The 237,136-nt window shown below is 43.8% G+C and overlaps 3 protein-coding genes across 4 annotated transcripts; 2 read left to right on the top strand and 1 right to left on the bottom strand.

The window, feature by feature from the left end:
* Window positions 1–17,291: 17,291 nt before the first annotated feature.
* On the top strand, window positions 17,292–53,093 carry LOC309411587 (myosin heavy chain, skeletal muscle, adult-like; the record flags this gene model as incomplete). Its single annotated transcript, XM_082008259.1, has 39 exons — window positions 17,292–17,495; window positions 17,593–17,736; window positions 17,829–17,985; window positions 18,556–18,583; window positions 18,674–18,785; window positions 21,619–21,711; window positions 21,806–21,869; window positions 21,958–22,056; window positions 22,153–22,256; window positions 22,481–22,619; window positions 23,032–23,150; window positions 23,250–23,399; window positions 23,479–23,649; window positions 25,561–25,870; window positions 27,310–27,383; window positions 27,927–28,014; window positions 30,155–30,272; window positions 31,719–31,842; window positions 32,710–32,846; window positions 34,148–34,403; window positions 37,454–37,696; window positions 39,350–39,526; window positions 40,194–40,339; window positions 40,426–40,516; window positions 41,300–41,689; window positions 41,783–41,909; window positions 42,316–42,434; window positions 43,139–43,335; window positions 43,851–44,034; window positions 44,934–45,099; window positions 45,896–46,020; window positions 47,610–47,918; window positions 48,005–48,208; window positions 48,293–48,418; window positions 49,585–49,755; window positions 51,351–51,455; window positions 51,535–51,630; window positions 52,084–52,332; window positions 53,037–53,093. The coding sequence occupies 39 exons, from the start codon at window positions 17,292–17,294 to the stop codon at window positions 53,091–53,093; spliced, it is 5,973 nt and encodes a 1,990-aa protein (XP_081864385.1).
* Window positions 53,094–66,111: 13,018 nt separating this feature from the next.
* GAS7 (growth arrest specific 7) lies at window positions 66,112–168,096 on the top strand (the record flags this gene model as incomplete). Of its 2 annotated transcripts, none has more annotated exons than XM_082008352.1 (14): window positions 66,112–66,294; window positions 106,653–106,776; window positions 129,634–129,705; window positions 130,904–130,956; window positions 133,957–134,010; window positions 142,760–142,849; window positions 145,028–145,143; window positions 150,918–150,992; window positions 154,245–154,323; window positions 159,166–159,294; window positions 161,289–161,412; window positions 164,705–164,784; window positions 167,150–167,248; window positions 167,983–168,096. In XM_082008352.1, the coding sequence occupies 14 exons, from the start codon at window positions 66,112–66,114 to the stop codon at window positions 168,094–168,096; spliced, it is 1,392 nt and encodes a 463-aa protein (XP_081864478.1). The 2 variants fall into 2 exon arrangements, with proteins under 2 accessions (XP_081864478.1, XP_081864477.1); XM_082008351.1 differs by having other exon boundaries at window positions 130,904–130,989.
* A 24,808-nt stretch (window positions 168,097–192,904) lies between these two features.
* GLP2R (glucagon like peptide 2 receptor) lies at window positions 192,905–236,198 on the bottom strand (the record flags this gene model as incomplete). The annotated part of the gene is made up of 13 exons (XM_082008238.1): window positions 235,721–236,198; window positions 227,843–227,936; window positions 219,893–219,997; window positions 217,649–217,770; window positions 216,758–216,864; window positions 216,356–216,512; window positions 215,302–215,461; window positions 211,133–211,193; window positions 209,864–209,933; window positions 203,752–203,840; window positions 202,031–202,169; window positions 195,415–195,456; window positions 192,905–193,243 (listed from the first exon to the last, which is right to left on the bottom strand). The coding sequence occupies exons 1-13, from the start codon at window positions 235,823–235,825 to the stop codon at window positions 192,905–192,907; spliced, it is 1,590 nt and encodes a 529-aa protein (XP_081864364.1). The 5' UTR covers window positions 235,826–236,198.
* Between the last annotated feature and the right edge of the window lie 938 nt (window positions 236,199–237,136).

Here is a 237,136-nt window from a genome sequence, read left to right as displayed (position 1 = left end):
TACAAAGACATGGGTGAGCTATGCCAGCCAGAATGGTTGCAAATAGATCTAGTCTCTTCAGGTTCTTTACAGTATTGGGCCATTCAAGTGACACCACTGGCACCAGGAAAAATGTGAAGGCTGTCACCTAGCCTATCTGGCATCACAACATTCATATATGGCACAACAACATGCTGATGAGGCCTCAGACATTATGCTAACACCAGTAAAAACACAAAGTTTGACTCCTTTTGCTTCTCCTGCAAATGCATTGGTGATTCACCCTACCCCTGTCTGCCGTCTGCCCCAAATCCATGTGATCACACCATAGCCGTGTGTTACCAGCCCTGTTCTCATCTCTTCTTCCATGCTTGCTCTGTGTTCACAGAGCAGTGCTACCAAGCCTCTACACCCCATGAGCCTGGTTCTGCCTTCTGTGCATCAGAGGTAGTCTGATGGGGGAAAATAACAGCTCCTGAAGGGCCTATTGCAGTATCATACTGTGCCCATTACAAAGCAGTGCCTTGCTGCAGCTAAGTCTTAAAACACAACAGCAATAAGGAAAAACATCTCTGGTCTGGGCAAACATTTCCTACAACAAACCTAAAATAGCTAAAACCATTCATTCACAACCATCATGCCTCAGCTAAGTCTGAAGGAAAGCAAAAGCTTTAAGTTCCACTTTTCCAAAGGCTCAATCCTACACATGTTTTTCAGAAAGGAGAAAATAAGGCTTCAGTCTCGTTCAGCCATGACATTGTCTCTGCCTGGTTTCCTTCTGCTGAACCTTTTCAGACATGAGGCAGCAGCTAGGGTTCTTCCCTGCTGGTATGACAGACTGCAGAGACTGGGATTGACTGAGAAGCTAATCCCACCCCTGCCATAGCTAACACCAGCAATTTCTTGCAGCAGGACAGTCACAGGAGTGAATCCCAAAAGCCATGAAAGATCTGTGTGTGCCTCTTAAGGTCTCTCTTTGACCTCCAATTGCAGATGTCACATTGTTCCCACAGAGGAAGCCCAGCTAGCATGCAGGCAACATCTGAGTGGCCTGTGTTAGGTTATGTGATAAAAACTTGTCTGCACACCCACAAAGCATCACAGAAGGGGGAGCCCAAATAACACGCTGTCCCAGGTCCATCACGGGACCCATCAGCCCATCAAACACACTCCTCCTACAGTCCAGGGGAGCACAGGGTGCAGTGGGAACCCCTGAGGAACAGGCACCTTTGCTGGGCCCCTCCCAGGGGCTGTCCTGATGCAACACAAGGCCCAGGATCCAGGTGTGAAACCCATCACCATGAGCCACAGAGAGCAGCTCTCCTTTCAAACCGAGGAGGGTTGCTCCTGGGGTGTGTGCGGCGCATTGTAGGATACAGGAGAAGACCAGTCAGTATTGCACAGGGCTAGTGATGGGATGTTTAAGGTGTGGAAAAGGAGGGGGTTAGGTAATTTGGGCAGGAACAAATGTAGGAAAATAGAGGGGTAAAGGGATAAAAAGGGTCGATGGCGTGTATAATGGCTGGTCAGTATGCCTGTCTGGCCATGCCCTGTGCCTGATCATTGCAGTTTGTCCAGTCTTATTAAATCCCTTTCTAGCTCTGTCCTGGGTGAGGGCTCCCTACTCAGTGTGCATGGGGTGTGAGTGTAGCACCTGGAGTCAGACAACAGGCTGGAGGGCCCATGTGTCCATGATGAAACAACAAGTGCTGGTGTGCAAGTGAGTGTGTATTTGCTAGTGAAGATCAAGCCAGATGAGCTGGTGAGCAGGTGAGATGATAGCCTGGGAGCAAGGGGTGAGTGGGTGTCACTAATGAATAATTTAGGCTGCTTAAAGAATCACCACCAAAGATATCAGAAAGCTAACTGTTTTAATATAAATTTGTAAAAAGCACGACTTAACAGAATTCAATGGCAAGGTCCACTCTATTACTTATTCAACCTGGAAAAGGTATACAGAGAGAAACCAGATTACAATTAAATTGGAGTGATTTACTCATGGATCAAATTGGGTTAATGTGCATATTGAAGAGAGAAAGTATGTGAGACCCTCCCATTGAGTCATGAGGTTCAGAGTGGACCAAAATCCACCCTTAGTCCCAGACTTGGTCAATGATTTATGACTAAGGTTAGGTAAGGAAAGTAAAGGAATGCCCTTTCGTTGAGTCATGAGGTTCAGAATGGACCCCCATGCTTCTAAACTCCTCAGAGAGGAGTCTAGGTATGGCTGAATCCACTCCTAGTCCCAGACTTGGTCAACGGTTTATGATTAGTGGGATAGAGTATCGGGGATTCTGGTCTAATGATATATTTTGTGCATGGTGTAACTTTAGGATGGCAACAATCTAATACAAAATAACAGCAATTAAATTCACTAACAATATTGAGATAAATCACAGTATCAAATAATATAAAACTTAGCGGCATAATCAACCTAAAACTTACTAAGTTTCCTTAATCATACACACACGTATAGGTATAGAGACAGAGACACATAAAGAGATGTAGAGAAAAGAGATAGATATGTACAAAGGTACCTATCAAATATCCTCCTCAAATTCAATCAAATACTCACATCAAATACCTTGCATCGCTCAATGGGTGAACAGTCAAGCCTCTGAGTTGGTCATGAACTTGAGGGTTCACGGGCTCTGAGGCATCCCACTCAGAGGGAGGTGCTGGCTGCAGCCCGCTGCGGTCCAGGAGAGCTCAGAGGGTCTCACTTGGGAGCACTAATTATAGGACTGGGAGATGATTAACTTCTTCAGCTGGGAAGAAGGGGAAGGGAGCTAAAAAGAGTTGGTGCAGGGTCTTCCCTGTTAGATATGGAAGAAAATGACAATACAGAGTTTTGTTTGTCTGTTTTAAAAACCAGACAATTACAGCATGTTTCAAAAATGCCACTGTTTCCCATATCCAACCTCCTAGATATTTTCATAGCAAGGAAAGTAGCAGTACTTGAGGGACCTGGATTCAGCTTGGATCCACAAAGATGCCTTGGAGAGCAGCTTTGGACTGGATGACTGGCCAGGTAGTGCTGAGTGGCCACCAGAAAAGCAGAGCCCTGGTGTCAGCCCAGTGGCCTCTGCAGCTCCACAGCTCACTGCTGTCAAGACTACAGGGGAATGGTAAAGCTGGTATGGGCAACAGGAGTGCAACAGAGAAAAGCAATCTCGACTGTGTCAGAAGGTCACTTATCCACCCTATCTTTACTGCCTACTCTGAACAGGAAACAGCTCAAGCAAAGCACAGTGTTGATGTCCCAGATGTAGAAATATTTTACAAAAAGCAGTGGAGTCCTTGGCACTATGCAAGATCCTTCTGACACCCTGGCAATCATTACTCAGTAAGTCAAGGGTTTAAAATAACGATAGGTGTTTCATAACCAGCTATCAGGCTCTACAGAGAAGTATAGCAAGGGTATATGGGACATTACTTAGGAGGGTTGTGAGGTTACACAAGGAGTGTGAGGACATAAAGCCTGTTGAGGTGGTACTGGAAGGTTGAGTTGGGCTCTAATGCAATACATATATAAATAGAGCTGCTGGAGTGAGTAGAGCTGCTGGAGTGAGCTTTCCCCCAGGCTGCTCCTGGGATTTGCTTCAGATCAAGCCATTTAGGTCACTCAGAGACCATCCCCAGGGACACTCCTATGTCTGCAGCAATGATTATCTGCCTGTCCTTGTCCAGGATCACTTCTCAGAACTCTCTCACATAACAACACACACACACACACTTAGCCTCTTCAAGAAAGGCGATACACTTTCTCACATGACTTTTAGATATCATTAAGGCAATGCCAGCTGGTTCTCCCACCTTCCACCTATTTTTGATTCTCCACTAGGTTTTTGGAATATTACTTCCCTTTACAAACACTGTTTTTCTCAGTATGTTATATTTACCAGTGTGTCCTCAAATTCTACTTACATTATCTTCTACTCTGTACCTGGTACAGGCACCAGGTTTACTGGGTCACAGTTCCCTGAAACATTTCTTAAAAATTAGCATTCTAATAGACAACTTCCAGTTCTCGAAAAAGCAAGGCAGTTTTAGTAAGAGCTTACACACTACAGCCAATAGGTCAGCTGTTTCATTCCCATGCCTTTTTGGAAACTTTGTCTAAATCCCATCTGGTCTTGTCCATTTGTTACTATTCATTTTGTCTATTTGGTAACAGGCAGAATGTACAATCATCATCATTTTATTAGCTGAACAATTCTGGCCTGGAAGTCAAGCCATTTTTTCCCAAGATCTTTTTTTCTCAGCTGCTACAAGATAACATCCCAAATAAGCAATATAATTTGCTCTTGTACAAGGAGACAGTACAGGTGTGAGACCAGCTCTAAGTGGGAGCAATCAATCTGTATTTTGCTTCTGCCTCTAATTCTGCTTTTGCTGCCAGAACTGCCTGTGAAAAAAGTGGTTTGTTGCCTTCATAATGCCAAGGTGCAAATGATGGTCTGGTAATGAATTGCTTTCTATTTTGGTTGCCTCAGGAAGGGCAGAATGAAGTAGACCTGTCATTTAAGGTGAAATAGTTCCACAGTCCACAGGGTAATACAGAGTTCTTGTCAGTAATTTGCACAGAACATGGATTACTGCCAACTTCACACCTGCTGAAACAACCTGAAGATATGATCATATCACTGCTTTATGCTGGAAGAAAGGTAGAACAATAAATTTAGGAACATTTTGCCCAAAATACACAATATATATCATTGACCATTTTGCAGTGTTCAGTAGTTAGCTGAAAGACATCTTCAATGCCCATGTTCCAGTATTAAAACAGAAGCTCTTCTAGACTGGGGATAGTTGACAGCTGTGAAAAAGGCTTGTAAATATATTTTTAGAAAGGAATCTCTCAAAGATTATAATTAATTCTATTTGGCCTTGGTGCAGTGTCAAACTCATGCTCAGTGATGAAGAAAATCAGCATGCAGTAACATACAATTTTAACAAATTTAGATTAACTTTTTTTTCCCTTTACATAAAATATCTTTCAACTTTCATTAGAAAAGAGTGTCATTAAAAGTCAGGCTGAGAAGATGAACTTTTAGTACATATTTTCAAAGCTCAATAAATTTGTTTCTGTTAAATGCAGGAACCCTTGCTGAGTTCAAAAACATATTTGAAGATATATCTTTCCATGAAAATGCATTTATTCTGCCATCACTGATCATTTGAGCCTAAAAATCATTCTCTCTAATCTGAGAAGAGCTATGGAGGAATCCTCACTCTTTTGCCCATGGAATAAGAGACTATATGCCAAAAAGTTTTCAATAAACAGGACATTACCAAAAGAAACTGTGGGATTACCATGGCATTAAATTGCAGTAAGTCATGTCACAGTTCTGTGTCTTGTGGATGGTGTTTCTTTTCCTCCTCTTCTCCAGAACCAGTCCCACACATCTTTGCAAACACATAACTCAAAGCACAGGGAACAGGCTTTATCCCATAATGAACGTTAATAATGTATGATAGAATATCTTTGTGGCTTTCAGACATCTGCATGAACAGCTAAGGATACAGCCCAAACTTATAGAATTATTAGTGCAGATTAATGATCTTAAAGGCCAGGCAACTTTGCATCACTTAACACTTAAGATGTAATGGAAGAATCCTACATGAAGCCTAAAGCCACAAAAATTATGTTTTCAGAAGCTGTTTAAATTGATGGGGGACAACAAGAAGTTAGTTGCCTCTCTTCCCCTTTCAGTCTTCCTGGTGTGCTGCAATAACAGCAACACAGTAACCTGTTAAGATGGAGTGATAGAGTCTGAAAGGTGAATGGTATGAGGAACAAGTATGTACCTGCTTAAAGGCCTAGGAAAAGGGGGCTGGTGTGAAACATGAGCATAGCTACACTAGTTCAGACCAAAATGTCCATCTGTCTCAACAGTGTCAGACAGTTGCAGATATAGCAACTTATCACTCGGTGGTTTGGGGACTTAATCTAGCCAGGCTTACTTCACTGGCCACTTGTACTACAAAATTTGTCTGTTCATGAGCATCCAATGGAAAAGATACTGGCTAACTGTAATAGGATCAAAGCTATTTAGTGCTATGAACAGGTGTAACACCCCGCACTAAGTGCAAGGAACTGAGGAGTCCTGCCAGAAGCACAGGAACAGAGAAAACAAACACCCTTTTACCCACAAAGAACAAAGAATTTATAAGATGATCAAATGCACAAATTTTGCAGATTGTGTTTTGCTTGTTACCTAACCTTTCAGCTGCCAAGACAGGCTTACATTTACATTTTATATATTGTCTGACAAAGACACGATTATGAAAAGTCATGAAAATGTTGTTTGCATGATGATGCCTTGGTTGATCAACCTATGTAAACAACAGAATTCATAGAATTCCATGAATAGCAGAATTTACAGTAACCATGCAGATGAATCAGCTGGTACAACACATGTTTAGAAACTGACACAATAAATGTTTGGCACTTTTCTTGACAGATAAATTGCTGTAAAAGACTCCAGCCATACTTACGCTTTTGATAAATTCACATCTGCACATATCATGTGAAAATAAGTAATATGAACAACAACACATCAGTCAAGATAGCCAATAGACTCATCACATCAACATCATATATATCTCTGCATCGATATATACAGTACTTCTAGAACTGACCTGGTATGTTTACCTGAGTTGACTTAAAATGTGCTTTCAACAAACGTTCCTGGTGCATGATATTTTCCGAGCCTCTACATGCAACCCGACTGGTTGATTGTTTATTCAACTTAAATAAACTTTAAAGGATCAGTCCTTGATTGCTTACCAACAACTAAAGACATCAGCATGTTCTCAATCACCCCAAATCCGAAACACAACACCATACCAGCTACTAGGAAGAAAATTAACTCTATCCCAGCCAAGCGTGGACAGTCAGCATACTCAAGAACACACGTACAACCTTTCCTTGTCTTTGTTTACTCTTGTTCTTTCGATGTAATGGCCCTGCAGTCGCAGGAATGCAGGCCTATTGTATGGTTATCAACAGGGGACACTCTCCTTTGGGAATAACACTGATGTCCATATATATCCAGAAATGTGGGAGCCCTCTTAAAGGACAACTATATGCTCCAGAAAACAAGAAGAAACAGCAATTGTGGATCTGTCTTACCTAGAAGATAAAGTTCCTCCTCAGACTGCTCCTGAACTTTTTTATTGCTTTGTAATGTTCTGTGTAAGGTGGGCAACCGCAAAACATACATTCTCCTCCCACATCCTCTCAGCATCACCAGATTAAAGTTCCTGCAGGATCTGAACAACTCTAACCTTGGGTCACAAGAGATATTGAGAAATGCTGCAAAACCCTACTTATGCTCTGAAAACCAGTCCCATCACACAGTCCCTCACAAGAAGAGTCAAAAGGGCCATGGGGCTGCCAGCCATTTTCTGGGGCCTCAACAGAATGTACACCCTATGCTATTCCATTGCTGAACTTTGCAGTGCTACTCTCCAGCCACTGTGGCCTACAATGCCTCCAGCTCACAACTTACCCTCTTGTGGCTCTTTTGGACAAATGCCTCTGCACTCTGGCTTCTCCTCTCTCTCCTTGAGGGACTCCACTGGTTTCCCTGTTCCTTATGCAGGTTTTCAGAGAAGACTGCACCTGAGACAAAGGTAAAGAAGATACAATGTGCCCTGAAGATAGTATGGACCTGTCTCCACTATTCGAGTTTGGTGGAAGCAATGTTGTTTCATTTTCAGTATTCCAGAGGCATAATAAATGGTGTGCAGAGGCATAGGGCTGCTTTACAGATATTTGGAGTTTCCTGAGGGAGGCAGTGTCAGACATCATTACCTGTGAAGAAAAGGGAAGGAATTTTTGTCAAAATAAGAGAGATGTTCTGGTTACAAGTTCTTTGTATCTGCTGGCAGCAATGACAAATCTGGGACTGTCATCACCTATAAGGGTAGTTCCTTATGGCTGGATGAGGTATGGACAGTCTGGAGATGGTTTGCTAATATTCCTGAAAATCATCATCTGCACCACCTGTAGTCCCTTGTTTCTCATGAGCTCAGGTCCTTCCCTAATAACCTGTGAATTCCCAGTCATGCTGAAAGATTATGCTTATTGCTTCTCCTTCATTCTAGAGGTCCTCCTTTGGGGCAGTCATTCTCATTGACCCTTGGAGTCAGATGCCCTGCACAGGTGCCATTCATTATGCCTCCTGGCAATTAATTACATCTCCTTTCATTTGTTTTGAACCATCATCCTGCTATTTTAGTTTGCTATTGCATAGTTCTTACATAAAAGAGACATTGAATACATCTATGACACTCAGGATTTTTCAGATAATATGGATATATTGCCTTGTCCACTGAATCTCTTTCAAGCTGGAGAATCAAAGTCTACTTAGTCATTCCTCAGGTGGAGGTTTTTCCATACCAGTCATTTTCTTCTTTCCTTCTGCATGCCCCTTCTGAAGTAACTTGTACTGGCACTCTGGCAAGCAGACACTATATTTCAAAAGCATCATTAATACTGATTTTCGATAATTCTTGAAATATTGGGTGACCTCCAGAGGGCAGGTAGTAATTTAAAACTCTATAAATAGTATAAATATTTGTAACACTTATAACAGTGTTGTAAATAATAGACTAATCATATTGATATTGATTTGAAGCAAACACTGGAATACTTGATATGCCAAACTAAATACAGTAATTTGTACTGTCTTTCTAAGGTAGCTTAATCTGTGTTAATATTTATGAGTTTATATACTTTCTTGTTAAAAGTGATAATATTAACAGCACCTAGATCTGTGACTGGTTTACATTTGTATGTATTTTGGTAAGCTAGGACACTACAAAACCAGAGCAGTACACATTACAAAGATTAAAAATTGCTTAATTGACGGGTCTCAAAATGTTTCTGTATGTGTAGGGTCACCAGTGCATGGATGTGCCTTTGGAAAGGATTGGTTCTTCACCATATACTGTTTTAATAAAAAAAGACCAAGGAGAAAATGCAAAATCACTTTTATTACAAACGAATTAGATGTGTCAGACGTAAAAGACAAGATAGTCTCTGACAAAGAGTAATCATGGTTCCATTATCCCTATGGTTAAGCTAAAGATGCACGTAATTAAAATGCAACTGTAAGTGCATATGGCAAATAATGAAGAATGCAGCCTGTAATACAAATGGGACGGGTACAAAAAACATGTCTTGAGACTGCTAAAATGTAAAAAGCGCATGCAAGTTCGGTGCTGTAACCAGCCCAGCTAATTTGAATGTTTGATACACAGCAATAGGTCAAAGAAAAATGCAGTAACATACGAGTAGTTATTATTGCCATTTCATATGGTGTCTGTGCTCACACTTTAGGCCAGACTGTAGCAGACTAGCAACAACTCTGATTTTAAAAAAAAACACAATGTAATAAAAGCATTGAAAAACATACTAAAAAGACAAGAGAAAAGGCCTGAAGAAGACACGTTTCAACACTGCATGTTGCAATCCCAGATCTGAAGGAGTTCATTTTCTCTAACAGAATCCTATATACTCTCTTAGATGCCTTTACTTCCTATAGAGTGTACCTAAATAGGTATGAACATAATCCAAAGCAAACAGCCAATAAGAACTTTGTAAACGCACCAAGGCCACTCCCTAGATCAAGCCAACATGAAGCGTTGCATCTGAAAACAATGCATCCGAAAACCCATCTCTTTCTGGATAGTGACCTAGGTCAATTCTATAAAAAGGTGATAAGATCCCATAGCCTCTAAAGTTAAAATCACTTTCTGACAAATGTTTCTTCTGCCTTTAAAATAAAGATGAGGTGATGATGACAGATCTACTTTGCCACCTCATCTCCTGTACAAAATAATCTAATGGTAAGAGCATTTACTCAAGCTGTGAGAGACCTGAAATCAACTCTTACTGTCACTTCAGGAATTCCGATCCCAAGCTCACATTCCCATAGCTATATGGCTCTCAGCAAGCTCACAGCATGTGCATAGGTCCATATAGGAACAGATGAACGTTCTCAACATTCCTTCTGAAGTTCTGCTCTCCAAGAGAAAAAAAAAGAAATCTACAGGAGTACTCGGGACACAAGCAGGAAAGCAGGGATGCCTTTTCCTAACCTAGTGGTTAGGAAATCCATCTGTTCAGCTCTACATGATAAATCTTATTCAAAGGTGTCTTTGTATATTTTATAGCAAGCAACCACTGATTAAATAGCATAAATGGACACCTCCTTTGCTGGTGATTCTACAGAGCTGTGGTTACCTCTGGCTCTCTCATATTTTTTCTAACTCAGAACACTTTGAATTTTTTCTTCATATCAGAGCAGCTTCAGGAGAAAGGATGGAAAGTTTCATTCCTTGCTTTCCTCATTGTAACTATCTTGTAATTGAGTGACTGTCATGGTTTAACCCCAGATAGCAACTAAGCACCACACAACTGCTCGCTCACTCCTCACCAGTGGGATGGGGGAGACAATAAGAAGAGTAAAAGTGAGAAAACTCATGGGTTTAAGACAGTTTAACAGATAAAGCAAAAGATATGTACGCAAGCAGAGCAAAACAAGGGAATTCATTCACTGCTTCCCATCAGCAGGCAGGTGTTCAGCTGTCTCCAGGAAAGCAGGGCTCCAGCACGCGTAACAGTTACTTGGGAAGACAAATGCCATCACTCCCAACGTCCTCCCCTTCCTTCTTCTTCCCCCAGCTTTATATGCTGAGCATGACATCATATCGTATGGAAGATCCATTGGGTCAGTTGGGGTCAGCTGTCCCAGCTATGTCCCCTTCCCAATTTCTTGTGCACCCCCAGCCTGCTTGCTGGTGGGACGGTGTGAGAAGCAGAAAAGACTTTGACTCTGAGTAAGCACTGCTCAACAATAGTGAAAATATCTCTGTACTATCAACGCTGTTTTCAGCACAAATCCAAAACATAGACCCATACAGGTTGCTATGAAGAAAATTAACTCTATTCCAGCCAAAATCAGCACAGTGATAAAGCTGCAGACTATAATATTAATAAATGTGAAATTAGGCCCATGAGAAAAAATTAATCCCATTTTTACATGCAGAAATGGTTTCTAAGATGACCACGACTACTCAGAAGAGTCTACACAGGTACAATAGCTATTCCTCTGAAAACATTTGCTTCTATGCCTGGAAATCAATTGTTTTACATTATTAGGAAAGGAATAGAGCACAAAGAGATTCTATTACATGAGTGTATAAATACATGATGTATTCACAGCTTGAATACCACATGCAGTTCTATCTACATATACCCCAAAAGGAGATGAATGAACTGGTGAAGGCTTAAAGGACAAGAGTGAATAAAGCAATGTGATGGCTTCTGAATTAGGAATTATTACGGAGTTTAAAGGCATGGGTGGAAAATGAGAGTAGATAGGAAATAAAGTTTCACTGTAAGTACCACCAGTAATTATTCAGACAGATGGGTCAGAACAAATAAAAGTGGTTGCTCTTCATACATGCAATTAACTTACTGACACAGGATGTTCTAAAGCTAAATTCTTATAGGACTACAAAAATGCATGAATAATTTCATAGAAGAAATCCATTAAGAACTATTTAATCTAAAGGCATAACATCAGAATCTGTTTGAACCATTAGCTTTTGCAGGCTGGGAGAGCACTTTGAGTAAGCAACACTAAATGTGTACCCTAGTCTTATATTCTTTCCTAAACAGCTGTCCTGGCCATGGCTGGAGACAGAACAATGGGTTTGAGGGAAAAAATATGGCTATTCTTATTTTTTTTATTAAAGGTTTTATGGGCTGAAGTGGCCCATAGCAGAGAAAGGAATTAAATCTAGGTTTCTCACTGAAAGAGAGGAAGGTAGGAGAAAGAAAGCAGATGATCTTAGGAATTTTCAGTCCAACAAAAAATGTTTTTACAAATATATTAACAACAAAAAGAGATCCAAGGAGAATCTCCATCCTTGATTGGATGTGAGTGGGAATATTGTCACCAAGGATGAGGAAAAGGCTGAGGTACTTAATGCCACCTTTGCCTCTGTCTTTAATAGTCAGACCAGGTATCCTCAGGGTATTCAGCCCCCTGAGCTGGAAGACAGGGATGGAGAGCAGAGGAAGAAGTTAAGGACCTGCTACGCCTCTTGGACACCCATAAGTCTATGAGGCCTGATGGGATCCACCCAAGAGTACTGAGGGAGCTGGCAGAAGAGCTTGCCAAGCCACTCTCCATTGTTTCTCAGCAGTCCTGGTTAACAGGGGAGGTCCCAGATGACTGGAGCCTTGCCAGTGTGATGTCCATCTACAAGAAAGGCCGGAAGGAGGATCCCAGGAACTACAGGCCTGTCAGGCTGACCTCTGTACTGGGGAAGATCATGGAGCGGTTCATCTTGAGGGTGCTCACAGGGCATCTGCAAGACAACCAAGGGATCAGGCCCAGCCAGCATGGATTCATGAAAGGCAGGTCCTGCTTAACCAACCTGATTTCCTTCTATGACCAGGTGACCCACCTAGTGGATGAGGGAAAGAATGTGGATTTTGTCTACCTGGACTTTAGTAAAGCCTTTGACACACCCTCCCACAGCATTCTGATAGAGAAGCTGGCAGTTCACGGCTTAGACAGGTGTACTCTTCACTGGGTAAAGAACTGACTGGACGGCCAAGCCCAGAGAGTTATGAACCGAGTTAAATCCAGTTGGTGGCCGGTCACAAGTGGTGTTTCCGAGGGCTCAGTTCTGAGGCCGGTCTTCTTTAATACCTTTATCAATGATCTGGATGAGGGATTGAGTGCTCCCTCAGTAAGTTTGCAGATGACACCAAGTTGAGTGGGATTGTTGATCTGCTCGAGGGTAGGAAGGCTCTGCAGAGGGATCTGGACAGGCTAGATCGATGGGCCAGGGTCAACTGTATGAGGTTTAATAAGGCCAAGTGCCAGGTCCTGCACTTGGGTCACAACAACCCCATGCAACGCTACAGGCTTGGGGAGGAGTGGCTGGTGAGCTGCCCAGTGTAAAGGGACCTGGGGGTTCTGGTTGACAGCCTGCTGAACATGAGCCGGCAGTGTGCCCAGGTGGCCAAGAAGGCCAACAGCATCCTGGCCTATATCAGCACTAGTGTGGCCAGCACGAGTAGGGCAGGGATCGTGCCCCTGTACTCAGCACTGGTGAGGCCGCACCTTGAATACTGTGTCCAGTTTTGGGCCCCTCACTACAAGAAGGATGTTGAGGTGCTGAAGCGTGTCCAGAGAAGGGCAATGAAGCTGGTGAGGGGTCTGGAGAACAAGTCTTATGAGGAGCAGCTGAGGGAACTGGGGTTGTTCAGTCTGGAGAAGAGGAGGCTGAGGGGAGCCCTTATCGCTCTCTACAACTACCTGAAAGGGGGTTGTGGCGATGTGGGTGTTGGTCTCTTCTCCCAAGTAACTAGCGATAGGACGAGAGGAAATGGCCTCAAGTTGCGCCAGAGGAGGTTTAGATGGGATATTAGGAAAAATTTCTTCACTGAGAGAGTGGTCAGGCATTGGAACAGGCTGCCCAGGGAGGTGGTGGAGTCACCATCACTGGAGGTGTTCAAAAAACATGTAAACATGGCACTTCTAGTGGGCATGGTGGTGTTGGGTTGACGGTTGGACTTGATCGTAAAGGTCTTTTCCTACCTTAATTATTCTATGATTCTATGATTCTATAACGCAGTGGCACAGAAGCCAGGCCCTTTCCTTCCGGCTGAGACCCTGAGTATAACTGCAGGCCTCAGGTATTGTAAATGCACAGGCCAGGACTGCATGTCTGTCTTGTGGTCCATAAGCTGGCAGTTATCTTACTCTGTCCCAAGCCTGAGACTGGTTTCAGGCTTGTCAGCACCCCGTACAGTGGTATAAAGAAATTTAGTGAGAGACAAGTTCTGCCTCCCTAAGTCTTCCTCCTTCTCTATCAGCATGTGTAGATAGAGAGGATAGGATAGGATCCGTTAAAAACATAGTCCATAAAATAAATAATTGTGCACAATTAGAAAAAAAAATTTTGTTGGTTAAAGCAAGCTTTTCAAGTCAGGAGCCAAGTGTTGCCTTATTTGGCATTATCAGAGCGGTCTTTGGGTTCCTCCATCCTCCATCCTGGCACAGAGCAATGTGAAAAGAACAGGTTGCAGCTGACTCCATACAACCTTAAACCAATCTTGTCTCTAAGTAATTAGCAAGGAGATCAGAGCTTCAACACGTTTACAACTGAAGAGTTAATTATTATTGACCAAAAATAGAGCACTTGAATGCCGTGTGGGCAGGAGCTTACATATAAAGAGCCACAGCTGAAGGCAACCTTATTCTTTGTTACCTCAGCATCTCACGGTAAGTCCCATCTGTTTGCTTCATACTCTGACCATGACATCTCCACAGCTCTGCAAAGAGGTGGAATATGTAGGTGCATTTTTCTCTCATTCCCCACCTCTAATGTTCCAGGTGATACTTTACATGCAATGTCAAGGTTATACAAACCAAACCACTCCAATGTGGTGGTACAAGCAGAAGCAGAAGAGCCATGCCACGCTATTCCTTGGAGGGGCCTTCTACAAACTGCTTCCTCCAAGTTCTATGAAAGGCATAGGAAAACTAACTCGGAAGGCAGTTGAAATTGATTGAGAAAATGTATGTAATGTAGCTGATCTTTTCCTAGCCATTAGATTTGTTTTCAGCAGATCATAGTAATGTGGGGACTAACACAAGATTTTCTGTGGGATTTGTCTCTAGCTCAAGATTTGTAAGGCTCTCTGTACAGTTCAACTGTTGGGAGAGACTACACAAGCTCTATAAATGTTTGATATAGCATATGCTCAAGACAATGGATTGTTTTTGATTTAACTTTCTCTGTCCTTTCTTTAACTCTTCCACACAGACACTGAAAGCAGATTTCCTCCTGGGCTCTCTGAAGGTAAGGGTTTAACAAATAACATGAGATTTTACTAACTGATCCTAAGCAACAAGTGAAGCTCACCCAGAAAATGGCAAGGGCAGGTAGCAAAAGACCATGTTCTAGAACCAGGTTCACTGAAAAGGGTATATGCTATTTTAATCACAGTTCTTGGTAGGAAATACTCCATTTATTGGGAAAGAAAACTGACAGATACTCAAGCTTAGCCAAGAGGACATGAAAGACAGTAACAGTAATGTCTTATTGTGGTGTAACCTGGGATTCCGGATTTATAGATGATTAAAATTCACCTCCTGCCATCTGCACAACTGCTGGAAGCCTGAAACTGAGGTTGTGTTCAGAGAGGACGCTCAAAGTACAATTCAGGAAGCATCTAAGCTTATTGTACCATAAGTCAGTTTCCTCTGGGGTAAGGTCTAGAACATTATATGCTGACTTTGACTTAGCACACAGGTTCTGAAACCAGAACAAAGTTCAGGGCAATCTTGCCTCCTGTCTGATAGACAGATCTGTTTACGTTCAAAAAGAGCCGCCTTCACAAGAGTTCTTCAAGAGAACTTAATATGCACCATCCCCTTCTAGGTTTTCTGGGGAAGGTTAGTGACTGAGTGACTGGGGGAGTTCACAGGAGCAACAGAAGAAACCCTCCACACATGTGTCTTCCATCCTAATGCCAAAAAATGCTCACTGAAACTGGAGCTGAAGGGGATGGAAGTACACGTTATTCTCCCAGAGTACGCCTTCTCCTCTGTTTGTGAATGTGTCAAGATCTAAATTTGACTCTATTTCCTATCAAAGACATTCCAACTGTGCCCCTCAAGAAATTTTCTGACAACCTATTGGCATTTTCTGATGTTCTGCTTAACCTTTTAGTGGACACTGAAATAATTTCTCACTTTCTTTCATGTTGCTTCCCTTGAGCCACTCAGAGGCAGGATCACATAGGTAAAAACGCTGAGCTCTATGTACATAGAATAATACTTCCAAAGTAAGTTAAAGGTTCTAGATTCTGTGCTTTGAAATTCCTGGGTATTAAAGGCTCTTGAGAGATGTAGTCCCTCAAAGTCCTGCAAGGTGTATATCCCATAGCAGACAGGTTTTGCTGAGAGAGTTCAGCACTTATACAGCAATGTGTCCAAAAGCAGCATTACAAATGCCTTCAGACTCCTTTCACCAATTTCTTGCACATAAAGCCACTCCGTGTTGATCGTTTCAGTACTGGGATGCCTTGGAAGTATACATCTGAGTTGTTCAAGTCTGTCCTTTTATCTGTTTTAGTACCACAGTGCATCAGACAGCCAATGAAGTAGCAGGAGTTTAGAATTTTTTTTTGTTTTTGCTAGTCTGTATATTAGCTTGCCTGGGAAAGAACATTCTGTTTATGCCAGTTTCTGCCTACATTATTTCTGCCTGTGTTATTTCTAGATGTTCTTGAATTATCCACACCAGTCCTTCTGACTGTAGCAACCAATAGCATCTATTTGTGTTAAAGAATTTTTACTAGATATTGCTAAAAATGTAAAATAAAACTGAGCATAAAGCAGTTTTCTGAAATATTGCTCCTAGACAAATCCCTAACTGAATGTCTGATACATATTGGTACACATAAATTGTCTCTTAATTACTTGTAACCAATATTACTCTATATAATATGTTTAAAGCTAAAAGGTACTTTGTAATTTAAATTCTTTGAAATGAAAAGTACTTATTTACCTTGAAAATACTATGCTATTATTTATTACCTTCAATATTCATTATATTCCTTTATTAAATAATTTTGCCACAGATCTGAAAAGGTGTTTTATATTTGGTTCATATGATAAACAGTCTTGGCTTTAAGTATTTGATGATTGACCCTCACGATTTGTTCTAGTGCTTGGTGTACACAGAAACTAGTTGAACTTTCCCTGCTTGGTATTAAAACATAGAAAACAAAAGAGTGCCAAGAATACCTCCACTTAGAAATTATGTGTGAGAGCTAATCTGCTTAACTTATGGATCCTACTTGTGTCTAGATTTTTAGATGTCTAATGAAACAATCTAAGTGGCTATGTGTACGTGGCTTTGAGAAGTATGTGGCTGTGCAGTTGTGTGACTAGCAGGTGAAGATACAGCAGGAGAGGCTTTTGAACACTTCTAGCTCGATATTCTCTCTGCCCTCACTTGGGCACACAGGCATCTTGTTTAAGCGGAATGTCTTCAAAGACAATACCCCTCTGTCTACAGAAGGAACTTTCTTTATTATTACTTCCTCAGTGGATATTTAAAGTTGAGGCAGAAGTTAAGTGCCTGATGTGATTAGTCCTCTTCTTCCTTTTAGTCATTGAGCATGACCACTTTCTGGATAAATATAAATTACAAATGCACAGGCTCTCTGAAACTTTTTTAATTCCTCCAGAGCAACTCCAGACATGAGTTCAGATGCAGAGATGGCAATCTTTGGAGAAGCTGCTCCCTATTTACGGAAGCCTGAGAAGGAGAGAATTGAAGCCCAGAATCGCCCATTTGATGCTAAGGCAGCCTGTTTTGTAGTGGATGAAAAGCAAATGTATGTGAAAGGTACCATACAGAGTAGAGAAGGTGGCAAAGTCACAGTTAAAACACATGATGATACAGTAAGTGATACCAAATGTTACTTATACATGATCACCCAGTTCAAGAAGTTCCCTGGCTCAGATTTTTTCTCCTGTTGTTGCCTTCTGGTTTTGTCAGACCGTGACTGTGAAGGACGATGAAGTCTTTCCCATGAATCCTCCAAAATTTGATAAAATCGAGGACATGGCCATGATGACCCACCTCCACGAACCCGCTGTGCTGTACAACCTCAAAGAGCGTTATGCAGCCTGGATGATCTACGTAAGTACCAGCAGCATCTTCCTTTGGGCAGCTGGAAGGAACTGCTCTGCCAGGCTAAGTGGAAGCCAACGTGCTGTCTCCCTTCCTCGCAGACCTACTCGGGTCTCTTCTGTGTCACTGTCAACCCCTACAAGTGGCTGCCGGTGTACAACCCAGAGGTGGTGGCTGGCTACCGAGGCAAGAAGCGCCAGGAGGCCCCTCCACACATCTTCTCCATCTCTGACAACGCCTATCAGTTCATGTTGACTGGTGAGTCATTTGGCAAAAATGGGAAACCCTGATATTCGCAGGGCCAGCTGCTTGGTCAAGGAACACTTGACAGTTCAGACATCTTAGGTGCTGTTCTACTCAGTGGCAACAGCTCCCGTAGTCCTATGGCACAACTCGAGATTAGACTGCCTGTGGCATCTTAATGACCTCTGTGCTGTCAGTTAATAAAGGAAAGGCAGTAGGTAGATATATGGCTTTGTGCCCACTGTCCTAGTAAGGAATGTAAAGGAACAGTAAAGAAAGAATACAGCAGAGAATCTGATCCCAATTAAACTAGGTTTACGCCAAGGTCTACACATAAAAGAAAGCAAACAGTAAGTGGGAAGCCTTATAAAGAACCACAGCTTGGAATTAAATTTTGGGCTGCTCCATCCCTCTGTGCACAAAAAAATCCACATACGGACTAATACAGAGTTTACCTCACCTGGTTACAAAGTGATAAATACTATTACAATATAGTTCTTTCCCTTGAAGTCAGTTAGTTATGTCTGAGGAACAGAAGCCCTCCACATCTCATTTGAACAGTTCTTTCTGTGACTTCTTTTTCAGATCGTAACAATCAGTCAATCCTTATCACGTGAGTATATTTTGGTATGTGTGACAAAGCTGACAGAGAAGTAAAAATGTTTCCTGTTTCCCGTAGCAATTAATATTTTCTTTTCAACAGTGGAGAATCCGGTGCCGGGAAGACTGTGAATACAAAGCGTGTCATCCAGTACTTTGCAACAATTGCAGTTACTGGTGAGAAGAAGAAAGACCAACAGCCTGGCAAAATGCAGGTAGGTCATTGGCTTCCCCTTCTACTGTTTGCCCAAGACCGCACTTGCAGCGCAGAAGCTATCAATGGGTATTTTGGGGTTGCAGGACTATCAAAAGGCAGCAAGTGTAGCACAACTGAGGAGACAGTCAGGGCGCAGAGTCCAAGCACACCTAAGCTCTTTTACCCCTGCTACCTGGCCTCCATCCCTCTGAACACTAGTGGAACTCTACTTAAAAAAAAACATTTTCTTGCTGTAGCAAAGGCCCAAACCTCAGTTTTGCTCCAGTCTACATTTACACAAGGGACGTCTTCACCAGGGAGTGGAAGATAATGTAAGACAGCAGCTTTCATTGTGCTGGCTGCCTGTCTGCGTACCTGTCTGTGTAACTGTCTGTCCATTAGCATCCTATGAGATCAGCCACACCCAGAGCACCGGAGCGGCTGCATGTGTAGCAATAGCAGTTGGTTCTCACTTGGCACATGATTGTGTCATTCCTATTCCTTGGTGCATTCCCATTGACAGGGAAAGTACAGGAACTCTCGACTCCAGAGTGGCTGAGAGTCATTTCAGTTGCATCATTTAGTAGTTTCCACTGGCTTGTTCTCCTGCCTGTGGTCAACATAACAGTCCTGAGGGGCAGCATAAGAAAAGAGACAGATCTGGGACAGCTGGGACCACCTGTCTGACAGTTAGAAAGGAACCTCAAAGAAGATCTTTCCAGGGAAGAAAGCACATGCCCTGATGCCCTTTTCTGCTGAGCAGCCCAGCTGCTGCAATCTGAGCCTACTGGTGCATTTGCAAGGGGTGGGCTTCATTCCCTAGCAGAGAACAACCAACAAACATCCATGTGGCACAAGTGTGTGTCACCACAGTCTGTGAGATGGTATGTGCATCAAAGTGGGTGACACGTGTCAGCGTGTTATTTGGGTACCCAAGGGCACAGCAGGACCTAAGGAGATTCCAAGGCTGAATATTCTTTTTGCGCTCAGGGGCAGGTGTCTGTGATTGATGGATTGTTATGGTCAAGGCAAGTTCATCACAAACACTCGTTCCATCAGCACCATTTCAGAATCTCTTGGGCTTAGCTTCCACCAGCTGCTTACTATGCCAGGACTGATCTCAGAAAAACTTTAAGACAGCTGAGAGACATACTGACTATGTTTGATATAAGGAATATCACCTGGCTCTCAGATGGACAACAGCCTGTTTTGCCTTCTTCCAAGTTTATTCACAGAATACTCTATTTTTTTAGTATTCACAATCTCTGTAACAGTAGTACGTGCTACTTCATAAGAACATTAAATAAAACACTCAAGTTATAGTTCTGTCTAGCCCAGCATCCTATCTCAGATGCAGGCTGAAATCAGATGCCAGGTAAGAGTATGTGAATAAGGGAAACATGTAACAGCATTTCCCCAGAATACTTTCTCAGCCTCCAGCACTTTGTCATGCAGCCTGTAGACAAGGACTCCGGAACGAACTTGTGTAAAGAAATGCCATGTCTTCTTCCATGCTGCTCTCCAGGCATAATGCTCCCTTGTGAGTTCCCCAGTCACAGCTATGCACAAAAAAGAGGTTTGGTGATGGTATAGTCAGCTGCACTGACACACACATCTCTTCTCTTAAGGAACTTCATTTAGAAAGACAAAAGATATATGTGAGAGGGCATTAATCTAGGGATTTGGGATTTTTTTTTTTAATTACATAGAGCTTCATATGCTACTGTGTTGCCTTAATTTTATAGGGTCCATCTTCATGATGGACTAATAAAAACTAATTTAAAACCATTGTGCCATCTGCAGACAGTGTTGGGAATGGCGCTCCCTCTCTATTACAAGAGGCTGAATTGAATGTTACCTACAAAGATGCAGCAAGTGAAGCTGTGCCTCTCATCTATGAAAGACAGGGATGGAGAGCAGCCCTGCCAAGAAGGATTGGGGGTACAGGTGGAGGAAAAGCTGGACGTGAGCCGGCAACACGCTCGCAGCCCAGAAGGGCAACCATATCCTGGGCTGCACCCAAAGCAGTGTGGCCAGCAGTGCGAGGGAGGGGATTCTGTCCCTCTGCCCCGCTCTGGGGAGACCCCCCTGCAGTGCTGCGTCCAGCTCTGGAGCCCTCGGCACAGGAGAGACATGGACCTGTTGGAACGGAGCCAGAGGAGGCCACAAAAATGATCAGAGGGTTGGAACAGTTCTCCTATGAGGACAGGCTGAGAGAGTTGGGGTTGTTCAGCCTGAGGAAGATAAGAGAACAGGGAGACCTTATTGCAGCCTGCCAGTACTTAAAGGGGGCCTATAAGAAAGATGGGGACAGACTTTTTAGCCAGGCCTGTAGTGATAGGACAGGGGTGATGGTTTTAAACTAAAAGACGGTAGATTTAGACTGGATATAAGGAAGAAATTATTCACAATAAGGGTAGTAAGATACTGGAAGATGTTGCCAAGAGAAGTGGTAGATGCTCCATCCCTGGGAACATTCCAGGTCAGGTTGGACGGGGCTCTGAGCAACCTGCTCGAGTTGACGATGTCCCTGCTCATGGCAGGGGGGCTGGACTAGGTGACCTTTAATGGTCCCTTCCAACCCTAACTATTCTATGATTCTATGATACACTACATAAGATAGCAGGTGCAAGAAGGAAACAAAGTATAGATCTGCCTTTCAGCACTCTTCCTTTTGAAACTAATGGCAATATTCATGAGTGATGGCTGAAGAGTGCTTAAAAACTCTGCTAAATTTTAGATTAAAATAACATATGAGGGTGTAAAAATGATCTGTTTGTAATACCTCCTTTGCAATACTTGTTATTAAACAGTAGTGAGGTTTGTTAAAAAGCTTTTTCTCCTGTAACTAGGGAACTCTGGAGGATCAGATCATCCAGGCCAACCCGCTGCTGGAGGCCTTTGGCAATGCCAAGACTGTGAGGAATGACAACTCTTCACGCTTTGTGAGTTCATTTCAGATTTTTTGGAATGCAGACATCTAATATGTCTCATTTATTGATCGTTATAACCAATGGTTTGATCTGTACTGCTTGATAGGGAAAATTCATCCGGATTCACTTTGGAACAACTGGCAAGCTGGCCTCTGCGGATATCGAAACCTGTGAGTTGGAGCAAGTCAGTGCATGAGAATTCGTGCATTTATGATGTCAAGTTTACCAGGAGGCTAACAGCATCTCTCTTTCGGTTAGATCTTCTGGAGAAATCCAGAGTGACTTTCCAGCTGGCCAGTGAAAGGAGCTATCATATTTTTTACCAGATAATGTCCAACAAGAAGCCGGAGCTCATTGGTGAGTGCCAGTGGTGCTGGGACTGGCTCAGTGAGTGGTTTCTCCTTCCACTGTGACCTGCCCCAGTGCCACCAAAGGTGCCCTGTATACCTGCAGATCTCCTCCTTATCTCCACCAACCCCTACGACTTCCCCTACGTGAGCCAAGGAGAAGTCACTGTTGCCAGTATTGATGACGGCGAGGAGCTGCTGGCCACAGATGTGAGTACAGCAGAGCACCCGTGGGGCAGCCCTTGCAGTCAGACCAGCTGCAGCCACGGAAGCTTGGCTGGCCCAGGGCTGCCAAGCGCCAGACAGTGCGGCACACACTTGGTGCGGGCAGCAATGGGAATCCCCAGCTTCCCATCGCAGCACACGTGTCCATTAACAGCACCTTGTGCTTCAACCCTTGGGCTTCTCTGACCTTCCCTGACTTGCCTCTGCAGAACGCTGTGGACATCCTGGGTTTCAGCCCCGATGAGAAAGTGGGGATGTACAAGCTGACGGGAGCCGTCATGCATTACGGGAACATGAAGTTCAAACAGAAGCAGCGGGAGGAGCAGGCAGAGCCAGACAGCACAGAAGGTAGCATTGACTGCAGAGTTTGCTTGTGAACTGAACCAGGAGACAAGTTAGCAACCTCATCTCATAAAGTGCCCAACATTTTGACTATGATTTTCCCTTCCAGAAACTAAACTTTTTAAGGTTTTTGCAAGTTCCACAAAGTCAATGATTTAATTTATACTCTGCAAGGAAACAGAGATGTAAAGATGAAGCATTGCTGCAGCCCTCCATGTGTGGAACTGGAGCGCGCTGCAGCTGAGACACTGCTTGTGTTAGGGAGAAAACATTCTCCATGGGCCTGAAGAGGCGCTTCCCTTGATAAAAGGTGCATGTGAGTAGCACCAAAAGTAGGCTCCTTGCAACAGAAACATCCTAGAGGACCTGGACACCTTACTCTGTCTCTTTTGAACTCATTTGCTGTCTCTAATCCTAGTGGCTGACAAAGCTGGATACCTGATGGGTCTCAATTCTGCCGATCTGCTGAAGGCTTTATGCTATCCCAGGGTGAAAGTTGGGAATGAATATGTAACTAAAGGACAAAATGTCCAACAGGTACATAGACAGCTGATCAGCTTCTCATTTGTTCAGACAGTTCTTTCAACTTTAAAGCTAACTCAACTTTCATTACTGCCATGGCTGTGTTTCTTACAGGTGTACAATTCAGTGGGTGCATTGGCTAAATCAGTCTATGAGAAGATGTTCCTATGGATGGTTATTCGAATCAACCAACAGCTGGATACAAAGCAGCCCAGACAGCATTTCATTGGTGTCCTGGACATTGCTGGCTTTGAAATTTTTGATGTGAGTTACAGTAGGTATGCTTGCCCATTGATGACTTTTCCAAACTAACTGGCATTTTTTTTACATTTTGAATTTGCAGTTCAACAGCTTGGAGCAGCTGTGCATCAACTTCACCAATGAGAAGCTGCAACAGTTTTTCAACCACCACATGTTTGTGCTGGAACAGGAGGAATACAAGAAGGAAGGAATTGAATGGGAGTTCATTGATTTTGGGATGGACCTGGCTGCCTGCATTGAGCTTATTGAGAAGGTAGAAGAAATCTATTCTTTTGAGAGCACATTTCTTGTGTAGTCATTTATTTTAGTCCAGTCATTCTTAATAAATTGATACATTACTGTTGAATCACCCTGTCACATAAGAAGAGGCAGTTTCTAAAACCAAAGCTTTTGAAATGACAGGCTGCCTCTGCACAAACAATGATTTCCTGAACAACACGGCTGGGCTGGAAGGGAGAGGGGGTACATGATGTTAATTTGGTGCCTTTAACAAGACTGCCTTTAACAGTACGGCGAACCTCAAGTCCTAATCCTTGCAGTAACGGATAGAATTAAGTTCTTGATTCTAGCAACACAACACTTCTGGCCCATCTGTCACTGCCCACTGCTACTCTATTGGGGATCTTACCCTCACTACTACATTACAAACCAGCGTGCAATGGTTGTGCACAGCACTTACTTACACATTACATGCAAATCCAATATGCACATACCCAAACATCTTCCTTCTCAGGAGCATACAGGTATCTGCTCCCATCACTATCATTCATGCCTAGTGCCCAATGACTGATTCAGCCATCTCACATGCATGGTCGCTACTTAATATAAACCCATGGGTTATGCCTTTGCCCACAAGCCTCACATTTCTTGCTGACCACCCATGCTTCCCACCACATAGCAGCATCTACAGGCAGCGCTACCATTCACAGCTAGTGCCTGTTGCCTATTTCAATATTTAGTACCCAAAGTCCACATTTACTGTTCAGCGTCAACACGTTTTGTGTCCCATAACTATGCAATACAAAGTGTTAGAGCCAGAGGAATCAGAACACCTGTGCTGATCTAACACTGTAGTCTCTTTTGTAATGACAGGAAAGAAGTAGACACTTCTAGGATGCAAATCATCTCCTTATAAAGTATGTTCTGTTAGTGATTCTTTATAATGCTTCCATTACAAAAGAGCAATCTGGACAGCTAACTTAGATCTAGATTCTGTTTTATAGATACCTACAGTTAGGCAAGATGAATGCTAACCCAGAGCTCTCACACATCAACCACACCTAGAGAGCAAAATGTTCATTCAAAACACGGCATTCCTGCCCAACATCAACCTGCTGCTCTGGAGGATCCCTGATTGTAGCTCTGGCAGCTATCTAGCTAAAATCAGATGTAAGCATCTAATGGCATCTTATTACATTTTTTTTAAAAAAAGGTTCATACAAAGAAGGAAATCCTCGAATTCTCTCTAGGCAAATGAATTGCAGGTCATGTCAGTGTTTCCAGCAAAATCAGAAAACATCATCTGCACTATCAGAAGATACCTACTCTAGCTCAGATGAAAGATCTGATGTCACTGAGAATGTGCCTACATATCTGTATGGAAATACTTCCAATTTTACATTGAGACAAATTAAAAGTCTACGGGTATGCTGAAGTGCCAGATTATTGCCATTTACACTCCATATAAGGTGAAGAAAATCTGATCCATCATGCACATTCACTGGAGACAGAACAGGAGTTCTTATATATTAGTTATCTATCATGTTCCTGAGGAGCCATCAAATTAAGTTCAAGCTGACAATTGCAACTTGATGGTTTGTAACAAACATACACAACAGCATCAGTCCCACAAACAGGACACTGGAACCTACTTCCTAACAATGTAGGGTAAAGATGGTTGAAACAACTTATTATAATACATATATATAGACTTTCATTCAAAGATGCATGTAAAGAGTATTGTCAAGTTGCTATGTTCATGGGGAGTAGCTTGAGCAACACAGACTAATTATAGTTTGCCTGATTATTATAGTAACTAGTGACATATTAAGAACTTGTGCAATACAAATTATGGTCACTGAAACAAGCCGCAAATCACATGCAAGGTGACATTTTATTTACTTTTCCTCTCCCTACTTTCTTCACTCATTCATACTTCTCCCAGCCCATGGGCATTTTCTCCATCCTGGAAGAGGAGTGCATGTTCCCCAAGGCAACTGACACCTCTTTCAAGAACAAGCTTTATGACCAGCATCTGGGCAAGTCCAACAACTTCCAGAAGCCCAAGCCTGTCAAAGGCAAGGCTGAGGCCCACTTTTCACTGATGCACTATGCTGGCACGGTGGAGTACAACATCTCTGGCTGGCTTGACAAGAACAAGGATCCCTTGAACGAAACTGTTGTGGGGCTGTACCAGAAATCATCCTTGAAGCTTCTGTCCTTCCTTTTCTCTAACTATGCTGGTGCAGAAACAAGTAAGTGCTTTTTCAATTTTGATCAATAAGGCAAGAATTAACTAAAGTCTTTTCTCCTCTCTGTGGTATACTCTAGACTCTCTATCATCCCCTAATGTGACTTTGTTCTAGTGTACACCCAGATATGCCAAAACTAAGATACCAACATGCAGAACTGCTGAAAACACCACATTCATGTGGTGCAGAGAAGTAAATCTCTGCAAGTCCAAAACAAAGTGACAGGAGGTGTATGTTTCCTGACTGTGTTGCAAATCATGTGCATGCTTAGTCATCCTCTAGACAGGTGCAAATATACACGCAAAGTGCGAGCACTTTATAGTCTTTGGGGGCAGAGTTTTGTTTCTTGGGTTAACTGGAAGAACTAAAAGGAGACCATGGAACTATTTCATATCCAGCTGAGCAGTTCTAGTGTTGCAAGAGAAAATGAAGGTGACAGAATATAATTTAGAAGTCTTCTAAGGGCATCAGAGAGCAGTTCAATCTCTTGCCTTTTTAGTGACTGAAGACCATCAAGTTGGACAGTTAATAGGTCTGCCTTACCAAAAATGGCCACACAGATTTCTACAAAAAAGCCAATGTTCTGGCAGCCTGGATGCTGGGCAAAAAGAAGAGGTAGTATACAGTAGTAGTCAACTCAGACATCAGGCATATGGACAGCAGGGTTTGAGGCTCAAGAGAGTACTGCATAGGGACTTTCCTGCAGTTCAGTCTGGCTGACATAACAACGTGTCTGAGCAAGCTCCTAGGAAATACTGGGGATGAGCCAGCTCTGGTCCTTGCAGGTATCATCAATGTAAGGAAGGCGAGAAGAAAAGGTTGTGGGGATAAAATTTTGGATAAGGTGTGAAGTTCAGAGCACAAAGACTCCATTTAAGTCACAATTTAATTGGCATCAACAATGCAGCGAATCTGAAAAGGCCCTAAGCTGCTTGGACTTGTATTCCTGAGACTGTAATTCGTTTCCTGCCTTGGGGCTGCCGTAACTTGGAATAGATCCTTATTCTTCAGCTGGAACATTGGATTAGGATATTTTTCTAAAGAAGACTTCACTGCACTGATAAATGAATGTCCATGGATGAGCCACATTCTTGTGGCCTTTCACCTAATTAAATAAAAAATGGGGCTATGTCTATAGCAAAGTAAAAGCAACGTGACTAGTAGCACAGAGAACACTGTTATGAAACTTATGTCAGGCCACGGTGTTCCATACCACCAAAACCATATACATTATGATGCAATCTAAGTTATGCATCAAGACAAAATATACCATCCACTGATGAACCACCAGAGAGCAGCAGTTCACTAAAACTCTCATGCAGCAGTAATTTTTAAAATTAAAGATTAATTATTTTATTGGCCCATGACCAAAGAAAGGAAGGTGAGGCCTACAAAACATACTGCTTACTCTAACTGTTCAACTCCTATCTGCTTCTTCCAAGGTGATAGTGGTGGTGGCAAGAAAGGTGCAAAGAAGAAGGGAGGCTCTTTCCAGACAGTGTCTGCTGTGTTCAGGGTATGTGAATTTCCCTTTAAATGAGCCATGCTTCCACAAAAATGATCTGAGGGCTGGAACACCTCTCCTATGAAGAAAAGCTGAGAGAGTTGGGCTTGTTCGTCCTGGGGAAGAGAAGGCTCCAGCGACACCTTACTGCATCCTTTCAATATATAAAAAGGGTTTATCAGAAAGATGAAGAAAGTCTTTTTACCAGGGCCTGTAGTGACAGGAAAAGAGGCAATGGTTTTAAACTGAAAGAGGGTAGGTTTAGGTTGGAAATAAGGAAGAAATTTTTTTAGTATGAGGCTGGTGAGACACTGGAAAAAGTTGCCCAGAGAAGTTGTGAATGCCCAGTCATTGGAAGTGTTCATGGTCAGGTTGGATGGGACTTGGAGCAACCAGATCTAGTAAAAGAAATCCTTGCCCATAGCAGTGTTGGACTCAATCTTCAAAGGCCCCTTCCAATCCAAACCATTCTGTGATTCTATAACTCTTTGACATTTGAATAAGAAAGCAAAAGCTTTGTAGCTCAAACAAAACCCATGTTCTGTTCTATCACAGGAAAATCTAAACAAGTTGATGACTAATCTGAGAAGTACTCATCCTCACTTTGTGCGTTGCCTGATTCCTAATGAGACCAAGACACCTGGTAAGTCCATCATTATACTTTAAAGACAGGAGACTGATGGGACTTGGCCTGCTTATCTTCCATGCCAACTTCTTCCAGAACATCTCCCTTTGCATGTGAAGTTCTTGTGGGGGTTGGCCTGCCGGACTGTGCCCACATAAACTTTGTATTGCTTATCGTGACTGTAAAATTTTGAGCATTACACGGTCCACAGAATTTACCCATCTTTGCTTGATGTATGTACAGAGCTGAAGATTATAAAGATAGGATTGATTACAGCTGATGAAATTGTCTGTTGGGGGTAACAGCATTAGCAAATCCCTAACAAACCCCTGTGTCCTTAAAGTTCAGCCCAAGACCACTTACCAGTTTGTAAATATTCAGTGTTAGGATCTGATTCTCTGAGCTGAAGGACTGTCAAAGAAATCATATATAGTTTGTAGAATTCTGTGTACAAGCTGCTGTGTGCTGCTAGCAGTTGGAAAGCATTTTGATATAAAGTTATTTTTTTAAAATTTATTTAATTAAATATTAAACTCTCACAAGGAGTTTAGTCTCTGAGAATAGTCAAGTTTGGGGGTATTTTCATGTGGCCATTAAATTAAAGTACCTGGGGAGACACTTGCCTGTGTGGGTTTTAAGAGTCTGATTGTTATGAGGTCTGATACTGGTAAGAATGATAAGGCAAGTAGTGGTAGAATGTAGCAGATACAACAGAAGTACCAGGAGACAGGAGCTTAGCATCTGTATAATCTGCTCAGGAAACAAAAGACCAATTTCAGAACGTTTCTTACCTTTCTTGTTTATGTCTCTCTGTATAACCGTGAAGACCACAAGCAGGATTTAAGCAGCACACATTTGTATGTCATTCACATTTCAGCTATTCATCTAAACTCACTTTATATTCAGTGGAGAGAAGCTGACATTTTAAGGCGTGACTCATCTGGCCCCTTTTATACATCTATCTTAGGATGAGATGAATCACATCCTAAAAGTCAGCTCCACTGACTATAAATGAAGCCCAAATGGAAATGTCCACACTTCATATACTAAAGTGAAGAAAGAGGAATCCCACCAGGGTCTTGACAGTCGAGGAGTAAGGGGAGAGTCAAGGAAGCCTACTAAAATAGAAAACCATATTTGAATGAATGATTTTGCCAGATTCGGCTGTCATTTTAATGTTCAGTTCATTGTTTTGACAGAGGTGACTCAGAGGGAATCTTGACTTTTGCCATTTAAGAAAAAGTAGTACTGTGTGAGCTAAATTAAGGATGGTGAAGTGAAGGAAGAGAAAGTGGACATCTTCTGATTTTTAGCTGGTTTTAGGTGGCTTATACTTGACTTTTCTAATAATTCCTTTGGGTACACCTTTATCGATTACACTGAAAAGATAAAATTAAGGGTGTGGACCGTTATGTACTAATTAATGTCTCTAGCAGCTGATGGAAATTTCTGCATCACAGTGATTCCATGAGGGTTTTATTCTGCCAGTTGTACTTTGTTTATAATACTTGGGAATAGAAATACGGTTACAGTATTTCTATTACAGAATAGAAATACTTAGAAATACAGTTGATTATTATATCCAATAGATATTTTAGGAGGAGAAAGATAATTCTTCCAATTTTAATCAACTGCCCTCTACAGGAAGACTGAGAGCTTTAAGCAAGCTGCTTACCCACTCCTGTGTTGGAATCTATCTAGTTGTCAAATCTAATCAAATTTGAGTATAGTCAATTCTTGCATGGCAGATCCAAAGTAAAATCTAACATAACATGAAGAGCTGATTGTCTAGACGGTACTGCACTCTACATTATACCACCTCTACCTACATCCAATGAGGATGCTGATGCTGTTGAGGATTTTTCAGCTGGTCTCCTAAAGCACTCTTCTGCCATTTTTTAGTAATGTGGCCTTATGCGTTTTGGGCATTGGTGATTCACAAGCACTGCCAGCCCTAACATTCTTAGTAAAGCTCAGCTCACTGAAGCAGCTCTCTGCAACTTGTATGAATTGAAGGCATGTTCTGTCTTCACTTCCTGCATCTTTAATCAAGAACTCCTTGAATTTTATCAAAAAAAAGGTGGTCATTAGGAATGCTAATACATATGGAGATTCTTTGGAAGAAAAGGAGAGTCATGATGGATGTATTTTGTTTAAGGTGAAATGGATCATTACTTGGTGATGCATCAGCTGCGGTGCAATGGGGTTCTAGAAGGCATCCGGATTTGCAGGAAGGGGTTTCCAAGCAGAATCCTTTATGCGGACTTTAAGCAACGGTAGGTCTTCAGTTATTACTGTCTGTTAAAATAAAGCTTCAATAAACCTCAGGTGACAAGTCTGGTGACATCATGGAGAGACACCTTCTGAATCAGACTAGATTAGTGGCATTTGAGGGAACCCAGTCATTAATATCGCCTTAGGTCACTCCAGTCTTTCCCTCTTTGATCAGACCAGAGATTTCTTTATTCATCAGAACCAGTATCATTGCTAAACTGTAATCAATTCCCAATGATTCAAAGAGATGCAAAATGCTTGTAGTGTAATTAAGTGGCATATACTGCTCTTTGTAAGTGTCCCAGAGTACAGATACAAAAAGCAAAACAAGTCAGCGCAGCTTCCTTGCAGTAAACTGACTAAGCATTCAAAAATCCAAGGCTTTGCTAGTGCTCTAGTCTGTCACTAGTCTGCATCCTATGCCTTGTTTTCCTCATCCTTAAAATGGAGACAATTAAACTGTTCATGTGAGCTCGGTTGCTATAAAGTGCTGAATCAGAACTGGGTGCTGTTACAATTAAATGTAACAGTAGCATCTTCCATGCTGAACTGCTGTGAAAAGGACCCAAGACCTCTCTGAAAATGCCCTGCAACCTGATGGTCAGTAAGGCATTAGCTGGTCTCAGTTGTCAAATCATAACTTGATGTGACAAGTGAAGGAATCTATCCATAATGGCCATGGTCCAGACCCATAAAGTGCTTTATAGTTCAAAGGAAATGTGCTGAATTTCAGGAGGAACTACAATGGAAACCCAAAATAGAGAATAAATTCACTGCACCATTATCACTGTCTTGATTTTACATATTCTCTTCCAAGGTAGACTTGAGAACAAGAAGGGCTCCGGTGTACAGTCACACATCTTCATTGATGTATCTGAAGAAACCCCTTTAGAAAGATAAGGTGGTGCTGTCCATGACACAGGCTTACCTTAGTCATTGTTACCTTGTAAAATGCTAAGACTGCTGTAAGCATTTACAGAATAATATCATGCCATTTTCAGTCCAAACTCAAGGATTCAGTGGTATAACTTGTAGAGACTGTGAGCTGTGCAAGATCTGTATTCCCGTTGGAATATAGCTCATTTTTGTTAGTAGTTTTAATTCATGTTCAACTTTAATTTGAGTAGCATTCCTCTGATCAATGAAAGATGAGAAGAGGTTGACATGTTCTCCTGTTTTTCCTAATTCCTGGACTGCAGACACTCTTAAGAATGCACATTATTTTTGTATGAAACAACATACTGTGTTGTTACACAGCCAACAGCTTCCTCTGAAGAGTAGATGTGACCCCTTGACACCACATTCTGTTCAGCCAAGACTGACTAGATTTCAGTTGGCGTATTCAGCTGCTTTCAGATAGCTCAGCTTCCATATATTTTACAACAGACAATGGATCCTATTTTCTTCACCCTGTTTGCAACCAATCCTTGCAACCTGTCTTACCACAGGTACAAGATTCTTAATGCCTCAGCCATTCCAGAAGGCCAATTCATTGACAGCAAAAAGGCTTCAGAAAAGCTTCTTTCTTCCATTGATGTTGACCACAACCAATACAGATTTGGCCACACCAAGGTAAAGTCCTTGTGGAAGAGTGCATATAATTAATGGCAAACAATTTTGTATTTCTTCCATATGAAATCAGCCTTCAGAATGATTAGAAATGACATACACCACTAGCAAGAAGGAGTACAGAAAAGTTGTCTGGTTTAGGGAGTATATGTGAGGGGTAGCACTGTCAGCCCTGGGAACACCACACTACAAGAATGACCTAGCATGGCTCCAACTAGAACTAGTGACCCCCCCTTCCTGTGTCAGTTGAACTCATTTATATCAGTGCATTTAGACAGGCTCGGACAAGTTTGGAAAGTCAGCCTTTTCAGGGGATTTAAGCACACAGAAGTCTACCTTCCTTATTCAAAGTAGCATTAGGTGGGGCATTGATTCTCTGATCAGCACAACTAAGGCAGTACTATCTCTGGACAAAAAAACAATTGCCTACATTACTGAGCAGACAGCACCATGTATGTTTCTCAAGCTATCTTTAAGCCAGTTTACAGAGCAAATCTTGAGCCTGACATAGAAGGGTAGAGACCAGTGAAGAGTTATAATAGTATACACTACTAACATACTACTACTAAAGTACTAGGCTGAAAGTTAGCTCTTTGTTTTAATAACTACTGATGAACTAGATCTTCCAAAACTTAGGCTGGAGCAGGCATCAAATAACACTGCAATAATGGGATTAGATCATACATAGAGTGACTTGTCATGAATCACAAGAACACTGAGGATATGAATACTTACACAACATTTCTCTAGCTGTTAAACCTTTACTCTGTAGGCATTTTTCCAAAACTGCTTTATACTACCCTGTATCAGATGCCAATGGTTGTGTATCTGCCTAAGCCTCAAGCTATTTGACCCTCTTTTATGTTCTAGGTGTTCTTCAAGGCAGGACTCCTGGGACTCCTAGAAGAGATGAGAGATGAGAAGCTCGTGAGCCTCATCACTCATACACAAGCTATGTGCAGAGGGTACTTCATGAGAACTGAATTTAAAAAGATGAATGAAAGAAGGTAATATAGTAAAATACTAACAATGATATTGTGTCAGACCAAAAGTCAAGCAATGCAGTATACTGTCTCAGGCAAAAAACTGTCCTCAGGAAAGACCCTTAGAAAGAGTAGGGGAAACAGAGCAAGCACAAACTAATAGTTTCCTTGTTATAGCCTCCCAAATTCTGGCAATGGCTATTTAGCAATTGGACCATGCAGCTGGACTGTGACATTTAGTATTTAACAGTGAACCTTCTCTCCAAGAACGCACTTACCACTCTAAAACTTTAAAGGACCCTGTGATGGAAAAAGCCAACTGAACAAGTGCTAAGGTTTCTCTGTTTTGAACATGTTGTCTGATAATTTCATTGGATCACATTGGTTTTGTAAGGAATGGCATAACATCACTCTCTGATCTCCTTCTCTTTAATTTTCTTTCATGGCTCCATCATCTCAGATGAACAATTCTAGCTTGTACAGAGAAGATTCTTCATACTTTCAACCATCCCAGATACCCTTCCCATTTCAGGTCTCTCCCTTTGAGATGGGATGACTCATGCAAAATTTAGAGTCTAAGAGTGGCAGCACTGAGTGAGCCAAGCAAACTTTCTCAAATGTTGTTGACAAGTGAAAGCTTTGGGGAAGCAAGGATTGCATAAATGTATAGGATGCTCTGCCAACCAACTGCTTTTATTTGTAATACTCTGTGGTATATATTTAGCTCAGGGACTTCCTGAGCCAGGGACAGTTTCTAAGAATTCCATAACTCTTCCTGGATTTCTCTGCAAGGAATTATCTAATCTCCCCTTGAACAATGGGCATCAACAACATCCTTTTTATTCAATACCGTAAAATACTTAATTTTTGTTTTCAGTTTCTGTCTTAATAGTTTCTAATATAGTATTTGCTACTTTGAGTGACCAAAAAACATCAAGCTGCTGTTTCCACAATTGACAGTAACTCCCAGTTATGTAATCTCAGCAGCAGTACTTCAAGGATGTTTTCTCTCTGGTATTCACCTGAGCACCTGCACTTTTTTGAGACTGAGGAAAGTCTCAGAGATTACCAGGCAACATGCCAGAGAAGTTTTTCTGTTTTGGAGTATTTGTCCCTCTTATATCCAGACATAGTTATTGTTCATGCTACTGAACCAGCCATTCTGCAATCAAGGGCCTAGAAATGACTCTTTAATAAAAGCAAGGAAGGTGAGGAAGAAAAGTCCCACAAAAAAGTTCCTTGAGGAAAATGCTGATGCTATATGGCCAATAATCAGAGTCTGTTTCCAACCCAAATCTCACCAGCCTCATAAACTGTGTTTTCAGAGAATCCATTTATATCATCCAATACAATATTAGAGCATTCATGAATGTCAAGCACTGGCCCTGGATGAAGCTGTACTTCAAGATGAAGCCCTTGCTGAAGAGTGCAGAATCTGAGAAGGAGATAGCCAACATGAAGGAGGAGTTTGAGAAAACCAAGGAAGAACTTGCAAAGTCTGAGGGAAAAAGAAAAGAGCTGGAGGAGAAAATGGTGACCCTGTTGCAAGAGAAAAATGACCTGCAGCTTCAGGTTCAATCTGTGAGTAACCTCCATTTTCAGATTCACCCCACTTCCTCTTATTGTGCTGCTCTTTCCCTTCTCTTTTCCATTGTCCTTTATAAACAGACATGTAACAGGGCTAGATTCTCCACTGCTTTTTATCTGGTCTTGTCATTTACACCCAAGCAAAGTGAGTACAAAGCACATATAAAACATTGCCACCAGTAGGAATACAGGAAATTCTGACTGGGCTCCTATGTAAACCCACTTCACTATTAAGCAATCACCAGTGGAAGAATCAGATGTTCCACAGTGTATACAATGTGCTCCTAACAATGGTATCTGATTTTGGATGAAATACAGGCTGTTCCCGCATCTGCTGACCATTATAATATGGAGCCAGGGCAGGGATGCTTTTCTGTCAAAGACTGAAACTACGGAACAAAGACTAATGCTTTTCTCTAGAATACTGCTGAGCAGAGACTGAAATTGCACAAGACAGGAACACTGTCAGGTAGTAAGATACTACATGGCCAAGGCCAGCCTGGTGTAAGTCGACCTGTCACTTGTTTCCATGTGCTATCGAACCAGTTGTGTTTTGACAAGAGCCCTGTATTGTTTCAAGTCCCGAGGCTGTAATTGTGCATGTCAAAGATCAGATTCATTACCTGAATTCTTCTTCAGAACTTCAACTTAACCTCACCCAGTTTTTTCTTTGTACCCTTCTTGGTACTTGCTGTTCTGTTCTCCAGAACACACCTAGTTCACAAGAATCTGGGTCTTTGCTTTAAACCCTTCATGGATGGTAAGGAAAAAAAACCCAAGAATCATAGAATCTTTGGGTTGGAAGGGACCTTTTAAGGCCATCTAGTCCAACCCACCTGCGATGAGCAGGGACATCTTCCACTAGATCAGGTTTCTCAGAGCCCCGTCCAACCTGACCTGGAATGTCTCCAGGGATGGGACCTCTATCACCTCCCTGGGCAACCTGGGCCAGGGTTTCACCACCCTCATTGTCAAAAATTTCTTCCTTATATCTAGCCTAAATCTACCCCCTTTTAGTGTAAAACCATCAGCCCTTGTCCTATCACTACAGGCTCGGCTAAAAAGTCTGTCCCCATCTTTCTTATAGGCCCCCTTTAAGTACTGGAAGTCTGCAGTAAGTTCTGCCCAGAGCCTTCTCTTCTCCAGGCTGAACAACCCCAACTCTTTCATCCTGTCCTCACAGGAGAGATGTTCCAACCCTCTGATCATTTTTGTGGCCCCCTCTGGCCCCGCTCCAACAGGTCCATGTCTTTCCTGAGGGCTCCAGAGCTGGATGCAGTGTTCCAGGTGGGGTCTCACCAGAGCAGAGTATTGGGGGAGAATCACTTCCCTCGACCTGCTGGCCATGCTTCTTTGGATGTGGCCCAGGATATGGTTGGCCTTCTGGGCTGCGAGCATGTTGCCGGCTCACATCCAGCTTTTCCTCCACCAGTACCCCCAAGTCCTTCTCGGCAGGGCTGCTTTCAACCCCTGCATCCCTCAGCCTGTACTGATACTGGGGGTTGGCCTGATCCAGGGGCAGCACCCTGCACTTGGCCTTGTTGAACCTCATGAGATTCACATGGGCCCATTCCTTGAGATTGTCCAGGTCCCTCTGGATGGTATCCTGTCTCTTAGGCGTGTCAACAGCACCACTCAGCTTGGTGTCATCTGCAAACTTGCTGAAGGTGCACTCAATCCCACTGTCTATATCATTGATGAAGTTATTAAAGAGTACTGGTCCCAGTATTGACCCTGTACATTCAGTCGTTGACCACTACCCTTTGGGTGCAACCATCCAACCAATTCGTCATCCACCCAACAGTCCACGTATCAAATCTAATCTCTCCAATTTAGAGAGAAGGCTGTTGTGGGAGATGTTATGTCAAAGGCTAAGGCCAGAAGTCCAGATAGATGACATCCATAGCTCCTCCCTTGTCCACTGATGTGGTCACTCCACCATAGAAGGCCACTAGGTTGGTCAGGCAGGACTTGCCCTTGGTGAAGCCATGCTGGCTATCTTGAATCATCTCCCTGTGAGGTTTAACTAGGTTAACTAACTTTGAGGTTAGGATGCCTTTCAAAGCACTCAGATTTTAGATTTTGGAACATAAAAGAACTCCTAATGTACGGTCATTGCCGTTCAAGTGTGTTGTCTGACTCTTTCTTGACTCCCAGTTTCTCATTGTTTCAGTACTGGAAGAGTCCTTCCTGTATTCTTGCTAAGTCTCATTTTTCTGGGGGAATTTCTATCAACCCTGCTTGAAAGATTCCTCAAGCACCATCTTCTCCAAGTTTGTGCTCAGAAGATGCACACTCAGTAGCCATGGCTTTCAGTGCACTATGGGTTTCATTCAGAGTCTGAGAGAGAATTAAACATACCATCTTCTGTTACTGCAGTGATGGCTTTCAGCCATAACTATTCTGGGAGGTAACAGACACTTCTTCTGGTATTCTGTCTAGAATACCTCATATCATTAATTTAGACAAAATTTTATCTCTTAATCATGTGTCTCAAAATGTTCATTATAGTAAAAGTTGCAGGCTACCATTTAGGTCAAGCTTGACGCTGTCTTGGCTGAGAGACAGGTTAGAGAATGATGGGAGCAAAGTTAGCCTCATGTGAATAAAGTGGGAGAAAAAGTTTGGGGACAGACAGTCTGACCTATGTCATTAAAGTTGGAGGACCTTACTGAAGATAAAATAATCCACCATGCTTTCATGCTTCCATGAAATCCAGTTTCCTACCCACCTCTTTATCTCATTGATTCCTTGCAGGCTCCTTGTTATGACTGAACCCTTTGAGTCTGTTGCATGGTATTGTAGTCAAACCATCTGAACAGCTGAAAGGAGGTGTTTCTACCATGGGATTATGGTCCACTTTCCTAGCCATGATTGAGCAGGACAATTTCCTCATGATTGAATTGTATGTATTACTGTGATTTGCACAGGAAATTCTGCCCTCAGTTGTGTAATCAATTTCCTGGAGATGGTGCTTGAACAACGTATGGTGCCTTTTCTCATTTTTATAATAAATATAACATGCCTTCAACATGTTCTGACAGGAGAGTGAAAATCTAGCTGATGCTGAAGAGAGATGTGAAGGACTCATCAAAAGTAAAATTCAACTAGAAAGTAAAATTAAAGAACTAAGTGAAAGAATGGAGGATGAAGAGGAGATGAATGCTGAACTGACAGCAAAGAAGAGGAAACTTGAAGACGAGTGCTCTGAGCTGAAGAAAGATATTGATGATCTTGAACTGACTCTGGCCAAAGTGGAAAAGGAGAAGCATGCAACAGAGAATAAGGTAACAGAGGAATCAGACAGTTTTCCCAGACATTTTTCAGTTTTGTAGAAAGTTTGGTCATTCCTAAGTGCTCTGAATGGAAGTGATACTTGCCCAAGGCATAGGAGAGATGTATTGCACATAATCACCTGTGACAATTTTTTGTTATAACTTCATCTTAGGAAAAATATATTTTCTGTGACAGTTAAAAAGAGTTAAGAGCTTGTTATGGTACTTGACAGAGAGTTTCCATATTTAGCTATTTGGAACCGTAAGGAACCAGTATATTTGTGTCTCCTGTGGATAATGGAGGACTAGTATGCTTGAGTAGTGCAGCACAGAACAGTTATGCTGGTCTTTTCTCACATGCATTGAGGAAAACTGATTTTGAAGATGTCAAATGTTTTCTTATAATTCTTTTATATTTAAGAAGCCCAGGTCTCAGCTAGGATGGACATCCTTTCATTCCATTGACTTGATGATATGATGAGAGATATTCCTGACAGAATTGTAAGGTTCAGACTGTCATTGTAGCAAGGAGAGTCTATATCAGGTGGTCATTAACTCATTTATCTCCCAGTAAAAGCACAGGTCTCTTCACATATATCTTAGCAATCAATGTGAAGAGATAGAATTGAAATATATATATGTTAGAATTCAAAAGCCACGTCTGTGGTAACAGTGTTCAGTCCTGCTGTGGAAACAATACTAGCAGAGATGTAATTACAACCTTCAGGTTCCCTTCGCTGCCATCACTGAGAACAATACCGGATCCTAAGTTTGCAATTTCAGGTGTGTTGGACATTTCTATACTGAAGCTTAGCGGAAATCTAGCTGGTGCTGGGTATTAGGATGAGAGGATGAGGGATTATCTTATCAGACATCAGGGCTCTATAGCTAAAGCACTTAGCAGAGTGGACTTTCCTTTTCCCTATTGTCAGGCTTTCCCATCTGAATGAGACAAATGGGAAGCAACAGTCAGGCAGGCTAATGCACAATGCCTGATATGTTTGAGATAAGGCAGCTGATGTGCAACGCTCCATTGAAGTACAAGGAATAAGTTTCCAAGATGAAGCTAGTAGAGGTGGTATGACCAGCAGCCCAGCTAGAAGCTCCGAACCTAAATTCTGATCACCTGTTCCAAGGGCATAAGGTCCTTTGTCATGTTATCGTGTTCCTTTCACTTTTATGGAAAACTTAACATATCTTTGGCTATGCTTGGCACTTGATCTTTTGGCACTTGACCTTTGGCACTTGATCTTGGCACTTGATCTTTTTAAAGAACCTCACTTGCTGAGAATTTGCAGCTGTTTGCCTAGAAAATATATCACATGCAGGAGATACATTTTTTGAGCAAGAGAGGCCTTTTGTAAATCCCACTGGGAAAAGCTTGCAGAGGCAAGTGAAGATCTAGCACATGTTCCACTATAGAATTCAGCAGGATAGGGCTGGTAGTCAAAAACAACTAAAGCAAGAATTCCTACCATTGCAGGACTAGAGAGGTGTGACCGTCAGACATGACACTTCTTGCTACCCTCATCATGAACACTATAGACCTGTGGAGAGCATTTTGATTACATCCATGCAAGATTTTGCAAGGGTGCACTCACTGTGTTCTCAGTTTGTCATTTCTCAAGGCACCCCCTCATAGTATGGATGCTGGCTGTCTAACAGGTTAAGAACCTTACTGAAGAGATGGCAGCTCTGGATGAAAATATTTCTAAACTCACTAAGGAGAAAAAGGCCCTCCAGGAAGCCCACCAGCAGACACTGGATGACTTGCAAGTTGAGGAAGACAAAGTCAGCACACTCACCAAAACCAAGACCAAACTGGAGCAGCAAGTAGATGATGTAAGAAGAAGTTTTTGCGTTGTTCATGTGGATGCTCTGACAAGTTGGAAGAGACTAGAAATCTGTAGTTGGGAGTATAAGCATCACCTAAAGCAGCCAAGCCAGGTCTAATAATTTCAGCTAATAAATCATGGCCAGTTGACAGGGTACTGTGGAATCCAGTCCATCTTTCATCTCTCCCTGCCTATTTAAACTATGTTCATCACTGGGTATTTCAGCACTGTAGACTTCTGTGCCCTGTTTTAACCAATTAGCTGGAGCAGTATAACTGTGGCAGTTTGAGTTTGCTGCAGAGTTATTTGTGGTCTCTTACTGTGCAGTGTGGATATATTCCAGGAAGTTATGAACACTAGGAATTCATCCATATTTAGCAGTCTATATGCTAGGAACTGCAGCCACTGGAAAATTTTAATTTCTTTATTTTTCAAAAACTTACATTTCAACTGTGCACAGCCAAGCTATCGACAGCTTAATATTTGAAAGCAAATCATAATGGCAGCTCTGATCTTCCTGTAAGAGTGTAGCACAGGTGGAGATGAGAAGTATATACAGGATCAGATTGCTTTCTCTATTCATCAATTTCCAACTCTAGTTAGGTTTTTAAATCAAGAATAGTTACTTTCGAAGTATAATTTGTGTGTTTCAGAGTATGTTTTATGTGTTTTAGCTTGAAGGATCTCTGGAACAAGAGAAGAAATTGCGAATGGACCTTGAGAGAGCAAAGAGAAAACTGGAGGGAGATCTGAAAATGTCTCAGGATTTCATCATGGATCTGGAAAATGATAAACAACAGATGGATGACAGGCTAAAAAAGTATTGCACTGACTTTTTATGCTCTGAATTGTACAATAGAGATTTCATCTTAACCGTATTGAATTTGCATTCTTGCTCTTTAACAGAAAGGATTTTGAAATTATCCAGTTGCAAAGTAAAATTGAAGATGAGCAGGCTCAAAGTTCTCAGCTACAAAAGAAAATTAAGGAGCTTCAGGTAAAGTCTAAGAGTGACTGATATTTTTAGTAGTGGAGCACAAGTTTCTTAGAATTAATTGATATTTATTCTTAGACTCTTCTACAAAAATATATTCCTACACATGAATAAAGCAATTAACATGGACTCTGGGTGCTGCTCTCATCTCAGGGTACTTTTACAAAAGCTCTGGCCCCTATTCCTACGTAAATATGTAAAAAATTTCTTAAGCGAAACTTGTGGCAGGCTTTGAAAATGGAACAGATACTGAGTTATAACAATAGTGAAGCCACTATGAAATATTTTCCTAAGAAAACAATAAAATGTGACATAATCTGTCATGATCAGGACAGATCACCTGCTAAATGCAGAGCCAGGAAGGCAGTTCTCTTCAACGCTGTTATCCCATGGTTGCTCATCTCAAGGTTCCTTCCATCTTGTTTGCTGATGGAGAGAGGACAACTGCTTTGTTTTGGCCAGATCTTTGGGAAATTTCTAAGAAATTCCCATTTCTTGACATTTTCCAGTGATACATCCTCTGTTTCTTCAAGTGCAATACTAGATCCTTCATAACATAACAAATCCATTCCGAGCTATAGCAAAAAATGAAATACCAGATTTTACATTCACTGTTGTTCCAAAACTGAATCTTGCATGTCCTAGGACAAAATTCAGTGAAATTTCTAGTAGTGCTTCACTCTCTATGCTGATATAAATGGATGTGAATGTTTGCCCTTTATTCCTTAATGACAATTTCAAATCTATCTATTCAGAAGTCCTCATTTAACCAATTAACTTTCACAGGCTCGAATAGAGGAATTGGAGGAAGAAATTGAGGCTGAACGTGCAATCCGTGCAAAGACTGAAAAGCAGCGAGTTGACCTCTCGAGGGAGCTAGAGGAGATCAGCGAGCGCCTGGAGGAAGCCGGAGGGGCTACCGCGGCTCAGATTGAGATGAACAAGAAGCGTGAGGCAGAATTTCAGAAGATGCGTCGCGACCTCGAAGAGGCCACGCTGCAGCACGAAGCCACGGCTGCCGCCCTGCGGAAGAAGCATGCGGACAGCACAGCTGAGCTTGGGGAGCAGATCGACAACCTGCAGCGAGTGAAGCAGAAGCTGGAGAAGGAGAAGAGTGAGCTGAAGATGGAGATTGATGACTTGGCCGGTAACATGGAGTCTGTCTCCAAAGCCAAGGTTGCTGTACAGGAAGAAACATTTCTCATCAATACCATTGTTCTTCTAGAACGATTAGATGAGCTGAAGGATATGCTTTCTATCTCTTAACAGAGCAATCTAGAAAAGATGTGCCGAGCTCTGGAAGACCAGTTCAGTGAAGTCAGAACAAAAGATGATGAACATATGCGACTAATTAATGATCTGAACACGCAGAAAACACGTCTACAGGCTGAGAATGGTGTGTCCCTAGATGAAATGTAATAGTCCTGTGCCAAGTACTTAAATATGCTGTCTGAATGTCTGTGTATTTTGTGATATATTCACCACTGGTCTGAACAACACTCAGACTTGTAGAATTTCCTCCTGTTGGCAGGCATAGAAACTCCCCCAAGGAAACATAAAACCAAGCCAGAAGAAACACTGTCAATCAAAATGAATGTGTGAGTTTGTGGTCAGTTCATCTCCTTTCCTTTGATGCCAGCACATTTCTCTTTGATAGCTTTTTCCTACTGGTGGGAATGAAATTGCTACTCTCAATTTTACCACACTGTATCTTGTAATCACTTTCCATATGGCTAGCTCTTCTCATTCCTATGGTTTATGCCTCATACCCCTGTCTAAAATAATAAATGTTTTCTTGTTAGGTGAACTTACTCGGCAACTGGAGGAGAAGGAGTCCTTGATTTCTCAGTTGACTCGAGGCAAACATGCTTTCACTCAGCAGACTGAAGAGCTGAAAAGGCAACTAGAGGAAGAAAATAAGGTGACTTGTTTTAATTTGGACGAACAAATTGTAAAACAAATCAGTGAGCTAAAACAATGAATGAGATTTCTCCTCAGAGAAAGCTGGAGTCATGAGAACACTGAAACGTTTGAACTTTGCCTTGGAGTATAACACAGAGAAAAGACATTAGAAATGAAATAAGGAAGACAATTTAAGTCCTTCTCATCGTGCTTTCTGAAGTTCAAAAACATGAGAGAAGTGAATGAAAATAGCTCTGTGTGCATACCTTACTGCTACAGGAAATCCCTGAGGCAAAGAAAACAGCAGCAGCCAAAAAAAAGGAAATCGAGCAGGAGTGCAGGCGTACCCAGGGTTAGATATGACAAAACAGTTTAAAGTTTCTTCCACCTTCAGATAAACACCAAACTCTACCTGAAAAGCTTATGGGAAACTTCCTGAGAGATAATTCCCACCTTGTCTGTTGCTGGATTTCTTGTGTCTTTGGCTGAAGCACTTGGTGCAGATGTGTTTGAGAGGCAGTATCCCAGAGAAGATGGACAAGCGCCTGATCTTGTTTAACAAGTCTGAAACACAGAACCCCTCATGTTATTCACTTTGCTCCTTCTGTTACTCTAGCAAGTGTTGCACATGGGCAGTGATATGTGGAGTTTTTATCAAAATACAGTAAAAAAATCCAGTCACAAATCAATGTTTTGATGATTTATGTAATTTTAACTACCTAGGCCAAGAACGCCCTGGCCCACGCCTTGCAGTCTGCTCGCCATGACTGCGACTTGCTCCGGGAACAATACGAGGAGGAGCAGGAAGCCAAGGGGGAGCTGCAGCGTGCCCTGTCCAAGGCCAACAGCGAAGTGGCCCAATGGAGAACCAAATACGAGACGGACGCTATTCAGCGCACGGAGGAGCTGGAGGATGCCAAGTACGTAGAGCGATGGTCTGGAGCAAATAGAAGGATATTTAAGTATAAATGTGAGAAGGAAGTGGAGGAAACCAGAATATGCTTGTAGTGGGAATATGCAGAGCAGCATGTTTTGTAATGTGTTGGGATTGAAAAGGGGAGTGAGGAGAGGTTTAAACAAGGAGAAGGAGTAGAGGCTCGGGAGTGTCTACAGAAAGGAGAATTCCAGTACATTGACTATGGAGTTAATCAGAGTAGTTGAAAAATCACATTCTTTACACTGTCAGTATTGAAAGTGGGATTCTGTTTCCTCACCACATTGGTATAGTCAACCCCTTGGGTAAGTACTCTCCTAGCCTATGCACCACTCCAGCACGCTGTCATCCAGGGTTCCTATTGATGCTCTCTGGTCACACCATCACAGCTTTCTGTGTTGCTCTCTGTGCCCATTTCTCCCATGCCAAACTCCATTCCTGTCCTTTTTCTGAGAACACCAGAATATTCCTTCTCTCAGCACTGATTGTCTCATCCTACAGAAAGAAGCTTGCTCAGCGCCTGCAGGAGTCAGAGGAGCAGATTGAGGCTGTCAACTCAAAATGTGCTTCACTGGAGAAGACAAAGCAGAGGCTGCAGGGGGAAGTGGATGACCTCATGATTGATCTGGAGAGGTCAAACGCAGCCTGCGCAGCATTTGATAAAAAGCAGAGGAATTTTGACAAGGTTCATTCAAAGAGCCTGACAGATTTGAACATCGTTAGACGTTTGATAAGCCAGGCCAAACTCTGAAATTATGAGAGTTCTGCACTCACAGTAAGATAAATTACATTTTATCCAAAGCAAAGCTATGGTAAGGAGCACGTATCGGAACATACAGTAACAATAATGTCACAGTGTGAGTAACCCCAGATGACCACAGAAAACAATAAAGTAGCTTTTTGATAGTTTTAAAAAGCATGAAGTCTTCGCAAGGGAGATCTATGTCTAGTCTTTGATCAAGCAGACTGAGCAAGTATTCACACACAAGCTAACAAGCCCTGGCTTCCATCTGGTGCTAGCCTGCCAGCCTTGTATTTGGGTTAGGCAGAGCCTCAGACTCCTTCACACAGTTTCAGCCTTCACTGCTTTCAATAACATTTAAAAGAATTAACACTGACCAAGTGATGTTGCACAGCCCTGTGCCTTGGCCCAGCCTTGTGTGAGTGAATTAGGTGAATGTGCTAAAAAAGATGTCCCGCAGGGCTGTGGTATCAAAACTCAGGAGACAATCGGTAGAACATGACCTTTCTCAGTGGGCTGAGTGCAAGACCACTGGCTCCTGCAATAATAAAAAGGCTCACATAGCCTCATTCAGACTAACCACATTGTGTCCAGGCTGATGTCAAACCAAACTCCTGCCTGAGAGCTTGAGGTATGCACTAGTGCTGGCTGAAGAGGATCATTTAAGTAGCTTCCACTGAAACAGCCAGAGTATGTATCACAGTGAGTTGATTGTCACAGGCAGAGAATAGTCCAATGCAAAAGACTGTAAGACAGGCCATGCCTTTTGGGTTCTTGTTCTGTCAACATGCAGAGACAGGAGTGTTGCAGAATGGGTCATTCTGATGCTCCTGTCACTCCAGGTCCTGGTTGAATGGAAGCAGAAGTACCAGGAGAGTCAGGCTGAGCTGGAGGGTGCCCAGAAGGAGTCTCGCTCTCTTAGCACTGAGATCTTCCGGATGAAGAATGCCTATGAAGAAATGCTTGACCAGGCTGAGACTGTCAGACGGGAGAACAAGAACCTCCAGCGTAAGTTCAGATCTCTATCAGCTGAGATACACCATGAGTCCTAAGAGGCTTCCATGTTTCTGGGCTACCAGAGCTCTACCTCTTCCCAGGGTTTTGTTCTTTATTATTTTCCCACAAAGCTCAGGTTAGGTGACTTTCTTTCCTGTTCAGCTGATCATAAAGTCACCCGTAAGCACATGTCTACAGCTCATTACAGCATCCTACTTCCTCGTGGTATTCCCCCTCCTTCACACCGTCATAATTCCATTCAGGGACAGGGACCAAACTAACTGAATGGACAGAAATGACAATGAAACTAGATACTAATTCTTTTTCAGATTATTTCAGTCACTGCCATTAGAAAAAATCTGGAGGGCTGTTGTCTATCTCCTGATTATTGGAGGACCACGCAGGTGTAGCACAATGGATTATCATTTAATAAGCACACCAACTGAATAAAGGAAACACAACTCAGTTCCTTTTTGTGACTTGAGTGATCCCTGGGGAGTATATGAGGATAAAGAGAGCAATCAAACAGGACTGTCTCTGCAGATGTAATTTCACTATCCAGAGGAAGTTGACGTTAGTCTCTGAGCTCACTCCAGTTGGTCCCTCTCATTTGCAAATTGCACACTGAACTGGAAATAGCAGGTAATCAAAAATAACAATTGCACACAAGACAAGACCTATTTCTCCTCACTGCTACATCACAATTAAATCATTATCTCTTCTGTCACCCCCATTGACAAACAACAATTGCAGGTGCCATTGACAACATTATCTGAGATGAGTTGACTGTGCATTTTCTGTGTTGCAGAGGAAATTTCTGATCTGACTGAACAGATTGCTGAATCTGGAAAAGCTAATCATGGACTGGAGAAAGCAAAGAAGCAAATTGAGCAAGAAAAGTGCGACCTTCAAGCAGCATTAGAAGAAGCAGAGGCAAGTGTACTCAGTAAGGGGGTTTGTTTTTAGAGAGATGATGAATAGAGAAAATTCAGAGACATGTCAGTAAGACATTCAAAGAGGAGTCAGTTCATATAACATGAGTTCTGATGAACATGGAGAAGTTGCTGGGGATCAGCTGAATCTTGGAGGTGCCACTGGTACACTGACATGCTTTGCTGACACAGGTTGCATACCAGGTCCCACAATTCCATGATTTCTCAGTCTTCCTTACTGTCTTTGGCTATTCCTCAGCTCTTCATAACTTTAGATCTTACTTTTTTCCCAATCCATGATAGATTGCAGCTCCTTCAGTTCCCTCTTGTCTGGGTTCTACCTTTTGTTCTCTACCTATCCTGACTGTTTCTTGGAAAAGTTTTATTACTTCTGTATGACTGTATCTGATTCTCCACAAAATGTCTTTGGAAGCATTTCATGGAGCTGCTCATGGTAAACCTAGGGCAGAGCTCAAACACAGAGCTGGAGAATTAACTTTGGTTGGAAAGGATCTCTGGACATCTTTAGTCCAACCTCCTGCTCAAAGCAGGGCTAATTTCAAAGTTATGTTAGGCTGCTTAAAGCCTTGTTTAATCAGTCTTTATAATTTCCAAGGATGGAGATTTCACAGTATTGTTGGCCAACCTTTTCCAGTGTGGCATCATTCTCATGAGAAAACATTTTTATCCTTATATGCTTTTCTCAACTTTTGACTGTTGTCTTTTGTCTTTTTGCTGTCCGCCACCAAGAAGAAAAGCCTCACCTTAGTTTCTCTGTAATTCCGCTTAGGTAGAAAAAGAAGTAAAAAAACAACTGACACACCTCTAATCTTTAGATCTCACTAGATTGGTGGGCAGTATGAGCAAGAGTTATAGTGGCCATGCAAATCCATCTGCTCTAATTTATGCATCTAAATATCATCAGTCTAATTCTGAATTAGTCACCATAGGCTCATTCTAGAATCAAAAAGGAGAAACAGGCATCTCTGGAGGGTCTGTTCCTAAAAGGGATGCCACAGCTACATCAACTGTTTCATTCTCTGGATGCACTTATTTCTGTCCACCAGTTGTAAAGACTGAGACTCGAGCTTTTCACTCCTAGAAATCTGAAATATCTCTTTTCTGAGATTTCGGATTGGAGTATCAGAGGGAAAAGGCTGTATGAAAGGGAAACATGCCCACACAGTCACTGGGGTGGAACTAAGTGCAGGGCCCCTAAGCAGAATTCAGCATGGAGATGCAAGAGAAGGGAAATTTCTTCTGAGCATGAGGCTTGGCTGTCCTATTTTATGTTTTCACATGTTTTATTATCTCTGCAATGTCAACATAGCCCTCAGTGCCCAATACCTTGTGGTATTGGAAGCATTTTTCTAAGGAGTCTTGTTCCTAAATTATTAATATCCAGTTGAGGTATAATGACTCTTGTGTATGGGAATAGCAGTCAGCTTTTTCAGTGCTAGGCCTTTTCTAAAGGTCCACAGTTTAGGCAAGTTTATCTGTGTTACTGGCTGCAAACTGTCAAAATTCTGCATGGGTATTTCCCAGTAATGGACACTACAGAGACAAATCATATTATTTCAACCCTGCTAGGGCTCTTTAGAACATGAAGAGGGAAAAATCTTACGTGTTCAGCTGGAGCTGAACCAGGTGAAGTCAGATGTTGATAGGAGGAGTGCGGAGAAAGATGAGGAAATTCAACAGCTGAAGAGGAATCACCAGAGGATATTAGAGTCTATGCAGACCACGCTGGATGCTGAGATCAGAAGCAGAAATGATGCTTTGAGGCTGAAAAAGAAGATGGAGGGAGATCTGAATGACATGGAAATACAGCTGAGCCATGCCAACTGTCAGGTAGCAGAGACACAGAAGCACCTCAAATCTCTGCAAGGGCAACTCAAGGTAGGAACCATAAGGGCTACTGTCCTACAAGTCTTTGCTATTCACTCTGCTTGCCTCTGAGCCTCATGGCACTTTCACCTTCAAAGGATTCCCAGCTCCATTTAGATGACGCTTTGAGAGAGAATGATGACCTGAAGGAGCAGCTTGCTATGGTAGAGCGTAGGAACAACCTGATGACAACAGAAATGGAGGAGATGCGAGCTGCTATGGAGCAGACAGAGCGAGCACGGAAAGTTTCTGAGCAGGAGCTGACAGATGCCAGTGAGCGAGTGCAGCTTCTCCACTCACAGGTATTTGGTATCTCCTTTACAACAGCCATGTGGGAGTGGCATGAAACAAGGTGGGAATGACCTGTCTTTGGACTGTCCCAACAGAACACAAGCCTCCTCAACACCAAGAAGAGACTGGAAGTGGACATTACTCATTTACAGAATGAAGTTGAAGACAGCATTCAGGAAGCCAGAAATGCAGAGGAAAAAGCAAAGAAAGCAATCACAGATGTGAGTCCTCTTGCTTGCCTCTCTTCCATTTTATACTACTGCTGTCACTTTTACACTTTAGAAAGGCAGCAATCAGGTGGAGGAGAACCAATTCTTCAACACAGGAACAGAAAATATTGGTGACACACAATCCCTCCCACATGGGCCTCACACACCCTCTGCCCTACTGCTTGCCGTGGAAGACCCCTTCAGTCTAGGTCCTCTACTCATGTTCTGCCAGCAGTCTGTGTTGAAGAGGCATCCTGTCTCCCCCTCCCCATACCCACATTCACTTTTGTTTCCAGGATAAATGTAATAGACAGGATAGAACAGATGGTGGCAAAGCTGTAATAGGAAAAGTCGAGTCTGAATGAAGTCCTGTTTAGACACAGCACAGAAATTAAGACTAAAATACATGCTTCTGTACAAATGCTAGGTATGTAAGAAATAAAAAGAGAGAATAGAAATGTTTTGTTTAAACAAGGCTACAGTTCCACAGCATCAGAAAAAACAGATCTTGGGTCTGTCTAGGGAAGGTATACAAAAATGAAACAGAAAATGGTTAAACTATTGCATCAAGTCACGGTGCACCGGGCCTGCAGTGCTTTGTCCAGCTCTGGTTGCCTGCCGGCAGCTGTGCTGCCTGTTCCCCTCTGCCCGCCCTGCCCCGTCACGTTGGTGACAGCTATCTATCCCGGCTTCCCAAGATCTCAGCAGGCACAAGCTTTTCATTGTGGTTCGAGATACTCGGGGTCATTTCGTTGACAAAAACCACTTAGGAGTCTGACTTTTCAGCAAATTTAGGCACCAAATGGCCAGATATTCAAAAATCATTTGGGAGCCCAGAGATGCAGAGTAGCTATCTGGTGATACTTCAAGATGCCCCTAATTTCCACTGACTCTTAAAAAATGAAAGTTCGGTACTGAGTCATTTGCATGCCTTATTTTTTTTCATGCCCTGCCCATTCTCCAAGGCAGAGTAGTTTTAGAAATACAGACACTGATAAATGGTGATCCTCTTTATATGAGTATCATATATAGTATATCATATTAGCACAGCCATGGGCACTGACTGAGAATGTGGAGAGCCATACACCACCGTGAAGCTGGGCATTGCTCCCAGGGAGAGTACAGAACTACCAGGGACAGGCAGGCATATTCGTAACATAACTGTGCACTACTACCAGGCAGCCATGATGGCAGAAGAGCTGAAGAAGGAGCAGGACACCAGTGCCCACCTGGAGAGGATGAAGAGGAATCTGGAACAGACAGTGAAGGACCTGCAGCTCCGTCTGGATGAAGCTGAGCAGCTGGCACTGAAGGGTGGAAAGAAGCAACTCCAGAAACTACAGGCGAGGGTATGGTGAAGACTAGGGTAGGCTAAGGTCAAGTTCCTGAGTGGGCCCTTTGTTGCTGGAACCCCTTGGGAAGGTTACAGCAGGGACAACCCTTGGTATCTCCAGCATGTTTGATGAGCATTACACTGAGTAGTAAAATGCTGCACTGTGGGTAAGGAACTTGAGAATGACCTCATAAAAACTGGGTGGGCAAAAATGGTGGCAGATGAACACTGGAGTAGATATATATGGTTACTTAGCTAGCAAAAAGTAATTTAAAACATACTTGGAGATGAACTTGGAACTGGCAATTACAGCTCAGCCAGGAGATCTCAGTCTCATCCATGACAAGCCTCAGAAACTGTTCAATGTGCAGTAGAAGCAAAAACCCAAAAGAGAAAAAATTCTGGGCCTCATTAGGGCACTGAGAACAAGACAGAAAGTGGCATCGCTTGCCACTCTATTAAATGTACCATGTGCAGTTCTGGTCTCTGCAACTCAAGAAGGACCTGACAGTTAGATAAGTGTCCAGGGAATGGCAGCTGAGTGGCTGGAGCCTTATGAGGAGACACAAACAAGGCTAGGACTCTTCCATTCGGAGAGAAGATGGCTGAGGGGGATGTGATCAGAGTTTTCAGAATCATGACAACAGTGACCAAGAGGTATTCTGAATGGTTATTTATCAAAATGTACAATATGAGAAATAAAGGCACATGATGCAGATCAGGACATCTTCACCTGGAGATCAGTTTAAAAGAAATAATGAAGCACTTTACAGAGTGGGCAGTGAAATTCTGGAATCTACTGCCATGGGAGGCTGTAGAGGCAGCTGGTAGAAGGTTCAAAAAGGGATTAGAAATCAACAGGTTTATAGATATATTTAAGGGGCCAGGCACAGATATGCCACCTTACACCTCTAATCTACTGACTGTGGAAGCTGGACAAGTGTGAGGGAAGCAGGCGGCAGCCAGGTTTCCATGCTGTCCCTAAATAGTATATGCTGCTGCCACTCCCACAGGCAGAGCATTGGGCTAGACAAGACCATTTGGCTGACCCACTTATTGCACTCTTCAACTGTTCCTGTTCCAAAATACAGCACAACTGACTGGGAATTAGGTGCTCTTGGCTTTGAAAGGAAATATCCACGCAGAAATAAAAACACTGGTGTCCATGTTTGACTTACATGGAAGTAAGAAGAAGCATGGAGCTATGGGAGGTTGTTAAGGACTATTCATAAGGATGAGCTGGACTCGAAGATTACAAATGAAACAGATTTTCCCCATTCACCTGGTGAACATTGACAGAACCCTCCCTTCCCTGTTTCAATTTCCTCTTCCCAGCCAGATTTAAGCCTAATTTTGTTATAAATGCCCTAGGTATGCATAGCTAAGTTCCTTCTATACATAACTATGGATTCACAGACTATGTCGTTACTAATAGAGCATGGTGAGCAATTTTTAGCTAGTCTAGCCCCAAGAAGCAGCTGCAGGAAGCCGCCCTGTGCTGCCACTTTCTTTGCAGTCTTAGCCTGCAGAACCCTGGTTCTCAGGATCCTATGACAGGATCAGTGGCCATTCTTGGCAGCATGCTCTCTTCACCGTAATACTGTGTTTCAGATTAATGAGTTAGAAAATGAGCTTGATGCTGAGCAGAAACGAGGAATAGAGTCACTGAAAGGTGCTCGCAAGTATGAACGAAGGCTGAAGGAGCTCACTTACCAGGTATTTCAAATGGTCTGCCTTATTACGTGCATCACCTCGGTCCATCTTCCGAGTCTGACTTGATTTTCATTTCCCACAGTCTGAAGAGGATAAGAAAAATATTCTCCGGCTCCAGGACCTGGTGGACAAGCTGCAGTTAAAAGTGAAAGCGTACAAGAAACAGGCTGAGGAAGCTGTGAGTGCAGGACCCTTTTAAAAACTTTGTGGGCCCTGGGTGGAGATTTCCAAAAGGTCTGGGCTCCCAAGTCAATTAAAATAATTGAATATTCAGTTTGATAGGGTAGCCATAGCCACTGCCTTTGAATATTCCTCACCTCGTGAAGACTTATGGCTCACAACAGAGAAGGCACAGCTGTAATTACCCCAGAGTTGTTGCACATTTGGAGCCACACTAGACAATTTTCCCAGCTGGAACTAAGCAGGACTAATTATTCTGTCCCCAACTGAGCGCTCATGTTGTTGACAGTACTAGATAGAAATGCATGGAGTACTGGCACTGCAGGGATGTAGCTGTGAGGCTAACTAGGTAGGTGATGTTACTGTGGCGCAGCCATAGGGTGTTCAGTTAATGGTAATAAGGCAATGTCAGTTTGAGTCCACGTCAGCGATGGTACTTCATGCCTTTCAGGAAGAACAGGCAAACACTAATCTCTCACGATGCCGCAAGACTCAGCACGAGCTGGAAGAGGCTGAAGAACGAGCTGATATTGCCGAATGTCAGGTTAACAAGTTGCGAGCCAAAAGTCGTGATATTGGAGGACAGGTGAGTTGGAGGGCTGCAGAGAAGGTCAGTTCTGACACTGCAAGTAAGTGTCACAAAGATCTGTGTCCAAACACCTGGCAGACACAGCTATGTTCTTCTCACTCTTGCATTGGAGTATGCTTATAAATGAAAGCCAGAAATTGGCGCTTAGTCAAAACCAGGGTGTTTTGAAAGTCCTTTTGGTGCCTCCCAAGAGACAGACCAGATATGATTGACTCTAAGAATCCAGGTCTTTCAGCAGAATTGGGAGATACTCATTCTTTGCTAGGAATATGGCAGAACATTTGCAATAGCCACAGACCTAAAGCAACCGTGCAGATAATTCAATTGCTCCAATAACCTCTACATTATCCTCCCTTTTTTGTATTTAGAAATCAGAGGAATGAGGTTCCTGACCAGAGCTGTGGCAAGTTTCCTTACAATATAGACTTCTGTGCATCCAACAGAGGTATTCATTACTTGCTTCAAGTAAATAGATGTGCATGTAACTGATTTTTGACCTGGTGATATTTAGCTAACCCTAAGTAGAAGCTGTGAGAAATAAAAATAAATCTGGGTGACACTCTGTAAGGACTACCAGTTTGTTGAGATTGACAGTGTCGCAGGTACGGCAGCGGTTCCCAAAGTCCAGTATACGTCCTATGCAGGGAAAAGGGTTCCCAGAGCAATGGGAACACGCTCCTCAGTTGTTCTCCACTGTTGCAACTTTCATGCTTGAGAGAAGCTAACAGTTAAACAGGAAAAATACAGAAAAGACCTCTCCTTAAGGCTGTAACAGTACCTGTGGCTTGAACCGCTCCGTTCTTCTGCCTTTGCAGTCCCTGGCACAGCTTTGTGGGGACACGGAGAGCACCTTCTCCAGACAGTCAGTATGAGCGGGGGTCTGCCATGCGCGGAAGGAACGGGTGGGGATCAGCACCCTGCACTGCGTGTGCACGTGTGCGTGCGGTGGGGATCTGCTGTCTTTGCGAAACGTTGGGAAAAGGAGCGCATCGGCTCCGCGCAGGGCGGGGAAACTACCGCATGCAGCGGGGCAGGAGGGACAGGGCGGATCGGCTTCGCGCCGTGTGTGCGGGGCGTGGATCTGCCCATGCGCGGGGGGCTCTGTTCCATGCAGGGAGCGGGGGAGCCTGCTGAACCCCGCAGGCGGTGGCGCACGATCGCCCGCCCCCTCTGCCCATCGCCGCCGCGGGCAGACCCCGCCCAGCGGGGCCGCGGGGGGGCGGCGGGAGCGATGCTCGCTGGAGCCGTGCCCGGGCGCGGCGGCAGGGGGCGCTGCCGCGCCGCGGCGGAGACGGCGGTGGGCGGGGCCCGCCCTTCCCCAAGCGCCGCCGGGTCCGCGGCGCGGGGGGGCGGCCAGGCCCGAAGTGCCGGCCCGGCCCCCGCTGAACGCCGGGCTGGGCCTCGGTGCTGAGGGCCGCCCGACCCGGGCGGGCAGCGTCCTCCCCGCGCGGGGCCAGGGACGAGCCCTCCGCCTGTCCCGGGAGCCCGCCGGGGAGGCTCTGCCCTGGCGCGCGCTCTGCCAGCGGCGCGCTTCTCGCCTCTAAGGCGCCGGGCCCGGGCTCTCGCCGCCCAGTGCCGTCCCGGGCCCCCGTGTTTCGGAGCCCGCCCTGGTGAGCAGCGTCTGCGCGGGCGAAGGGCGGGGATGCTCTGTCTGCGTTGCCCAGCACCGGTGTTTGCTGGGCGGCTCGTCATTGCCTAAGTGGAAAAAGGGGCCGTTTCCGAAAAGTGAAAATTTGTGGAGCACATTAACAACTTCAGATTTGTAATTTTAAAGCGTGTACATGTTCACTCTCTGTAGGAGAGAGACTCTGCTGGGTGGTCGTGCTCAGACAGGCAGCCGTGTCCAAGTAACAGCCGATGGCTCTGGCCATTTTCCTCAGTCTCGGTTTTGTCTTCAGGCACAAGTGCCATGACCGCGCATCAGCTGGTCACCCCTGTCAAGGCTGCTGCCTCCTCACGTTTATGTTCGGTGCTCAGTGGCCTGCTGTTCATGTCCCCTCCATGCTCCTTCCTTCCATGACATTCCTTTCTCCTCTGTATATTCATCTGTGTCAATTATTCTTGTACATTGTGTTCCTTTTGGGTTTCCGTCATCCTTCTCCTGTGTTTTTTACCCTGTCATCCCTTCTGGCTGTAACCCATGTGCCTCCTGACTGGTCATCCTCCCATTCGTGTTCAGGGCCCTTTGTGCCAGTCATAGCTCTCTGACATTTTGTCTGCTGATGCCCCATCCGACGGTGATTTGCCATCACTGCCTGTCAAGCTGACAAAAATCATCCTACTGTTTCTTTTCCGCTGCTCCATGGCTACCTGCTGTCATTGGCTCTCGCTTGCATGTTCTCCAACATGGCATTTTCTTTCAAAAAGGAAGTTTTCTGTCATCAGAGATGGATATGAACAGCTCAGTCACAAACACAGCAGTCTGTGACTTGAACTGTCATCGTGTCCAACCTCCCCAAACAGGCAGGTCCTGCCCACACTCTCACATGACGTGATGCAGTTTTCATTGCAGAGCTGTGCGCATTAGGACCACGTCTGCCCCAGCCAACAATCAGTGCTGTGATAAGCACAATGCTAGCAGACAAATCAGTAGATTAGCAGGGTTTATCCTTTTGTTAAGTACAAACCTGTTCTCAATACTCTTATTTGTACACAAAGGAAGAAAAAAGGAAAGAATGAGACACAGCTCCTGCACGGGAGTTCTGCAGGAGTGGTTTTAGAGGCTTTTTTTTTAATGTGATGATGGCTGCAAACATATTTATAAAATTGAAATAAAGGCCTTTGTCTGAAATTTTCTTTGCAATCCCAGAAGCTTCTAGATGTGCTTTGTAGTTGTAATGAGATCTATAGAGCCCTCTGAGTGCTTTGCTTGTCCCAGTATGCCAGGAAGGGAGAGGTAATGGAATGACCACATACATATGCATTACCCATGAGCAAGCACTGCCTTTTTCTTGGCATGCTGGCCAGCAGTAGGAAGGATCATTTTGTGTGATCACTTGTCTCTCCACAGGACTATTTCAGTAAAGCAGCCTGTTAGGTGTTTAGGCCATACATTAGCACCACTGGCTTCATTTTGTGGCCACAGAACGTGTCACCTTGCTCACTCAAGACAGCTCTGGGAGAGAGGCAGAAGACACAGGGTAAAGGTTAAAGTCGCAGTCCAAATCTATGCTATTTGCCACCTCCATGCAGGGGCATGGTGTCCTGTCCAAGCTGATGGTTTGAACAATGCTCAGGCCAAAGGCTTGAATTGCTCTTAGGCAGATAAGAAAAAAACAGGCCAGACCTTTAACTTAGCTATAAATGTGAAAATGTCAGCAAACATCCATGTCATCTGCTCTTCAAAAATTGCTCACTGTTCAGCTAAGTATCTCCATGCAGAGAGAGACTGAGAAGACAGGAGAGAGGCATTGAGCCTCCAGAGACTGGCAAGAACTTGAATGTAGGTCTGTGCCAAGCAGTTCCAGTGGGCAACTCTAGACTATTCACAGCTCAGAGATTTTTGTATTTCTGTATTTCTCTGCTTAGTTCTTGCCACTAAATTTATAAGATATGCAGGTGCGTATCAGCATTCTGAAGAGTAGCAAATGGTTTCTGGAAAATAGGAGAGGGACTGAGGGGACGAAAGGAAAATTTCTGACACCCCCCCCCAAAAAAAAAAAGCGCCCAGAAAGCTGAAAGGAAATTGAAATAGGATAACTGCTATGTTTTCCAAATAAACTTTCTTTATTTCGTTAAGAACAATAAATGTACTATTTTTCATTTAGTTGAACCAGAGGTAGCATGAAATATACATAGGATTCGTATATTCCTACTTAGGAAATAAAAAAGGACAGGCTCTTTATTTCAGAATAGTAACAAATACACTTATTAAGAGAGTTGGAGCTGTGTCATACCTCAATGTATACTAAGAATAACTCTTACTAGTTTGCCTATCCATGAAGTCAGAAGAAGGATTAAAACGCTGATTTAAAAACACACCATACACACACAAAGCTCATCCCTTCTAGGCATGGTGCCGGCTCCTCCTTTGAGGTCCTGGGGGAACAGGTGGAAGAGGCATTCATTCCAGTGGCCTGCAAGATTCTCCTTCAAGCCTGCAGGGCATTTTGCTAGGAAAAGAGTAAATTGTGCTGAGAGCTACAGCCCCTTTGCTTATGTCTGACCAACATCAGACCTTGTACAACTCTAAAATCTTTTTACAGAAAACTGAGATTTCTTAGGTATGAAACTGGGCTCCTATGTACCACCATTGCTCCTTAAGTTGTATTAGCAGACAGACTAAGCACAACTGGACTCAGGGTTTGACCCTTTTTAATCATGTGATAAATTTGGTCTAATTCATCTTACACATTTGTTCTAATTCTATGAAATAATATATCCTCTTTATATTTGCAACCTGGGATAAAACAGCTCCATGCATCAGTGCAGACTGGGGATTGACTGCTAGTGTGCAGCCCTGCAGAAAAGGCCTTGGTATTCTGGCGGAAAACAAGCTGGACCTGTGTCAACAGTGCTCCCTTGCAGTAATAATGCCAATCGGTCATGGGATTGCATTAGTAAGTAGCCAGTAAGTAGCCAGCAGGTGGAGGGATGTGATTATTCCCCTCTGCCTGACACTGGTGAGGCTGCATCTGCAATACCGTGTTCAGTTCCCCCATTATATGGGAGATGTTGTCATACTGGAGAGGATCCGACACAAAAGCCCCTAATATCAATCAACCGGAGCACATGCCATATTGAGGAGATGCAAAGGGAATTAGGTTCAATTAGCCTGGAGAAGAGAAGGCTAGCGGGATATCTAATTGCAGACTAACACTGCTGAAAAGGGGGTTGTGAATTAAGATGCATCCAAGCTTTTCCTGCAAGTGCATGGTGAAAGGACAAGAGGCAATGATCTCACGTTGCAAACCAGGGAAATTCTTTTTCAACAAAAGGAACACGTTATTTACCATGAGAGCGGTGCAGCCCTGGGACAGGCTGCCTAGAGAGGTTGTGGAATCTCCATCCTCGGGGATTTCCAGGATACATGTGGACAAGGCCCTGAGCTTCCTCTAGCTTTGAAGTTAGCCCTGCTTTGAGTAGGGGATTTGACTAAAGATATCTGATATGCCTTGCAATTGACATTTTTCACTGATTCAGCTGAAGTCACTAATCCAGCAGGAAGAAAGTTGCATTCTGCTTGTTGAAGACTGATCAATTCACTGAAAAGGCTGAGGAAAACAGAACTGGTACCAGCCACGGGAAGGTCAGGACCATGCAGCTAGCAGGAAGGGTGGTGGTTGGGAAAGGATAGCATGGGAACGAGGCACCATTGAAGTGAGTCATCAAATCAGCCTGTGAGTCCCCAAAGTGGTGATTCCAGGGATAAAGTGCCAACATCTTTTTCCTGATATTTTTACAGCATAGATTTGTAATCTCTGTCCTTGGAGATATTTGAAAGCTGTCTGGACATGATCATGGGTAACCTGTTCTAGGTGGCCCTGCTTGTGCAAGGGGTTTGTACCAGATCACCTTCAGGGTTCACTTCCAACCTGAACCACTCTGTGATTCTGTGATTCTGGTTTTGTCTCTTGATTTTAATCTGTTTGTTTCTGTCCAACTCCAGCCACCCAGCTTCACTCACACTTAGAGGAGCATGTTTCCTTGCGTCTATGAGCACCTTTGAGCCTTGCTTATCACCTAATATCCCAGAGAAATTTTAAAATCTGAGAATAAAATTTCTAAATAATATCATAATCCAACTGAAAAATCGTATTTATTGTGTGCATGTTTTCTGGGTATGGTCAACGTATCTGAAATTGTCTTATGATTACATTATTAGGTTATGTCACCATTTGTTTTAAACTTTCTTGATCATCTTAATCTGCATCCCCAGAGACTGTTACCTCTGTGGGGCAGTGAAGAACATGAGAACCCTGTAACCTTTTCTTTCCACAAGGTTGGACAAGGTGCCACAAAGCAGAACCTTCCTCACTAGCCAGAGAAGCTCACTTGATTTTCACAAACTTCTTTCTGCACTCATTCTGGCCACAGGAAACTTTCTGATAAAATCTTCTGGATATTTCCTTTCTTTCAGCTATTTCCTAAGTACCCAAACCTTGCTAGATATATTAAGTGAAGAACATTGTGTTTGATACCAATATGGATCACTGCCCCAGATAGTACCTACAGCCAACTTCACAGTCTTTTGGGCATCTCCACGTCCGGGTGTAGTTTGCAGGTCACCGGGAACAGTGACCCCGCTTTTTCCCACTCACCCACCGCAGTTGGCAGAGATGCAGTGTAGCCTGGAAATATAAGGAAAAGGGCTGGAGAGAGTTATCTGTGGGGGATGAGAAGAATGTGGGAGGTGGAAGAGTCACTAGGTGGATCCTCATTGGAAAATGGATTGAGGAAAAGGTTGGCTGCAGTGAGCAGTGCTGTGCTGAGTCTTTGTCAGAAGCAAGTGGTGGACTTGCAGTGCCCGTTTGCAGAGACAGTTGTTTGTAAATGTGTATCAGCAACAGCAGATTTTAAAGATTAAAGCTGTCAAGGGAAAACTAATGCTGAGTTTCCAACAGTTTATGGGATTGAATCCTCATCTTCAATGCTACTCAGGATGAACATAGTTCTTGCCTAATTCTTAGAGACTTTCCTGTATGAGTCATTGTTCACAAGAGAATAGCAGCTTTATACACAGATGGTTGCAGAACAGAAACACCATTGAGAGGAAAACACTGAGACATCTATGTCCTGCAGATACAGGCACACACATATATACAGATCAACAACTTTATCCACAGAAAGCAGTCAGTGCTGCTCAGGCAGAATTTCTGCTCTTTCATGACATAAGAAATCCCTGATGGAATTCAAGTAATGAGTAATTCATGCTGAAGAGGGAAACTTAGTGTCAGTGAAATATCAATGTCCAAACTAGCACACCCAGAGGGAGTTTGGCTGGAGGACTGCCTAGCTGGATTGCTCTCCTTAGCTGGCCAGAAGCCCAGTTCTCCATGAGATCAAAAGAAAAGATCAGATGCTCTGGGCCCCAGCAAGCTGTTGTAGATGGTCTGGCAAGTCCAGATCATACCACTAAAACTGATACTAAGCCAGAGAGAAGGAGGTTTGAATGAAAATTTAGGTGCTTTCATCAAAGTCCTCTTGAGATGTTTTCCTGCTTTTCCACTGCCTCTCCATGTTATCTTGGACAAGCCCCTTAAGACCCTTAAAGTAGGTGGTTCATGTAGGTTCATGCCCACATCTCCACATGCAGGTAACTTTCAGTTCAGTGGTTGAGGTTTGGACTTCAGTGCAACTATAACAGTATAAAGGTCACTGTGGGTGGGTTGTGCCTATGATTGTGGGCCAGCACTGACTGCCTCAGATGAAGCAAGTAAGTGACAGGTTCCAAAATACAGTGTCTGCGCTGGAAACCCTTGCTACACAGTTTCATGAAGCCAAAAGTTTGCATGGGCTCCAAAAATAACTGCCCTAAATAACGGAAACAAGCTATTAAACACACGATACCACCTCTAACTGGAGAAGACCTGAGCTCTCATTTGTTGGAAATCAAGAGGATGTTCTACAGAAATATCTCTCTACACCTGTCCTTTTCCCTAGACTTCTGCTATTAGATATTGCTGGAAACAGGATAATAAACCAGTGGTCTGATCCAGAACTATTTGTCTTACATTGTTGTATAACAGAAATTGAGACCCAAAGGGCCACAGCTTGCTTGTTACTGACACTGAAACTATATGATTTATAGATAATGCCTTTCTTCCTTTCAATGGCTTTTCCATTTAGCATGAAATAGTTAAACATTCGATAAATAAAATTGTGTGACCTAGTGTTTATAGAGATGGAAGAAGAGAGGACAAGGCTACAGTAGCTGCTCTAATTAATATAAATGCTTAGGAATCATTGAGCTAGTCTAGAGTCAGGCCTGCCCTCCTCTTTGTGAGCATCCTGACCACTGAAGTGTCCGGGATATGCCCTGCATTTTTAGTTTGCACCAAGAGGAATAGCAGTGAGATGGACTGAGGGAAGCTCTCTCCTGAAATTCTGTAGCCAGCTGATTGGAGCACATTGTTGTGACTTAGGCTTTCCAGAGCCCAGGAAGAGCGACGAACACTGAACTGCTGGAGAAAAAGCATGGCATCATCATTTCAAACATGGGTTTTGTGACAACTGGCTGCTGTTGACACCTAACTCTAAGGCAAACAGCCAGAGTTATAAGTCACATTTATATGACCAAATATGTGCCTGTCATGTAACAGGGTGGGACCTGCCCTGCCTCTCAGTAGGAAATATGTTGACTGGAAGTAGGCTGATGTTATCAGAAGAGCTTGTTATTCTCAGCCTGCTTCCAAGAAAGGAGGTGAATGAAAGCAGTCAGCTCTCCAGGTGAATTATCTTGGCAGGCAAATCCAGTTTAGTCTCAAGTGAATCACCACAAGCTCTTTGTTCATGTAATATCACTGTCCATTTATAGACAGAGACTACATTTGTTTATGTCTGACTCTAAAATAGTAGGTGCATCTCTGGGCACTGTTACGACAAAGATGACTAAACCTGCTCTAGAACATCGTGAAGTTTTACAATGGCCACAGCCAGGCAGGACACTGCACATCTTATTCTCAGATTTGACCTTGTACAAGGGGAGTTCCAAGGTCAGCAGAGCCACAGTAAACACTGCTAAAGGCAGAAATCAAAGGTAAAGCCATTCTGTATCATAAAGTGCATTTTTTAAATTATGTTTGAATCGCATATTTGGTCATATGAACATGACTCATAACTCGGAGTCCTCTCCTTGGAACATTTGAGGTCCTGGATGCCTTATTTTCCAAGTGTGATACTCAAGAATATCTGGCTTAGGAAATCCCAAAACTGCAGTTTAGTGAACAAAGGGAGAGGGTTCAAGGGAAGCACTGCTATGTCTTGTCCTGCTCTTTTACTCCACCCTATGCATTCTCTTTGAGTTGCTGTCAGAAAGAAGACTGTAGGCTAGATGCAATTTTGTTCTGAGATCCTGTTTCTGTTCTTATGTTTTGGCTGTTCAAAGCATTGAGAATGGTCCTTTCCATGAAAAGCTATAGCTTTTAAGCATTTTAACAACTGGAAGTATCTTTTGTGTACAGACTCAGAACATTTCCTCTCCAACAACAGAACTAAATTTCTGCTAGTCATATAGGTCATTTAAAGACCCAGTGCTACATGTCGTTTCTTTTTAATCTCTTTCTTTACCAGTTCTTGGCCTCAGGATATCTCCTGGTGTTGCTGTGTCTTGCAAACAGGTATGGCCGACCAATTATACATGTGAATCTCCAGTCCATCATGACTAAAAAACTCTCCCATGCAACTTTGCCAACCCTTTCTCATATTGAGCTCTGCAGGATCTTTTCAGTGAAGACAGCAGGATTAATTTAGCTCTTTTCCATGGGCTAGACAGATTGTCAGATGTTCCTTTAAAGAAACAAAATGTTGACCACACTGCTTCTACAGCTGTCAGGTGTGAACTTTCTTCTGTTACTCCCAAGATGTTCTTAGGTCCCTCTTCAGGGAATCTGCCCATCTGTATAGGGCTTGTTTTAGTGGTGCCATTTTAAGCTCCAGGTACAATCTGTAAAATCATGGAATAAATTCTCTCTGACTGGATAACCATAACTGAGACTCTCTGCAGTGTTACATGAAGTTGGCTCTTCATCATTCACAGATAGCATTTCAATGACATTAAGGTTTGTTAAAAAGTTAGATGTCTAAGACCGAGGTCTTCACCCTAGACTTGGTGAGACAGGGAGAAAAAGGTCTTTTCAAGGTGAGATTCATCTCACCCCAATACAGAATGTGTTCATGTGACAATAATTTTGGAATTGGTTTCTCATTGCTAAATGGAATACCCTCCTAGAGCAGACAACAGAGTGAGTATGACAGTTGTGACAACTCAGGAAATAAATTCTGAGAGATCTTACAGACAGAGAGATTGTTTGTCAAGACTTGCTGAGTACTGGCCAGAGAACACCTGCATCTGGGCAAGATGCTTTAGCTAAGCTATAAACAGATGATAGAAAACAAGTCTGAGACTGAAAGCTGACCAATTCATTCCAATGCCTGGTACCCTTGAAGCTGCAAATCTGCATGTTTCTGGGATGGCTTCTATATCTCCCAACTAGTGACTCTGGCTCTGATATCTTATGCTTGATAAAAAAGCTTTCTATGCTCAGAAGTAGTTTTCTTTATAGACAGTAAACGTGTCACTTTAACATGCTTCATGATAAAGGCAATACATGATACGGAAGCAAACATAGGTCTAAGCCTTTGTTAAGAGGTGCTCTTTGTGCAAGAAGTAAAGCCATTTTGCAAGTTGAGGAGAAGGATCAGACACATCTCGAGAGAAACTAACCATGTAATTATCTGCATAATGAAATGAGGATTACTGATGGGACCTGTTCAAGAGATATGTACCTCCGGTGACTGAAAGGGATCCTCTGACATGAACGAAGCCCTTCTGTTTACAGGCTGGACATCCATACACAAGCCAAAGTGAAGTTGTAACGAGCTAGAAAGAAAATGCAAAATAAGAACGAAATTATAGTTTACATTTGGGCTTGCCTGTTGAAAAGCTGAAGTTTGTAATTGCTTCAGGAAGTGAACAACCCTAGGATTGAAACCCTGCTAGAGGCTTTCTCATCAAGAAAGTTCATGCAAAGAAGGACAGAAGCCAGAAAAAATGTCAGAAAAGGATATAAAGAGAAAGAAGAACAAGTTGGAAGTATAAAAATAGCAGAGGAAAAAATATCAGAGAATAAACTGAAGAAAAATATTTAAGTATCCTGGCAACATTAAACATAAGAAAAGTAAAATTTAGACTAAAATTCATTGTTGTACATGAAAGTTCTGAACTATTTGGATCTGTGTTCCAATGTAGGCAAAGCTGGTCTGTGTATGCTGAAGAAAAAGATAGGGTTTTTGGTTTGATTTCAGTTCTTGCCATCTATGAATGGTATTGTTAGACAATATTGCTGATAAATGTACCTGGATATGTGCCACGATATCAGGTCTGTTGCTTTTTGCCAAGCAAGGCACAGCTGGTGTGATAATAACACATCATAGTTCAACAGTTATCAGCTTAAACGCTTATCAAAAGGGGATGATTTTAAGCAATTTACCACAAAATCAGAGTCAAAAATAGAACCGTGGAAAGTAGTCCAAAAGTTGGTGAAAGAATCCTAAGAAAACACCCTGAAGAGCTCAGCTCACATTGCTGCTTAGTCTGTCTAAATGAAGGACAGCTACATTGAAAGTCATCTTCTGAAACGTTCAGGAGAAAGGCTACAGCCAGGCTACCTGGTTACTCACTTTAAGGAAAAAGGTATTGCAAATTTGTAAAACTCCAGGAAGGGAGACGGAAAAATCCTCTAATATGTTGTCACATAAATAAAAAGCCTGGGCAGCCCCAGGCCAAGGAGACATATACATGATGGTACATTGTGGGCACAAAAGGTGGTAGTTGCTCTGAACATGCTCCTCACTACCGATTGCGAAGTAAGAACAAATCAAAAGGAGAAATGGGAGGCTCTTCCTCCATGAAAAAAAAGAACGCCTGGCTTGCACATGGTAGGTCATGTGCACACTTAAGTTGAGGGAGTTACAAACAGGGAAGGAGCATCACATGCAGGTTGCAGTTACATGAACAGCTGTATGCCCAGAAGTGCAGCATACAGGCAGGCACTCATATAGCAGAATGGGACACACAACTGACACATGCTCATAAACTGACTGGTGCAAGAGGAATCATGAGCCCAGTGGAGTTAGTGACATACTGGGATATGGAGATAGATTTGTAAGGCACACAGGGGGAATCACACACACTGGCACAGATCTCATGCTCTCCAGAGTAAGCATGAATGAATAGACTGTGGCATATATAGGTGCATGCTATGTCTCAACTCTCCGTGAGTGGGGGATCTCACCAAACTGCTGAGACATGCAGTGTGTGCCTACTGCTGTTGAGACGTATACACCCACTGGGCTGAGTCAAACCACACATCTCATGTTTTGCACACATTATGAGTTTTTGCCACATTCACACACGCTTTGAAATGAATGATGTTTACACACATAGACAAGTGCAGTCTTACACGTGTGCATGTGTATTCTGGAGTCAGTCACATACCCCAATACTGCAGCAGGCCTCTCCTGTGGACCTCAAGGTTCTCAAACACACGCACACTGAGTTCAGTGTTCACACATTTGCACACACCCAAGGGTCTCACAAATACACTGTAAGTAAACATGTGGTTTCCTGCTCACCCACAGACACACAGTGCTGGGAGGCAATCAACAGTGAGCATCAGAGGAGACGTGGACATGTCCGCTGAGCACATCTGGCTCCCATCAGTCAGTGGGGAGAAGGACCCACTCATCTTACTGATGTCTGAATACAGGAGCAGGTTTGTGTCCTCCTTTCCCCTCTCCACTGACTGACTACAAAGGGATGCTGGGTGACAAGCCTGGATACGGCTGTGGGGCACTTGTCAGGCAAATCCAACTCCTTTTGCCTCATCCATTCCACGTGCTTGCTGGAGTGAATCTTGCACACACAGAAGTGAGACTCTTCCTCTCCTCCACATGCCACCTCCACATGCCACCCCTGCTACTGATGGGTACCACATGTGCAGATCACCACGTAGCAGGTGGCACAAACTCGGATGAGACCCTTGTGCATGCCTCTGGTGCAGTGAGTCACACCGGCCTCTGATTGCTACGGGCACTGGGGAGTGAGGCACACACGCAGCCAACATACATTTGTATTTGTATGAGACACACTCACACGCGTGCAGCTGAGTCTCACGTGGTTGTCCCATAAGCACACGTACAGGTCAGTCACCCATTTGGGAGGAGCCATATACATCAACGCATGGGCGTAACACAGCTCAGCCTCGAAGATATGCGCTCACATGCACCCCAGTCATTCACACCCGCAGGTGAGTCTCGCACATGCAGACAGGTATCTCTTGCACAAGCGAACATATGTACACCTTCACACAAGGTTGAGTTTCGTACCAGATTGAATTTTCACACGCAGTTGTGGGAGAGTCTCATAACCACACACATGTGTATCCCATACACAACTGACAAGGCATAGCAGAGAGTCACTCGGGTATGGGTGCCCTGCTGTTCAGGTGCACCCACGCACATGTGGAGGTCTCATGCGCTATGCGAGCGAGTCTCATACGTGCACATCCTCCCACCCACCCACATGCACACACTGAGTGTGCCAGGCAGCCCGCCCTGCAGCAAGTCACACATATGTGCGTGCCGGGGCTTCATACACACGCATCCACACCAGTGCTCGTGCACGTACAGGCAGGTATATATTACATATGTGCAGTGAGTCAGGTGTGCACAGCTGGAGAGAGACACATGCACGTTCGTACACACCCGCGTGCACAAAGACAGGTGTGTGTCACGCGCGCACACACACACGCACGGTGTCTCTCCCGAGCACAGACGCCCTGTCTCTCACACGCACGCGGTCCCGCCGACACGACTGTCACTCACGCGGAACGGGCCGTGCACCCGGGTGGCCTCTGCTCCTCCTCCTCTCCCGTCCCCTCCTCACTTCCTCCCCCTCCCCATCCCGCCTCTCCCCCACCCCGCCCCGAGCCGGCGGTGCCCCGGGACGCCCGGCGCCGGGGCTGCCCCATTCCCGCCGCTGCCGCCGCCCGCCGCGCCCAGGCAGCGGGGCGGAGAGGAGTGGGGCGGGGCGGGCGAGGGGCGCGGCCAGCGCGGGCCCTCCCGCAGCCCTGCGCGCCGCGGGGCGGGCAGCGGCGCCCCGGGCGGGCGCGGAGCGGCGGCCGAGGCCGGGGCGGCTGCGGGTGGGGCGCGGCCGCGTCCCCCGGCGGGATGTCGGGCTCGCGCTGCCAGACGCTGTACCCCTTCTCCGGGGAGCGGCACCGGCAGGGGCTGCGCTTCGCCGCGGGGGAGCTGATCACGGTGCTGCAGGTGCCGGACGGCGGCTGGTGGGAAGGGCAGAAGGAGGACGGGCTGCGCGGCTGGTTCCCGGCGAGCTACGTGCAGCTCCTGGAGGTAGGAGCGGGGCCGGGGACGCGCCGAGCGGGCGGCGGGAGCGGCGCGGGCGGGCCGGGCGGGGGGGAGGCGAGAGCCGCTCGGCGGGCCGGGCCGGGCCGGAGCGGCGGGAGGAGCCGTCCCGGAGCGCCGCGCGCTCGGCCCGCCGGGCACGGCCCGGGGCTGTCCCGCTGGCCGGCAGCCGGGGGTGCCCCAGCCGCCAGCTCTGCTGGCAGGGGGGTGCCCGCAGTGCCGGGGGGCAGCGCGCGGCTGCACCCCGGCAGTGCTGTCGAGGACGCACCTTGGCATCGCTCTGCCTTGTGCCCAGGGCAAGGCAGGTGCCGCAGCCACCCCAGGGCTGGCGTGTGCTGGGCGCCGGTAAGAGTACGCGGCACTCGGCAAAGGGGCCGCCAGCCCAGCCACGCTCCGGCGGCCTTTGGTACCCTCAGTCGTAGCCATGGAGCGGCCGGGCTCAGGCTGCGTGAGGAACTGTGGTCTCCTCTGCACACTCGTATTTTCACAATTGCTAAAAGGCAGCACAAGTCAGTGGCTGAGGTGATACAGCTCCTGTCAGTCGTGCAGGTGGGCCAGAGGCTGGGCAGGTTCCTCTCCCTCCTCTCTCTCCCCCTCTCCTCTCATTTCTTGCTCCTTGCTCCTCTTGCTCTTCCTCTCGTTTCCCTTCACTGAGCATCTCTTGGCTTTATGTTGTGGAAGAGGTAATTCAGATGCGTCCCTTCTGTTGCAAGAGTTTCCCAGCTGGCTGGAGATACCTTGCTGCCGTATGTGTGGCATTGCCCCAGAAAGCCCCAGCAGAGTAAGAGTCAGTGGCCCAGACTCAAAGGTCATGGACTTTCCATCAGGATGCTGAGAAAGCTCTGCTAGCTTCAGTTGTTTTTAGGGCCCTGACAGCTAGGGCAACAGTTATATTCCCACCTCAGGACTGCTTGTGTCTGAACTTATTACTGTTCCTCTTATGCAAACAAGACACAATACGAGTGTAAAATGTATGTCCACAAAGAGTGCATTCACAATCTCTGCATTTCTGAACATGAAATCTGAGACATCTTGTGCACCAAAGCAAGAACCTGCCATGAGCCCATCGACCCCTCCTTTGCTGACCATGCCCTGTTGTCATTTGGCACTTAAACTGGAATGTGGGTATGGAAATGGTCTCCTGAAGCAGTGCCGCTGCAGTGACTGGGCTGAAGTGGTTAGCAGCACAATGTTCCTGGGGTCAGCCTCTGTTTGTCCTCCAGCTTTCTAAGGGAATCAGCCAGCCTGCTTTGCTTATGTGCAAGGCAGACACTACCCACCTCAGGTTTTCCATGCACACCCTCTGGGGAATCCAGCGTGGCAGGAAGCACAGCCCTTAGCAGAACCAGGCACACCAGGTGGATTCAGAGCAATGTACTCTGAGCAAAACGTTCTGTGCAAAAGGACATTTTACCTATAGATCTGGCAGTGCCTTTTGGTTTCTCTAGTCTTAATGAGTTAAAAAAAATCTGTGGTGTTTCCATTGAGTTTCTGTTTCTCATTCTTACCTGGAAAGACAGGAATGTAGAACCAAAATTTCCCCACTCAGTACTACCAGAGTGAGGCTAAGGATTTCTCTGTGCCACTGAAGCACTTGGGATTTTTTTGTTAATTTAAGAATGTGGGACTCCTTTTGTTTGTCAGTTTTGCCACCTACAAGATCATTTACTGAGATACGTGAATGTTTGTGGTTTCACAAATTGCTAAATATTTACACAACTAACCAGGAATTTAGGGATTGTGAAGCAAAATGTGTCATCAGATGAGACAAACTCTGCTTAGCAAAGACAGCAGGAAGTCACTTCTGTGTACACAATAACTTTGATTTCACATCATCTTCCTCTTGGAAACTCCTTTCTTCCTACTTAAGTCTGAGCAAGTTGCACTGCGCTCAAATAGGTGCCTGCAGCACTCCAGGTGTGCCCTTCTGACCCTTGGCTCATGTACCACTGAAAACGTTGCTGCAGACCAATTGACCACGCAGTCCAGCCTCCTTTCTCTTGAGCAAACCTTTGGAACGAAGGTAGGAAAGATGGCAAGTGCCAAGTGATGTTCACTCTGGCATGTCTTCCTTTTCTTCAGAGGTGGTGCCTAATAAGGACTATGAGCTGGATTTAATAAATATGTCAAATGAGAGCTAATTAAACAAATTAACCAAATTTATGGGACCACAGGTACTTGGCACACATTACAGTAGAGTAGATGTATGAGAAGAAGAAAGATCTGTGTGTGTCTCTCTCTCATGGCTTTGTGCAGGTAGCCTTTCCCCTGTGTGCAGGTATGCATCTGGCTTGCTCAGAAACCTCATCTAACTGAAAGACCCCACAATAGAAATGCTCTCCTTCTCTGGTCTCTGATCCAAGTCCCCATCCAACCACACTGACACTGGAACTGATGTCAGGAAGGTGATGACAATGCATAGCCAGATGGGGCCATGAACATGATTCTCCTTTCAGTACCAACTGGCACTTTTGCTAGCTTTGGGTAGCCCTGGCCCTGCAGCTTTTGGTAAGGTTCAGCAGTATGTTCTGAGCTGAACTTAACCACACACTGTTGTTGAAAGAGGATGTTCTTTATTCCCGCCCTCTGTCCTGCTCTCACTTGGCCATGCCCAGTTCACTCCAGTAGGTACCTGTGCTCCTCTCTCTGGAGCCCTGTAAGTCATTGTCCTGAAGGACAACTGGCTGCATTTTCTGCCACAGCAGTGAATGAACACGGCTCACAGCATTGTCCAAGGCATGCCAGCGCTGGCAGGGTTCACCCTGCACAACACATACCCCTTCTCCTCACAACAAAGTCTGTCAGGTGACTGGGTGCTACCAAAAGGAGGTGGCCGCCTTCTGAAGCCTTTGTAACTTTAAGCCTGCCACTGTGTATAGACAGGCAGGCTGGATTTTCTCATTCATCCAACTTCATGTTTACCAACTGAAATCTCCTCTGACAGCATTGCTCTAAAGTCTGCATTAAGTTTTGGTCCTGAGCTGAAAGAAGGAAACGAGCAAGGTATGAAAGACAGCAGCTGAGAGAGGACTCTCTTCAACCCTTGAGCAGCTAGTTTAGCAGCCAGTCTGCAGCGTGCTGGTTCCTGCTGGATGAAAGAGGAGAAATGACTGTTCCTGATGCTGTCTCTGACTTGGGAGGAACCATGCTGCACCAACATCACCTGCGTCTCCTCACAGGCAGCCAGGCTGTGGAGCTGCCAGCAACGATCATCTGCTTGCTGCCACGTGGCTCTAGCTGGCTTATCCAGGAGCTGAGGATGGGGCAGGCTCTTCCCTGTCATGTGTGCTCACACTGAGTGGTAGCTCTTGGCTCTTGCAAAGACAAATAGGTATCCATGTCTGGTAGTTTTAATGGCAAATGTGGAGCTGGAGAAAACCATGAAGTTGGCTTGTGGGAAATGAACTCCAGTGCTGGAGATCAGCATTCCTGAGGGATTGCTGCCTTTGCCTCTGGAGTTATCTTGCTAGCAGCAATGCGTTTTCAACTCATTCATCACAGATCAAGGAAAGGACTAGAGCTGTAGTAAATGTGGAGCAAGAGAGACACAGGGAAGTAAAGAGGTAGAGATGTTTGGCACCCTTTGGTTTCTGCGCCTGTGGTTGCTGCAGTCCCACAGTGGTGGGTTAGAAGAAAACAATGATGACTGGAGGCTCCTGCTCATGGCAATGATGGAAATAATGAGAGCTGGAGGAGGACTGGAGTAGTGTGTGGTAGGGATAAGCCAGAAACAAGATGTTTCTGTGAGCTCTGGAAAGGATACTCTTGTCATAGAGCAAAAGAGGTAGCATAAACCAAAAGACTACCAAAAGCAGAGATCAAAGTGAGCAAAGGAGGATATTAGCTCTGTGGGGTTCCAGATAGGTTTCCGGAGGTCTGGCTGGTTAGTTAAGAAGGCTGCTGCAGTCTTGTTCACAGAATCGCTGAGTTGTAATGGACCTCTGGACATCAGCTAGTCCACATTCACTGATCATGTCTGGTCAGGTTTTGAGTATGTGCAATGATGGAGACTCTACAGCCTTTCTAGGCAATCTGTTCCAGTGTTTGACTACCCTCACAGTTTTTTGTTGTTTCAAAGGGATTTCCTGTGCTTTAATTGTGCCTATTGCATTTCATCCTTTCACTGGATATCACCGAGAACAGCCTGTCTCTGCTTTTTTTACTGTCCCCCCCCGCCCCAGGTTTTTATACACATTGATAACACCCCTCTCAAACCTTCTTGTCTTGATCCTAAACAGTCCCAGTTCTTTCAGCCTTTCCTTGTATGACAGATGCTCCAATCCCTTAATCATCATTGTGGCCCTTCGCTGGACTCTCTCCAGTATGTCCTTGTCTTCCTTGTGCTGGGAAACCAAGTGCTGTTTCTTATATTGTTGTGCTCTTGGAGATAGTAGATTAACGGAGAAACAGCCCCCAACCAATATTTCGTGAACATAAGAATCCATTGACACCAGAGGAATCCAACAGAGTCCTGCTAAATTCATATGATTTTGCTTTGACTGAGCTTCATCTGTGAGCAAGCAACATTCTTCTGCAATCTCAAGGTCTTGGGCAAGGAGGGATGTTGTACCTTGTGATCCATATCCCATTGAGTCGATACACCACCAGCTTCAACCTTCATCTCTCCTTTGGTAATTTATAGCTATGTCAGCCATGAGACCTTAAAGTCGGGGACTAGCAGCTGCATCTTCTGACCATTTCCTCCTCATGCATACTTTCATACTTTGGCCTGACCTTTTGGCCATTTGAGCAGAGCCATGCAGGCATCCGCTGCACCAGACTGTTGCGGTCCCAGGTTAAGCAATTGTCCTTCCCAGCCTGGTGCAAAGAGGAATCTGTGCAGATACAGGCGATGAGCAGTCCTTCAAGCCAGCACTGCCACAGTGAACACAGGTATAGAGCAGGTAGAGCAGGTGGAATGTGGTGTGTGATACAGTGAGGGGTTTCTTAACAAGTGAAGACAACAAAGTGTTTCCTACCCAGAGGCTGACTGCCTCCTCACCTGACCTCCATCAGAAATGCTTGGGATGATGGTGTTTGTAGAAAGATCTGTACAGCTCCACACCTGAGAAGAACCTAGGACAGGTCTCAGGTGTGTCCCAGTTTGCCACAAGCTTTATTGGTGCAGGGCAGCATAGATGTGAAGGGGGTGAGGTGGTGTTAGACCAGGAGGTGCTTTGCACTGGACCTTCTGGGGAAACACTGGCTGTTGCATCTGCCTTTTCTAGAGAAATGATTTTCAGAGGGGTGGGGAGATGTGTCATTCAGTAACATTTGCAAGCGGTTTATTTTAAAATCTATTTTGGGCATTGCTTTTTGTATTGGAGGTTAGCGAGAAATCACTTATATAAGTGGCAGCAGTAGCAACATATGCAAATTTGCTGAAAATTGTCAGCACTTTTTATAGCTTCAGTCATCCCACAGATGTAAGTCTCTGTATGAAGCACAGTGTGTGCTTCCAGCATGGATGGAGGTGGCTCTGGAATCTGACTGAATGAGCTGGGCTGAGTAGGACTGAGAGCTGCCACTGATCTTGTCTTCACTTTCACAGTTCGATTTATCAGAACCATGCAGCACTTTGGAAGGAAAGAATCACACGCGTCTCCCTTGATGCATGGTGTACATGCAGGCATCAGACAATATTATACATTACTTTCACTGCTGTGTAGTATTTGGGGGGGTAATTAATCTCACCTAACCCAACTTTGACATCTGCCACACAGATATTGAAACGTGCAAACAGTTGAGCCTGGAGGTTGTGGAACATTCAGCTGCAGGAGGTGTGGCGTGACACAAGCTGCTTTATTCTTTGTGTTCAGGTAGTCATAGAGAAAAAAGATGAAAGGAATTCATAGAAACGATAATGCCTCTAATTTATATTTTAGTAGCAGAGAATGTGTAGAGAATTTCTGTGCCAAGCTGTGTCTTGTCGTATGCTGATGTGATCCAAAGAGACAGTGTGCTTAAGGAGAAACTAGAACCTGCCAGCTGATTAGCAAGGAGAATTCCATTTCATGATGAAATTAAACTTCCGAATATTTATGTGAAACAGTGTCGTGATGAACCCCCTATTTTTAGAGAGAACAAACTTGTGGTTTAAATTTCTCTTTCTTCACATTAGTGATGGAGCTTATTTTGACCTAGAAAAACCCCAAAACATTTTGACAGAAAATATCCAGCCAGTCCTAGAAATGAGCATTTCTGTAGCCAGTGCTACGACGTGACAGCTGTGCTGTGTGCTGCCACAGTGAGAGCTGGCATGAGCAGCTGCTGGAGCTGCTCTTTGCTATCATGGGAGCTATATAATGTGTACGATACACTTGGAAGAGAGGAGATGTTGGTACCTATTGCAACAGAACTTTTCCTAAGGTTGTGTATGGAAAGTATCTGGCTGGCTGTGAGTCCCCGAGGCCTGGGCTCTGCGTATGTGGCATTGGTACCTCCTGCATGCAGCAATGGTGCTTTGCTTTCTTAGCAGGTTCTTCTACATCCTTGGAGTTTGTTACCTCACAGTCTCTTGTTCTTCCATCCCCCCACTCAAAAATCAGCTCAACATAAAATTTCACAGGGAGCAACAAGGACTGAGAGGATGTGTGATGATCTTGGGTACAAATGCAGCTGTCACCACTGCTATTTTCTAGGGATACTCTGTGGAACAAGGAATGCTCCCAATATGCAGTCGTGTGAGATGGGAGAGGAATTTGGTCTTTAATCCAGTGTGATAGGTTGTGGGTGCTGAACCTTTCTATGGTTTTTAAGCACAGGAGGGATGTGAGGGAGTTTTTAGGGAGTGAGCATGGTGTTGTGCTCAGGAAACCTGTATGGTGTTTATCTTATGATGTTACAAGCTTAGCAGTTAAGCTGCTTGGCTGAGCAACTACCGGGCTGGAACTGGTGCTCTGGTCTCCTGCCCGCCCTGCCCAGGGGCATCGTGGCACGGCCTGGAGCATTCTGGCTGTTCCGCTCTCGCTGAGAGGTAGAGCCAGGGAGGAGCAGCAACTGTGGCCAACGAGGGGACGGCATCTCCTCCAGGCGCAGAAGGATGATTTTGATCCTCCAGGTGCAGGGGTGACTCCCTGTGGGGATGACCAAGGAAAGCAAAGGGGGAGATTTGCAAGGCTGTAGATGGAGGCTTCTGTGGGTGTTGTCTCAGGGGCAAAGGCAGAGTTTTCAAAATTCAGGTCTCGCAGCTGCTGAGGCTGGTCTGCTTTGCATAATTCAACAGCAAACCTTTGTCCAAAGTGGGACATTTGTGAGACAGGAGTGATGATGAGAATTGTGTGGTATTGTTTCGCGGTTTAGTTTCAAAGTGTCATTTTTTGTATCTGTGACTTTCTGTGACTGTATCTTTTCAGACTTGAAATTTCTGGTCATCTGACCATTGACATCTCTGGAAAATAGGGATTAAATTAAATAATCTATTTTCTCTTATTAAAAGGGTGAGGAAATTATGTTTTTCTGCCAGAAGACCACTTTTCAATCAAGGTTCCTGAGGGATTTTAAAGCCCTGTGAGAATGTGGAGATGTGATATGACAGTTCACAATTCCTTGCTCATAAGAGTGCCGTCTATCATGCATCTGGTGATAATAGTCCTGGACTGTTGAAGTTATAGATAGAATTTAAAAATGGAATAGTACCATAAATACCCAAAATTTGTGAAAGGAAGGGTCTTACTGATGGGTGTGGCATTTTTTGTGAGCTCTTCTGTCCTCTGCACAAGTTGGGGTGTTGCAGAAGCTGGGCTCATGGATGCTGCACTTGTAGCAGGTGAGAACAGTCACAGGTGGCCTTGCAGAAATTGCACAGGACAGAATTTGTAAAGTTTTTCTTTATCCTTACCTAAAAGATGAAAACATGTCATGAGAGGATTAATCTGGAAGGATGTCTTTCTGCCCATGGATTACGATGAGAGTCTAAAACCAGTCTCACTGCAGATGACTGCCTTATAGATGTTAAAGATTAAATGAATTGCCATGCAACTGCATGTTAAGGGTGGATATACAGCGAAGGTGAAAAATGTGGATCATTTAAAGACCCACTTTGAAAGTCACTTAGTTCTCTAAAGAATTCCCCGTCATTCTGTGCTCTGAATGGGGCATGCATCCTGTAGACACACACAGGAGTGATTTCTGCAGTGATAGGCATGGGGTACTCCAAATAGCCTCACTTTCCAACTTGGGTGTAAAATGCACCTTCAATGTCTTGAGTGTTGCACTGCAAACAAGGCGTGCTGAATGTATTACGTGGTACTTTATACCAAATGCAGTTTAAAAAGACACAGAAGGAATAATGAGAAGATGCCAGATATTCGCTATTTTCTAAAAAACTGCTTTATTTTGGTGTGCAAAATGGAAAATTTAGCTCTGAAACCAAGACCAGAGGATTCTGGAAGATTTGGTGGGGTTTGGTTTTCTCTACTTATTTCACTTTTACCTGTGATAATAAATGACCAGATAGAATTAACTGGTCATTTAAATAACCAGATTAAACCTCTGTTTTGCTCTCCATGATTCCCTATCTTCATGATTGCTTATGCCCCATGGAGCACATTATTATCAATAATGCACCCTGGTTCTGCATTACCAGAGTCTTAAATGTCTGACTATGTACTCAGGACTTGTTTTCATTATTTCACTGGCTGCTGACACCAAGTGCAATTGCAAAGATAGGACATTCTTCTATTTTGGAGAAGTTCCACAAAAGTAGGAGCAAGTATGTGGTGCTGCAACATTGCAGATAGTATCTGTCTGGAAATATTTGGGACTGTTGCAGTTGTTTTCACTGTGGCCACACTACAGCTCAGGGCAACAAAGATGCTATTTCTTGTGTTTCATGTGTGCATCCTGTTCACACCATCGGCAGAACGTGGGGAGCCAGCCTGCTGAGCGTGACAGGCAGGCAGCACTGCTAACTTGTGTCTTGGTATATTTGACATAAGGCACCAATATTTCTGTCTTTGGTTTCTGACACTTCCAGGGAGCACTTGTTCTGTGCAGCTTTTTCAGAATCCAGCACTTACGGGATGTACCTCGCTTGCTATGCACACATGACAGATTTACTGGAAGCCTCCCAAAAGCTTGGGCTGTGTTGCAGTGGCTGCTCCCTGCCATGCACATTTCCAGTAACGGTGCACAGCTCTGCATTTGCAGACAGAGAAGGAGAACCTGGGGAAATCTGAAAGAAGCATAATGGACTTAATGGCCCCCACTCTGTGCTTTGCACACTGTCATCAGTTTCCATCAGTTTAAAATGTCATTGGCCGTATTTAATTACATGTCACATACCCTTTTATTGGTATGATCCACTTAGAGTACAGAACAGCATAAAATCAAGGCCAACAGTTTGTTCAGCTGCTGTTTTTCAAGAACAGGGTGCTTCAACAAGTGTTTGTCTTGAAAAATATAAGTATGCTTTAGTGTAGTGGAATTTTTTATGTCATGCCACTGTGTAAAACATTACCTATTAAGAGGAGCTCATGTGAAGGGTTGGTATTTGGCAGGAAACCTGGGCTATCAGCTCTACAGATTTGCAGGCAGACAGGCTGAGCCTACGCAGCATGGGGGTTAGGCACGGGAGAGGGCCCGGCCAGCAAGAGCCCCTTGCATACCTGCCATACCAGCAAAAGTGCACTTTAGGCTGGTAAAACTTGCTTTGGTAGAGGGGGAGGGCAGGCTGTACTCCATGGGCTATAGACTTGCTGGCAACACAGCCTGCCATGGTACCTTCTCTGTACACGCAGCGGTGGCCATCCTGGGAAGCACTCCTTTCACACGTGTATGTAATAGCAGAGAAAGTTTTTCCTCATACTAGTAATCCAGTTTTCCACATTATGCTATCAAAATAGCTTTTGTATTAGCCTAGTACATTTGTTGTTTGCTTTTTTGCTAGCAAATTCCAGAAGGGGGATGCCATGGGTTACTCAGGAGCTACCACTCTGCATTTTGTTGAAGAACAGATCTATCTAGTAGTGGAACAGGCCAGTGTCTTTCAACATACACCTTTTTCAGCATTTGTGAGCAGTCCCCCCAGTACTCCTCCCAACCAGTTGTTGGTATGGGCCACTTGGGATTGAATTTAGGCTGACTCACAAGTGACTTTGGTCACTGATCTTTGAACTCCTAGATGGATGCAGACTCAAAATTCAAAAATCTTTCTTTGACATTGTTTGAGATCTGTCTGACACTTCTTCCTGCATTTGTAGTTGATAAGAGTAGACTGTGCAGACTGTTCTTGAGCCACTAATATTCCCACTGTGATGCTGGCAGCAAAAGCACTGTGGTCTTCCAGTGTTGGTCTGAGCACCAAGTTTATTTACTGCACAGATCTTCCTGGGCTTTCCCAGCTCTGTAGGAAAAGCTCATTGCTGTTGAGTGCGTTCTGTCATTCTGCTTTTTTTTCCTCTAATAATCTATAAGCACTTTCAGAATGTTCTTTTAAATTGCCTGGCTGGATCTGCTTTGTCTTCCTGAGCCTTTCTAATTCACTTATTTAGCACTTTATTCATGTTTCCAAAACAAAACCCTACAGTTGCTGTGTGCCCGTATGCTCCTCCTTGAGCCATGTGCCACAAAACCACAAAGCTAGACCTACAATGACAAGCTGTTGCATGACAAGAGCAGTTTCAGTTGCTGCAGAAGTGAGGCTTGGTCATAGAAGCAGCAGCATCAAGAGCTGGCAAGTTTTTGGTAGTGAGGGAGAAGGAATAATTAGTATGGAGGAGTTTGGAGGATAAAAATAGAGATTTGGAGTGACAGAGATGGCAGAGAATGAAGAATTAAAGCAGTTTGAATTTCATACTGATAACGGCAAAGTGCCATGCAGAAATTGCATAGAAGAGGAATTATATTTCCAAGGGGTGGGCAAATGCTTAACTCAGAAAGGACTATCCAGAAACTGTATTGATCAATGTAGTGTATTTTGCAGTCATGGAGAAATGTGTGCACTGTCTGCAGAATTCAGTTTAAAAATCCTGCTGAGGACTGTGTGTGTAGCACATGGCTGAGCAGTTCCAGCCCTGTCCATGTAATGAGCTGCCTGAGCAGCAGATTTGCTTCTCCTGTGCCAGCTGCTGTATAATAGGACTAATTCATTACACAAGGCCAAGTAATCACTCTCAATAGCAAGATTTAGAGGAGGCCCTATGACTCGTCTCATTGCGGTATGAACTGCTAGTTATCACAGTGATAACTGGCACCAAATGAAGGCTGGAACTGAACCTCAGTCTGTTATTGGATGAAGAACAGAACTTCAGGTATTTCCAAAAAGAAATCATGTTTAAATTATCTATGGGTCCCTTTTGGAAAATAATTTTGAAATGCAGCTGAGTCATTGAGCACCTCTGCCCAGCTCCTATTTCGGCTGCGTTGCTCCAGGGTTTGCTGGACTCCCTCACTCCCTGCTCCTTCCTCTGCTCTTGGCCAGCACAATTTATGAAGTCTGAACACAGATCTTTGGACAAAGCTTTCCCTCAGTGCTGGCCAGAGACATCATCATGGGCTCTAATTCAGCTCAGGGATGGGGCCAGGGCAAATTCTTCCGATGTGCATCTTGCTGGCTGTGCTGGAAGTGGTGGGGAGGAGAGCTTGTGCGAATCGCTATTCCCAGCATACTGCGATCACTGCGGCCAGTGCTCTGCTCTGTCCAGTGTGTGGCAGGCAGGGTCCTGCCTGCCTCGTCACTGTAGGAGGTAGGAGAGAACAGGGCATCTTCCAGCATATCTCTGATTGATGGTCCCTTGCTCTGGCACCTTGTCAGTTTTGAGGTGGGACCTGCCACATCTCAGAGGTGGGACTCTCTGCTGGAGCAGGACAGGAGGTTTTCTGGCCATGTTGGAGCCCCATGGACAGGGAACACTAGATAAAGACAACTGGCCCCAGGCAGTACATGAAAGGGGAAAGAAACTGAGGGCTGCTGCCCTCACTGTGGATCAGAGAAACTGAATGCTACAACTCCAGGTGCATTTTTCAGTCAAGTTGGTTGGAGAGCTTGATCACAGAGCTCCACCCAGTGATGCCCAGTAAGTTCTTTATATCACAGCTTTATAGGCTTGCACCCATGCACTATTCCAAGTCCAAGGGAGGACCACTCCAGTGTGATCTGGGGAGTATGGGGACTGCCACCTGCCTCGTGACCGTGACCCAATGGCACAGTGTTCCCTAGACTCCCTTCTCCAGGCCAAGAGCTGTTCCACCCATATCTTCTGGGATGAGAGGCTGATAGTTTGCAATGAAACACAGATCATTTCAGATACACAGATCACCTTGTTATATCATTTGCATGGATGTCACATGGGAAGCTACACACATCTTGGCACTCCTGGGCTGGCAGGCGGCTGGTTTGTGTGCAGATGGGTTGCTTGGAGAGCCGGGCTGGCCCAGGCAGCATCCGGATGCTGCCACAGCCCCAATTGCACAGAGGCTCTTCTTGGAAAGGGCTCTTCTGCTTCACTGTTTTTCTCTCAGTGGACTTTGCATTAGGCTCAGAGTCTCTGCAGCCTATGGGTCTTATCCCTTCCTCTGACTTGACTATGAATAGGCTTGTTCTTATGTCTTTCAGCATTTCAGCAGGACGAGGGGGAGGTGCTGGTGCTGACGAGAGGGACTGATCAGGGGGCCAGCCGAGTGCCACACATTGGGTCTTGTGCAAAGCAGCAGCTCTTGGGCCCTGCACTTAACAGCTGAAAGACGCTGATTTTTGTAAGACAGGGAACGAAGCTGGCTGCACTGAACGGACTGGCTTTCTGCTGGACAAGAGATGGATCTCTGAAAATGCGTCTTTTGTGTCTCTAGGATCAGAAATCCGCAAGCAGGAATGCCTGTAGTCCCTGTGTTAGCATTGATTAGTGCTCTGTGTCTGTGTCTCTGATTTATGCAATGCTGTTAGAGCCACACGGCTGAGCCCTCTCCTTCCTTCCCGGTCCTGCTGCCTTCTGGGGGCAAGACTGCTCCCGACCTCAGATGCCACCAGTGGGGTCAGGGTATGTGTCCTGGCAGCCAGCGATCCAGTCTGTTTCCAGCCCCAGTGTCAGCCCCTGGAGCAAACGAATCTCAACGTTAATTTCCATGGTATGGAATTTGCTTTTGCTTTCAGTGCTGGAGGATCCAATGTTTGCCTGTGGTTAGAGGGAAGAGAGCTCGAAAGCCCCTTTTCCCCTCCCCATGGGAGGGAAGTATTTTGGGGAGGCTGATTTGAATTGCTGTGCTCAGGCCTTTCCCTCCCTGTGCAGGGATGGGATGTTTCCTCCTTGCCACCAAATGAGAACCTCATGCAGTCTTCTGCTGGTGTTTTCTCATCTCAGAGGATTCATGCTTTAACCACCGTGCGCATTCATCCTCTCTGACACACACCACCTATGGAAGAATCAAAATCAATCCGAGTCATCAGTCCTTTTTTTGAAAATAGTGATGATGCTGACTAATAACCTTTGCCTTGCTCTGTGTGATGGAGGCCTTGTGGGTTCTTGCATTGCTTATTTTAACAGTGCAGCTCCCAGCACCTCTTGGTGGTGCCTGCCCAGGGTGCACACGGGTGGAGAAATGCAGCATTAGCATCGTCAGGAGTATTTGGCTTGGATGGAACAACTGTCACGAGTGCTTCTGGCTGCCAGGGAGAGCATGTAGCAAAAGTTTTTAGGTCATGGTTTGTCATTGTCTCTTTGTTCAGGTGGCATGCAGCTTAAAGGGCAGACGTCCTTCAGCTTCTTACGGCTTGAAATGCAGTGCAGCTAAAACCCTTAAAAATACTTACTTTTATTTTAACAAATAAGGTTACAGGTTGGCCTCTGATAGAGTCTGTACACCTAAGATGTCTTATTCTGCTCCGCAGGGAGCAGCAATTGTCTCCCTCTGTCATGTAATGTGTAACTGCCTCAGTTGCCTTATCAGAGTATTTCCAAGGGGTGGAATTGAATTACTGATCATTACAACACAGGACACAGGTTTTTTCCTCTGTTGTAAGCTTTTTCCTTTATTTATGACATTGTCTTCCTTGTCAGCTTCCACATTTTATTCTCAAGGTGAGAAATTTCTTTAAATATATTTATTTAAATAAAAATAAGAAATTATTTTAAATACATTTATTTAAATTATTTAAAGACATCTTTTTAAATAAAATATATAAATTTGTAAATTCTTCCGTGTTGGCTCATTTTCTCCAGTCTGCTAGGCTTCAACTACAGCAGTAGAAGGCAATTTCTTCAGTTGAAGGAGTTAAATATATCACCCCAGAAAAGAGCAAGTCAGATCTGAAAGCTGTTCCTCTAACACTAATTTTGATCTCAGCCCTATTTCCTGTCTAAAGACTTTTTTCTTTCAGTGGAGATCATGTAATGTCACATTCATTATTTTTGCTTAGAGAAAATGAGAAAACGGCTTTCAGCTGCAGAGGTTCCCTCTCTCAGGAACTGAGATCTGAGGTCTGAGGATCAACAACCATGAGTGACACCAAAGTTGTAGTTCTCTATATTTTTAAGCAATATTATTCTGAAGAACAATAATATTAAGTGTGTTGCTATGGTGTAGTAGCGTATGATTAATTAGACACAGATTCAATACGTTTAAGTGTGCAAGATGACTACTAGAGTCAGGCCAAAACCAGGATAATCTTCCAGAATTCCCTCAAATAAAGCAGGTTTTGTTTTTCTTCACATGGTGAGATCCTGCAGCTGTGCAGGATTCACCAGGGAAATTCCTTCTGTAATCAGACCAGCTTTTCTCCCCTCATCCAGTCAATTACAGGAACTTGGGATGGACAACACAGAGCTGCTGTGGAGGAACACCACTGCACTGCTGGCGCCCTCTGAAGCACTGGTGAGGGTAGGGGAGACAGACCCTTGTCAACGGGGACTGCACAAGAAGGCGGCACGTATACAGTTGTCACAGGCACACAGATCCTGCTGGCCCCAGGTTGTCTGTAAACTTTCACTGTTCCGGTTCAGCAACGGGCACAGCAATATTTAGAGCAATGTGAAGGATGTTTAGGCTATGACGTGTGAAGACCTATGGTGAGGGTGGAGCGCTGACCTGGTCTGGCCTCCCCTTCAATCCTCCCCTGCCTCTCTAACCCCAGCTGCATCTGGCAGTGGTCCTGTGCTGGCCCTGTTGAACCTCCCTTTGCGAACTGGTCCAGCTCTCCGCAGCAGGCGACTCGCTGGTTTCCTGCAGTGGCTTCTCTGCTGGCTGAGCTTGCAGGGCCACTGAGCACCAGAGCCTGTTCAAAGTGACCATCAAGGGTGGGGATGGCAGCAGGGCCCTGCTGTGAGGCAGATCGATGCCTCCCCCAGTATTTTACCCTGTGTTTGTGGCAGCTGTGTCTGCAGGGATGCTGAACACCTTCCTTGCCTCTCTGGGACTGGGGGAGGGGTGAAGCAGACCACAAGGTGTTACAGGTGCCACCAGAGCCATACCTCCACCTGGTCACTAACATGGAGGTGTGCTGCTCAAGCAGGTTATCTCCGCTGTCTGAGGCAGGCGTCCAGCCCTTTTGTACAGACGATGCAAGGGACGCAGGTTTCTCCAAAGAGGACTGACTGTTGATTCAAGCTTAGCAGGAGCTGCCCAAAGCTCACCCGTGGAAAAGGCCGAGTCCTGGGGGTGGTGTGAGCGGGGGCTCCTGGCGGCTGCAGCGCCTGGCGTGGGCTGTGTGGGAGGGCTGTGTGCATTTGATACCCACTGGCTCGTTAAAAGCTGCACGGAGAGGAGCCCGTTAGCCACCAACCTTCTGCAGCAGGCGAGCAGCTGGAGCGCAGGACGTGGGAGAGGTGGCTTCAGTTTTGCACTGGGATTGTGTAGCAAGGTTTGGTAGCTGGGGGGCTACAGGGGTGGCTTCTGTGAGAAGCTGCCAAAACCTCCTCCTGTGTCCTATAGGGCCAAGACAGACCCGCCGCTGGCCAAGGCCAAGCCAGTCAGCGATGGTGGCAGCGCCTCTGGGAGAACAGAGTTAAGAAGGGGGAAAAAACTGCACAACTGGAGCCAGAAAATGGAGTGAGAATGTGTGAGAGAAACAGCTCTGCAGACCCCCAGCCCAGAGCAGGAGGGGCAGGAGGGCTCCAGGCGCCGGAGCAGAGGGTCCCTGGCAGCCCCTGGGGAAGCCCATGGGGAGGCCGGCTGTGTCCCTGCGGCCATGGAGCTCCACGGGGGAGCAGATCTCCACCTGCACCCGGGGAGGGCCCCACGCCGGAGCAGGGGGATGCCTGAAGGAGGCCGTGACCCCGTGGGCAGCCCACGCTGGGGCTGGCTCCTGGCAGGGCCTGTGGCCCCGTGGGGAGAGAGAGGAGCCCCGGCTGGAGCAGGTTTGCTGGCAGGATCTGGGACCCCGCAGGGGCCGGGCTGGAGCAGCCTGTTCCTGGAGGACGGAACCCATGGGGGACTCAGGCTGGAGCAGCCTGTTCCTGAAGGACGGCACCCGTGGGGGGCCCAGGACAGAGCAGTTCATGAAGAGCTGCAGCCCGTGGGAAGGACTCACGTTGGAAAAGTTCATGTAGAACTGTCTCCCATGGGAGGGACCCCACACTGGAGCAGAGAAAGAGAATGAGGAGGAAGGAGCGGCAGAGACAGCGCGTGATGAACTGACCACAACCTCCATTCCCCGTCCCCCTGCGCCGATCGGTGGGGAGGATGTAGAGAAAATCGAGAGTGAAGTTGAGCCCGGGAAGAAGGGAGGGGTGTGGGGAAGTTGTTTTAAAATTTGGTTTTATTTCTCAATACCTGAGATTTGATCAGTAATAGATTAAAATAGTTTCCCCTGGTCAAGTCTGTTTTGCCCATGACAGTAATTGGTGAATGATCTCTCACTGTCCTTATCTTGACCCACGAGCTTTTTGTGATATTTCTCTCCCCTGTCCAGCTGAGGAGGGGAGTGATAGAGTGGCTTTGGTGGGCGCCTGGTGTCTAGCCAAGGTCAACCCACCAGAAGTTTCCTCTTACTCTGTGTGGAGTCAAGCACACACTTCTCCGTTCCTTGGAGACCATGTTAGCTGCCAGGCTGTGCAGTGAACATCCTCCTGCCCCTGGGGAGGCTGCCCATGGGTAATCAGTGGGCAGGACAGCAAGCAGGGAGAGTCCAGGGGGATGGCAGGTTTCTCATAAGCTTCAAGGATTGTTTCTGCTGTGATGGCCCTATGTGGGCAGGTGAGGAGTCCTGGAACAGAAACATCTCAGCTTATCCTGCAGACAGTGAACAACAAGTTCATCTAGAGACATGAAACAGTCATTCGGATTCCTTTATAGCCAACTGAGGAAGTGATACTTCTGAGGTCAAACTCTCCCGATGCTTTTTCAGATGTCCAGGCTGAAGGAGCTGGGTCGTCTGTTTCTCCCTGGTGATCAGAGAGCACCAACCCAACTGGCTCTGCTGTGGGCACCTGCGTTTGCTCAGGCGAAGTCTGCAGCGCTGAATGGAGGCAGGAGCATTGACCAGCTCTGCATATTGATGTCCCTGCACTCAAAACAGTTCCACGAGGAGCTACACTGAAATGTAGTTTTCATGTCTTGCCAAACTGTTCCTCCTATTGCTAACTCGGAGAGCAGGAGCCTGGGGGTGTTGTTATCACTGTAGTTCAAATTCAGCATCTGTTCTGTGTCATCCTGCTTCTTTCCTAGGCATGAGGCCAAGGTTGGTGTTTGGTGTCCAGGAGGAGGTGGGACCTGCCTGCAAATGCAAGGCTGTGCTAGGGCTCCCGATTCCTTCTGCTGTAAACAAGGCTGTTGCAGCAGAACAGAAGATGCAAATACAGTTTTTACAAGCCAGAAAGTGGCTCTTGGGTTTGAATTAAAACAATTTTCCTAGAACTAAATGTGTTCTTTTCCTGCTTGTGTCTCTCTGAGCCCAACACAAATATTCAGGCAGGTGGGTGCAGCCACACAGATGCCACGGAAAGGTTGGCCTGTGGAGTTCGTGGGAAGTTTCAGGAGGGAAGTGGTACAGACGGTGAGGTACCCTGAGCAGGGCAAGCTCCTGACAGAGGGTACCTCTTAGGAGCTTGGTTTGGGGATCTTTTCAAGACAGTGTTTCCATGACTCCTAGATTAGCTGTACCAAAAGTTGTGCTGCAATATTCCGCTGTTTTTTCTGCTCTCCACAGGGTAGCAGCTTGTTACCAGGAAATTTCTGACCCTTTATTTTTACATCAAATCTAGATTAAAAATGGAATTCTACCTTTTTCAGCAAAACACATGAATTAAAAATCCCATGGCCTTAAAAATCCCATCTAAAGAGTGGCAGACTCATCACGACTTTCTTGCTTTGCCTAGATTCACTTTTTTGCAGTCTCAGGCTTCAAAATACCACTGCGGTTTGCATGCAAAACTTTGCAGCAGTTCACGTGGAGAGGGTTTATAGTCTAGGAATTATTTCTGTATTCCTCTTTGAGGTAATGATGTCCAGGTAATTTATACATGAGACCAGAGGAAGTGCTGTATGCTGAGAGAAGAGCAGGCTGATGTAGGAGCGCAGGGCTGCAGGATGGCTTCCTTGCTGGGGTGATGGGCTGGAGTGGAAAACAGGCAGCTCCGTATTTCACCCTCTTGCAGAAACCCTCAGATGTTGTAAGTATGTGTGTGCTCCAGTGCTTAAGGGCTTTGGCAGAAACCACTCTGCCCAACATACTTTGTACAAATCCAAGGTCATTGATCTGCAGAATCCTTTGAATAATACAGCACAGGCTTGGATCTGCGATCATATCAACCTCCATCTGAGTGTTTACCAGGTCTTTTTAAAAACCAATGACCTCGTGTCTCTGTCATTCAAGCACATTCATTTTTTACTGATACTTTTAAAGGCCTGCTGGATCAGTCCAGAAGCTTGTCTGGCTTTGTGATTCAGGCTGGGTTGGAAAAATCACTTGCATTTGGCTTATGGACAGAGAATTGTCTGAATGCAAGGCGAACATGACTGATCTGAGAAGTGATTGAAGAACAAAACTGAACCTAGGCCTTCCACACTCCTTTGAAAACATTTGGGTGTCTGCAGGGAGATATTACTGGTTTGGCTGGTGGTAGTTAAATGGCTCATATTTGTTCTTAAATATCAGGATCAAGGAGAGGTAAAACCCACATCATGGTGGTCTCCAGGGTCTTATTCCCAATTTCCGTCAGTCTAAATTGTTGCTTTTACAGCTGAGTCCATTACCCTTGTAATAAATTTCCCCCCAGAGGATGGAAATGAGGTAGAGTTGAGCAGTTTCTCAGTAATCACTTAACTCAAGCATCAGAGACCTGTGGAAGAAAATTATTTGTGATCGTGTTGTTAAAGATTGCATTGTGAATGCCATCAGAAAGATTACGTAGTCCCCACCCCAATTCTTCTTAGCTTTCAGCTCCAAGTGTTGATCTTCTGTAAGGAGCATTTTCTTATATTAGATTTTCTTTTCTTTTTAATATATGATGTCATACTTTTACTTCCGTTTTCATATCAAGTGCATCTATTCCAAGCCATCCCAGGGAACATGTGTGATCTTTGAAAACAACTGCACAGGGCATCATATTCATATCTCACACCGTAGTCATAGGCTCACTCCTCTGCTCCAACAAAGGCTTGATAATACCTACATCATTTCTTATAAAGTGTTATCTGGTCTTTTCTTAAGGAAATCCAAGCTATACCATGGCTTCAATACCACCTCCATCCTGAACCTTCCTTCCTGCAATTTAAATTCATTTTTACCCCACCTATGATGGATGGTAAAAGAAATCATCCTGTTGCTCTTTTCAGCAGCTTGGTGATGAATCTGAGGCACTCCCCTCTCACTCGTTCCTGTTGTTTAATAAACAACTTTTCCTCTTTCCTTTCAGGTTTTTTCTGGGTCTCTGGTTTTTACTCTCTTCTGGACTAGCCAGTTTGTTCATATCTTAAAGAGTGAAGCTCAAATCTTGACACATCGCTCCAGCCGAGGTCTCATCAGGTTCATGTCTCTCAGGCTGCTGTCTTGTTTTCCTTCCCAGTAAGATGTTTGTCTCTTTAGTAGGGTGTACCACTGCTGACACCTCTATGGCCCCACTTGTACCTTGGGGCTAGTGTTCAGTCACATGTGGGTGATCAGGTTGGTTTAACAGGTCTATCCATGACAAAATGTTGTAGAATCTGAAAAAATCGTTAAATAATGTATTCCATTCTTTTTCTAGGAATTGGTGTTACCCTGGTGGTTCCATGGCTCCTTCTCCTTCTTTTTCTATTTCTCCAAGCTAGGCACTATGTTTCACCTTTTCTGTGTTGCCAGAACTCTCCTTCCCTGATTTTCCATGAATTCTCAGAGATGATTAGCAATGGCTCTGAGATTTATGAGCCAGTTCTTTAAAAGTTTTAGGATTAATTAATCAGTCTCAGTGTTCTCCAATGTCTTCCTTCCCTATTGCAGGCTGAGATCTTAACCCTTTGTTCCTAGTATTAACTATGACAGTCACTTGATCACGGATGACTTTTTTACTAACAGATTACTTTGATGATGGTACTGAACAAGGTCATGCATGGGTAGCTCTCCTTCTCTGCTGAGCTGCAACTGGTTCCTTTACTTGGTCTTCCTCTTAATACTACTGCATTTATAGAACATTTCCTGTTACTGTTAATGCTTTTCTGCTGATTTTATCTACTTTTGTGCCTACACTTCTGTACTTGTCATAAGAGTAACTGGCAGCTTGTTTTTCATTTAAAAGTAATCTAAAAGGTTCCTTTCCTTACATGCATAGCACCAGGTACAAAGGGTTCCCAATCCCACTGACTTCTGATGTTTCCATATTAGAATTATTAAAATTCATTGCAGCAGTAAGAGTTAATTATATCCTGTGGACATAAGAGGAAGATGTATATTGGAATGTTGAATTTCATAAACAAGATTAACTTGCTGGATGTAGAACAACCAAACAGATAGATTTTCGGTGTCTGCCTTGGGAGACAGCGTGGCTTGGTGATGAATCTTGAGTAGGCAGCAGGTCACAGTATCTGGACCATGTTGGAAATGCATCCTCATTGCAGGATAGTCCCAGGGATTAGGGGGCCAGCTTTCCCCAAATGAGTATCTTCAGTTCTCAGCTCTGCAATGAGATTTATCTGTAACGGCAATTAAGTCATACAGGCTCAGTGCCTGTTTCTTTGTATAGTTGCAGTAACTCAAAGCAAAAATTACATTTAAACTTTGTTGTTGTGGTAATAGGCAATTTCTGTGCTTGTTCATTCCGCAAGTAGCATGCTCAGGCTGAAGCTTAGTTTCCTGGAACAGCTAAAGTTGTGAATTGCACAGAAATAATGATATTTGGGGGTGAGTTCAGGACTGAATTCTGTATTTATGTGTCTCATCTCATGTCAAAGGGTAATAGTGTAGTCATATATTTCATCTGAAATAGTCAGTCTGAAATAGTCAGTCACTGCTAGTCACATCACTGACTAGCAGTTCACCAACACAATAGCTGGGCTTGAGAAAGAAAGGGAACGTCTGGTCATGTGTCAACATTGCAGTTTATAACCTGGCCTGCTGTTCCCAGGGCCCATGGAAGTCCTGCCAGGAGCAGCCACCATCTCCTAGCAAAACTTCTAATTTCCTACACACATCACCCAAGTACTGGTTGACCATTGGCATAACCATGCTTTAACATTGGCCTTTTTCTTAAGGACTTCCTCCATCCTTTTTTGCTGCATAAACAAATTTGAGGTGAAGCAAAAATGCATCCTCATAGACATCCGATTGAAAGCTTGAAGTCTGCTAAAGTCCAGAAGAGAATGGAGGGTCTAGAAGGGAACCATGGCAGTTTTAAGATGGGCAGTTTATTCATTTCCTCTAAACCCATGTTAGTGGGACAGGGGAGTGACCCAGAAAAGAGTTGGGGAAGGTGAAGAGGGAAGGTGACCCAGTGACACTCACTGTGTTCTGGGGATGCTCAGTTACTGGGTGGGACAAATTATAATTCATCAATAACTGTTTCCAGGGATTTCCCTCCCACTGTCTGTTTTTGGGGCTGTTTTCTTTTACTTGCATTTTTTCCAAGATGAATATTGTCTTGGTATTTCCTGTCTGTGTTTCTGCCCACTCCACTTTGCTGCATGCATGGGTCCCAGCTGCAGCTGGTCACCTCTGACCGACACGTCTCCCTGTCCTGGACCTGCTCAGCTGCAGCTGTCTCCTGGCACTTTTCTTGAGGTCTGCCTTTGTCATGCCTTGTCTCTTCAGCCCTTCCCACCATCTGCAGTGTGCTGGCTTAAATGTTATTCTTGTATATGGGCCATCCCAGGACTAAATGAATTTCACTGCACAAATGTGGTGACCTGGATATGATTCTTCTCATATGAAATGCTTGTATGGTGGAGTTTCATTAAACAGAGAGAAACTGGGCAAATGAGATCTGAGCTCCCTTTAGTGTGCAGAGGGCCAGGAGCAGTAATTCCAAGGACAAGAAACTGAGGTTTTTCAAATGTTCAAAGGTATGCTGCTAATTAGAAAGTAAACATGAACAGACCCTTGCATGTCAGCGGTGGTATGTCAGAGATAAGAGACATCCACATTACCAAGGACTGCCCCATCTATTGAAATGACCGCTCACTGTCCTGCATAGGTGTCATGTGGGAGAGAGACACAGATGTCCTCTGTGGGTGTCCTCCTCCAAATCAGACAGGCCAGAAGAAGGAGCAGAGCCTCTGTGCAGGAGTGCCAGAGAGGGGACAGCAGCTGCAGAGAGCACTTTGTGCTTCCAGGATCAATGCAGACTAGCTCAGTCCTTCCCAGGAGCAGCAGAAGCTGCAGCGGGGAGAGGGCAGCACATGATGCTTACACAGCGGTGGAGATCCTCTGGTGCTCTGTCCACCAAGGGTCATCTTCTGAAGCAGCTAATGGTGCCGCATTACCTGTATGTCACATTCACACTTTTTTCCATTCCTGTAATGGGATGGAGCTTGTAAATGAATATGGCATACTCTGGTGCCAGAAGGCAACTCCACAACGGTTGTCCAGACCATCCGGTGGGAGGGGGCCAAGGCAGCCAGGCAGAGGGAGATGCTTGTGGTCATGTCAGCATGTCCTGCCTGAGCAACCTTCAGAGTCATCAAGCCTGGTGGAGAAGGAGGATTTTCTTTAGTGACATCTCAGTCCTCTGTCAGGCTACAAAGGCAGTTCCATGCTTTGCATTTTTAGAGAAGGGACCCCTGGAAAAATGCTGGAAATGCAGCAAGGGCTTGTGTCAGCAGGGCTCTCCCTGCAGGATGTGCCCGCGGAGCCCGGCAGGAGACCCGTGTCCCAGGTGCCGGGGGGGAGCAAGTACTTTGCACCATAGACACCCAAAGCCCCCAGTCCTGCTGTTGCCACCTTGTCCCCCCGCAGGGACGGGCACACGCCTCCCGTGTGCTGTCACACCAGCTGCGCTCGCACACCGGCGCCCACCCACGCGCCGGCTCCCTGCGGGGTCTCTGCCCGGGGCTCCAGCAGCCTCTCTCGGCCTTGGCGAGTTGTGGGAATGGCCTCTTCCCTTGCTTTTTTTTTGCGTTTGCTCATTTATTAAGAATTGTAGCAACAGCAAAAGTAAAACTAAGTATCGTGTGTCTGGCTGAGTGTGCTTTACTGCAGAGTTACAGGCAACAACAGTTACGTTCCCTGCGCCTGAGAGAGATTATGAGGGAGGGTGCAGGAATGTGCATCTGGCAGCACTTTGTATCTTGGCAATACAAAACACTGTTTTCTCTGCATCCGAGGTTCCTGAAGTTTTGGTTGTGGAGGGCCATTTAACCCAGGGAACATCAGGTCGGGGCTGTGTAACAGATTGTCTCTGTGGGGAAACACCATTCAAGAAAAATTGAGGACAGTTGTAAACAAAAAGTCCCCATCCAGGATACCTGCAAAAGTAGCCAGGAACTTTATTTGGGGATCCTTACCTACCACAGCAACAAGGAGAAGAAAATTTCATTTTAAAGTGCATGAAAATAGCTGCAGTATGCCAAAACTTTAATAGCTTTGCTTAAGGCCTGGGGCCAGGAACAGAATCTGAATTAACTCTTCCAATTTTATCTTAATTGCATAGATTTTGAGATAATATTTATGATAAAAATATCTTATTAGAAATGCAGATCATCAGGTTCTCAGGGACCTGGTCCCAACATTCTTCCTAAAAGAGAGACTATATTTAAAATCTTTTAAAAAGTAATTATAGACAAATACAGAAAACTAACCCACATTATTCTTTGGACAATCTCAGAATATCCCTTCATTAACTCCTCTTGAGAAGAATACACCAGCAATGGAGGTCTGACCGGAAACTCTTCTATGATGCTTTTACTTGCTTTTCTAACTTACAAATATGTTATTCACTTGCTCCAGAATGTTTTTGTAAATTGCCATTTTTGGCAGATGACTGCAGCAGAGGTGGATGTTGCCGTGTCTTAGTTTTGCTGTGCATGCTTGTGTGTGCACATGGGAGTCTATATAATTTAAGGGAGAATTCTTTCCTTCCTTCCTAAAAGAACAGACACTAATTATTAGTTGTTATGAAGTGATTTTATTGTGTCTGGAAAACTGCAGAACACAGCAGTGGAGTCATGCTTGTTAAAAAAACCATAGTGATGTATGAGAAATGAAGCAAGTAAAAGCACGCCTTGGCACAGCCCCCTTGTCAGTGGAGTATGTTTATGAAGGTGCGTTGCATAGGTATGTTGTACCCTTCAAAGAAATATGTTCTTTCATACTGCTTTGTATATTCGTTATTTTATTTTTACTTATAACTTCTTTCTGCACTTTGTGAGTTGCTGTAGTGGAAAAGTGTCCCAGTTCTGTGTAAACCATAAAAGCAAGTGACTGTCACTAATAGCTCCTGCAATGGCACCACGTTCACGTCGTCCCAGGGTGAAACACTGGATGCCTGTAATATGACTTGGAGTGGGAGTATTTTGCTGCTGGGGGAAGTTCTTTTATTGTGTTACTGCTCTGGCTGACATTGGGGTTTGTTTAGTTGGCTGCTGTGCTCTGGGTCAGGCGATGCTGCTGGAAGAGAGGATGCTTGTAATTCCCAGGGCCTGTGGAGCACACTCGAGGCAGCTGAGCTGCCAGCTGCGGGCGGTCAGTAAACAGCTGGGCAGCCCGCAGGAGCTCACGGGGGCCAAGAGTTCCCCGCCCACACCTCCAGGAGGGATTTTGTTCTAGGGACCAGGAAGGCGATGCAAAGTGTGGTGCAACACAGGAATTCCATGCACAAGATCAAGAGCCCAGACCTGAAAGAGCCGCACAACGAGCAAGGCACAGATTTCTTTACCACCTCTTCTTATTTCTGCTAGGTTTCTGTTCAAGTTTTTTCATGTTTAAGCAGTTACTACTTCACATTTGTCTTCAGAAAAACCTTTGGCATTGTTTGGGGACAGTCATGGCAGGAGGGGGCATGGCACATCCCCATGAAATCTAGAGTGGCTTGGGGCTCCCTTCCAGTTCTTCATGCATGCATTTTGCAGCTGGCTGCAATAACTTGTGAAATATCCAACCCTAACACTACATCTAATCCCACAAAGCCAACAGTGCTTCTTGTCCGTGGCCAGAGAGAGGGGACACATTTCTATGTGCAGCTGAGCATGGATAGGCTTGAAGCTTCATCCTAGGCTGGTAAGAGTGTGTTGTGTCAGCATGTAGGGAGAGAGCACTTAGCCAGGCTGAGCTTTCCTGCAGCATATGGACTGGAGGCCCATAAAATATAAAAATATTTGGCATTATTCCCAGATCTTTCATTTCTCCAAAACCAGCTGCACTCACAGGGCCCTAGGAGTACAGAAGACAGCCATGCTGCCCAGCTCCTTGCCTGCCCTCAAGCCCACTGTGGGTGACTTCTCTGCCCCCCTTTTCCCTGCAACAGCCCAGGGAGAGGGGTCAGACCGTGAATTTAGGTGTCTGTGGGAAGTTTCTTTTTCTAACTTCATCCAGTCACCTTACCAGTGCAGAGCACCTGGAGCAAGCAGCTCCAGCTCCCCAGCTGCCCCTTGGGCCTCTGACCATCTTGCTGGTGTGCCACGCTCTGCAGTCACTCAGAGGGAGATCTGTCCCCACAGTGTGTCATTTCAAACTGGAGACAAGCAGTAATGTTGCAGCTGGCCTGACATGGCCTTGTGACTTTCTGGGCATATGGGGTAACTCTTACAGTACAAGGTTTGCTCAACAATAGCCCTGTTGTCCCTGGCTGCTGAGGACAACAAAGCCGTTCAGAGCACTTGGCCCTGGTGCTCTGCCTTGTACCAGATGCTGATGTCAGAGACGGAGTGGCACATTGCTCCTGAGCACGGTGAGGGGAGGAGGGCTCCTGCCTCCTCGTGGGCTGCCCTGGCACAGGGCATATGTAGCCCAGAGCTCTCAGAGTGCTGGTGCTGCCTCATACCCAGGCTTTTACCTTCTCCAGCCCATTCCCACCCTTCCAAGCTATGGTTTTACAACTCCTGCCTGGGGAAGTCTTGGGATCCAGGAGAGCCAGCTCATGGCAGCCTGTGGCAGAGCTCTGGGCCTCAATTCCTATTGAGGGGATGGGTCTGTGACTCAAGTAGCTCATGTCAAAATTTCTCATATCCTAGTGAGCCGAGTGTATGCGGCAGCGTGCAGAGCTTGGGCATAGAAATATGAAACTGCACTACCATCAGCTCTGGAACTCTTGAGAAATCAGCTTTGTCTCTGCTGGCCACATCCGTTACTTTGAGACATCATGGTAGGAAGACACCATGGCTTCATTTCCTAATAACAGAAAGGTAGCAGGGCAGAGCCCTCAGTGCACTGCTTGCTGGTGACCCAAGCTGGCTGTACATTAGCAGGTGAACCATTCCCAGACCTCCACAGCCCACATTGGCTCTGCTGCTTAGCAAATTAGATGCCAAATGTTAACTCTGAACAGCAAGAAACAATGGTGCTGAAAGGAAAACATGAAGAATGTGAAAGTGCTAACTTCTTTATTTCTCTTTGGGAAGAAGAAAAAGGACTATACATATTTCAGAGAAACTCCTTGACTGCTATAGGAAAAGAGACAGCTGGGAGGGATTGCTCCATGTTTGAGGGAGGCAGTTGGACACAGTTGTGCTTGGGAACAGGTGAGAGGTACCAGCTTGGTCCTTCCTGGCATTCTTATACATATATGCATATGTATATATATACTTATACATACATACATACATATGCTGACTTCCCATGAAGATGTCCAAGGCCACATGTTGATGCTGAGGTCTGCCTCTTTCCTCTTCAGTACCCCGTGCCTTGGAGTTTAGGCAGACAGTGTGTGTGTTTTTTCTTAAACTGATGCTGCAGAGCTGAGCTTCTGCACAAAGGCATGAACACAGAGATACGCTGCAATGCTCCCCCGTTCCCCCAGGGCTATAACAAGGGACAGGCACGAGTAGGGTATCTCTCTTCATCATTGCTTAGCTTTGTTTTGGACTGGGATTATTCCACCTCAACTAACTCTCCTCCACATCAGCACCTGGAAAGACAAATACCAAGGGCTGTGTTAGGGACTGCTGAATCAGGTAGCCCACTAAAGGCAAGGCTGCCACAGCTCCATATCCCCAGGTCCAGACAGCAGTGAGGCTAAGCATGTATTCCCAGTAGACATACAACACAAACTCACAGGCATGGTTCTTCTGTATACACATGGCCAGCTGCACAGATCAACACAGACAGAAACACTCAGCACTCTCACAAACGGCACCAACAGCCTCATCCTGTTCTCCGTTCTGTCTCAAAAAGGATAAAGGTCTGTTAGTGGGGAATGCATACATGTATACAATATGGAGCCCTCCAGTAACTGGCCTGACACAATCTCTCCCAGAGCTGGCCCTGGATCCCAGTCTCCCCAGTTGCTGGCACCTGGTCATGCAGCCCCTGAGATTGCAGCTCCACTCCAGTTGCTGGTTTGCAGACCTTATTGCACACACCAGCACATGCACAGACACACACTGAAGATCATTCTGGTAACTGGATGTAGACACCCCATCTACCTAGCAGCTGGGCCATAGATAGTTTCACCTGACACACACAGACATGCATAAGCAACGGCTCTCAGCTAACAACCAGAACTTATGGTACCTACAGTAGTTGGCTTGGATCTTCTGGTCCCTCCAGTATCAGCTCAAAGACCCTCTGGCCTCTCCAGTATCTGGCCAAGACTTACGGCTGTTTCGCTATGTGTCTAGTCCAGCTTGATATGCATCCACATGATATACCAGAACTCCAGTGTCCCCGGTTGCTGGCACTGCAAACACACCAGCCCCTATGACTTGTGGTCCCCACCCCCATTGCTGACACTAATTAAATCTCCATGCATGCACATGCATGCTGAATGGAGAGGTCCTTACCCAGGAAAATAGTTATAAATGGATTTTAATAAGAAGATGGGATGGACTGCAGTGATCAGTCAGGGCATGGACAGAGAAATGTGATGACTGGCTGCCCAATTACACATGACTAGCTCCTTTCATCTCCTTACTCCTCTGTTTTCCCATACTGGTTTCCTCCTTTCCCTCACCGTTTTTTCTTCCCCTAACCACCCCTTGTCTTGTATAATCCCAAGATGCTCTTTGCCTGCATCCCATAATGAGTCCCATACCCCTAGGGGCAGTATCAGTCTGTAAGATGATCTAGAGAGCCTTTCCCTTGACTCATCATCATGAGTCACCAATGGGGCTGATTGCTCTTATGCACAGGGGAGGCTCCAGGCAGGGGGCTCTGTTTGTGGGATTAGGTTATCTCGGTTTCCCACCCATCATTGTCCCTTTGTGTTGCTGTTACTATTCCTCTGTGCTCCACTGTGTATGGAGCTGAGCCCTTCATCACAGCAATCTGCCTGGTTGACGACTCCTTAGCCAAGTGTACATTTGGCCTCCTCAAGCCACACTGGAGAAGCTCTACCTAGCAGTGTCAGCTCCTTGCTGCTGCCTGATGTGACCACCCATTGCTTCTTTTCCAGCCAGTCTCACTCTGGCCACCACCTCTCCACGCATAGCCTGGCTGGATAACACTAGCTGGGAGGAGCTGCTCAGAGGGAATGGGACAGATTTGTTCATTAAATGACTTTTTGTCCATTAGCACAGGAAGGAAAAACAACTGTGTATTCTCCTAGGGGGTGATTCTTGAGCTCCCTGTGGCTATATATGCATTATACTTGCAAAGTGTAGCCATGGTCACCATGTTCTAGACAGGCTTTCTTCGAGCAGGCACCTCTCCCATTTGGCTGTTCGGGGTCTTTGGTGGCACCTGCTGTGAGGGTGGTACTTTGTCTCCCCTTTCTTGGATGCTAATTCGGTGCCAGGACTTTATGCCTGTGTCAGATAGTGCTAAATGCTGTCACAGGCTACCACTCACACCGGCTGTGACCACACTGAAAAGGAAGGACAGGAAAATGATGAACTTGCTTGGGAGTGTGCCAAGAGCTCAGGCAGAGCAACAAGTGAGAAAGCCACCAGACGGGCTGTCCTCCTCTGCAAACTGTGCTCACCCTCCTGCCACACCTGCTGCTCCCCAAATTGCGAGCCATCACAGGCTTTTTGTTCTTTCTTGCTAATCACCCTCCCCAAATCAGGGCCCCATGCTCTTTCCCATGCTCTTTGCTCACATTGAATCTCCCTCCTGATCTTTCTTATCCTGCCTACTTCTTACACCTCCCCAGCTTTCCTCTCCTCAGCCAAAAAAGTCTGTAGCCATTGCCAAGCACCTCCCTGAACTGCTGCTTTGCCTGGAGTGAACATCATCTGTGGTAGGATCTGGACCAGAGTTGGTGCCACGGGTCCCATGAGACCCACCAAAGGGACAGGCTCAGCTGCAGCTCAGTGCTGTGGCTTCACCCAGCCTGGCCCCTTACATGGCTGCGTGCACCAGGTACACCTTGAGAAGGAAGGGGTAGGACTGAGCTGCACTGGAGTTACTCAGATTTTTCACCTTGACAGCCCCTGTTTTGAAGGGCTTTTTTTCCCACCCATTTTGGTCTCTCATACAGCAGTGACCCAGAAAACATCACCCAGTGTATCTCCCTGGGTTGTATGTCCTTCAGAAACAGTTTGTTGTTCCCTAGTTTCGGGTACTGGCAGAGAGAAGTATACCAGTCCCAGAAGGCTAATTCTCTGCAATCATGGTGCCTATTCATGGATATTACCTTAAAGCAAAGTCCTGGGCACATGCCTGCACCCCACCCAGGGACCTGGGTGGGAGAGGAGCGAGGATTTTGGCAGTTGTGCATCTGACTGGGAGAGCAGGCCCTCAGCAGGGAAGGTAAAGCTGGGTGGGAAGTACGCACACGGCATGCCGGAGCCAAATGGGAAACAGAGGGGTGTGGAGCTGCAGGAGAGTTGGCTCTAGAGCACAGACCCATGCAGAAGGGCCACCTGGTCCTCCTCCTGGTCACAGCTGCGGCGGGGTGGTAGGAAGGCAGCAGGGACTGTATCCAAGGGAATGGCAGCTGCACAGAGATGCTGAAGTTATTTAGGAGAAAGGGGTGAAGAAGACTTTGGTGTGACACAGAGGAGACTTATTAGGGCAAGGAGATTTTTAAGACTGGGAAAAATGAGAGCTGTCCTGCTAGGCTGGCATGTGGTATGTGCTGGGCGCAGCTCAGCCCACAGCTCCAGCCTGGCAGTGCAAGCAGCGCTCTGAGATGCCCTGACACTTGACACAGGCAAAGGGACTTTTTCTCTTTGAGCAGGAGGGTTGGTGTTACAGAAGGTGGCCAGAGACGAGACATGGTGCCCAAGAAGGAGGAATGCCACGGCCGGGCTGTGGGGGCCGGAAGGCAGTGGCCATGTCGGCATTGGCAGTGTCTTGCTGTGTTTCTGCTGCAGAGGCGGTGCCCGCAGGGCCACCCAGGGAGGGCGACTTGTCCCCAGCAGCCATGTGCCATCAGATTCAGCTGAAGCTGTGCTGGTTGCCGTGACAACCGGGACCTGCTCCACTTTCTAAATATAAATCTGTTTCACACAGTGTATGTGCCTCCATGGAAACCAAATGTTGAGCAAGAAAGATTGCATAAAAATGAACAAAATGCAGAATGACTCAAAGTACTAGAGAGAGAAAGGCTGCGGGTAATGCTGGAGGGGCTCGGAGCCGCCCCAGGCATTCGCCTTTGCCAGGGCACATGTTAGTGCGGGCATGCCCATGCCCAGTCTGGGAAGGGTCTGCGGGGCACCTCTCAATGCTGGGATCTTCGTGCCATACTTGGGATAGACGTGAGTGTTGGTGTAGGCATCTCTGCCACCAAAGGTCTTCTGTGGACTTCTCTCACTAGCAGATCCTGTCTGCAGCATCAGCTGTGTTCAAACCCAGACCCCACTTCTTTGACTGCACCATGTCTGCCTCGCTTCTGCTTCATACCTGTGGGTTGACACATGCCTTTGACAAGTTAGGTATTTATGACAGCTGCAATTAGACAGAAACATAAGCTGAATAATGTCAGTACAGAGCAAGGTTTTCCCCACAGGACGGTGGGCTGTTCTGGTGCAGGTTCACGCTGTGGCAATTTTCCCCTGCTGTGTTCTCGTGCTGCTTCTTGCGGGGACTTTCCCCTGAATGTTTTGTCCAGCTTTCTGTTCCTGGCCAAGACACTGCAGGGGAGCTGCTGAGCTGGACTCTGTAGCCTTTCTTTGTGCTGCTGGATCTCAGCAAAACTGTGTGACTCTGAGCAAGTGGCAACAGCAGGTAAGTGATGTATGGGGACATTGCATTTAATTCAAACCTTTGCCACAGCTAGAGGCACCCTCCTCATTTGCTCAAAGGCTGGGTGCTCCGTTGAAATATGTTTATAAAATCATAGAAGAATTTAAATTGGAAGGAGCTTTTGGAGGTCTCTGGTCCAACTCCCTGTTCAGAGTTAGATCAGGTTGCTCAGGGCCTGCATTTGTGTTTTTGGGGTTGTTTTGCTTTGCCTTGGGTTTTGTGTTCAGGCGAGCCCCTGGGCTGCACTCTGCTGGAGCACAATGCGAGCGAACACATCTTCAGGGAGCTCAGGCTTTTAAGTGCACAGATGTTTCCTCCCTAGGCTCCCTCTTTGAAAAGCAATGGGGATTTCCTGCAGTTTGAAAATGGGAAGTGATTTTCCTCTATTGAGCAAGGCTGAACTTGTCTCAGGGGGTCAGTCAGGGATGGACTGATGTGTGTGGGCCCTTCACTCCCTGTTGCCTCACTTTGCTGCATAAAACTCCTTTTGGCTTTGGTTCTTTTTAGCATTGGAAGGGGATCACATTGCCAGGTGGTCTGCAACAGGTTGAGTTGTGCTGCTGGTAACTTGATCAAGAAGAGTAAGAAATAAAAGAAGAACAAAATAGTCAGAAAGTCAGAAGAGGTGGAGTGGGAGAGGCACCCCCACTGCCTCCCTGCTGGATGTGCTGGCCTGTGCTGAGCTGGCTCAGCTAGACAGCAAGTGCCAGGGCTTCAATGCGCAGGCCATAGCTGGTGCTCTTTCTTGCATGGAGCATCCAGGATGTCTGACTCATTTTCATTCTCTTCAGACACACTTCTAGACAATTTGTGCTTAACAGCGCACAGATGAAACTCTGTTCCCTGGTCAAGAGTGTCACCTGTGGGTCGTGATGCTGTGGCTGTCCTGCCTGCACTGATTGTCCTCCTCTCCCTGACATCCCTAACGCAATGCCTGTGGATGCGGGGGGAATGGGCCACAGGTGATTGTCAGGTTCATGTACTCCGCCCTAAAAGGCATGTCCTTCTGCCTCTTGTCAGTGCTGGTGTCCTGGACTATGTGGGTTAATCCCATACATCTGCTTTTATTTCATATGCTTGCCTTTGCAAGCTCTCTGGCACATGGTTTGGTGCTGAAGAGCTCCACTGCCCTCTCTCCTTTGAAATGCCTTTTGCATTTGCTGCTCAATTCTGGTTCCTTTCTGCTGTGCATATATCAGGAGAATCTTGTCCCTGTGTTTCTGCAGACAGCAAATGAAAACTATCACTTGTCACGGAGAATGAGTTCTGTTGGGTATCTGGCTCTTGTCTACCCCGCGTGTACCCCTGCTATATGGACTTCTGATCCTAGGAAATCTCGTAGGAGGGAAGTGCTTGTGTTTTTGGTTTTGAATGTTTTCAGAGATACTTTGGTCCCTTTTCCAGGCAGCAAATACAGATGCTGGAGGATTTCACTGGGGTCACACGTTCTCTGTTCTGCTCACATTGTTCAGATTTCCTGTTTCCTCAACGGTGTGTTGCAGACATCCTTTCCACTTCCAGATCTGCCTCTCCACCACCATGTGGTGGCTCGTGACACTCCCAGAAGTGACTGTGAGGGGAGTGGCGTTAAGTGTCTCTCTCAGCTCAAAGGCACTGCAGGAGTTGCAAGATTTGGAAGGCAGAAGGGGTTGCTAGCCCACCCAACCCAAGCTTCTGCACTGCTCAGTCAGGGGCTCCATGGTCCCATCCTTTCCTCTGATTGGAATAGAGCAAATCTTCTAGAAAGAGCCACTTAATTTCGATGGAGGAACTACAAGAAGTGCACAGCCCCCTGGTAAGTTGTTCCAGTCAATACTTATCCTGATGATTGGCAGATTCTTTTCAATCTGAGCCTGTCTATTTTCAGCTTCCAGTCACTGTCTGCTGTTCTGGTTTTGCTGGTTCGTAACGCTCTCTGCTGATATCGAAGCCTCCTCTCCATGTAAACAGTCCTCCGTTGTGATTTACTGTTCTCATAAACGGTGCTGGCAATATTTCTCCTAAAAATAGGAACAAGAGATGAAAGTAATAGTGCAGTCTTGCTGAGCTGTCTAAGGAAGAGGTGTGAAAGTGCCTCACTTCTCTTGTGACATGTGGCTGGACCCAGGGTGTGTCCCTGTAAGAGCTGGGTTTGGGGAGGTGTTTGAAGCCTGCCTGGGGCAGCTGTGCCAGCTGTGGCACTGGGCTCTTGAACACCCTCTGCTGGTCGCTTCCCGTCTCCATGCCATCTCCTGGCCCCCATCTCTGTCTTATCTCGGCAACAGGATTGCCTGTCATTCCATGCCAGGTCAGCCCAAACTTCTACCATATGGTTGTGCAAACATGATTCCAGTTAAACTGTGCTGATGCCAGAAGGGACTGCAGAGGGTCTGGCTAGGACAGCGTTGTGTCTGCTGAGAAAAACAGAGTGAGAAAGTCTCTGCTGTTACTCGAGTCCCTTGCTTTGGCAGAGAAGGGATGATATGCTGCCACCATGGTCTCCGTGGCACTCTCATTTTTAAAAGGTTGCGCTGCCGTGTGTGACAAAACTATGAGGTACTGAATCTGTGATGCATTATAGAGTCCAGCCCCATATGCCACTGCCCCACACTGTCTATCCCAGAGCCTCCTGGTATCTTTGCTTCAATGAGTGGTGGTGGTGAGGAGTAGAGGATGAAGCCAAGTTTCATTTCTTCTTTGATTCCTCCCTTATGCCTTTTGCAGTTCCTCTTTCACAGAATCACAGAATCACAGAATCACTAGGTTGGAAAGGACCTTCAAGATCATCAAGTCCAACCATTAATCCAGCGCCACCATGTTCCCTAAACCATGTCCTGAAGCGCCACATCCACATGTTTTTTGAATGCTTCCAGAGATGGCGACTACACCACCTCCCTGGGCAGCCTGTTCCAATGCCTGACCACCCTCTCGGTGAAGAAGTTTTTCCTAATATCCAATCTAAACCTCCCCTGGTGCAACTTGAGGCCATTTCCTCTTGTCCTATCACTAGTTACTTGGGAGAAGAGACCAACACCCATGTCGCCACAACCCCCTTTCAGGGGGGGTTCTCCCAGTTCTCCCAGTTCTCTCAGCCGCTCCTCACAAGACTTGTGCTCCAGCCCCCTCACCAGTTTCCTTGCCCTTCTCTGGACACGCTCCAGCACCTCAATATCCTTCTTGTAGTGAGGGGCCCAAAACTGAACACAGGATTCAAGGTGCGGCCTCACCAGTGCCGAGTCCAGGGGCACGATCACTTCCCTACTCCTGCTGGCCACACTATTTCTGATACAGGCCAGGATGCTGTTGGCCTTCTTGGCCACCTGGGCACACTGCCGGCTCATGTTCAGCCAGCTGTCAACCAGCACCCCCAGGTCTCTTTCCGCCAGGCTGCTCTCTAGCCACTCCTCCCCAAGCCTGTAGCGTTGCATGGGGTTGTTGTGGCCGAAGTGCAGGACCATTGGCCTCATACGGTTGACCTCTGCCCATCGATCCAGCCTGTCCAGATCCCTCTGCAGAGCCTTCCTACCCTCCAGCAGATCAACACTCCCACCCAACTTGGTGTCATCTGCAAACTTACTGAGGGAGCATTCGATTCTCTCATCTAGATCATCTATAAAGATATTGAACAAGACTGGCCCCAGAACCGAGCCCTGGGGATCACCCCTTATGACCGGTCGCCAGCCGGATTTAACGCCATTCACCACAACTCTCTGGGCTCGGCCATCCAGCCAGTTCCTCACCCAGCGAAGAGTAAACCTGTCTAAGCCACGAGCTACCAGTTTCTCCAGGAGAACGCTGTGGGAGACGCTGTCAAAGGCTTTACCGAAGTCCAGGTAGACAACGTCCACAGCCTTCCCCTCTTCCACTAGATGGGTCACTTGGTCATAGAAGGAGATCAGGTTAGTCAAGCAGGACCTGCCTTTCATGAACCCATGCTGGCTGGGCCTGATCCCTTGGTTGTCCTGCAGATGCCCTGTGAGCACCCTCAAGACCAACCACTCCATAATCTTCCCCAGTACAGAGGTCAGGCTGACAGGCCTGTAGTTCCCAGGATCCTCCTTCCGGCCTTTCTTGTAGACCTGGACTGGCTATTAAAGACTGAGGCAAAGAAGGCATTAAGTACCTCAGCCTTGTCCTCGTCCTTGGAGACAATGTTCCCCACCATATCCAGTAGGGGATGGAGATTCTCCTTGCCTCTCTTCTTGTTGTTAATATATTTGTAAAAACATTTTTTATTATTCTTTACGACTGTAGCCAGATTGAGCTCTAGCTGGGCTTTTGCCTTTCTAATTTTGTCCCTGCTTGACCTAATGAGATCCTTGTACTCTTTGTGAGTTGCCTGCCCCTTCTTCCAGAGGTGATAAACTCTCCTCTTTTCCCTGAGTCCCAGCAAAATCTCCCTCATAATTCCCCCATAGAGTATCAGTTTGGAGTAGAGCTGCTATAGTAGTGGGAGTTCAAGTGTGTGTGGGAGTGGATTGTACTGGGACCAGTTAGGGGCTGTAACACAAATGTGGTCCCAGCATCCAGGGGATTGTCCTCTGCAGTCCCCATGGAGGGATAAAGTCCTGCCCAATAGTGAGCTGCTGTTTAGGATCACATTCCTCTCGATAGGAACAGATCCACATATCCATACTCCACACACACCCAAGCAAACCTTTGCCCCACTGTTTACAAGAACTTCAGCATTTGTCAGCACTGGGGTTTTCCTTATATTCAGGCCTCTTGACTACCATTCATATGGGCTATTGTGCTTGCAACACTTATTTATTGGCAAAATCAGAAGCAAAGGTACAAATATTAGTAACTCAAAAATAGAATTAGTAACTGCAAAACTTAATGCTTGTGTGCTTTTTTGAAATTATACACATTTTGACAGGGACTATAACTAAAACATTGGCTTAACTTTGGTCTTTGTACTATTTCCATGCAGCTTTTGCTGGTGTCCACTCCATCCTGTCTACATCTGTCTCTTAGCATAGCCTTTGTTTAAGAGTACAGTCATGGCACCTATCTGTAAAAGACCTCTGCTTTTCCTGCAATCCATCAGGGAGACCTGAAGCAACACTGAAAATGTGACTCAAAGGGTGTTGGGGCAATTACAGAGCTTCCCTTAAGCAAACCAGCAGTATCTGTACTTGCAGGGTACTGGTGCTGCCTGTGTGAAATGAAGTCATACCATGGGCCCCTAAAGTGAGCTGAACCTAGTTTTGACCTACTTGGTACATGGGATCACTGTAGGACCATATTAAGAAAGAGGGTAGTGGGAATGGATAGGACTTCAGTTCTAGAAGGAAAAGAAGGTGTTAAGGACAGAAATGGTGAGTGTGCAGTAAAAATGTGTGAAATTCTGTACCTTCTAGATTCTGGAACAGGACTCAGGGTTGGATTATCCCAAATTCCTCTTTATGGGGTGATCGTGCACAGCAGAGAGAGTCTGGTGTAAGTTTGTTATCTTCAAGGCCAGAGATCTGTGCAGTGAGTCTAAGGGACCCAACCTGCTGCCAAATTCTTCATGAGCTGGTATACTCCTACACTGTGGAATTTCGTTTTTCTTCAGTGTGCTTCTGCAAACAATAATGGGGGGCCGTTAACCCTGTGATGGAGAGAGTTCAGGAGCTGCCCCAAGATTTGTCCTAGCACTCCGTGCTATCCCTTGGAATATGCTGAGAGAAAGACTGGTTTTGTGGTTCAAAAAATAGCTTGGGGCTATGACGGTTTCCCTTCTGATCTGACCTTCTCCGCATATGTTACTTGATCCTAAACCTTTTAGCCCTAACTTTCTCACCAGACCTACCTGTGTATGCGACAAGGACTGTGTATGGGTGAGGTGCAAGTACAGCCCTTCAGGAGGTAGTCCTGGAGACAGAAATCAACCAGTCGCCTTCTTAGCTATTATTGCAATTACTGGGGTGACTGCACTGGTCAGACATACTCTTTCCAAGAGTTCTTTGTTCTTCTCAGCGTTTGATTACATTAGAGGAAACTGTAGAGAGGGGTGTCTGAGAGAGAGATGTGAGATGGAAAAGCTCCCCTGCATGGCAGGTCACAGGAATTGAACAGCACCAAAAGGAAGCTTGCACAAAACAGCTTTTGTTTGTAAGGCCCGTCTGAGAAAAGCACGTGTCAGTGCAGTGTGATGCTTCCAGGGCCGTCATGCCTGGAAAGCCTGCAGTGAGTTACTTTCAGTCTTGACTGAGAGTAAAACCAAACAAAAGGATGATGATGGATATTAGGGCCATATTGCAGATGTCAGGGCTGTGAGAGCAAGTTTCTGGTAGTGCCAGTACATGTCTGTAAAGAACTGGAGATAAGTGCATGGTTGTTGGAGCCATGTTAGAAATGGCATTGCATAGTGAAACAAGGCATTTACGTAAACATCCATCTCACATTGGAGAAGAACTCAGATAACTCAGAGGTAAAACTGGGATAGCTTGATTCTTCTGTCATATTTATGAGATTTAATGTTTTCATTACTAGGATTCCGAGTTTTCACAGAAAGCTATATGAAACAGAGAAGTGTTTCCGTGGTATGCATAGAGGGGTCCTGCCCCTGTAATCACAGAACAAGCATGGTTGTGCTAGTTTCATTAAGACAAGATTTTCATTGAATGCATTTCTAGGCAATAGTATAACACTAACAATAATGAGAGCATGTGCCTTTGAGCAGGCTAGTGTGTAAGAGAAGTTTTCACTTGCATCCTAAGCTGAGATCAGAAAAAAAAAAATCAAATAGCCAAAATAGCAGCATAAACTGTGAAAGCTTCTGCTTTCTCACATGTACAGCAGGGTGAGTGGAACTACAAATTGATTCGATTAAACCTTAGAGAGCAGAAACACAGGGGATAGGAATAGATGGTGGAGATCCTACTGATTAATTCTGCATACCACCCTGCTAGCCATAGGCATGCAGAGCATGAGATTTGAGTCATACATCCGGTAGAGTCCCTTCCTATCTCCCGAGCTAACTTGTTCCATTTATGTTGGGCCAGCTGAGTCTCCCAGGCTGTACCTCTGCTCAAGGAGAGGAGCTAAATTCTGAACCAGCATAGGCTCCATCTGTGCTGCAGTGGTGAGGGTATTCATCTCACACTGGCCTTGGGTCCGTATGGCTGCCTTGCAGCCTGTGACCCGTCTGTCCAACTACGCTTGATGAGGCACGAAGAACATTCCTGAGTTCAGTGCCTCTTGAGAGCCACTGTAATCAGAGTTCTCTGAAACTGAAAAGAAATATAGACTTTTGGCTCCAAAATCATTAAACATACCTTTTGTTCTGGGTTGGAACAGAGTTGGAATTTCACTCAGAGACTGGATGTGTAGGAGAAGGACACATCACAGGTTTCTTTCTGACGGTACAGTTCATATGTCTATCAATGTTTGAACATTATATGCAGCCAAATGGTGAAACTCTGCTTGTCCCTAGATGTGGCTGCTTGTGAATTGAGTGCAGTCACTTCAGACCTGTTGTTCCCCACCATGTCGGAACGCACTTCCTGGATAGAGGTTAGCTTCCATGGGATAATTACATTTCACACATTATTCCTTGTTCTTTTATATTTCTTCCTTTGAAGGCAATGCAAATAAACAAATAAACAAACAAAAAATTAGTATATTGCATGCCTGGTTTGCCTTAAGGAATGTGGAAAGGCGAAGTGGAGATTTCTGGATGTGAATCAGGAGGATACTGTTGGGTTCACAGCTGCAGCCATGTGGGGCTGCAACTGGCAATCTTTGGCCATGCATCTTATCTCTTTCTACCCTTGCCTTATTCAGTGTTCCCGGTTGAAGGGACCAGATGGGGTTCATGCCTTTCTTTGGGATGAAGCCCTCTTTGCCAGTCTCACGTCAAGCAGCTGCTGTAAATACCAAGCTGCCAAGGAACCGCCAGAGCTACTTGGAAGAGGGAAATAGTCCAGGTGATGCAATGTAGTGCGGACAATTACTTGCACTTCAGCTTCACCCCTTTCTTTTCCTTGCACCCTGAAACTGCACTGAGGCTTGCAAGTGAAGTGGTGAAGAGATGTACAGCTGAGGTGGCACTTGGACCCTGATAGCAGATCTGTGTGTGCCTAGAGAGCAGGTGATAACATGACACTCATCTCCTGCTGTTCCTGATGGTCTGGATCACTCCTTGTAATTTGGATCCTAATGATCCTGTATCTGGATGATATGGATCCGGATTACATCTAGATCAGTAATGTATGCATTGCTAATTACATGCATTATTAATATATAATGATAAATTTACTTCAGCACACTACTCCTGTAGGCAACATGGCTCTGCAGTATTTCTTGCTGAAAATGTCTGAAGGTGATGGTGCCCCTGTAAATTAAATTGGGGCAGTGCTTCCATGACCAGTGCTTTTACCCACTAGTATATCCTCATGAAAGTAAATGAGTGCCAGATGCACGCCTTTCTTTCTCAGACACTTGATTATTCTATGCTTTGCCTTTTACTGCTTAACAAAAGTCATTGAGCAGGTCCAGGTGCTCATGTGACATCAAATACAGAGGGGTTTCATTTCTCTTCCGAAGGATGTTCTGTGTACTCAGGGCTCCAAGGGAAGGTTGCTTCATGTTCTAGATGAAGCTAGGACAGATGAGGGGAGAAATGGACTGAAAGTCTGTGGGTGTATTGCAATCTCTAGATGCCAAACCACATGGTCCCTTTCTAGATGTGTGTCTGGTTAGATTTTACATTATCAAGGTATTGAGTTAATAGGTTGGATTTTTTTAATTTTCTCAGCAGAAACCCAGAAAGGCAACTCCTCAGACAGGAGAAGATACCTTGAATGGCCATCTTCCCCCTGGCTGGCAGAGCTATATGTCTCCCCAAGGCCGAAGATACTATGTGAACACCTTCACGAATGGTAAGTGGGGGTGGGGGCTCCAGTAAATGTGTTTGTTACCCTAGCAGTGTAGATCTCTTGCAGAAAATTGTCTCTCAAGTTGATTTTGATAAGGAATTAATATAACCCTCCCACCATATGAAAGAAAATCATTATAAGAAGACTTAGTTTTCTGATCCTCTGTCATCTTAATTCTGGCCATTACAAGACATCTGAAGCTTTTACCAAAGACAGAGAATATAAAGTAGAAACACCCCTGCCATAGATGTTTTAGAATATAAAACACTGTTAAGGATATAATTTTTACCACTTTCCTTATTTCCTTTCCCTTTAGAGGGAGATATTTATGCCTATATATGTAGATATATGTAGTTTGATAGAATGTCAAGTATCACTAAAGCACCATTAGGGGAAAACAGAAATAGTTGCTCGAAAAGTTGCTCAAGTCAGAGTCAGCTTGCCCATGGAGACACGGGAAGAAAAACATATGTAATGGGACATCAAAGACAGAATTTTCAGTCTATATTTTTGTGTTTTATTCACTGTTGTGCTAGTAGAGAAGCAGACTTTAAGTCATGATCTTATCAGCTGCTCAAGACCTGTCAAACTTGTACTGTCTCTGGCTTACCTAAGACTCTGTGTGTACAAGCTTTTCTCATCATGAGCTCACAACAGCATTGCAAAACAGAGACTTGTGACTAGCAAAACCAGATTTCTTTAGCAGAAAGAATGACAGAATGACAAGGGAGGAGAGGACAGTAGGAGTTCACCTTGTTCACAACAGAAACAAAGCCATCAGGAATGACCTGGCATTCCTCTCTGACTCACTGTGAGTGCAAGGAGAGGCATGGGCTGTCACAGTGTGCCTCACGGTCCATTCAGGGACTGATGTGAGTTATTTCAGAAGCCTTTGGCCTAGAACTTGGTCAAGTCATTATTTACCTGAGTATTATGCACTGACATCTCGTAAGACCCTCCAGAAGGCACATTACCATTAAACACTGCCTTCATTTTCAAGCACAGCCTGCCCTGGCTCGTGGGCAGCATTGCCTGCATGGCTGGGGAGATCAGTAGAAGCTAGATACCCTGTCCTCACTGTGATTCAGAGGTGGCTGAGGAGGTGAATAAACTTAGTCCTGAGCCATCATGGTGATGGACTCTTACTCACATGCACTGGGTTGAGGTCAGGTAAAACCAGAGCCTGGTTTTTATGTGATAAAAGCTCTCGTCACAGGAACCACAGAAAAATAGATGGCCTGGACTCAGTTTTTGCATAATGTCAGGCAGCTTTTTACTTTCTCACAAAAGTTACAGACAATATAACACGGGCCGATAGCCACATCCTGCTTGGTAGGTCCAGGTCAGAAATCAGGAAAGCAATTTTCTCTAGGAAGGCAGGAGACTCCTGGCAGAGGCTGGCCAGGGAGGTGGTAGAATCTCCATCCTTGGGAGATCTCAGAACCTGGCTAGACAAAGCTGTGTCTGACCTGATCTGTTGTTAGCAGTGATCCTGCTTGGAGTGAGTAGCTGGGCTGGAGACTTCCAGAGGTCACTTCCAACAAGTCCTTCTCAAGAGAATGCCCAAACCACCTCTGCTTGTGTTCTCAGCTACTGAAATGGGACTGCTATGCAGCAAGAAATATGGTTCTCAGAATAACAGAGAATAAAAGAGAGGATAGAAGTGGGATTACATAAGTCTGGTCCTCGCTTTAGGGAGCACTTTTTCAAGTTCTGTTTAGATGAGAAAGCTCCTCACCAGAGTGGTCCTAAGCCCAGCTGACTTTGAAGTTAGGCTTGCTCTTGTTTCTTGTGCTGGACTCAAGAATCACACATTTCTGAGCCTCCCACATATTCCATGAGGGCTGTAGCCTTTTGTGAGACAACAGGATTCTCCTGCAGCATATACAGGGGCATTCTGGCCCCTTCACTCCTCTGACTTAGCTGGTGTTCCTGGCAAATTCAGTTAATCTCAGCCTGTTCAGTTAAAATATGCTGTTGCCTGAAAGACTTCTAGCTGTGTAGGTACTGCTTTTTGCTAGTTTATCAGTTTGATGATATTGCTTGGGAGTATTTTTACTCTAATTGGCCTTTATTGCACTATCAGATTCACATCCCAAATGCCAATGCTTTCCCAAAGTGGATTATGTGCCAAAGTGTCACCAGTGGCCTCAGACAAAGCAGAAGCTGAATGCAACCTCCAGGCCTTTCTGTTGAAGTGTGTGATGAAGCCTCATCCAGCCCTGGCATGAGCAGTGTCTGGACACTGTTTTGATTTAATCTGACTAATTGGCTGTGACCTTTGTCCCTGCAAAACTGGTAGTACAGGACTATCCATAGGCAGATTGTCCAGTCTCATGCTGGATATGCACTTTCTTCCCTGACTGTGCTGCAAAGTTGGACCTGCTGAGCCATAAAGTCACATTTGGCATGCAAGGCTTGCTATCTAACAGTGGGATCACACCTTGACACTCAGGAAGTGTTCTTTGGCCTTGAAACATATAGTAAGACAAAGACAACATGCTATAAAACTGCAGTCCCCGTCTTTCCTCTGATAGAGCTGCACTGGTGTAGGTAATGTTTATCACAAGTCTCATAGACTGGACAGCTCACTAACTGCCCCTGCTAACTTGTCATAACTGCTTATTTGTCCTGTCACTGCTGCAGCTGCTGCTGGGAGTATTAAGATAAACCCTTAGAGCATTTGTCATGGGGATATGTGACATCTCTGTCACAGGGTTTCATAGGCCTCCTTCCTGCTTTGCCTCCACAGCACCATTGTTTCAGCAGCAGGAACTAGGTTTCTTTTCTGTCAAGGCCTTGTTTGTGTAGATGTACCCCTAGGTTGCTCTGTCTTCATTGTAGCTATCACCAGTTGATGAAAGTACGCTGGAGCATTTGAAAGAGATATCACTGTTTAGTGCACAAACATGGTAACTCAGACGTTAGTGGAAGCTAGCTGGTTGGCCTTCAATCTGATCCATGTAGTTAAAGGTTTTCTGCTCACCATTACCCACCAACAGTAGTTCATGAAAAACTCTTGGTTTGTAAGGTCATGACCATTTCTCAGATCTCCCAGAGACCAGTCATCTCTTACTGAGATGGATGATCAGAAAGTGTTTCAAGACCTCCTCCGGAATCTTCAAAAATTTTCTTTTTTTTTTTTTCCTACCATGGGGAAGCCTGGGTGTTCAGCAGTTTTCACACAGCAAATCACAAAATGGCTGGCTGACTGCATGTTGACTTGCTGTAAAACCACAGTGGGGATGACAGCCATTGCTAGAACATACATTTGGTCTCAGCTGAAAGAGAAAGGACATTGGTAACCCATCAGGAAATAATGTACACCCTGTGCACATTGCTTTCCCATGGTCTTTCCCCTCTGATTCAACAGCTGAGATGGTCTGAAATGATGCTTTTTCTCATCTGCCACACATGCAGCAGAAGACTGTGAGGGGTCAGGGAATACTGCTTTGGATGCTGATGGCAATAGTGCCTCCAAGGAAGGGCATGAGCACTTCTCTTGCTAGGACACTGCACATCCTGACAAACCGTATTGATAACTTCTCCTTTCTGGACAGAGGTTCACCTTCAGCAGGGCTGATGAAATGTAGGCTCTTTTAGAATATAGCATAGCACGGGCAGTAACAACTCAGGTGTCTGTCCATGCAGTCCAGCAGAACCTGGATGTTTAATCTGCCTACAAGAGAAAGATGTTAGAGATAACCCATCCAACTACTGTTGTGTCTGGTCTCAGCCAAATGTGAGCAATTTTCTACATGTATTAATCCCATATAGATGGGTGCAACAAGTATACTTGATAATGCACTGACTATTACAAAATACAAGGTTCTGTGTAAGATAACATTTCATAGTTAAACATGCGAGTCACTACAGGAAAGAAAAGGGAACTTCTTGAGCCAACAAAGCATTAACCAGACAGCCAAACAGAGTAGGTCCAGCCCATCTGAGAAAGAAATATTTGCATCTCCAAGGGAGTGAAGCAGTCCTTATTTTAATGAAGACAAATGTCCAAACTATCTCCTGGACAAGGAATAAGTACTGTGAGATTCACAGTGAAAGATTAAATCTGTCTGAACCTCCTTCAAAGGGCTTGGGAAGGAAGGAGCCTTCCCCAGCAAAGGAGCCTTCCCCAGCAAAGAGCTTACCAGAGCTGTCTAACAAGCATACATTGTGATGCAGACTTTCTCATGGACGGCTCTCCTTAACAGATGCAACAAGGCATAAGGTATGCTTGCAGAAGGAAGCTCTGTGTAGCACCCTGCCAGGAGAGGACAACACTTCAGAGCCATAAGGGAATGAGAAAGAACTGTCTTGTTATTTTTAGTCCACGTGGTTTGATTGTGGTTTTCTCTTTTTTTTCACTTCTGTCTTTCACAAGCACCTGTAACTACTTTGCTGAAACTTGATATTTCAATAACATATTTTATTAGAATTGTACATTAACATAGCTGCACTGGAAGGTGAGTTTAAGGCAACCTGGATAACAGCAAGGCACTGTCCACCAAAAGTTATGGTAGATGTTCCAGTTGGGGGACCTCAGCCAGTACACTGTCTACTCAGCACTCCCAGGGCCTTCTGCTGCGTGGAGTAGGTGGAGAGCTGGCACCAGAAGGGTGGGACCCTCTGACATGCAGCAAAACACTGGGACACATATTTGGAATGTACAGGTTTTCAGGGACCTTGTTGCACTGGCCTACACTGACAAATGAGTTTTCCTTCTCCATTTGGAACCTTCAGTTTTCAGTTCCAAAGTGGAAGGAGGCTTTGACTTCAGAGCATTTTAGGCATGTCCCTCTGTATGTCTCATGTCTCCTGTTATCAGGATCTACAAAGCTTCCTATTCAACAGGAAGAAACATGAAATTGTCCTGTGGTTGCTATCTGTCATCGACCAAAGGTAGGTTCCCTTCCAGGCTCCTCTGAAATGCTCTGTGGAGTTTTCCATTTTCAAGTGCAGAATCTGGACCTGGATCAGAATCACCATGCCAATGCAAGGATGTCTTCTCCAGGTGCTGAAGCATGAAATTGTCTAAAGGGACTGTACAGCTTCAGCTTTGTTATAGCGGCTTGTACTTTAGCCTTTTTTTTTCTTCCTTGAAATTTTTTAATCCAAGAAGGGATTTCTATATCTCAGCCATGGTCTGAGCTCTGCTGGGTGAGAGACCAAACGGTTTCAGAGAGAATAAATATGACTGGCTATTCTAGCTTACTGCAGGTCTCTCTGTCTGCAGTAGAGATGGTTTTTAATGTGGTGTTTTTTTCTTATTATAAATAACTTAGAATATCCCCCCTATTGAAGCTTTTCTGTATTATTTGTTCTGTGCTTCTCCTACCTACTGAGGCTGAGCCAGGCAGTGGAGCTAAAGTAGAGGCGAGAGGCTATCTGTTTCTACTCAAGCATGCAGAAATTTGAGAGGAGAAACTAATAATAACTAGAAGCATAGAACTGTTCAGTGGACAGAGTGGGAGATTCTAGTGCTATTTTGCAGTTAGTGATCTGGGGGAAAAAGCAGCCAGAAAGTGAGTGGAAGGAAGGAAGGGCTCCTCTCCGTGACAGAGCATCCAGGAGCATCCTCAGCTGGTGCCCTGCTAGCAGTTCCTTTGAGCTCTGCCTTGCACCCTGGGGACCCCGTCCAGCTGCTTCCATCCAAGAATGCAGCTGCTGAGCCTCCACCAACAGCACACTGCTGCAGGAGCTGTCTCTGATCCCACCTTTTCCAGAGTCCAGAGGCACTCAGGTTTGGCCTGCCACTAAACTCAGCTAATTGCTAGAGTGCTACGTTGTGTTTTTTACTTCAGAGTTGATGGTTAGGTATCAAATGTAGCACTGCATTTTCAGTTGAACAGTGCTCTGCTAGGTCTTCCGTAGCCTGAAGTCCACAAATTAATGCTCGTGCTTTCATTTTATACATCTAACACATCCCTTAGGCATTGCTATCATGCATCCTCCCTTTCGTTGTTCCTTCTATTTTCTCTCTCATACGTAAGGTAGAAGACAGTCACTTATCTCTGCTCTGTGCTAAACATATGTGGGTGCTCCAGGCATTGGGTTCACTGTCTGTTCTTTTAAATGTCGTATTTGGACACCTTCTGCACGGCATGTCCTCTTCTTGCAGCACTCCAGCTGTCCTGCATGCCCAACCAGTCACCTTGTCAGTCAGTGGGAGGCATCTTCCAGAGTGGGGTGTATTCACCAAGCTCAGGGCTGTGGCTGAGCCCTGGCTTGGGTCAGAGCACAACACAGGATCCCTCCGCCCTGCTCTAGGGCTGCAGGGGGAAGCACTGCCTTTCTGAAGGTGTGTGCTAGCAAGAGCAGGCTTTCTTGGCAAGTTCATGGCCGTTTTAGAACTTCCACCATTGACAAGCAGTGGTTGCTGCACTCTCATGTGGCAGGGTTGTGTCTAAACATCTATGCAGCCTCTGGGCAGGGCAGGTCTGTGAGCAGACCCCGCATGCAGCTCATTTACAGGAAGACAGGTCTTAAAAGCAGCAAAGGCAGTTTGAAAGCTGGCTAGAGGGAAAGCAAACTAAAGGGAAAGAGGACTATGGTTAAATTACAATAAGATGGTGCAAAACTGTTTGGCAGATTATACTCAAAACATGGTAATCAATGGTCCCTTGTCAAAGGGAAGTTTGCACCAAAGGAAATCCTGCAGGGATCTGCCTGAGCCTTCATTCTAGTCAGTATTTCCAGTAATGAATGGCATGTTGACATTGACAGTACTTATTCAAACTAACTTTAACAGAAGCTGGGAGAGAACATGGTGTGCTGCACAGAACAGGCTCAGAATTCACAATCATCCTGCAGCTGAGGGCACATGCTGGAAGAGTAGGATGCTGATCAGTAAAGATGCACTTAAGATTAGAGATTTCATCAGAAATAATTAAGTGACAAAGACGAGCAATGGAGCAGTTTACAGACAAAGACATAGGGGCTCTGGAGGATCTAAAACCAAGTGTGAGCCAGTAGTGTTGTGCTAGTATAAAACCAGCCAGCACTTTCCATTGTATAAATAGGAATGTTGTCTGTGAGGCATGAAGTAAGCCTCCAACTTTACAAGGAAATTATAAAGCCTCAGCAGGAATATTTTATCTTGCTTGAGCTCTACACTTCAGGAAAGATGTAAGCCAGTTGGATAAAGCCCAGAAGAGAGTTGCAAGAATGATGGAAGACGTGGAAAACATGTCCTGTAGGCAAATGTTAAGAGGTTGGGGTTGTCTGCCCTAAGAAAGCAAAGACGTGGATGGGAACATGAAAGTAGGCTTCAAGTGCATAAAATGTTGCAGAAAAGACTGCAATGCCTATCATGAGTAGATGCAGTGACACACTTCAGTTGCAACAAGGACAACTCTAACTTTTCCTAGCTCTCTAATATAGTAAAGTGTGGGAGTGGGGAGTTGCCTGGGAATCTGTATCACTAGAGGTCTCTAAGAGCAAGTTATGCAAAACAGTGAAAAATCATGTTGGCCTTGCTTTGAGACACAGCAGGGACAAAATGACTTCATGAAGTCCCTGTCAAGCCTATTTTTTCAGTCTGTAAAGCTTAACCTCTATGAAAAATATTTACCAATGTAGAGGATGACAAATGCCTGGGACTCACATGGGAGTTGTTCTTTATTTGGTATCTTTGTGTTTCCTCAATTTTTACATAAGTCACATCTAACTAGGCTGTTGTCACTCAGCTGCTAGTTTGCTTTTTCTGGTTGTCTAAGTCAAAGAATCTTAATATGAGTTTAGAGGAACATTTACTGTGCTTCATTTCATGTGTACCCACATGCACTTGTGCTGAATATTCCCACTGTGCTTTGGGACAGATCTTGCTCTTCCCTGGACAGTCCTGCCCTTCTCCTCCCCAGGGAAAGGTGGGATTATCCAGCAGTGCACAGGGCAGCAGCAGCAGCTGGTGGGCTCCACACTGTGCAGTCAGTCTTCTGGCATGGATGCACTCCTGGGAGCAGGGAGGGAACAGAGGATTTGAAGAAGGTCGGTAAGCAAAAGCTGTACAAGTTTTGGTGTGGTGGGGCACTGTGCTGCCCCATATGAACCCTTTGTGTAGTTCTGCTCCCTTCTCCTGAAAACAGGAGGTGTTGGGTGACCGATCCACCCAACAAATTGCCTTTCTGGACATGACTGGCACTGCACCATCTCTGCTTCACCATTTGCTTCCTTCCTCACATGGTGCAGAAACCTTTTTTTGGATTAAATATATTTTTTGCTCTTGGTGCTTGAGCTGTTCACAAATGGGAACTCAAGTATGCAGGTAGTGTTTCATCAATCACAGGTAGTGTTTTCATCAATCACTTCAGTGACAGAGAAGAACGCTGAAAGGAACAGGAAAGCACACCTGAAAGCACACACGTGGCTCAGGGGCTGGTGCCGTTGTCAGAATTTTGGGTTTTTTGACCACGGGGCGGTTTACATGGCACCGGGCCTCCTTGCAACTGATGGAGTGCAACTGACTCCAAGGGGCAAAAGGATTCTTGCTCAGGAGCTGGCAGGCCTCATTGAAAGGACTTTAAACTAGATTTGGAGCGGGGAGGGGATAAAACTAGGCTCACTAGAGTTGAACCTAGGGGTAGCATGCCAGAGTTGAAATCGATAGCCCAGCTCAGGTGCATCTACCCCAATGCACGCAGCATGGGCACCAAACAGGAGGAGCTGGAAGCCATTGTGCAGTGGGACAGCTATGACGTAGTTGCCATCACAGAAACATGGTGGGATGCTTCTCATGACGGGAGTGCTGCAATGGATGGCTATAAGCTCTTCCGAAGGGATAGGCAGGGAAGGAGGGGTGGTGGAGTGGCTCTGTGTGTTAGGGAGTGTTTTGATTGCATAGAAATCAATGATTGTGAAGACCAAGTAGAGTGCTTGTGGGTAAGGATGAGGGGGAAGGCCAATGAGGCAGATATCTTGCTGGGAGTCTGTTACAGACCACCCAACCAGGACGAAGAGACAGATGAGACATTCTATAAGCGACTGGCAGAAGTCTCGCATTCGCTGGCCCTTTCTCTTGTGGGGGACTTCAATCTACCGGACATCTGCTGGAAATATAACACGGCAGAGAGGAAACAATCCGGGAGGTTCCTGGAGTGTGTGGAGGATAACTTCCTGACACAGCTGGTAAGTGAGCCCACCAGGGGAGGTGCCTTGCTGGACCTGCTGTTTACAAACAGAGAAGGACTGGTGGGAGATGTGGTGGTCAGAGGCCGTCTTGGGCTTAGCGACCACAACATGATAGAATTCTCAGCTGTGAGTGAAGTAAGGAGAGGGGTCAGCAAAACTGCTATCATGGACTTCCGGAGGGCAGACTTTGGCCTGTTCAGGTCACTGGTTGAGAGAGTCCCTTGGGAGACAATCCTGAAGGACAAAGGGGTCCAGGAAGGCTGGACAGCCTTCAAGAAAAAAATCTTCTTGATTTCCTTCTTGAGCGCAGGAGCCGGCGGTCCCCATGTGCCGTAAGAAGAGCTGGTGGGGAAGGCGACTGGCCTGGCTGGACAGGGAGATTCTGCTGGGACTCAGGGAAAAGAGGAGAGTTTATCACCTCTGGAAGAAGGGGCAGGCAACTCACAAAGAGTACAAGGATCTCATTAGGTCAAGCAGGGACAAAATTAGAAAGGCAAAAGCCCAGCTAGAGCTCAGTCTGGCTACAGTCGTAAAGGATAATAAAAAATGTTTTTACAAATATATTAACAACAAGAAGAGAGGCAAGGAGAATCTCCATCCCCTACTGGATATGGTGGGGAACATTGTCTCCAAGGATGAGGACAAGTCTGAGGTACTTAATGCCTTTTTTGCCTCAGTCTTTAATAGCCAGGCCAGGTATTCAGCCCCCTGAGCTGGAAGATGGGGATGGAGAGCACAATATACTCCTCATAATCCAGGAGGAAACAGTTAAGGACATGCTAAACCACCTGGACACCCACAAGTCTATGAGGCCTGATGGGATCCACCCGAGAGTACTGAGAGAGCTGGCGAAGGAGCTTGCCAAGCCACTCTCCATCATTTACCAGCAGTCCTGGTTAACAGGGGAGGTCCCAGAAGACTGGAGGCTTGCCAATGTGACACCCGTCTACAAGAAAGGCTGGAAGGAGGATCCTGGGAACTACAGGCCTGTCAGCCTGACCTCTGTACCAGGGAAGATTATGGAGCGGTTGGTCTTGAGAGTGCTCACAGGGCATGTGCAGGACAACCAGGGGATCAGGCCCAGCCAGCATGGGTTCATGAAAGGCAGGTCCTGCTTGACTAACCTGATCTCCTATGACCAGGTGACCCGCCTAGTGGATGAGGGAAAGGCTGTGGACGTTGTCTACCTGGACTTCAGTAAAGCCTTTGATAGCGTCTCCCACAGCATTCTCCTGGAGAAACTGGCAGCTCGTGACTTAGACAGGTGTACTGTTCGCTGGGTGAGGAACTGGCTGGATGGCCAAGCCCAGAGAGTTGTGGTGAATGGCGTTAAATCCGGCTGGCGACCGGTCACAAGCGGTGTTCCCCAGGGCTTGGTTCTGGGGCCAGTCTTGTTCAATATCTTTATAGATGATCTAGATGAGGGAATCGAGTGCTCCCTCAGTAAGTTTGCAGATGACACCAAGTTGGGTGGGAGTGTTGATCTGCTGGAGGGTAGGAGGGCTCTGCAGAGGGATCTGGACAGGCTGGATCGATGGGCAGAGGTCAACTGTATGAAGTTTAACAAGGCCAAGTGCTGGGTCCTGCACTTGAGTCACAACAACCCCATGCAACGCTACAGGCTTGGGGAGGAGTGGCTGGTGAGCTGCCCAGCGGAAAGGGACCTGGGGGTGCTGGTTGACAGCCGGCTGAACATGAGCCGGCAGTGTGCCCAGGTGGCCAAGAAGGCCAACAGCATCCTGGCCTGTATCAGCACTAGTGTGGCCAGCAGGAGTAGGGAAGTGATCAAGCCCCTGTACTCGGCACTGGTGAGGCCGCACCTTGAATCCTGTGTTCAGTTTTGGGCCCTTCACTACAAGAAGGATGCTGAGGTGCTGGAGCGTGTCCAGAGAAGGGCCACAAAGCTGGTGAGGGGTCTGGAGCACAAGTCTTGTGAGGAGCGGCTGAGGGAACTGGGGTTGTTCAGTCTGGAGAAGAGGAGGCTGAGGGGAGACCTTATCGCTCTCTACAACTACCTGAAAGGGGGTTGTGGCGACATGAGTGTTGGTCTCTTCTCCCAAGTAACTAGTGATAGGACAAGAGGAAATGGCCTCAAGTTGCACCAGGGCAGGTTTAGATTGGATATTAGGAAAAATTTCTTTACTGAGAGAGTGATCAGGCATTGGAACAGGCTGCCCAGGGAGGTGGTGGAGTTGCCATCTCTGGAAGTGTTTAAAAAACATGTGGATGTGGCGCTTCAGGACATGGTTTAGGGGACATGGTGGTGCTGGATTAATGGTTGGACTTGATGATCTTGAAAGTCCTTTCCAACCTAGTGATTCTGTGATTCCCATTCCTGGGGAGGGAAGATGGGGCAAATAACATCTTGATTCTTCTGAGCCTTCCAAATAAAACAGAATGCTTCCCCCTTGTGAGGTATTAATATTATTGTCAGCTGTTTCCAGTGGTTAGTGTCCTTCCACACTATAACTATCTGCCTATGCTATCCATACATCTTATCTGACCATAATAGTATTTCCACCATGCATGTTGTTGTGTGATCTAATTTTCATTGTCTTTATGTGAAAAACACAAGGAAATTGTCAGTCTCTGTTCATTGACTCTAACGAGAGCTTCGATGACAATACCGACTCCACAGACAGGTAAAGCCGACTGTAGTGGATCTCATCAGGGACCTGAGCTTACAGCCTAGAACTGAAGGGGAACTTAAAAAATGTCCTCATTTTTCTTGCATGGGATTACTACCCTTACTATTCCCATAGCAGAATGCAGCCATGGTGGCGTTAGCAGGCACAGAGAGGGCTGCATAGTGAAACAGTCTCTTTCTGTCAGGTCATATGGTGAGCACACCTCCCTTCCCACCCAGAATATCCACCCTGGCTTTCTTCCCTAACAGTGCGTAGGATGCATAGGACATCTGTAAAATCCTGCACCCCATTTTTACACTTAGTTTTTACAGCTGTTGCAAATACCTAGGCGTGTTCACACATGCACACAAACACACATCTGCACATGTACTCACACCTCAGAAGAACAGCACTTTGGGGGAGATTCAGTATCTGAGAAGCTGCAGTATTCCTGGGGGTCACTTGATTAACAGGAGCTGGAAAGCCAGTCCAACAACTCTGCAAATCAGACCAAGGCAAAAATATTTATTCAGGGGCAGGAAGCATTGAGAGGTTTAGGAAATATCAGAAATACGAGAAATAAGACCTGTTGGCATAGCAATGGTTGAGGGAAGTAACATATCTTTAGATACCTTCATCGCACAAGTACCAAGAAGAACCTAGGAGGGCACATGGGGGCTGGCAGAAAGGCAGTGGAACGGAAAGGCAGGCTCTGCAAGTACAGCTTCAGATGTCTCAGACGTCCCTTCTCTATTGCACACTTCGCCTCATTCAAGGTAGCCACAGCATATGGCTCAGTGTTACAGAGCTCTAAGCTCCACAGAAAGTTTTTCTACATGCTAGAAACTACTAGGTCTGAGCTGAAACAAACGTCATTTATGTATGCACTACTCATAGGTTTGAATCAGCAGATAGAGAGGAAATACTTTTCTGCTGTAGGAGCAATGAACAGGAGACCAGTGGTTATTCTGCGAAGTAACACTCTGAGAGTGACAAAGTCCTTCCCAGACCTGCGGTGATAGGCTGTTCCTCAGCACTCTGTCCCTGTGCCCTTGAAAAATATTACTCTGCCTTGGATTTTTTACCCATTGAGTTTTAGATGTTAAAATCTCCTTCTAGCCAATGTTTGGCTATCTCCATGCCCATGCTTCCACAGTTTCTCCAGCCTTAGCATTACTACCCACAGGCACACAGCCCCTTGCACTACCACAAGCCCTCTAGGACGTGTGCTCAGTCTACGTTATCCCATGCCCACTGTATGTGCCAAGGGAAGAGGAATTGGCCCTTTAGTGTGTAAGCAGCCCGAACCCCTTGTCCCCATCTCCTGAAGGTCCTGCTGCCCTGCAGAGGAAGTCTGGGCTGTAGCAATGGTGCTTGTGACTCTGGATGGGGAGAGCATGGTGTGCAACCCACCCCTCTCTGGCCTGATCCTGCCCAGTGGCCAAGAGGCATTTGTAGGGATGGTTGCTTCTTCTTCCTGGGGATGCGAGAGGGTACTGGCAGGTGTGGATGATGGCAGCTGGTGGACTGAAGGAGAAGGAGGACTGTACATCCCAAGATGGATGGGTCTAGGGGTCCTGTTTGCAGGCAAGGGGAGAAAAAAGTGTAGGAGAGAGTGTAAAACACCCTTGTGCCCAGCTTCTATGCTTCTTCTGAACGAACCTGGCTGCCCATCGAATTCCCTTATTTGCTTCAGAAAAAATATGAACACAGACTTTGTTATTTCTTCCTCACCAGAACTGTGCTGCCCTTTTTGTTGTTTACCTCAGCAAACACTGGTGGGCTCCATTCCTCAAGGCCAGCTGTCCACCTGCACTCTCCTTCGGCTCACAGGCCAGCGCTGGTGTTGACCTGTTTGCAGAAACATGAAATAAGGCCTCAAGAAACCACCAGTTATCTTGTGGCCTTCATATTTCAGGTGAGCTGGCTCAAGTCCAGCTTAATAAATACCCCAGTGCTTTATGCACACTCCTCCATCTCTGTCTGTGACTCAGGTGAGGGGGTGGTTGTGTGTGCTCCTACTGAAGAGAAGCCGGTACGTGTTTATGCGAAGTGCTGTAGGCCTCTGTTGGCCCCTCAGGGCCTGAGTCCATTTCACCATTCCGCCGAGCTTGCCTGTACCTGGCTGCGTGTGGGGGTGTCCCTGTCTGTTCCTTTCCCAGGACAGGCACCATTGCAACAAGTCAGCAAGAGGCTCTGTTGTTCTGCTGGAATTTCAAGAAATGAATGTCCCCAGGCTGGTCTGGGTTGCAAAATCACTGTGTGTGAAGCTTTTAAAACCTTTCATGTATATGAGCTGATGTGAAGCCTGTGAATAGGAAGAAGCCCCGTGCAGGAGAGAGGGCAAACAGGCAGAGTGCTGACATTTACATCCAACCTTGAGCACATCTGGACAACCTGTGGGTCTTTTGGAGGCAGGTGCAGGTAAGGTGGAAATTTCTGCCATGGATATCTCCTATCTGACAAGTCCCTGTGAAATAACTCCGTTTACTTACTTGCTGTTGGTTTGGGGGGTTGGCAGTAAGCTTCTAGCTGTCATTTTCAGAGCCCAAAGCAAGGAAAAGAGCCCGGCTCTCCCCTGCCTGTATTTCTTTATAATGTGTCATATTCGGTTCAGGCAGCGTCAGGACCGCTGGCAACTTCATGCAGCTTCCTAGGGCTGAGCCTCTCCCCTTCGCAGGACTACACTGGCATTATCTGAAACAAATGTATATTTCTGAAGTAACTCCTGAAGTAAGACATCTTACCAATAATAATAACCGTAGTTTTCTGTTTTGATTGCAAATGAGAGGAGACATGAGTCTGGGCACAAGCGATGGGGAAGGATGTAGAGACATAGGATAGGATGGGGAAATGAAGGGACAGAGAAGGTGAGAAAGAGTCAGAGTGCGAGGGTGGAGATGCTCTTACACTCTCTGAAAGGTGTAAAGCATTGAGTGCTTTTAAAACCATCTTCTGTGCATGGACAATACTTATTCGTCTTTAAGAAAACTGGGGTGAGCAATCTCCTCTGCTTTGACACTCTGTTAGTCCTCTTTTCATGTGTGAGGCTGTTGTAAGCCATTGCCTGAATGGTGCTGGCAGAGCAGATGATACTGCACATAACCTGGGCTGTAAGAGAACATGGAAAAGTTTCCAGGTTACTTGGCAGGAGTGACCTTGGTGTGTTTTCGGAAAGGGGAGCCCTAGGATAATGCTGCCATGCCAAATTCGAAAGTACCATGCGCCTGGAATACACAGCTACTATGTGGTTAACCATATGGCTGCTCAGTGTCTTTGGGTGTGGTTTACAACTGTGGGTGGGTGGTAGATTCAGCAGGAAAATATTTGATTATGCTGAAGAAATTCTCTGATGTGCTGCAGCTGTAATACCTCCTGCATTAGTCAAACAATAGCACTCCAGCTACCTTGTCCATCACGTTAAAGATAATTTATATACTTATGACACAAGCGTGCGTGTGGCTTGCTGCCATCTTGCCTTCCCAGCTGAGGTCAGCCTTACATGGTGTGTCCTTATTTCCAGGCTTTTCTTGTCTGTGGTGTTATGTCCTTCCCATTTATTAAACAGCTTTCTGTCTCCTGGAAAGCAGAAATTCTGCTTTCATGTTACCTTGATCCTAATTAAGGTCCATATAATTCTCATCATCACAAACATCCTTAGTAAAAAGCCACCTGCAACAACAACTTCTGGGCCATGGGCTTTAAGGCAGTCCTGAAATGTGTAGCTGCAAGGAGTTGTTTCCTTGAAAGGAATCTCAAGTCCAGCACTTCAGAGGTTTACGAAAATTTTCTTTATCTGCCTGAAAAAACATGTTTACTTAGCATCTTCCTGGTGCCACCAGCCAGCTTTTCTGTTTCTGTCCTCCTGGGTACCCTTTCCTGCTTATCTTGATTTACCCGTCACCTTTCTTCCACTGAAGTTCCTAACTCCAAGCAAGTCTCTGATCCGGCTGTGCAACTACTGCAGCCTGCAGCCTGCCTACTGACCCCAGGAAAAGCAGAAACAACAGATTGTGTGTTTCTAGACAGCAACCAAACAATAGCTGAAGACTCAGTGCCATAAACACATTGCATTTCCTTGGCAAACCTCACGCTGAGGGACCATAAACATCCTATGGCTAGTGAGCAGCTGGGTTCTCTCCACTCAGCATGGTGCTGTCTTTGTCTTGCAAGTAAATTTCCCAGGGCTAAAACATTTCCCTGTATCTGCTAAAACATCCCAGTCTGAGTGGTTAAGCACTGACATGTCTAAGTCCCATGGGAATACACATCTGGAAACTCCACCAATCTTTGTCCTTCTTGTGCCTTGTCTGTAGGCTGTTGTCATGAGCAGTGCCTGGTACAACATGGGCAGATAAGAGACGGTAACAATGGTTGTGGTCATTCTGTATGCGACACCTTTGTCATCGGGACCTTCACTGAGTCAGAGAATACCCACAGAAACTCAAAGGGACTTCTGCAAGTTTTGAGGTTCTCCATCCTAAAATACAACATTCACTATATTTATGTCTCATAGCTTCCAGGCAATGCCAGAGCTGAGAGCACTGTAACATTAGTATGTCGCAAGCTCAACTATTCTTTCCTAAGACACATAATTTTTAAGCACTGTAAGCACATAAAAAGAATTAAATTTAAGGAGCATCAAGTGCAAAGGAAACTTCCCTACTGCACCATCATAAGTTACACCTTAATCAAGAATACAAAAGCGATTTTAATAATGCATTTCACTGGGTAATTGGAGGATGACAACAGACTATGTAGGAGAATTTTCTACCCTGCGATCAGACAGTGATATTTGCATTGTCACTGATGCTGCTGTGTGTGGGGAAAAGAACTGGGTGAATACAGAGAGTGCAGTTCTCCAGAGGAAATGCAGACGAGATCTATCCTGGCAGTCCAAGCACAGCCCGGAATGAATCTGGCTTAAGGGTGGCACTAAGGCTATTAATAACTGTTGGTCATTTTGTAACTTTACCTCCAAGCTTTACCAAATCTTGAACTCTTTATTTTCAGAGAATAAGCAAGACTTATTTTATCTTTGCTTGGTTAGAAAGCAACCTCAAAGTGAGCTGAAAGCATGCCATTTCTTTGAGAGAGATGACCCAGTAGTTTGATTAGACTGGCATGTTCCTGGAGCTCCTGCACAGCACATCTTGTCATGTCCCTGAGAGCCAGGGTGCATGTGTCAGCCTGGGGCTCAGCAAAGCCAGATGCGTTAGAGGGGCTCTCTCCTTGAAGACAACTAGTACTGTGATGCTGGAAAGCAGCGAGGAAGTTCACCACTTGCAGACAATTCTTGCCTCTTCTGAAGTACTTGCTAGACCCAAAGTGAGAGATCAGTGGAAGGAATATAAACATGACCTACTCTAGCACTTCCTCTGCCTAATATTTTTCCATCTCTCTGAGTCAGTTAAGGAGCTTGGAAGGATTTAGTCTGTGGGTTGAGGTTTTTCTTTCATATCTCACTAGCTACAGTCAACACCTACTTCAACTGCAGCTTAAATAGTAAGTCATCTGTGGAGACACCTAAGAGATGTCAAGCATTTTTTCTCATACAGATGAAACCTTTTAGTGACAGTTTTCCTCTGATACAGGATGACCTAACCAAAGGGTGGTATAGAAACCTGCCCTGGTAAAGTGGCCTAAAACCTAGAAAAACAAAGTGTATCTCAGAAAGTGCCGGAAATAACATTATTATCACTACTAAGCTTGCAATAAAGGGCTTGCTGTTGTCGCATGGTGTTTGCAAAAGGAGGGGCATGGTACAGGTCCCAGTGCTCATTTTGAAAGATCAAGTAAGGATTATTGTCAGCAGCTTTTCACATGCTGTTGAAGTACTGACAAGAACCTCTACCCTCAACACATGGGGAGAAGATTTCAAGAAATCTTGGATGGTGCCTGTCTCCATGGTGCTGTTTTGGGACTGAGGATAAAAGCTGTATGGCAGCCTTAGTCTCTTTTTTATTGAACTGCCTGTGGGATGCAGCTGGATTTAATTTCTGACAGTGCAACTCCTGCTGAACTAGTTCATGCACTACACGGTGCTCTGCTTTCAGCACTTGCGAGATTGAATCTCATGTTTCATGCAGGGGCAGAGAAGTTTGCATCTGTCACTTCTGCCAGCTTTTCATGTCTCTTTTCATTAGGTATGAGGGTGGAAGTAAAGGTCAGGGCCCTGGGAGGCCCATGGAGGAGTGTGACCTTTCAAGTAATGTGAAGACACCATGTAGAAGACCATGTTGCAGTTCAGAGGCTTGTGCATGGGCTGGCTGGTTGGGCCTTTTGAGCTGATATTGCTATGGGTCATCCATTGGGACTGGACCAAAACATTGGAGCACAAAGATGAAAGAGCTGCTGTGCTGAATCAGGACAGTCCTCAAACTCTGGTCTGCAGGAGGTCAAGAGGGGAGAGCCAGGACAGTTCTTCCTGGCCTTGAGTCAGTTCTGTGAACAGACGCAGAGGTGAGACCTCCTCATTCCAGCGAAACAAAATGTCTTTGTGCTACACGACCTCTATGAAACAGGAGTAAAGCATTTTAATTGTACTCTCATTCACCCACTCCTTCTGCTTCTAAAGTTTTGAATGGTTTACTCCACTCCGAGGGCATTACAAGTGGTTTCCACTTCTTACATGCACAAACCCACACACTCCCCTGGCCTTTCCTTTGGGCTGTTTTCTCCCACACACAATATCAAGAAATGAAGTGCCATGAAACCCTTTCCGATTCATCAGAAATGTGGGGAAGATCTTAGTAAGAAATGGGAGGTAAGGTGCGAGACCACTGACAGCACTTCATTTCCAGCTGGTGGGGTGAGGTTTGCTCCCAGCAAAGCCAGCTGGAGAGTGGTGGCTTCAAGCAGCCTGGAGATCTGGACTGGGAAGTGCAATATTGCGCTGTTAAAGGAAACCTGTTTCCAAAGCAGGGCTGTTTGGACTCCCTTCGACTCACAGGTCCAATGAATTTTTGCACCTTGGGGAGCCACATACAGGCAGCAAACCTTGTTGAAAGCCTATGGAGATGCAGTGGGAAGGCTAGGAGGATTGCAAATTGTCTGCACATATGGGTGATTCCCATAGTGAGCAAAGTGAATCCAAAAAAGACGAGGTAAGACTGTGGGGCCTGTTCTACTCTACTGTGAATATCACTTCTAATTCTGCATGTTTTCAGGAACAGTTTGGGAGAAGCTTGCAGGGTTTCTTCTTGTGGCATTGAGGAGGGACTTGTTCTGTTGCTGTTCTTCACCCATGTCAGTGACCTGTGCAGCTTGCACAGCTTCATGTTATTCAGGGCAGAAACTGTGTTTGGAGCTGCTCAGCATTACAGATTTATTGCTGTTAAAACCAGAACAAACTCCAAACCTATTTATAAAGACATGAGATAGCACCAGCAGCTGGGTGACATGTTGTAGTTGCTGCAAATCCTTAAGACCAGGGAAAGTTTCTGCACAGTAAGCAGCCCTGGAGGTCCTCTGGCTTGCTCTGCTCTGTTCTCGTAGTTTGGCCAATGAAACTACGGAGCATTTAGCTACTAAAATAGCAGTACATATGACACCGTGCAGAGGTACTAAATCCATTCCTGAAAGCAATATAAGCACACTCAGGAGGGATTATGCTAGACCTTAAAGCCCTAATGTTTGGCTGATGATGTATGTTCAGACTGGAAAGAGCTGCTTTGACCTCAGAGTGCTGCTGGCTTCATGGAGAAGGGACACAAAATTCCTTCTTCACCTGCTTCACTTTGATCACATAAATCGTTCGTATTGGGACATCATCAGAAGCTGTGTTTCTTGACTAACGTAAGGTCCCAGAGTGTGTGGCTCCCTGAAGGCCTGACACATCATGTCATTTTTCATTCTGCCAAACAGATGCAAAGTGAACTTTCTTCCCACAAACAGCACAGGTTTCCACTTTCCTTTGGAAGGAAATGTTTGACCACATCTGTGAAAATCCGCTTCGGTTCTGTTGGCATGTATTGCTTGGGTCTTGGAACTGTTTTTCCTCTCACTACGTAATTGCAGTTTGAACAAGTGGCTTTCAACTGCCTTGCTGTTTAGTAACTAATTTCCAGTTATCTCCCAGGGCTGCAGGACTTCCTTCTGTTCACAGACCTCCTTTGCAGTCCAGAGAGTGACAAGGAAACTACTGATTATTCCTTCCCCTCATTGGCTAAATACAATAACAACATGTGGCTGATAACGGAGAACAGAACTTGCCCGTGTGGGTCTGCCAGAGCTAAATTATACTATCACAGAGTGAGAGGTTTTAGCTTGTCTCCAACATCCTCTCTGGAAAATTGGGTGGGATATAAAATCTTGTCCAATATTGAATCTATTCCTAATAGCAGTGATCATTGTTTTACTAGTTACAAATAGTCTTCAGATTTTCCAAGCACCAGGCTCAAAGGCTGCTTTTGGTACTCCAAGATGAGGCTCTCTCTTGGCAGGCTGTTATCTCTCACCAAGCCCTTTCTAGTTTTTTCTAGTCGTGGAAAGAATCACATCCACCCTCATTCACTTCTAATCATGACTAAGCTGTAAAGCAATCTGTAATGTTACAGTATTATCTTGGTAAATTTAGTTGCTTCCAGTAGATGGCATTACAGCAGAGCAGTCCTGATCGAGGGTAGTTCCTACCCCTGTGGAATATTTTTTCTCCTAGCACTTAAAATAAATGGTGTTAAAAATGTTCTTGTTCTTTTCCTGTCCAATGAAATATGTTATTTCTATTTTACGCATTTTAAGAGCATTTTTTATTTTATTTTTCAATGTTTATAACTTCACAATCACTTTATTTTGGAAAATTTGTCAAGACACTGAGTGTTTTGGATTGTATTCACAAATATGCTAACCACTGGGCACTGCTCTTTCATGTATAAAATTTCTGCCCTCAAGTTATGCATGTGGGTTTTCTGTATGGCAGAGGGGAAGAATTAGAGACTTCACACCAGCTCCACAGCAGCTAGCAGGCAAAGCAGAGACCAGTTACAAGAAGCAGCTGGTAATTTTAACCAATTGATTAAATTTCAAATATATTTGTTAGGTTTTTAGGTACATTCCTCTGTAGGGTCTCAAAAATGCAAAAATATTGTAGACAGATATGCTTGCATAAAAAAACCCAAGCCAAATATGAAAGCAATTGTTTTTACTGATAATGTCGAAGTCAGTTCTGATAAAAACATGTTACCCCACTGATTGCGCTTGGACATAGCAGGAGCAGATATCACAACCCCTCCACATAGATCTTCAAAAGCCATTCTTTAAAACACTTGTCTTCAAGTCAACTCACCTACATTATTCATAATCGACTAGTTACATTAGAAAAAAAAATTACCAGAAACATGGGTAGCATATTCTATTGTTTAACTTTACCTTACAATAAATGTGAATTAGAATGTCTTTATTTAACCATGCACTTGTGTATTTTAAGCCAAGAAAAGCTGACTTATAAGCATCTGATTTGCCTCCTGTTTACTTAAAACACATTCCAATTCTTCCTCATTAACTTAACAGAATTTATTAACTTACTACCGAATTCACAAAAAGCTGAGTAAAATTTAAATATTTCCCCATGATTCATCAAAGCTTCTAGTCCACCAAGTTTTGCACTTACAAGAAAAAAAACTCAAAGTATTTTTCTTTGCAAGCAAAAGTGTGCTGGGGCTTGGGGAAAAAGGGAGAGAGGAGGAAGCAGGGCGTGTGTTTCAAGGATTTGGGCATCTCAGGTGTGTGGGATGGCACCTTCCCCCATTTGGGGCCTGTAATCCTGAGTCCTTTCCTGAAATGAAGAACCTAATGCAACCCTTGAGGACATCTGTATGTGTTATATATGTGCATGCATGTGTACATAAAGACAGATAAAACAATACTCCCTTCTTTACCCAGTAGGCCTTTCATGGTTCTTGAAGCATGTTAGCATCCTGTTCGGTGCTCAGATCAGCACTCACCCAGGATAGGGGAGGCCTTATGTGCCCTGATGGACATGCTGACTGTCTGCCCAAGGGCACTCTCAGCCTCTCCTGCTCCGTTACCGCTTGACCATGTTCATACAGAATATTGAGAGAGATGCAGGATTTCAGGCTTTGACAAGGTTAGATGGGTTGGGATTTTGTGAAGGACAGTTTCAAGTGAAGTGGCCAAAGTAGTCCTTTGACTTCATTAAGCTAATTTGCTTATTTTCTTATTTGATATTGGCAGTCAGTCAGTATAATTTATTTGATTTGGTACCAACATGTTATTCAAAAGGAATGCTGGCTTGGGCTTTCTAGCTAGACTTCTGCAGAAGTTGCTGTTCTAACTCCGCTATCTGCTGTTTGCAACTTTTACAAAGTTTTGCAATTAAATCTTCTGTGTTTAGCAAGTGTTCAAAAATAATTTTCCATTTGCTGAGAAAATGAGCACAATGGTTAAACTACAGAGGAAACTGGGGGGGGGGGAAAGCAGCAGCAGTCCTTTAAGTATCAAAACTGGTGTGACATACATGTGCATATCTCAGCTGCTAAAGGACCTGAGTGGAAAAAAGGGAAATAGTTTTTTTGAGGGAAAACTATGCTGTGGTCTGTGTATATGTCACTAAAACCACATCTTTGAGTCATTCACAGCTGCCTTTCATGCGAAGAGCAGGGGCAAAGGCACTGCCACCGCTTGGTCCTTGTTCCCAGGGTAAGGGCCATGACTGGCTGTGCTGCAACTCCATGTCTGCAGTGGGCTGCAGGTAGGACCCCGCACTGGGCTTGATTTAACTACACCTGGAAACACTGTCTGTGCAGATCAAGGCAGCAGCTTAATCTGTGCGTACAGCTGTATCCCAACTTTCTTGCCAAGCACTGCCCTGGGGCAGACCTGCACTGGAAGAACCAGTGATACAGGTCCCAATCTGCTCTGTTTCCACCCATCCCAGCTGGCTGCCAAGGGAGCAGGGCTGGGAAGCCACAGCAGAAAGAGATGGGAAGAGATGGGGAGTGCAGGGAGGTGCCGGCACCTTCCTCACAGGGTGAGAACCTAGTTCAGAGAGCACTGAGGGTCAGACCCATTTGTACGTGCATAATAGGTGTACCTGATGTGTGTCAAGGCCCTCCATCACCCTTACATTGATGTTTCCTTTCCACAGAAACAACCTGGGATCGGCCAAGCAGTGTGCCTGGGACTCCAAAGAGCCCTGTATCACAGAAGAGCTCTGCAGGTACTGTTTGATGCTGTGCCTGACCACTGGATTGGGTCAATCTGCTTCTCTACCACTCAGCAGAGCAAAGGAAAATGCTGTGATTATATGGGATGTATATTTAATGTATCCAGTCATGTGAATATAGCAGAATAAACATGGTGGGGCTTTCCTTTCTGATACCTCTTCTCGCCTACTGTTTCCCCACTGATGCATCTTCTGGCTGGTTTTCTAAGGTGTCTGCTCAGAGCTGAGATGGCTGCCTCTTTGGAGCACGGAGGCAGATGGTGGCCCAGCAAGCCAGCAGGGCTGTCAGCTCTGGAAGGGAAGGACAGGCTGTCTTTCCCAGTCCCGCTTTCTGCTGGGGCAGGGGAAGCAAAAACTTGCAGAGGAACTTGGGCTGGCTGTAGCTTTTCCACGCAGAGCACATGTGCACAATGAAGCATTTTAGCAAGCGGTAGCATACAGGGTTGACCACTTCACCGCTGTCCTGACTTGAAGTTGCAGGGAATCAAGCAGCAGAATCAGATGCATGACTGTACTGAAAAGCTTTGGGTACTACAGAAAGACAAAGCAAACCAAAAATTGTTCTAGAATAAAAAATGTTAAATGTAAAGGCCATTGCTGCCAGCTGATCATAAATAAAGCAGGATGCTTTTCGTAGAATTTCTTTGAACTGATGCCCCCCTTTATTGGCAGAGCTGGGTAGGAAGTATGCTTGAAGGTGGTGCATTTTCATGTGACCAAAGGGTTTGTGATGTAGTTGTGTATCTTGTTTTAACCCTACTTTGAGCATTATTCTTTGCTCAGTATATTCCAAAAATACAGCACCCTACAGCTGTATACATGAACCATACACATCTTACAAGGCTTGCTTTCATGACATGAAAAGCCCATCTTCATTAAACCAGTGCTTTTTGCATACCCTATTTCTTCAAACACATCATTTTACCAAACAGTGCTATGGGAACTGTTTTGAGTTTGCGGGTCTCTCTTTCTTGGCTGTTTCCAGCTCAGTAACTCCTGTCGTAATTGCCAGCCTGTTGGGATGGGGAAAAGCATCAGTAATTTCTTAGGCTGGTGGCAGTAAACACTGGTGACTCAAAAAAGGCACCGTGATTTACATCTGCATATTCAACTATGTGATTAGTTTTTAAAATGTGCAATTATTCATTCGCTACCAGCAGCAATCCTGCTAACTCTCCATCTGTTCTTACAGTCAATGGCTACCACATCTCTGGGACCCCAGTACACCAGCTCGACTCAGGTCATATGAGCATCCGAAAAGCCAGTGGGGACCCTCAGGTAAGTTCTGGGGAAAAAGGCAAACAGTAGCTTTTTATTATCCAAGACTGAACCCAAGTTTATTTGTTATGCAAGAATAAATGGGTCTCCACTTAAGCAGTTTAGGAATCTGCCCAGAGTAGGAGATCAAGAGGCATTTTCTTTTAGAAACTGTCAGATCAGACAGATTTGTTGCATCTAGAATAGTTAGTCTTTGTGTCCAACTGGTAAAACAGTACAGAATGCTTTGGATTTTTTTGTCCTATCACTCCTTTCTGAAAAATCCACCAGGTCACTTCAGTCGCTATTAACAACCCTACAAATTTGCCTGATGCTCCAGCCTGAAGCCTGGGCCTGTCTCCAGCACAGTCCTCTCTCTGGACTTGCACATCTGCCCATGTCTGTATGTCATTGTATTTTCTTGCAGCTCCAGCCTTCCCTCCCAAAGACAGTATTCACAAAGAATTTGTCCAAAGCTTCTTTCTCTATTACTTCATCCATTCCTGTATGTCCTTTTACAGGACCTCCTCTGTGCCTTACATAGCCCGTGCCTCACCCATCTCATCACCCTGGGCTAGTGTTTGAAGCTGACTCATGGACAGCCGTTCTCCCCTGCCTATTTGTCCAAATTTTCAATAAATATCCCTGCACTTTTTCTTGCACGACTATATCTATCCCTGGGAGACTCTTCCTCACAGGTCTGCAGATGCAGCACAGGGCCCGCTTCCAGCTCTTCCCATGAAACTCTTCACTCCCTGCCAAAACAGCAACAGTTGAACAGCTGGTGGGTTGCGCTCGTGTTGGGTTGTGCTTCCCTGCCTGCTGGCATTTTTCCTGTGGTGGTACCTGACCTGAGTTTTCTGTTTTATTTGTATATTAACTGGCAGGTTCTTCTGCAGTGCAACTACTTAAATATTCCCAGTGAAATGCATGTTTGATTTGTGTGTTGCTACCATGCTGACCTGGGTTGCCTGTTGCTCTCAGCATCCCTCTGATGTTCCTTATTTCTTGGTCTAAATTTTGTATTGTCTGCCAACTCTTTGCCTCAACACACTTTCTCACCCACTGCCTCCTAGGTAGTGTCCTTCAGCCTTGCCCTCATGTATGCTGTTTCAGCCAAGTCAGCATTTCTAGTTTTGCTCACCCACCAGTGGATTCAGAGCATCCCCCAGGATACAGTCCAGCACTTTGGACTCCCTGTTCTTTCCACATCCACATCAAACATCTTGCACATAACTGTCCCATGCTGCTGCTTCTCTGAGCTGTTACACAGGCTGGAGGCAGAGCATGTGGGCACCTAAACTAGGTCAAAAGCATTTTAGAAACTGATGTAGTGCATTACCAGACACCCCTGTCCACATGTCTGCTGTGAGTCTCCCAGAGAACCCAAATAAACTTGCAGGCTGTGACTTCCTTTAAAAAAAGCTGTTAATCCTTGTGCAACAAGTCTCATTTCTCAAGTTATCTGATTCAGAATGTTTTTGCAGTTGGCTTGGTACAAAAGTCAGATTGACTGACCCCCCCCCCCCCCGAACTTCCTTTATAACAACATTTGCCACTTTCCATTTTTATGGTGCTGAGTCTGACTCATTTATAGCCACCTTTTCGGTCAAATTCACATCTGAGATACGTGGGGAGTCCATTGCCATGCACTGGTTTGCTCAGCTGACTCAACCATCAGACTGAGAAAAATCCCTTTCATGATTTTTCTCATTCACTTCAGCAGCCTCCATGATACTTTCTTTCCATTGCTCCTTTATTACAGGTCTTTCCAAATTGAAGTCCTGGCTTCATTCCTGCTTTGAACCTGTAACTAGTTTGAATCTGTAACTAGCTGCTGGTGCCATTAATTCTAAGAGTAGCTTGTGTCCACGCCCGCTTGGGAGCCTGCTTTTCCTGGGAGCTGTGGCTGCTTTTGCAGAAGAGTCCTTAGTAAGGAAAACATCTGACCATAAACTGTTGGGTGCAAGAAGCTGTTCTCTACACTCTCAAACTCCCATACACTTGGGCCAGTCCCTCTCCTACTTGCCTGTCTTGGGCCATCCCAAGCTGCTTTGCCTTGACTGCTTCTCTGCTGCACAGCAGCTTCCAGGCATTCTCCAGGATGTTCTTAGACCGGGGTAGCAGCCATCATGCAAACAAATGCTGGCAAGATCACTCAGGCAAGCTCAGCCACATTTCTTGGAAACAGGTCAGGGGGGAAAAAGCCATAACTGAGAACAACACGGAGCTGTACTGTGCTGGGCGCAGGGCCAGGCCTTGTTCATGGCTTCCTAGAGAGCAGCTAAATGCTGCCCGTTCAGGTTGTCACAACTGCCGCTAAGGGAGCAGCAGCACAGCCTGGCCGGCCACGACCCGCAGGCCAGCAGCGGGCCTGTGTGAAACCGCATGCGCTCAGCCGCGGGCACGATGCTGCTGATGTGACTGCAGCTGGACGCCGAATTTCAGGTTGTAGCCCAAGGGGAGCGTGCTGTTCCGGGCGCCGCACCAACACTGCCCGGCCGGGCTACGCGCCCCCCACGCGGCTCGTGGCCCTGCTCGCCTTGGGCGGCGGCTGCTGTAGACGCCGTGCCAGGGCAGGGGGACGCGGGGCTGGAGCCCACGGCGCAGCCCAGCGACTGCTCCCAGGAGCGGAGTCACCCGCTGTGGATCAGCTCCGCGGCAGCGCGGCTCAGCCCCGGTACCCGCTCCAGCCCGGCGCGGCGGAGGCGAGAGGCGGGGCGCCGGGCCGGTGCCGCCCCGAGGGCTCGGCCAGCAGGCGGTGGGCCCGGCATTGGCCACGCGGGCTAGCGGCGGCGAGGGGGGGTGTCTCAGTCGGACGGCGGCGCCGCCTTCAGCTCTCCGCCGCGCCACGCCGAGCCGAGCGGAGCGGTGCCGAGCCGCGCCGCCGGGCCATGGGGTCCGCCTAGCGCCCGCCCCGCGCGGCCCGCGCCCGCCATGCTGGGCTCCGAGAGCGGCCGTGACGATGCGCCCCGCTTGTCTCCACAGACCCCGGGGTCCCCGGCGGCGCCGCGGCGGCAGAGCAAGGAGAGCAGCCTGACGGTGAGTCCGGCGGGGCGGGGCTGCCCGCCGGGGCGGCGGGGGCTCCGCGCTGAGCAGCGGCGGGCCGGGCGCCAGTGGGTCTGGGGGAGGAGGGCGGGCAGAGCCTGCACCAAGAGTCGTTTTCGTGTTTAATAAGACAGGGGCCCAGGGAGACTTCGGGATCTCCGTCCTGGGCAGAATTCCGGTATTATTTTCTCTTTGATTCTGGTGGTTCTGGAATGAGCAGGAGGTAAGGACAGACCGAGGAAGGGGAACGCGCGTTGCTACAGGGATGCTGGCTGTGAACCAGGTGTCCTGAAAAAACTTCCTCATCTGATAACCTTTGCCCCGCAACAGGCTTTGTATTTGGAGAAGCACTGAAAGGTTAGAGAAATACAAACTGAGGAGATGGGTCATTGCCCTACAAGGGCAGAATCTTTATTTTTTTTTCCTCAAAGAGGTGTCAGAGGGTATATTTCTGTGCCAGAGTGTGCAAGTGAAGATTTCTGGTGGGAAGTATAGGCAAAGATTTTAGGTTTCACTATGAAGTTAATCTTACGTTTGCTTTTAATATTAGTAATTAAATATAGCTGACTCAATTAAGATGTTCTCACTATCATGTTTACAGACATTAATATCTTTTGTATGCCTGGTGACCTCATCTGGAACACAGTTTGCACTTCTGCACTCCTCAGTGCAGGACAGATGTTTAAAAATGGGAAGGAAATCAAAATAGATTAATGAAAGTGGCTGGGAATAGAAAGGTTTATTTAAAAGAAAATAATAAAGAAGACAAATGAGCAGATAAATGAATTTCAGTGATAAAGGAGAGATAAGAAACATGCTTAGAAGCTGCATGCATTGGCAGGGTATAAAATCCATGAGAACAAAAGGAATAATTTGATGTTATACATCATTGTTAACTGTTACTCTGAGGAGGAGGTTGTCTACATTGTCACACACAGGCTGATTTATGCATCAGTGGGCATCAGTCCTTGGGTTTCTGGTGACAGGGGTGAGACTTCAAAAGGAGCACGTACAGGTGTCTGACTGCAGTGCAGGTCAGTCATTGCCACACAGGTACAGTGTTCTTGGGAAAAAAAATATCTTCAACAATTTACTTGGTTATCAAAATCAGTTATTACAAATGACAAATGTGTTGTTACTGTTAATTAGTGTATTGAGAGAGTGGTATGTCGTGAAGTAAGTATAAATTTGTTGGTTTGGGCAGATTTGCAAATGTCCTGGGGAATCAGCTGCAGGGCCTCCAGGGCTGTGGTGGCTGGGGCTGGAAATCTGTCTGAGCCACCTAATGCAGCCCCCTACCCACCTGGGTCGGAGGGGCAGGAGCAAACCATGGGCTGAACATCGTGTCCAGAGGGACTAGACATGGTCCCGGGGTGGGTTGCACTGGGTTGCAGGGCGCAGCACAAGAGTGACAGCGTTTGTGTTTCTGAAATACTTGCTGCTTACAGGGGTGAGGACTCAGGCTGTTCACTCAGGGTGGTTTTCACTGTCATATTTGCTGGTCCGTGTGCCATCTGGTAGCATCTGCAAAGCAAGGAAGTGTTGTGTGTTATGTCAGGGTCACTGGGTGTGCATTTCTCCAGCAGAAGCTTTCAAGTACGATGCATCAAAGAGACAAAACCAAGCTAATTTTAACAGCTGTTTGCTCCAAGCCATTGCCTGCATCAAGGAGACATTGTGAACAACATTTTCATACAGAGTGTAAACTGTAAAGCAATGTAAATTTTCCCCCTGTATTTGTTCAGCGCCATTCAAGCTGACATTGGGATGTTCTAGTTAACAGAGCTGCCGGGCATGTCCTTAGCTTGCTCTCAGATGGTTTTTCTTGGTTTGTAGCAGTGCTCAGGCAGAACCTTTTCTTGCAGAGGGGAATTTTGTGATTAACATTGGGGCTCTCAGTCCAGAAAACCTCCCCCCAAACTGGAATCCTGTGATACACAGACTGTGGACGTCGAGTGATGTCCAACCTGACCAGCAGCTGCAGCCCAGCTGTCTCTGTTTCCAGCAGAGTTCATTCCCATCTTCCTGGGAATGAGTCTGCCTCCTCTACATCCAAATGTAGGAGCACGGTTTCTGGAAATCTTGAAGGCAGGTGGGAGCTGGAGTATTTCTCATCTGTATGCACCCAATAAGTAGAAGAGCATGGTGTTTTCTCTTTGGTAAACAAATGTTACCAACACTGTGTTGTCTGTTTTCCTTGGAAGGGAAATCCCTGCTGGGTTATATCAGAGGCTGCTATGAAACTGCTACTTGCACAAATTATTGATGCTCACTTAGGAAGCAGCAGTGCAGGTCTGTGGTCTGCTTTGGTTTTGCAGTGAATTTCAAGGTGCACTCATTCGTTTTAGGCTGGATAGTTTGCTGACTGATTCCTGAAGAGCTGTCTCTCTGGCTATGAGTTCCTGTGGAAGCTGAAGCTTCTTTATCATAGGTGAGGGAGAGTTACATGGAGAAGGTACAGGGGGTTATCAACTCAGGGACAGAGCTATGTCTCACTTGAAGAGCAAGAAACCTATCTGATGATACCGTGTTTCTGAGTGTGGGTTTCCTTCTAAAGAATGCCCTAGTGCCTTGTCAAGATACTGCATGACTTGGAAAATGCTGGCATTTGTATTGCATATGTTGGGAACATAAATGAACACATGCTGCAGATGGGAAGAGAGGCAGCCTACATGCAGTAACTTGGTATTTTCTGCTGCTGTGCTCTGCCACAATGCGATGAACACAGTATGAGGCTGCACATTCAGCACCGTTCTCCTGAAATCTCCTGCTTTGGCAGGCACTGACCGAACCATCTCTGGACCTTTCTATAGATAGACTAAATAAAGAGGGCTCCTAAACACTTTCGGCAGGATCCTTCCTTTGAAATAGGAAGTGTGTCTATTGACTTTGTTAACGTCCAGGACTTCAGTTGTCTGTTCTCCCCTTCTGTCGTACTGTAGCAGCAGCATCACCCTGCCAGCGCTAAAACCACGTGCAAACTCATGATGTTGAAGCTAACCAGACACAGTCTAGGCATTCCCTTGCTGGGTGCAGTTAAAACTCCCCACGCCTTTGTCTGTGCCTAAGCTCTTCTGCGATCTCCTCCAACCTTTGCATTCGGCTGTTTTGCCCAAACAGTCCCATTTAGCAGATGAACTCACTACATCCAGTGGAGTTTGCTGTTGTACTTTCTGAGTCTTAGCTGAAATTGTAAAGCAGATACTGAAGTTAGGCAATCTGGCACAGCTGTGCAGTGTTTAAGGTGCTGTGAATGTGCAGAAATTGGGAAAAATAATCTGTACTTTTAAGTTGAAGAAATGAGCAAGAATGTTGCCCTGCTTTAGTCACTTCAGCATAGCACAGTAAGCTCACCCACTGTCTGCTCATTTATTTATATAGTGTCTTATGTAATAAACATGTAGTTGATTATCTAAGCCTTGATCAAATTATTCTTGTTTTATTCATGTTGCTTGGCAATGTCTCATTTATTGGTGAGTGCTGGTACCAACTTCAAAGCCTCCAGAGGACTTTGAAATCCATGAAATGCATGTGCATGTCCAACCCAACAAAGCTTCTTGCTCCGGTGCACACTGCTACTGTGCAAATCCTGTGCACACACCTGCTTCCCTGTGCCTTTTCGTCTGTCACCCTTCTGCATCTCGGTCAAGAGTCACCTACAATGTAAACAGCTCATTTTGCCATCACTGCCAAAGTACTCATGTGAGATATGAGCTGGAATATTTAGCTGCTAAGAGTATAACTGCTTTTGTTCATGATCAGTATACAGGCAAAAGTATTTTAATCCGTTTATTGAGTTCGGTAGACAACAGGCTTGTCAGGAGAAATGCATCAGTATTTGTTGCTTGTCTGGTTTTCTTCTCCCTGCATCGAGCTTTGCTGCCAGCCTGTTTTTCACAGCGTGCCGTCTCTGACTTCTTCTAGCCTCGGTGATCCAGTAGCTCTCTCACACAGGTTTTATGGTGCCGCTCATGACAGGCTGCTGTCCTCTGGCATGTTTGCTTGGCTTATGCTTGGAGTACGCCTTGCTGGTGTCTTGTCATTAATGCAGCTTTGTTGCAAGCTGACAACAGCCATTATTTTTATTAGTGAAGAGGCTGGTTGAGGACTTAGTATCATGGTGAGGCTGATTATCACATCCTCTGTCCCAGTGGAGCCTGTGTGAATGTAATGCAGGTCTTTCTCTTAAAGTTCTGTGACTCCATCATTAGCAGAGATATGTGTTTAAATTTGTTTTGTTTCTTACTGGCAATTACAGCTGTAATAGTCAGCTTCACACTTTTGTTCAGGCCTGGCTAGTTAACGTTGTTGAAAAAGATTAGCACTGCGATGGTTGATCCTGTTATTTGAATTTGGACCTTACAGGTAGCCTGACCGTCTGTCAGCGATGCGATCAGTGAGAGCAGTGGTCCCTGGTGCGGGGAAGGGGCATCGCTGTCTGTGGGACTGATATTAATATTTAATGCTGTTAAACATCAGAATGTCATTGCGAGATGCTTTAGCTCTCTTCAGCATCAGTCAAAAAGCTCATCAGTGGGACTAAGCTCATGAGCCAGAGTGCTTTTTTTTCAGCTATCTTTGATTTTAGAAACAAGAGAAGGAGCATTTCAGAGGGAGGATTTTTGGGGGAGTGAGAGGTGGTCACTCCACTGCCAGCCTGGTGTTCTCCTCCATGCAGGGAAACCTTGAGAGGTTTTAGAAATGTTCAGAAATATAGATCCAAAACCTGGTTTTTAAGTATAAGAAATCTGTGGTGATGAATGGAGAGAAAGAGTCACCGGATTTCCTGTGCAGTTGTATATAATTTTTAGTAATATTTCTAGTTTTGAAAATTTTCATGCTCCCTCTGGGATTTTGTGGAGAAGACTGTAAGTTCTGTTAAGTTCTGTTTAAAACACAAATAATCTTTTTTTTTAAGATTTCAAAAGCTTCTGCATTTTATTTTTTAAATTCTGACGTGAATTTCCTTTTAAATGTGATACTAGACCCAAATGGCCTCATGATTTTTTCCAGACAATTAAGTGTCGTTTCTAGACAATGAAGTATAAGCTTCTGAGAAGTGAAGAATGTTTGATTTATGCATAAAACTTTGAGGCTGATGATATTCTTCGGGAAACACGTGAGTTAACCCAACTCTCATCACTTATTGATGTATACTCACTGTTCACCTTCCTGCTGCATGCACAGATGTGGTGTGGTGCATTTGGTCCATAGCAGTGGGACACCCTCACCAGTCTGAGCGTGGGTATTTCCAGTGACTGTGTTCATTTCTTCAGGACATTAGTGATGTAACAGAGAGTCTTAAAGTTAATAAGCAGCTTCCAACCAACACAGATTTAGTTTTTGTGAAACAGATGCTGTTTTTAGCAGGGAGTATGAATTTCCCTTGCAGATTCCCTGCTGCATGTCACCTCTGTGTCCTGGCGTGCAGTGCGATGATGCCCAGGCTTCTGGTAAAGGCTGCAAAGTACACTTAGGAGGTGCCTATTTCCCACCCTTCTCATTATCCATTGTGACAATGTTAGGCCCTAGAAATCTGCCTTGAAAACACTGCTGTCTTCATGGGAAGCATTTGGTCTTTTCTCAGTTGAAATAAGTTGTCTTGGGCAACACAAAACTCCACTCAGCAGTTGTTTTTCCACAGAGGACCTCCTAGCCATTCTCTTCAAGACCACCAGTAAGAGGATTGGTGGAAACCAGAATAGCATCTCCTTTTACTACAGCAGTATTGGTGCTCCTGATGTGGAGATGTGAATCGTTTCCAGTGTCCCTAAAACTTCCATGCAACCTCTTTACCTCTTTTGCCTTCTGCTGCTATTTTTCACTTAAGCTAAATCCCAAGTTCCTGTAGCTTCGCAATCTGCTCTCAAGAGGCAGCACTTTGTCCTGGGTGCCCATGGGGTGTGTTGTGTAAGCACATATGGTAGCTGTGTGGAGGGAGGGCAATGTTTCATACAGGCTGCCGTACTGTATGAGATTGGAGGTGCTGTAGAGGCTGGAGGGTCTGGAGAGGCTGGAAGGGCTGGCATCCAAGTCACCTGTGGCTATCACAAATTTTTATTCAGTGGAAACTGAGTGTGATTATTGAGTGTGAAATGCAGCATCAAAGCCAGAAATCCTCAAAGCCAGAAACTGTTTAAACCTGTCTTGACACCACAATTGCTGACAATACTTGGTTTCCCGTATCTCCCCTGCTCTGGGAGGATGAGCTGCAGCGCTGCTTGCCCATGGGAAACCATTGGCACGCTATGATATGTGGCAGAGCAATTGTGCGCATGTTCTGAGCCCATCTAATTTTTTTAAGGCTACAATATATTGTGTTATTTGAGAAATAGCGTGTGGCTGTGACAGCGTGGAGGCATGCCCAGGTACCTGCGCAGCCTGTGATCAGCAGTGGCACGGGATTTGGTGACCTGTGAAGCGAAGCAGAGCCTTTTTCTCCGTCTGCCCTTGTGCGCCGGTCCAGCACTGGTCCAGGCTGGTGCTTGTTGGATACTCTCTGAAAGCAGCAATTTGTCTTACAGTGTCTAGCCAGTATTTTTAAGACATTTGGCCTGATCAGCTGTGAAGCTTCCTGGCGGGAGTGAGAGGAGTCTCCTAACAGGGTGCTGGGCCAGTGCAGGGCACACAGGCAGCCCCTCACGCTGGAGCTTTGCAGTGCCTGCGAGCAGCTCTGCACACCCTTGCTTGCGCTGGCTATGCCCGAAGGAGAGGTGCCAACTCCTCTCCTGTGGCTGGGCTGCTTCCAGCGGATGATGGGATCTGCTCGCAGGCTTTTAGATCTGGTCATCCCTGAATGGAAAAGAAGGTAACCCAACCTACCTAACCAAAAAAACCAGCACAAGATGGGCTTGCGGTGCTGTCCTGAGATAACTGAGCTGACAGGGAAGAGGCAAGGGAGGAAAACTTTAGCAGACACAAGGTTTCCTCAGTGAAATGTCCCTCATGGAGGATCTTCTTGCTGGAGGCAGCTGGTGACAGGTTATCAGCCTGGGATAATACAGGGGCCCATCGCTGCAGCATGGGCAAGCCCAGCTGAGTGTGGCTACCCTGGCATGTCCCCTGGCATGTCTCCTGATGCCCCAGGGGTGCCAGGTGCCCGAGCAAGGGTGAGCACCCACACCTCTGTCACACAGCCATCCTGCTCTGAACTGAGCTGATGTTTTATAGCTCCTGATGCGTGGCACTTCTGATGGGGAGCATGAAGGAATGAGGAGGTGTTTTCAGCAGCTCCCATTGTCTTGGATGGGAGTTGGGACTGTGTGGCTGGTGGCAGCTGGCTCTGGAGGTGCAGGCTCACCAGTGCCCCGCTGCTGCCTGCAAAGTGGTGAAGTGAGAGCCCTGCTCCCTGACCCCCTGCAGATCAGATTGAAGCCCGACAGGAGCTGGAAGGGAAAACACGTGGTCTAGGATCTAGCTGAGGTGAAAGCCAAAGACACCATAGGTACAGGATCCGCAGCCTGCTTTGAAATGGACTTGGCAAGCTCTGGACAGAATGACTTTTGTGGAGAAGGGGGGTGGAGAAAGCTCTTGCATTATGTACAGGGCAGCCACTGAAACTTCAGCATGGGCAGGCGGCAGCAGAGCCAACGTGCGTTTGTAGGAACAGCGTTGTATCAGCCAGAAGCTTTGTCTGTAGTGCTCTAGCATGGGGGGTTTACATTGTGTCAGCACTTTGCAGCACGTTGCCGTGTCCTTTTTGATCCTCTCTGAATAGCCCAAAGGCAGACTCACTGCGTGTAAGCACTGTCTTTAGGTCTGCCTGTGCAGCTGTGCTAACCCTGCCCACAACTTTGTGTTTTGATTTCCTGTGAATGTTAACTGATCCCAAAAAAACCCCAAACCCATACAGTTACATTTGTGAGTCTTCCGTCCCCAATTTCTGTTGGTTCTTTGATTAATACACAAGTACTCTTAGTGTCCAGTGAACCTGCAGGTGTGATAAGAGGGACTGCTTTTAGTGTGCCTGCCCAGCAGAAATTTTAGGTGATCTTTATGCATTGGCAATGAGCTCTGACTCTTGCTGATGCTTCCCCTGAAGAGCTTAACTGCATCCAGAGTTATTCTGCAGCATGTTCTGCAGTAGCTGTCATGCTCTTCTCTATGCTTTTATCAGGATACATTTTCTACTGTGATAACTTAATAAGCACTTGTACTTTTTTATGCCTTTGTTTAATGACTGTGTAATGAGTCCTGTCTCACAAATTGCTGTGGTTTTTGTGCACTGAAGGCTAGCTGACTTTGGAAAGCCCCTGTTCGTTTTTGCAGGGAGCATCACTTTCATCTGAAAAGGTCTCCGAGATAGATGGAAGAGCCGTGCACTGAAAAAAATAACACCTTTTTTGTAATCCTGTAAGAGACTAACATAGCCAAGATTTTCTGATGAGATATGCTGATAGTGCCTTCAACGCCCTCTGCTCCTTATGGTATTTCTTGTGTTCAGGGCATGCTCAGGGTGTTTCCATCAGGATTTTTACCACACTTTGTTAGGTATGTAGGAAAACTCCCTGTATGGTTTTTCCTTATGGGAAATGCGTATTTTCCTCTGAGCTGACACTCCTACTTGCTCAGAGGAGCTTTCTGGGAATACTTAGCTGCTGTTTCCATGCAACAACCAATTTTTCTTCACTGACATGCATTCGCTGTGAATTTTCTGATTGGAAGCCTATTTCATTTGCATATTTCTCATCAACAGCTGAATTTCATTACCTTCTAACTCTCTTTTGCTTTTTTTTTTTTACAGATAAACTGCGTGACTTTCCCCCACCCTGACGTAATGCCAGAGCAGCAGTTGCTGAAACCTTCGGAGTGGAGCTACTGTGATTATTTCTGGGTAAGTAGGCAGCCAGCCACATGCCATATTGCAGTGCTTCCTGAGCTTCTGAAAAAGTGGAGCAAACAGCTTGATTTGTGGTACAAGGTAATGTAGCTGAAAATTTGGGCTGAAATGCAGTGCATTAGGGCAACACCAGGGAGACTGAGTATGCCAGTGAAGATCAGGTGGAAACAGTCTAACTGGTCTCAGATGTGGGCAATTATCAGAAGAGTGTCCAGAAAGGCAAGGTCAGCTATCAGGAGATGGTTTTAGTCAGGAAATGGGTAGGGTGTAGGACAAACTACACGTCTCAAAATACCTCAGCCAAAAGGGCTGTGCAGCAGGAGGTGGGATAGTGAGATGGCTAATAGAATATTATTTCAGTGTTTCCCAGAGCATGAGAGCTGGGGATGCACAAGGAAGCTGGGGGTATCGCATTTAAAACAAGCAGATTTAATTTAACACAAACTTTGTGTTAAATTGTGATACTCTGATATTCTGGAGGACAGATGATAAATGACTTTTTTAACGGATGAGGTTTGTGAAAGACAGGCCTTACTCTTAAATGGAGTAGTTCTAATGTAGCCTTCAGCACAGGAAGTCTCCAGTGGCTGTGTTTCTGTGTGTGCCCTCTTGTGCTTCGCTTTGCTTTCAAGATTAAATTAATCAGATTAAAATGATACAGTAGTCTTTCAAGTGTGGAGCTGATAGAAAAAATATTCCACTGGAAAACTGTTTTTTCGGGGGTGGGGGGACTATTACCTCAACAATGAAGATTTTATGAATTTCACATGTGTTACCAGTTATCAAAGCATTTCCATTTATAAAAAAAGAGTTTCATTTACAAAAAAATGCAGTTGTTGGAGGCACAGCAGCACTTCCCCATGTGCATGCTCAGCGTTGGTGTGAGGACTTATGTCAGTAACTTGCTAAAATACACTGACATACTTGCAAATGGTCATGTTACCAAACCACTGAGGTTTCTTCAGTTTCTTCCAGTCTTCTGATCCCAACAAGCAATACACTGGAAATGGTGTATAGGCTTATTTTTTGCATGTGTTTTACAGAAGTCATTGCCCTGCTTGGTTCTTTCCATTCAGGCTCAGCCGCTGCTTGGCTCCTTGGGCTTGGTCACGTCTCGCTCTCAGTGAAACTCCACTTAAATCTGCCTTTCTTCTGCAAACTTTTATCCTCCCATAACTCTGCTCCCAGGACTTTCCTCTTGTTCAGCCTTGTAATCCATGGTCTGCCCATGACTCGCCTCCCTCTTCGATCAACTCCATTCCTCCCGTTGTCTCAGGCTGGTAGTGCCCATCTGCCCGGTGCCTGGCATGGCATCCTACAAGTCTCTTGCTTTGATTAATGTGGCATTTTTCTCTCTGCAACTGTGCAGCACCCAGAGTATTGGAGCAAAACCTGTAGTCCTTAGGGAAGTGTTGTCCAGGCCTGTTTGTTGGAAGAGGATGGGAAATGAAATTCCAAAATAAGGGAAAGTAGAGAGAGGGGGGAGAGAGAGAGAAAAGAGACACCAGAGAAGACCATGTCGGTCCTTGTAGCAACCCTGAAGTCAGTGTGGCAAAGGGTGAGAAGGGCTGTGTAGGAAATAAACAGTGATGTATGGTGGTAATCTATTGAACACCCTGCAGATTTGTGCAGACTGGCTGTATTTTTCTGAGTGCAAATCAAACTTGAACTTTACAGTCTATTAAAGGTCATTTAGGGCTGCACTAGCTCTGGAAAGAGCAGCAGTGTCCTCCCTTCTCCCCCCAGCAGCTGCCTTGTGCTGGCTCCAGGATCCCTTCTTCTCCTTGCAGGGCTGAGCCGTCATGTCTCACGCTTGCCAGAGCCAGCCCAGGGGCCTTATCAGGTACGAAAGGTCATGGGCAGAAGGGAAGGCAAGACTGCTGCTTTAGCCTCAACATAGGCTTATGCTAGCTAAAGATAACTGTAAAATTTTTTTTTTTTTTTTTTTTTTGTAATAAGAAAAATGAATAAGAGGAGAGGGAAAGAGAAAGTGTTTGACTATTCCTCTGAGAGGGGCTGAGGTGCTGTGACCATCGGCGGTTATCAGAGGAGGGCTCTTCGGACATGACCACTGCCCGTTGCTTGGATTGCTTGGGCAAGCTGCTGCTGGGAACTGTGTGTCTGTGGTTTTGATCCCCATATCTTTTTATTAAACTTCCTGTTTCGTTCCAGGCTGATAAGAAGGATTCACAAGGGAACAATACAGTGTCAGGATTTGAAATTCTTCTTCAAAAGCAACTTAAAGGGAAACAAATGCAGAAAGAAATGGCAGAGTTCGTTCGAGAAAGGTAATTAGCACTTTGCTATCAAATTAACTATTTATGGCAGGTTTTTTTCCTGTTTTAGATATTGCTTTAGTGCATTAATGACATAGCATAAACTGTATAAAAGATATGCTGCCAATTCTTAAAGAGCATTTAATATTTCTTTAATGTCCATCCACACTCTCCAGTTTTCCCCAGCTCTCACTCATCTCTCCTGCTGTGCCTGTTTTAGTCATATTGCACACAGGCTGTCTATTTAGATAGAGGGAACCAAGAAGACTTTAAGCTGCAGATTAAAGGAAAAACACGGACATGGGAAAAACAGTAGAGATCATATTTAGAAAGGAAATATTTTGTCTGAAAAATTAGAGAAGCAATTTGTTGACATGGAGCATAGGCAGAGTTTCCCAGGGGAAGATGTAAAAAGACATCTCTTCGGACTTAAGCTGGTTATGGAGCTAAATTACACATACAGATATTTAGAGTGAACCCCAAGTCATAAAGGCAGATGTTGCTACCAGAAAATGCCAGGGTGCTATTAATTGTCTGTTGCTCTGCTGATATGGGAAGTGCACTGAGCCCCAAAACAAGCAATTGGTAAATGCTCAGTTCAACCATGTACAGGACATGATGTGACATCATTACTCATAAGTAGTATCACTGTTACTTAAAATCACTTGTCATGTGTCCAAGCCAGTGTAAATCATCTTGAGGATGACTCTCAAAACTTGAAAACAGCCCATAGGGAACAACCAGTGCTTACTTCCAAGAGGAAGGCAGAGAACGCTGATGGATGTTCTCTCCTGGAGGCTACTGCACCAGCTGAAGGAGCTGCTGTCCTCTGTTATTAGCTCTATGTTGGTGCTTGCTGCTTAGTTGGTATTGCCTTCCTGCTCCACTGTTGCAGACACAGCATGTCTGTGCCGATGTAAATGAATAGTGGTGGAAGCAATGAATGGGGCAACAAATGTTGGCATTTGGGGGGCATTTGATTGGGCAGAACTTGCAGATACTTCCTTTAATTTGTGATTTCTTTCTCCATCTCATCTTTTTTTTTAGCATGAGGGATATGGCAGCAGTGGAGAAATGCAAAGTATAGCACAGGCAATAAAGATGGTCTGATACAGGAGATGCGGAGTTCCCAGCACCTGTGTGTGGTTCCTAATGCTTTTGATGTAAGACAGTCTGAGAGACAGTTACCTCTCTGATCCTTGAAAAAGTGTGACCAAAGGATGCAGGTAGAAGAAAGGACCAGCTAGCAAAGAAAGAATACAATTGAGAAATAGCCTTGCTCAGCTAGAAGATGAGGAGAAGGCAGAATTGTGATAGCCGTAGGCAGGGAAAAGAGGAGGAAAGCTGCTCCAAAGAAAGTAATGTATAATGAAATTTGGCAGAAACAAAGGAAAGCTGCATTCAAGAGGGAGGGAAAGTTGGTGTGAAATGAGAGAGCGCAAGGACGGAAGAGCTCTGACACTGGGAAGAGGCATGTTCATATCCTCAGTAGAAGTAGGTATGTTATAGAAGAAAAGACAGAAAAGATTCACCATGTGCTGGAAACAAAGAATGTTTGGAATTGAGTGTGCAGAGAATCTAGATGGAAGTTATAAAAAGACGAATATATTTTTCTTCTGTTTGGAGCAAATGATTCAGGATTGCTCTGTGTGGAAAAGGAGGAGAACAGTGTTGAGCTGGAGAGGTTACTCATGGAAATGAGAGCTCAGGCCATCAGGGGAACCTTTACGTTCCCAGGTAAGAGGGAAGAAGTACTGATAAGACTTTCTTGATAACCATCAGGTGGCTCAGGGAATACAAGACCATGTTTAACTAGGGGTTTTCATGTCCAGAAAAATTCTCTCCATCTGTACAACCAGCCTTCCGTAGATGAGGTACAGGCAGTTAACAAAAATAGCTTTAAATAGGAAGCTGGGATGAGACACGATAACCAGATTTCTTCATCAAATAACTAACAACTAACTGAAATTTAGTTTATCAAGTGGATGCTTTTAGAGGAGCTACTTGTAAAGAGCAATCTTAGACCGAGCAATTATATGTTCATTCAGTTCTTGTTGACAAAGGTAGGGTTATAATACATGCTTTGAATTTTAATAAGACAGATCTCAAGAAAGAGAGGAAACTAATTAGTAAATTGACTGAACTGAACGATCAAGGATGTGGGTGTGAAAGAAGGAAAGAATTACTTTAAGTCAAAAGTGCAAATATGGTCCATCATTTGCATTCAAGTAAGCACTCCAAAACAGCCAAGAAAATCTGCACACTGCCCTGCATAGCATCAGTCTCTCCAAGTATAAGAAGTAGTGTTTTTATTAGCAAAAGAACAGTGTCTTAGCCATTCATTTTTTAATTGAGTTGGGCTATGCCTAGAAAATTTGAAATAAATACCAGATTATTTAGCTACATGAAAAGAAACACAAGTAGGAGAATGTCTATAGTAAGTCTGATGAAGGTCTTGTCTAGCCTACTGACTTTAACCTGACCATGGCAATACTGAGTGCGTAAGAGGAAAAAAGCTGTCCTCCCAGCTTCTAATGACCAGAAGTTTGGGGATTTCCAGAGCCAGAGTTTGCCTTAGGTCTGACATACTCATCAGAAACTTGTAAACATCTTCCACTGTTTGTTTAATCCTTTCGAGTCTTTTTACTTTTGACCACTGCAGCAATTTATAGCAGACACTGCAATTTATGCAGTACAGGCAGAGTAATTATGCTTCTCTTGTCTGATAATTTCAGTTACCTCCTAATCTGGAGAAATAGTGTAAAAAGACTCATAGTCACTGTCTTCATGCAGTTGTGTAGAAGTCTGTCAGATATCCTCTATCACCTTTTGTCTGTGTTCCCCATGTTGTCTTAATCTATTTAGTTTCTTCTTGCATGGTAGTCACATCAGATCATCTTTGCCTCCCTTTGTAGCTCTTTAGTTTTTGGTATGACTGAAACTATTTGAGTACAGGCACATGAATTATTTTATTTAAAAAAAAAAAAGCATAAGAAAACAAGGAATAAACATCCAAAGAGCAACTAGAACTAATAAAGTCAAGACAGCATGGGTTAAAATGCACTTATAATCTGTAAGGCTTGTGACTACATAGGGAGTGATATTCTGAAAGTTTTCAAACAATTTAGTGGAAACAAGAAACTTAGGGGTTTTTTGATGTGAAGCTGTAGTAACTGCGAAACAGCCACGTGGATTTCTGGAGGTAGGCTCACAAGGCTCAGGAGTCCCTGTGTACTGATGTGTTGGTGTTTCACAGTCACCACAATCCAGAGTTTGCAGGGTATCTATATTGGCCAGGAGACATATTTTTTTCCCCTTTTTAAGTATATCTTAATTTTGTTTTTTAGCCTCTTTTGAGGTGTTCAAGGTGTTTTGGCCACCACAGATGGTGACAGGACACCAAGCTGGGGTGGAACAATTTATGTCTTATAATTGGGGCTCTTCAGCAATAACCAATTCACGTTTTTCATGACATTTTTTGTTATTATTCCTCCTTGCCAGGCAGTCTGCCCTATTAGTAGTGCCATCCACCTGCAGTACAAGTAACACCTGAAATCCCAGAGCCTGAGTGAAAGCTGGGACCAGTGAGGAGCACTTCCATCAAAGCCAGTGGCTTTGAATGTAGGGTGCCATGCTTAGGACAGGCACTGATGGCAGCAGACATAGTGTACCTTATGTTTGATTGTGAAAATCATGAGGCTTCCTTTTGTCTTGCTGTGTTCAATACTCCCCCAGCTACACCAATATCAAGGAAGAACTTGATGGGGTTTTAAATTCATTATTTTCACAGCAAGCCTTTATGACGGAAGACGGTTATTCCTCTGTTCACGAGATGAAGGACTGAGACATGGATTCTGTGAGGGTCTGTTCGTATGGCAGCTCAGAACAGTCAGCAGACCAGCTAGCACCTTTGCACACCTAGCATCCACAAGTAAATCACTCGGAGGCATCCTTAAGCCAAAATCCAGCAGGAATGAAGTTGCATGATGGGGGATGTAGATTAGAGCTTTGGTTGAGAACTCCTGGTAACTGAGGCAAATGCAGCAAGCCGTGGCTTTGGGCTGGACAGTTAGGTTTTTATCTCTGCTACCTTTAGACATTTGTATCTTTATTATAGTTGACCTATGCTCCCTCTCCAGTCCATAGAAATTGTCACTTCTGAGACAAGATTAGTCTCAACCTAAAGTAAGTATTTAAAGTAGGTCAGATGAAATGTGCCTGGATAAAGACCATGGTGAGGTCCAAACCCCAGTGTAGCCTTTGGTACTGGACAGTTGTATTTGTTGGTCTTGCTTCAGCAGGCATGGGGAGCTGGCTGGTTTCCTTCTCACAAGAGGGGGAGGAAGAGGACCCCTACGTGCTGGGTGAGGTCTGTAGTTGTACTGTGCCATACTGACCTGAGTATCGCCTTGGGCCTCAGCTACCTGCATCCCACAGAGTGACATACAGATAATGTTTTCAGCAGACCAGAATATCAGACCCCTCTTAGCTGGCTCAAGGAACCCCTTTTGTCTCGAATGTGCCACACATAATAATAGTTTTGCTTGCTCAACTAGCTACTGCAAATGGGTGTGCCAAAAATATCCCACTTTCTGCCTTCTCACTGGAAGGAAATGGATCTCAATGAGGTTTTTCCCCTGCTTGTACATAGTTAGCACACAGTCAGGAGTTGCTCCACCTGGATGCTACTCAGGTCTCTCTCAGAGATGCCTTGTTGAGCAAGCTGGTTTGAAAACCAGTGAGTAGCCAGTTGTTTTCCCTAGTTGGGATCATGTATACCTTGCAAATGTTTCACTAGGAGAAGAACTTGGGGGAGACAGAGGTGGATTTCAGACATGATGCTTGTCACCTCAGATCCAGCAGCTGCTCCTTCCCTCCCTGCTGTACAGTCAGCACTTACCCTTGTATCCTTGCTTAACAGCTACACTTGTTCTTCTCCCTGCAGCCATCCCCATAGTGGTTGTGTGCCAACAGCTTCCCTCTTCCTTACCGTCACCGCTGGCAAGCTCAGATCCTGTTGCTGGTGTGGTGCTGCTGAGTGAAGGGGAGAAGGACAGGGCAGTGGGTGGGATGAGTGAAGGACAGGGGCTAGAGCACCACGTGTGGGTGACAGAAGGCCCTCCCACATCTTCACCAACTTTGTCACCCGTAACGGGGAGCAGGAAGCATTCAGTGTCCGTAGGAAAGGTGCAGTCCAGCACCCCAAACCTAATTTGGATTTCTCATGTATCACTGCATTCCTTCATCTTTGCCTTAAGGATGTGCGACCTCACATTTATCAGTAGACTGAAACACATGCCTCTCAAGTGAGCCCAGTTTTGCAGACAGTCCATGTTGCACAGTAGAAACACTTTGTCCTTGTTATTTGGTCTCCACAGCTGTAGGTTTTTCTTCTAATTTTGTCACACACGCTGTCCTCCATATATCCCTGCACTTGCAATTGCATTTTTAGCATATGGTGGTGGAGTCGCCATCTCTGGAAGTGTTCAAAAAACGTGCGGATGTGGAGCTTCAGGACATGGTTTAGGGGACATGGTGGCGCTGGATTAATGGTTGGACTTGATGATCTTAAAGGTCCTTTCCAACCTAGTGATTCTGTGATTCTGTGGAGGGGAAAGATGGATCCTGAAACTGGTGCTGCCAAGCCCTGGAGACTGAAAGGAACATTCCTGTGGCAAGATCTATTAAAATGCAGAGAATTTCTTTAAATTATGTGTGTGGGTTTCTGCCTTAAAGCTTACTTATTGATGTCTTTTTATTTTCTCTCTATGTGTGTGTGAGTGTAGGATAAAGATTGAGGAGGAATATGCTAAGAACCTGTCCAAACTGTCTCAGAATTCCTTGGGTGCTCAGGAAGAAGGGTAAGTGTGTCTCTGTTACTTTTGCAGAAGACAAGAATTTTAACTTTATGTTAAAGGCATTCCTCCCACACAGGTACATGTATTTTTCCTGAGCTCTCCCATTGAGTTGAGGTTTATTTAACTTGACATCCTGGGTATGTTGAGGAAGAACTGCTTTGGAATATTTTTAAGATGTTCATGGTAAATTTTTAGGAATATCTGTATAAAACCTTGCATTTCCAATAAGGTGTTTATGCTATCCTTGTTCTAGCCAGCACTAGTTCCTTTAGGGATTAGTATGTATAAGTACTAAATTACTTCGATATGGAAGAATATATGGAATATATACTGTTAGATACTGTTAATTGTAGATCCATAAGGTCAGTCCGGTAGAATTAGAGCAGCACAGACAGAGGGAGGAAGAAGTCTCTTCTCATCTTGGGTCTGGCCCTCCAAGAAAAGCAGCAGGTTGTCCCTTATTTACAGCATGTTCACACTTTGGAAGCTATTTGGAAGGTATTAGGCAATGCACTTCAGACTAGATTGTAATTCTTTAGTAATAATAAAAAGACACCACTCCTGAAGAATTAGAAATCGTTAGCGCTCTCTGTTCCAACACAAACCCTCTAGCACTGAAAGCCAAGCCTGGAAATGACTGTCCTCACCCTAGCTCTGACACAGTGTGTTTCTACTGGCAGTGAAGCTCCACGAGGTGTTTGCTCAGCTTCCAGTAGACAAGGACAGAGATTGCAACAGGCTAACTGGGCTGTTAGTTCTCTGCGCACCTACATTGGTGATGGTTTCTGTTCCTCTTTCCCCTTTAGGGCTCGGTATTAACTTGCTCCTATCAAAGCTAAAACTGCTTTCTTCCACATCATTCTCCCATTTTCTCCTGCCCCAATAGGAGAAGCAAGGAATGCCTGAAAAAAAAGAAGGGGAAGGAAACTAGGGGAGAGTAGATGAAAAGAGAGGGAATGAGCACCAAAGCATAAGGAATATTGAAGTAGGGAACTGAAAGGGTACACGGAGCAGAGTGCAGGGAGCTAAGAACACTGCCCAGTGGTGCTCTGCCTGGAGAGGTGGCAAAATGGGAATGGAAGGTGCTGTGGTGGCCAAATTGGCTAGGACCAGGAAAAGGCTAGTGAGAAGATCCTGGCGAATCCTGGGGAAAAGTCCATTTTAAGAAGTGCATGAGGAGGAGCAGCCAACAGGAGGATTTGCAGGAGCCAAAAGTGGGACTGCAGCCTAGCACACTCAAAGTAAACGTTCACCAGGGTCTTCCTCTCAATTCTGAGATGGTGTGAGTCAGGGGACCTGATGGACTGCTCTGTGAATACACCAGGTACCACTGCTGGTTTCATATACTCCACAGAGCATTTTCCAGCTTTGCTGTCCAGCGGTCCATGGAATTGACGCAAAGTGTGGACTGTCCCTCCAGGGTCCTCTGCCCTCCTCTGGTGGTAAGAAGACCCACCATCATGTATGTGAGTGGGACATGAGGGTGACAAGATGGGACCAATCTGTGTTATCAGGATAGTTCTGTCCAAAGTTTCTGTGAGTACAGTGCTGCTGCACATACACAGACGGTGATACAGTCCATGGTCATTTAAGTCACTGTGGTTAGATAAGAGATTCAGAAGATGCTTATCAGGCTGAAATGCCTTCTTTACTTAAATAGATCAGATAAAATAGTTAGTACCCGTGAGGACTGGACAGTGGGAGGGGACCTCAGGGTGGGACAAGGGAAGGAGAAGAGTTGGGAGCACTTATGTAGGTGAAACAATCTCAGGTTGTTTAGCTGTGATGAACACCATACTTAAGGACTCAACTCATTGGAGCAGCGTTGGAGATTACAGATCATTATTTTGAAATTACATACAACAGGCAATTTTTCAGGCTACCAGGAAGGGACGAATATGACTCTTCTAAAAGGGGTGGGGGTGAGAGAGAAGGAGCCAGGAAATTATAGATCAGTCAGCTTTATGTAACCTGTGCAAAGTGGTAGAATAAACCATCAAGCTTTCTGAAAGCACTCAGTGGAAAACTAAGGTGATGAGCAATTATTGTGGATGCATACAGAACAATGTCAAAGCAACCTAAATTCCTTCAGTGATGGAATAACGGAGGAAGTCAGTATCATAGCTCTTAATTTAGTATAGCTTTTTGCAATGGGAGATTCTTGTAGGCAGGCAAGAGAAATGTGGCCTAAATAAAGCCTAAGGTACAAAACTAGGTAAAAGATCATAGCTGCTACTTACAAAAAGAGCAGAAAGTAGCTATGGAGTGAGATCCCATGAGCTTCGTCCCAAGTCTAGATTTTTTCCAATGTTTTTGTTAATGAATTATGATAGAATAAATAATGCATTTACAGTAATCAGAGATGAGACAGAGCTAGGAGGGATGGTGTGTACAATTTGAAGAAAAGATTGCAATTTAGAATTATTTTGTTAAACTAGAGAAGTGAACTGAAAAAATTAAGATGCATTTCAATGAGGGCAAAGTACCAGGTTTTACAGTTTCACAGGATGTGAAAGATACAGTTAAGTAACAGTTTGTGGGAGAAGGATCTGGTTATAGTGAATCACAAGCTTATTCATCAACAACTTCACACTGTTGTCTAAAAATGCAATCATACTGAGATATGCAGAAGAAGGAGTGTCTGGTATGAAATAGTCTGTTACCAGTTTAGCAACTGGAAGACTTCAGCTGGAAGAAGGTGTAGTTTTGATTATGACACATTAAGAGGAATCTAGGCTGTTGGAGAGGGTCTAGAGGAGCGTACCTAAATGGCCGTCATCTGGAAAATAATTTGTCTGAAGGAAAAAGAAGGTGGAGAAAAGACCTGGTAATTTTCAAATACTGAAAGTCTTCTCCAAGGAGAAGTAGAATAATCTGTTCACCAAAGGTAAGGTACAAAGTAGAAGAGGCGATGTGAAAACTGCACTGGCGAAGATGTATTTTAAGGATTAGAAAAGAAAAACTTTGTTATGGTAAGGGTAAGAAACTGAAGTATCTTGCTTATGAAGACTAGCATCTCTGTAATTGGAGATTACTGTTCTCAAAGTTCTGCTACATACAATGCAAATATAATTCTGCCTTGGCCACAGAGATTGGTTATCATCTCAGATTTCTGCTATCACTTTTCCATGATTTTGCTGACCATGATAGGGTACAAAGCATTGTGCCTTATCAGTCTGATGCTATCTGGCAAATCTTGCTGGGAGGATATGCAGAAGCAAGGGCACTGATCATTGTTGCTCTGTGTTCTTTCAGCACACTAGGAGAGGCTTGGGCTCAGCTAAAGAAGAGTCTAGCTGACGAAGCAGAGGTTCATCTCAAATTTTCTTCTAAGGTAAATAGTTCTTCGTTTTGCAAAGATCTTTGCTCTGTAGTTGAAGTGGATCTCCCTTCAGTGCTTGTTAGTGGGGAAAATACACATGCGTATGGTACAAATTTAGAAGAATTAATAAGTTGGTGAACAAACTTACTGAAACTCTGTCCATTCTTCCTGCCAAAATCATAGTTTATTTAATCTTCCTGATGAGTAAGTTAAAGCACATCTAGCCTTAATTTTTCATTTAAAAAAAAAAAAAGGAAACTTAATTCTAGATGTTATTCACCTAGGGCTCTAACCTAGAGCTTGTACAGATTACTTCTGTAAATGAAGAAATAAAAAATAATATTTGGCTTCTCAACAAGAATCTACTGTATCTGTCTGGAAGGAAAAAAACCAAGACTCTGACTTCTTTGTATTGTTAGCCTTTCTGGAAAGAGCACTGGGAACTTAACTTCATGTGATTTTTGGATCTTCTGTCAAGTGCTGCCCAAGAAGATTCCTTATACAAATTATGGTATTTATCTGTTTTTTTCCACCACATGTGACAGACTCTTGTGTCCTGTTAACATTATGTTAACCTCTGTGGATGATCAAGTTCAATACAGTGGCAGATATCTCAGCACAACAGCCATGTTCTGGAGGAAAATTATAGCTTTGCACTGATTGTGAGCGATTATGCAGAGGTTACTCAGGCAACCAGTTGCTGCCTTGGTAACCCACTGCTCTGCTTCGAACTTCTACTTCAGGGCTGTAATTAGTGAAATACTTTGTGCTCCCCATTGTCCTCCCGTATTGTTTTCCATGATGAAGAAATGCATCCTGAAGTGGTGTGTTCGTGTAGGCAGACAATGTATGTGGGCCCTTTCATTATTTTACTTTTCGTTAAACCCTGCACAGAAACTCCTGTAGCATCCTCTGAACTTTCCCCACTGTTCCAGTACCTGCTTTGGGAGTTTCTAGTTCTGCCTTTCTTTTATTAACAGAAGATGTTTTTAAACATATTGATTACTGCTATTACTTTCAGAGAAATAGTAATTACCTTTCTTATTGATAGTTGAATGAAACCAGTCAGTGCTTGGCACAAGCAGCCAGTACGGTGCAGAGCACACCAAGAATATTTAAACATAAACACCAGCCATGAAGACAATGAACAACTTCTGTGACAGTCCTTCATGGCACTGTTACATTGGGGGTCATGAACAGATCGGAGAAGGTGACAGCACTCTTGTGGCACTTGGGACATAAAATATTATTACACTACTAATGCCTCTACAAACTGGCATGGCAGCTGTAGATACATGCACAGGAAGAATCCTTCAAGAAGGCTATCATGGCACTCAACCTGTTCTCCAGCTATCTGATTATCCCTTTCTGAGCTCCAGAAAGTGAGTTCTGCTGGAAGATGGACATGTGTTGTACTAGTTGAAATCATGGTGGCCTGGCCTGAATATGACAGTGTGTTACCAGCCATCCTGGAAATGGTACTGATGGAGCAAAGGAAAAAATAAGTACTTGTGAAATCAGAGGAATTTTTGAAGTGTGGTTTATGATAACTCAGTTGTGTAGTTTCTCCAACATTCTAATACTGTGATTAACCCTATGCCTCTGTCTCTCTGCCTAAGTCTCTACCATACTGGTACGGAGATACAGGGTCTCTGTCCTATACCTGATAACTTTTTTTAGCAAACTTCTTGAGATTTCAAGTCCTTTGTCACATCTCATTCATTCAGTGATGGGTAAGTGTCAGAGTTGTCTGTATACACTGGTGCTTTAAATCTCTTCATCTTAGGAAAGTAGTTTATGTTTTTTTTTCATCTGTTGCATGGATTTGAAAGTCTTTTAGCAAGATATTCTAGCAAAAGAAAAAAAATGGTCAGCTATAATGCAACACTTAAAAGCCAAGGTTATTCACATGTGAGTCTATTTTGATAGCTTATGGTACCTCTTGCAGATGGAAGTTCAAGCAGGATAATGATACTAGAGGAAAGATGACTGCCTTTGCTGAGAAGTCCACCTCTTTGATTCCCAGAACACAAAACTGGAGAAAGCAGTTACCTTGTTTGCATTTGAGCCTCCTGGTGATGCATTTCCCATCTTTATGAGGCTCTCAGAATTTCCTGTCCCATTACAAACCATGTGAAATAAACAAATATCTTTAATTTCTATTAGGCACGTAGAACTACCAGTGAAATGCCCTCCTATTTGGTGTGTCCCTGGCCCTGGGGATATTTGTAAGAGTTTTCACAGAAATGCCTGCTTATGTCAGATGAGTCAGGGTGCCACCTCTTCTGCTGAGGATGATTGACTCATGTTGGGTCGTTTACCCAGGGTAATCCATCTATTAATGGAGCAGTCTGAAGAGCATGCAGACTTGTTTAGCTACTTCAAACTCAGTTGGACACAGACGTCTCTATCAATTGTAATATATTGCCTCTGGTGTTCACTGAAACCATCCTGAACTTCCCTCTGTTCCAGTTCTTGTTCCATTGAGCACTGACAGTGCTCCTGGCACAGTTTTTCGTTTGTACCTCTGTTCTTGAGAGAGCTTGTGTAACCATGCTGGACCACAGAGTTGTGAACAGGTCTTTATTAGCTTACCTGGGGCCATCCTGATGTGACTGTCATAAAAATATTGTCCAGAATTTTCTAATCCAACCCTGTCAGTCAGAGCAGGACTATCACCCACAGTGGATCAAGTCTAGCAGAGTTTTGGCTAGCAGAGTCTTGAATATCTCTTAAGGACAGAGATTTCACGACTTCTCTGGTCAACCTGTTCCAGTGCCCAGTTACCATTCTGGTGATTTTTAAAAAAAAATTACATTCAACCTCAAGCTACCAAAGTTCGATTTTCTGTTGTGATGTTGCCTGGCCCTACTAAGAAGAATTTGGCTCTGTTACCCTTGCAGATGACCTTCAGATACCTGTAGGCCATACTGGATCACCATGGTGCCCATCTTCATCTGCCTAAACACGCCGTGCTTTAGGCTTATTTAACCTCTCTAGGATGTGCTGTAGGGCCTTGGCTGTCTTTGTAGCCTCTCTCCATTAAAAAGCTTGTGCTGAGCTTGAATGAAGTTTCCTTCTCCATTAAAATAGCACTGGAGAAAGGCCAAAATAGTTGTTTTCAGGGACTAATTGATTCTGTACCATTGTGGGCCATGTTAGGTGATTACAGACCCAACTCACCTGCCTTGATGAAGTCCAGCATCCCCACAGAAGGGACAATAGAAAAGAATTATTTGGTTGCTTCTGGGGAGGTGAAACATCTGCATCCCTTCAGAGCACATTTTCTATTTCAGATGTCAAAACTGTGTCAGAAGGCCAAACAGCAATATGATACAAACTGTTACCAGAGCTGAGTATGACTGTCAAGTCCTGCTTGTAAGAGATCAGCCACATGTGCGGTGTTGATGGATGCCTCCTGAGTTCATGTCCTGCTTTTGGCTGGGATAGAGTTAATTTTCTTCCTGACAGCTGTGTTTTGGATTTGGGATGAAAATAATGTTGATAACATACTGATGTTTTTAGTTGTTGCTAAGCATACAAGGACTGTTCAGCTTCTCATGCTGGCCTGCCAGTGGGGGTGGCTGGGGAAGGGGGTGGGTGGGAAGCTGGGAGGGGACACAGCCAGGACAGCTGTCCCAGGCTGGCCAAAGGGATATTCCATACCATACGACGTCATGCCCAGTATGTAAACTGGGGGAGTTGGCTCAGGAACTGGCTGGGCATTGGTCGGCAGGTGGTGAGCAACTGCATTGTGCATCACTTACTTTGTATATCCTATTATTATTATTGTTGTTATTGTTATTATTTCCCCTTCCTTTTCTGTCCTGTTAAACTGTCTTTATCTCAACCCACGAATTTTACTTTCTTTTTTCCCCTATTCTCTCCCCCATCCCACTGGGGCAGGGAGGGGAGGAGTGAGTGAACGGCTGTGTAGTTTTAGCTGTCTGCTGGGTTAAACCACAACAGCTCATTTCAGTGGTTTCTGACTTCTCAAACTTCTCTTTAGGCTCCTTTATACTTGACGGAAATCAGTAAAATGTGCCCGTATTTGATCTTTTTTCACTATACAAGAAATGCAGACGTGTCACCACAGTCCACTGACTCACCTTATTGCAGTCAGGGTTAGCCACTTTAGTTTGTGTACTTTTTTAAAAAGCAAGTTGGATCAGTTAGGCCAGAATCAGAATCACTGAAGTAGTGCTGTAGATATTGCCTGCAGTTGGATCTTATGTGTAAGAAGAGAGATATGATTTCTGACAGGAAGATTTATGAGACAAAGACAAGATTTCTGTCCTTTTGCCCCCTTCAGCAAATATTCCCTTAACAGAGCTGTCCTGAGAAGAGATGAGTTTTGCAGTAGGCCAGCAGGTCGAGGGAGGTGATTCTGCTTAAAGGGAGCCTATAAGAGAGATGGGGACAAACTTTTTAGCAGGGCCTGTAGCAATAGGACAAGGAGTGATGGTTTTAAACTAAGACGGGGTAGATTTAGACAGGATATAAGGAAGAAATACTTCACAGTGAGGGTGGTGAAACCCTGGCCCAGGTTGCCCAGAGAGGTGGGAGATGCCCCACCCCTGGAAACATCCCAGGTCACATTGGATGGGACTCTGAGCAACCTGCTGTAGTTGAAGATGGCTTACTGCAGGTGGGTTGGACTAGATGGCCTTGAAAGGTCCCTTCCAACCCAAACTATGCTATGATTCACTCAGATCTCTCTTGGGAAGAGACATTGCCTTTGGCTGTGGTGTGTATATTGTTTCCTCTCTGTCCTGAGCTCTGCTCAGCAGAAGAGCCAGAAATCACTGCCCAGCTCTTCATTATTGCCATTTCTTCCTTTGTTTTCATTACCAGCTTCAGAGTGAAGTAGAGAAACCCCTGCTCAACTTCAGAGAGAACTTTAAGAAAGACATGAAGAAGTGTGACCACCATATTGCAGACTTACGGAAGCATCTGGCCAGCCGCTATGCAGCAGTTGAAAAGGTGGGAGCAGGGAACAGGGTTTATGAGATACTGCTGGTTTGAACAGAAAAGCAGCTGCCCCATGAAAAGTTTCTCTTCCTCAAGAAAGAACCACAAAGGTTTCTGCTGAGTGCCTTCTGCTGCTAGTTATGCATTACCAGGCCCCTGACATAGTTTGATGCTTAGCTGAGATTTGTGAAACTGGGGGCTACAGGCAGGGCCTAACACATTACTGCTGAACTGGCTTTTTGTTTCTTCCTCCCCTTCCCAATTTGGGATATTAATAATACACTTGAGGAAAATACTCCTTGCTTGCGTGCATGTGGAAGTCACATCTATTGCCCTCAAAATTTAAAAAACCTTGCCTTAGAATAGCAGCATGGTCAGGCCAAAGACTCACCTGGCTCAGTATCCTCTCATGCAGTGGCCAAAAGCAGATGGCCAATGAAGGCAGCTCGACCCTGGCACAGCAAGTCACAAACCCTCTCCCAGTTCCCTTTTGCTGCGCCTCGCAGCAAAGATCCTCACCTGAAAAACCCAAACAGCAGCACCCTAGTTCCAGGGGCTGTTCTAATACGAACACCCAGCAGGTAGCTGAGGTTGTGGTTTAGGGAGAGTTACACCTGCAAAAAGTGTTCTCGTAGCAGCAGCTGGCTGCAAATGGCCTCAGCTGGCAAATGCCTCAGCTGCCAAGATGCTTATGCCAAATGGTATCCTCATGCAGTTTGTTCTTGGGTGTAAGTTGGAAAGGAAAATACCGTGCTCAGTCAACCCAGAAGGTTGTTTGGGCTTTCATTGAAGATCAAAGTGCACATGAGAAAGTTTGCCTGGGGACAGAGTTGTTGCAGGATGCACAAGGTTATTAGATTATATGTATGCATTAGGCTGACTGCACGGAAGGCATTTTTCTGCAAAACCGTAAGTTCTTCACAGTCATATCTGCAAAGAAACACGGTCCTTAGTAGGGGTATTGAAAAGAATGAATTAGAATAGCCTAGACAATAAGAAATTAAAAAAGAGTAAAGCTGTGTCTGCAGGGTGCCTGATGAAGCACTCAGCTTCTCACCAGATTGCTTTCCTGCAGCTCCCTCTTGTGACCTGCTGAACCAAGCACAAGGTCTTAGGAACTGCAATTTGAAGAAACTCAAGTAATGCCTCGAGTTGTAACTTGCAGCCTGGTGTCACCGTAGAAAACTGCAAGGTGCTAATAAAATATAATCATCCAAATTTAGTTTTAAACACCAGAAGTGGATAAAGAACAAATGTGACCTATTTTGTAACAAGTCCATGCAAAACAAGTTATTTTTATTTTATGTGTTTAGGCAGCCTCAGCAAATGAGGTGACAAGCATGCAGGTGTGGTAATGATGTTTTTTTGTTAAGACACTTTACTAATTTGCCTACATTAAGTACAGTAATGATACTAATAAATCAGGTTTTAGTAGCCTGAAGAACTTTAAAGTAATTTAAATAGTTAGTTGTAACCAGGTCTCAGGTTCTTCATTTCTACAGTATGAACTGCTGTCATCATGAACCTGAATTAGTTTTTCTGAAATAAGTCTAAAAGTTCCTATTGTTACAGTTTCTGATAAGTGTATATTGAATCCAGAAGGTACTTACAGATAAATTTTGTAAGACATTTGAAATTCTTTCAAGAATTTAGATCCTAAGAAAATCGAATGGAAGAGGTGTCTTGGTGATGCTGGTTAGGACATTTGGAAGAAGCTCCAGCTCTGCTTTCTTCCAGAAATAGTGAGAAAGTTACTAAGAAACTTGAAAGTCTGATGATGCCTTTTGTATTGTGCTTGTGATTTGTTGGTGACAACTTCTATATGGTGGTAGGACACTTCTTTGAACACCACATGGTGTCAGAAGAACTTGAATCCCAGTTAGGACCCAGTTTTATGCAGACTCCCTGATTTCTTACTGAAAAATACTTGTCTGAAGGAGTCATAGATGGCTGAAAGCAGCTGGCAGCTCTTTTCTAAAACATGTGACTTCTTTAATTACTTCAAGGCCCGGAAAGCCTTGACAGAGAGACAGAAGGATCTGGAAATGAAAACACAGCAGCTAGAGGTGAAGCTCAGCAACAAGACAGAAGAAGAAATTAAGAAGGCAAGACGGAAGTCCACTCAGGCGGGTGAGTACCCATGTCTCTCAGCGGCCAGAGGCGAGTGCAGCCCCACGGATGGCAGGAGCAAGATGGGTTCCAGCTGCCCATCCACCCATGTATTTCTTGTTTTTTGATATTGTAGCTACAAAGTGAACTGTGCTACAAATCTGTTTGGTATTAAATCCTCTGAAGAAGCCCAGTTTTTCCAAGTCAAACATTGCAAAATTATGATTTTGATAATCGGGGTGAGAACAGTAAAAGGAATGTGAATTGTCCTTTTGTTTTGTGAAAGCATGCTGAGATAACTGAATGTTTGTGAAACTTTCAATGTCAGATTCAAAGAAGCTCAGCTGAGGATGTTTCTTCCTTAAATCATAGTTCCTTCCTTGGTTCTTTCTGAAACAACAGTCACCCACAATTATGTGCATGCCTGTTATGCTTCCTACTACTGTCTTTTTCCTTGAAAGTAAACTTTTTGTCTTTTTTCCACAGCTACCCAGTGATTAAAATCATTTCTGTTCAAGGCATATTGGGGATATAGTAGTGTGTGCTATACTGTACTGAGAACACAGACACTTGATGTGACCTGTGCATGTTTTACATAGCCTCAAACCACTTCCACAGGCTCCATCAGGAACTGTCTTTCTTGAGATCTGCAAAGCTGTTATATGCAGCTCTATTCACCTTTGCTGAAAATGTGTTTTAACTAGGGCTTCCGTGTATCATCCCCTCATAGGTCCATTCCTTGGCAGAATGGTCCTTCATAGTTACGAGGCTTTTAAAACTTCAGGATAGCCTGTCTGGGTTTTGAGAAGACTGAGAAGAGTCATTTGCAGTGTGAGCATGTGTACAGACAGCCATTTCAGGAGAAACAAAAGTTACATTTCAGAGACAGGAGGCTCCATGAGAGATGCTCTTTATCTGTCTGCAAATTCACCGCCTCTCTGTTTCCTCAGGAAGTGTTTGTAACAGCTGTTTATTGAACAAGCAAGAGAGAGCTGAAGATCAGATGGGAGTAACCCACAGTTTGGTATGAGTCTCCCCATTGCTCTCCCCCACTTTGTGCTACTGTTACAGTGCATGGCAGGGGAGGACTGATGGGGGGATTGAGTGCTCCCTCAGTAAGTTTGCAGATGACACCAAGTGGGAGTGTTGAGCTGCTGGAGGACAGGAGGACTCTGCAGAGGGATCCAGACAGGCTGGATCGATGGGCCGAGGTCAACTGTATGAGGTTTAACAAGGCCAAGTGCTGGGTCCTGCACTTGGATCACAACAACTCCATGCAACAATACAGGCTTGGGGAGGAGTGGCTGGAGAGCTGCCCAGCGGAAAGGGACCTGGGGGTGCTGGTTGACAGCCAGCTGAACATGAGCCAGCAGTGTGCCCAGGTGGCCAAAGCGGCCAACAGCGTCCTGGCCTGTATCAGAAATAGTGTGGCCATCAGGAGTAGGGAAGTGATCGTGCCCCTCTACTCAGCACTAGTGAGGCCGCAGCTTGAATACTGTGTCCAGTTTTGGGCCCCTCACCACAAGAAGGACATTGCGTTGCTGGAGCATGTCCAGAGAAGGGCAACATAGCTGTTGAGGGGTCTGGAGTACAAGTCTTATGAGGAGCGGCTGAGGGAGCTGGGGGTGTTCAGTCTGCAGAAGAGGCGGCTGAGGGGAGACCTTATCGCTCTCTATAACTACCTGGGGTTGTAGTGAGGTGGGTGTTGGTCTCTTCTCTCAACTAACTAGTGATAGGACGAGAGGAAATGGCCTCAAGTTGCACCAGGGGAGATTTAGATTGGATACTAGGAAAAATTTCTTTACTGAGGGAGTGGTCAAGCGTTGGAACAGGCTGCCCAGGGAGGTGGTGGAGTCACCATCACTGGAAGTGTTTAAAAAAATGTGTGGACGTAGCACTTCAGTACACAGTTTAGTGGACATGGTGGTGTTGGGTTGATGATCTTAGAAGTCTTTTCCAATCTTAATGATTCTATAATTTGCCCCATCCCTGCAGGTAGTGCAGTAGCCCCAGCTGGGGTGCATGCAATGCACATAGCAGCACCATGTAGTGATCTAGCTTTGACATGAGGCCTGTTGCAAGTGGATGATAGGACTAGAGAGCTCTAGACCAGAGCCCTTCTATGATCCCACTGGTTATTGACACGTGACATTGCTTTCTGCTCCCATGGATTGTTCAAGTGTTTCATGGCTTTCATGTTCCTGGCTGTACAGTGGCTCAGGTTCACTCAGGTGGGTGGAGGATAGCTCCTGAGGAGCCTCCTGGAGGGTGGGAGCCATTAGTTCAGATTTGTCATGTCAGACTAGGCATCCCCTGTCCGGGTGGGTAAGCTTATTGCTGAGCTTTAAGCCCTGAATCCTGGTTTCTTTGTAGAGTTTGGTTGCCACCCTAAGTTCTAAGTCCATGAGAGACTTCCACGTGCATTTACTTCTTTGACACTTGTTTGTGTCAAAGTTTGGAGTCCTGTTCTTAAAGCTTGACTTGTCCCCAGATTATGTATAAAGACCTTTTTGCACCTAAAAGAACAGGATGAATTTGAGCCCTGAACCTAGGCATCAAACCATTAGGGAAAGCGTAACTGAGCCTCATTTAAAGAAGAAAGAGAATTTACTAGCTGGACTGCAATAATCTCTGAGACATGCCTTCCAGATTTTCCACCCACCTTTCCCCCTCTGTTAGAGCAGAGTCCTGCGACAAAGAAAAAATTTAAATAATCAAAGTTTATTGTGTTACTGCCCTGAACACAGGAGGAAGCCATCTTCAGAGGCTGGAGAATGCATGACTGAGCAACTGGGTTTCGGTTGCAAATAAGCATCCCTCAGTCTCAGACAACTTGAGCCTGACACTTTGCTCCTGTTTTAAACAGACCCGTCTTAGAATGCAGTCTCACCTACAGAGTGCTACCCTGCAATTCAATAACTCATTATTATTGAATTCCCACTCTAATTATTTTATTTTTCGGATATAACTTTCTGCCTATGACCGTTTTTTTTAACTGAAGTAACTTGTTTCATAGTTCTGGGCATTTTGTAAAATATTACTTAATGTTCATATTTTCCTTTAAAAGTCTTGTCTTTCCCCCTGGTTCTTTCTCACCCCAATCACCTGCTCTTTTACCACACATCAAGTGCATGCATTTTGTTGAAATTTTGTTACACCTGACAAATACCATGTAACAGAACTGCCTTCAGCTGCACCAGGACTGAGGTTGAACCCCTCTAGGTCTGTCCACAAAGACTAAACTGCAATGTCCTTCTAAGCTCCATAACACTGGCTAGGCAAGACTAACGTGTTGCTCTCTTGAACTTTTCAGGAGATGACCTGATGCGCTGCGTGGATCTTTACAATCAAGCCCAGTCCAAGTGGTTTGAGGAAATGGTGACCACCACTCTGGTATGTAACTCTGTGTAGCATCTCACATGTATAACACTGCAAAATTGTAGTGGTGTACAACATTGATCACTCATAGGTATTACAGTGCAAAGCAGTGAGAAAAAATTGGGTGATAAATCTCCCATTGCATTTCTTGTTCTCACTTCTAAGAAAGACTCATACCATTAGGGGGAGGAAGAAATAATTGTTTCTTTGCAGAAGGCATTAAACCAGTTCAGGGCTGATTACGTGCCAGAATGCTGGAATTGTCCCGAGGAAGGATGAAGTAATGCGCAAGGAAGACATGGAAAAACATGTGATAAATTGTTGAATCCATTTATACATTATACAATTTTTCTATTCATGATTTTACAATTTCTTCATGAGTACTGCCAGCTCAGAAGAGGCATGCTTTAATTGCCTATTGTTCTGTTTCTCCGAAGATAACACAGCTCACAGTATTCACCCGAAGGGCATATACCTTTGGGGTTAGTCAGCAAGATGCCAAGATACAGCTTTGATGTGCTGTATTCCTTGAAATACCTGTACTTTGGCTTGAGGGCTCCTCCCTAATGCCATTCCTTAGAGCCCTTCTGGACAACAGCCAATTGCTTTCAAAAGTGGGAAATTAAAATGTATTTTGCATGTATTTTTCTCATTGGACAAACACAAAACTGTAAACTCCTCCTAATAAGAAGCAGGGTAATAAATTGCTCAGCATTTGGAAGAGTGTCAGTGTAATATTTAAACTGTAGTAAATAAATAAAGGCAAATGGGTGAGTGGAAAACCAGGAGGCAGATATCTTCCCAAAAGCAGAACAAGAGAGAAAAAGTTGTCTGTTCCTGTAATAAAGGATCTGATTCTCCTCTCACCTTCACTGGTGGTTTCTCACTGATGTAAATGACACTGACCATCACTGCCACTGTGTCCAGATACAGCCAGGTATATGTTGGCTGCATATTTGCTAGAGAATACTTCCCAGAGAAGTATGACTCAGAAGTGCTCTAACAGATAGCTCAAGAGGAAAGTCATAGTCTGCAGGCCGCACAGCAGGTTTGGCGATTGTGAAACTCGGCCTGAGAAGCATTTGAAGGTAAGTCTTGGTATACATGAGTATAAAATCTAAATTGAAAACCAATCTGCATCTGATCAGCTCGGATACAGATTAGTTCATATGCAATACAAAGTCAGGAGAGTCAAGGTCTGAAGATTTGTGTTTCCTTGTGTACTTTCCTCCCTGAAATTTCTGGTGCAGTTACAATGCATGTTCTGCATATGGCGTGCTTACAAGCACTAGCACACTGGGTTCTGCATTCTGATCCTGCACATCTGTGCCCAAAGTAAGGGAATCTGAGTTCAAAGTGGGCCATTTTTTCCATAAGGGCACTACATCAACCAGCAACAGCAATAGGAGCTCAATCTATTTCAATCTGGTCCATACCACAAACTCCTTTGCTTTTCTTTCTCCTCAGGCAGATAGTCTGCCACCTGAGATTTTTGTGCTGTAATTAAGGATCTGTTTCCCAAAAGATGTTTAACAAATTGCAGCTTACACAAGGAAGGCTATGTAGCAGCCTGCCTGCTTGTATATGCTTGGGTTGCACTCTACCATGGAGAGCAGTAAGTGGACACCAGAAATACCCTCTGATTTGGTCCCATTGATGTCTCTGTGAATACAGAGCTTTCTAGTGAAACAGCAAAGTCTATTACAGAATATGTCTTTAAGTGCAGACTTCCATAACATGCTGCTCCCACTGCTGCTGCTCAGATGGACAAGGAGGGACTAAATGCAGATTTTGACGTATAATATCAGAATCCAGGAGAAGAGTGAGGCAGAAAAATCAGGAGGAAAGTAGAAATCACCTGCCTCTTCAACTAAAGCATTGCTGGGGTCTGCTTACTGCCAGCTGAGCCAGGTGGAGACTTGTCCCAGCTCATCATCTGGTGAACAGATAAAACTGCTCTTACAGGTGTCTGGTTAGACCGAGGGCAGGCAGACCCCAATGCAGTCTCTTATTTCCCCAAGGAATCACTGTAACTTCTGGAGCTAGCAACAAAGCATGCAAAGCTTCGTGCAGGAAACAGATTCCCTCTTGCTTGCAGCATCCTTGAAGGCAGTAGCTCCTCTCTCTGCCTTGGTTGTCTCAGTTTTGGAAAGGTTTCAACCTTCTTTTCTGCCATTAGGCTCGATCTGAAGAGACTTCTGTTGCTTGCTGTCTCTGATTCTCTGCAAATCAGAAGGATGTGCAACCACAGAGTTCAGCTCCAAAGCGTGATCCTGGGGTAGTATCGCACTGACTGACAACCTTTTCTGTGTCATCCTTTCTCTGGGCCTTCAAGCTCAGCTTCCAAGAAAAATATGGACTTGTTTTTCTTTATGTCCAGGAGCTTGAGAGACTAGAAGTTGAAAGGGTGGAGATGATTCGGCAACATCTTTGCCAGTATACACAGCTGCGGCATGAGACAGACATGTTCAACCAAAGTGTAAGTCTGCTTTTTGTTCAGTCCCTTTGGTCTTTACTGCACTTCAGCTGAGCAGAATGGTCCCTATCCTGATCTGACTGACTTGTATTAAAAGGAGACGTGAAAAGCGTATGCAGTCAGCTTGTTAGTTTGCAGCACTACTGTACTGCCGCTCTGCAGTCCTGCTCCCCCAGGACTCTCTGGTCCTGGTTACATTGCATACTGCTGGATCACAGCTTTTTGCTGGGGGAGACACTATGAGCTGAATTATGTTTGGCCAATATGAGCCATTGTTAGCTCTCCCAGCATGATGCAGTACTCCTTAAGGTCATCTGTTCTTGCAAGGAAGATGGTAAATAGATTCATTGTCGGGGGAGGGAGTATATATTTTTCTCTTATTAAAAAACTGGCTAGTTTTTGAATATTAAAGTATGGGGGATATATGCTGACCTCAGTATATGGTTGTATTTGGTGTAAGGTACAGATTGCATGACAGGAGCCAGAGACTGACTGGCCAATGCCTGGCATAAGAAGTCTGTCTCTGCTTGATGTTAAAAGTCTGCTTCTTCTCTGCTTCCTGCTATGAGGCTTCACATTCAGATCTGGCTTTTGCCCACAGTCTCATGTATTTGTAGTTCTCGCTTGTCTGCAAATGCAACATAGACATGCACATAGCTGCTCTACGCTTCGGAGCAATGACTGTCTTTGCTTGAAATGCACCCTTGACATTTTGATTCTTGTTTTGTTCATTTTAGACAGTAGAGCTCGTGGATCAATTGCTTCGGAAAGTGGATCCTGCCAAAGACAGGGAACTGTGGGTAAAAGAACACAAAACTGGAGATATCCGACCTGTGGACATGGAAATATAGACTGATCTATAGTTGTATGTGATGAGTCCACTGAATTAACCAGGCTAATGTTTGTCTTTTAAGGCTCAGAAGAGCATAGGGAAAAGGTTGTTCCACTACCAGACACCTTGTAATTTATGTCTGTATGGGCTATCTCTGTTACACTTAGTCATTAAAGTGGTCCTCATTGTGCTAAGCCTTAAGCACCAGACATTCCAGGGTGAAGAAATGAGATGTGTCCTTCCCACCAGAGGTTCCCAATTGCACGCAGCTTCCAGAAGAAATCTGCTTTCTGGTACAGAGAGCTCTGTTCTTCAGTGACTTTGTGCTACATCCCTTGCATGAACTATCTTTATATAGTATGTTAGAACAACCATGCAGTGAGCCTCTGGCCAGCAAGTAGAGAACTGTTTGAACATGATGCAGGAGGCAAGGAAGTCCTGATCACGAATCCCAGGTCTGTCACTGACTGCTTTCATGGCCATAGGCAAGTCAATTAACTTTTCTGGCTCCCCCATCTATAAAACATGTATATCTCACAGCAATGTTGTGCAAATACATTTATTTCATATAACACAGTTTCTCACCATGGCAGTGAAGTGATGGCCCTTCTTCCAAAGTCTATGGAGAAGACTCCCATTCTTCCTGTTTTATATTCCCTCTCAGGGATACATAAAACCATTATCATCATGATTTCTGTTCTAGGCCCATCAATAAGGTTGAAAGTGTTACCATCACCGTTATTTAATCAGGAAAGACTTAGTTGTGCTATACCTACCTCATTAGCTGTCTGAGTGCCCTCAATGACAGAAAGAGGTTATATACCAAGGGATAAATGAGATGTTCAAAACCTTTCCTGCTTATGCAAGATGTTTTCTCACAGGGCCTCCTTAAAGGCTCTAACACTTTAGGATCCAGGCTTAAATTGCCCTTTGTTGGTTCCTTCAGGTGAATATCACTGCTTTTAAGTATCTTTAATTAGCAAGTTTGTCTAGCTAAATTGTGGAGTTTATCTTTTTAGAGCCTGATTTTCAAAAGTGCCATTAATCTCTGTGTCCAGCACTTCTGCACCATCAGATTCTTAAGCTTATGTTTTTCCTTTGTTACCCTTATTGCAAACTACCAAAAATTCAACACTGCTCTTGGCACTTAGTAGTTTGGGGACTAGTTTTGAAAAGGTATTCATTTTCTTCTCCTGCTGTTATTTCTGATTGATTACTCAGTATTGCTGTTAATATGTTTTTCAGCATTTCATACAATGCTAAGATTCTTAAGATTCTTGCTTTAGATCCAGCAGAAACCTTGATTCTCACCACGGTGGCCTTTACTCAGTGTTTACTGTGTTGTTATCTACAATTTCCCAAACAGTACTTTTTCATTTGATCCACAGTTGTGCTCCACTTTATCTCGTTACCATCCTTTTTTGCCCAGCACCAAAATTGCATCCTTTTTTTGTTCTACTACTATTCTAGGTCTTTGCCGACCAGCCTCGAAGTGCTGTGATTAGATAATTGACAACTAATATTCCCCTTTACAAATACAAACTGAGACATGAGAAGTCTTATCTGAAATATGTTTTTAATATTACTGCAGTGATTATTTTTCTGGTTTGTTATTTCAAATTGAATTCTGTTGTGCTTTCCTATTGTTCCCTTTTTCTCAACCATCTTCCTGCAAAGACCATTGCAATACAAATGAAACATGATTTGCCTAAGTGTTGCGCAGTCTTTGAGCTCAGTTAGAGTACATACACTTCCCTAGACTCCTCTTCTGCTGCTCAAGCAGGGAAGTTTTGTGATGATCTCTCTTTTTCAGTCTTCCTATTGATTCATTCTCTGCCCTATTAATTTTTTTGCCATACCAATGTATACTTTTCCTATCTCTACCATGCACTTTGAAGGACAGGCACTTTTTCTTTTTTTTTTTTTTTTTTTTTTTGAAACCACAGGTGCAGGGTGAGCTTTCAAAACTTCAATGGCCAAAAATAACTGGAGTACTTAAGAGCTGCATCTCAGGTCAACCCCTGTATTCTAAGCTGTATTGTAAATTAAAATGAGCAACCTTGATGACACCTCACCACATTCTTGTTTTGGTTGCAAAACCAAGCTAATTGTGCACTTTATACAGTATTTTCCTTAATATATATATCTCAATCTGTTATCAATTACACTTTATTTTTCCTCTTTCTTTAAAGATGTGTGTTACTTTATCTATTTTGAACTGGAAATACTGTCCATTAGTGCAGATTTCTCTGAGGACTGAAATGTATTACGGTTCCTCTACTAAGACGTATTTAAGCTGCTCTCAACTCTCAGTTGTATTTTCCGGTAATTTTTTTTCACCTCTTGTTTTATTTCCAGACAGTTTTCCTGCCTCTAGTTTTTGGTCCATTTGGAATGTTGCAGGAATGTGTGAGCTGCACAGAACAATAATTCTCTTGATGGAGTCTGTGTCTCTTTTTCACTTCAATAATCTGAGGAGAGCACTTGTACCCGGCTGTTAATCTTTACCAGGCCCAGCAAACTCTCGTGCAGTGCTGCTCTGCAGTGGGTAAGATGCTTCTTCTGCAACAAGACTTTAGTCTGTAACTGGTGGAAGTGTTAGGGAAGTTTTACTGTTGCTTGTAGACTGTTTCCAGCTTAGTTCCTGCAAAAGATGAAATTCCTTTGTGATACAACACTGCAGACAGTGGGATCAGTGTTACATGGCTCATTCACGTCTCTGGCTGATGGATCCTCGACATTGTGATGCCTTACAAGTCAGGGAGTGCTGGAGCCCCTGTGCTTCTGAATGGACAGCATCTTCAAAGAAGGTAGTGGCATGTTTGAAGGGAAGCATGGACACCTACCCTTGTGTTTGTTCCTAATAAGGTAACTTCGGGAGTTTCAGCATTGCTCTATTCATCTTCCATTGATTTGCAAAAGTACCGTTGAACCCAGTCTTTCCTCATGCAACAGCTCATCCTAAACAGCTTTTCTTGTGGAGCAAAGTCAAGCTTTGTGTTATGTTAAAATAGCTAGCATGTGAAAAGCATGATGATCCTGCAATGTAACTCATTAATAGGTATAGCAAAGTAAGTATCTTGCCTCCCTAGGTACTGAACTTAAGGGTCATCTTGTTTCTTCTGGCAGGTGGGCTCACACACTTGATGCAAGTTTTTACTGTTTTAGTCATTACAGGTATTGGTCTTTTTTTGTTGAGTTGACAAGGCTGTCTTACCTCTTCATATGGCTCTGTGGTCACAGAGCAGAAGGTAAGCTTTTGGTTAGTACAGTTTGCTTCCACCTAAAGAGGTACAATTAGTGTGAATTTGCCTCTGGTTCTTATCTGGTACCTCTGCTTTCCCAGGTGCTTGTTGAAGTTGCCTATGTTTTAGGAGTCCTGCCACTCCTGCAGAGCTTCCCCTTTGTCTAAGCAGTGCTGTCACATACTTGTCTTGTGCTGTCAAGCCTCTGGGCCCTTTGTGATCTCTGCTTCAGCCAGAGCCTTTTGGCCCTTGTCTGAGCTCAAGGGCTTTGTGAATTCCTATGGCTTTGAATCTATTGGGTGTCCTGACTCTGGTGCCAGAGCTGGTGAGGTGCTTACCAGCTGTATCCTCAGCTACAGAATGAGAACACTTTATGCATCATCCATACCAGTCCACCTATGTCTTCAAAGCCATCTTCTGTCACAGTTTAGTCAATAGAGAGACCTTGTTGGAAGTCTTTTTCAAAGGTATTCTTTCAGTTTATTTCCTAACAGAATTTATTCTGGATCCAGTGGTGTTGGCTGATTCCTGTTGGAATTAATGAGCTGAAAGCAATGAGTCCTTTACCACGTCTAAGTGCACTGTTCTCCCATCACTGGCAAGATTCCAGTTGCTTTCACAGAGCAACATCCAAAAAAGCCTAATTCTCAGATTTCCAATCTGCTCCAGATTCACTCACATCTGTAACTCTCACTTGCTCATCACTTCTGTGTGTTGAACATCTTTTGAAAAACATCAGTTTTTCCTTTTTAGGAATGTTATTTCATTATTTGACACTGGGTTCTTTAGAGATAGCTTTAAGTTTTTAAAAAATGTTAAAATACTGTAACAGAAGTGAAAGTCATATGGAAATCCCTGTTACGTTTCTAGGTTACTTTTCTAGGTTACTTTTCCCCCTCTGCAGCCCTGCCTGAGCTGCTGTGGAGTAGCTGTGTTCTCCCTCGTGACACACTATTACAGTAAACACTGAAATTGTTCTTCCTTTCATGCATAACAGGCAGCATGCAAACTTGTGCTCTGGTTCTCTTTACCCTTTATGCATCTGTGCAGTTTCATGTTGCAAAATTAGCTGCTTTTTGTTTGACAGCCCCATGCTGCAATGACAGTGTGTGTAGCTGTCTTGTGACAGTGGACTGCACTCAGATCACTTTTTTTTTGTTTTTTTCCTATCAGGAATTTTCTGTAAAGCATTCACAGGAAGCTTTTACGATGTCAGTAGCAGTCATAATTTCTCAGACCTTTGCGGAACCTCTTTAAATTTTTCCCTCCTTTTAATGTTATTATTTAAAAATTTGCCGCAAGTTAGACTCTTTATGTAGAAATGTGCACTATTCTTTTCACCTGCTCTTTGGGAGTGCTTGGCACCCAGAGATTTCTTGGAACACAACAGGGAGCATATAGGTGATAAGAGACTTTGAAAATCAGGCTAACAAATAGAAATGCACAGGCCTCTTTTTCCATAGTCATTGAGTACATGTATAAGGCAAACATTAAAAAATTAGAACCTTGAATACTTAATGTATAATGTATAAGATGTAACTGCTATATGTGCCGTTCCCAACAGCTCCACAAATGTCCCTGTGTCAGGCTGTGCTAGTAGCACAGCTCTAGAGCATGGGCGGGCAGCTCACATTCCGATGCAGCTGTAAAAACCCAAATCCAAAATTAAGTGAAAAAGTAGCTCTGCCCATCTATTTCTTCAGTCACACACAGGGAGAAAAAGAGCACTGCTTACCTGGGTAGGTCCTTCACTATCAAGCACCTTAAGAAATCCAGACCAGCACCTTGAAGGTCCCCCTGGGATGAGTAGATGTGACTTCTTGGTGTGATCAGTTGATTGTTTCCTTCTGAATTGAAAACATATTTGCTATTTTACAGTAGCTAGTGTGCTCTTTTGCACTAGTGCAGCCTGCTGGGTCTGTTCCCAGAGGTGGCAGTCAGAGTCTGGTGTCCTGGAGGTGCTCCTGGTCACCCTTACATTTCCACTTCACGAGAATTAGGTCTTCAAAAGACAGTGTCAAAAAGACGGTTTTCAAAATAATGAGCTTTCCTGATCACAGACCTTTCTAGAAAGCCTGTAGGTTTTTTGCTACCCAGGATGTGTTGAAATAGGTGAATGAGGTCCCAGAGGTTGCTGAAGCATTGCTGTGAATGGTTCTTGCTGTGTGGGCATTCCTTCTGTACTGGTACAGTGGTAGTGAATGGCTGACAAGCATCCTTCTCTGCACAGCAGAGGTGTCTGCTGGTCACATTTAACTTAATCAGGTGGGCAATAGTCACAGGCAGATTCAAATTAAAACCAGACACATAGGGCAGGAAAATAGTTAGTAGCCCCAGTGGCATTTGAGCTTCTGGACGTGAGACACTCGTCTCCCTCACACCCTGATGGGTCCAGTAACAGGCTCATCACTCCCTGGATTCTGCTTAGCACATGAAAATCAGTGATGAAACATTCCCTTGTATCTATTGCTTGATACAGGGCTGTCCAACTAGCACCTGGTTGTGCCAGGTTGTGACTGGTGTGTGGCAACACCACACTGGTGACTACAGAATGGTTTTTGGCATTTGGCAGTGCTGTGATGTCCTGTGCCCTTGCACTGAACTGACTGTAGGTCAGGCAGAGACGTAGCTAGCCTGGCATGCAAATGTTCTCCAGGAGCTTGGAGCACACAGTCTTTCTGTTGCATAATGGTGATGAAGTCTTTTCTGTCAGCAAATCCTTGTCTTTTCCTGAGAAGCACTACTGTATAAATAATATTCATTACTTTGTCTTGTAGTAGATCTTATTCATATCAATGTGCATCTTTAAATTCTTATTTTTCCCTCTTCGTTGTTACTGTAGCCAACCCTCCATCACTGAGATACACCAGTTTTCAGAATCCTTTTTTTAATTTTGAATTTTCATAGAACATCTCTGTTGCTTTAACATGCTAACCAAACTTCATGCTTTTGGATATTTTCTGAGAATGGTAAGTGCATACTTTTTGGAGGGGTTATTTTGGTTTTTGTTCTGGATTTTTCTTATCAGCCACCAGGTTTGGAATTGCGATGACTCCTTTTTGTGGTAGTCACAGTTTATTTTTTCTTCCCAGACATTTTTTCTGAAGGGACCAACACATAGCACAATTTGACTTAAATTTCTAACCCCACACATTCCTCAAGGCAGAAACCTTTTGTGCCTAATGATGCATCTGATTCTAAGAATTGTACATAGATAAAATCTTTCATAGGCCAATAAAAAATGTCTTAGGTTAACAGCATAATAATTACAGAAAAAAAAGATATAAATTTGAAACATTCAAATTTAATTTCCCTCAACTTACATTAAGTTGAACTATTTCAGGTGCGTCATAAGAGACAAACTCAGTGGATATTCAGAACAAAAGCTTTTCAGCTGCTATATTCAGGTTCAATGAGTTGGACAAGACTGTAATTTTTTGAACGTATGCAGTCTTTCAGGGCTATTGATTTAACAAGTAACTGAGTAATGGCTTGTATCACAACCCTACTAAAATTCTGCTAGTAGTTCCCCTTGAAGTGCCTCTTTAAATTGTATCTGCTACAAGCATGTAAAATACACGGATTCACCCTACAAATTTCCAAAACTCAGGAGCAGCCAGTATGCCCAGATCTGTGCAGGATTCTCAACCCTCCATCTTTGCTCTGTGCTGTGCACTCTTTTAGGACATCCACATATCCAGTAGACCTGCCTTTGTCTCACTGATCATTTACTGTCCAGCACAGTCATCCTAAATTCTCAATGGTGAAAATGGAGTAGGAAATGTTAGACTTAAAAACAGCTGCATTGAAGGAGCATTGCTAAGCTAATCTTCTGACACATCCTTCAGTATAGGGGTCTCAGTAGAGTAAGTAGGGAATTCTGCATAAAAATAGTCGAGTAAATGACGTTTGAGGCCTAAGTTGGCTTTTATTGTATAAAATAAAAAAAATTTACTTTTTCTTTAAAGCAGTTGCTGAGAAGAAATTTTCTGGTACTGGAAGTCTAAAGCTGTATAGTGATTTCAGGCATCTCACATTGGCATGACGTGACAATTTTAGTAATTTGAATTTGGGAATGCTTGAACTCTCTTGTTCCTTTGGATTTTTTTTATATGATGGCTGAGATTTTCAGAATAGCCTAGGGAATTTGGATGTCCATTTACCACTCCTTTTTTTTTACTCTAGCAGGTCAAAAACACTCTTTAGGGACAGCAGCCTCTACCCATTATGAAAAATGCAGGTATTAGTATTGGACAAATATTTTCTTCTCCTCCTTAGAAGGTTTCATTTCTTTCAGCAGCCCAAGACAGTGCGAAAAATCCACCAAACAGTTTTGCAGACATTCTAACAGTAGCGATTCAAAGGCAGGCCAGATCACCAGTCATACACTAAAACAGAGTTTTCTAATAAAATGAAGCTGCTTATTTGGTCCTTTTTGTTTAACTTTCTCTAAACGCATCTAAATTTCTAGAAAAGATATCTTTTGCCAGTACTAATGACTTATTTTTAAAGATGTTTAGCCAAAATTTTGTAACTTTCCATAAATTTTGACTGAATAGACCCCTTAAATAGTTTTTGTATCATGCAGCTCTGTCTGGGTAACCAGTAAATCTTGGATCATTGCACAAATTGTAGGATGGCTTTTGTTCCATAAGGATACATGAAGGAATCCCTTACTGAACTTAAGAAGTTGAATGCAGAAAAGATTTGAGGGGCAGATCTTCAGCTCAGGTAAACTGGCAGAGTTTGTTGGAAGCTACTTTATGTCAGCTGTGGATCTTGTCCTTCAGTGTTGAAGGCATTTCCTATACATAATTTTTCTGTCTTACTGTAAAACAATTTCATATGGTTAAACTGTATTTTCCTATATAGTTCTGCAAGTTTATATGCACCACAGTGCTCATCTCATCTCCTGTAAAATAAACTGTACAGAGACATATTGAGCATGGAATTGTCTTTACCCAGTTGCTTTTTCTTCTACCAAAGCCACACACTTTTTGAATGCACTATCATCAAACAACACTTGGGGGTGTCATATGCACATGTAACTTCTTTGTAACCAGTTTAATGCAGCTGGAATTGGCAATCACATCACCTGGGTGTCATCTACTTGTACTTATCCTTTTCAGACCTTTGCATGATACTCAGATGAGTACAGTTCCTAAAATTTCATTTTATTAGGAAATCAATTTAAGAAACACCTGTGGTTAAGTGGTTTTCTTTCTTAAACAAGCAGGCAAGCTGACTGTGATCAGTCTGAAAGCAGCTGCCATGAAATAGGCATGCTTTAAATGATCTGTTAAGTCTTCTACACCGAGTCAGTCCTCTACCTGCAAGTATCACATGCATCTTGAAGCTTAGTTGAAGAGAAAAATGCTGTAAAATGTTGTTGTTAATAAAGTGTTCTGCTTTGAATATTTGAGTTAACATGCATGCTGGCAGGTTTTCTGACAAAGTCAAAATCAGCTGTGCCAAAATCCTGTCTAATTCAACAACTGTCTTCAAAAGTGACCAGCGTGGGATACTGCTATAGAAGCAGAGCTCAGAGCAAGCGGGTGTTGCAGTTTTGCAGAATGCAAGCCCACCTTCCCGGTGATGAGTGACTTGGGGACCTTGAAGATACCATCATTATCCACACATCTCGTAAACCTCGGCAGAGCTTTCTTCTAAGAATTTGTCCAGTTTTGAACTCATGTAAAAATTTAGTTTCTGCAACCACCTGCAGAATGGCATCCTGCAGCTCCGTGGTGTGTTTGTACACTGATGTGGTAAGTAGTTGCAGAGGTGTGCACGCTCTTCTCGGAAAAGGAGAAGAAAGGTAAGACACTTAGAAGAAAAAGTTCCAGCTGGAAGCTTGGTTTTCACAGCAGTCTTTGTTCCTTGCCCAAAGTAGCCTAAATCTGTTAAAAAATCTCAGAATGCTGTTTCAGATGTTGGTGCATGGTATAGAGCTGCTTGGTGAACACTTAAGTGTTCACCACGTACTCTGGTACATTTAACTGCAACTTACCAGCAAAAAGCATTTTCAGTTGTAAGGGACTTTGATACAACTTTGAAACCCAAGATGGGGCGTTACTGTACAAGCCGCGATGTTTATTTGCTACGCTGGTGTAGTGCCAGCGCTCAGAAACACACACCAGTGAAAGGACCAAAGTGGACAGTGGAGGGAGAACAGTGGCAGACTCTCAGTCTAAGACATTTACATGTAAAGTGCAGGAGGTTTACTCTGTTCTTCACAGGAATACGTGCGCTAGACTTTTGCAACCAAGATAATAAAAAAATCAGCTTGGATTCCACTTAATTAAGCCTTTGACCCTCTGACATTCCTCAGAAGTGGAAAGAAAGCTGCAAGGGCATCCGTGAGGGGATTTGGTTTCAGAACGCTTTTGGGACTAAGAAGGAGACATGCTTTGTGCCTCAAGCTGTTACCTAATACTTCAGAAGTTCCTATTCATTATAAATAAAATTATGTCAATACAGTCTACGTCTTCTGCTGTTTCCCTGATCAGCAGTGTGATCCTGAATTCTCCAGATAAATACAAGTTTTCTGTATGGTGAACTGGACAGTATGTTAGGAGTATCCTAACTTCTACTTGATTGCAAATATTAAGTGGAAGTCAGAAGCTGTGTGCACACCATTGGGTTGGATCAGATCCCGTTCCGCTCCGGATGTGGTTCCTCTCAGCACCTGCACTGCGTTTGTGCTGGGTCCCCCCTGCATTCAGGGGTGGAATAACTCAGTCTTGTTGAAGGCAGAACTTGGGAGTGACTCAGTGGTTAAAGTGACCGGAGAACTGCTGTGAGAGGCAGGCTCTTGACTGCACACTGCAAAAGGTGCTGCAGCCCTGCCGAGACGAGCCTTCATCCCCACATGCTCTTGCCCTGCCCCTGCATGTGCCGGTGCAGCTGCAGCTTCAGGGAAGAGGTGCAGGAGACTTCTGAGGAATGTTGCAAAAAGATACTAAATCCCCAAGAAGCAGATCAAACTTAAAATTCCTCCTGCTTGAGGAGTGCCTGGGACATGTTGGAGTGCATTTGCACGAATCGTTTGAATGTAGTTCTGAGCATCATTTTCAAAAGTGAAGAGCTGGATTGCTGTGATGAATTACTGCTTTGCTTTTCGATGCTGAACCTAATTGGAAGGCCCTGGCAGGGTGCAGCCCTGCCTGCTCTTAGGGTGGGTGGGAGGTGGTGTGGATTCCTTGGCTGTTTTGAAAAACTGGACTTTTCTGAGAAGGGCACAGGTGACTGGAAACCCCTCTTAGAAACAGTCTTTCAGACTATTCAGAGCTGGGAGAGGTGCAGCTGTGGAAATGCTTTGGATGAGGTGCAGCTGTGAAGAGTGGTTCGGGCACACACAAAAGACCGTCTTGCCCATGTTGCTGTTCCTGGGCACGTGCCATGGTGAGGATGCCTGTAGCCCCTTCCCAAGTCCCTTAATGTGCAGATTCTGAACCGGAAGTCAGCAGGAAGAAGACACAACAGGACCCTGGGGAAAACATGAGCTGACTCCTGCGACTCAAAGAAAAATGCTTCAACCAGCATAGGTTTTGTTTGTGACAGTCCTGAAAACTGCAGTGAACGCAGACTGCACTGTGTCAAACGGCACCTGCCCAGACTTGGCCAGATCCTCTTATTCTGGCTGCTGTGCAAGGGGACTGCTGCCACAGGGGCATCCCACTTCAGCGGTCAAATTATATAGGCATATAATCAGTCAGTGGTAGCTGAATGAGGGTTTTATACAGAGTATTTCAGGACTAGGCATCTGCTTTGTTGATACCTGCAGATATCACCCTGCATTTGTCTTATGCTGTTGAAGCTAAGTGTTAACTTTTGATACGTATACTATATTTCAATTATTGATTTTGAACTGTCATGCAACTTGGGGAAAAATGCAGCATTTCGGGCATACCTGTTTTCAGGGTAAGACTGTGTATTCTGCAGTGATGTCCTGTGCAATAAAAGCCCCATCAATTGATTTGAGGAAAATCTTGTATTTTTAAATTTATTTTTTATTTCAGACAGGAACTTCCTGCAATTGGCATACATCGAAGGTCAATGTTTAGTATAACCTGTGAGCTTGGAAAGGCTTACAACGTGTTAGAACTGTTTAGAACTGATCCTTTTGACACAAAACCAATACTTTGTCACCTAAGATGAAATGTTTGTGTAGATCTACTTTACAAAATGGTATTTCTGCAAGTTTTTCTCCTATGCTCATTCATATTGTCCTACAGTTCCCAAACAAGAAAGTCATGAGAGTGTCTAGAGCCCCAGCACTGTTCCTGCTGTGATAAAAGCAAAGTTAGTCTTTCATCAACAGTAGCCTGCTCTACCTAACGGAGAGAAAGCATCACCCTGTGGTGCTTATATAGGTCTCGACTCTGGAGAGTGTCTTTTGTTGCAGTGCCCAGTAACTTTTTCTTCCTTTGAAGGAAGTGCCCTCCAGTCCTTCCTGAGGTGTACCTCTTTCTTAACTCAACTAAACTTAACTTTCTTAACTGTCTGACAAAAACCTAGTAGTCAGTAGGTTAGTAAAACTTAACAGGGTCCAAGAAACATTTAGTTAACTGTTTGCTATTTGAGAGAAAACCTTGTTTTATGATAAGACAAACCTTGTTTTATTCTAAGACAAACCTTGTCTAGTGCTTGGCAAATGAATACCTCCTTCCATGTTTACAGTTTGAGGCTTTGCACGGGGGCTTATGGCTTATGTCTGAGAACAGAAAGACTCATTTTAGATTGCCACTCCTTACTCATCTGATGTCCAAGGCTGTGAAGCTTTCCTCTCGATAGCCTTCTACATCTTTTCTCAGCCTGTATTAGTTTTCAAGTGTACCTTCCTGTATTTCTCCCCCCTCCCTTTTTTTTGTACCCTGCTGTTGTAAGCCCCACCCCAACCCCCCTGAAGTTGAAACAAGCCAGGAAAGCTCTTTTTTACACAAATCCCTCCTGCTATAAGCATTTAAATTCACCAAAAAACATGAGCAAATGATGGTAATTTGTCTCAGGCCGCACAGTCAAGCTGCAAATTCTTATGTTGAGGATGTCAGAAGTTTGTCTAACTCTAAAACAGGTTTAGGCTGATTTTACCCCAAGCACTCACTGGAGCCAGAGATTCAGCCTCTGGTGGCAGAAGGTCCTGCAGCTGCATGGACTATGGCAGGAGTTTGAGGGAATGAGCACCAGGCATGTGCCTGTCTGTGCACGCTTCCCTGGCTGTATGGGCATTTCCACCACTGGAGAAGGAACACAAAGCAGCAAAAAATGTGAGTTTCAAGAACATGTCAAAGGTCCTCACAGGCTCAGATTTGCTCAGGTTTTGTGTTTAAAACAGGACATGGCCCAGCAAGCCCCTGCACTCATCTGCTTCAGCCCCCTGGGTGAACTCAGCAATCCTGTTACGAGGACATTAGCTGTGCTGATTTTGTTTATATTGGAGATCCAAGAGTTCAGACTGGGAGGCTCCAGCTCTATCTGGTTACAGACAAGAAACACACCAGGTGCGTGACAAAAGCATAGTTAAAAGACCCATCACTGAGACAGAGAAACAAGCAATCTAATCAGTAGTGTGATTAAATATATTTATCACAATAAAAATATTTGCTAAAAACAGCACTGAGAATTAATCTACAAGTTCTCCTGAACACAGAGGAAACTGCTTCTAGGTGTTTATTTTTTAAGTATAGGAGATGACGTTATGTCAAGCATAGCATTTCCACGTATTTTTCTCTTTAAGCAACTTGCTGCCTGAGGAGAAACCATAGGATTTATGCTAGTGCCCTTCTGCCTTCCTGCAGTTCAAAGCCATTCCTGCATCTTACAATGCAGTTTTTGGGGTGCATGTTTCAGTCTTTTACACCAGATGTCAGTGGGCCTCCCTTTTTGCCTTAAAGGGCTTCAGACTAGAATGTCTTTAGAGAATTGCAGCTGTGTCAGTAGAAAAATTGCAAGGTCTGTTGCCAGGACAGGTGATGGACCATGTGCAGGCACAGACCCAACAGCACAGAAATCCATCACCTCGGCCACATATGTGAAAGCCGCCCGCTTTTTAAAGACTCTGACTGCCAAAACTTCCCTTGTGTGTGAGGTTAGTTCAATGTAAGATGTGCTGACAGCATTCCTTGGGTCATTTTGTCTTGACCATCATTTCAGAAAGTGCCATTGTATTTAATGAAACCCCATGAGAGAAATGGTAGTTGGCACCAACCAGGTAAGATTGCAAGAGTGAAGTTAAACCAATTGCTTCAACTTTGCACATAGCTTTGCTTTTAAGGGCCTCCTGGAGGGCATAAGTCACAATGACCTGTGAGGGTTCAAAAACACTTTCAGCCCATTCAGGTTGTAGAATAAGTTTAATTTCTTCATCTTCTTTTATCTTGATTCAAACAACTGAAATACTAATGTCACATTTCTTACTCAAAGAATCTTGCTTGTATAAATTACTGTCTCAGTCCTTATACAAATGAAAAAAAATTACAAACATACACTAGTGAAGTATTTATTGTAGGGACAAACAGTCCAGCCTCACTGGTTAATGCTGCATGCACTGTTTGCACTGTTTTTTTCACAAGTCCCTGAAAGTAGAGGATGAGAACATCTAGCTCCAATTTTATTTTGACTTCCTGTTTTATAAAGTAGAACACTCAGTCTCTTGGAGCTACAGCTTAAGTTACAGTCTTTTTATTGACAGAGTTGGGTGGTTTTTTTTTTTTTTTAGAATTAGCAAATGCTTCAAGACTATATAATTTGTCGCTGCTTGTTTGCTCAAAGAGGCTAGGACTCTTTTTATATCAGCTGCTTAGATGTCTTTAACCTGACTCCTCCAACATGGTGACAGTCATGGCTCTCTGCTCACAGGTCCAGGCTTCAGGAGCTCTTCTCACTTCCCTTTCACTTTCTGACAAGTCTATTTAAAAGGGAGAAAGGTTGCGGGATGGTGCTGTGATTAATGGGTAAATGTGGGAGTCAAGTCAGGACACCCTGTTGGCACTGCTCACAATTCTTAGAAATCTTTCGTGTTGGCTCACATGAAAATGCCTGCAAATGTGTTACAGTTGAATGCTTAAGAGTATAATTAACTGCCTGGTTGCTGTGGTGCTTACATATATTGAAAGAAGATGTGTAGTCAATGCCTTTTTTGTCCTTTCTTGCTTATGTTTTTCCTCAGTCATCTCTATTGCTTAAACAAATTCATTTCTTACCTCACAAGTCTATGAAAAGTAAAAATTTGTGTTTGGCCAAAGGTCCATACAGTCCAATATCCTGGTATGGACTGTGACCAATAAGTATCAGTTTCTTAGGGAAGGGTAGGAGAAGAAAGCTTTGTAATTAAATACATTGTGATTCATCCCCAGATTACACTTTGAGCCCCTGATGATCCCTGCTCAGGGACTCTCTTCCCCAACAGTGTATTTAAACAGCACTTGACAGATTTTTTTTTTTCTGCCGTGAGCTGATTTTGGAACTCATATAAACTTCCCATAACATTATGTAGAAAACAGCTGCACAGCACAGTGATGTACTATATGAAACATCTCCTTCTGCCTCCTACTAATCTGTACCTCTCCAGGTTAATTTGCTGTCTTAGTTCTTGTATGGGGAGAGACAGCTACTTGCCTTCTTTAGTCAACCCATGATCTGAGAGCACACTATGATGTTCCTTCCCTCATACCCCAGTCATTTGTTGTTCAGGATGAGCAGTTCTGATGTCAAAATCCTCCTGCTATGTGCCTGACCTAGCTCTGCTCTGTCCTCTCCAGGTAGGATGAAACAGAACTACACAAGCTATTTAAAATATAGGCCCACTGAGGATAACATAATGCTGAATGGCTATTTCTTTCCTAATAATCCATAGCACTTTTTTATTTATGTTGCTTTTTCTTCTGACAGTTCCTGTGTTCTGTAAGTCCTTGCCTTAGAGTTAATAGGAACTTTAGCTAACAACTATAAGAAAACAGTGTTTTGAATTTCTTGCCTAGAAATTCTTCTGCAATGTTTATAGATGCTCTTATCTAAACCAGTAACATTGAAATCTGGAGAAAGATCTGTATCTTCTAAAATCTTAAAAGAAAACAAGCATAACCTTTATTGACTTGGTACAGGAAAGAAGGCCTAGAGAAGCAGTTTTGGCACAAGCTAGTAGTAAAAGTGAGGTGGTTACAACAGAGAAATAAGGTACTAAATCCTCTCTACCATCCATGTGAGAAACTATCAGAGAAGTAACCACTGAAGTGTTGAGTCTAGGCAATGGCTCCAGCACAATGATGCTCTTCTCAGAGTAAATGCTCTCCTTGCACAGATACTCCCTTTGATGGTTTTGGTCTGTACATTTTTAACCATCACACCTACCTGGTGCTCACCCAGCAAAAGCATCACTCCACCTTACCCTCTGAGCTACCCTTGGCCACAAGCAATCATTTCTTCAGGCCCTTCAGTTCCTGCCTTGACCATACGCACTCCTCTCATTGTCCCATTTCAGAGTCAAGCCCTTCACTTCCCACAACTCTGCCTCCAGTAGACAATTCTCCTTTTGACCTCTCTATTTATTCCTGCTTTCTTTCTCACCATGCATCACTTTAGTGTCATCTGATGGCATCTTCTCACCCAGCCACCTCCCCAGCCACCTCTTTGCCCACCTGAATTGCTAATGCAATTCATGATCGTTATTCCCTGAGTTCCTTCATCTGCTGTTTCTCTCTCCACTCTGCACCCTTTCCCTTTAAATGATATGTCTGCTCTGTTATCGTGCAGCATCCATTCTTGTTCCTGGGAGAGTTCAATTCCATAAATCCTCTCCACATATCTGCTAGCTTTCACTCCAGCCCTTATAGGACTACCCCGCTTTGTGCAGAGCTGCACCAGCAGCCCAAGACAGAACAGTACACTTTCCTGGACAACTCAGATGCTGGGGATCTCCACTTTTAATAAGCTTCCCGTGGGCATAATATTCTGACCATATCTAAGTTGCCAGATAAATAGACAGATATATAGATAGATAGATAGATAGATAGATAGATCAGTCAATGACTGAGCAATTGATCTCCTGTGATATCTTTTTCAAATAAAGTTCAATAACCCATCTTCTTCCCTGATCTCCTGTCTTTCATGTTTCCTTCCTCTTGCACATTGAACTCTCCTCTCCCCAAAGAGGTGGAGATTTTTCTTTTTGGGTTTTTTTTCACTTATTCTCTTCCACTCTCTCTGGCATTGATGCACTTCAACTCCATTCTCCTTCCTCCTCTCTGTTACTTTGTCTCTTTTCTTTCTTCTGCTCTTTATTGCTCCCAAATGTCACATCCCTTAAAAAAAAAAAGAAAAAAAAAAACCCACAACCCAAAGCTGCCTCACTCAAGAAAGTACATTCATCCTCATATGGAGTTGCAGCCTCTTTCTTCCAGCCATAAACAAAATCAATGATGGTCATCAATACCAAAATCTTATCTTATGCTCACCCACAGACCTCTGTCTCTCCCATGGATTTTACCTGGACCTCATCTTTCCTCTGTGCTGGTTTTCTCTTCTATCTGGAAGCTGCTGACTGCCCGTTTCTTGTCTCTTGTGGCTCTTTGCTCTCTCTGCTCACTGCCTTACATTTAGTCTCTCATCTGTTTTATCTCTGTTTTCCTCTGTCAGCCTTCACGGGTTCCTCTTCCCCCTTATCTCCCTCTTTGTACTGTTTCTTCTGCTCAGACTGTTTCAGTTCTGCATTTTATTAGTGGCTCATTCCCTATCTCTTTCCTCTGCTGGTCTGTCATTAGGCACCTCTTGCATAACTCACCAGGACATTAATATGTAAAAGTCTTGACAATATAGCTCTTCGCAAGCCTGTAGTGTTGCATGGAGTTGTTGTGACCCAAGTGCAGGACCTGACCCTTAGTCTTGTTGAATCTCATATTTGGCCTTGTCCCATCAATCCAGCCTGTCCAGATCCCTCTGTAGACCCTTCCTACCCTTAAGGAGATCGAAAATCCCACCCAACTTGGTGTCCTCTGCAAACTTACTGAGGGAGCACTTGATCCCCTCATCCAAATCATTGATAAAGATATTAAACAGAACTTACCCCTGGGGAACATCACTTGTGACTGGCTGCCAACTGGATTTGACTCCATTCACCACCACTCTTTGGGCTCAAGCATCCAGCCAGTTTTTAACCCAGTGAAGAGTAGACCCATCCAAGCCATGAGCAGACAGTTTCTCCAGGAAAATGCTGTGGGAGACAGTGTCAGAAATGTTACTAATGTTCAGGTAAACAACATCCACAGCCTTTCCCTCATCCACTAGGTGACTCATTTTGTCATAGAAAGAGATCAGGTTAGTCAAGCAGGACCTGCTTTTCATAAACCCATGCTGACTGGGCCTGATGCCCTCATTGTCCTTTACATGCCATGTGATGGCACTCAAGATGATCTGCTCCACAAACTTCCCTGATACTCATGTCATACTGACAGACCTTTAGTTTCACAAATCCTCCTTCTGGACCTTCTTGTAGATGGGCATCATATTTGCTGACCTCCAGCCAACTGAGACCTCACCAGTTAGCCAGGACTACTGATAAATGGTTGAAAGTGTCTTGGTGAGCACTTCCACCAGCTCCCTCAATACCCTTGGGTGGGTCCCATCCTTGATATACTTAGTGCTCTCCAGACTCTTCAGAAGTCTGCACACCTCTGCAGGTTCGTGCACTGCTTCCGAACATTGACCTAGCTGTCCTGGAGCCAGGCAACAGCACAGGCATGTTCCTGAACTGTTCTTAACTCACAGCATGGCATAGGAGGTGCCTTCACCCAACTGGGCTTCAAAGCACAGAGTGTCCTTCCAGGGCACAAGTTTGCCCTCAGGCTGTAAGAGGGGAGGTGGGAAGCAACATCTCTGACTCTTTGCTTTCAAAGCAACTACAATGCAACTTAATGTGTTGACAAATAAGAGAATTAAGGCAGTTAGTTACTCTTTGTGATTTTTTTCTGTTGTGGAATTTTTAGTTCAGTTCACAGAATCACAGAATCACACAATCATTAAGGTTGGAAAAGACTTTTAAGATCATCAAGTCCAACCATCAACTCAACACCACCATGCCCACTAAACCATATCCTAAAGTCCCACAGTTATTTGAGTTATACACAAATGTCTGAAAATGGGGTGAAATCAGTTAAGCTACACAACTCCGTGGTGCTCCTTCCCATCCTGTACAGCTATTCTAAGGATCAGGGCTAAGGGTCCTGCTTTGCAAGTGTTCAGAGCATGCAGCTGCCAATAGATCTGTGGAGACACCTCTCAGATTTTTGTCTATGTCTCCAAATTCTCAAAGCCTAAGGATTTAGGTACATTTGGTCTTGAGAGTGCTCACAGGGCATCTGCAGGACAACCAAGCGATCAGGCCCAGCCAGCATGGGTTCATGAAAGGCAGGTCCTGCTTGACCAACCTGATCTCCTTCTATGACCAGGTGACCCACCTAGTGGATGAGGGAAAGGCTGTGGATGTTGTCTACCTGGACTTTAGTAAAGCCTTTGACAGTGTCTCCCACAGCATTCTCCTGGAGAAACTGGCGGCTCGTGGCTTAGACAGGTTTACTCTTCACTGGGTGAGGAACTGGCTGGATGGCCGAGCCCAGAGAATTGTGGTGAATGGCGATAAATCCGGCTGGCGACCGGTCACAAGTGGTGTTCCCCAGGGCTCGGTTCTGGGGCCGGTCTTGTTCAATATCTTTATAGATGATCTAGATGAGGGAATCGAGTAAGTTTGCAGACGACACCAAGTTGGGTGGGAGTGCTGATCTGCTGGAGGGTAGGAGGACTCTGCAGAGGGATCTGGACAGGCTGGATCGATGGGCAGAGGTCAACTGTATGAGGTTTAACAAGGCCAAGTGCAGGGTCCTGCACTTTGGCCACAACAACCCCATGCAATGCTACAGGCTTGGGGAGGAGTGGCTGGAGAGCTGCCCAGCGGAAAGGGACTGGGGGTGCTGGTTGACAGCCGGCTGAACATGAGCCAGCAGTGTGCCCAGGTGGCCAAGAAGGCCAACAGTGTCCTGGCCTGTATTAGAAATAATGTGGCCCTCAGGAGTAGGGAAGTGATTGTGCCCCTGTACTCGGCACTGGTGAGGCCGCAGCTTGAATCCTGTGTTCAGTTTTGGGCCCCTCACTACAAGAAGGACGTTGAGGTGCTGGAGCGTGTCCAGAGAAGGGCAGCAAAGCTGGTGAGGGGTCTGGAGCACAAGTCTTATGAGGAGCAGCTGAGGGAACTGGGGTTGTTCAGTCTGGAGAAGAGGAGGCTGAGGGGAGACCTTATCGCTCTCTACAACTACCTGAAAGGGGGTTATGGTGAGATGGGTTTTGGTCTCTTCTCCCAAGGAACTAGTGATAGGACAAGAGGAAATGGCCTCAAGTTGCGCCAGGGGAGATTTAGATTGGATATTAGGAAAAATTTCTTCACTGAGAGGGTGGTCAGGCATTGGAACAGGCTGCCCAGGGAGGTGGTGGAGTCGCCATCTCTGGAAGTGTTCAAAAAACATGTGGATGTGGCACTTCAGGACATGGTTTAGGGGACATGGTGGCGCTGGATTAATGGTTGGATTTGATGATCTTGAAGGTCCTTTCCAACCTAGTGATTCTGTGATTATTTACTCCTTATAAGGTACAAATAAAAAGACTTGTGCTATGTCTTTCCTGCTGCATTACTGCTCTCCATTGCTGTAACCCTGAGCCATTAGCAGCCCACCACCCCTTTCCTGCTTTTAAGGATGCTACTGGAACAATGCTAATACAAATGCATCAAGCCACCTAAAGCAGGACATTGGTCTGGAAATAATAAGATTTACAGAAAAAAAATTTAAAAATTAAAGTATTATATTTTAGCTTGGCTTTGGACATTTATATTTCTTGTCTGACTCTTTGACATTTTGGATTTAGTAATAAATAGTAATAGATAGTCCTGCCTTGCTTTGAACAAGCAGTCATTACTGTCAGCTTTGTTTCACAAAGGGGAAATTGAAGTACATGGAGCTGACATGACTTTTCTAAAGCTACCCAACAAGGTAGAAGTCATCTTGTGTAAAATTTAAACATCCTCATTCCCAGTCCTCTGTTCATTATGTCCATGAAAATCCAATGTGAGTGTGCTTAAAGCACATACTGGCAGCTTTAAGTGGAAATGCCATTTGCCTCCTCTCACCCCTAAACTCTGGCTACCTGCCAGAGGTGGCATTGTGAGACAAAGGAGGCAGGAAAAAGCTGAAGAATTAGTCCTAGTGCAATTTTTTTGTTACTTTCTTTAGTTCTTCTAGATGGTGTTGAGCACCCTCTTTGCTAAGCCTCACTGTCTGCCTGAAGAGAAGATTCTGCAGTAGGGCAGACTGCAGAGCATTATATAAAGCCATATATAAAACATTATATAAAGCCAGACCTAAGAACCAGTGCTTAAACACAGAGGAGAAGCCAGGAACAGCAGATCAGTCTCGTAATTTCTGCTGTTGAGGTGGCCCATGTGGTATCTGTGGTGAGGGGTACACATCATGTGGAGTCAGCTCTCCACATTCAAGCAGGCCCAAACTCCCTGCAAATTGTGTCACTTTCTGGCAATCATATGGTCCTCTAGGGAGGGAAACTGTGACACTGTGAGGAAAGGACCTATGTGGAACACAGTAAAATCAAACAGGATGCTGATATGCTCCCAGACAAGGGAGGAAGAAAGGACGGAAGCATTGCCCTCTCTGTCAAGAAATGGATAGAGTGTGAAGAGCTGTCTCTGAAGAATAGACACAAGCAGGTCAAAAGCTTATGGGTAAGAATAAGAGACCGAGGCGACAAAGGGAGCCTTGTGGTTGGTGTCTACTACAGGCTGCCTCATCAATGGGAGCCTGTAGATGAAGCCTTCTCACTGCAGTTACAGGAGGCATCGTGCTCACAGGCTCTCAACGTGCTGGGAGACAAACCACCCTGACATTCTGCTGGAAAACTAGCCTGGCGAGCTGTAGGCAATCCAGGAGACTCCTGGATTGCATTGAAGATAATCTTCCTGTGCCAGGTAATAGACGGCCCTACTAGAGGGGATGCCATACTTCGACCTGTTGGTCACCAACGCAAGTGAGGTAATTAGTGATGTCAAGATTGGAGGCAGCCTGGGCTGCAGTGATCATGCACTGATGGAGTTTGCAGTCCTGAGGGATATGGGGCAGGCAAAGAGTAGTCAGGACCCTGAATTTTAGGAAAGCCAAATTCCAGCTCTTCAGGGAGTTAGTAAATAGGACTCCCTGGGAAACCGCCCTCAGGGACAAGGGAGCAGAGGAGAGCTGGCAGATCTTTAAGGACAGTAGAGGTGTAAGAATACCATTACTACACCATATTTTGGTCAGTAGCTGAGATAGACCTCCTCCTATCCCAATCTCAACATCCCAGAGTGAAGATAGCTGTAGTTTAAGAACAAGTTGTCATAGGATACTTAATTTATCTATCCTTTTAAAGTTGCCTTCTCTCTCTTAAAAAAAAAAAAAAAGGTGTTTGTTATATTAATTCATGTTTGCACTAGAACAAAACAGAACATTAGTGCTGGAGTGTCTCACACACATCCAACCTTCCCAAACTTGACTTTTTCATAGGATTCAATGAGGTGGCACATGTGTAACTCTTTGCCTTACTTCACTTCGTTTTGGTGCCTTGGGAAGAGAGCACATCAAACATGACAGAACTGGCACATCTCTCTTAATCTACCGGATTTATTCCATATTTTAAAAAATACAAACTGGTACTATTGATTCCAAGGCATAACCAACAGAGAGCTCTCCAGACTGGAGTGTTTGTGCTTTACTATTTGAGCCTTTGAGGCACAGACCCTGGTATGTAGAAGCAATATATTTAAACAGAGAATGTAAGTACACATTTATAATTAGCATATAGTTGACATCTCTGGCCATAGAAGGAGCCATTGTATCTGGAAGGTTGTGCTTTATGTGCAGTAAAACATAAAAATTTATAGCATGTCTCACAGCAGATTAGTAAGATTGTGTAAACCTTATTTGTACAAATCAAATCAATTATCACTCTACATCTGATGGGAAAGCTCTGTTGAACCCACAAGCTATTTTGGACTTGAAATTCTTTTTTTTTTTTATCATAAAAGTTTTGATGGAAAGCAAAATCCTTTGCAAAGACAACTTCAAAGCTGTGGGAGTCAGGTTTTAGTGTGGGTTGTCTCTGATGTCCTGAGCATGAATATCCCACCTTGTCTTACTTAATGGACTGACTCAGCAAAGACCAAACTCACCAGGACCATGGGAGGATGGACTCTCTCGTAGAGAGGGAAGAAGCCTTTAGCTCACACCAGTCTTTCTCATAAGGCAAAGGCAGTAGAAATCTGGGGAGTAAAGGTGAGCAATTGATTGATAAAGAGAGCAATCCTGTTACAAGCTCTACGCAAGCATAAAACCCTGGGCTAATGTTATTAATCTATGTGCAAATTGGATAGGTAATTTACACAAAATATCACTGGCAAACAAACCAGTTTGGGTCGATCTGTCTCCTCCACCTCTTGTTTCATCGGAACATCATATTTTTTGTCCTTTCTCCCAACTGTTTCTCTCTCCAGTCTGTGCACTTGTAGGAATCCTGGCAAGTTGTCTGGCTTCTGTCTCACATCACAGGGACCTGTTGCAGCTTTTCTTACCAGCTTCTCTGGCTGCAGTGTCCCTCCTGCAGCTCTGGGGCTCCACAAAGGGCAGAAGGAAAATCCCAGGACAATACCTAGCTGCAGACCTTCACCTTCCTAAGAGAAGAGTCAGCTATATTCACTGACTTTTTTCATCTGTTTTCCTTGGCTCTACTAAGATGTTTGAATTTTTGAGTGTGCTGCTTTCTTCTAGACTGCTTAATATTTTATTTAGAACTGAGGAGCTTGTAATATTTCTGTAAAGATAAATATGGCCGTAAGTGTGGTACTTCAGTATTTCTGTACTTTAGTGATATAATAAATAATGCTATATTTTTATGATGAAACTTGCTGATTTATCTACTTACAAACATTGTTTCTGAAGGAATCCATGTGATAATTGTTTTTATCAGGCCTCCAGGGTCTGCTTATATTAAAAAAGTTGATATTTATAAACCAAAAAAGGCAAAAAGACCACACATATAATGGATAGGGGAAAATGCACCTAGCAGGGACTGCTATTGAGAGCACAAAAACTAGCCAGTTTTGACCATTTGAAATACTTTAAAATGCAATTAAAAAGTAAACTATTTTACTGAAAGTAAAATCTTACAACTTTCACACCTTTAACAACCAAGTAAAATACATTCTAAACCACTTCAAGCATTTTAATATCTTAAACAACAGCTCTAGAAGAAATCAGTCTTTTTTAAATTGGAGAAGACATGGTCAACAAGTACGTAGTGTCTGGTGCTTGTAATAGGTGGTGGATAAATCTACTGCAGTAAAATGCTATATAAGTAGAGTGAACGTTCTGGTAAAAAGCCTTTTAAAACTGCAGATATATTTTTTAATGGATCAAATATTTACATTTTATTAATATTTTACCAAAATATACAACTTCTTATTGACTAAATATGTTAAGTTCTTAACACTGATACAACTGTAAAAGAAATACTTTTTGAAAAGTACCAGAAATGTAACAGCTCAAATGTGTTCTTGACCTAGTGCTAATCAATGAATTTATCTGTTCTTTGCAAGAAAGCAGTATATTGTAATTGGTAAAATTTACATGTCTAAACATTTGTAGAAAGCATTGGCAAGTTGTATAAGATGCATAAACTTAGTCTGCTCAAACAACACATCAAATAGGCAACCTATCTCATAAAAGGGCCATTTACAGTTGTAAAGCTGGCAGCAAGGGTCTAAGGGAAAAGCCACCCCATGGAGAGATTAGAAGCAGAGAAAGCCAGAAGGGCAGCCACAGTGTTGGCATGTGGTGGAGAGAAGATGTGTGAATAGAGCCCACGAACAGCCCTGAAAATTATTTATTTGACACACAGTGTTTTCACAGAATCACAGACTGGTTGAGGATGGAAGGGACCTCTGGAGGCCATGTGGTCCAATCCCCCTGCTCAAGCAGGGCCACCTACAGCCAGTTGCCCTGGATATGTTTTATTACATTTGCAGGCATTTAAGTTAAAATAGAGTGCTTGCCAGTAAAGTACAGGAAAAATGTGTAACAAATGCTATGTGACTAGCAATTTTTAATATATATATATTAGATATCTATATTAATATTTTTTTATATATATATGCATCCTTTCATTTTGCTTAAACAATGTGTCTGGTTTGGCCTGAAACTTTTTTTGAGATGGGGAATGATTTCAGTCTGCAGAGAGAAGAGTCTTCTACATACATATCTCTATTTATGAACACACCTATGAAAGAGAAAAACAAAATATTTCCCTGTTATGTGAGTAGAATGGCAGTCAAGCATGGATGAAGCTGCTGGGATGCCATGTGTGTGTCCAGAGTCCCCTCATTTCCAGAGTACATCCTGCTCCCATGTCCATCTCTTTCAGCATCCCAAGTCTGGAGGTGAGAGAAGATCTTTCAAAATACTGTGACTGTTGGAAGGTGGTGCCCTAGTGGACAGCTTTCTAGATCTCACTTTCTTCGAAGACTTCCTCAGTTGTCTCTCCAGTGGTGACTTCTCCTTCACTGCTGTCTGACATGCTTGCCCATGGACAAGATGGGAGCGCACAGCCTGGCTCTGAGCTGAGATCCGATCCCTGCGTCACTAGCACCTGCTGGAGCTGCACGCTGCAGGGCTCGCTGGCCTCCGGGCACAAGTGGTGTTTGCTGCCGAGGTGCTGTTTATTTCGTTTCTGTGAACATTTCCTGAGGTATTTTATGTTTTCCCCAAGAAAGCACAGTTTACAGCCAAAGGGATCTGCCAGCAGGAAGCGGGACCACTGCTTCTGGAGCTCTGCTTTCACCTGGGGGGAGAAGAAAACAGTCTGTCCATGGTGATGTCTTGTGACCACCCTGCAGCCCACTAACCCAAATGCTAGTTGTAGAATGAGAGGGACTGTGGAAGTGCTGAGCTTCCTATGGCTTTAGGGTGCACCTCGCATCTGGTGAGGTCCTTGCAGGGTAGAAACAGACTTGTCCACTAAATCAACCTTAGGAGTCCACCTCTTCACTCTAACTTAGTGAAGTTTTTCCCAGCCCCCGAGTCTCTGATACACTGCCGTCATAATGCGTGTGTGTGACTTCCATGTTTACAGCCTGATGAAGTGAGGAGGAGGAAAGTCCAAGGGCTGTGGAAATGAGGACCATGCAGCTTTGCTGGAGTGCTGTGCTTGGATATCTGGTTTGTTTTGTCAAAGCTTTTTATCTGCCAGCTTCCTTAAATCCTCAGCACGGAGCGTCCAGCTGCCTGTGTCATGCTAGCCAGTGCTGCAGATGGAGGGCAGGCTCCAGGCCCACCCAGAGGAGCACGATGGGCCCTTGCCTAACCAGCAGGCCCTTTGACCCGAGAGCTCAACTGGGCCAGGAGGTAGAAGGCCAAAAGAGCAACTTTTAACTGCTGATGAGAGACCCTACCATGTGCCCTTCGCAAATATTAGACAAGTAGTCCTGTGTTGCATACAAGTGCCAGCTCTCTTTTTTGTTTAAGTAGTTCCAAAATTGCTGCAGGTTTCATTGTTAAATATTAGGAACATATGGCCTACATTTGTGTAAAGCCCATCTTGTTTGTTTCACTGGAGCCTTTAAGAAAGGGTCCAAATGCATGTACCTGCGTCAGTGTAGTGTACCATGCCAGCTGGCTGTGCCAGGCTCTTAAGTGCTGCTGATGCTGGATGTGTGTCTGTTTATTGCGAGCAGTCGAGGTCTGCACCCGGACCAAATATAAGGGAAGTACAGACAGTGAGATTCAACTTAGAAAACATTTAAAATTAAATGAGATGATTGATTCCACAGCCTACATAGCATCATTTTCTGAGGTAGCCTGTAGCAAGTCAGTATGATAAGGCAAAGGCAGCTGTGATGATGATGAAGGTGCTGGGTTGTACGGGCAGGAGCAGAGCCAGTAGATCAAGAGAAGCGATTGTTCTCCTCTACTCAGTAACCGTTAGACTACCTCTGAATGCTGCATCTAATTTTGTGCCCCCAGCAAAAAAACCGTGTAGATAAGCTTGAACTTAACAGCAGAGATCAAGGCTGGAGCACTTGCCCTATGAGGGAGAGGCTGAGTGCATGGGGCTCGTTTATGCTGAGGGCCTAAATACGGCCTATGAAGAGATCATGGAGGAGATGGAGCCAGGCACTCTACAGAGGTGTTTGGTAGGGACACAAGAGATAGTGAGCATAAATTGAAATAAATAGGGGAAGTTCTAACAATATATGGAAAAGATGTTTCCTCCTGAGTACAGTGGAGTACTGGAACAGAGAACCAGAAAGGTGGCGGAACCTTTGTCCTTGGAGGGGGTTTGAAGCTTAGCTGGACAAAACCCCGAGCAACCTGGTCTGAATTCAGTCTTCATGCTATGTTGGGCAGGAGGATAGCTTTCTCTACTGTCATCTCATTGCATAAAAGCCATCACTGATCTGCCTAAATCCTGGCATGGAGCAAATTGAACTCCCAGCTGTCCCTTGAGGCATAGCAGGAGACAAGTTCCAGACAAGGAATCCCCTCACATCAAGTCTAGGCATGTCCTGAGCAGTGCATGCATTAAATTACTTTTTCAGCATGTTGCTGTCTAAGATATTAAAGCACCCCAAATTTGGTTGCTTCACATGGACTTAGGGGTAAACTAAGAGAGGGTTTAGCCCGGCCAAACATGAAGTCTGGTTTTCCAGCTGATTAAAGGAATGGGGTTTAGGTGGCTGACCATAAGCCTGGACTGGTATTTCAAACACTCCAGTGTATCCATACCTCCACAGTGCTATAGCCACTCAGGCTTTAGTGGAAATACTTTTGTATTTGAATCCCAAACCTGTGAGAGGTCTTGCTGTTCTCTTCCTATAAAACAATTATACCAGTTCAAAAGAATGCACGCATGTTCTCAAATAAGCAGGGCTACTCAGTGTGTTAATTCTTCTTGGCGTCGTTAATATACTTTATTAATCAACTAAAAACTTTTCTCATAGCATTGTCTCTTACCTCTCCATTAGCAAAGCAGTATAAAACTGCTACAAAAAATCCCTGTAAGAGAAAGACAGTAAGAGGAAAAAGTTAGAGTGCACAGGAAATACCTGAAGTTTTAGTTCAAAGATGACATTAGTGTTAAAGCCAAAGTATAAACAACGCTGCTTAATGTTCAAAAATGAAACTAGTTGCCTGTATTTACTTATTATTGAAGTACCCATTAACTTGTTTTCTTATGGTGCCTTAGCAAATGTAGGGCACATGTAGGGCAGATGCTGAAGAACAGAGACTATACAACCCAGTTTGATATTCCATGTTATCTTCTTTACTACCACATAATATCTTTTTTTTCAAACTACTGCTGTTATACTGTTGCTGCTGCTATTTCTAAACAGGGTAAAACAAAAAAAAAGCAGCTTCAGGTCTCATATTACCCCTGTGCTTGTTTGATTTGCAAATGAGACTACTGAGAGGGATCTCATTTGGGTACCTTTTAAATATTAGTGCTATGTTAAGTGATAGATTAGTGCCAGTTTGCTCAGCTGTATTAAGTGTTCTATATGTATTAAGTGTATGGCTATTTTGAATTCCCATTTTTCTTTTGAAATAGATTTAAATAAAGACCTTTAAAAGAAAAAAAATCCTAGAGAGAAAACTTGTTTTAAACCAACCCCAAAATTATTCTTTCAATTTTCTTACTTTCTGTCTATATTTGATCTCAGGTCAAAACAGCATACATGCATACATCTCAGCCTAACAGTCTGGAACAGTTATGCAGATTTATTACCATTGCTTCAGGAAATGCACTTCTTTTGGTATGTCTAAACACATCTATAACACAAGTTCTGATGAAGAGAATAAATACTGTTGACTATCAGTCCCAAGGCAATGTAAAGTAAAAAGGTGTCATAGCCATATATAACACAGCGGACATCATCGTTCAATTGTTTTCACACTCATACTTTTCCAGAAATGTTTCTGTTTTTCTCAGACAAAAGCTTAAAAAGGAATTCTCATACACAACAGCTTCAATATTTTTTAATATATCTAGCATTAACCACTAGCTATCCCTAGCATTAACCACTCAACCATCTTGAGCCTGTTAATATTCTAGCAATGCTGAAAGGTTTGGAGTCATTAATTACTTAAGCATATGTACAGTAAGTATGAAAAAGAACAGTTTATTTGCCACACCACCGGAAATGGGGTAGGAGAAATAGCATTCACAATTGCTTTTTCCATGTATTTAATTTCCACTATATTTCATGCGTCCCGTGGGTTATGATAGCAAGATAAAGGCAATTTATTAATGTAACTTTTAAATAATCATCTACATCTGAATTATTTGACAGAAATATGAAAAAAACCCACAAAATATTGTGGTCACTAGAGTTTACAATAGATATTTTACTATGGAGATAAATTTTAGAATAATAGTTATAGAAGACTCAGAAAATATGGAGAGAGATTCTGATGAATAAATACAAGTTTAATAGCTTAAAAAGCAGCTTTTTATGCAGAACTACTTCTGCACCTGGAGATAGTTCTCTTTTTTGGGTAGAAAGTCCATGAAACTGTCTCTACTGCATTTTTTTAATTTATTTTTTTTATAGTTCATGTTCTGAACATGAGCTATAAATTTGGCCTCATGGGCACCACAAGCAGAAATAGAATCTAAACTACATGGTGCTGTTAAGTCCCGTGGCTGCTAAGCCTGATGATACCCACTGCCAGAAATGTAGAAACTCACAAGATTAAGAGAGGATTTTGTGAATACTAGTGGCACCTCTGTGTTTAATGTAAGTTTGTAAATCCCTATATGAATTTAGTTTGCTGCTGCAAGATCAGAATGTGCAGTGACAGGTAGAAGCACTGCAAAATCCTACCAGAAGGTGGAAAATTTAGTGATTATTCATGTTTGATTTTGATTTTATATCCTAATTTATTTCATACTTCCTTATATTAATATTTTTTGTAATACATGAAAATTCGTACTTAGAAATCTCTCCTGTATGTTATGACTTCCAAGGCATATGTTTTTAAAATGATCACAGTGTGAAGGAAAAAGAAAAATCAGAAATTGGGAAGAAATTAATGTTTATTAGAACAATAACCAATAGGAAAGGATAGATGCATGTGTAAGCCTCACACTTGTTCTTCAGCTCTACTGAAAATGGCAGCATGGTAAATTACTCATTAAACAGCTGTGTTTTATCCACCAGAAACCAGTATTTTTTCCAGTTTGCATGCAACAGTGAGCCAAGATCTTTCTAAAGCAAAGACGCATCGTATCTACTGCACAACTCGTATTTAGAATTTAGTTTTGTGCTCCTTGAAAACGTTTGAGCTAAAACCTCCAGATGAGATCCCAGAGGTAATTGTTTTCTTTAACAGAAATTTAACTGCTTTTTAAAACTACCAAGATTTACAGACTAAACAAATGTAATTGTGTACAGTTTGTGTGCTTTTTTGCTAATCCCTTCACAAATAATGCTGTAGCTAAAAAAGCAAATCTGCAATAAACATTGTCTAACATCTTTGGCTATTTTGAAAAGAAGTTTTGCTTCTAAACTGTGCCATGTAGCTGAGCAAGTGCATCTGCCTCTAAAAGGAATGAAGTTTGTGTTTTCTAGCAGGGATGAGTAAGCTATCTTCTATCAGATTTCTTTGTACAAGCCACTAAATAAAATTTTCACTTAAAATGATTCTGTGTTTCTTAAAATAACATCTAGTCACTGCAACCTCTCCAAGTAAGGATATATCTAACTGAGAAACATGTACTTCAACACCATGTCAGCTCGCCCCCTTAGGGTAGTGGGTCTGCATGAACACCCTTTGCCTGCCTGAACATTTTTCCCCTCAAGCTGTAGTGTGGCTCCTTCGCACCTTCATGCTTGCAGCCAAGCTACGAGGGCACAGAGCTGCCAGAGCTACACTCTCATTCCTTCGCTACCTCAAGTTTCTGCCTATTTACACGCTACTAAGGCAGGGTGACTGAAAGAGAGCCAAGGGCATAAACATCTCTAAAACACTCTGCTGACTGTATCGGTGAGTAACTTCTTTTCCACCTGCTAGTCCCTCTATCTCTTCCACCCATGTGAGTGCTCTGACAAATTTTCTCTTGGCTCTAACAGTTTTTTCATGAGCACAGTACTTTTTATAAGTGTACATATAGGAGGCCATAGTGTCACTTTGCAGATATGGTGAATGAACACATCCTTTAGGGAAACAGAGCCAACTTTGTATGAGGACAGACATTCTCACAGTTATGATTTCTGGGGGGAAGAAAATCTTGATACACAGACACTTCAAATGGGCTATTGCAGGAATGAACCTCTTTTGCCCAAAGAATGTGTTGGTACATCCTGAAGTGTCTAGTTCTTTCAGAAGACAGCAAGAAAGCTCTTTCTTTGCTCAGGAAAGAGAGCAAAAAAATTGCTACCTGGTTTACCTTGTGTGCCTTCTGAGAGAACTGGATATATGGCAACTCCATTAAAAAGAGAGTCTTTTAAAATCTTAGTTAGAATTTATGAATGGTATCTCATAAAGACTTGAACTTAATGGAGTCTCCTTCCTTTGCAAGCAAAATGGGAAGAGTTATCTTGGTCAAGATTACTAGGAGGAAAAACAGCTCCTCCCTGTGGAGATATGGGAGTAGATATGAGACACAGGTGTTGACATTGCCAGACTTCAATCTTGGGAACCATGGGAGGAAAATATAGAGGTGAACTTTTTATTGCTGGGAGAAAATACCAGAATTCCTTTAACCAGTAGGAACACGGTGAATATAAGCATTTAAGGGTTAGGAAACTATGTTCAGTGGGGAGTTAAATGCTGTGACCCAAGACTGAATACCCAGGCCTACACAAGTGCAATTTTTCTGAAGTGTCAAGTTAAGTGCTAAACTCCTGTATATACTGAATGGGGTGGACAATGGGGCACCAGACACCTAGACTGGGACTCACAATGGCCCAGTAACTGGAAGCTGCCTGGTGTAAAAGGACCTGGGAATGTTGGTCAACAGCCGGCTGAATATGAGCCAGCAGTGTGCCCAGGTGGCCAGGAAGGCCAACAGTGTCCTGGCCTGTATCAGAAATAATGTGGTCAGCAGGAGTGGGGAAGTGATTGTGCCCCTGTACTCGGCACTGGTGAGGTCACACCTCGAATACTGTGTTCAGTTTTGGGCCCCTCACTGCAAGAAAGACATTGAGTTGCTGGAGGGTGTCCAAAGAAAGAGCAACGAAGCTGGTGAAGGGTCAAGTGCACAAATCTTATGAGGAGTGGCTAAGGAAACTGTTTAGCCTGCAGAAAGAGAGGCTAAAGGAGGCTGAGGAGAGACCTTATCGCTCTCTACAACTGAAAGGAGGTTGTAGCAAGGTGGGTGTCAGTCTCTTCTTTGACGTAACAAGTGATAGGACAAGAGGAAATGGCCTCAAGTTGCTCCTGGGGAGGTTTAGACTGGTTATTAAGAAAAATTCCTTTACTGAGAGAGTGCTCAAACATTGGAACAGGTTGCCCAGGGAAGTGGTTGAGTCATCATCCCTGGAGGTATTTAAAAGATGTGTAGATGTGGTGCTTAGGGACATGGTTTAGTGGTGGACTTGGCAGTGCTAGGTTAACAGTTGGACTTGATGATCTTAGAGATCTTTTCCAACCTAAATGATTCAATGATTGAATGAAAGCAACCAAGAAAAAAATGACAAAGCAGAAAATGCAACTTCTTCAATTATTCCTTTCAGGGACTTAGACACCTGTGTTAAGGATTTAGCTATAATCAGTGGGTCAATGTGCATTTCTTCAAAGGAGAAGCTGGCTGTTGTGATATATCCCAGATTTTGCTCAATAACCTGGAAGTATGAGAAATACCTAGTGCCTCTCCACAGGCACAGCCATGTCCTAGAGTAGTCACTCAGTTACCAGGCTGTCTGGGTGGATGCACATCTGCACCTTCTCTTGAATCAAGGCAGGTTAATATTGACACCGCCATGTCTCACGAGGCCATGAGTGGAAGTCAAGGATGAGTAAGGCAAGTGCTGAGATATTCTACTCTTTGCTCCTCTGATTACATAAATTTTTTCTTACCTTTTTACATCTATAGTTATTTAATGTAAATGGTATCAGCACTCAGAGACAGGTGCCTAGGCTTTAAAAAGTTCCTTTCCCTGCCAGTTGCTGTAACCACTAAGCCACACATTCATATTCTCTTTCATTCTCCTTCCTCTCAGTGAATTTTACATCTTTGGTTGCTGGCTTACACAGCTTTGTTTGGGCAGGAGGAAATGGTGCTGTGTAAGACTTATTTGGAACAGATTAAACCATCTCCTAGCTGGGGCCTGTGTTGTCTCTGTTTCCCAGAGGAGTGCACTAATCAGGGGTCTAGTGTGCAAAAGTAGACTTTTTTACTGGTGCTTATTCACTGAATTAATGGTGGGTTTCTATGTTTCATTTCTGATGTATTAAGTGTTTTGTTGAATTCATACTTAAACCCATGAAAGAGGTAGAAGACCCAAAGTGAAGTCCTCAAAAGGGTATCTATCTCAGGTGACATCTTTGATGCCTATATGTGAACTGTGGAGGCCTGAAGTATGTAGGTGTGGTTTTGGCATAAAAAATGGCTTTGAGTTTTTCTCTAGGCTTGCATAGAAGTACCTCTGATACAACTGCTGAACAGCACGCAACTCAGGTGAGTCATGGCCCTGACAAACTTCTTGTACAAGACATGTCTTCAATGCACTTGCTCGAGGGCATTATTCTGGTAGGTGTGCTCAGAGTGTGTCCTGTAGGCTTGAACCACACACAAAGCAGTTCTTGCTTATCTTTCACATGCTTCTCCTTACAGCAAATGTTTTAACTCTGCTCATTGTTCTCACAGTATTCAGATCTGCACATCCTTTCATCAAACTGCCCCAAATGCCAGGTAGTTTACATTCAACTCCTTTTGGAAAAAGTCCTAAAAGCTAAGCACTGCCCCAGAGGCCTGCTGTTGTCAGTGATGTGTCAGTCATGAACTGACTGCCCCAACTACCCAAGCTAAAGTGAAGCTCCTCCTTGTATCTCCTGGTGCAAAGAGTCTTGACTGCTTTTTGTTTGTACAGTAGCAAGACAACAAAGTCATTGTTGTGTGTTTGAAGTATGCTGGACATGTACTATGCACTGAAAAATTGCTCTTCTCCAGAACCAACTCTCTCCTCAGTGTGAGTGCAAACTCAACAGATCATCTGAAAGTCTTGATAAAAAGAGCCATCCAGTGCTTTTTAGGAATTAGCATATATTAAACACATATTTTAAATAGACCACTTTAATCCTGTTTTTAGAACAGCGGTCTGTCATGAACTGTCACCCATTACCAGACAATATAGGACACACTGTTTCCAAAGATGGCAGACTTCTTTTTTGGTCTTTGGGACTATCATATTTTGAATATGTAGTTTGTTAATTTTTTATCTTGTCACCATAATAGTGTATTTATAGAATTACAAATCATAGAATCTTTGGGTTGGAATTTAGAGACATTATAGGTTGGAGCGTAACATTAAATAAGAGGACTGTGTATCTGTGGTATGTATAGGTGAGCAATATATGTATGTGGATCTATGACCCCTAAAAACGGTACTTGCAAAACAGTACTTACATGAAATGAGCTCATTGTCAGCTGAATGAAAAGTCTTATATGTCTTGAAAATCCTTCCACCTGTTCATCAGTGATGAAGGCAAATACAAATTCATGGATCCCCAACAATGGAATCAGCACAAGTGTAGATCTTGCCAATCTTAAAAAGAAAATGTTTGATTATAATATTTTTTCAACATACTTGGTGCAAAAATAAAAAATTCATCTCTAAAGAAATTATTCCAGAAATGTTCCCTGAATGTTCTGACTCTGGAATGGTATTAGTAGTTTTGTGACTTTGAGGACAAATTCCCAGATACGAATTTTGGAGCAGAAAAGTCTGTACAGGAGGGAATCTTGGCTTTGGGTTTAAGGTGAAAAGTTAGGGACAAGAAATTGAATAGGAGGATCACTGTCATCAAACTTAAGCTGCTAGGTAACAGAAAAATATTTACATAGATAAATATGAGTGATCTGTTAACAGGGTTCTTAGACCTTCCTATTGCTGCTGAAAACTCTGTGTAGCTGCATAGAAAGTTTGTGGTACTGTCGGCAGTTGTCTACTTTTTAAAACATGCAACCAGAATAACTTTTATGGAAGAGAATCTTCATTAACAAGTCTGGGAACATGTTTGTATGCATGAAAGAAGAGATCTCAATAGAAAGTGAGTTCTGGGGAAGACTTGCAATGTGAGGAATAGCTTGAATCTTTGAAAGTTTAGCAAAATTATAAGCTGTAGAAAAGAGAATATAACATAAAACATTAGGCAATGTTAAATACAAACACTGCTGTCTGTGACTATCATCACAACAATCTTTTTATAGCAATCTGGAGAATATAGCTGAGATCTTTTGGACCTTGAATGTTGAAGGAAAATGGAAATATGCTTCTTTTTAGGGACTTAATGCTGGAATTTAATAGGAAGTTGGTAGTGGACTTTCCATCCTGCCTCCACCTGCCCAGTCCTGTTAGACAATAAAATAATTAATCTTAGTAAGACAGGACTGTAGTAGCAGACAGGGATTCACAATGCTTTGATTAAAGATACTAAAAACTGGAAAGAACTGGGATGTGGAAAGCAGATAACAAACCCTCAGGTTTACATAGATTTAAGTGCAATTTTCAATGCAGCCTTAGCTCCTTGCAGAGCAGTCTGCCCTTGCTGTTCCCACAAAGTGTGAAGATGTTTGTGCAAAGGACAACTCCAGGACTTTACATAAGACATGATGTATCACTGAGACTTTGGCCAAGAGAGCCCACACCAGTGTCTGCAAGAGCATTCTCATTTGGGTTTACAATAAGATCAGGGACAATCTTGAGTCAACAGTGTCTGAGTCTGTGAAAAAAGTAAATCAGAAATGCTACTGTCACTTAGGAATATCCCACAAATCTTCTACACCTCCTTTTCTTTTGAAGGACCTTTTGTCACAGTCAAGGAAAAAAATGTGTCACAGCAGTAGAAGCCACAAGTGCACAGTGAGGATATCTGACAGCAGAGATCTTACTGCATTGCAAAGTCCTTGAGAAAATGCCCAAAATGTTCACCATGCAGGTGTTGACATGCCTTTACCTCTCAGATTGTGGAGCCTGTTTGCCCAGATGGCTTTCCTATATCAAACTCTGAATATCTGTTACACCTGATTGGTGGTAGGTAAATGTGTAATCTGCAAGGACAAACTGGCAACGTTCTGATGTTGTGAGAAAAAAAAAAAATAGGATTTCTTTGTTATTTATTACATACCTGTATTTGTAGTCATGAAAACTCATTTGCTGAGCTTTTAGTTTGGAAATCAGCATTCTGAGAATTTTTAAGAAGATGCCAAAGTTAACCTTGAAAGAAAATACATATGGGTTATTTACAATAAATGCTACAACACTACTCATATAGCTATTAAAGAAACGTAAAATTAATATTAAACAGTTGTAAAACCTGTCACTGAGTAACTGGAATGCAGCTGTGATCAGGTTGGAACAGAAGCAGGTTATTGCCACAGCTGCAGCAGAGAGCACAGAGCAGCAGTGACAGACTCTGCTGGTATCAACTCTCTCCAAATGAGGCATTTAACAGAGATTATATACCTTTAGGTCATACAACTCTTCACCAAACCATGACAGGTAAGCAGGATGTGGTAAAAAACAGCAGTGATTGCAATTTTTCAGATAAAGAGGCTCTAGACAGCCAGCCAAGGAAGCCTTGGGCATTCTTTTATGAATAATTCACTCCTTTGTTAATTAAATTGTGCTGACTTGACCAAGACCAATCTGAAAATATTTCTTTTCTAATGAGGCCTTCAAATGCCTATGAGACATTAAGTATTTAACTTCCACAAACCAAAAGCCTTATGCAAAAAAGTTATTAAGGTTGCAAAGTTGAGAAACTTAGCATTGCCTCATTCAGCCATACGTTATGATACATGATCTTCCAGTACAAAATTACATTTTAATTTTAACACAGAACGCTTCTTCCTCATTTTGGGGATGGACAATTATTCGGGACTACTTTTCTTGTCCTCTTTTGGTGGGTAGTTATTACTGCTGAACCTTAGCTCTGTGTAAAGAATCGAACATTTTTCATGCTATTCACCCCAAATGTGCACAGATGTATCTTTTAAAACATCACAGTGTGGATAAGTGGATATTATTCCCTTAAAAAAAAAAACAAAACACAAAAAACTAAAGCATAAGTAGATGGAGGTCCAAAGTGTAAGATCTCACCAGTTAGAGGTGCTTTGGTTTGATTTTGCAGAGCAATTGGCATCAGCACTATGTTACTGAGAGTATCATACTTGTTATTTTAGCTGCAACTGGAAGTGCTCAACCCTTGCCCCATCAGCTGTGTGGATATTCAGAAAGCAAAAACCAGAAGTTAGTAGCCAGTTGTGATATTTTCCCTAGCATTGTGTATGAACTTGGGGACAGAGACAGAGTTGGAAAGCAATTTTCTGAGGCAGCATTGAACTACCTTAAGCTCAGGATCATCCTTTTTCCTCATGAAGAGCCCTCTTTCATTCACACATTTCTGATACTAAAGTGCATGTCTTGCAGACTGTGCATTCCTGTTTTATTCTGCAGCAATAGTTCATCTTGTGGGCATCTCTTTGGACAAATTAGGGGAGATATAGATGCGCACCTGTACAAGAGGGGGTGAGTTACCTTTAAATGGCTGACTCTACTTCTGGCCTTTCCTAACTTTTAGAGTTTGATTTCTTTTACTATTTTTTTTGTTTTTACAAATACAAACAATTCATCATAGTCAACACTGTAAGGTTTTTCAAAACTAGAGCTAGTGAGCATTTTCCATCCAAACTTACTTTTGTTTGGAAAATTTTGTTTATTCTAAAAATTGTTTTCCATTATGAACTTCTGCTTTTCACAGAATACACTAAAACTTCACTGAAAATGACTCTCATAAGATTGAAATATTTTTACTCTTGATGTTTAACAGAAAAGACAGAATTTGCACTAGAACATGGAAGCAAAATCACAAAATCACAGAATGGTTGAGGTTGACAAGGACCTCTGGAGGTCATCTGGTCCAACCGCTCTGCTGAAACAGAGCTGCCTAGAGTAGATTTCCCAGGACCATGTCCACATGGCTTCTGAATATCTCCGAGGATAGAGATTACACAACCCTTTCAGACAACCTGTGCCAGTGCTTGGTCAACCTCACAGTGAAAAAGCATTTCCTGATATTCAAAGGAAACCTCTTGTTTCAGTTTGTGCCCATTGCCTCTGGTCCTGTCACTGGGCAGCACTGAAAAAAGCCTGGCTCAGTCCTCTTTACACCATCCCCTCAGGTATTTATATACATTGATGAGATCCCCCTGAGCCTTGTCTTCTCTAGGCTGAACAGTCCTGGCTCTCTCAGCCTTTCCTCATGGGAGAGATCCACCAGTCCCTTAATCATCTTTGTGGCCCTTTGCTGGTGTCTCCCCAGTATGTCCATGTCTCTCTTGTACTGAGGAGACCAGAACTGGACACAGCACTCTAGGTGTGTCCTCAACAGTGCTGAGCAGAAGGGAAGGATCACCTCCCTTGACCTGCTGGCAATGCTTTGCCTAAGGCAACCCAGGACACCATTCACTTTCTGTGCCCCACAAGGGCACATTGTTAGCTCATCATCAACTTGGTGTCCACCAGGACCCCCAGGTCCTTTTCTGCAAAGCCGCTTTCCAGTTGGGCAGACTACAGCATATACTGGTGCCTAGGGTTGTACCTCCTCAGCTGCAGGACTTTGCACTGCTCCATGTTGAACTTCATGAGGTTCCTGTCATCTCATTTCTCCAACCTGGAAAGGTCCCTCTGGTTAGCAGCACAACACTCAGCTCAGCCACTCCTTCCAGTTTGGTGTCTGCAAACTTCCAGAGGGTACACTCTGCCCCATTGTCCACATCATCTATGAAGATATTAAATAGGATCGGACCCAGCACTGGGTACACTGATAGTTACTGGCCTCCAGTTAGACTTCATGCCACCTTCTAGGCCTGGCCATTCAGCCAGTTTTCAATCCACCTCACTGCTCATCCAACCCATACATTGAATTGGTCATTACAATATCTATGCCACGGTCCCTACGTCAGTGCTTTTGAAGGTCTCAGCAGGGTGATCGTATCATAAGCACTGATATTATGAAAGCTAGCTCCTACCCCACAGCAAAAATGTAAAACTTTTCAGTAACAACTTGGGATTACGTCTAGAAACAGTCATTTCAATATAAAATCTAAAACTCTAACTATGTGTAAGAGCTCTAATACTTTATTTCTTACCTAATGTGGGACAAAGAAACCAAAATGCCACATGGAGTTTTTCAGATCAGTGTTAAGAACTACATCTGTCATGGTCTCTTCCAGTTCTCCACCACCAAACTCAGATAATGACTTCATTTTTTAATCACTCTGAAATTTCTGGATGGCAATAATATATATGAAAGCGAGGTGCCATAATTGTTTCCCAGACTGACTATATATGAATAGGGCTGCTCAGTAAATAGCAACATACCAGCTAGCATAGTGCTTTCCCTGTGATTCTTTTAATTTTCTTTTAAACAAAACAGGACTGTGGAATAAGGTTCAATATTATTAAAAAAAAGGAAGTACAAACTTTGCATTTCTAATGTTTCATGAGAAAAAGCTTATGAACTTTTCACCTGTACACCAACTGATGCCCTATGAGGACACGGTCCAGCTGTGGTACCTGGCTGTTATAATCTGTGCACAACCATCATGAGGTAGTGCTGACACACATTTTGCCAGTGGATTTTAGATAGGTTAGAGATGTTCCATTCTCCTGCAATCTGATATCATCCCTTTTGCTTAACCTTTCAATTTCAGTTCTCATTGATTCCTTCCCTGTTTCTGCTATGGTATCAGTGGTGAAGTGATGCCACAGAAGGCATCTTCCCACGTGCAGCTCCACTGCTGGCCACTATCATGTACACTGGCAAACTGGATTCTGTGATACCAGGTCTGCACATATATTTCCTGTTTGCCTTAGAATTTCCAGGTAAGGGTCACTCAGTGGGATTCTGAGGAACAATCACGGACAGAATGTCCTGCAACCTAACAGCAACAAGGTGACTTAGTGACATTTATTCATAAAGTTTATGGCTCCTTCTAAAATGAGCATTGATATCAAAATACACAGGTAAGAAGCAATGGGTGAAGATATGTGAGTTCCTTCACCACTTCAAGGACTCAATACTACAAGACTCAACAGACAGGCAATTAGGTCTAAGAAAGTCTTCCCAGGAAGAAGCTGAGCCTGGTCCTCTATAGACATTGCTGGGAGGTGAAACAGCTTCAACTGTCCTCTAGCTGCTGCTTGTTCTTCTGTAGAAAGATGTCCATAAAGTCTAAGTGATAATGCTATATCTTCAACACTTTTTCTGTATTTTCTAATACTTAATGACTATAAGCACTGGTAATGATCAGAGGATACATGCTCAGAATAAATTAAACTGCTGGGGCTATTTGAATCTGTGAAATAGCACCAAGGCAGAAGATTCCAAAATGTAATATAAAAAAAAGAGATTAAAAATTTTGTTAGAGGAATAACATGTATGTGTATGTATCTATTTACATATAAATATAAGGTGACATCTCTTTTTGCCAACTTTAGTTAGAGGGATTTTGAACAAAAGTTTATGTTTCCTCTGTCACTTTATGTCCACCTTGATATTCTGTGTTTTAGTGTGTAGTAGGGAACTGTATCTTATCAATTACAATGAAAAATGATGGAGGAAAAAAAAAAAAAACAGCAAACAGGAAAAAGTATTTTCTCCTATTTTGGGTGATGATGACAGGAGCTCTCCAAGTAGTGACATGGATATCTGAATTAAGGTTAGAAAGTTATATTTAAAAATTTCTTTGTATCTAGTCTGAACTTTGACTTGTCTATTTTCTGCCATCCTTTTGCTGTACTTGGGAACGCATTTCTGCCTTTTAGGTCTGTTTAATTCCCTGTTATTCAGGGGACTTGGACTGGGTTGAGCATACTAACATCAGTGAACTTAATATTCTTACAACAAAAGTAAAACACTTGATCTCTTTGATGTAACAGAAATGTTGTTACTTGTTTCTGCTGATCGTGTTCCACTGGTTGTGTATTTTCCGCTCAGGCCCTCAGAAAGTAAACTGATAATTGAGTCTTATTTCAGAATTAGACATATCCAGGAAGAAATTGTTTCATTATTCCCTCAGGTCTTGACCTTTCCCTCAGTTTTGGGACAGTTTCTGTCTGTCTTAATACTTCTTTTTGGCTTTTGCTTCCTCTCACATCTCAGGCTTTTTTACTTTCTTTTCTGGTTCTTCTCTCCACTGTGGGTTTTTTTGGGTTTTTTGTTTTTTGTTTTTTTTTTTTTGATAGAGTCTCCTCCATTGTCCTTTTAATTATTTACTTTTTGTGATGGCTACTAAGTGTGTTTCTCTGTTTCACAGCTGAGTCCCAACTATGCCCACTTTCTCTCTCGCACAGTTCTCTCCAACTCAGCAGCAGCAAAACATAATCCATTATTTCTTCTCTAAAGTTTTAATTTCCACATCTTTTCCCCAGTGTGACAGAAACCAATGCCCTCCATTTACTCCCTGTACACATTTGCATGAGTAAAGTGCATCTCTTCTGTACAACATTTGCTATCTGTTTAGCTAACCAAGTCACTTATTCCTCTAATCCTTTCATACCTTGGTGACTGCATGAGAATGTAAAATATTCTGGGGACACACCACAGTCCCACCTATCAAAATTCTGTGTTCATAATCATGTCGCATGAGTTGTTTCAGTCACGCTATTTCCATCTCTTCATTATCACCACCTTTCAGGCGTACACTTCTTTGCATTTGTTTAAGAAAAAAATTAATAACTCAGTCTTGTCATGCTGTGCTTCAATATTTATTAACTGAATGCTTTCTCCCCATGACCATCAGTATTTCTGTTGCTACTTCTCTGCATCTTTGTTATTATAAGATCTTCCTCTATAGAGAATTTGGAGCTTTCTAGTAGTGCTCACCACATGGTAGCACTCTCCTAAGTAACCTGCTCACTGAGAAAATGAGTATAAAAATATGAGAAGTTAAAAATATGAGAAGTTAAAGGCTCTATCTTTCATATAGATGGAGCTGTGCAGAATTCACTGCACAGATAAACAGCAGTGTTTTGAGAGGTTGACACTGAAATCTTTGTTGTTTGTAGATAGACAGAAAGGAAGCCATGCCTATCCACACACAGTAATAAACTTCATTTTCAATTTTTACTTTCTCATCTTTTCTAATCCAAGAATTGGATTATAGCTGGTGAATGGGTCACAAAAGGCAATCACGCTTGTGCATGGTATTACAAATAGATGAAATAATTCTTACTGCAATGGAAAACAACATTGGTCCTCTGATGATCCACCAGATTCCCATGTGCTCATTTGTTCCCCAGCATCTGAAGAATAATTTAAAATATAATTACATTATTTTCATTGAAAAAAAAATAGAAAGCTTCCATAACTTAAGTATATATTTCAAAAGGAAGTTGATAAAGTTCAACTTTTTCAGGTGGTACTCAGGAGCAATGTAATTGTATTTATTCTGAAGATCTTTCCACCTGAATGTTGAGAGAGGTTTCTCTAGACTTCAGACTTCAGAACTATCTGGTAAACTCAGTCTTTCGATCCACACAACAACTGTACACAGCACCAAACCTTCATAATGGAATTCATCCTACTAAAATTTATCTGTATGAAAATGGAAACTGGAAACGGGGAAACTATGAATTGTGACCATGGTTCCTGACCTCCTAAAAAGTATGCATGATGTTTCCTTGAAGCTGTCTCCTTTTCTCATGCTCAAACCTTCTAACTTGCTCGATGCATATGTTCCTTCTTGCTAATTAATCTGAAACTCTGTAGGATCTTGACTTGTTATTTACAGTCTATATAACATCTAAGTCTATGAGACTATAATTGTGATTTGGTTCCTGATGTTGTTGTTTAATAACTATATTGGTGTTGTAACCCAAATTCTCTATGAACCATGAATTAAAAAAGAGAACAAAAGAAATATACATGAATCCCAAAGTCTATGTGATGCCATTAACAGCATCATGGAAGACCAGAAGACTGGAAAACTGATGCTTACTAGTGCAAGTTACTCTTACTGATTCATTCAGTGAATACTGAACACTTTCATTTAATACCAACTTTTAGTGAATGTCAGTTTTTCCCATTACCCTCCATAATGATTTTTTTTTTCAAAATGGCAGCAAATACTAATTAAATGCAGAGTGTAGATGGTTTCCAACAAAACCACTGGTCTCTTTTTCTTACTAACAAGATGCTCTCCGTTAAGATGTTTGTGCTGATAATTTGCTTCATTGTTCAAGTGGATGCAATAGCTTTCGCTTCAGGAACAGTGAACGTTCATTGCACTTCTTGATTTATGTGTGAGTAAATTTGAGAATTCCTAGAAGTAGCTTAATGTAGAAGTACTAAAATGAACCTAGAAAATGTAGGAAGTATTAATAGGTTCTGTATAATCTTAATCTAGTAGTGAATACTTGTGTCAATTACTGTCAAGGACTTCCAGAAAAATTAAGCTAACAGAAAGTCAGTATTCTAAGGCACATTTTATTTAGTAACCTACCCTGTGTTCTCCAATTTTGATCTGCTTATTCCCCAAGGGCCCACAAACAGGATAGGAACAACTGAAACGAAAAGGAGTCAATTACAGCCAAGCTTGCAGAATCGTTCATACAAAACACAGATGTGTTACAGTAGTGCATGGTACAAAGACATATGCTTTTCAGTCTTCTATTTAGAATTGTACAAAAATCAACCTGATCCTGGCTTTTCCCAATTGTAATTCAATTAGAAAATCAAATTTTGTTGTATAGTTGAATCTGGCATTTTCAAACTGATATATACATATATATACACACATAAACTGCTGACCTGTCCAAATCTTCTAAATTCCTGACTCAGAATTCAAAATAATTGGCACCTGAGGCCTCACAGACTACCTAAGGCACCAGTTGTTAACATTTTTATTTGTTGAACCTTAAAGAGTTTTCAGTGGAGGAATGGAACTCTATCTAGTTAATTAAAACAACTGACAAAGGCTTGTTTTCCTGGCTTACCTTTTCTGGACCCCTTAAAGATAATCTGTGGTCCCCATTCCCCTATTCTTGCCCCTCCCTCCTGGAGATCATAAGCTGCAGACTGAAAAAAACCCCTGAAATAAAGGATTACTATAGTATTCCAGTGGTCTACAAATGTGCAGGCACAAGCTTCAATCACAAGCACAAGGCATGTGAGATACAAAAGACGGGTGTTCGAATGGATTCTCAGCCCAATAACACACAGGAGATTTTCTGGTGGATGTGTCAGAAAGGAGAGGAGATGTGGGTCACTGGGGCCAGAACAGGATCTAGTCAGGATTCTGGGACACTAACTAAAGTCATGGGGGGACCTGGAGTGTGGCAATACAGGGAAAGGGCCAGAAGCAAAATACTCTCAGAGATAATAGACCTCTGAGTGGGTAAAATAGGGAAAGAGATAGAGTCTTACTTGAGTGGGAGATGGCATTGGTGCAACAAGTGGGTCTGAGAGAATAATCAGGGTATGGATCACTTGGGAAGTGTGCTACACGTCCAGGGGAATATGAGATTGTCTCATGGGGAAAGATGGTACCCAGCAAGATGAGGTGATGTTATCAAGTGCAGTTCCTGGACAGTAGCTGAGGAAGAGTGTCTTAGTAGGTGTAAGCATGGTTCGCCCCTGCTTGGCTCAGCAACAGCAGTATGGGTTGCAGTTTGAACAATTAACAAAATGATTAGTCCCTGTTCCAATGAGCTGGTAATCAAAGCAGTAAATGGAATTAGAGAGGTGGGAAGAGTGAGGAATCAAGGAGACAACACTAATCAGCGTGAAAGACAGTGGTTGTGGTGTGTCAGTAACCTGATGCTAATACAGCCATATTAATATAGTACAAGGGTTCTTTAAAGAGGAATGTGAGAGGCAACTGAGAAGCCAAGGCATAGATGGTGAGAAGGACCTGCTAAAGTGTAAGGTGCAGCAGAGGAGAAAGCCCAAAGGCTTGGCAATGGACAATGAAGTGTGGTGTTATGCTTTGACTGAAACTTTTAATAGATGAGGAAGGATGGGAATGAGTGTGAAAGCGAAGGAAAGTAGTTAATGTCTGATGAAGAAGAAGCAAAAGAGGAAAAGGAGGGATGCTTCAAATGGGATAACATGTTCAAAACTGCAAGCCTGAAAAATAACATTCACAACAGCACAGTGGAAGAATACAGGAAAGGCCAGAGAAAAGGATGCTGTAGGAAATAAGACAAGTTCCAATGTGACTATATCTAGAGAGACATGAAAGGATTAGGGTAATACCCCATTTCCCTTAAACATTGAAATAATTCACTCTTCAAAGGTACTTGTCGTCTTCCTTTGGTTCTAGAGAGAGTCTCCATATTTGTTACCTAAATTTAACTGTGTTAGATAAAATGAATCCGCTCCTCCATCAGGTAGACTAAACTAAAGATTTAAGTACTACTTGATTCTAATAACCCACAGGAAGTCTGATATGACTGAAAACATCAGTCAGAGCACTCAAAGAACACAACATAAATCATACTGGGGAAGCAGAGGAGTGACTGAGGTTGGGAGATGGCATGAGGATGAAAAAATTAAGAATTTCGTTTTAATCATATGGAGCTTGACTTCATAGTTAGATAATCAGGAAAGTTTTAATTTTTTTAATATTAACTGCTTTATTTCCCTGTAAATCTAAGGAAGTTCATCTGGAATACTTGGGACCCCTCACTGACTGTGCAGAGAAGGGTATAGGAATGTATTTTATCTTCTGTTTTACTATGATCCTTTACCCTGAGAAACTAGACTTGTTTTGGGACAAGAACAATCTTCTGAGATAATTCTAAACAGCAAATAAAGTTTCTGGGTTCTTTAATGGTTCTTTATTCTTTCAGACCAAATAGTTTTGCTCTAAATTAAGTTATCTTGTGTACTTCAACAGGGTTTTATACCATGCTTTTGAAACTTTTTTCCTCAGGTTTCCCCATATGTGGTATTTTAGATGCTGAAGTCCTGTTTCGGATCTTGCTTTAAGCATTGGCATTTTTCTACAGCAATGGTTCTTTGTAAATAAATTAATACAGTCATATTAGAAAAGCATGAACAATGGTCTTATCTGAATTAAATTCTAGGAAATCGTCTGGTAGGCTATTTTTTAGATGCTATCCAATTCACATTTCAAAATTCAAGAGGCGAGGTAAACATCAAAGAGAAGTGAACTGTCTTTATTCCCTGCGATTGTTACGGAAAGAGCCTAACACAAGTTTTAGACAACTAAAACTGAATGACATGAATCACTTATCTAACTGACAGGGAGTTTACCACAGCCTTAATAACAATAACCAAAAATTTCCTTCAACCATGTAAATGCTGTAACATTCCAGCTGTAATTATTATAATTTTAGTCTTAGCTACCATTTGCTTCAGTTATTTATGTTTTAGTCTAAACACCTATTTAAGATCATATCTCCTTTAGGGTTTTTTTTAGATTATTATTGGGAATTGGGAAACCTTGATTTTCTCCTTTGTCCAGGCAAGATACAAAATTACGCTCTTTGAGTAAGCAACAAATGTAATTGTCAGATTACATGACATAATTTACGCAAAACTGTTCAAGTGTTTGTACCTAACTTTACATTTTCTTTATTCCATGAAAAATGCCTGAAACATAAGACCTGAATCATGCAGCATTTCAGATTGTCCTCTAACTTAACGCACATTTTAGAACTTTAAGGTGAGCTAGGAAAGTGAACATACAGAAGAAAATTGCTAATGTTTAGACATCTTTGCTATGTAAGAAGTGCTCTATTACAAAGGAAGAAACTGAAATTGCTGGTAGTACCAAAATATTCAGTGATGACAGAAAATGCAGCCAAATATGGTCAAATTTATTCTTGCTCTGTCCATTAAGCTAGTGTTTTCTTATGAAGTGATTCACACACTTTTCCTGTGGTAAGCTAAAAATAAACGTTAACCATTAAGCTGAGTAGCTGTATTGTGTGAATTTAGCAAGATTGTGTAAACTTGCATGCCTTACTAATCACCAGTCTCCAGAGGAGGAACCAAAAAGGGGACTTCAGGGACTGATAAAAGAAATATCTTGCCACGAGGAAAATAACAAGAATAGGAGAATGCTACCAGCAGCAAGTCAGTGAAATTTTGTAATAACTAGGGTAAAGGAAAAGGTGGCAGGGGGAAATCATGACCACAGACTCAACTGAAGAGCTATGCAATTACCCCCATACACTTTCTAGAAGCATGCATGTTAATTTAAGTACACGTAACCAATAGCAAGTGATATAGTAATCACTAATTAATGAATGTAAACTTGGGCAGGTTTTTTATTGTTTTGCTAATCATGTAACAATATAAACATGCTGTAGTTTTTGTACTGACCTAAGCTAGCTTTGTGGGGTACCACCTAGCTTCCAGGTTTGCGCAAACCTGCAATAAAGGGAATACTTCGACCCTGTGTGAATATTGGCCTTGCATACCGGGTAAAGATCCCACTCTTCGGGATGACACCTGTATCTGCAGGTCAAGCTGAACTGCAAGGAATGTATCACTGCTGCTATACCTTTATTGACAATTGTTGACTTCAAAACAAACAAATAAAGAAGAGTTCAGATTTTTTCTTTCTTCATTATAAAGTACCCACCATTGACTCAAAGAAGTACCACAGAATCAAGAACTTGGAAATTGTTATGTACTTACCCCATCCTATCACAATATATGTCTGTAGCAGTCGTCTTTCAGAGAGTACAACAGTTATCAATAATGTGTGCAGATAAATTCCTTCTACTAATAGCCAAAAATTATTTGCCCCAACAAAGTAATGCATGAAAAACTGGGCAGTCCTGCAAACAATTATAATCTGTAGAAATGAGAGACCGAGAATCAGTGTTAATATAGAAAAGCTCTGACAAATCCTGATTTTCTCTTGTTACTTTAGCAACCGTTTTAAAATTAGCACATAGTTGTGATATAACTGTGGTTCAGTCACATATCTCACAAGACTCTCCTTGCTGCTTGGGAGTGGCTGGAGAGGAATGCAACAGTTTAAAGGTTCCTTCATTGTCAGAGAGTTTGAGTGGAGCTGACAAGTAGGAAAAGACAGTGACAGTGTAGGCTGGGATATGTATTCTTTGTCATGATCTTAATATCAGAATTTTTACTGATGAGCTATTAAAATAATAGTTACCACTAACATCTTGCAGGTAAATTTGCTCATTGACATGGGCAAACTATATTCATACAATGTAACTTACCCACAGTGATCACAAATGAGAGATGTTGTTATTCCATTATCTAAACAAGTGTAAGAAAATTAGCACGTTTTCCTAATATAGAAAAGTCTTTAAACTATTTTTTTCTTTCTTAGAGTTCTTTCACAGCAAATACATTGTTTGATAACATCATCTTAAAAGCAAAATTCGTGTGCATTGCATTGTGCTAGGCATGCCAAGAGCGAAGAACTATAGTGTTACGTAAGTGCCAAACAGATGTGTAGGTTTCTTCCTAAAAATAGCAGGTGTAAGTTGTTTTGCTTAATTGTATGTTTCTAAATATAACATAAAAATGAATCTATTACAATTTATCAAATCAGATTTTTTTTTATTACCCCAAGCTTTATCAGCAAAATTTCACCATTCAAAGCTCAACTAACAAACAACTCAAAACTTGCTGCCAGATGTCAAACTTCCAAAACTGTAACCATTACGGCCACTAGCAGCATATATTTACTATTAGCAATGAACTAACAAGTTACCTCAGGACTGAGGTATAATATCCATCCAGTTTCATCATTTGGTTTTTTGGAGTAAATATTGTGGTATACAGTGTCTTTTATAAGAATTGCCATAGCACGCAAGATAAAAGATGCAAATAAATTCATATGGATGTAGTTTCTTGTGCAGTGAAGTTTTCTGTGGGAGCAAAAATAATGTATGAATCCTCTGGAATATATTTAATTTGCAGAAATAAAAAAGTACAATGCATATTGTTGCCATCAACAGATTTTGCTTATGAATTGTTTTTGTTTTTATGCTTATGAGGAAAATAAAATACAAGTTATTTACATTGGAAGCCAAGCAATAAATTCAGTTATATGAAAAGAAAAAAGTGTATACTGGGGTCTGTACTTTTAAAATGTATGTAAATTTGTACTAACCTGAGTGAAGAAAGTATAAGGAGAGCTAATATAAGTGAGATGAGAGAAAAATAATATCCTATAGTATACAACAGCTGTAATGTGGTAAGCAATTTATGTTCTTCTTCCTAGGCACAAAGAAGAAAAACGTGTTTTACATGCAGGCAGGTGGGCAGAGCACAAACACAGCTCAGAAACTTTTGAGTCCACCTTCTTTGGGTTGCAAGGTAGCCAGGGGAGGTTTCTGATGCCTGCTCCCTGCACTGCCTCATGAAACCAAGACTTTGAAGATACAGAGCGTGATCCCCAGCCTCACAAACCAGAGCTGATGAGTAATTGTTTTCATTTTATCTCGTACAAAGAGCTGAGCACTGTCGAGGTGAGGGTATCTAGTTTGCTCTTTATTCACCCCGGGAGAGCCATTCCCCCAGCTCCATGCTGTATCAGATCGGGAAGGATGGCATTTAGATTACGATGAATCCTCCGGTCTGTGACTAGCTAAATTTGAAAGGACCAGTTAATGGCTCATTAAATGCTAAAAAGCTCAGGAAATGGCAGGGAATGAGGTTGTCTGGCCTTGGCAGACTACAGCGATTTGAGGCAGATGATGGGATGCTTTGAATTTAAGTAATTTACTCGTTCAGTTACAGTCTTTTTCAATTTTATTAGGAGAAATTCAGCACATGTGAACACTGGACTCCGAACAGAAAATAATTTGTGGCATCGAAAGCAGGAATCCCCCTCCTTAATCTTTTCTTCTCTGCTTCTTCTGAATAAAATAACAGGTTTCCATTTGGTAATCTAAATGAAATCTGAACATCTTTTACAGGTATTCAGTGGAATGTTTTTTCAGTTACTCCAGAAGGGATTAAGAAGATTAAAGTATTAAGCCATAATATAAAACATACTTACATTTTTTTTTAAATTATTTTTCTCAGAACATTCTGAACTATCACGCCAAATGTCTGTGGAGTTTTCCTTCGTTTGCCAAGTCCCTTCATCCAAGCAGACTCTGTATACATTTCCTACACTTCCTGAAAGTAAACAGAGGTTTGGTCTGAAAGGTCAAAATAAAGTTTTCATTTTTCATACATGTTTTAAAGATTTTTCCCTTACACCACAGTAATAGACACCAGCCCTACTCAAAAAAAGGAATAAAAACACTTTTCTTTTGTCTTTGACAATATATTTTTCATATTTACATAAGACAAAGTAGGAATGTAATCTAGCAGAAATAAATTCCCAAAATGTACCTGGTATTTACAAAACATACATAGTTACTACATACAAAAGAAAAGCTTACATGTCACTTTTTTCCTGTTTCCTCATAAGTTCCATCAAGTATAGGCAGCACATTGCCCAACCTGTGCAGTCAAAATTGTAGGAGGAAGAGTATGGTTTGATTAGGGAATGATCTTTCTCTGAAACACCTGTGGCTGGTGTTTTATTTACACACTTTGGGGCCTGAATAGCAGCTGGTGTGAACCGGTGAAGCTTTCTTGGCTTTCGCTGCATTGTCCTAGTTTACACTAATTAAGAATTTGCCCATAACATCAGAAGAATGGTATGGGGACCCTGGTTGATGTTTGTTTGATGTTGTCCTCAACAGCTGCCTTCCATTTATTTCTACTCAGACCTGAGATTTTTTATTCATTTTTTAATTAGAAAGTATTTAAGGGTTGCAGCAACAACCAGAATATTTTATTTTGTTCAGGATAAGTGGAACTGAGAGAACTGCTTTGGGAACATAGTTTGCTGTGATGGTACAGCAAAGCTTCTAGCTGTGTGGAGACTAGACACTGAAAAAAATCTGAAGGCATCTATGAAATATGATCAGAAATCTTATTTCTAGACTACCCTAATTTTTCAGTGCTCAGGCTTGGAAATGATGACAAAACACAATAAATTTACTTCAAGCTTTCAAGCATTTCTGGTCCAAGTCCATCGTTTCCCGGAACAGACACAGCTATGCCTTGGAAGTGGGACCAGCAATGGAAATGGGGACCACAAGCAACCCTAATCCCAGTCCTGCAAAATATCTAGGACAAACAGACAGCTGGGCTGCCTCTAAATGCCTTTTCTCCTAAGGTGCTGTGGCATGGATGAGAATGCCAGATGAGCCCCACTGTGTTCTGCACTGTGAACAACATTAAAATCTTCATAACCTGGTGCAATGTCTTATACCTTGCTTTTGTAGAAATTTTGACAGTAACAGAGAAAAAAAGAGTCTCCATTACATGGAGGAAAGGAAAATGCTTTTATGTTCATTATGAAGATCTGAATTTGTTCTAAATGGTTGGCAGAAACAGTTGTTTGGGGGACTGGATAGAACCTGGATTTGTTTCTGCTTAGCAGCACAAAAAAAGGAAAAAGTATGATGTTACAGAACAAACCATGTGTGGGGTGTGCTGGAGAAAGCTAGGATAGGCAGCCTGTAGCAGTCTCCCATAAACTGAAGGACTCAGACACAGTTGGTCCTTCCAAGTGGTATTAGAAATGCAGCCAAGAAAGCCACATGTAGTTAAGAAAGGTGGTGTAGCAGGATTCAGAAATGCTGGGCTGCAGTGGTAGGAATGTCCTTTAATTTCTTTAGGACAAAGGGAATGTTGTTTGCTTTTAGGTGATTTTGCTCCTGCAGATGTTATTCTTTTTCCCTTCCTGAGAGCTTCCCTGCTCCACTCCCTCCAGGAAAATGCTGCTTGGAAAGCTTGTTTTTTCACCACACCACTTGCTGGTGGTGCATATGTCCTACTGGAGGGATGACTGCTTGGACTGCGGCTTTATTTGGCTATTCCAGTTTTCTGGGAGATAGCTTCATGTCTGGGGTCAGTGGGGACCCCAGAATCTGAACTTTAGAAACTGAACCCCAAATCTGTTACTGCCAATAAAGGCCTGGCAGTATGATTACGTGGTCTTGGAAATGTTTCTTTCTAGCAGACAATATGGAGCTGTAACAAGCACAGTTGGAGAAAAAGAGTAAATAATTAAACATCGACAACAATTTTGTGCCTCAGTTCAGAAAAGAGGTGAAAAGAGATGTGACAAGAAAGCCCTCGGCCACTTCAAAGGACACTGGGACAAGAGCGACCAGGACCGTCTGTCCTTTAGCTGGGTTCCCAGCATAAACTCAAAGAGAAGTTACCACTTTAACATTACCGTTTTCCAACCATGGCAAATATGAAGGACAAGGAACAGAGACATTTCCTGGGCGTGAGTAAGGCCAGCAAACAAATTGATCAAATGTCCCATTACAATGTATTCCTGGGGAGAGAAGCAAATAGAAGTTTTACAAAAAGTTGTTCAGATAATTGACAATCATGAAAACCAGTGTATACTGTTCCAGGTAACCTGCGAGCTACTCCAGAGTACTTACAAATTGTACCAGATGATAAACTTTGTGCAATGCTCAGTGCACAGTGCAGATATGGCTGCTACCCTTCTTCCCTGGATCTACACAAGAGCAGCAGGTTTTACATGCTTCATTATGAGATAAGGGTGTTGCTCAAAATAATCCTGAGACCTCTGTTGTCCAAATGTAACAGACATATTACAGTGTACTCTCACTCAGTTTTTGGTACATGCTGCAGATTTTTGCTAGTAAATGGAAGATATTACACCTTTCATGACCCATGTGACACTGGTTCTTAGTTCAGGCCACTGCCACCTTCTCAGATAGTGACTCCTCTTAGTCTTTGGGCAATAGAGGTTAGGGAGCTGATAATATCTCAGACTAACTCAGTTTTAAGCTTCACAGGTATCACATCACTCACAGGACTTAAGGTTAAGATACAATGTTTGATAATGCAGAACTAAAATGGTGCAATCGGGTTACAGTAATATAAGATAAAATGCATTAATGGTTGCACTAGTCTCACGGTTAATTTCTGTTTTTCTTCTAGGATAAGATGAAGTTCTCCTCTCTTAACTTTAATGCTTTTGCTCATTCAAAGATAGGAGAGTATATCCTGATTTTCTGTAATACTTAGCAATACTTTGAAAAACTCGTGTGGGAAGAAGAATACAGGGAACAACTAAGATTGCTGTGTGCTATCTCACCAGTATCTTTTTGGGGTGCTTCTGCTAAAATACAGAGCACAGCAGGTGCATTCTTAGTAATTCCCTTGTACCTTTGAGGCTGAATATCTGTGGCCCCATCTGCCTTATGACCTGTGTAGATATTAACATTTATAGCTGCATTTTTATTGTTCCTTTCTCTGAAATCTGATCAAGATTTGTTCAAGTGTGGATTGGGTAGGCTGCCAGGTGAAAAACGTTTTTTTCTCCATTTCATGAAAACTGGAGTTCTGAGTCCCTGCACTTCTGATCACCTGCTACAAACTACTGCCCTCTAATATCTTGCCCTGTGTCACTGCTTTTGAACTCCAGGGTCATCTGGCTTAGTTCTAATTGCCACCAAAAGCCAGCATTCTCTGCCTTCCCACCACAATACATTCTTCTTTTGCATCACACTAAGAGTTTCTGTACACCAGGTTTTCAGCACAAGTCATTGATCTCTAGTTTCTCTCACTACTCTTTCTCTTTCTTTCTTGTCAGATTTAGTTGTAAGCTACTTTGCAGATGTACTGGCTGGGCTGATATGTGCTTTGCTTCCTTTGCTTTCCAGAAAAACTTTTGTCCTCTCTGCGATCCTCATTACTCTGTCTTCTTGCCTCTATGACGTGTAGTTGCATAGTAATTGCATGTAATTTCTGGCAGCTTCTTTATCTGACCTTTCTGTGTTTTCTCCTTCCTTATTTCCCACAGCAAATATAAGCAGAAAAAGACAAGAGAGAAGAGAGGAGAGGAGAGGAGAGGAGAGGAGAGGAGAGGAGAGGAGAGGAGAGGAGAGGAGAGGAGAGGAGAGGAGAGGAGAGGAGAGGAGAGGAGAGGAGAGGAGAGGAGAGGAGAGGAGAGGAGAGGAGAGGAGAGGAGGGGAGAGGAGAGGAGAGGAGAGGAGAGGAGAGGAGAGGAGAGGAGGGGAGAGGAGGGGAGGGGAGGGGAGGGGAGGGGAGGGGAGGGGAGGGGAGGGGAGGGGAGGGGAGAGGAGGGGAGGGGAGGGGAGGGATGCTCATTAAATGCCCATGCCCAATAAACCGTGTCCTGAAGTGCGATGTCCACACATTTTTTTGAACACCTCCAGTGACAGTGACTCCACCACCTCCCTGGGCAGCCTGTTCCACTGGTTTGACCACTCTCTCAGTAAAGAAATTTTTCCTAGTATCCAATCTAAACCTCCCCTGGTGCAACTTGAGGCCATTTCCTCTTGTCCTATCGCTGGTTCCTTGGGAGAAGAGACCAACACCCACCTCACCACAACGCCCTTTCAGGTAGTTGTAGAGAATGATAAGGTCTCCCCTCAGCCTCCTCTTCTCCAGACTGAACAACCCCAGTTCCCTCAGCTGCTCCTTGTAAGACTCGTTCTCCAGACCCTTCACCAGCTTCGTTGCCCTTCTCTGGACACGCTTCAGCACCTCAATGTCCTTCTTGTAGTGAGGGGCCCAAAAATGGACACAGGATTCAAGGTGTGGCCTCACCAGTGCCGAGTACAGGGGCACAATCACTTCCCTACTCCTGATGGCCACACTAATACTGATACAGGCCAGGATGCTGTTGGCCTTCTTGGCCACCTGGGCATGCTGCTGGCTCACATTCAGCCCATTGTCAACCAGCACCCCCAGGTCCTTTTCCACCAGGCAGCTCTCCAGCTACTCCTCCCCAAGCCTGTAGCGTTGCATGGGGTTGTTGTGACCCAAGTGCAGGACCTGGCACTTGGCCTTGTTAAACCTCATACAGTTGACCTTGGCCCATCGATCCAGCCTGTCCAGATCCCTCTGCAGAGCCTTCCTACAACACTCCCACCCAACTTGGTGTCATCTGCAAACTTACTGAGGGAGCACTCAATCCCCTCATCCAGATCATCAATAAAGTTATTAAACAAGACCCGCCCCAAAACTGAGCCCTGGGGAACACCGCTTGTAACCGGCCGCAAACCAGATTTAACGCCATTCACCACAACTCTCTGGGCTCGGCCATCCAGCCAAGTTCTTTTACTCAACAAAGAGAATACATCTTTCTTTCTGAGAAAGTCTGCCTAACTTTTCTACTGTGTATCTTCATTAGTAATATTTTGACATCGGGTCATTCACCTTTGAAACCTTGAAGTCAAATAAAGATTTCTACAACATAGAAGGAAAACATATAGTTAGATCATAGGCATCTAGCAGCAAGTATTATTTTATAATCACATAAAAGTCTAAAAGTCCAGCATGATGAAGTGGACAAGGAAGAACTAGATAACTGAGAGCTTCAACTGAGTGACACCCTGACTCTTCCTGCATGTGCTTTTGGTACAGTGACTCTCCTACATGGTAACATCCTCTGTGCCTGGGAAGATCATGGAACAAAGCCTCCTAGAAGCGGTGCTAAGGCCCATGGAGGACAGTGAGGTGATTCTAGACAGTCAGCATGACTTCACCAAGGGCAAGTCCTGCCTGACCAACCTAGTGGCCTTCTATGGTGGAGTCACCACATTAATAGACAAGGGAAGAGCTACCGATGTCTATCTGGAGTTCTCGAAGGCCTTTGACAGAGTCCCCCACAACATCCTTCTCTCTAAATTGCAGAGAGATGGGTTTGGTGGGTGGACTGTTGGGTGGATGAGGAATTGGTTGGATGGTCGCATCCAGAGGGTAGTGGGCAAGGGCTCAATGTCCAAATGGAGATTGGTGACAAGTGGTGTCCCTCAGATGTTCATATATTGGGACCAGTACTCTTTAATATCTTCATCAATGACATAGACAGTGGGATCGAGTGCAGCCTCAGCAAGTTTGCAGATGACACCAAGCTGAGTGGTGCAGTTGACACACCTGAGACACAGGATGCCATCCAGATGGACCTGGACAAGCTCGAGGGATGGGCCCATGTGAATCTCATGAGGTTCAACAAGGCCAAGTGCAGGGACCTGCCCCTGGGTCGGGGCAACGCCGGGTATCAGGGGGTTGTAGTACAGGCTACAGTAGTAGTACAGCCTGCAGTACAGGCTGGGGGATGAAGGGATTGAGAGCAGCCCTGGTGAGAAGGACTTGGGGGTACTGGTGGATGAAAAGTTGTATATGAACCGGCAATGTGCACTCACAGCCCAGAAGGCCAACTGTGTCCTGGGCTGCATCCAAAGAAGTGTGGCCAACAGGGCAAGGGAGGAGATTCTGCCCCTCTACTCTGCTCTGGTGAGACTCCATCTGGAGTACTGCATCCAGCTCTGGAGCCCTCAGCACAGGAAAGACATGGACCTGTTGGAGTCCAGAGGAGAACCACAAAAATGTTCCAAGGGATGGAACATCTCTCCTATGAGGACACGCTGAGAGAGTTGGGGTTGTTTGGCCTGGAGAAGAGAAGGCTCTGGGGAGACCTTATTGCAGCCTGCCAGTACTTAAAAGAGGCCTATAAGAAAGATGGGGACAAACATTTTAGCAGGGCCTGTAGCGATGGGACAAGGGGTAATGGTTTTAAAATAGGAGGGTAGATTTAGAGTAGATATAAGGAAGAAATTTTTGATGATGTGGGTGGTGAAACATTGTCGCAAGTTGCCCAGACAGGTGGTAGTTGCCCCATCCCTGGGAAGATTCAAGGTCAGGTTGGATGAGGCTCTGAGCAACCTGCTCTAGTTGAAGATGTCTCTGCTCATTGCAGGGGGGTTGGAAGCAGCTGTGACTCCTGGATACATAGTGGGTCAACTTGAACAGGGGTTGGGCTATCTCCTTCAGCGCCACTAGTGGCCCACTGGTTAGCATGCTTTCCTGAAATACCATAGAATCATAGAACAGTGCAGGTTGGAAGGGTCCTTGAAAGACCATCTGGTCCAATATTTCTTTGGAAAAGGACCCTAGATGGGATTATTTAGCACCCTGTTCAATCAGGCCTTGAAAATCCCCAGTGATGGGAACTCCACCACACCCCTGTGGAGATTGTTGCAGTGAATGATTGTTCTCACTGTAAAAAATGTGTTTCTTTTATCAAGGAGAAACCTCTCCTGGTACAAATTGTACTCTTTGCCCCTTGACCTCTCCATGTGGCTCTTTGTGAAGAGAGAGACTTTCATCCTCTTTGTAGCTGCCCTTTACTTTGATGAGGTCCTTGCTGTACCTTCTGTTCTCCAGGGTGAAAAGACCTAACTCCTTCAGTCTTTCCTCATAGGGCAGGTTCTCCAGCCCTTCAGTCATCTCCATGGCCCTCCTTTGGACCCTCTTCATTCTGTCTGCATCTTTCTTGAATTGTGGGAACCAGAACTGGACACAGTGCTCCACATGAGGCCTGACAAACACTGAGTGGAGTGGGATGATCACTTTACCTCTGCTAGTAATGCCCCTGCAGATGTAGCCCAGAATCGGATTTGCTTTTGCTGAGGCAGTGGTGCATTGCTGACTTATGTTCAGCTTGTCCACCAGGACCCCCAGATTCCTTTCAGCAAGGCTGCTCCCCAGCCACACAGATCCTAGCCTATACTGAGCTCTTTGGTTATGCCTTTGTTAAATGCCTTACAGTTCTTGCTAGCCCACTCTTCTAGCCTGTCCAGGTCTCTCTCTAAGATGGCTCTGCCTTCTGACGTGTCCACCTCACCACCCAGTTTGGTGTCATCAGCAAACTTGGTGAGGGTGCTTTCAATGTTGTTGTGCCCAGATCATTTATGAAGATGTTGAACATCATGGGGCCCAGTAGTGATCCCTGGGGGACCCCAGTTGTGACAGGCTGCTAACCTGAGTCAAAACCATTTCTCACCACTGAGTATGACCTGTTAGCCAGTCTGTTACCCATCTCAAAACCCTCTATCCAATCTGTACCTTTCCAGCTTGTCCAGGAGAAGGCTGTGGGAAGCAGTGTTGAATGCTTTGATGAAGTCCAGGTAAAGAACATCCACTGCTCTCCCCACGTCGACAGCAGATGTTACCTTGTTGTAGAGGGTGATCAGGTTAGTCAGGCATGATTTGCTTTTGGTAAATCCATGCTGGCTTTTCCCAATCTCCTGCTTCATTTGGTTAGTAACAGTTTCTAGGAGGACTTGTTCCATTACTTTCCCAGGGATTGAATTAAGACTAATGGGCCTGTAGTTTCCTGGGTCTTCCTTTATTAGTGATTAGTTTCCCTGCCCTGTTTAGTAATGAGTCTATGTCTTTGTGTGTCTGCTCACATATGATGTTATTCTTGACATCTTTGGACAACTTCAGTTTTAGATGACCCTTAGCTCCTGACTTCATCTCTGCATGCCCTAGAAAAGTTCTGGTAGTCCTTGATGGGTATTTGACTGCCTTTGCATAGCTAGTATGCTGCTTTATTGCTTTGAACCACACCCAAAAGCTCAGGAATGAGTGGGCATTTCCTGCCCCATGTACACTATGAAAGCTGAACCAAGATCTTGACAGAGATAGAGGTCAGAAATGAGAATGGGGTTATGTTTTGTTTTCCCAGCTGTTACATCTTCACAGAGTAAACTAAGGCAAGTAGCTCATGCTGTTGCAAATACCAGGAGCTGCAGCTGCTTTGGAGCAGGTCAGTAGTGGAGGCTGAAGAACATGAGGATTCATTTCTTTAGCAAGCTGTCATGCCCAAGCAGAACTGTTCGTTTTTAGCAACTCCTAATTCAGTTGAAAGAAGAGAGCCTGGTATTGAATGTGATCACTAAAAATATTTCTTTCACTCACAGGGTATACCTTCCCTTTTGATTTTCAAAGGCCTGTGAAAGTTAGAGATTTCAATATTTTGGGAAAAGTTTAAGAACGTTTAAAACATAAAATATTACATAATTTAGGCTTGAAAAACTCTTTTTTTTCCCCTGCTGTTTTAAATTCCCAGGCCAATGCTTTAGATAGATTGATTTCCAACTTCTAAACTCATTTTGAATGATGAAAAATAAACACATTGACCTTATAAGACCATATTTTCTGGCTGACAAAGTTGCACACTACAATGTCATAAATGCAGCTTTCTGCCACTAGCGAAGTGAGTCAGAGCTCATAATATCATCCTGGAGTCTTCCTGTGCAGTTGATGGCGTGAGGTAGCCACCAAGCAAGATGACCATGAATGTATCACTTGCACACAGGAGCAGAGACCTGCCTGTAGCCAGTGAGTACAAAACATAGAGCACAGTTTCACTCAATCTTTCCTTAGTAGCTGCAGTCACCTCTCTCCCAGCTACTTCTTTAAATTCTCCAACCACTCAAACCAAGCCTGTGTCATCCTTTCTTGAAGACAGATATCTAGCTGAGCAGAGTTTATAATTTTTAGACTGAAATAATCACAGATTATAAACTACCCTTTTGCCAAGCAGCATAAAACTTCAAGCATTCAACCAGCGGTAGGAGATGTGGTGTTCCTCCCTCTGCCACTTTTAAGGAGAAGACACTGTTCTCTGAAGCTACGCTGCTCTTCAGCCAAGAATCCAAAAGCCATGGAGGCAGGAGAATAAATAAGAGACTCTAAGCTAATGGTTACAGGTGAACATGGGGCAACCTGGTCTCTGTATCTTAGGTTATTAACCTAATGAGTGTATCACAAAACGCATAAGCAGTCCTATAAGAGAGAAGCTCACCAGCTGACTTGACTAGGCAGAAAACAGACTCTGTCTTGCCTCATGTGTTTTGGATTCTTGTCTGCCATGGCTCAGTTTCTAAGGTATAGAAATGGGAGACATCTTCTTTCCCCTGGTCTGTTATCCTGTGTTTAGCATAATTTCCAGGAATATGGCTTTGGCTTCCTTCAGGCTGAAAAGGGAAGTGAAAACTGGTTTCCTTCATCCAAAGGATGTGGTTCTTACCAACAATGGGTAGCAGCTACCTCTTGACCAGGCACTCAGTGCCACACTATCATGGTAGCTCAGCACCAGCTGTTCAATGGTTCCTTTCTGTATATGATCTGGTTTTACATATAGGAACCTAATATGTTTCTGGACAAAGAGAACCATTAACTTCATGATTGCATGTTTGCATGTCTCATTACAGCTGATTGTTCTACATACAGAATTTATAATCAGACACAAAGCAACTAAAAGAATATCTGTGTATTCATCAATGTTACTTAACACATCGCTTTATTGTGCTGTTTGTTTCCTTACCGGTATTTACAGTTGATTCCTGCAGCATTTTCAAGCATTCTTGTTTATATTTGTTCCATCCAGTAGTGGTTTTTTCCAGCACAGATCCTTTGGCCTGTGAGTGAAAACACTGAACATGAGGAAAATCTGTTAGAACCTTGAGGTTTTTTACAGGTAAGTTTCTTTCCATTTTAAGAAATTTAAGAGGATAGGAGAGAGGAGAGGAGAATGGAGGAATTACAGGTGAGCAGGGAGGTAAAGACAGACCCTTTCCTTCTCCAGGAAACTATGAGTGAAATTTCTTCAGTTGTTGTCTTTGCCTGAGCAAGGTATGTATTGACATGGTGCTATATCACCACAGAAATCTATTCAATTTGTATAAAGTCCCGTTTAAAAAAAACACACAGATATTTAATTGCTAGGACCTGTGCATCAAAAACATTGACATTTCATTCCTCCACTGTAGAAAATGGGAGCTTATCTTCACAAATTTTACAGTCTTTGCAGGCTTTTTACAGTCAATTTATGCCAAGGTCAGCTAATACTTCTCATGTATTTATGTTTCTGCTAGATTAATTTAGGAATCTGATGATAATTTGGAGGACTGTTTATTTTTAGAGTATCTTAAAGATAATTAAGCCCACCTCATTGAGTAGTACAGTAAAAAATTGAATAAAAGAGTACTGAATAAGCCATACTGTTTAGCTACTGACACCTTTTCTCCAATGCATTCTGTACTCCTGCCCAGCACTTCAAAGACAACTTCTTTCTCCAACAGCTGCAGCTATGCCATAGACATCTTTCTTTTCCTCATCTCTTTTGAGAAAGCACAATTGTAAATCTTAGTTTTACTTGCCCATCTGCACCAAATATGTCGCCCTTTTTGATTGGACAGGACACAGTTTTGCTGTCCTCTTGTGTCCATAAGGGAGAAGAATCTTTGCCTTCAATATTTCTCACATAGTGAAACAGAACATTATTTTTATCCATGACAAAATTTTCTCTATAGAAAACATCTCACACAAATGAAGTTTTATGTCCTGAGCTTCTGTAGGTACATTTATTTTCTTCTTCTTTTTTTTTTTTTGTTTTAAATATATTCAAAGCTGGTTTTGCTTAGGCCTTTCTATTCCTGAAGCTCAAGGGCAGCCTTGGCTACAGTGGAATGGAAATGGTGGAGTTCAAGATCCTTAGGGCAGTGAGGAGGGCGAGCTCCCCACCCTGGACTTCAGGAGAGCAGACTTCGGCCTCTTCAGGGATCTGCTTGGTAGAATATCATGGGATAAAGCCCTGGAGGGAAGAGGGACCCAAGCAAACTGGTTCATATTCGAGCATCACCTCCTCTAAGCTCAGGAGTGATGCATCCCAGCAAAGAGGAAGTCAGGCAAAAGCACCTGGAGGCCTGCATGGATGAGCAAGGAGCTCATCAATAAACTCAAAAACAAAAAGGAAACCTGCAGAGGGTGGAAGCAAGGACAGGTAGTCTGGGAGGAATACAGAGAAATTGTATTCCTCCTTTTTTTGGAGGAATTGCACCTCTCCTATGAAGACAGACTGAGACAGTTGGGGTTATTCAGCATGGAGAAGAGAAGGCTCTGGGGAGAGCTTACTGGAGCTTTCCAGGACCTGAAGGGGGCCTACAAGAAACCTGGAGAGGGACTTTTTGTAAAAAAGAGCATAGGGACATAAAATAGGACAGGGGGTAATAGCTTTAAACTGAAAGGGCGTAGATTTAGATTAGATATATGACAAAATTCTTCACGATGAAGGTGGTGAGACACTGGAACAGGTTGCCCAGAGAAGTCGTGGATGCCCTGTCCCTGGAAATGTTCAAGGATGGGTTGGATGGGACTTTGAGCAACCTGGTGTAATAGAAGCTGTCCCTGTCCATGGCAGGGCGGTTAGAACTAGAGGACCTTTAAAGGTCCCTTCCAATCCAAACCATTCTATGATTCTATGATTCTACAGTGATGATGCCAGAGGAGATCAAGAATCCCTTCAAATTATGAAAAGCTAGATTTCTGGTGAGAATATTATCTAGAATAATTGCATTGATGTGGTCTGTTTAGAGAGAATAGAAATAAAAGCACTTCAAGAACAATCTCCTTTTTATTAGTTGAGCCTTGAAGATAGGCTCAGCTTTGGATTTAGTCAGTTTAATGACAGCAGATTCTGCAGAGTCACCTCTGGTGTCTGGAAATCAACCATTCCATGATTACAAAGAGCTGCCTGCTCTTCTTGTGGACTCCTGGCTCCCGGCTCTTTCTCTTTGCCTGCTCACCCTGTGCTGTGTTCTGGAAGCTTCTGTCCTCAAACTGGTTTAGCTGCTCCTAAAAGCAAGAGCAATCCACCCTCAATCCACAGGGTCCTACTGGACCTATAACCCACTCTCTTCTTTTCCAGGTGAAGATAGGCTGAGAACACAAATGAAGAAAAAAGTGTGTTGGTGGCTAAATGGGCGCTTGCTCTGATGGACAAATTCTGGCTGGTTGTATGGGAGAGGACTGCTGCATTTATAAGAGATGAATGGCACTGTGGCTGCAGAAACACACAGAAGAAACACAGATGTTGAGGCAATTGTCAGTGGTGTTAGAAAAGGGAATGAAAGAAGAGGCTGAGGAGCCCTGCTTGGACATGCTGACCTTGAGTGCCCCTTTGGCACCGGGAAGCAGATAAGGAGAAAAGAGAGAGACCTAGATGTTAGCATGAAAGGATGAGATCAGGGATGTAGATCAACAGCTGCTAACACAGAGGACAGAATTAAATTTGTCTCCACTGATGAAATTACTCCTAATATAAAATCTGCTCTGCTGTTAAAAAAAAAAAATTCCCAGCTATAGACATATTTTAATAATGATTTTATATATAGTGACTGATGTGTTTAGGATGTGGTGGACATCTGTGACATACACCTTGTCAGTATAAGAGTTGCAATTGTCCTGAAGGGACTCTCATATTTTAACTTGTTCTCTGTAAATATTCATCTTTCTGACACATCTTTATCACACGATACTCTGACTGCTGAGGCCTTTGAGAGGGCCATAGCTGATAATTACTGTTTAGGAAAGGAATGGCTAAAAACAGAAGAGTTAAATACAAAATTGCTTCATGATGTGTTAGATTTGGGCTGTTGAAGAAATGCCCCATTAAGAGCAAAGCAATAGAGAAAAGATAATGCTAGATACTGCTTACAGTTCAGTATCAGCATGATCATTATTTATCCAGGGAAAAGAACATCAGCCTAAGCAGTCTCTGTGTAATATGCCAGATGGGCTCCTGAAGCCACGGCTTTGAGAGGCCAAAGGTGAGCAAGTAGTCAAAGAACACTGTCACTATAAGTCATCAAAAATGAAAAATTCACTACTGGTTGAAAATGTTACCAATTGTAACGATCAAATTTTGCAGTGCAGACTAAATACAAGTTCTCTAAAAAGCAACACTTCTTATACCAAAGGACACTTTTCAACTCTCCAGAGAAAACCAATTGCCTTTTGTCTGGACTAGACTCTTTTTGGAAACTGCCTTTCACATGTATGTGGTTGTCCTGAGCTTGTCTGAGCTTGGTGATGTGCCAAGGGCTAAGATAAATAACCAGGGAAATGAACTTTACCTGTATCTTTTTCTTTGAACCTACATTTACTGGAAAAATAAAGAAAATTATATTTATTTACTTTCAAAACAAGAACAGTGGACACTATTAGCTAGCTGTTATATGAGACCATTCTTTCAGCATGTTTTTGCTGTGTAAAATGTTGACTGCCCAATACTCTGCTTTTAGTCTCTCAGCTAATTTCCAGACACCCTACTTAAAATTCCAGGGAGGAGAAAGACTATAATTATTCTTCCTCAGATGGGCTTGGAAGATAAGGAGAGAATATTTACAGCAGCCATGAGAAAGGAATGCATGTTTCCAAAATAAAAAGCGTCTTGATATTTCCCTCATGTAGGCCTCGAAATGCTGGGAGCCAGGGGAGATTCTTCAGACACTCCTGGGTCAGTGAACCTCATTTGAAGAGGCAAAGACATGGAGATGACTCATTTGTAGAAAAGACTGATTGATTTAAGGGGTAACACTTCAGTTTGTAATAAACAAATGTATTAAACAGCAAAGGAAACACAAGGAAAGCCTCACAGTGGCTACCTGGCTGTTTGGTTCCATTCCTAGAGATGAGGTTGACATATAGTCATGAAGAAGCTCACTCAACAAGAGTGAGGAGCAGTTTAGGCATAAATGACAGTTTCACATCACCTTCTTATGCAACTGTCAGTTTCTGCAAAGCTGCAAGCAGTCAGATAGCCAATACCTGGTCACTATACCTGATGTAAATATCTGTGAAATGTTTCATTTTCTACCATAAGACTTTCTGATGAAAAAAACAAATCAAGCCTCTATAAAATCAGAGCTGCCCCTGACAAAAAATTAAGAGCTGCCATCTGTCCTCAAAAGTTAATTTGACATATAATTAGAAGAATGTATAAAATAATTTAAATTATTGATCAAAAAATGTGCATATGATTGGAAATCAACAGGGGAGCAGACAATGACCAGTTAGTAAGGGCCATTTAGATCACAGAGGAATATGAACCCCTCTGCAGACCATGTACCGTGATAGACCTAATGCAACATTTTACTCCTAGAAGCCACAGCTGGAGGATATATATCAGAACTTTTGGAGAATTTATGTTTAGCTGTAGAAATAAAGTGACATGAGCCATCTGTAGACAATGTTGCAATACAGGAGACTATTGACATTTCTGGAGTCGTACATACAAGGTAGTATGTTGAAAAGGAGTACAAGACAGTATTAATGAGTAATATTTGTCCCTGATGCAACTCTGCTTGGATAGTATGAGTAATTCTGATGGACACACCTCAAAAGACATGGAAACAAATTTGCAAGTTGTAAGGAAAGTGCTGGAGCGGCCTTAATCACTCAACTAAAAGACTGAGAAATCCCCATAGATTTATCTTACCAAAGAAATGATAAACAGATATTAAACAGCAAACCACGATGACTTGAATGACAGCAACTTGTGAACTGATCATCAACTACTTACACAGGGATTACCAAAACTAGTTAAAAAAAGGAAACTTGCTGTTCATATGTGACTGTTCAGTCTGCAGTGGTCCCCACTATCTCTGGGGAAAATCTATAAGGATATATTTATACAGAAAGGCTGAAGAATATTGGCAGCACCTTGGAATGAGGAAAATAGCTTTCTTTCCTCTCTTGGCTTGAAAGAAATTGGTGCAGGTTCACCAGATGGAAGACTTCAGTGTTTCTGCAGTGGGACATCCTGTTAAGGCTCTTCTGCATTAAGTGCACTACAGAGCTATTCACTGTCTGGTGAGAAAGCAAACTGTGTGGGCTGGGAATAAGGAACCAGCCTTAAGAGGGAGGGGGAAATTAATGAAGTGGGACATCTTGATGTCGTATGCCTGTTTAACCAAGTGAAAAATGTTCAACAAAAAAATCGGAGACAGGCTTGCCTCTGTATCTTACATCCCTGTCACTATTATTTTTCAGAGAGGGTTGCAGGTTCTCTCAGAAGAAGGAGGAGAGTCTGCAGTCTGTATCAATGTGAGGAGCACAGCAATCACTGCTGACATCATGGGGGCTTTTCCTGCTTTTGCCATGTGTGGGAGAAGGCCTGGGCAATCCTGTGGGTTGGTCTGAGAAGAAACGACAAATTGCTTTCCATATCTGACATGGGTCTGTGATTACAGATCCCAGTGAGGTTTTATTATGATCTAAATTTTGGGCTACTCAGTGCTATCTAAACTTGCATACAATGCATGCTCAGTGGTAGAAATACAAGCTTTCAGGTAAATTTACCGTGATCTCAAGCAGTGGCAACATGCAGTTCAGCACGGCTTTTGATCTGTTTTATGTTTCAGTTGACATTCAGCCATTAACATGTAAACAGGACTTCTGACTGAGAAGAAATTAAACTTAAACATCCAGGACAGAAACTCAGAAAGTCCGCGACCTTTTGCCCTACACTGGACATTTCTTCACTTCAGGCTATCTGAAGTTTGACTGGTAGCAAATGAACTACCTCAGCCTGTGAGCCTTGGCACCTGGCTTGCACCAAAGTTCACCTGTACTGAAATTTAATCAGACTTCCCTGGAAGCGTCTTTCAATCCACCTGGTTTGCTCAGAGCCTGCAAACTGCACGTGACACGACTGTTTAAAAATATGTTGGATGCAGCAGAAAACATTTCCTGAAGCTCTTGCTTAGGGAGTGGATTATAATGATAAACCTCCAAGATTGCAAACAGACTGGTTTACATTTTTTTTTTCATAACTGACCACTGTATAATCAGGATTTCACCCTTTTATTTTTTTATACTAAGCTAACGGTGAAATGAAATGTTTCTGTTATTCAAACAGAATTTTATTATGGACAGAAAAAAACTTCAATTTAGGTATAAACTAGAGCTTAAATATTTCTTTATTCTTTCAGACATGATCCTGGTTTACTCAAATTGATGTTTTTCATTTCTATATATGTGTTTGTTAGAAAATACAGATATAGTGATTTATGATTGTTATTTCTTTAAATTTTTTTCTTATTAAATAGAATATAAAGAATTATAACACATATTTCTTTAAACAAGTTATAGGAATCAGTATGACAAAGTAATTCACTGTGATTTATAGTTTTGCTAAGTTTTGATCTCACAGACGTAATTGTGAGATTTTCTGTTAACATTGATGGAACCAGTGTTTTGCCTACAGATTTAAGGTGTCTCACAAACCTAAGAGTTGTTTCAGTTCTACATTCATTCACATGAGAGAAGCTCTGGATTTGAATTACACAAAAGCTTTAATAATATTTTCTATTAAAAAAAAAAAAGAAACAGAATATGTTCTCCTGGTACCTTTTTCTTCATAAAAATGCTAGGAACACAATTACGGTCTCTACAGCATGTACACATGCAAACCCACTTCCTTAGTAATCCAGCCAAATGGAAGACAAGTGGCTAGAAATACCTTATTACTTCAGTTTAAAGTAAGCCTGTCAATTACACTTGTTCTCATGTACACTTATTTCATAGAAATGTACCCTAGATCTATATATGAATTTTACTGAGATGAATTGAAATCTACTACATCTTAGTAATTTTTTTAAATTTATAAAAATCAAGGTTGATATTAATAAATAAATAATAATTATTAAAAACATATATGAAAATTTCCTTGAAGTGAATTACACTGAGATAATTTGTCATTAAATACCTAAAACTCTTCCACATTATGAGACAACACAGAAAAGAAGTAAGCTTTCAGATTTTTTTATAGATCTAGAAAAATAAGTGAATAGTTTAGTAGATCTCTACAAGAAATAAAAGTAGAAATTGCATACAGATTTACTAGCCTTCTGTCAGAAGCTGAGGTGCAGAATGAAACCAGTAACAACATATTTCACAAATGTGAGATTCAGTGCTCACCCCATTGTACCAAAGGCTAAAAGACTGTGCTAGAAACAAAGTAAAGCTGTTTTCAGAACAGTGGGAAAACAGTAGAAAATAAACATGATTTGCAATAGTATTAATATCTGGCAGGAAAATTGAAAAATAAATATAATTCAATACTGACCCATGTTGGTATGAAAAGATGGTATAAATGGATGTAAACACAATTTATTAACTGTATGAACAAGCATTAATAGAAGAAAATTCTAATAAATGATCTAGTCAGAGTGAGTTCTAATAAAACTTTACAGCTCCTCAGTCAAAATTTCTCATTACTAATTTTTAGTAAACATAAACTGTTATGTCAGAACTATTTCTGAAACAAATATGCTGTTTGTGAAGGTTAAAATATTTCACTTTTATTCTGTCACTTATTTCACTTTTATACTGTCCATTATTAATTATTGAATTACCTTACCTGTTTCACTAGAATCAATATCATGACAGAGCTGGCAGGTGCGGGAGATATTCTGGACCAGAGTCCCATGCTGGAACAGAGAACAAAAAGAGTCACCATGCCCATTCTAATAAATTTGGCCACAATATGCTGCTATTTCACTCAACTATAGATCAATTATATCACCCTATCCTGTGGAAAAAAAAAAAGTAAAATGTCTTCTTTTATGAGTGCAACTGTTTCATGAATCTTCTTACAAGTAAGTAAGGAGGTCTACTAAAGTGTCTAGGCTTGCTAGACTCCAACTGTGTTTTGTTTTTTCTGATTAAAGGCAGAGAGAATTTACTCCAAACTTCACAGAAAGTCTGCTTACTGTAGCTTGTCCTTTAGCCAATAAGAAGTCGGAAAACTATTAAAACATTAAAAGGCTGATCCTGTTCCCTTGAAACTCCATGGGAATTTTGCCAGTGGTTTTGCAAGAATGCAATCCAGCTCCATAAATACATATATATATTTATACACACCTCATGAAACCATTAAAAGATGCCCTAGAACACAGAAAAACTTTGTGTAGGAAGCTTGCTGAATCTAGTTGGCTGTTATGAAGCAGATCAGTAATAGCTGTTTTTATCCTTTCTGATAATATTTTGTCAAATATGCCCAGTCAGTTCAGGACTGAGGAGAAGCTAAATGTATGGCAAATTATGTTACTAGCAGTTAAAGTTTCACGACAAGTCTTGTGTCATTTTGTATTTTTTTCACAGCTTCAGCTGAGAGGTTGGAGAAACTACCAATGAATTTCAACTTTAATTTTCAAAAAAATTGTTTGCGACTTTTCTAGTTGCAGAGAAAAGCCTGAAAACATAAATAAATCTATGTGTTATACAGGCTCGGGGAATAAAACAATTTATAATATAATAATTTTAGAGTCTAGATTACGATTGTCATGATTTGAGTTGGCCATATGGAGAGTCAAGCAGATGTTGCCTCCTTCATTTCCAAGAGAAATGAAACTTGCAGCTATTCATACCAGAGGATGGCTCATGCCCTTTCCAGAACTCACAGGTGTCCTGAGCAGCTCAGCTGGAGAACAGGCAGAGGTGCAACACTAGGGCTGTGGAGGCCAGCAGTAGCCTAGTTTTCAATGCCAGACATAGGCTAAACCCAAACTGTGTGGCAGACACACCCTGCATCACACACCATCAATCTGGCCAGCAGTGTGACCTCACTCCCCCTCTATACATCTGCCAAAACTTTCTTCTGGAGGAAACCAGCAGATGGAAGGGCATGATGTGTACCCATGCCTCGTCTTTACATAAGATGTGGTAAAAAAGAGTAATGGGACATGGGGTATGGAAGTACTCTGGGGACAAATATTTCAGGGTGGAAACACATCCAGCCCACTCTAGTAAGGGCACTGGCTGCTCTGCAGTACTG

This window comes from Phaethon aethereus, assembly GCF_964289735.1.
Source record: "Phaethon aethereus genome assembly, chromosome: 18".
Lineage (NCBI taxonomy): Eukaryota > Metazoa > Chordata > Aves > Phaethontiformes > Phaethontidae > Phaethon > Phaethon aethereus.
Note: the sequence above shows the minus strand (reverse complement) of the source record. Positions and strands in the feature narration are given on the sequence as shown.